The sequence below is a fragment of the Phoxinus phoxinus genome (genome assembly GCF_949152265.1).
Source record: "Phoxinus phoxinus genome assembly, chromosome: 5".
NCBI classification, from domain to species: domain Eukaryota; kingdom Metazoa; phylum Chordata; class Actinopteri; order Cypriniformes; family Leuciscidae; genus Phoxinus; species Phoxinus phoxinus.
The window spans coordinates 18,008,064-18,296,421 of NC_136880.1; the positions used below are offsets into that span (position 1 = coordinate 18,008,064).

At 38.2% G+C, this 288,358-nt stretch overlaps 14 protein-coding genes and 2 long non-coding RNA genes across 26 annotated transcripts; 5 read left to right on the plus strand and 11 right to left on the minus strand.

Annotated features, from left to right (window-relative positions):
- Positions 1 to 3,728: 3,728 nt before the first annotated feature.
- On the plus strand, positions 3,729 to 5,203 carry LOC306999480. The gene is made up of 3 exons (XR_013797863.1): positions 3,729 to 4,109; positions 4,620 to 4,693; positions 4,971 to 5,203. It is a non-coding gene; the product is annotated as an uncharacterized lncRNA (long non-coding RNA).
- A 24,390-nt stretch (positions 5,204 to 29,593) lies between these two features.
- On the plus strand, positions 29,594 to 38,239 carry LOC306998436 (Krueppel-like factor 9). Of its 2 annotated transcripts, none has more exons than XM_079612507.1 (3): positions 29,594 to 29,716; positions 29,797 to 30,437; positions 34,698 to 38,239. In XM_079612507.1, exons 2-3 carry the CDS (start codon positions 29,936 to 29,938, stop codon positions 34,976 to 34,978), a joined length of 783 nt encoding a protein of 260 aa, XP_079468633.1. In that variant the 5' UTR covers positions 29,594 to 29,716; positions 29,797 to 29,935; the 3' UTR covers positions 34,979 to 38,239. The 2 variants fall into 2 exon arrangements, with proteins under 2 accessions (XP_079468633.1, XP_079468634.1); XM_079612508.1 differs by having other exon boundaries at positions 29,645 to 29,720.
- A 1,164-nt stretch (positions 38,240 to 39,403) lies between these two features.
- On the minus strand, positions 39,404 to 50,794 carry colgalt2a (collagen beta(1-O)galactosyltransferase 2a; the record flags this gene model as incomplete). Its single annotated transcript, XM_079613364.1, has 12 exons — positions 39,404 to 39,647; positions 40,405 to 40,611; positions 40,812 to 40,939; positions 42,232 to 42,364; positions 42,523 to 42,629; positions 42,754 to 42,827; positions 44,178 to 44,297; positions 44,829 to 45,033; positions 46,435 to 46,569; positions 48,146 to 48,263; positions 48,701 to 48,814; positions 50,565 to 50,794. The coding sequence occupies 12 exons, from the start codon at positions 50,792 to 50,794 to the stop codon at positions 39,404 to 39,406; spliced, it is 1,815 nt and encodes a 604-aa protein (XP_079469490.1).
- A 1,504-nt stretch (positions 50,795 to 52,298) lies between these two features.
- LOC306999161 (uncharacterized protein) lies at positions 52,299 to 64,516 on the minus strand. The gene is made up of 10 exons (XM_079613640.1): positions 64,346 to 64,516; positions 62,829 to 63,769; positions 62,140 to 62,209; positions 61,630 to 61,770; positions 60,015 to 61,216; positions 59,558 to 59,678; positions 56,299 to 56,518; positions 54,026 to 54,147; positions 52,800 to 52,969; positions 52,299 to 52,687 (listed from the first exon to the last, which is right to left on the minus strand). The coding sequence occupies exons 2-10, from the start codon at positions 63,766 to 63,768 to the stop codon at positions 52,494 to 52,496; spliced, it is 3,180 nt and encodes a 1,059-aa protein (XP_079469766.1). The 5' UTR covers position 63,769; positions 64,346 to 64,516; the 3' UTR covers positions 52,299 to 52,493.
- Positions 64,517 to 65,982: 1,466 nt separating this feature from the next.
- On the plus strand, positions 65,983 to 92,818 carry rc3h1b (ring finger and CCCH-type domains 1b). 2 transcript variants are annotated; one of them, XM_079613684.1, is made up of 19 exons: positions 65,983 to 66,124; positions 68,335 to 68,786; positions 68,880 to 69,000; positions 72,340 to 72,579; positions 74,347 to 74,522; positions 74,730 to 74,930; positions 75,037 to 75,169; positions 76,324 to 76,555; positions 76,656 to 76,895; positions 78,668 to 78,864; positions 80,541 to 80,965; positions 81,736 to 81,891; positions 84,047 to 84,193; positions 84,290 to 84,503; positions 85,573 to 85,663; positions 85,977 to 86,067; positions 86,157 to 86,324; positions 86,440 to 86,534; positions 88,806 to 92,818. In XM_079613684.1, the coding sequence occupies exons 2-19, from the start codon at positions 68,556 to 68,558 to the stop codon at positions 88,966 to 88,968; spliced, it is 3,321 nt and encodes a 1,106-aa protein (XP_079469810.1). In that variant the 5' UTR covers positions 65,983 to 66,124; positions 68,335 to 68,555; the 3' UTR covers positions 88,969 to 92,818. The 2 variants fall into 2 exon arrangements, with proteins under 2 accessions (XP_079469810.1, XP_079469811.1); XM_079613685.1 differs by having other exon boundaries at positions 85,576 to 85,663; positions 88,806 to 92,812.
- A 1,174-nt stretch (positions 92,819 to 93,992) lies between these two features.
- Positions 93,993 to 99,404, minus strand: LOC306998771 (putative oxidoreductase ZK1290.5). Of its 2 annotated transcripts, XM_079613108.1 has the most exons (8): positions 99,021 to 99,404; positions 97,566 to 97,814; positions 96,403 to 96,504; positions 96,223 to 96,314; positions 95,924 to 96,106; positions 95,504 to 95,563; positions 95,181 to 95,305; positions 93,993 to 94,988 (listed from the first exon to the last, which is right to left on the minus strand). In XM_079613108.1, the coding sequence occupies exons 1-7, from the start codon at positions 99,106 to 99,108 to the stop codon at positions 95,210 to 95,212; spliced, it is 870 nt and encodes a 289-aa protein (XP_079469234.1). In that variant the 5' UTR covers positions 99,109 to 99,404; the 3' UTR covers positions 93,993 to 94,988; positions 95,181 to 95,209. The 2 variants fall into 2 exon arrangements, with proteins under 2 accessions (XP_079469234.1, XP_079469233.1); XM_079613107.1 differs by lacking the exon at positions 95,181 to 95,305 and having other exon boundaries at positions 94,245 to 94,988; positions 99,021 to 99,352.
- A 1,670-nt stretch (positions 99,405 to 101,074) lies between these two features.
- extl2 (exostosin-like glycosyltransferase 2) lies at positions 101,075 to 104,999 on the plus strand. The gene is made up of 5 exons (XM_079613110.1): positions 101,075 to 101,218; positions 102,032 to 102,459; positions 103,161 to 103,231; positions 103,411 to 103,526; positions 103,785 to 104,999. Exons 1-5 carry the CDS (start codon positions 101,115 to 101,117, stop codon positions 104,176 to 104,178), a joined length of 1,113 nt encoding a protein of 370 aa, XP_079469236.1. The 5' UTR covers positions 101,075 to 101,114; the 3' UTR covers positions 104,179 to 104,999.
- A 143-nt stretch (positions 105,000 to 105,142) lies between these two features.
- vcam1a (vascular cell adhesion molecule 1a) lies at positions 105,143 to 111,426 on the minus strand. 2 transcript variants are annotated; one of them, XR_013797657.1, is made up of 7 exons: positions 111,307 to 111,426; positions 110,943 to 111,218; positions 110,191 to 110,490; positions 108,478 to 108,744; positions 108,124 to 108,390; positions 107,269 to 107,631; positions 105,143 to 106,948 (listed from the first exon to the last, which is right to left on the minus strand). XR_013797657.1 is itself a non-coding variant. In XM_079613109.1 (6 exons), the coding sequence occupies exons 1-6, from the start codon at positions 111,365 to 111,367 to the stop codon at positions 107,483 to 107,485; spliced, it is 1,320 nt and encodes a 439-aa protein (XP_079469235.1). In that variant the 5' UTR covers positions 111,368 to 111,426; the 3' UTR covers positions 105,143 to 107,482. The 2 variants fall into 2 exon arrangements, 1 of the variants encoding a protein (XP_079469235.1); XM_079613109.1 differs by having other exon boundaries at positions 105,143 to 107,631.
- Positions 111,427 to 113,557: 2,131 nt separating this feature from the next.
- cdc14aa (cell division cycle 14Aa) lies at positions 113,558 to 131,643 on the minus strand. Of its 2 annotated transcripts, XM_079613693.1 has the most exons (15): positions 131,210 to 131,627; positions 130,512 to 130,602; positions 130,333 to 130,408; positions 128,235 to 128,327; positions 127,804 to 127,883; positions 125,264 to 125,330; positions 124,323 to 124,385; positions 123,743 to 123,830; positions 123,087 to 123,317; positions 120,982 to 121,120; positions 119,519 to 119,684; positions 119,334 to 119,431; positions 117,713 to 117,841; positions 117,243 to 117,618; positions 113,573 to 114,088 (listed from the first exon to the last, which is right to left on the minus strand). In XM_079613693.1, the coding sequence occupies exons 1-15, from the start codon at positions 131,253 to 131,255 to the stop codon at positions 114,059 to 114,061; spliced, it is 1,773 nt and encodes a 590-aa protein (XP_079469819.1). In that variant the 5' UTR covers positions 131,256 to 131,627; the 3' UTR covers positions 113,573 to 114,058. The 2 variants fall into 2 exon arrangements, with proteins under 2 accessions (XP_079469818.1, XP_079469819.1); XM_079613692.1 differs by lacking the exon at positions 117,243 to 117,618 and having other exon boundaries at positions 113,558 to 114,088; positions 131,210 to 131,643.
- A 163-nt stretch (positions 131,644 to 131,806) lies between these two features.
- LOC306999195 (lipoamide acyltransferase component of branched-chain alpha-keto acid dehydrogenase complex, mitochondrial-like) lies at positions 131,807 to 146,139 on the plus strand. 6 transcript variants are annotated; one of them, XM_079613691.1, is made up of 12 exons: positions 131,807 to 131,883; positions 138,838 to 138,951; positions 139,717 to 139,834; positions 140,342 to 140,523; positions 140,616 to 140,719; positions 140,814 to 141,048; positions 142,153 to 142,319; positions 143,415 to 143,492; positions 143,652 to 143,843; positions 144,541 to 144,612; positions 145,311 to 145,519; positions 145,623 to 145,928. In XM_079613691.1, the coding sequence occupies exons 5-11, from the start codon at positions 140,654 to 140,656 to the stop codon at positions 145,476 to 145,478; spliced, it is 978 nt and encodes a 325-aa protein (XP_079469817.1). In that variant the 5' UTR covers positions 131,807 to 131,883; positions 138,838 to 138,951; positions 139,717 to 139,834; positions 140,342 to 140,523; positions 140,616 to 140,653; the 3' UTR covers positions 145,479 to 145,519; positions 145,623 to 145,928. The 6 variants fall into 6 exon arrangements, 5 of the variants coding, with proteins under 5 accessions (XP_079469817.1, XP_079469815.1, XP_079469816.1 ...); XR_013797765.1 differs by lacking the exon at positions 131,807 to 131,883 and adding an exon at positions 139,983 to 140,058 and having other exon boundaries at positions 138,594 to 138,951; positions 143,652 to 143,884; XM_079613689.1 differs by lacking the exon at positions 131,807 to 131,883 and adding an exon at positions 139,983 to 140,058 and having other exon boundaries at positions 138,594 to 138,951; positions 145,623 to 146,139.
- On the minus strand, positions 146,002 to 173,696 carry xpr1b (xenotropic and polytropic retrovirus receptor 1b). The gene is made up of 15 exons (XM_079613686.1): positions 173,033 to 173,696; positions 167,421 to 167,472; positions 159,018 to 159,119; positions 156,966 to 157,186; positions 156,549 to 156,698; positions 156,308 to 156,391; positions 156,134 to 156,215; positions 155,782 to 155,978; positions 153,440 to 153,619; positions 153,114 to 153,279; positions 152,820 to 153,014; positions 152,409 to 152,569; positions 151,238 to 151,377; positions 150,725 to 150,946; positions 146,002 to 148,026 (listed from the first exon to the last, which is right to left on the minus strand). Exons 1-15 carry the CDS (start codon positions 173,099 to 173,101, stop codon positions 147,972 to 147,974), a joined length of 2,076 nt encoding a protein of 691 aa, XP_079469812.1. The 5' UTR covers positions 173,102 to 173,696; the 3' UTR covers positions 146,002 to 147,971.
- Positions 173,697 to 174,106: 410 nt separating this feature from the next.
- ddr2b (discoidin domain receptor tyrosine kinase 2b) lies at positions 174,107 to 189,242 on the minus strand. Its single transcript, XM_079613440.1, has 17 exons — positions 189,142 to 189,242; positions 188,234 to 188,319; positions 185,678 to 185,780; positions 185,352 to 185,589; positions 183,144 to 183,291; positions 182,519 to 182,621; positions 182,252 to 182,435; positions 181,562 to 181,802; positions 181,355 to 181,420; positions 180,828 to 180,964; positions 180,438 to 180,639; positions 177,421 to 177,647; positions 177,220 to 177,344; positions 176,883 to 177,080; positions 174,893 to 175,127; positions 174,670 to 174,819; positions 174,107 to 174,547 (listed from the first exon to the last, which is right to left on the minus strand). Exons 2-17 carry the CDS (start codon positions 188,301 to 188,303, stop codon positions 174,422 to 174,424), a joined length of 2,553 nt encoding a protein of 850 aa, XP_079469566.1. The 5' UTR covers positions 188,304 to 188,319; positions 189,142 to 189,242; the 3' UTR covers positions 174,107 to 174,421.
- A 4,520-nt stretch (positions 189,243 to 193,762) lies between these two features.
- nos1apb (nitric oxide synthase 1 (neuronal) adaptor protein b) lies at positions 193,763 to 205,860 on the minus strand. Its single transcript, XM_079612517.1, has 10 exons — positions 205,221 to 205,860; positions 204,845 to 204,916; positions 200,976 to 201,068; positions 200,734 to 200,792; positions 200,088 to 200,196; positions 198,141 to 198,219; positions 197,863 to 197,966; positions 196,101 to 196,229; positions 195,708 to 195,879; positions 193,763 to 194,506 (listed from the first exon to the last, which is right to left on the minus strand). Exons 1-10 carry the CDS (start codon positions 205,323 to 205,325, stop codon positions 194,151 to 194,153), a joined length of 1,278 nt encoding a protein of 425 aa, XP_079468643.1. The 5' UTR covers positions 205,326 to 205,860; the 3' UTR covers positions 193,763 to 194,150.
- Positions 205,861 to 211,975: 6,115 nt separating this feature from the next.
- On the minus strand, positions 211,976 to 229,961 carry LOC306998432. Its single transcript, XR_013797558.1, has 3 exons — positions 229,883 to 229,961; positions 229,511 to 229,579; positions 211,976 to 212,369 (listed from the first exon to the last, which is right to left on the minus strand). It is a non-coding gene; the product is annotated as an uncharacterized lncRNA (long non-coding RNA).
- rgs5b (regulator of G protein signaling 5b) lies at positions 213,313 to 215,054 on the minus strand. The gene is made up of 4 exons (XM_079613157.1): positions 214,887 to 215,054; positions 214,453 to 214,598; positions 214,005 to 214,171; positions 213,313 to 213,906 (listed from the first exon to the last, which is right to left on the minus strand). The coding sequence occupies exons 1-4, from the start codon at positions 214,928 to 214,930 to the stop codon at positions 213,733 to 213,735; spliced, it is 531 nt and encodes a 176-aa protein (XP_079469283.1). The 5' UTR covers positions 214,931 to 215,054; the 3' UTR covers positions 213,313 to 213,732.
- Positions 229,962 to 253,668: 23,707 nt separating the features above from the next.
- brinp3b (bone morphogenetic protein/retinoic acid inducible neural-specific 3b) lies at positions 253,669 to 280,022 on the minus strand. Its single transcript, XM_079612504.1, has 8 exons — positions 279,424 to 280,022; positions 279,065 to 279,341; positions 271,136 to 271,326; positions 268,362 to 268,555; positions 258,141 to 258,246; positions 257,617 to 257,853; positions 255,875 to 256,097; positions 253,669 to 254,998 (listed from the first exon to the last, which is right to left on the minus strand). The coding sequence occupies exons 2-8, from the start codon at positions 279,295 to 279,297 to the stop codon at positions 253,882 to 253,884; spliced, it is 2,301 nt and encodes a 766-aa protein (XP_079468630.1). The 5' UTR covers positions 279,298 to 279,341; positions 279,424 to 280,022; the 3' UTR covers positions 253,669 to 253,881.
- Between the last annotated feature and the right edge of the window lie 8,336 nt (positions 280,023 to 288,358).

Genomic DNA, 288,358 nt, shown 5'->3' on the forward strand with positions numbered 1-288,358 from the left:
GTATATGACAAATGATTTGATTGGTTACTGATTCATTAGAAAATATTTAAGGCAAATGTTTTGAGGAAGAGAAGATCTATTAATTCATGTAAATTATGGGGATTATTATTGAAGCTTATTAAGTAGAACCACTGCCTGATTGAATTAAAAGTAAAAGAACAAAATATGGTTAGGGAAATGGATATGGGGAAAATGTTGAATGTGTAGGAGTTATGATTGTATGTGTTATTCTGATAATTTTGTTATTCATGGGTGAATGTGAGAAAACTGGAATGTCTGTTCAATTGAAAATGACAGTCTATCTGGATGATGATGATGATGATGAACAAATTATGCAGATGATTCAAGTAGAGATTACAGTTTAATGTGTTGGTGTTTTCTTTTCTTTTTGAGAACGATTGATATGTAAAGAGGGTTAAAAGTAGCAGTCATCCGTGTTACGAGATGGCGTACAAGGACAGGGTTTGAAACTGAGGGAGTTTTTTATTTATTTTATTTTATTTTTTATTTTTATTTATTTATTTATTTATTATCTGTTTGTTTTCCTACTGTGCTATAATCTTTTTCCTTACTAGTGTGACTGCGGTAGTGAGCCCGGCATTAGTAAATTGTTTACTTGCTTGCTAAATAATTAATGGGGCTTTCCCCCACAAAAAACAGCCTTATGCTTCTTCATTCTAAACTTTTTCTTCACAGGTTCAAGGAGAGTGATCTTTTATGATGTGTGATGTAATGACTTGAACTTGCATTTTATTATTATTGTTATTATTATTATTATGTTTGATTAATAATGATAAAAAGTGAGGAGTGTAGTGGCTATTTTATGATATTCACTGATCTTTAGTAAAATATAGATGATTCAAAGAATGTCACATGTGTGACTCTCACTTGTAGTGAGAGAAGATTCTTTTTATGTACCTGGGAAGGCAGAAGGGAGAGACACTCCAGAGAACAGACGTACGAGGACCTCTGACCTAGATGTCAGAAGGCCATTTGGTGAAGGAGGGCTTAGGAGTTGGCTCTAGTGACGAATTGAAACTAGTGTTATGGCTTCCTTGTCTATGGAAAATTACTGAATGGAAAACTACTGTGGGAGGAGGGCTCTGAAGAAGAAGACCTTGAATCTTAGATAAAAGCTGGTTCAGTCTGTCTGGGGGTGTGTCACTCTTCTGCACAGGGTAACAGCTGTGTATTAGACTGCTCCTTCTTGCAAGAATAAATACTTTTAATTTTATAATTTGACTCTGAGTCTCCCTTACGCAGTGATGTTTGTTTGATGAATTTTTGCCACAACACTATATAAATGTAATTAATTATTATTATTTGTTCAAAATAATTACCTACTCAAGAGAGTATGTGATTTCAGACGCAGCCAAGGCCTTTCTACACTTGCTATCATCAATACTGAGAGTCCAGATTGATATTTCCAGCATTTCCACTTTGAGACTATTACATTGCATTCTATAGTGGATTTGGGACTAATCACTAAGCAAGTGTTTGTTTGGGATCACATGGTTAATGGTAATCGTTTGGACAATTGTTTGTCGCCCACAGAACTATATTTCATCATCATCATCATCATCATCATTGTAACCCCAGTCAGGCGATTTAGGGGTTAAATCACAGTAAAAAGGGACAATGGCTCACTAGAATTTAAAGGATTATTTGTAGGAACACTGTAGACCAGATTAATATAATCAGAAGACACAAGAACCCGTAAGAGCCAAGGCCACACACACACGTATATGATTCAAATGCACTTATTTATGTAAGGTAAAATAGTTTGTTAGGATTTATCAGAATACACAAATTGAGTGTATCAATGACACTGTAGAAGCAAAAAACAAAGCAAAAGTGTATAAAACAACTTTAAATTAGACTTTTAACCAAATAAAATAACCAAAATGAATTGAATTGTATATGACTCAAATGTTCAGTTCTAGGTTTGAATCCCCCTTTATTTTTTTATAAGATGACCGTATGTCAAAATTATTTTAATTTTAACACTTTAGAGTTCAAACTTATACAAAACTCAAATACATATAGTCAAGGTAAACAAAAATAAAACAATAAACCCAAAATATCAGTAACTCTTAGAATGCAATACAAAGTTCAAATATAATGCACAGTTCAATAATGTCAGTCCGAATAATAACAAACAGTATTTACTTTACTCAGTTCCTTTTAAAGAAGGATACAGTACTCAAATGTAGTAAATACCCCAAACCTTCAAGAACCAAATTAAATATTTAGTTGAGAGCAACGCAATGTAGATGTACGCAATGCAATGCAGATGTCCGCAAAGAAAAAAATGAAGCTTCTCTTTTCATCCTCCTGGCTGGCTCGCCACAATTTATGTAACCCCTAAATCGCCTGATGAGGGTTACATCATCATCTACAAAAAGACATTTTTGTTTGTACTTCCGGTGAAAACTTCCGGTGATCTGACAGCGAGAGCGGGAGACAGCGAGAGCAAGAGACAACAGCGACCGAGTTCCATTACCAGAGAGATAATTTTTCACAATGAGTGTTTTTAGGATTCAAGAGAGGCGACTTGCCTTTCGGAGGGTGACAGCCTCAGCACTTCATTGTTGTGTGCCGTTATATGTACCGTTTCGTCACGTTACAACAAAGTCAGCTTTCATGCATTCCCCGTTGACACTGCGGTACGGGCTGAGTGGATGCAAAAGATCCAGAGGGATGACTTCAACCCGACCAAATTTTTTAATGCATATAATTTTCAGTGTATTTCAATGTGCGTTTCTATGCTTTCTATTACTGCATTTATTTTGTGCAAGTGAGATGAGTAAAGAGCATACTGTTTCATAAATCATTATCTGTCTGGTGTTTATAAGCAGCACATACAGTATTTGAGAAAATAGTATTTATGGAGATAAATTGTAGCCTATCACATGGAAAACGTGTAATGTTCACAGGGTATTTTATTTAACAACTCTGATCGTAGTTTTAACTATATTAATAGGCATAATTGTCATTGCGTATGCAACATAAGTCCAATACAATCTTCTGTTTGTGAACAGTTATATTATATTTAACATTCATTAATCTGACTATGCATCCGTGCATTTAATTGCCATTGGCTCGTGTGATAGTAATATGGATCTTAGTAGTATTTTAGGTGATATAATTGATTCTATAAACAACTATAAGAGGTCATTTTCGGCTTTCTCCGGCTCCCTGTAATGCGAAACCGGAAGTGTCTAACCGCAAACTCGCTATTCGGAAATCCAAAATGGCGGCCACGTGCAACTAGCCTATTGATGTGTTTTCATTGTAAACTTTAATTTTTTTACTATCCCAATTTATATTTTTCAAGGGTGGTACACTCTTATACCTCATCTGTTCTTTCTTTTTTTTGGGGGATTATGTACAAACTTTAACTCAGATAAACATGAAAATGTACTTCTGTGTGCATATTTTACTTAATATTTCTATCCTGGTTTAATATGATTTAAGGTGCATATTTTAAGCATAGTTAGGGCCCCTCCCTTAAAATATATCATAGCTCTGACTTTTGTAAATAGAGGACAGTTATATGATGCATCCTTAAAAACACACTGAACAAGGACACGAAACAAAGGCCGAGGATCTATCAAATTGAGAAGGCCTTCAGGGGTGCTTGATTATGTGAAAATCGAAATGTGCAGCTGTCATGTCTTTTGTTGGTTTTGTTCATGGTTACATGTCTTATTTTGAAATCTGTCTTGGGCTGCATTCCAAACCGCATACTTCCCTACTATTTAGTATGGGAAAAAGAGTAGGCGAGCGAAAAAGTATGTATGAATCCAAAAGAGTAGGCGAGAATTACCTGGGTGACGTACTAATTATCGCGAGATTCGGACTTAAGTGCGTTCCAATATGCCTACTTTCCTACTATATAGTAGGCGAAAACAGTACGTGAAGGAAGCAGTACGTTCGAAACATCAGTATTCATAAAAGAGTAGGCGAGAAGTTCCCGGATGGCTTACTGCTTCCAGCCAGATTTTTGAGTGCTCAACCGGTGGATACTCTTCTATCCCAGGAGGCCACGCGAGGGGATACGTCATTATCAAACATCACGGAGATCAGCGACGCGCGGGGTTTCAAATGTGAGTAAACACGGTTCCTTGTGTTAAAATTGCATGTGTTAAACTACTATAGAGTAAACGTTTTAACTGTTGAAGGTGTAAAGGAGTTAGATAGTATAGTATGATTGTGATTTGGCTGTAAAAACACGTTTTATTATATATAACGTTAACTCTAGCTGACAGGAGCTCCAGTAAGGACACGTAAGTTACGTCTCTAACGTGGATCTACATAAACCATAAACATCTTAAAGACGCTTATTTTAAACGTCTATTTACATCTGACAGGAACATCTTTTATAAGTATTGCAGAAGAGCACATCACAACATGAAATATACATCTGAGTGATATGTGTGCAATTATGTAGAACATATCTATAAAGTAACTAAACTCTATTTTATTTGTCCATTAGTACTGTTGATGAATTGAGGAACATGTATGTTGGATAAAAAGTTAAAACAACCTAAACATGTAAATGTAGTGTTGAGCTCATAAATCACAGAGGTTATGGGAGTCTTGTCTGGATGTTACAGGGACAGATGAACAGATGTGTGTTTATCCGGTGGAGAGAGGCTCATGAAGCTGAAGCTGTCATCAAAGGCTTTGAGTGAGTATACTACAGAAATTAATAATAATTTAAATATTAAGTTGTAGTTTATTTTAATTATTGTAATTTCAAACAGAGCTATTACAGCACCTTTCTGATTCTTGATTTCTGTGCATTTACTGCACAGCTGTTGTGGTGGAGCAGGACCTGCAAGGAAAGATGATGTGGAAATCATTTGTGGAAAAAAAGCGTTCTTGTCTGCTAAATAATACTGAAATCAAATGACATTGTGCTGTTAAAACTACTGCTTTTGTGTTATGTTTGTGCATTTTTGTAGGATCTGAAATGTCAGCAGACTGGTGTGAGCACTGAGGATGAGGAGCACAGAGCTGAAGATCGTGCCATGTACGAGACCCTCCATCTCTCCACCGGCCCTTATTGCCTCAGATTGTGAAGCACAACACATCACGCAACAACCTCCGGCACGGCTCACCTCTGGCGGTCCGCTGGTTCATCAGAATAAAGCCGCAGAAGGGGAACCGCTGTGTTGAGATGCCAGTAGATGTGGTTCAGTGCCTAGCCTATATACATGATTGTAGTTTGAATAAAGCTTTGTTTCATGTGTTGACTTGCATTTGTTTATTATGTGATGGTGACTTTCATTCATTAATTTACTCCTTTATTAATATTTATCATTGTTGTCAGTAAATAAAATATCATTATTTAATTAATTGTTTGAATGAAAATGTAGATATGTTCACAATATACACATCTAGAGTGTATTCATGCATAGCTATGTCATATGACATACATTACATTTTGTTTGTTTTATTGATTTTTTTCAGTAAAAAGTAATATAATTAAGTATCGGTCAGTATTTGTCACGGTAAGCCACTTTTGCTTGTGGATGAAAATGTTTGGATATAAAATAAAGAAATTAACAACATATTCAAGAGATGACAATTTTGGGATTTCGTAATAAAAATAAATAATATCGTTAAGGATAAAACGGTGGGTCACATAAGTAGGGTTAAATATAAGAACTTTAATCAACCCTAAATGTATTCTCAAAATAAATGGGCAGCAGTTTCTTTAAAAAGACCATAAAATGAGCAAGTTTAATCAATATCAAGATATTTACAGATAGATGAATTAAACGTGTCGTTCAAATCTTTTAAGTTGTTGCACTTGTGATAACGCGTCGTAGGTCACATGATAACGTCAACATGGCAGATGTCCGGTTCGCATTCATACTTAACGAGATTTGGCTATAAAGTACCTACTCTTTTAGCGCTCGTTAAGTAAGTACTTATTGAAATTAAGTACCTACTCATTGAGTATGCGGTTTGGAACGCAGCCTTGGTCTTGTGTCCTGGTTTGTCATGTGACTCCCTTGCCCCTCATGTGATCTTTTCATGTGCTTCTAGTAGCTTTCATGTCCCGATTGGTTCATTGTTTTATTGTTCACAGGTGTTGCTTGTTATGTGATTAGTCTGTGTATAAGCCCTCATGTTTACCTTGTTACTTTGTCGGGTATAGGAGAAAGTTACCGTCTTTGTTCAGTAACAAAACAAATATCTGTCTTTATGAGTGAGTCATTGAATCATGCACTCAACTGATTTGTTCAAACGATACGATTTGTTCAGAAAAAAAGTTTGTATTTATAAGTGAGTCATTGAATCATTAACTCAACCCATTCATACAAACCACTGAGTCGAAGACCTCTACTGTGTTTTGCTTAGGGAAGCGCAACCATTTATTCATCTTTTTTGATGAAACATTTTTGTTGCTGCAGCAAAAACAGACAAAGCAACAGGTCATATTATGTCTAAATTGTCACTCATATAAAGTCTTGTTTATTGAACTGTTGTATAAAAAACATATGGCCCTATTATTTACATTAATTGTCAATTAACAAAGCTAGCCAGTAACATAACATAACTGACTTACTGCAAGGACTTCAGTTTAATTCTGGGGTAAATTGGTTGGGTGACTACCATAACAGGCTATGTACTGTAATACAGCCTATGAAAACAATTATGACACAGTGTGTAGAAAAAGTTTAGACTCACATATGGCTGCTGTGGTTGAAAACCTAGAGTCAGGATGTGAATGGCCTTTTTGTTTCCATGGACTAGAACCTTTGACTCCAAAGTGTAAACCTTCTGATGTAGATCACTTGTGAATGTCTCCTGGAGGATGAGACTCTGAGGGAGAAATTTGAATGGTTGTCTGTTGGAAGAAGAAAAAAACATAACTAAACATGCTTATAGGTGTATTACCGCGATGTGGTTAAAATCAGTGCATTCCACCTACTGCAGTCACCACAATCATCACTATTCTTAGTTGTTTTCATATTTTGGACAGACCTGAAATTTAGCTTCCATCTTTTCTGATAAACCCTCCTGTCCTTACGTATCTCCTCTATGGCACCCTCCATCTGTAGCTCTGCATAAGGGTGTTTGAGGTCCGACAGGGTCATTGTCGTCATCAGAAGCCTCTTCTTTAGCTTCTGCTCAGAGAGAAAACAAAGTCCAGAATGGCTAACTTTCATGAAAATTCAGGTTTGGATCAGTGCATATTTTGGAAACATATTTAAAACTCAAAAGCAGGAAAACATTTTCTGGTACCTTATCCAGAGTACTGAGAACTGCAGAAATATTGAGGTCCTGCTTGCCATAGCCTGCGCTTATTTCCAGAGTCTTCACTTGCTTACCATTGCCAACAGAGATTTCCCCATGCAAGGCTGGTGTCCAGGCTGTGCTGATGGAGTATGAAGCATTAACTCCACGCTTACCCAGCATGCTCCATCCACCAATCTGGAACGATACCAGTACACTAAATATCATGCACTTATCCTGAAGCTGCTCCAGGGGGACCATCTAAACATTTCTAAGGCTCAGGAATGAGGTAGCTTGACAGAAATACAGAAAAACGGAGTGATTTAATCAGGTGTTGAACAGAAGGTACACTCACCTTGATATAACTGACCGTCGGCGTGAAAAGGTGTAGCTGGCCTTGCCGTTCTTTACCCCTATCCTTGAAGACACCCTCCAGTGTAACACTTTGGATGTTGACTAATTTCCGTGTGGTGACCTCAGAGCTAAACTGAGTGATGCCACGCTGGGGCTGAGTTAGTTTTTGAGCAATGTAGACATAGAGCCAGGGTGTATCCATGTTGAATGAACCTGTGGACATAGTGATTCACAAGCACTCTTTCACGTAGTTAGAAACTATATATACATTTTTGTCATTCCAGACGTTTCATTAACTCAATCTTCTTCGATAAAAACATTTATTGAGGTGGGAAAAGAAATGTGATTTCAGGCTCAATCTTGATTGTGTGTGTGAGTGGGGGTTTAAGCTAGATTTAAAAATATATATTAATAATAATTTAGTCATTTTAAATACTTTTGAGTCATACTCCACCCCATGATAGTGAGCTTAATGGTCGAAATAAAGTCAAACTAAAACACGTAAAAACAAAATTCAGTCACTGGAGGAGGAGGCTGTGATCGGAGATGTGATTTTGTTGGTTTTTGGAGATGGAATGTAGACGTGAAAGCGATTTAAATATGAACTGCAAAAAAAGATCTCTGCTTCTGCTTGGAAAAATTAAGCCAAAATGTCCCAGTAAAAGTTGTTGCTGAGTATGTCTTTCGGAGCCTGTAGCCACACCCACAGACTCGATGGCAAGCACAGCTGTCAGTCACGATGTTACACCCCATTTTTATAACTTATTGGGAAAATTAACACTTGAACATATGTATTCGTGATAAGAAATACAGAAAATTACAGAGCTAAAATGGAGAGGTAAGAGACCAAATCTCATATGACAAATTCCAGTGCCTCACATACCAATCTACTTATTAAAAACTTACGTTTTTAAAAATGAACATAACTGCTTTAACATTTCAGTTTTTGCTATGGGTGTGGTTAATTTACGTTGTATAACACCTTAAAGGAAAATCTCAAAGGAACCACTAGCGAGTTAGTCTTCCGGGATTCTGACATCATATACCTAGTATGACAACACTTTGTAGGCCAAAACGCGGAAGCAAGTTAGCATTTTAGCACTTCCGGTTCCATCTTCCCAAAGTCAATGTGGTTTTGGTTAAATGGTCTGTGGTGAACACAAGCTCAAGACACTTTCAGGTTTTATTCTACGACATAAAATACATCAGTATTACCCAACTTGTGATTTTTTTAAAAGCTGATACGTGTTTTGAAAAAGGCAGTTGCTAACAAGTGGCGTGTCAAGGAGAGAAAACGCCATCATGCTGAAAAGGTAAACTCAGTCCGCCAATACAGCATCGTTATACTGATAAATGTGCTCTTATACACTATTCTAACGTTCTGGGGAAATGTTTTAGATAAAACCTGAAAGACTTGAGTAAAGCTAAGTGATTGTGACATTGTATTCGTGGGACTGTGGTGTAGTTGGTTTATAGCTTAACGTTACCTTTAGCTTTTTACTTCTGCCGACTGCATTTAGGCTTCAAAATTTATTCAAATTCAAAAAGTTGTGTTCATCTGTGATAATTATCTTGATATACAAAACGTGGAAGTAAACTTTTGTTGATCACACAGCTTGTTTTTAGCGATAATCCCAAATTCTATGGAAAAATCCTATTGGGTTTTTGTCGAGGGCAGCGTTATGCTAACTGCCGGTTGGCCTACGAAGTGACATCATGCCTGCACCACTCTATTGTGCTGGGTTTTCCTAGTTCCTGCGATGCGAAATCGCCAAAAAGCAGTTACTTCCGTCAATGGTTCTGGTTGGTGACCATCAAGGGAAAATATACTTACACACCTTCCCACTTTTGAAGGGAGGTCTTTGACACATCTTTCCAGTGGACACCAGCTACCAAAGGAATTTGATTGTTGTAATTGATTTTCAGGTGGGTGCTGCTCTCAGATTTTTCTTTCTTGAAATAAGAGTGCAGAAGCTGAGTTCTATAATTCAGTCCTCTGTCTAGGAGTCGCAGGCTGAGCTGGAAGAGTCAGTATACGTTATGAGACGCAATCGTAGAAGATCACAGCAAAAACAGGTAACAATGTGAGATAGCACATTTGATGTGCACATTCTATTTACAATTGGAATATTTTAGTTAGTTAAGAACCTCGACAGCATAACTGGTGAGGCCGGGTCCAGACTTGTTTCTGAGCGACTGATTGAAGAGAATCCTGTGTTTGTTGCTGCTCTGGTTCCACTGCTTTCCATAGCTTATATCAAGCGATGACTGAACATGGATTGGGCTCCGTTCATGTCTAAGGTGAATCTGTTGGTTGAATTCACATTCAGCAGGTTTCCATATTTGTTATCATAAATCAACATAGAATGTGCATTGCACTGTGGGTACAGTACTAGAAGTACCAAGCCAGTACTATTAAATATGTAAAGCTATTTTTTGTCCAGATCTATTTTTTTTTTTTAAAAATATACAATCTTACAATCAAAAACACACCTCTTCTATGATGAGCATGTTTTTAACTTCTGAAATAAAAATTAATCAATACAAATCATAGAGTGGATCCCTGCAACCAAGGTCATATGTGTCAAGATTTATAATACAAAAATTCAGATAATATTATATTTTTAAGGCAATATTGGTTCAGGTTGTAAGAAACTATTGTAAAATTGTAAAATGTAATTTACTGTGACTCCTTAAAAACGTAGTGATATTTATAAATTAATAATTCATGATATTTGTAAACGAGTCTATGGTTTCAAAAGTTTGGGGTATATTAGTTGGGCTTTGATTTTGTAAATGTTTTTTTATGCTCTTAAAAGTCTCTTATGCTCATCAATGCTGCATTGATCTGATCAAAAATACGGTAACACATTATAATAAGTACACAGTAATAAAGTACTTACAAATCATTTGCAAACTATTAGTTTATAGTTCATTCACATTTTTATATATTAGTCTCTACATTGTTAATATATTAATAGGGTATATACAAATAGAATTCTTCATTCATTGTCATTGATGTAATTATTTTTTAATTGGCATATTGTTTAATTAGCTCATATGTAAAGTATGGTAATGTTTTTTCTGCTTAGTTAATAACTTATTAATTCACCGTAAATAGTTCTCACTTTAGATTAGGTCACAGAACTATTTCTATATTTATTTATTTTTGTCACAAAATAGATATTACCTTGTGGTTTAGGTTGATGAAGTGGGAACAGTGGAGTTCATGTGTTGCTGCTATACGGTACGTCTGTACTGGGTCCGACTCGCTGTGAAGGTTCTGGTTCATGTGACACTCCTGTATGTTCTGTGAATCCTCTGAAAAATAAATAAGTGAATGAAGAGTCTGTTGTGTTCTTGTCTTGAACTGTTGCGTATTTTATTGTGGAAATGACTTACCTTGTACACCATACCTAACCCTGACAGCAGAGCTCCACTCTGGGCCCCTTTGCTTTACTAACCCAAGAGCTCTGATGCTGACAGCGCTAGGCAAAAGAAACCCGGCATCTAGAGAATAATGTCTCCGGCCGTCTTCCAGACTTCTCTCCAGCTGCACTGTGAAGTGAAGCAGAACATAAAGAGCTGGCAACAAATCATCATATCACTGGAAACGATGTCCCAGAGAAGTAACTATAGAGCACAACTGTGTGGTTCTGGAAATACAAATTCCATTCATTTTGTCAATAGAGAAAGTTAGTTTTAACATGTATAAAATATGTCAAGAACTACCAAGCTCCAAATTTCAAAGCGATAAAATATCCATCCATCCACCTATCAATCAATAAAACGTTTTGGTTCCACTTTATTTTCATATAGTCCACTTTAGACATTCTACTAACTATAAGTAACTTTGCAACTACATGTCAACTAACTCTCATTAGAGTATTAGTAGACTGTAGTAGACTGTCATTAGACTGTTAGGTTATGGTTAGGTGTTAGGGTTCTTTAAAGTTAGTATTTTGTATCATGCTTAGAATTCTACATTGACAAATCCTTTGAAATGCCTAATGAATAAAAATGAGAAAGTGAATGGGGAAAAAAAAGACTTCTGGGACCATTAAAAAGGTGATCACTATTAGCAGATTCTTGCCTGAGAGTGATGCGTCCTTATTGAAGACATTTTTAAGCAAGGCCTGTATTGTGAACTTCCTGCTGCGAGCATGTGTGGTGTTGACCGAGAGGGAGAATGGATGTCCATCTGCTACTACTTTGGCATCAAGATGAAAGTGGGCTCTCGTCTCTGAAGCAAGATTCGCCATCTCCAGTAGTCCCTTAGGCACAATGGAGAATGATTTAATGAACCATGTATTTGAATAAGATTCTTGAATAATATAGCACAACAGCTTTTCTTGGGACTTTACAAAGCAGATTTTCTTCTCACTTACCTTGATAAAATAATGGTGGATGTTGTCGATCAGTAATTCGATTCTGCCTGAATGTTGGTTGTTTAATTCTTCAAGCTGCGCTGTGAGAAAAAAGATGAGAAGACATTCACAGAAACTATTTCATACGATAAATATTGTGTTTGATACAATAGTATCGTGTTCTTGTGTGAAAGCAGCCTTTAAATATCCATTCAAATCAATTTTTGAAGAGGGTTTGAAACCTTGAATGAGAATGTTTTTCAGGGGATGTATTATTTTCAGAATCATCTTTTTCGGACTGATGTTGACATCCAGGGACACATCTCTGGGGATAATGGATTGTGGCGTGCCAAGAAAGAGAAGCAGAGTGGCTTCCAGCGGCATCCAGGAATTCCGCTGTCAAAGATCCACAGAAAGAACGTTATTTCGACCTTCTTAACCTGAATGGATTGATGTCAGGGTCACCATGATTTTGCCAAGTAAGACATGTTCTTGGATCAATATATTTAAATCAGAGGGAAGTGATAGGAAAATTACACCAATGTAGAAGACCCTAACCCTGGTTGTAAGCCTAAACTTGAAATAAACTATTCCCTGAAATCTGATTGGTTGATTGGAATGTTGTTTCAGGATCAACAAAGATGTTGATCCAGGAACATGTTGAACTTGGAAAAAACGATGTCAGATATCTTGCCTACCTGGGGTACAAAAGTATAGGCCGCCTCCAAGAGGTACTGGTTGAGACCTTTGTCCAGTTTTTGGAGTCTGAGAGTGAAAAGAACTGGGCCCAGTGGTGGGAAGCCTTTTCCCATCAATGTCAAAGGATAAGTGACATCAGAGCATAACTGCCATCCAACCATCTTAGACCCTGCAAAAAAAAAACATACAACTATGTCAACACCAAGCGGATTGGACTTCTTTCCATGATTTTTTTTTTTTTTTTCAAGAAATGTGTAGCTAATGTTTTTAAACAAACTCACATGTTTTAGGAGTGCAAGTGTTCTTCTCCTTGAGATTTCTTGTAGCCATGAGCTCCTCTTTACTGTCCCCGCTCACACGAAACATTCTGGAGCTGTCTCGACAAATTTTGAGTCAAGATAAAACTACTGGTTTGGTATGTTTACATGCATTCATTTTTGTCATTCGTAATGAATCCAATCCGATTCAGTCTGATTGAGTCATCAATCTGATTTAGGTGCATGTAAACGTAGCTACTGACAAATAAAAGTGGCTACAATTAAGAAAAAGAAAAATCTTTTAAGAATATAGTTTAAAACACGTTCCAAGTTCTTAAAAACGTTATATTCATGTTGGATCCATGTGGTTTTGAAACCATAACTTTTAGATTTGCTAGTCCACTTTAGACATTCTAATAACTATAAGTAACTTAATTTGCAACTTCATGTTAACTAACTCTCATTAGAGTATTAGTAGACTGTTGGGTTAGGGCTAGTAAAGTAAGTTGAAATGTACTTGTGAAGTTACTTATAGTCAGTAGAATGTATGTTGGGGAATCATCACAATAAAGTGTTAGGAGATATTAAGCAGTCCACTAATACTCTAATGACTGCCTGGTTGTAAAGTTGTAAAGTTACTTATACTTAGAATGTCTGCAGTGGACTATCGAAATAAGATGTTACCAACTTTTATATCTCTTTCAATAATTGAAATTGATGTTACATGGTGCAACCATCACGTATGTACTGTACACGTTGAATACATTTAAGTGTACACATCTTAATCATTATAAAAAAAAAAAAAAAGTAAAATACTTTTGAACAAACAAAGTTTTTAATTAATTCTTCTTCTTAAATAAATTCATAAATATCATTCTTTTTTTGGGAGGAGTAGCATCACATGACATTTTACAGCCTGAACCAGTTTTGCTTGGTCATAAAATAATATCTGAATTATTGTCTGCAGTGTTCTTAATGATTTCATTTCCCATGCAAGCTTCTAAATGTAGTTCGCACCACATGACTTTAAATTAGAGGACAAATGTTTTAATAAGCATTGTAGCAGTTTTTGTTAAAAGTTTTTTTTTTCTTCTCTAAAAAATACTAATAGAAGATCATTCCAAACTATTTAAAACTATTTATGATTCATAATATTGATGCGTTCTTTTCTTCATTATGGTATCAGGAAAGTTGTACCATCCTGACATTTTGGTCTTTATTTCCACCGAATAACATATTAAAGTGAATGTACATATATATATTTAAAAAAAAACATAAATATACCTGAAGGTCAATATATCCATGACATCTTCTGGAGTATTGAGAACCACTTTCAGGCTCTGCCCATGGTGCAGATATACAGCTCCATCCAAGCTGGTGAAGGTTTTGAGTTGAGTGACCCACTCTAATCCCACACGACCAAACGCTCCATCCACTCCAGCTCTCACAGAGATGGCGACCAGTGCACTGCGGAAGAGGACAAACAGGAGATGACTTCCCATCATGACTTCAACCGGACAGCACACTGCCATTATTAAAACTACATCAGACATACTTTGGTTTGACATAGCCAGCCAGAGAAAAATGTGACCAATTCTTATAGTTAGCGTTGCCTTTAAGTCTGAGGGACAACAGAGTGGACATGTTGATGCTTAGCCTCATGGGTAATCCAGAGAGAGATGGTAAAACCAGTTCCTCTGACAGAACAATTGGCCTTTGACTGATTTTAACCTCTTGACCCTGAGAAAAAGGAAAAAATTAAAACAAGGATGAGGTTTAGTCTTATTAACATTATTATTTTTGTATATTATATTAAATGTATATTATGAGAAAATGTAAGTGTTTTTGACCTTGGATGTATATAAACCTATTGCAGGAGACTACCAAAACAAAACTAGGAACCTTCAAAAGCATCTTGCAATTTTATAAAATCACTTCAATTTATTCTTCTGTCAAAACTGGTGTTGAATTTGAGTGTTTGAATTTTACAGTCCGGGATTTAGATGTTGTGTTATATTATTATAATGATGAAGTTGTAAAATTGGATATAGCTTTACACAGGTGAGGTTCGTAAGTGATTTGTTTTCACACTAAAACTATTGAAAGAGTGAATATTGAACCTCAGAATGTTCCTTTAAGTAACACCTTGAGAAAGAATGTCTTACCTTTAACAACTTGACAACAACACCAGCTGTACTAAGTGACAGCTTTCTCTGATATGCTTGGAGGTCATCGCAGGTCATAAAGGTGAGGTCATTCCCGAACATCTTCACGTTTATCCAACATCGGAAGGTATTGTCTCTTTTCCTCTGCTCTGTGAACTTAAACAGTCAACCCGGTCATGTCTGATGTAGAGCCAAATAACACCAAAAACAAAACCACCATCCGCAAGACTCTCACCTTAGTCTTGATGGAATTTAATGCTGTGGATTGACAGCCATCACCATCACTGTTTCTATCATTCTGTCCATGCCTCGTGGAGTCTGTTTGAGCCTTAGGTCTGGAGTGATCAGCAGATGCTAGAGGGTGCTCCTCAAAGATTGTCTTCAGAATAGGCTCTAGGTTTTCCATTCTTAGGCTAATCTAAACAAATAAATAAAAAATACTATCATTGAGCTTATCCATTAGCTACAAAACTACTAAAATATTTGTTTTCTGCTAACATTATCCAGTTCCCCACATGGCCTAGACCAGTGGTTCCCAAACTAGGTGGTGTGACCTCCGGGGGGGAGGGGTTTATAGGACGTGGCAAGGCTAAGGGATAGTGTACAGACAGCAGATTGTTATACAAAATAAACCTCTTCGAGGTGATACTAGAACACTGTATCACGAAATGGTCCCTCTTATTATGCTTCTTGACACTGTTCATTGTCTCAAGATAACTCGCAGTATCCGCTTGAGCTGTCTGTTATAAATTGTATAGTATTTCTTGTTATGGAATAACAGACCACTAGATGGCGCGATGAAAGAATCTGCTTTGATGCATCAAGTGTAGACAGCCTCATGGAGCTGTTGCTTTGTCAACGTTTTAAAAAAGATCCCTATTCACAGGGATCAGCGAAATCAACTAAAAATGCTGTGTTATGAATGCCAGGCCAGTAGTTGGCGATGTCACTTTGTAAAGAAACACTATGGGCCCTATCTTGCACCCAGCGCAATTGACTTTGTACACCGACGCATGTATCGTTCCTATTTGAATATAAACACTTGTAACGCACAGCAGACTTTTCTCTCCACAGACGCACGTCGGTAAATTAGGGAATGAACTTGCGCTCCCGGGGGCAGTTCAGCGAAAAGAGGAGGCGTGTTCCGGCGCAAAAGTTCCCTGGTGCTATTTTGCAGTTTAAGAAAACAATTCCGCCACTGCCCAGTAAAAACCTATTCTAAAGACAGTGGCGTGTTGCGCGATAGTCATATGGTATTTTAAGGGCGCATGCTCGGCCATTATGTAACGTGTGAACAACGCGCATACACTTTGTTTCTCTAAATGTAAAGTTTTGCAAATCATACATTATTACAAGGAAAAATATTAACACACGAGGGAAATCATTGTTGTGTGTCCATAAATCTAGCAACACATTTACCCAAATTATTATACGCCTGTTTAACCGAAGCCAATTTGGGTGGGTTTCTCCCATCCCCATACAATGTCACTTCTCTGTCTTTTACGGTCTCCTCGGCTGTGAACCGCTCCTGGTGTGCGCCTGGCAAATCCGCCGTTATAATAGTAATCTGCCATGGAACAAGAGCGCCTGCTCTTAAAGGGAATGTGAGAGGACGCTCTTATTGGTTTATTTCACGTTACGCCCAAACCACACCTATGAATAATGAAGCTACTTCAGACCAACCCATTTTAGATTGTGGGCGGGATCCGCCCACAAAGTTACTTGCGTTTCGCGTTTGATACTTGCGTTTCAGATCGTTAAAATAGGGCCCTATGCGTCAATAGACTGAACATGCAATACTAATGCGCATGACGTCACCATTTTCACAAATTTGCTAATTTACATGGAGACGATAATGGTATCGTTGGGAATGCCCCTATGGGAATGCCCCTACGTGAGCCGGTGTACATCTCTATGTCTAAACACGGCAATCTTATTAGCCGAATGTATGGACGTGGCAACATGGCGTAACGCATCACAGAGACCATAAACAGACACCAGAAATGCATGTTGTCAGCTTCTTTGTCTTCAAAAGCCACATGTTTGCTGAGCGCGTGTCTATGTCCTGTATTGTGTGTGTGTTTGAAGTCTTTAGACCAAGAGTTAGAAAACAAAATGTCAGGTCTGAAGTTCAGGAGAAGTGTGACACCGTGCCCCCGCTTTATTACGGCAGACGACTCACGCGACATATGCGTTTTCTGTATGAGTGAGGAGCACGCTAGGTCAGTCCTCGAGGGGGCTGACTGTGTACATTGTGAAAGATTTAGCATGCGTAAGCTCCATTCCCGCTTGGCTCTCTTCCTGAGGGATGAGAGCCAAGTGCCTGCACCTTGTGGCTCACTTCACGGGGATGGCAGGTCGAGTTGGATATCGAAGCTCGCTTTGCTAATTCTTCAGACCGAGGAACTTATGCTGTCTGCATCTGACTCTGAGGGATTGGATGTAGACAAGCAGACCGGTGCTTTGACAGAGCTCTAGCACATTTGAGTAGCTGATCCAGGTTGTTACTCGAGCAGTGGCCGAGTTAAACATTGATTGACCAAATGAAAAGCAAGCTTGATGATAGCTTTTTCCCCTCAGTGGGAGTGCAACATCATTGCCGCCTTTTCCCGTTCTTCCTTGACCTATACACACTGAGGTGAAAAGGGGGGCTTGAACACATATTCAGCCTGTGTACAAACCCAGGCCACCTCGACATATTCTATGGTGGTCTGGACTTGCAAGCATGGGTATGGGGCGATGCCTAACCCCTCAGCCCATGCCTAGAGTCATTTCATGTGTGAAATCAGTTATTAGATTAGAAGATTATGAAGACAAACTGAAGTGTTCAATGATTAATAACTACACAACAGTACACTAAATAGTAAATATAGGGTCAGTTTTGATTTTTATGTTTTGTGGGAAATACAAACAGATGTTGAACAGATTCACCTCCAGAAGATTGAATGCTCTGCCTAGGATGTGCAGTGTCAGATTCGCCATAGCATAACGTGGAAGAAAAGATTCAGGGGAGAAGACCACAGTTCCCTCGATGTTTGCAGCGGCCGCTCCTGGAGCAGACATACAACCCAGACATTACAAACGGGAGCAAATCAGTGTGTTATACATAGAAAACTTTTGGAAACAGCTGGAAAAGTTACATTATGTCTAGTACCTGTGTCCACTGTGTAGTCCATATGCGAAGAATATTTCCACGGTTCAGCTTCAAAGTCTTTACTTATAATATCATCTGGCAGCGACTCCATCAGGTCTTTCTTCAGAGGGTCTTCCGTTTTCTGGATATTAAAAAGGTGACTCCAAACAAACGACCCAACTGTGGATATATCGTAGACAACGTATGAAAATGGGTCTCATTTTACAGCTGACGAGTGTTGTAAATATGAAATTTGAAAATATACAATCATTTCCATGCAGAACGTACAGAATTTGGCTCATTCTGCCATTTTACCCCATGTGTGACATAGTTAGGGTTACTCATATTGACCTTGCTGTTTTTTAAAGCCATATTTTATTACACGTTTTTTTATTTATTATGAGACACACCAAATGGAGTGATACTATCAGAATGTATTCAGAATATTTATGGGTAACACTTTAAAATAAGGTTCCATTTGTTAACATCAGTAAACTAACGTTACTCCTTTCATTGTTAGTTAACTAATGGGACCTTATGGAAAAGTGTTATCAATTTGTCGATTCATGTTATAATTATTCGAATTTCAAACTTTTTTGTGATAGTGTTGATTTAATGTAGTACATTTGAGTTACTAATAATAAGTACTTTTCAATACCTTGACTGGACTTCTCATTGCTTAACGTTTTCTTCACAATTGTGAAAATCTCCTGGTTGGGACAGTGCATGAGCTGCTGATATGCTGCAATTCTGACCTCCACGTTCTCTTGCTGTCTTTGAAACGCCTGAGCAAGGGCTCTCCTCTGATAGCATAAAAAAGAACGTGTCGCAAGGACGTAAGTTATGCCGTAATAGACGTTACATCAATGTAAACTTGTCACTGTTGTTTGGTGATACTGACGTCATGGTGGCATGGGATTCTCCTGAACGCTCGTATAGCGGCCAGCCGCAGCTCCAGTGGCACAGAATGATTCTGCACACAGCGGCTCAGTGTGGAGATGAGATCTGATCCAGCCGCACCAGCAGTCTCCACTGCTTTCAACACATGCAGGAGCTGCACGAGAGATGCAGAACAGATTAGAGGAATATTCCAGGTTCTTCCAGAGTTAATTGACATCATTTGTGGCGTAATGTTGATTAGCACAAAATAAATTTTTGGTACATTCCCTACTCTACATAAAAAGCAAAAATCTGGGTTAGCCTGGGGCCCTTACAACGGAAGTGAATGGAGCTAATTTATAAATGTTAAAATACTCAATGTTTCATCATAGCCAGACACAAACAATATGAATCACTCTTTTTTTATATCCAGTTTCATATACTATATATGCCATATATACCAACTCTGTCACCATGAAATTGAAACTCCATAAACCTGTCACATGTCGTTTCAGTTCTAGGACTCTTCTTTTGACTTTCATTTCTTTCTAGTGTCTCTGTCTTGTTCCTATGTTTTGTTCCTGTTTGCCTTGGTTGCCTTGTTTCCTGTGTGTGCATTTGTTCCAATAGTTACCCATTGTGTTCACCTGTTCCTTGTTAATGTACTTTTTTAGTCCTGTGTATTTATATATAACTGCTGCAGTAAATGTGGCATATTCATACGACTTTTATATGGACTTTTTATATTTACAGGGTTTAAATTCATATTGCCCGTCGTGCACAGTTGTCCTAAAGGGTGACGGTGGCACCGGAGCTCTGGCCCGTCATCGCTGCTTGCAGCTATATTTACCCATTCTGTTCACCTGTTCCTTGTTAATGTACTCCTGTGTGTGTATACCCCATGTTTAGTTCTGTTCCTTGTCGGATATTGTCTTTACCTATATGTGCAGCTGTTGCAATTCTTTTTCTCACTGTACTGGATTATCGTCTTTGTGTTTGGTGTTTATTAAAGGAATGCTGAAACTAGATCACATGTCCTTGTCCTTTGCCTGCTACCCGTGATAAAACCCTAAAATTACTGTTAAAATTATGATGATTTAAACAAGTTTAGAGCTTAACTAGAACACAAGTCTTAACAGAAGAATTAATGTACAGTAAGTGCTTTTTAAATTTAGAAGCTTTACATTTCCTTTAAATCCTTAAAAAATTGGCCCCATTAATTTCCATTGTAAGTTGAAAACATGCTACTTCGATTTTTGCTTCTTTTTGGGGGTTAGTTAAAAATCATCATTGTGTCACAAAATGAGGGGTGAGTGGTTATCAACATTCTGCCACAAAAATGCTGCCAGTTGAGTTTCACCTGTATCGAATCATTTGGTGCTTGCATGATAGCATATCTCTGCTGTCTATGGTTATTGTCATCTTTCTACTGTACCTCTGTGATCTGAAAATGATCATCCACTTCACATCCTGCCTCAAGACTCTGCTTCAGAACATGGACGAACTGCTGGACTTCAGGAATCTCATTGCACTGACCCTTTTCCTGTTGACAAAGGCCGTGGACCAGTGAAGACACAACCAGTAGTGCTTTTGGACGGATAAGAGGTATCTCCAGAAGAGCCTGTTGGAGAAAAGTCCAGCAAATCCACTCCATTTTAGATCGATCTTTCAGTCTTGTATTATAAACAATTCAAATGAATTCAGTGAATTACTCAAAACCGTACACTGAGGTGTCTGATCATGGATGAAGTAGGGTGGGAAGTAAAACTGATAGTATTGAGGAGGGGTAGGACATGTTCCAGGTCAACTTCTTTGTTCAGTATGAGGTCTGTTGTGACAATGATGCAGTCCTCAGTTCCACAGGCTGAAAGCATATCTACAAGTGGCTGCCTGCCGTGACACCAAATCAACATTAACATCATAAAATAACAAATCTAACAAGACATTGTAAAAACATTGTATTTTATTATAAAACACTTGTATTGGGTTCCCTAGTAAACCTTGCATTCTCTTGCAAAACATTTCCGTTCTCTGGCAAACATTTTATGAGTTTCTCGGCAGAACGCTGTAGCATCTGGACCAATCAGGCACACAGTTATTCATTATATTTAATATATTAACATATGATTATTACTGTCTTTTTTATGCATGCTTTATGATAGAACCATTAGTTAATGTAACCTCACCTATACCATGTTTGGTATCTATGAATTTCTAGTTTAATTATCTGAATGATGAGTTATGTTGATTCCTATGCAACATATTAATATTGCAAGAATCTTTAATAGTTTCTCCATCAACACCCAATCCAGTTACATTATGCAAAACAGCACGCTCAAATAATTTTTTTTATGTGTTTGTGATTTAGTTTAGTAAAACTTTTGCTCATCAGAATTTATTTTATATTTCATTCTTTAAAAAAAATCATTATTATGTGATCAGATCACAACAACGCTGTATTGTATAAATGAATGATAATACGATTTTTAGCATAACAAAATTAAAGTCACAAGCCAAAAAAAAAGTACACATTTAACTTCAAAACTATATAATAATTGTTGAAGGACCAACCAGTCGTCTCGGCATTTGAAGGAGGCCTCATGCCACAAGTCTCTCAACTGATGGGATGACATCGATCGCAACTGAAGCACCAGATTGAGCAGAAGCTCTGATTGCTAAGAATAATGAAGAAAGGTGAGAGAAACCCGGCGTCATCAATTAAAGAAATGCTTAGATGCCGTGAATCAGTGGCTGACCTCACCTGTTGTTGATCTGCAAGGTAAGCACACAACCTCCTCACGGTGTTGGAAACCTCTTGAACTGATGGTCCACCATGTCTGCCTGAGGTTTGGCCTTCAGCCTCAAACACAATACTGGTCAAGTGGCCGGCAATCTGTCCTGAAATTACAGAGGAGAATAACGAATAATTAAGAATAATGCATGAGCTTCTGTTTACCATATTTGATGTGTGCGTTGATGAATGTACTGTATATGTGAAAGAAGCCCAAATTAAAAAAAGATCTTCATTTGTGTTTCGAAGATAAACTAAAGTCTTACGGGTTTGGAACGAGTACGTGAGTAATTAATGACACAATTTTCATTTGTGGGTGAACCATTAAGGAGATAATCCATAACACATTGTTATATAAAGTTATTCGTTCATCAATTAGATGTCGCTATCAACAAACGGTTTGTAGCTTTTTCGTGGTTTGAAAAATTTCTCCTCAAAAGGGTTAATTTTTCAAGTATTCATCTTATCAAACTGTAGTAGAAATATGGCATTACTATACACCTCTAAAAAAAGAGTAATGTGATCATTGGATCAAAAGTCATCTTAGTCTTACCCAAGTCCATTGGAGTCACTTCAAGGGTTCTGAGCAGAGTTAGGCTTGAGACGGTTTTAGTTTCTGTTGCTTCTGACAGGCCTGGCAGGGGAACCAGCGACACTGTTTCTGTACAGTTGACCTTCTTCAGCATTGTCCCATCATAGAGCTGGATGCACGTGAGCCCTGCACTCACTGTCTAATCAAACGAAAGGGACACTCAAACCGAAGACGAATTCTCATTGGGTCAGTTATGTGAATGTTAAGTGTGATATGCAAAAATCGGGGTGCCCACCATGCCCTCCTTCAGGGGGACTGAGTTCCTCCAAAACTGGTCGATTCTGTCACTGAAGCACTGCTGGATGTTTCGGGTCTTCATCAGTGATGGTCCTCTCTGTTCATAATAACTCATGCATGTCCCATACACATCAGTCTGTGGAGAAAACATAATCCAACATTATTCATATTATATTGCTCATACTTGTGGTCTTGAGAAAAAAGTATAGATTTTTAATGGTGTTTAAACTCACTAACATTCAAAAGTCATTTATGTTTTTTTAAAAGAAGTCTTTTATGCTTATTGTCAGGTCAGTGAACTACAGTTCACAGCATGCACATCAGCCTTCAAATATGGCTGCCTCGGACTCCATGGCTGCAAAGCTTATGCCTGCAGTGCGATATCTGCAATCCTATATGATCATTACACTGTACGACATGTACGGATCTAATAAAGTTGGGTACGACATGCTTGTAGACTAGATGACACCTTTTGAATCATAGGCTACGATGCAAGTTAGTACAGCAGAATGAATTGTCATCAGCTTACGCTAGTGGTGAGCAAATAGCAATTTGGACTTTGGCAATTATGGTTTTTATGTGCGCAAAAAAAAAAAGATAAGGAAGCGAAAGAAGAGATTATGGTCACGGTCATGGTTAGGGAAAAGTGGCCAACTTGGCATGCCCATTTTGCAAATGGAGCTTGAGGCAAGTAGTTTTAAGTTTTAGCGCCATGACGCGTTTATCAAACCGCATTTCATGTTGCATCTTTATTTGCTATAGTCAGTGGTCGTAGCAGCAAACACACTGTGAGATGATCATGCTACATTTCTGACACTGTCAGACAATTATCACAGGCTATCTTTGGTCGCAAGAACTTGACAACGGCCATCTTTGAGCTCTACGAGGACGCGACTATTTTACTAGTTGAAATCTCGTGATTACGTTAATTACGTCATGGCGCGGATGCACCTTGATTTTGGACAGATTTCTAAGTCAGCGTAACGGTTTAATGATCTACAACAAAATAGAGCAAGCTTTGCTGACAACTAAGCCAATATGTAATTACTACAATAGTCATTTATGATATAAATAGTAGGTATATGACATAAAAAGTGGGCAAAGTAGGTCAAAAATTGACAATTACACACAAACTGACTACCAACCGCAATTTTCAGACGCCATTTATTTTTGGCTCAACTGTGGAACGCACAGGATTGTGGGATATCATAGTCAGCGAAGGATTCATCTATGCTGCCTTCAAAAATGCATCAGATGAAGGCATCTCACAATAATCAATTAATTTTCAAATAATTATTAAACAGCCAGCACAAACTATGCAAAAGCGGCGCACTCCGAATTCACTCACTCATTATCATTCATTCCTTCAAGTGAACTATATTAGTGAAATAATGTAGTGAACAGTTCACGAGGGGATATGCAGCATCATTACTCCAGTCTTCAGTCACATGATCCTTCAGAAATCATTCTAATACATTTTCAAAAATGAGCATATGTTTGTTGTATAAAAGCTGGCCTGTACGGGCGGAACTGCGTACAGAGTGAGTTACACTTCCTCTCTCACCTCTCTCAGCGTCTCCCTGACTCGTCCTGAGTGAGAGGTCTGGAACACGCTCAGAATGGACCTCTTGATGTTGAGGGTCCACACCTGCTCAGCCTCCTGTGGGCAGAGCCTCGTGACCTTTCCCCCCTCGAGCGAGAACCGCAGGGGGTTCTTCTCCAATGACTCTCTGAGAAATCAAAACACCAGATGGACCTTCAACCTCTCGACACTCGTCCCATCCATAATGGACACAGACTAACTCTAGTGTGTAAGAATAGTCAATGACATGACCCTCAACCTATGTTATTTAAAATGTTTATATCACTCTGATTAATTCTGACACCTTGAGCCAGATATAAAATAACAGTGACTATATATTTGTTTGTAATAATTGGATGCAAACACAGAAAAGGTTTAGTTAGAAGAGCACGAGTGAGCATAAGCAAACAGCACCAACAGAAACTTAGAATTTACCTTGTGTTTTTCAAGCGTAGCACCGAATTGTCTCTTTTCGATGAGCTATGCTTTATTTGTATGTTCCTCAGCTATATAAAAATGGAATAGATTAAACATAATATATAAAAGGTATTAGTATGTGAATAACGGCTATTATTTTAACTATTATGTCAGTTTGAATCAAAAGTCCATGTGTCAGTGTCCATGAATCTCATGAGAAATTGTAATTGTTGTTATAAAACATGTTGCATTGTAAGCATGAAAAGCTATATCAAACTATATGCACACTAAAAAATATAAAAATAATTCCTTAACTGTCAACCCCTTTTAGTGAATAGACGTGAAAATGCACTATCCAAACTTAATTCAAAAGAGGTTGCAATTCAAAAGTGCTTTGGAATATAAATCTAAGTTCGGTCTTGTTTTAAAGAAGACACTCAGCAGAGTATTACTTTAAAAAAATATATATTTATTTTATATAAAATATATATTTCACTAAATAATTTGAAGTCGATATCACAAAAATGTAAGTTCCTATGAGATTTTGTTTAGGCGCTGTACCAAAAAAATAGCCAGCGGGTGTCACCTACATTCAATTGAATTTTGTTTAAAACATTTTTTTGATGCGTTCTCCTGTAACAAATTAATACACTTTTGTCCAAATATCACTTCTATCACAAAATATAGACTCAGGCCTTTCCAATATTTGAGTTGCTTAACTTGTGTCTTACAGTGTGCAAATTTGTCATGGTACCAAGTTATTCTGATATATATATATAGGCCTATAGGCTATATATAATATTATTATTTTTTTACTTACCAAATTCATAAGGTATATTTCATTGATTTCTCAGCTTTCACTCAATATTTTTAAGTGTACATGTAAAAATGTTTCACATAAAAAATTTACAACATCATAGTTTAAATTTAGAGTTTGGATGACAAAATTGCATGCATAAAATGACTGACATAATAGAACATACCTTTAATATCATTTCTGGACATCCTGGCCGGACATCAATGTCAACAACACAGTCCAGAGCTAACTGACTGCTTCCTGATGAAGGACCTTTCCAGGCACTGGTTATCGTTGTACTGTATCTATAGCTGTGCCTTTGCCCTTTCTGCACATCTGTACACACAAGACACAAGTGTGTGTGTGTGTGTGTGTGTGTGTGTGTGTGTGTGTGTGCGTGCGTGTGCGTGTGTCAAAGTGAGCTAAATCAGACAAAACCTTCATTTGGTGAAATCCTTAATTGTAAACATGATAAAGTAAACACTGTTGTTGAAATTTTCCATTTTTGAAATCAACATATTCTCTTACCAGGGCAAGTAGACTTGCAAAGTTGACCTTGGTGCAGTTTGTGGCAGTCAGCTTATAAAAACATATGCAAGTTAAAAACCATTCTTGAATGCAGAAGTACTAACACTTAGAGAAAACTTTGTAGAGAAACAATCATTTAGGCTACTGACCATTTTATATTAGTCTAAATATTCAACGGAGGATATTAAAGAATAGGATATTAAACACTTACCACTGAAGAAGACAAGCAACATAATTAAACAGAGATTTTGGAGCGATAGACAAACCGGAGACATAGCCATAAGTGATTGTATTTAAAGTAATGCCAGCACTTATAGGAAGAGACCATTACTAGGGAAGCATAACCACATAAGTGAATGGATAGATGTTGAGTTAAGCCTTTGTAAAAACCCACAGGACATTCAGACACCAATCAGAAGACAGATGCCCACCAGGGGACCATCCAGCTAACAAAATCTCGCAGCATACCGATGGACATCTTGAACTGAGTCTCTGCCTTCTCATGACACGCTCACGGATTTGAGATGGCTTGAGCATTGAGCAAAGTTTTACCTTCGAAACGTTTAATTATCATTTCATTATTTTAATTACAATGTTTGTTGTGTTTAAAGAGCAAAAAAATGTTTTTATTATCATACCACTTGTGCTGTGTGTTATATATAGATTGGTTACATATACCTAGATTGGCATATACTTTCCATAAGATCATCTCTCAATGCAAAGCAAACCAGCTATTAGGCTAACTGAAATAAAACCATGCCAATCTCTAAGTATGGTGAAGGGTGTGTGAAGATGTGGGGCTATTTTAATTCCAAAGGCTAAGGGAACTTTATCAGGATGCATAGTATCCTGGATCCATGAAATAACTGGCCTTTAAAAATAAAAATCTGCCTGCCTCTATATATGGGCATTTATCATAGGGGTGTCTTTAGGGGTGTCCTGTATTTACGATACATTATTCATTCACAAAGAAAATTAGGGAGTTTTCCTCATTTTTTTAATTAAGGCATTAAGATCAATTTCCAAAAGATTTTTTATTCCTCTTTTTAGTCAACTTTAGCATGGGTGTGTTCACTTATGCTAAGTCCTGTATACATATATTTATACATTTAGTCATTTAGCAGACACTTTTATTCAAAGCGACTTACAACTGAGGACTAACCCAAGCAAGCCATCGTGAAGAGGCAAAAACAACGCAAGAAGTGCTCAAGATACAAAGTTCAGGCATTGGTCAGAGTAGCATAAGCCATACAAGGATCGTAACCGGGATGTACTGCTTCAAAATGCCAAAAGAAGAAACAGGAACAAGAGACAAAAAATGGAGTAGCCAATTTATTGAAAACTGCATTTAAACCAAAACAGGCTGTTCATCAGCTGATCAAAAGTTTAAGACCATAGCCTTAGAAAGGTCAAATTTACGCAAAAATATGGCTTTCATGTCATTGTCCTTCAGGCAGTCACACTGTCATGATCTCCTGATGGCAAACGTAAAAGGCTTTCTCTCTTTGAACGTGGCACGATTGTTGAGCTGCACAAGCAAGGCCTTTTGCAACGCGCCATCGCTACTTAGGTTGGACGCAGTAAGACAGCAATTTTTCATTTCTTAAAAGATCCTGAGAGTTATGGGACAAAGAAGTCAAGTGCTAGACCCAAAAAAATCTGCACTGAGCCGGAGGATCCGACGGGTTGTCCGTGAAGACACAGGTCGATCCTCAACCCAAATTGAGGCCCTTACAGATGCTGAGTGCAGCCCAATAACCATAAGACGTCATCTGTGAGAGAAGGGCTTAAAGAACAAAACATTTCTTCAAAAGCCACATCTCCTCCTACACCACAAACTTGCCCATGTGGAATTTGAAAGGGAGCACCAAACATGGGACATTGAAAGGTGGAAGAAAGTTTTATTTTCTGACGAGAATTTTTTTTACTGGCGTTACGTTACTGGCATGACAAGGAGATCCCACCTGAGATGTTTTCTACGCGGCACAGTGGAGGAGGCTCCATCATGATCTGGGGTGCTTTATCCTTCAATGGGAAAATGGAGCTTCAGGTTGAGCAGAAAAGCCAATTGATAGTAAGAGTAAAGTTTAAATCTAGTCTGTTCACTGAAGACAGTGGAGGAATAGAAAGGCTTGTCCTCAAATTTGGCACCATCTTCTGGGCTAGATGTGCAGTGACGCTATTTAAACATTAAGAAGTGATTTAAACATTAAGAAAGAAAAGCTTGAGTGCAAGTGCAAAAGTCATTTAACTAATTAGGTTTTTTGCAGTAAAAAATCAAGAACAATTATTTAAAAAACAATTATTCACAAGAAGCAAAAAAAAAAAGTTAAATCGCACACACACACACACACACACACACACACACACACACACACACACACACACACACACACACACACACACACACACACACACACACACACACACACACACACACACACACACGCCTTATTTTCACTGACCTACTAACAGTATTTCATTATTCCTTTCAATCCTCCAAAGCTCTACCTATTTTTCCACTACACATGTATGAACTGTATGAACTGTTGGACAAAAAAGGGAGGAGGCCATCATGCATGATTCACAGCATCTGTTGGGGCTTTCAGGTTGCCCTACTTCATTCATAGTGACTCTCTATATCTCATAATCATGGCTTTTCATGGCTTGTTGCTCGCTGTAATACTCTTGACACCAGACTCCATCTGGTCTTGGGAGGAACGGCTGAAGGCCTGCATTGATGAATCTGCTGGGCTGGGGTGTTCATTGTGCACTCTGATGACACTAGTTTATGGCAAGAGGGTGTTGTTTAGAAACTGTAGAAACTATTTCAAAAAGCTGAGGACTTATATTTTAGGAGTAGAGTGCAACTTCGTGAGTGTAAACAGGGCATGTCGTGACCAGCCTCCATCTTAGTAAACTGAATACTGAAGGGGGAAAAACAGACCAAAATGTAATTCCATGAACTAAATACTACAAATTTCTCCATTAGAGCTGTCTTGTCTTGTTTTGTAGATTAGGTAAGATTAGGTAGTCACTGAGCACACTAGTCATTAGAGCACACTGTCTTCCACATCTTTATTTAGCCTACGCTATGACGTCACCAATTGATAATAATTAATTTGAGTAGTTGTTATTACTATTATCAATATGCACTACTCAAAGCAAACTGCACTGTGATCAGAATTAATTTTTTCCTACAATTTAATTATTATTAAATGGACTCTCTTTGCTCCACGCCCGTAGTGCGCGTCAGTTCACCACGTGATTCGGTGCGTGTTTCTCTTTGCATGCTGACGACGGGAAGATTATGAAGCCTACTATGGCAAATGTTAGTGTATGAATATTAATTAAATCACTCTGAAGTTGCTTAGTAACCTTCCTGGTCCCGCATTATAATTAATATTTATGAGCTCGCCATGATTCGTGTATTCGCCTCTTAAAGCCACGCCTAGTAAACTCACGTCTGCTTTTCAGCCAATCCGTTAAGCCAACCGGGCGAACGGCGCGTTACGTAATTAATATTCATGAGCCAAGCCTTCTCCGTAGTAGGATTCCGAATTTCGCTACCGGGGGCGTGGCGTGGGCTTTGCCGGTTTCAGCAGCAGACACAATGAAACGAGGGGCAATGTAGGACACCACGTTGGGGCTTGAAACGCAGACACGTCGGTAGCGTATTATTTTTTACTTCTTTTGGATATTTTTTTATCGTTCGTTTAATTTGTTTTGTTTGTATTTATCATAGATCAATAGCAAAGGTCTCTGCTGCTGATGAGAAAAAACAACGTGTTGAAAGTCTTTGGAGAAGAACAGCACGGGCTCAGGAAACGAGGCTCTCCATCAGAACTTTAGTTGTGTCGTTAAACCCAGTCGCGATAAAAAAAATGTCGTTCGCCTATTCGGATTATCTGGCCGCTGAGTGTCTGGTGTCGATATCCAGCGGTCCCGTCCTCCATCGACCCACCCCGGTATCTGGTGCGGCTCAGGCCCCTCCTCAGGGCCTTCCTGCCGGGGAGCCAGACGGGTCGAGCGAGGACAGGGAGGTGCGGGAGACGCTCCGGTTAGAGGGGGCCAATATGATGACGGTGGCGGAGATCCTCACCGACCTGCACGGCAAGTTTCGTCCCATGTCGGCCTACTCCGAAAGCAGCAACTCGTCATGCGGAGAGAGCGGCTACACCACGTTGTCTGACTCCACCACCCCGACGCCGACCATGACCCCCTCTGCCACCCCTGTCCCGGGACAGTACAATAACACTCAGCAGTTTTGGGGAGGAGGGGGCGCACCCCGGTCCCCCACCAAGCGTCACCCCTGTACTTTCGACGGGTGTGACAGGGTATATGGCAAATCATCCCACCTGAAAGCGCACATCAGGACCCACACAGGTAAGCTGAAGCACATGGGTGCGGATGGACGCTTACGCCGCAGACATCATTAACATTAATCAACCACGTATATTTGTGTGTACATGTAACGTTATGTACTTTGAATATGCGCATTTATACTGTCCTTGTCATTAACTTAGGTCGAATTAAATTTTATACAGTTTTATAAACTGCTCATAGTGTATGTATTAGTTTTAAAATTCCCTGCTGGAAGGGTTTAACCATATTATGGGTTGTTTTATTGGAGCTCACGGTTAGAGTAACTTTTAACGGTCGTCCGTTTGTTTGTTGACTGTTGTCAGGGGCTCCCTCTGTCATCTCTCACTAGCCGCTATGAATAGAGATAATAAAAGTGAATTTGTGGATAATAATGTAATTCACTACTCGTTAGTTGAACAAAAGAGTGAAAACTCCCAACTGTGGCCTCCGAACAAAGAAAGTTTATGAACAAAGGAAGGAGCGCGTGAGGGAGGACGAGTATAGTAGTAGTATAGTGACGAACACTGTATTTGCATATGAACAGAGCTCGATTACAGAACGCGCGCGTGCGCGGTTCCCAAATGCACTTTCTGTTATTTGACTAAAGCTAAAAGAGCCATTTAAGCCACACCTGGCCTCTCTTCATGAGCTGTTCAAAACGGTCTTTACCACTTAGTTGTGTTCATGAATTGAAGCATACTGTGGAGACAAGGTGATAGTTTTTAAACAAAACACAAGTGCAGGTAAGAGAAACTAGTAGGCCTACAGTTAAGTCATTACTACACTAACATAACAAAATGCAGTAGAGGTAGAGGTAGCTACTACACTAAAATCATTAGTAGGCTACTAGAGTTGGGAGGGTTACTTTAAAAATTTAGGCCTATTCTGTTACAGTTATAAATTACTTCATTATTACATTCAGTAACATAATCCAACCACCACAATTAAAGTAATGTAGGCTAATCTGATTACTTTTGGATTCCTTCAAGGTCACATATGTGAAATAAAGTCAAGTAAAAAGCAATATTGAGGAGAATAATTGTGCATGCACCAGTATGGCACCAGAACCAATTAGAGATATCAACTTAATTCGCTGTTAATATAAATCATCCACCCACAACCCACTCGAACCTGTGTCACATTACGATTATTCTAATTCTCAGTGTAAAGCGTGATGATACGGCAACATATTACACTGAAGTAGGCTGCTTTTGTATTACATTTGACTATTTAAAGTAAAAGTTCTTCTTTGGACAAATTGCATTTCCTTAATAGCCTAAACACAGGCTTTACTCCTTCAAACATAAATGTCACTGTTTCTGTCATTGCAACAAATTCCCAAACACACACAAGAAATTAAATATGCTTATCCCAAGCAAAGGCTGGATATAGGCTTAATGAGTTGTCATATATACTGCACTTCACAGCCATTACATATCACATACTCATCACCTGATCCGTCCTGGTTAACTATTTCAGTAAGATTGTTAAACCACACAGTACTTTTCATTCCTTTTTTTTTTTATTCTCCTTTTCGAAATTTCTCTCGGATGTGTTTTTATGTTTCAATTAATCGAGATTTAGATTTTAGGTCATATCATCCTGCCCTACAATATAGCATTATTATTGAAATACTAATTTATTTAGTTTTAATTAATCCTGATTGTATAATTATTTTTTTTTTTTTACAACTGTAACTATAATCAGATGTTTTTTTTTACATAATTGTAACAAATTAGTTCCCAGATTTTTGTATCCTGATTACGTTCGCCGTTACATGACGTATTCTGTTACTCCCGAACCCTGTTAATGTAGGCTACACAGTGTGATTTTTTTTTTTTTCCTGCCCTGACAAAATTTTCACCCCCCCCCCCCCCCCCCCCGTCAGAAAAAAGGTTCTTGTTTTTGACCCATGTTTATTTTATTGTATATATTATTTATTAAATAAGTTTATGACGCCAACATTTTAGTTACCAGGGAAATTTCACAATTCTCAACAATGCCAATTTTATACCACAATAAAAACAACTAGCCTAATGAATATAATGTTCAAACATTATTACTCCCCAAAATGAGCATTTTGGATTATCGATCTTGATTGGTTTAAAATCGCTTGAATTCTTAAACTGACAAGACATAAAAACGCATGCAAATGATTAACTCTTGCGATGCCCTGATTGGTTCTGTCGACTGTGACCCTGGTACAGTATGCTAATGATAGCCGGTGATCAGTTACAGATTGCAAATATATGATGATGATAAAAATGTTAGTTAGTAGTGTAATCTATTACATTACACAATTTAGTTAATCTATTCTGACTACTTTTAATGGGACAGTACCATATTGAATAAAAATACAAATACATATTTTGTTATCCACAACATGAAGGGCATTAAACATTACATCAGGGTTTCCCAGACTGGGGTTTATGAAGGAACTGCAGAGAGGTAGGGAGTTTAATGAAAAGCTAATAATTCATAAACATGTCAAATTAAAATTAGTAAAAACAAATCAACAAATTCTAAAAAGATATATACTTTATTTTTGTACCTGCATGTCACTAGATCTTTAATCGGAATCGGAGAACCGCGAATGCCCGAATGTGTTATTTAATTATTGAATATAGGCTATTAGATGATGAGGTGTGGCTGACAAAAATAAGTTTTTGTATAACTGCATTACATGTAATTATGAAATTATATGAATTTGTGCATTTTAATGTGATTTAAAAGCCCAAACCCTTCCAAATACATAGTAATACATGGTTAAATGATTAAAATAATTATTAAAATGCATTCTTCAGGAGTTGATTAGATATGCAATGTTGAGAAAACATGAAAAATGAAATGATTTCTGTAAATCCAGTGGTTAAGTGTGGTGTTTGTTGCCTCTCCTTTTTCATGTAATTATGGTCACTTGACTCTAGTGGCTGGCCTTTGTGTGCAATTTCATAGATCTAGAAGACTTCTATAAGTGAATCGCTTATAATACATACAGAAAGTCTTCTAGATTTCACTTAAAGTTATAGGCTTTTTTTAGAAAGTACAATTTAAAAAGTAAAAAAAAGAAAAGAATTTGGGAGAATCAATAAATTATGAATAATTTACTAACATTGTGTGAATATGTAATTATGTAATCAATAAAAATTTAACTGCAATCTGATTATGAATAGTGTTCAACGGGTCACAAAACTCATGGTTCGGATCATATTACAGTTTTTGAGTCACGGATAAGATTTTTTTTTTTTGATCAGCATGAAAAATAAATAATTTGAAGAAAAAAAATACGAACAAAAACACTAATTACAAGCATAGATAAATACAATATAACAAAGATACATATAAAGAACCTAAATGTAAAATAACACTACAATGTTCACTGTATTTAAATTAAATTTAGATTAGCCTAATCTTTGTTAAAGCTGTGCTTTGTTGTTTGATTAACATGAATGACAGACAGCAGTGGGTATTTATAGGCTGCTGTCACTTTAAGACCTTACGCACGGGTCCAATATAATGATACACATCCGATTTCTTTCTCAACTGTTCACGATCACTTAAGACAAAACCGACTGCGTTTACGAGAGTACGTTACGTTGCAGAGACGGGTATTTTGACATAATTTTGTGAGATGCGAAAGAGGAATCAATTAGGTGTTGTTCGCACGGTACCTGAAACGCGCAGCTGTGCGCACAGTGCTATCTTTCTTCTGTTGAACACAAGAAGAAGATATTGTGAAGAATGCTGGTAATAAAACAGTTTACGTCAGCCATTGACTTCCGTAGTATTTTTTTTTTTCCTACTATGGAAGTCAATGGCTGACGTAAACTGTTTTATTACCAGCATTCTTCACAATATCTTCTTTTGTGTTCAACAGAAGAAAGAAAGTTATGATCATCATGAGGGTGAGTAAATGATGACATAACTTTCATTTTTGGGTGAACTATCCCTTTAAAAACATTAAGCATGTCACACCTATGTAAAGGTCATGTGTCCAGTCTATTCTCTATGACTCTATAAAACTTTAGTAAGTAAGTATTAAAATCATTCAGTTATCACAAGCTGCTGCAATATGCATATGTACATTTGCAATATTTTTGGCCCTAGTTGCTAAAAAACTAGTATAGTAGCTGTCTGAAGTTCATCAGTTAGTATGCTTTATATCTAGAATAGTAGGCAGTGCAGGTGCCAAGCCATTGCTTACTTTATAGTGCACTTGTGTATTTTACACGGCATTAGTGTCGTCTAATGAGTTGTGGATCGTCCATGTGCTCTGTCTAGGTGAGAGGCCCTTTCCTTGCTCCTGGCCCGACTGCGAAAAGAAGTTCGCCCGTTCCGACGAGTTGGCCCGACACCTGCGCACCCACACAGGCGAGAAACGCTTCCTGTGCCCACTCTGCGACAAGCGCTTCATGCGCAGCGACCACCTCATCAAGCACGCCCGCCGGCACCCCAACTTCCACCCCTCCATGATCAACCGCAAGGGTTCGGCTCAGGGATCCGCTTCAACCCAGCCCGCCGCCGCCGCCTCCTCCTCAGAGTACGCCAGCACTGCCATGTAGACCCCTGCCTTCTGCACTGTGACCACCGTCTCTAAGACACTGCAGCTCACTCGATCGCCGTGCATGCTGGGATCCTTTTAAGCTCAGTCCTCACTTCCACAGGCCAAAAATGAAGAACTTCACCACGTCTTCCTCCGAACCCCTTCGCCCAACCAGTGACGACCAAAACGGGCGAAGGAGACACAAAAACGCTCAAGCACATTCCCAAGTCACGTGATTAAACGATCACATGACCGACAAGTGACTGCGAACGCAGCATTGGCCTTAAATTGCTTGCTTTGGGTGTTGTAGATTCGTCTGAAATGCCGTAACGGCCTTTTTTGGGCGCATGCAGACAAAATTGCTACCAGCAGCACAATGTTTTCCGTCGGCCATCGTCGTTGATTCACTTGTCAGCCATGTTTTTGAAACTTCCTAAAGGATATGTCACAGTTTAAGGGAAAGTTTACTCGTTCTTTGGTCTTTTTACATCTATCGTCGGAAATTTCGCACAACCTTGTTTGTCATGTCTTTTTGTATTGCCAGAACGGCAAACCCCCCTCTGGTTTTTTTGTTGTCCACATGCTGTACGACGCAATAACCAGGTTCAGTTGCAGAATTATCACAATATTTGTGTGTTACTCATGAATTAGTCACGCATAACCCGTGCGGTGACTTTATGCATTCTTAAACCTCCTTGGCTTTGCTCAACCTTGAAGTTGTGATGGCAAGTTTATCCATTCCTTAAACGAATCATATTCTTGACCACCGTTGAAACCAAACAACGTTATCGATTGAAACCGAAACGGCCAGTGAGTTTCTTCCGGGTAGAAACACTGCCTGCAATGCCGCATTTCCACATAGCTTTCCCTACTGAAAATTGTAATAAGTTATTGTCATCTTAATTTCCTTTTGTTTTCTATTAGTAGTACAAGCATGGCAACTGAAATAGTAGGGAGTTTTTTTATTGTTAATTTTATTAGACCATGCATTTATTATTATTATTATTATTATTATTATTTTCCACTTGGAGGAACTCTTTTGTTTGGCCATGTAATGTCGATACATGTAGCAATGTGTTTAATAGTAATGTGGATACGTGTAGATAAATATCTATGCTTGCAGCTTCAATGGTAAAGATGTTATATGAACTACTAGAAGTAATACACCTTATATTAGGGGTGACAGTACACGCTTGAATAGAATAGTGCTGCTTGTGTGCGAATGTGTGCGCGTCACGTTCGTGTGTGTGTGTGTGTGTGTGTGTGTGTATTCACGCGGGAGAGCCCGGGAAACGATCTCTCTCCAAAACTGTCCTGCCCGCGGACCTCTTACAACTATCTCAGAGAACAAAAAAAAAAAAAAAAAAAACACATCAGGAAACTCAGAAAGCCTTAATATACTTGTTTTGCACCATTGTTTACTGTCGGATATTTTCTACAGGTATGCCGTCAGGCGTCGTTCTTCTCGACTAAAGAAATACACATGCAATATTGCACTTTTTTTCTTACTGGTATTGTCAATAATGCTAGTCGTCTGCTAGTGTGATGGGTTTCACTGCATAGATGCTACTGCATAGTGCTCAACTAAACGAACACTGTGGAAGGGGATACAAACCTGTCACAATAAATCGATACATTTGTCTAAATGCGCACCTTTGTCTGAGTGCTTAAACCAGTGTGAGGAAAAATGGACTTGATTTTTTTGTGGACTTTTCACTTTCGTTTGTAATTTTGCTTTACATTTTGGAGTGTAAAACGGATGCGAAAGCTCTGAACTCAGTTGGTCTGGTATCAAAACTACAGCTTTTTTTTAATGGTTCATCATACCGTTCTTCTAATCATGCAATATTCAGAGTGCTTTGAGCTTTACTGCTGGCAGTAACTTAAAGCAGGATGACAACTGACAAGTTAACAAACCAAACCAGAATAGCATTGAGGACTCTGTTTCGTTCTGTAGCTAATGAAAGTATGTATTCGTCACAATGCTTGTATGTTTGGCCTGGTTTTTCTTTTCTTTCTTTTTTTGTGTCGTCTTTTAGTAGTAGTTCTCCTGTAGTGAGTCGTCTGGATCTGTTGACCGTTGACGACATCAATGGTTCACTGTGTTGGGCTGCGGTGGGCTTTTGTACTGTATGTGATTCTCGACAGACTGAGACCATTGTGATCACGTCTTTTTGGACTTTCACTCACAATGCCCTCTTTTAGCAGTCCGGATTCAACTTTGCATTTGATATCCCTCCCGTTATACTCGACACATTCGCAGCTAGTACTCTGGACAGCCATCACAAACCACTGGATCAAATCTGATTTTTTAATTGTAATTTTTTTTTTTTTTTTTTTTTTGGTCTTTAATTTCAGTTACTATCTTTTGTATTTTAGTTTGATGTACTGGAAAGTCTTGTTTCTTATGCTTTTGTATTGGATGATGTACTGTAGATGTCTATAGTATGCAGAACATAGCTTTCTAGATGGTTTAGGACAGAACCCAGATAGCTTAGCAATCGTATAGCGGGGAAAACGCGTATTCTGTAGTTCCTTCGGGAAAAATGCTGCAACTTCTGCTGTGTTCGAGGCATCCGATCTCTGCGTGTCAAACTGAGATGTGTGTGAGCGCGGCTGCTTTTAATCACGACGCTAGATTGAGAATATGTACCGTAGATTGACGACTTTATTTTAAGAACTGCTTTGTTGCTTGGCGTACAATCTAGATCTTGTCCATCAGTTTTGACACACTAAAACGATTATGCACTGATCGGCCGATCGTCTGTAGCGATCACACTAAAAGGATGTCTAATGAGATCTGCTAAGGTCTCAGTCTACAGCCATGTCTCATATCAGTGGACCGATGGGTTTTGTCAATACAAAAGCCTCCATGTATCTCCTCAGGTGATAAAACGTAATGCTGAAAACCTCTGTCCTTCACGAGTTGGACCTATTGTTAAACGTTCTTTTCATTCGCTTTGTTTTGCAATTCTCTGCCATTTTATTTATTACATGCTTTTGTTTTGGTGTGCTTTAAAATATCTTCTTTTTTTACAGTACTTACAGTACTTATTTTATGGTATGAGACTTGACTAATGATTTGATTGATTCATTGTTTGCCTCCAACAAAAACAAACAAACAAAAAATACCCTCCAGTGCTTTTTAAATAATAAATAAATGGATTAAGAATTATTTTGTGTTTTGGTGTTTATTATGTTTTATGGAAATACTGAGATGTGACTGTGTGATTGTTATATAGTTTAGCTCATCATATGCCCTCAAATACATACTGGACACAAAAATGGTCATTATGTTTTTCAGACAGATGAGAGATGTGAAATACAGTGTGACATGCTTTACTTCATCTACAACAAATTTGCTTATTTAATTACTATCCTTGAAATAGTGCATACCGATAATCTGAAATGCTTAACATAAAATTAAGTTTTCTTTGTTAAAAATGTTTCAAAATCCTAAAAATTAAAGTTTGGTCTCATACATTTGAACCCCACTGTTTATATAACTGTTTGGCAAGAGTTGTTCTACTGTAAGCCTTCTTGATGGAGTGTGTAGCTTTTCATTTCTTAAACAACCATGTAGGAAGACACATCATGGCCATAAATTGTTCCAGGATCACAATGTCAAGATTCATCAGGCTCAAATTGTGAAAGAATGGTTGGGAGGAGCATGAAGAATCATTTTCACATACGAGTCCAGTCCTTAAATTCATTGAAAGTCCTTGGGATGTGCTGGAGGAGAGTTTACAAGAGTGCTGGACTCTTGCATTGTCAATACAAGATCTTGACCAAAAATGTACACCTCTTCAAACATCCCAACATTTATTTCCATCAAGAAGTGCATCAATTTTTGGTCAAGATCTTGTATTGACAAGTCATGAGACACACATTTTGAGTATTTTTAGATGCACATTTATGAAAAAATCCAGAATTTTATGAGTAGTTTTCACTTAACTCTAGTAGCGTTTATTTTATCACCACATTTTAATCTGTATTTTGTATTGAATCTAGTCTTGTACCTGTTCAATATCTCTCACAGCTTTCAATAGTGTGCTAATAATTGGTACACATGATTGTACATCTGTGTCAGTATCATTCCCACAATCCATATATAATCCATATATTTGACTCTTAATCCACATTATTTATCAAGATACATGTTTTTTCTTTGTTCTGTAATCTGATATCTGACATGTTCCTTAAGGATTCTTGGTAACACTTTATTTTACAGTGTCCTTATTACATACGTTACATACTTACTATTGTAATAACAATAAATGATGCATAGTTACATGCAACTAACCCTAAACCAAACCCTAATCCTAACCTGAACCCTACAATACATGCATGTTGTTCATTATTATTACTCAGTACTTAAATGTATAATTACACTGCAACAAGGACACCTTAAAATAAAGTGTAACCGGATCCTGTAAGAGCTTAATCATAGTTCCTCTCTCGGGCTGCTCTCAGAGACTGGCGTGGGAGTCTTATCGCCTCGACTGCGGTCTCCACGGACGTGATGACGGTCCCAGTCAGTGTCCACCGTCTCATCATTCCAGATGGTGGAGGTCTCTGTGTCGCTGAAATACCCCGACTCCCCAGTGTAGTGTGTGGGAAAGAGCAGCAGGGGTTCTACAGAGAACGCCTTCAAGTCTCTCGCTTTGAAATGAGACATGTATTCCTCCCTACAGACAGAGGGAACACTACAGTTAGCTCCCAGAAAAGAGGTTTACATTAAAATGGCATTATTAAAAGTGCAACTCTTAACCCTCAAACGCATACCTCGGGTCTTTAGTGACGGGTTATGGGTAGGGTGAGTAATGGTGACAGAATTGTAATTTTGTGGGTGAACTATCCATTGATGGACATTTCTGTCATTTATGAGACCACGTTTCCCCGCCATTGACTGATGTGGTGGGGGTGGGGGCTTTTACGCATCTTCTTAAAGAGTACAGAATCTCCAGATAAAAAAAAAAACGTGAAGCAGCAGCAGAAGCAAGCGATATCATATGTAAGCAGATGTATATGTCAAATAACGCGATCATCAACATTAAACAACATATAAATCCAAACTGCCTAATGTTAACAGATGAAATGCCGATCCAGGACGAGAAGTTTTGGGGGTGTTTATGGACTTGATCTACTCAATTTATGTTTTGATCATTGTTCTGAATCTGATCCAGGTGTAGTCTTTGACAAAAACGTTCAATTGTTGATAAAAAAAAAGAAATGCATGAAAGTAGAATAGAACATTTGTTGTTGTTGTTTAGTTTAAAAGCAGAGGGTCTGTTCTTTCCTTTGATTGATTGCATATTCAGATATTCAAACAGCAAAATATGATTGTGAAACTGTTGTGAAAATGATCAAAAATGCTGGAGGTGGCTGGCAACTTTTTTCAAAATGGCTGGCAGGGAAAGCGATTGGAAATGTCACGACACTTACTTGGGGTGCTTGTTAAACATAACAGGCAGAAACTCGTCCACGGGCAGCATCTTGCTGAGAGGCTGGGCTTCCAGAAGCGTCTTTGCCCCCTGCAGTGAAAGGGCATAGCCTAGTGTCCAATAAGAGTAATCCGGTCTCACCAGGTTCTTCACTCCCTCCACCCAGCGCTCCGGATGCTTCATTTGCAATCGTTTACGCCCCACGTAACTTAAAGAGAAGAGGAAAAACGGAACAGACAAAGGAAACACAATTTCGAATTATCAATGTCAATTTAATATATTTATGAAATGTTAATTTGCGGACCTCAAGAAGACCAGTGACAACTTTGTGGAAGCTATGAAGATGGATATAAACACTCAAAGCAGAATAGAGAACTGTGAAGTTATCATAATAAAACCACAACTCACATTAAGTCCCACTGGAGGCCTGATTGTTTCACGTCCTTCATGATGGTGTTGAGGCGGCTCTTGAAGTTGGTTTCAAACCTGACATCATCCTCCAGTACAAGCACCTGCTGTTGCTGGAGCTCCACCACCTGAGAGCGACACACAACAAAAAGAAGTCATGCACATAAAGTGACTAATTTACTGTTCACACAGCATCGAAAGCCACTTGTTGTATCACACTCTTGAAAAGAAAAGTCATTGAAGAACCACTCTTTGGTTTATCAAAAAAACTTTGACGAGCATTTTATAACCACAAGGGCCTTTTTCCACTTTGAGTGTGGAACGGATGCAAGCTAGTAAGAGCTGTGCGTGTAAACCTCACTCCGCTGATCTCAAGAGTCTCGCTGGCGACTGAAGCTAAAGGCTGCGGTCTTTTGTTAGAGCGCCTGCCTTTTACCCGACCTGTTACATTTGGTGCCGTGACCCATATGGGAGTAAGGTTTAGGGAGGTGAGTGTAACAGGCTATCTTTACATCCACACCTTTTGTTTCAATCGGAATGAATTCATGAATGAATCCGAACATAGTGTTAAAGTGATCGGGTTGATGCACGCATTTATATGTCTCAAGCTTCAAATCGAAATAGATTTTTTGACATGCACAGACTACACGAATATACAGTGTTTTTCAATGTTTGTGCATAATATTCTCCTACATGGCTTCTTTGTGTTAAAGTACAGACTTTTTTTCTATTTATCTATTCCAGGTCCCGATTAGGAAACGACGAGCACATGAACCATTATACCGTGCTGGTTATATTTATGAAACAATAATAACGCCTCTTCCCGCTCCCTAAAGACAGTGTCTGTGGATGAGAGTATCAAGTGAGGACTGATGGGACGTTGTTCTGCTCCACCTCACCGATGATTAGTGGTAGGAGAATTTTAGAATAACACGAGTGATTTATGACATTTTATTTAACAACTGCAGCTCGTTCCGCGCGTCATACGGCATTACGCCATTTCTACGTAACTGCACATGCCCATTCCTTTCCAGTTTCGGTTTTCAATCCGATCAAGTGTTTACATGTTTTCTCGATCAGATTAGAAAAGGAATAAACCACCCCTTTCCATCCTTTTAATACAAAAAAGGCTTTTCAGTCCGAATGAGCTGTCAGTCCGATTACTGGTGGATTGTTTGGGCCGCTGGTTCGAATCCCGCTCGAGTAGGATCGGTTACATCTGGTGCCGTGACCCAGATGGGAGTGAGGTTTTGTAGTGTAACGGAGGCAAGCTAGTAAGAGCTGTGCGTGTAAACCTGACTCAAAGTCACCTCCTAAGTCGAAACCGCTGGTTCGAATCCCGCTCGAAGCGGGTCGAGTAGGACCAGTTACACATGTTTATATAGCAGCTTATTGTAGGGCATCATGTTTTGCTGTATACCTTTTTCCAGATGCTGTAATGACTAAGGAAGCAACCGATTTCACCCTTAGTTAGTACGCGATCAGAGTAAGGATCTTTATATCCAGGGAGCATCTCAATTCCTAAAGCTCTTAGCTGAGTTGAATTCAGGGTTCTGGGAGAGAGGAGACACAAGAAGTCGTATTTGACTGTGGCATGTTATGTGGTAGAAAAATACACTGAGAAGCAGAGATGAAGGACATACAGTATAAGCAATAGAGTGAACATTGACATTGTGTGACTGGTGCAAAAGTGTGAGTTATAATATCATACTTGCCATCCACCGCACCGGTGAGGGTGACATCAATGCCCAGCACCTCCAACGAGCGCAGCATACGGTCTCTGCGATCCTCCCGGCGGTTAAGATTGATCAAGTAGACCTAAAAGAAGGAGAAGATAATGCTAATAGTTCCATTCTGATTCCTATGATGATTGTACATGGACACAGATTTTTATTTTATTTTTATTTTCTACATTTAGTATTTCTGTTGCCAGTATCTATACCTGATTGAATGCCATGGTGTCTTTGGGTTTGGAAGCAGTGTGCAGGTAATGTGAAGTTTCCATTTTGAAGTCAACTGAGGAAGATAAACTTCAGGTTATTTGTCTTTTAAGCGCAAGGAAATATTTTCTGGTAGACAGAAGCTAATGGTAATTAAACGAATTAGTGATTTATTGGAGCTTGTAGATTGGACAATACATTTTGAATGATAATTTAAAGGTGTTGAAATTAATTAAAAGTTTATTCATTTAAAGAATTTTAATTAAAGGTTTGCTTATTCGCAGTGTTAGTCAATTAATTGTGTGCCAAAAAACTGTCAAATGTTAGTTTTTAATAATTGTTTTTCCACCCCCTTTCTGACATTTAAACTGTCAATTCAAGTCAAAAATGTTTGTACATCGCTTTTCACAAACGTAGCAGATTACAGGGTGAAATGTTTGCTTCCTTAGCTTTATGGAAAATCATATTTAAAAATATATATCTACATGCCTTATAGTTGCATTTAGCAGATTAGAGCTGGTTAATAACATAGTTTACATTTTAAGCATTATATATATATATATAAATATTGAGATATGTATGTTGATAAAGGTTAACATACTTATATATCCAAATATAAAGAGCTGAGTGATGATATATTTTGCACCGAAATAAATTATCCAGAAGAGATCTGCTATAGTTTGTATTATATAATACTGCAGATAAAGTTGGATATTATATATATATATATATATATATATATATTTAACTTTATATAGAGAGCTGTACTATAATACAGTTTACATTTTGTGACAATCACGCATCTGAGATTTGCTATATATTGCTTTCGGTGAGTATCTATGTATGCAGAGGATAACTATATGTATTGTACTATATCCAACTTTTAAATATATATCACTGGGCAATAAATATAGTTTACATTTTTGAGTGATATAACAATCAAATAGTTGAGATTTGTGGGACTCTTATGGTTAGTTCTTGGGGTGTTTAATAAATGATTCAATAACTTATGTTTTTGGATAGGGGATGAAGTTTTGAGCTCTGAAGGTAACACTGTTTTATTGTATTTTTCCTTTTTTGAATTCTTTTAACATGCCGATTTCATAATAAAGTCAAGCTAATCTAATGACCGAAGACAACAGAGCCGGAGAGAGCAGAAAGAATGTGCGAGAGATGTCACAGAGGAGTGAAAACTCTCTCTTTCCTGTGAAAACTATACGGAAAAGCATACAGTAAAGTGTCTGTGAAAGCTAGGGGAACAGGAGTGTTGTGGTGAATGGATGGCCCACACCTCTGCTTCACAGTTTATTCACTCTGATAGGCTGCTGTATTTAAGATCAGCTCACTGTACAAAGGCTCTCAGTTTAAAAGCTGGGTTTGACTTTTGTCAGTCCTTTATATTGTTTTGTGATTTAGTGATACACACTTAGTGCCTCGGTGACAGTGTGGCTGAAGCTCTCCACCTCCTCCTCCAGAGTCTGCTTCGTCTCCAAAGGCAGTGGCAGGTACCCATAATGCTCTTGGTTACATAAGAACATCTGCACACCTGTAAAGATAATAACATCTAAAAAGTCCTATTGATTTCAACGATTGTTTCAAAGCAGCTTTACAGTGATAATCAGAAAAATGCAGTCAAGCTAGTTTTTAGTCCGCTACCCCCGTGCTCGTGTTGTATGACATTGTATGGAGGTGTGTAAAAGTAAAAATTTTCAATCAAAATGTTGTTTTTTGGCTTTTAGTATGAATGCGTTAGCCTTGCACCAAAAGTGTGCTCCAAAACAATGACAAAATTCATATTTAGAAGATATTAGTGTTCAAAACTTACAGTCTAACATATTTGTGTTATCTGTGGAATCAGTAAACACCTCGTGACATTTCAGTGGAATGAATCAATTGCTGGCAAATTATTTTCTAATTTAAGTTAATTTAAATACAAATAAACAAAAATTTCAGCAAACATCAAGTTGCGACTCAATGACCTATAGGCTCCTTTTTAATCAGACTTACAGTAAAGCACCGTAGAATATAGTACTGTATTGTCATAACAAGTAGGCTACAGGTATAGTGGATTTGTTACCTGCTTGTCTTGCAGAAAATGCAAAAGCCATGATATCATCCAGGGCCCAAAGATAGTAGTGGTGCAGAGGGTAAAAGGCCAGGGCAGCGCTAGCACTGCGCCGCAGGTCTATCAGCATTGTGGAGTGAATCATGGGGACTGGGTGGCAACCAGTACGCTTCCAGTTACGAATGGGTACATAATGTTGTGCTCGCTTATAATACCCCTGCAGAGACGAAAGAGATGCTCAACATTTTCAAGATTCACAAAAGATTCTGAGCATTTATTTTATTTTATTGGTCAAATACATTATGCAGAAAAAAAGGAGAAACAAGGAATATACTATTCAAACTTGCAGTGTATTGTTTATCAAGTATTCATATTACATTTTTAGTTCCTGTCCTCACTTTCTATAGTTTACATCGACTCACCAGTAGGTGTCAACAAGGGAGTCATTATTAAATGGATCACTTAGATCGATGATTTATTCAGAAACAAGGACGGTTGATTCTGCTTTCACTTCCTAACTGTTTTCGTCGATGGAGCAAAAATAGACAACGTAACTGGCAGCCATGTGTCGAAAATGTAAGTTACTCAATATATAACTTCTTCATTGAACTGTTGTATATGGGCAATAGGCTTCCCATAGTGACGCTTGCGTGGTATTTGAGTTACACTTTTCATATAGGTTGGCAGGCTGTGTTAATACAGTGCTATTTAAATACCAGTAAATTTGAGCCTATTAGTTTTATTTTAACGCCATATATTGTGCATTGTGAATGACAATCAAAATAAAAACAATATAAGATAACAAAATTATCGATTTAAAGAGGTTGATTATGTTGTTATTGTAATATATATGCACACACTGTATTATGACATTCTCAGTGCAAACATCAAAATGAGTGTGGGTTTCAATTCTCTGATTGATGGAAATTTCATTGCAAAATCATAGGTAGCTAATGTAATTTTTCCACCAGGAATTGCCCTGTTGAACATGATTATTTAAATAATAATAATAATTTTAAATAATGCAAGCAGACAGAATATCAATTGATTAACAACCTCTGAGCTCACATTAGGTCTGTCTTTAAAGGTTTATGTTATCATTCAAAAAAAAAGACAGACAGAACCCAAACCCAAAATTTTACACTATATGTAGCAAATAATAAAAAGTCCAACATGTACAAATATATCTACTGCAAAACTACACACCTGCTGTTTTAAAGTTTTTTTTTTTTTTTTGGTTGTAATTCAGCTAAGAGGTCACAGTGTGACATATAGATCTATTGTGGTTGTGTCTTCACGTAGTATTAAGTTCACCAAAAATGAGGCGGAATGCAAAACTTCTTTACATTATCTCTTGTGTCACGAACAACTGGGTTAGGCAATCCCTTTCAGAATGATGCATCTCCAAATGTACAAGACATGCTATAATCCTGAACGGCCACCCCTAAACTTACCATGGGTTACGGCAAATTGGGTAAAGTGTTTGACAATCACCCATCGTGGTTTCAAAATAGCATAATGGGGTCCTAATGATACATGATTGACCATAGAAACTGATTGTAGCCCACACTCATCTCCTGGAAGTGGAAGTCATTGCAACGAAAACTTTAGCCTGTACCTGTGAGGTCATGCCACACCAAAAGTTTGAATAGAGTGTCCTTGACTCTAGCATTGGAGCGACCAGCGTCCGGTTCTCAGCAATCAGGTGATTCAGCACTTGTGTGTTTGTCAGCAGGTTATCACTGTCTGCAAACTAGAGGACAAATCATGCAAACGATCATACAAACCTTTCAAAAATCAGCATCCGACTCAAATGACACATTGCCTTCCCCATCCATTGAATTTTAATTGGGGAGATAAAGCACACTTTTAAGCCTGTAAAGCCAGACATATGCAATAATAGTGAGAAAAATATATTATTTCTTTTTTATTATTAAAATAATTTTATAATAAAAAAGTCTCCCCCCACCCCATAGAGACAGCACACTCTAAAAAATGCTGGGTTATTTTAACCCAATTTTGGGTGAAATATGGACAAACTTAAACATTGGGTTAAAAATGTAATAAAAAAAATGTAACCCAATGGCTGGGTTTGTTTATATTTGACCCAAATTTGGGTTAAAACAACCCAGCATTTTTTAGATTGTGAGAACATTAACTTGGTGAAATCAGCCGTCTAGAAAGATAAATGACAGAAACATTATACACAATATGGATTGTGTTCGCCATTTGTAAGTTGCTTTGGATAAAAGCAAAGCACACTAACAGTGTTTATGTCTCATATTCTGTAACTTATGTTAACACACTTTTTTTTATATATTTTTTTTTACACTTTTTGGGCCAAAAAACCCAACTAACAAATATGTATTCATGCTAATGTTCATATTAAGTTATGGAAATGTTATTTCTGAATGTTGAACGTTCAAAACGTCCCATTTACAGAAACATTCTTGATCTTTCTTCTAACGTTATGGAAACGTTACACTCTAACTGTACGTTCACACCACCGCCGGCGAGAGCGGCAAAATTCGCTCTCGCCGCCCTGCCATCGACGATTCGGGGACTCTCTGGCGCTCTGACGTAGATTTTAGAATGCGTGATTTTTTTAAACTTTATTTAAAGGAGCCGTAAAGCAAATAAGAACTGAACATAAATCAGTATCATATTTTGTGCATACTGGCCACATGTAGGGTATAAGTTAACCTATTAAAATCTTTTAAATGTGAAAGTAACAAAACACCAACAATTTCAGACACCTTTTTCCATTCGTCGTTCTTTTTATTAATTTCCCTGTATGTAAACAGGGACACGTCGTACAATAACGGGAAACCCGCAACAGAAATAATTAACTTTTCCTCCATTTTGCTTAGGAACTAATGTGGTCGGAACCAAAGTTTACAGGATTGTGTTCTCTGGTATCCTCTCAGGCGGAGGACTTCTACATTACGATTGGTTGCCGCCGAACCGCGTCATAGCTTATTACCATAAAGTTGACAAATTTCAACTCTTCACGCCGCTCTCCCCATCCAAGATGCGCCGCCCTCGCCGGAGCTCGCCGCCGGCTCTCATTGAAAATGAATGGCTTCTGGCCAATTTGACGCTCTCGCCGCCGGCGGTGTGAACATACAGTTAAGAATGCTGGGTTGTTTTAACCCAATTTTGGGTCAAATATGGACAAACCCAAACGTTGGATCAAAAATGCAATTAAAAAATGTAACCCAATGGCTGGGTTTGTCCATATTTGACCCAAAATTGGGTTAAAACAACCCAGCATTTTTTAGAGTGCAGAAGCTGAGCTAAGATCAGCACAGAAGGAGAGGTGATCTCACCAGAATATAGTCCGCCCACTGCGCCCTGGCTGACGTGAGCGCCGCCTGCCTCAGCTTCATCACACGCGTGAACCGAGACTCCGGCCAGTGCTTGGGGCCCAGCTCATCCACATAATAACTGTAAATCATTATAATGACTAACCCAATGCTTCAGGATACACTGACACGTTAGCTGTTTCCTCTTTTATAAATATATTACACTTGTACTACATTAAAAAGTTTTGCTACTTATGGTAGAGAAGATAGCGAGTTCTAACTTCTAGGAGAATGGGTATAAACAGTGCTTTGTAATATACCCCTGGTTTCACAGACAAGGCTTAAACTAGTCTCAGATTCAAGCAGTTTGAGCTGTTTTATCTTGCATTGTGATATCTTAAAATATGTCAGTGCCATTGTTTTGTCTCCAGATGCACACCAGTAATGTTTTGTTTTTTTCTATGGCACGTTTATTAAAGCTATAGTTAAATGCCCTAATTGAACCAAGGCCTAATCCTGGCTTAATCTAAACCCGGTCTGTGGAACCGGGCCGTTAATGTAATGTGCATGTGTTTTCACCTCTTCTCCTCCTCCATGGTCTGCAGTTGTACTGAATGATACAAAAGCTCTACTCCAGAGAGCCATTCGTGCAGCATTGCAGTGGTGTTGTCAATATTGTGATCGGTAGCGGCCCTGACAAGCAGAGAGTCCATGTTAAGACCAGAATTATACCATTTAGCCCATGTTGCAGTTTTTGGTAACACGTTATTTTGAGGTGACGTATTTACATGTCACTGCATGTACTTACTATAGTCATAACAGTAAATGATGCATAATTACAAGTAACTAACCCAAACCCTAACCATAACTCTATAGTAAATACATGTTGTAATTTAATATTACTCAGTACTTATTTGAGTAAATACATTGTAACTAACTACGTCACCTTAACGTCATCTTGCCATACAAAACTAACGTTCAAAAAGTTTGGGGTCAGTAAGACATTGATCATTAAATTGATCAAAAGTAACCGTGAAGACATTTATTACGTTACAGATTTTTTTGTTTTCAAATAAACGCCGTTCTTTTGTACTTTCTATTCACTGACGAATCCTGAGGAAAAACTTGTCACGGTTTCCACAAAAAATATTGAGCAGCATAACTGTTTTCAACATTGATGATGATGATAAGAAATGTTTCTTGAGCATCAAATCAGCATATAAAAATGATTTCTGTACTATAAAAAATTACACAATCAATAAGTCATGTCAACATGTGTTTTTACATTACTTCAACTCATCAAATAAGTTAAGCCAATTTAAACTTTATTTTTAAAGTTATACGAGATTCCTCTTATTTTTTAAGTCAGTTTAATGTACGTTGAAATGACAAGCAAAGTAGATTGTACTTAAAAAATGTAAGGTAGTAAGTTATTTTTTTTTTTTAAGTGAAGGATCATGTGACAGGAGTAATTATGCTGAAAATGCAGCTTTGCATCACAGGAATAAATTACATTTAAGAATATATTTAAATATAAAATGATTATTGAGAGACTTCATTCGAAAACATTTAAAAAAAATCTTACTGGCTCCAAACTTTTGATTAATAATGTATTCGTTTGTCCATTATTGTGTGTTGGTTTTATATATGGTTTTATAATAATAAAATAATAATATAATAATAAAATATAATAGAAACAATAATTAATTAATAAATAAATACTATTACTACTACTAATAATAATAATTGTATGTCTTTATTTGATTCGATTTTTTAAATAATTATAATTATATATATATATATATATATATATATAAGATTATTATAATTAATATAAAAATAAATCATGCATTAAGAACTAAGAAGACATTATTATTGGTCACGTTTTTGCTGTTTTTGGAGTGCAAACTGCCTGCACTTTCTCCTTCATTTCTCCGTTTACTCATCTGCATTCTTTCACTTCGCTGTGATTCTCGTCATATTTACTTTTCAAGCTTTCCAGGATATTTCAGACTAAGGTGTAATTAAAAGCCCAGTGCTCACTTCAATGTGTGGTCAAATACAAAACCACTGACATATGTATTATATATCTGTGTGATAATATTAACACATTATGGTAACTTTTAGCAATAAGACTCATGTAAAGCACTTTCATGTAAACTCACATTTGAATAGATCGGTTTGCAGATTCAAATGTGTTTACATGAAAGTGCTTTAATTCAATAAATTAGTTTAAGCCCATGTGATGATCTGTTAAGATTTTTAAAATATAATAATGAGGGATGATATTAATGCAAGTGCTACCATGATACATCCATTCCCATACCTTAATATGATGTCTTCCTTTTAAAACACAAATTATTTTTCATAGAAATAAAGCTCACAAATTCCTTGGAAAATAAAATGTGAAAAGCATTTGAAACATGAAACAAAAATGAGTTACCATATAGAGATGCGGTCCTTGGGATAATCCAGTCTATCAATACATCCCAGAAAATAAGGAAGACTGTGTTCAGCGTTACGGGCCAAAACCGCAATGACTACTTTGGGTTTGAGCAGCGATGTCTCTTGCAGAACAGGCTCCAGGTCAATGAGTGTATGAATAAAGCAGGGCCATGTCTGTAACAGTAACAGTCCAAACAGAAGCTTTCCAGATGCTCTCAGGTCCGCCATAGTGTCTGAAAGTGCAGAAGCATGCCGTGTACCAGCGAGAGAGGTGAAGACGCACTGACTGGGGAGGTTTGAGTGCGCTCAGCCTATATACGCAAGTGCACTCATTCCAGTGTAAAAGAATAGCATTCACTTAGGTGCAAATTAATGAATAAATAAAGGCATACAGCAATAAAAAAAAAGAGAGAGAAGTGCACCCTAATCATTTTCATTCCTAATCATTCCATATATTCTAAAAATAGAATTCTAGACTAAAAATAAACCCTCCAGCTAAAATGTTATAAAAATGATTTGAAGAGGATGTTTATATTCAAGGGCTGGATTAACCACATGGGCACTTGGTTAAAAAATAATGTACATTTCTGTTCTGAAATATATAGCCTATATCACCTTTTTGTATGTTAGGATACCTTTTATTCATGTTTCAAGTTTTTTTTTTTTTTTTAAGTTTAGTGTCTATTATCGATAGTCCAAAAAAATATTCCATATAATATGACGGTCACACTTTAGATTAGGGTCCAATTCTCACTATTAACTAGCTTCAACTTTTGCCTCAATAAACTAATTACTGCTTATTAATAGTTAGTTAATCCTATTATTGGGTTGGATTAAGGGATGTAGTGTATGGTCGTGCCGAATAAGGAATTCATATGTGCTTTATAAGTACTAATAAACAGCCAATATCCTAGTCATATGCATGCTAGCAAGCAACTAAATAGTGAGAATTGGACTGCACAACGTGTATTCAAACATGCATTTATGAAAACTGGCCAGCAGATGGAGAAAGTGACATGTCTTTAAAATTATGCTTCTGAATGGAATATCATACGACATTATCCTTAAAATTTCGTTCATATGTATGTCTTCAGTATTCAGATTTTCTTCATGTAGGGAAGACCTACAGTATGACATGCTTCTTTTGCTAAAGTGTGTAGCAAACACATTTCACTGCGTGAGATAGGCTACTGTATCCCAAGATGCAATGCACTTAAACTTCCATTTTCAGTGTGATGAATGATGTCATGTCATGTTTGTCATGTCTGTACAGTTTAATGTGCGGGACTTGCAGTTATTTAAGGTAATTACTAATTAGCTTATTTAAAAAGATAGTTCACCCAAAAAAAGAAAATGCTCAGCCTTATGTGGTCACAAACCTGTTTTACTTCATTTCTTGAGCATAAAATATGATATTTTGAAAATGTCTCATTTTATCCTTATAATGGAAGCCAAAAATCAGTTTGGTTACCAACATTTTTCAAAATATCTTCTTTTGTGTTCCACAATGCAAGTGGTGACCGAATGTGAAATATCCATTTAACATATTACATACTAAATATCTTTAATTTGGTATTTTGTATCAGCATATGATTGTGTTGACAACTTATTAATTTATTTTGCAATCCTCCCATTCATTCATCCCATTTCATCCATCCATCCATCCATCCATCCATCCATCGACAACCAAAATCATTACAATTATTAAAAAAGACCAAGTGGCATGTATTTTTAAAAACCCACGTTTTAAATGTTTTATTTCGTATTGCTCTGTTAACAAAGCATTGCAAAAAAAAACAACATTTTAGATTTCTTAACCCGTGACTGAAGAACAGCACTGTGTTAAAGTCTTCTCAGTCAGTGCTTTGTAAACTTTCCTTTATTTCGATCTTATCTGTATAACTCTGTATTTAGCCTCTCAGTTGTATCAGTGCTTGATCCAGGAATGTGGAAGGATCCGGATCGTGGCTTTGCTGTCACGGGTCATGAGGCGTGTAACCTGATCTAGGGTCCGTCCAGCAATGATTTCTCCATTGACTTCTAGGATCTCATCTCCTACACCCAGAAGTCCAGTGTAGATGTTCTCTGTGGCACTGTCTCCGACCCGTTCCACATATATACCTATAAGACCCGCATAACAGATGTAGATTAAATACCTTTAAAACCTTTGAATACTTTCATACAGCAGGGTTTGGGTTGTGGGTGTCATGGAGGGGTATGTGGGGGAACTGACCTGAGTCTGGTCTTCCTTTACCCCTAGAGATGACAAAGCCAAAGGGTCTATTGTTGGCAGGTCTGATAAGCTCTATCAGTATAGTCCCATCAGGAAAGGCCTGCACCAGCCGCCCCAGTGGACCTCGAGAGTCCTGTAGTGCCTCCTCTATGCTCTCTTCCTTTTGAAGCCTGAAACTCAGAAATCAACAGCCCAATCAAAAATTTGGCATAGCCAATATGGTTTTACAGCTGAATCAGAGTTTACATATCTGAGGCATAAAGTATGCATTCAACGTAACCATGAAATCAAAATTTACCTTTGTTTTACAGAATATTGCAGTGCTTAGGCCTTTAATCAAAGAATGTTAACCTCCCTTCGCTATCGAAGCGACGTCTGTTACCTTTAAATCCTGATGTACTCGTTACATCTTAAGAAGAATGGCATCTACGCTAATTTTAGTGTCTTTGTTTATCCCGAGGTTTTCCCGCAGACAACGCAGTGCTGAAGTGCCAACTACCCTCTCCCTATGGATGATCTCTTTACCACTCTACAGATAAAGCGTTGTCGGGATAATTTCGGTTTCGCGTATCTACCCCGAAGTGATACAATTCTGTCTAAAAATGTTTAAGGCCAGACAAGTAGTTTGTTAAGGCTTGGTTTGTAGGGAATTACAAACCTGCGCACATATATTCAAATGCGCATAACTATAGAATTAATTCTTAATGCGCACGTGAGCGTCATCAGCGTTTCTCACAGGTTTGTGTTTAAAGTCTGTGTAGAGAGAACGGTGTCCTCTTAGCGGTCTCTAATTTAATAACTAATGATCGTTCCGACGGAAGTGAATCTATCAAAACTAACTTTAGCTGGAAAATATCTTTATTCAAGAACTGCTATAAAGCCAAATCAATCTCTGTAAAGCAGTTTTGAAACAATCTACATTGTTAAAAGCGCTATATAAATGAAGATGACTTGACTTGGCGATGTATGTCTCGGTGTAATGTGGGGCTAAATATCCTCCGCGACTGACTGCAAACTGGCATTTACATCTACCTTCGAACTTCCTGCGACCCAATCAATTCCGAAGGAAGAAATAAAGTCCCACCATACATTTTTCTCATTTTACATTCCCTCGTTCACTCTGATATACGTCACAATAGGGAAGAAAAGACTATCACAGCTTCCATTCCACTTCCACTTTAATACTAAAAATGTCTAGAGACTTTTTCACATTTAATATTTCACACCTTGGTGCCAAACTCAATGGCAGTAGTAGCTCTCCTAATATAGTGGAGCGTTCAAACTTCCTCTTCGGGGACTGTAGACTCTGGACAGAAGATGCTTTACGTAACTGAGCCAACGGAGACTCCTGTGGGAGAGAGAAACACTGAAGCTTTAAAACACTGTCTTTCTAATGAATAAACATATGTAAATAGCAACAACTGACATTTTGATAAACTTGGATTTTACTGACATGTTCAAACCTCTGACATTACATGGGTATTATAGTTGAAAAAACTTCCAAAAATGCAAGTTCTGTCATCATTTACTCACTCTCATGTCATTCCAAACCCGTAAGACTTTCGTTCCTCTTCGGAACTCAAATGAAGATCTTTTTGATGAAATATGAGAGCTTGCAGGCTCTCCATTGACCGCTACGCAATTACCACTTTGAAGCTTCAAAAAGTTCATAAAGAGATCGAAAAACTAATTTATATTAATTGAGCGGTTTAGTCCAAAGAGACTCAATCCCTTTATTTGATAAACAGATTTAATTTAGGCTTTTATTCACATATTAACATTGATCAACACACACATCAGATTTAATAAACATAAGCTCAAGCTAATTCCCTTGACGTGCGAGAACCAATGAGGTTCATTCTTGTAACGCAGCACGTTTGATCTTCAGCAAGAACCAATGAGATTCATTCTCGTGTTACGCAGCGCGTTTGATCTTCATCAAAAACCAATGAGGTTCATTCTTGTGTTACGCAGCACGTTTGAGCTTCTGCAAGAACCAATTAGGTTCATTCTTGTTACGCAGCACGTTTGAGCTTCTGCAAGAACCAATGAGGTTCATTCTTGTTACGCAGCACGTTTGAGCTTCTGCAAGAACCAATGAGGTTCATTCTTGTTACGCAGCACGTTTGAGCTTCTGCAAGAACCAATGAGGTTCATTCTTGTTACGCAGCACGTTTGAGCTTTAGCAAGAACCAATGAGGTTCATTCTTGTTACGCAGCACGTTTGAGCTTTAGCAAGAACCAATGAGGTTCATTCTTGTTACGCAGCACGTTTGAGCTTTAGCAAGAACCAATGAGGTTCATTCTTGTTACGCAGCACGTTTGAGCTTTAGCAAGAACCAATGAGGTTCATTATCTTTCACCAAGCAGGTTTGGTTGAGCTTCTGTTTTAGGTCACTGATCAATGTTTATATTTGAATAATATAAAATATCTCTATTCATATGGATCTCTTTTATGAACTTTTTATGCGTCAAAGTGGAAATTTTCCATTGTCAATGGAGGGACAGAAATCTCTCCGATTTCAATAAAAAGATTTTCATTTGTGTTCAGATGATGAACAAAAATCTTATGGAATGACATGAGGGTGATGAATAATTAATGACAGAATTTAAATTTTTGTGTGAACTAACCATTTAAGTACTTTTATCTGTAATAAACACAAAAATAAAAATTCTCATGAATTAATCTCATGAGTGAATCTCATGAAAACATGTCATTTTTCAGCCCAAAATAAAATTAAATAAATACACAGTTTGTGGAAACAAATTTTTTTTTAAAATGAAGTCTCTTATGCCAACCAAGGCTGCATTTACCTGAGCAAAAATCTATAAATACAACAAAAACATAATTTTTAAACATGTTTTACAATTTAAAATAACTTTTTTACTTATTTTTGCAATGACAAAGCTGGATTATAAATTCTCAAAATTACTGTAATACAATCAGATCAGCATACATCAAATACTAGCATGACGCATAAATATATTTATAGGCCTATTATAAATCTATTATGTTATTGTTTTCACATAATGAGTATTGAGTATAGGTTAGGTATTAGATTACCCAGGTAGGTTTTTGCTATATTCTTCATATTAGTATAGACCCGACAAACGACGAATCAACATGTTCAGTCTATGAAAACAAGCAGCGACCAATGCCAACAAAACCCAATGAACGTGTCTGTTGCCCATGGCCAGCGTCTGTCAGTGTCAAATAGCCTTTAGTATCCTATATTTTTATTTTCTATAACCAATTTGCCTCAATTAAATTCAGTAAACATGCATCTTATGTCAACTTGCCTCGATAAAATACATTTGCTTCTAGTTTGTTCTGTTCGGTCCACCAGACTGATCAAAGTGTGTTGTTACATCATTCTGCAGATGTATTAAGGTCAGCGAACCACATGATATGTTTTTCAATTTCATTAAACAAAGCCAGAGATACAGTCCAAATGATCTCTCTAGGTGAATTAACTCTTTAACAAAGAAGAGAACTCACTGTGTGGAGAGACTGGAGAGAGGGGGTCCTCTTCAGAGGGACCAGGCCTCTGTGTGTAGGGCTAGACGTGGCAGAACTGTAGCGGGCATTGGGGGAACACAGGTGCTCCATGCTGTTGGACCGGCTGCCCTTTACCAGCTTACCCATACTGTTCAGTCCCATGGCTGAGAAAAAGCGACGGAGGGATAACTTAGGCCTCCCTTCTCGCTCCCCTGTTCTCCTACACAAAGAAGTTGTGGAAGAAATTCACAAGTGCTGTAAACGACTATAAAAGTACAAATTTAACTTGTGAAGTAATGCATTTATCAGTAAGGCTTAGAGTGTGTTCACACTTGTTCACAGGTTTGATTCCATTAAAATGAACTCTGGTGCGTAAATTTCGTTTCACTTGAATAAGTGTGAACGCTGCCATCCGGTCCCTGGTGCGCACCAAACAAACGGACTGGGACCTCTGAAAAGATGGGTTTTGGTTTACTTTCAAACAAACTCTGGTGCAGGTCGACTGAAATATGAACCCAACATGAACCATAGACATGTTAACGAACCAAAAACAGGACATGATGACACAAGATGCGACCCAAAAAGGGACAGAATGCTCGAGCATATCTTTTTTCTCGTCACAGGAGCTGTGGTTGCCCATCACAGTACAGGCATCGGAACCACATCTCCTTGCAGCAGATATTAGTTTGTGAGTAATTCCTGCCACTGTTTTGACTCACATTTTATAAGCTCTTCACAGGTTCTCAGAAGGTACCACTGTTAAAAATGTTAGTGTGAAATTACAGTATATTCCAGGTTAATAATTGCATTACTTTCACAGTAATTCCACAGCAGGAATGTTCTTGTATCTAACTGCACTCTTGAAAATGGTCTTGTAAAATCTACAATATCATACTGTATTTCTACATTGCATATGTACTATGAAGGTACCTACCCAGCATGCAGTGCAGCATGAATAGATTATGCGGTTTCTTGATTCTTGTTGGTTTTACCTGTGCTGATGAACTTACTCTATTTCTTTGTTCACTTTTAGCAGTTTGTGTTGTTTGTTTATTTTTTAATGTTCAGAATTTATCTTTTTTATTATTATGATTTGTTGAGTGTTACCATTGTTGTGTTTTGTATGTCGAGTATTGATGTCTGTGCATTGGTGATGGAAGAAGAAAAAAAAAAATATTGTGTTGCAATATGGTTACACCTTTCAAAGATAAATCTTAGCAGCTGCTTTACTATTGTGGACCACACCCACGCACAAACAAAAACGCAACAGAAAAATGGATCTATCTGGAGCTGCCGAGAAGAAAAAGCGTCTTTGTTCATATAATAAGGTATGGGAGAAAAAATATACATGGTTAAAACCAGTTACAGGTGACCCGTGCTGTTAAAATGAGTTTTATATTATTAGTGGCGTTCACAGCGCCGGTCAGCGCCGTCATTAACATTTTTATAAAGCCTATTAGCAATTTAAAGCATGTTAACATCCCTGCAAAAAGACATCTAATATAAAATCAATATTTATTCACCTAGTATAATAATAGTAAGTTCTCTCCCTCGTGTCCCGCATTGTCCCGCAAAATCAGGTCTGCTGACCTGCAACAGAGCAATAGCCAGGTGGTCACCCTACCTACGGCGTCGTGGCCGTTTTATGGTTCTGCGTCGGGTTGTGTTGCATGGCGGTGCATTTCACCGTGAGAACGCTAGGGGGACGGCATCACAGCCCTTGTGGTCTGCGTCGCCTCGACGCGTAGTTACAATTTTTTGGAGGTGCACGTCGAGCTACGGCGGAGGGGGCGGAGAGGGGTTTGCGTCGACGCAGAAGGGTCTGCGGGGGTACGCCGTCGATTCGACGCAGAAGCATAAAACAGGCTTTACACTGCATGCTCATTCTAGCTCGTAAGGTAGGCTAAATCACATAGACTGTAAAAAAATATGAATGTAGTGTCCGTGACGTCACCCGTAGGTTTCTGAAGAGCAAAGTGGGCGGAGCCGGCCATCGCCATCTTGGCCTCGTGTCACCGCTCGTCACTCCCAGATAACAAAATATAGGCAAAGAGGCGGAGCTGAAGAGCCTGGCTATCTGAAACCACACCCACCTAGCGCGACGTTGGGAGCTAATGCTAAATGCTACTCACAGTACCAAGTCTGCGACTGCAGGGCCTCGCGCTAAAGTGACAGTTGATGATTAAAATCAGAATGCCAATTAAAAGGTCCTGTTTTTGCCCTTCGAAATATTATAATAGTTAAAAGACATAGCTACAAGTGAGACTGTGTATCGTGATTCTGTACAGCTATTCTGCTAGTTGAAAATGTATTATGCAGTAACTTTACAATATTACTCTGAGAGTGTGTGTGACCGTGATTATGTGCATACATGTCAGTCACTCTTTTTTACAGTCTATGGTCCGTCAGCGCGGCATCGCTCGTCAAGTTCGTAGAGAGCTTTATTATTCAGTCCATTTTACATTCTGATTTTGGCCGCATCTCAAATGGGTCAAACCATAGATATATTACCTATGATGTTCAAGTAAATGCGCTAGAAATCTGTGCTCTTTCAAGGATGTGCATTTATTGCATGGACGGAGAAACACAGACACCTGCAGGATTTCATCTGGCGGTACATAAACATATTATAATCTGTTCCAGAGCAACGGTACCGCTGAACGAGTGTAGCCTTTATATCTCTATAGATGTTTTTAAATCTGAAAACTCCTAAAAGCAATTGTCAGACATCCATTAGTGCATGTTCACAGAGGAAAACAACTGAAATATAGTGCTGGTTGTTCTCTCGAACGATACTTGACGACGACGACAACGGAATGTAAAGGCGTGGGCGAGGTAATGGGTGTATTAAATTATATGAAATAATCCCGTAAAAAAGCGCAAAGATGGCAAGTTCAGCGGCTGGAATTTGCTGAGGTGAAGTCACGGCTAACCGGCTAGCATAGACATCATCGGGAATCCACCTGTCACGCAAAAGTGGACACACCCTTAATTTTGCAGTGTAGACAGTGGATACTTTATTGGTTATGATGGAAGCAATTTAGTAAGGTTGCATTGCGGGTGTGGTCACACCACATATTGGGCTACCAGTTATATTCAACCCATCCATTTATAAGGCAACTATAAGGAAACTCCTCTTCAGGTGAGTTTGACCTCTTTAGGAACCTTTGTGTACTATGCTATGTGTACTATGATGCAAATGTAAACATATACAATCTGCAATTATCTATAGCACATTGTCAGGTATGATGTAGCTTACCTAGACACAGCTAAACTGTCATCCCAATGTATTTCAGCTTTTCGGTGCTCTGCTCTCAGAAGTTCTGCCCTCAGGTCTTCTGCCTTGGACATTCCCATAGCTCTCAAAGCTGGGCGGCAATCTGAGGAAACAGGAGCTGTGCAAGTGTTTCTGGGATCCATACAGACACTTACCAAATTATCTGACGCACAACAAATGAATGAGCAAACCATGTTGGGGTTGGAATCAGTGAATCAGTTCTGAATCAGGTTATTTGTAAATCTCCTGTCTCACTATCTGTTTTTCAGGCAATTTTCAAATGTATGCTTAATTTACATGGTTGATAGAACACAGAAAGAAAAGCCTCAAGGGTTCAGCTTTAAACTGTTAGGTTTGACATCCTGGCCTAGTTTTTTTGAGTTGCCTAGTGGGGGATGCCACATTTCATAATTTGAGATCTTGTTTCAAGTAAACTTACCAGTGACTGGGTCGCCTGCAGAGTCCCATATTGTCAAAGCCTGGAGGTCTGTGGTCAGCATAGATGAGGAATACCTGAGAGAGGACGGTCTGTTGCAAGACGTCAGTCCTGAGGTGACAGGAATAACCTGAGGGGAGGCACTGAGAGTGACACTGAGGTGCTCATCAGGTTGTATGTTTTCATGGTGAGTGCCTCCATCCAGCTGGTGGTCAAGGTGAATTAAACGGTACTGAACTGAGGGCATTAGCTTGACCACCCGTTGCCCTGTCGGACGGCTTTTAGAACCTGATTTGAGAGCCGATTTGATGGGGAGGTGAGGAGGAGAGTCCCTGACATTGCTGGAGAGATCCTTATTCTCATGGTCAGGTGAGGTTTCTCTAGTGCCTTGTGCAGACATCTTCCGAACTTTAGAGCGAGTAGTTTGATCCTCCAGACTTGACCTGGTTTTGGAGTTCCTTCTCTGAGCCCATAGATCCTGACTTTGAGCATAAGGTCCATTGCTGGTTTCACCTCTGCTTTCTCCTTTCCTGCTCCTTCTTCGAAGCTTCCCAAAAGCTGACGTGCTCTCACCTGCACCTCCTACACCTCCCCGCCCTACACTTTCTGCCAGGCTGACGCTTCCACTAAAAGTTATCCTTTCCATGAGGGTCGGGTGGATGGTTCGGCGGCATGATTGGCTAGGGCTGACCCATCGAGGGACTGCCTTCTCCTGAGAATCTACAATACTGTGTGTTTGCTTGGAATGACAATCTGTGGTCTGTGCAGTTCCCAAGATGCTTCCACAGGTTTCACATGTCCTGAGCATTTCATCCTTTGGCACCATGGCAGCCAAACACTCACCCTCTTTGGTTAATATGGCCACAGGAATACCAACGTTTACCCAGTTTATGGCCTTGCCCCTGCTTTCCTCCTGAATATTGTACACCGGATCCCCCTTTAGCTGTTGGCTGGAGTGACATTTCTCAACCACCACTGGCCCGCGTTCACGCACCCGCTCCAGGTATCGTCGCTCAGCCTCCTTTTCTGACTCGTCTTCGAAACGTACTCTTGTGGGCGACTGGCCATACCGACGCGAGCGCACCCCACGTTCATGGTTCCTTCCACGGACGTCCGGTGTCTGAAGAGGTGCAATCACTTCCTCTTGAGCTGTGACAAGAACAGCAGTGTGCAGGGTAGATGACACACTGAGTGGTAAGAGCTCCCTGTATAAAGCAGATATAAGAGCTTTTAGAGAGCACCAGGAGATCTGCAATCTTTGTCTGTATCATTTGATTATCTCTATTACATCACTGCATAATGTTACATAATTATCATTCAAACCTGAATGGAAACAAACAGCATTGATTTGGAGTACATAAATGAAGGCTTTTGATCAACTTTTATTTGTGTTCCAAGGAAACTGATTAATAAAACATGCTTGACAAATATGTGTTATATGCAGCAGGCCTACGTGAAATTATATAACATAGGAACACAACTCTGAATTAATTGCTTAAATTAATATGTCTGTGCATCACAGGTTTTTTTCACAGTGATAAAATTAATATAAGACTGTAAATAGATTTCCATGATGTTGGACAATAAGAAGGAAATTAAAAGTGTTGAGGTGACTTACAGGCCTTCTCTTTGACCAAGGCAGGTGGGGGTTTCACTCTTAGGGTTTTGAGAACGTGCTTTGAATCGAGCTCTTTCTAACAAACGCTTTGCTTGTTCATGACGTGGACTGAGAGTTACTTCAGCGGTGGAGATCAGGGGTCTGTCCAAAACAGAAAAAGATTTTGACACTCTCCTGAGTAAATGAAAAAATTATTCACAATGTTTGATATGTCTCAACAGTAATCCAAACCTACAAAAGTACAACTTGTAATTGCATGTATGTGTACAATATTGAACATTAAATTGTTAATATTGATGATCTTTCACTATACTTTCCACAAATCCGAAATAAACATAGAATGCCAAAGCGCAAATCTGTTTTATATAATCTCTATCATGGGCATGTTGCATGCCTTAATCTTAAAAAAATGTGTGTCTTTCACATGGATTTGTGTTCTGGCAGAGGTCTACCAGTGCAAATGAACAACCGTATTCAATAATGTGTTTGATTGAGTGCAATGTCTCTTACCTATAATTAAACACAGGCTCTTTTGCTATAATTGCTGAGTCCAAATAATCTACTTTGTAGGGTGGTAAATCTGTACAAAAAAAAAAAAACTGCTGTAAAATAATAAACTCAACAGAACACACAGATTTCACAAACTCAGCTGATACGTGATACAATTTGAAAAAGTATTGAGTAAGTCTTCCACCGCAAGACCGGACTCAATATCACATAATTTCTCACTTACAACATAAGGGTGCTATGTGCAACACACTGAACCATTATTCTGTAGCCTTCTGATCCAGAGAGCTCAGCCTGCTGTTACACAACATTACGGAAAACCAAGCCGGCAGATTTCAGCCTATCCCTACGTCGTACGGTATTAAAACACTATTATCTCCACTGCTCCGCTCTCTCCCAAACCCTTCCCCCACTTCTGTAATTACGGTGACAGGCAGGCACATCTGTTCTGAGAGATCAAACTAACCTCCCTTCTGTGAGTTTTGGCTCAGTGACCCTCGAGTGTCTAATGCTGGTTAAATCTCGGATACAGTGAAAAACTGCACAAGGCAATTAACGGAACCCAAAATAAGAAAACATCAGGATTGAACATTTTTCTAAATATCTTGTGTTCCACATAAGAAAGAAAGTTACGACATGAGGGCGAGTAAATAATGACAGAACTACTGTATCCCTTTGAGTCAAGGTCTTACCTCTGAGTGGCTCCTTGGGTGGTTGATACTGTCCCTCTGGACGCATGGAAGTTGTGATCTCAATGGCCTCAACTTGATATTGGTTAAGGTATGTCTTGTTCATCTCGACTTTCTCTGCAACAGACAAAACCTCGCCTCTGGAGCACATAGTCTCCCAACTGTCTGCCTTCCACAGTCCACCAACTGGATCTGCTGCTCCAATCTCCTTCTGGAGACACCTATGAAAAGCACTTTCCAAGCTGTCAGACCTTTGCAACTCCTTGTGAACAAGTGCACCTACAGTTTTTAGTTTTGGCGTCTGTTTTGGACCCTCTTCAATTGGGGGAGGTACATCTTTTGCAGTTGCCAGTGTGGAGGAACTCTCTGAATTAAGAAGTAGCGTCTCTGGTCGTGCCACTCGCCAAAAGCCCTTGGGAGGAGCCCAGTGCCTGGGAGAAGACGTCATCGACTTTGATGCAGTGTCACCGTGAGGTTCACCAGCACCACCCACTGCAATGTTCTCCAGGCTAGACCCTTCACAAAGCCCACGGGACAATTCTGGCACACCTTGAGATGGACTGCCTTTCCAACTTTTGCAAGTCTCCTTTTCTCCTTGCATCCCAGAGTTGGGTTCCAGCACTTCTTGCACAGGGCTTGACTTATTGCTCTGCTCAGTGTGTTCTGTTTGACAAGGAGAAAGCACTTCATCGTCTTGGGGTTTCTTCACTGACCCTTCTGTGGAGTCCTCTGGTAATAGATCACCTCTCTCCGCCGCCTTTAACCTTCTCTGGGACACCGCTTTGACTTTAGATTGCAGGGCAGAAACTGCTGAACCCATTGCTTTGGATTTCAATAGATCAGTGGAGGGTCCACTTTGAGGGTCATCTGGTAGCTCTGCGCCTTGCTCTGCCACACTCCTTAGTGGATGTGTCCCAGAGAGATCTTCTGTCTCCTCCTCCATTCTGCAATTAAGGGATACTTTAAAGAGAAAAATGCCAACCAGATAAAGCAGACCCTGGAGTCGCTGTTCAGGGATTCCATGTTAGTAGATTAAATATTTTTTTGAATCCCTCTTACGCACAACATACTAAGAGTTTGCATAACACCAATACTTTCATAGGGTTAGATTCCCCACACCAAGCTGTCTGAAATTAGAGCAAGTTCATGACGAGGTTACACCCTCTTGAAGATAATGACAAATATCACAATGGATGCATAGTGAATTCGTTGGTACAGACTTATCACTCCTTATTAGATAAGTGATCTGTTTTTGGAACTGTAATTACACATGGACAGATCACTGGTATGTATGTATTAGTAAATGAAGTTATAAGTATTGCAATATTTCTGCATAGACTTAGGCAAATCATGATACAGATAAAAATACAGATAAGATTTATGAAACATTGTTTATTTGTAGTAATACAAACTGTGATGGAGGATAATAAAAACAATATTTGTATTATTATTTTATATTATATAGGTCATTACATTATTACATGGCATTGTATACTATTATATACCGTATAACACCTTACCTTAATCCTTTCACTGATGGTCCATTTGAGTCTATTACAGTTCATGCAGAATCATCCCTGCCTCTCTTTTAATACTTGAATGGCCGAAAACAAGAACAAATGTCACCCGTTGAAATGAGGAATTACTCCCATGATGCTCCTCTTCGTTCAGCTGTCACCAGCACCCACTGCGCATCCCCTGGTGGCAGATCCCATCTCTAACCTATGAGCGCTCGCTCAATATTCATGATTGGTCTGTTAATCCCCGCAGAAATCAGACGGATTAGACAAAAATGGAAAATAAATGCGTACTTTAATTCCTTTGATGTCAACCGTAGCATTTCATTGCATAAGTTGGTACAATTCACAGAAGCAGTATTTAGAAAGCGCACTCAGTATGTAAAGGTCAAGTGTGACAGAACAAGTGTTTTGAGAGATGCTACTGATTGCAGTTGTGCAAAAAGATAACCTACCTGAGAACTTTGAAAATTTCCCAGTGTTGAAAAATACAACAACAAAAATCAAACGTATAGGATTGTTTTGTGATCATGACAAGTTTTTATGCAACACACAGACGCACAACTCATGAAGACTGCCTATGCACACCTTCTTAGCCCATTTATATACTATATACATATCCAAAAACAATCTGTCAATATGAAACTATTGCCATAGTTTGCCATATTATGTAAGCTTATTTCCCCAAAAAGTGTAGAGAGAGAGAGGATGCTAATGTGAATGTGAACATGAATGACGACAGTTGAGAGAAGGGAAATAATCACAGTCTGACTGTATTATGAACTCTGTCTATGCTAAAAAAGCAACAGATTCATGTGGAAGTACATATCTTTCACATAAGGGAAAAAAAGCTAAATTTATGATATAAAAAATATTTTTTGGGTCAATTTCAACATTTTATTTATATCTCATAAATAGAGTTTATGTCATAATAAAGACTTAGTCTGTCATTAATTATGACTCTTCATGTCCAAATTTTGACTTTTATTTTTTAAAAGTAATTTAAAAAAGTCATAGTTAAGAGATATTAAAAGTCATAATTGTGATTTGGTTTGTTATTGCAACCTTTCATGTTGTAATTTCACAATTGTAGACATTATTTCGCGTTTCCACGTTGACAATTGACTTTGATGCCATAATTATGACTTATGTCTTTTTATCTAATAAATATGACTTTCATCTCATAATGACTTTCTATGTCATCATTTAAATTTTCATGGTCGAATAATGACATTTAGGCTGTCATAACTATGTCTTTGTATGTTAGTATTTCGACTTTTCATCTAATACTTGTGTGATTCAACTTTTTTATCGGATAAATATGAGTTTAGTATGCAATAATTTCGTCTGTCATAAATTGTGTCTTTTTCTAATAAATATGACTTTTCATAGTTATGACGTAGTATATCAATTTTGACCTTTCTTATAATTATTAATTGTATGCCATACTTACGGTTTTATGTGATAGATACGATTTGCCCAGGCATGTTTTTATTTTGTGTGTGTGTGTGTGTGTGTGTGTGTGTGTGTGTGTGTGTGTGTGTGTGGAGTGTTGTGGTGTATTCAGCGCGCTGCTCGGCCACAGGGGGCGCCCCGCCGCTACTCCCCGGTTCTTCTCCGCCTCGGTGAGCTCGAGCGCTGCCTCTGCTGGTAGTTGTGCGCGAGGAACTCCCGAACTACTTCGGCAACCCGTTATAACGGTCGACATGGCGACCGAGGAAATAACCAAGCGTTTTCTTAAGAAAAGATGAAGATAGCTGATACTCAGTAAAGAATGAGCGAGTGAGTGTGCATTTGTTGTCTTGCGCCTGTGGGATGCAGAGCAGCGGCTTTTGCGTGTATTATGTGTTAGTTTCTGGGTGTGGACCGCACACGGCTGGCTAACGGCTAATCGGATAGCACGATTGCAGCATTTAGCCGCCCGGCTAGCCTTGTGTAGCTTCGGCTTGAGCTATTTTTCGGTCAGCACGGGGGCTTAATCGGTGGTTCGTCCGTGCAACATTTAGTTTTTGGCGTTGTCTTTGCCAGCAAATTTTATTTAAGCGGCGTATTCGATTGAAATAGCAATTTCGTTAGCCAGTGTAACGTTAGCTCATTAGCGTATGTTGCTAAACTGAAAGCTGTGTTTACACGGGCCTCCGTTTACAAAAATAGCTGTTTACAGTAATCCACGTGATCATGTATTTGCATCTATGCTTAGCACATGTCATGATTCCGCTGCAGTGGTTTGACAGTTGGCTGGATTAATCCAGTGTTTTGGTCAGGTTCAGCGGTTGCTGTGTTAACGTTACATAATCGCGGGATATCTTGAGGTTTAGCATAAACAGATCGTATATGTCGCGTTTATAATCTCTCAATCTCACACCAGCACAAATTTGAGTCTGTTTAATTCTTTTTCTATGCGTAACGTTACAATCCCTGTTAGGAATTAAAAGAGGGCGTATTTGCTGCTAGCGTATTCAGCCCAGATAGACACAAGAGCCAGCGAACATTGTGTTAGCTTGATAGCTAATTGAGATGGACAGGACAGTGGAGATTGGAGAACACAATATTAATCTGTTAATCAATTTGGATTAATTTGTGGCAGGCAAATGGGGTTAATTTGAATGCGTGTCTATCAAACGAGTTCATGTAACGTTTATACGTTCAGAATTAGGCTACTAACTGTTATGAAGTTAAGTGTATTGACAGACGAGTTAGCTGAGGGTAGCCTGTGTACACCACAAGTGAATAGTCTAATTTTAACTAATAGATGTCACCATACGGTACCAAGCGATAAATCACAGTACTTTAATATCACTTTTTTCCTATTACTAATACTTTTTGTTTTTTTTAGTGTTATGTTTAAGCATGCTGCGTTATGTAATTAAAAATGCACTTATTTGCATACATTTCCAGCACACAAATCTGAACATGCGATAAAGTATAGTTCGTTTTGTTGTCATATTAGATTTAAATGTTTTTACTGAGAGAATTTTGGATTTCATCTCTCTTTTATCACAATTTTATATATGTCAGACAAAAATACATTTCCATTTCCACCATGTTTTCAGTGAATAAAATGTTATGTAAATCTAGCAAATGATATATGAATAACCCCCTCTGTAAAAACCTTCAGAATATAGATAGAAAAAACTGTAAAGGGATAGTTCAACCAAAAATGAAAATGTTGTCATCATTTACTCACCCTCAAGTTGTTCCAAACCTGTAGAGTTTCTTTCTTCTGTTGAACACAAAAGAAGATATTTTAAAGAATGTTTGTAACCAGACGGTTGACGGCACCCATTGACTTCCATAGTTGTTTATTTTTTTCCTACTTTGGAAGTCAATGGGTGCCGTCAACCGTCTGGTTACAAACATTCTTTAAAATATCTTCTTTTGTGTTCAACAGAAGAAAGAAACTCTACAGGTTTGAAACAACTTCAGGGTGAGTATATGGTTACAATTTTCATTTTTGGGTGAACCATCCCTTTAAAGTTTGGTGTATGTAAATGACTCGGTGCATTAGAAAAACTAATTTTGAACAAACAGCTTTTAAAGATAGCTATTGTAATTTAAAAGTCTACAGATTCAATTAGATAAAGTGTAATGAACACTTAAATGTGTATTTTGGATGTTTTATTTCCATTAGTCTGAAAGTAATGGAAGTAAAATAGCATGGAAAAACAATGGTTTTGCCTGTGGCGTCTTGCCGTAATAGTCGCTCAATGTAATATTCCTTGACACAATTTTCAGAAACTAGAAAAAAACTTTTTAAAGAATGTATTCTTATAATAAATGTTTAAACTAGACTTGTTTTTAGTTTTCTCCTTTGTTTGGGTAGCAACAGCTGCCAGACGTGGTTGATATTTAATAAGCCAGTCGGTTACTGTATTTTAACTGCATAACTGTGTTGGTTAATGTTGTTTAATCATGACTGTAAATAGGCTATATTGTTTCCTAATTTCCATATTTGTCAGATTATTCATCAGCGGCATCTCTTTTTGTTCCAGGTTTCAGGTTTCACACCATGTGATGATCACCCGGGACGTGTGAACTTATTTAAGAACTCCTGTGTTCAGAAGATTTTTTGATTCCAGTGGAATCTTTCATTTCCCCCCCCCATCTATTATTTCCTTTTTGTTAAATGACACACCCAACCACACGTACACCTGCACGCACACCCAGGAGAAGCGCCCCCACCCTTGTTTACATGTAGAACAACCTCGCTACAATGCCTGTACAAGCCCCACAATGGACAGAGTTTTTACTGTGCCCCATATGCACCCAGACGTTCGAGGAGACGGTGCGTCGGCCCATCAGTCTGGGTTGCGGCCACACTGTTTGCAAGATGTGCCTCAACAAGCTTCATCGCAAGGCCTGTCCCTTTGACCAGACGGCCATCAACACCGACATCGAGCAGCTGCCCGTCAACTCGGCCCTGCTGCAGCTGGTTGGGGGTCAGGTGAGGCATTTCGGCCGCATTTACCAAGCGGCGTGATCGCAGTCTTTCAGATCTCTCACTGTGTGCTTCATTTCATTTATCTTTTTGTTTCAGGTGCCCAAACAGCAACCTGTGGCGCTCATTGCGTGCCCAGAGGACACCAAGCATTATGATGAGGCTCGGCAGTGCGTTGAGGAGCTGGCCCTCTACCTCAAACCCCTCAGCAGTGCACGAGGTACCTGACAGGCTCTCATATGGTCTTTAAAGTAGTTAAGTGCACTAAAATATATGTTTTCATTTAGTTGACAATAGGGGTGTAACGGTACGTGTATTCGTACCGAACCGTTTCGGTACAGGGCTTTCGGTTCGGTGCACGTGTGTACCGAATGACTGAATGCAATATTTTGTGTGCGGAACATAGGTACATTTTCGTGTTTCCACACGAACATATTAAGTGGCGGAAGTCTCCGCGTTCAGCGCAAATCCCGCCCTGCAGCTGATTCTAAAGTTTTACCAGTGTTTTACCCGTCGTCACTGTAACCTAAACCAATGAAATAGACTGCAGGGCGAAAAAAAGCTTTTCCGCTCTGCGTGCGCCGCCGCACTCTCCGTTCCGTGTGTGTGTGTGTGTGTGTGTGTGTGTGTGTGTGTGTGTGTGTGTGTGTGTGTGTGTGTGTGTGTGTGTGTGTCGGCCCGCTGCGCTCTCTGCTCAATGTTCGAGTCCGTGTTTGCGCTGCGCGTTCTGCTCTGTCGTTAACGGCCCAAACACTCCAATCATGTACCGATCACGCACTGGAAAAGCAAAGTCCGCTCAAATAAGGTGAAATTTCTCAGTAGTAGGCTACACTTCTATTTGCTGAGCTGGTATAGTTATATATATTTGTGGAATTGCAATTTATAACAGTAAATTGTGCAATTAATTAGTTCATTTTTTTATCGATTCCCAGCCTTAATTTTTAAATATGAGCAGGCCTACAAGCTGGGATTGGTAATGCTGCACTGTAATCATAGTTATTTATTTATATTTTTCATTATATTTTATTATGTGATATTGGTTTGAGACTGAGAGTATTTTATTTAGTGGAGAACTTTGCAGCAGTATTTTATTTCTTATTCTTTTTTTATTTTATATATATGTTATTATATTTTATTTTATTAAAAAGTGTTTAAAAAAGTGTAAACAAACTGTTAAAAAAAAGTTTATAGTAATAAACAACCTGCAGTTTAATGTTTGCATTTCTTTCCCTTACTGTACCGAAAATAAACCGAACCGTGACTTTAAAACCGAGGTACGTACCGAACCGTGATTTTTGTGTACCGTTACACCCCTAGTTGACAATAGTGCTGGGTATCGATTCAAATTTCAAGAATCGATTCGATTCCGATTCTCAAGATCTTGAATCGATTATCATTATTCGATTCGATTCGATCCGATCTGATCCGATCTTATATTTTTAAAATCAAAAGTTTTAACTGTTCATGAACAATCAAGTGTTTGTATTAAATAACATTCACAAACATACATTAATGTTGTAAAAATGTATTGTTCACTCAATGTATTGATGTTAGATAAGGCATTAATGTTAATGAATGGTGTCTTAATGTAGTGTTACCAACTAAACAGGAGATAAAACGTGTTTTATTTGACTTAATTGACTGTCCTTTTATTTAATCCAAAACTGCGTTCATATTTAAAAGGCCTTTTAAACTAGATACAACGAACCGCACACGATACCACTTTAGGGCCGTTCACATATCGCGTTTTATGCGCGTGCAAATTCAGTGAGAAGCACTTCAATGCATCTCAACAGGTCATGTGACAAAAACAAGCCTGTTACGGCCTTTCCGTAACAACATGGAAAGCTCGGCCGAACAGCTGATCATAGCTGTACAGGGCGGCTTTTTATTTCTCATCTCAATGAATATATCTAGTAGTAAAGCTAATGCAAGGGCTAGAAATCAATTAATTATTTGATGATACTTCCTCGTCATCATGGAGAGCGCAGTTTGCACGAGTTTGCACCGCTTTCTCCTCTCAACAAGCGCGTGCTTTCCCTTTGCGTCTGCCGTTGCTATGCAACCATGAACAGAGGCGCGCCTGGAAAACGAATTTGCACGCGTAAAAAACGCGCTATGTGAACGATTCATTCCTCCTTTCTTGTCAACAAGTGGATTCAGTCGCCGTGTCTCAGTGTGTTTATGGGGAAAATGTAGGCCTGTTATTAAATCGATCCTCTGAGTTACGGATCGATCTTTAGAAATTAATATGAAAATCGATTTAGAATTGGTGAATCGATTTTTTCAACACAGCACTAGTTGACAATCTGGGGAGAAAAAGACAGTAAACCGCATCAACAGTAAACCGCATAGACTAATGCACTATTTTCAAACTCATCAGATCACTGTTCTTTTCACACTGCACCACTTATCTGGGTAGCATTCAGTTGCTGCTGTGTGCACACTGCCCGGTGGATCGGAGACAGGGGGTTACACATAGCATGCCTTTACAATAGGAAGAATCGACAACTGGTCCGCAAACTATGTTTCGCAACCAAACGCGAGAAGTGTTAAGGAAATAACGCTAGATCACACGTGCTTGAGACCGGGATTGTTATTAAAAATTATAGACCGCAAGAAGCTTGCGATCCAAATCGTCTGTGCGCTGGAAAGGAGAAATAGAGGTGGTGGAGGAAATGGTTGGGGAGACGCGGGGAGCAAGGGTTGTGTGTTCTGCAAAGAAAGTTGGAGGTAAATCGATAATTTTGCAATGTGCTGCTCTTGCGGCTTTTTAATCAAATGTTTGTGCTTTGTTTCTGCTTGATATAATTGTAAATAAATCTATTAAGATACTGATATTGTGGTCTATAACTCCTCCCAGAACATGCCGCCGCCCTGTATCTTGCTCTCTCATTGGCCGCAGGTCATGGGCGATGTAGTTTTCAGTCAGAACATATTTCACACAGCTGGATTTTGAATCGCTGACAGGTCCAGATATTTAGCATGCCAAATATGTCACATATTTAGATAATGTTTAATAGTTTAGAAACTTTAGATCATCAGTGATTATCTCAGATCGTGCCTTTGATAATTCACACTGCGTGATTGTCACTCGCGTGAACGGGCACCGATTTGCCTCCGATTTCCGGCATTTGTCGGCGATTTTGCAAAACTTGTCAGCAAGTAAAATTCGTGCAATGTGAATCGTCATAAAAGATTGATCTTTAAATTTAAAAGTCAATATTGGTTAAACATAGTGATGACATGTTTACCTGTTGTAGCTTATACATGTAACATATAGATGCTGACATTAAATGTCACTTTTTTAGTCAATGATTTTGGCCCTACAAAACCATTTTGGGAAAACCAGAATTTTTTTTATTTTCAAAAACAATACTTTTTGGTTGCCAAATTTATGGTGCATCAATACTTTAAAGTCGCAATGTAACCTAAGTTACATAAATAACAATCACCATCCATTTATAGAAAGCAGATAGGGTGAATTTTCATTTAATGCCAACTTTGAGCCAGTATAATGGGAATGACCAAATCATTTTTTTTTTTAATCATATTTTAGGAGTGGGGTTGAGTAATGCTGCTCAGAGCATGCTGAGCCGCCCCATGCAGAGGAAGCTGGTGACGCTGGTGCACTGTCAGCTGGTGGAAGAGGAAGGACGGGTCAGGGCCATGCGGGCGGCCCGCTCTCTGGGCGAAAGAACAGTTACGGAGCTCATTCTGCAGCACCAAAACCCCCAGCAGCTCTCCTCCAACCTGTGGGCTGCCGTGAGAGCCAGAGGCTGCCAGTTCCTGGGCCCCGGTAAGATGACACTTTAAAAACCTATTCACACTAACACAAATGTTTGCCACGGAAATTTTGATTTGATTTGTCTGTATAATCCGGTGCATTAAAAAAAAACATCTGATGAGTACAAGAATAGAGAGCAAAGGAGTCATTATGAATTCTTCCTCATAGTTGGGTATACGTCTGTAGTAGTGACTGGAAAACAACAACAAATATGGCTTTACAAAAAGAGTAAAAATATATTGAGAGATTGATTACGACGGTCAGAAGAGAGAACAAGGTCAAATTTTGCTGTTAGTACCGTAGCTGTTGTGTTTCCATGCCCAGGTAATAGAACACAAAGTATAGAGTTATAAATGTACATTTTAAATAATTTATTTTAGGTAGATTTCTGATGTTAATAACTGTGTAAACACAGTCTGTGAAAAGGGTCTATTCATTGTCGCTTATCAATGAATGATCGTGAGCACCATCAAGTCAAATCTTTATGGAACGGGATCAAAAGCATGGATCTTATTGGTCAGTTTCGTCACGGAGTGATGGAAAAGAGATTAGAACTAGTGCTGTGTTGAAAAAATCGATTCACCAATTCTAAATCGATTTTCATATTAATTTCTAAAGATCGATCCGTAACTCAGAGGATCGATTTAATAACAGGCCTACATTTTCCCCATAAACACACTGAGACACGGCGACCGGCGGCGCTGCTAATGCGGTTTCTCTGAATCCACTTGTTGACAAGAAAGGAGGAATGAATCGTTCACATAGCGCGTTTTTTACGCGTGCAAATTCGTTTTCCAGGCGCGCCTCTGTTCATGGTTGCATAGCAACGGCAGACGCAAAGGGAAAGCACGCGCTTGTTGAGAGGAGAAAGCGGTGCAAACTCGTGCAAACTGCGCTCTCCATGATGACGACGAGGAAGTATCATCAAATAATTAATAGATTTCTAGCCCTTGCATTAGCTTTACTACTAGATATATTCATTGAGATGAGAAATAAAAAGCCGCCCTGTACAGCTATGATCAGCTGTTCGGCCGAGCTTTCCATGTTGTTACGGAAAGGCCGTAACAGGCTTGTTTTTGTCACATGACCTGTTGAGATGCATTGAAGTGCTTCTCACTGAATTTGCACGCGCATAAAACGCGATATGTGAACGGCCCCTAAAGTGGTATCGTGTGCGGTTCGTTGTATCTAGTTTAAAAGGCCTTTTAAATATGAACGCAGTTTTGGATTAAATAAAAGGACAGTCAATTAAGTCAAATAAAACACGTTTTATCTCCTGTTTAGTTGGTAACACTACATTAAGACACCATTCATTAACATTAATGCCTTATCTAACATCAATACATTGAGTGAACAATACATTTTTACAACATTAATGTATGTTTGTGAATGTTATTTAATACAAACACTTGATTGTTCATGAACAGTTAAAACTTTTGATTTTAAAAATATAAGATTGGATCAGATCGGATCGAATCGAATCGAATAATGATAATCGATTCAAGATCTTGAGAATCGGAATCGAATCGATTCTTGAAATTTGAATCGATACCCAGCACTAATTAGAACACCTCTCTGCAAAACAAAACAAAACAAAAATTGTCCATGTCAGTCTCTAGACAGATGTAATAATAGTTAAAAAATTAAGTTGCTTATCTCGACAGATTTTCACAGTGAATATTTGTCCTGGTGTGAACAGGCCTTAATTGGTTCTTTAACCTATTTGTAGAGCTCTAGTGTCTTATGTCTGCCCTTTTTTTTTTTTTTTTTTATCAACAGCCATGCAGGAGGAGGCACTAAAGCTGGTGCTGTTGGCTTTGGAAGATGGATCCGCTCTGTCTAGGAAGGTTCTGGTCCTCTTTGTGGTTCAGAGACTTGAACCGAGATTTCCTCAGGCCTCCAAAACCAGTATTGGACATGTAGTTCAGCTCCTCTACCGTGCCTCCTGCTTCAAGGTAGTTGTCCTTTATTTTGCACCTGATCTCACCCGAGCTGTCTCCATGCATCTTACGAGTTTTTGTCTGTAGTTTTTCTTTTGTAATTCAGATCTGATGGGAGTTAATTAGATTAGTTTCTGTGCCTTCATTACCATAACCGCTTATTTGCAATAACATTAGCAGCTGCAGCTCAGAGGTTTCAGTTGAGTCTCTTGTGAATCGTAGGTGACCAAGAGAGATGAGGATTCATCGCTAATGCAGTTGAAAGAGGAGTTCCGCACGTACGAGGCACTTCGGCGGGAACACGACTCTCAAATCGTTCAAATCGCAATGGAGGGAGGGCTCCGCATCGCCCCTGATCAGTGGTCCTCTCTGCTGTATGGAGATCAGTCTCATAAGTCACACATGCAGTCCATCATTGACAAGGTATGGCGCCCATCTGCCTGCACGGCTCGAGAATTTCCTGCATCCTTTCAAATACCAGAAATAGTATTATGTCTCAGAATAACGGATGAATGTGCTTCTCTTTCAGCTGCAGACCCCAGCGTCTTTTGCTCAGAGCGTGCAGGAGCTGACCATCGCACTGCAGAGGACGGGGGACCCCGCCAATCTCAACCGGCTAAGACCTCACCTCGAGCTGCTCGCTAACATCGACCCCAGTCCAGGTTTGCTAAAAGACAGACAAACCCATTATGATGGACTGAGCATATTTGTGTTAAACCAGTGGTTCTCAATTTTTATGTCACACCCTTTAAATCAGCGTTAATTGAGGAATAATTTTCATCAACGACATTTTTTCAATGACGAAAACGAGACTATAACGAAACAGTTTTAAATGACATGATATAAACTTTATGTGTAAATATCAGTTTTGGAGCGTATTCACGCAGTCGTTTATGTCATTTTAGAACGTGAACCGTTGTGAGAATATCGGATGTGCATTTGGATCCACACATTCAGTCTTAAAGTGCGTAATAAACCTAATGCCGTCTGTGCCCTTAATATTAATCAAACAGCCAAAGAAAAAGTAAAGCATTCCCTGCTCTTTAATAGATTTAATAAGGATTAATTCTATTTAATTTATACAGATAAATATGTCTGCTTGAAAGAATAAAGAATGATGTATGAAAGTTGTTATAAAGAATGCATATATCATTAATTGACAAAAGACCCTATTCTGCTTTAGGATTTAATTTGAACTTAAGATATTTATTTGATATGTCACAGCATTAATTGTGTGTCTGTATTGCATGTTCCAACTTTAAAATCATTCATGATAACAGGTTAATGTTTTCTCATGGAGTATATAATGAGTTTGGACATTTTAGAGAGATTTTAAATGAATGCATTACAATTGAACTAAACACGTTAGATTATATTCGACTAAAGTCTTATTGTGTTTCGTTGACTAAAACTAAAAGAATTCAGATGACTATAACTAAATGGAATTTAAGTCAAAAGACTATGACTAAAGCTAAATCAAAATTTGCTGTCAAAATTAACACGACTTTAAATCTTGATAAAAATCTTGCTAAGTCAACGGTTTGAAGAAGAACAATTTGTTTTTTTATGCAGTCGCTTTATTAGGCAGAGAGCCAACCACCATTCACGCACTCTAATGCCTTTGCCACAGCTGTTTTAGTTTTTTAGTTTTCTTTTCTTTTTCTGCAGTACATGCACTCCTGGCAGGTGCGCCACACACTTTGATATACACTGTGTTGTACTAAGACATTGAATTCCAGTGAATTAGAGCTGAGCGGTATGATGCATGCTTGCTCTGTTCTGTGATTTATTTTTGCTTTGATTCATCTTCATTCAGATGCTCCTCCTCCCACCTGGGAGCAGCTGGAGAAGGGGCTGGTGGCGGTAAAGACGGTGGTGCACGGCCTAGTGGACTTCATCCAGAACCACAGCAAGAAGGGCGCTGACACGCAGCAGCCTCCCCAGCACAGCAAATACAAGACATACATGTGCAGAGACATGAAGCAGAAAGGGGGCTGTCCCAGAGGAGCCAGCTGCACATTCGCTCATTCTCAGGAGGAGCTGGAAAAGTGAGTGACGTTGTAACATCTTGCATGTCAGGTAAAAAAAAAAGGGAAAAAAACAACATACATTATAATGAGAATCTCTTTTGTTGTTTTTGCGTTACAGGTACCGTAAAATGAACAAACGTCTTGCTGCGCGAGTGCCCTGCACCCCTGGCCTGCTGCCTGAGGAGGTGATCCCGCTGGAGCCTGGGCGAAAGGCCCTCACCAACGGCATCGTAGCTGGTCCTGGGACGCCTCTTCCCCAGCTCATCCCCAGAGGCACAGACCCCTCCACGTATGAGCTCTTACTCAAGCCCAAGATGGATGGCTCCAGCCACAGTGCTCCTGGGTCGCCACCTGACTCGTAAGCATTTGATTTCGTCAACCTTGTTTGACTTCTTGTTCCTTGCTTTCCTGTCATGACTTTAGTATCTGAATTCTTTCGACCCATGTTATGTTAATAATCAAAAAGCATGTCTAATTAATTGAATTCTTAAAACTTTAACAATTTCATTTAAAATATATATTTTTCCCCCAGAAATTTTTTGTTTTGTTTTAATTTCTGTATTTATGATAAAAAAAATGGTGGCAATGAAATTAAGGCATTAACAGTTCTTTTAAATATTTTACATTGTTTTAGCTTTTTTTTTTTTTTGCAAACCAAGTGCTGCACAGCAGAAGTTTAGTTTTAAAAAACATAGGAAAAAATGTGTGCATATAAAAACATTTATTAATTGTTTTATTATGGGCCAAGCACTGAAGGTTGTATCCATTCGTCGTTTTTCTCCTCTGCTTTTTCCTCTTCATCTTACTCTTGCTGCTGCTGCTCTTGAGTCTATGGCAGCCCAAATAACCGTATGGTAAAAAGTTGTGGCATTTGGCACACTGGTAGAGAACATTAAAGGGGTCATAGACTGGATTATTTTATTATTTTATGTTTCCTGGGGTGCCTTTATAATGTTATTAGTATGATTTTTTTACATCAAAAATTTTGATAATTTGGAAATAAAAGGAATTTTTCCGAGCCTGATTTTAGCCTCTGATTTGAATGCTCTGTTTTAAGGGGCGTGTCTGTGTAAGACTTCAGTGTAAACGCCCACTGCTGTGATTAGCTGACATTATTTTTATGAAATTTACCAAATAATCCACAGTGAAATAGGCCTACACCATATACAAACAAATAATGCACTGCTGAATCATTCACGTTGTTGGAAAAAAAAACAAAAAACATTGTGCATTATGATCGTTTGGAAGGTAATGGTATTGATCCTGTGTCGATCTTTTCTTGTTCTCATGTCACTGTGTTCACTAACGCTCCAGTGGGCCAAAGACGCAGTGACGTAGACGTAGGCATTGATATTCTTCTGCAATGGCGTCTTTCGCTGCCCTGTGACGTCACAAGTCTCCACTTTTTAGATTCTGTCGTTTGCTGGCCTTGGTTTCAATTAAAGCAGTTTTTGGAATATCAAGAAAATTTTGAGTTTTGAAACTTACAGGATATTTTTATAGTATAACGAACTCTTTAACTGTCAAAGGATCAAGGAACATTTGAATTCTCAGTCTATAACCCCTTTAACCATAGCAATTTTGGAGTCTTTAACTCATGTTTTCGCTCAACCCTTGGCTCAAGATGTTTCGATTGCACCCAATGATGTCATTTTCTATCATGAACATTTTTTTCCAACATTCAGAATTTTCAAAAAGAACTACTTTCGAACTCCTTCTATGCTCCGATTGTCTCCGATCATCTTCCTACCATGTTGACACAACTCAATAATTAAAGAAAATTCAAGTTGATGTCAAACCATTCTCAAAAAACTCGAATTAATTTGATGTCAAAATGGATGTGAGGCTACATCTCTGCTTATAACTTCTGAACAATTTGACCAAAAGTCACGAAACTGGTTAAGATTTGGAGCAGCATGCCTATTCTAATGAAACGGGTCTTAATAGATTACTTGGGTCACGCCAAGACAATAGATACCAATTTTGCCATAGTCGTCTGATCTTCCTGTGTATTATTATTATTATTTTGAGAGGTAATTATTTTTTAAATCCCAATAGGGCCTATAATAGGTTTGGCTTTAACAGGAACATCATAAGTTACCATCATTTCTGCCTCTTGTTTCTCTTCAGTTTGGATAAATCCGGCTTGACCCTGACACCCCACCCTGTGCCTCACCACAGGGCGGAGCACTTACCCATGCCCAAGCAGGTGCAAGTCGTGCCCAGAGGTGCGCCACAGATGTATCAGCAACAACAGCCCGAGCTCTTCTATCCAGAGCCAGCCAGACCTGCCTCGGGATCTCAGTATGATACTCAGTACCCAGCAGGTGAATGCATTTGCTTATATGGATGGTTGTCTGAACAGATTAGGAAAATTGTCATTCATTGGCTCCCGAGATTCTCGAAGGTCTTTAATGCCAGTGTTGGCACCCAGAGTTTCGCCAATCGTTAAGAAGTTTTCATCTGATACTGTGTCCTAACTAGATCGTATGACTTTAACAGATGAACTCTGGGTACTGCCGACCAACCAATCAAAATAAAATGTTAACATGCAGAAGAGGCATGATGCACTGAGTGAATATACAGGTGCAAAAGTTCAGTTATTTCAGTAATTCAACTTAAAAGGTGAAACTAATATATTATATAGACTCAATACATGCAAAGTGAGATATTTCAAGCCTTTATTTGTTATCATTTTGATTATGGCTTACAGCTTATGAAAACCTTTTCACAATATTCTAATTTTGAATTTGGGGTGTTCATAGCTGTAAGCCATAATCATCTAAATGATAACAAATAAAGGCTTGAAATATCTCACTTTGCATGTAATGAGTCTATATAATATATTCGTTTCACCTTTTAAGTTGAATTACTGAAATAAATAAACTTTAGCACAATTTCACCTGTATATATATATTATTTTTTACAGGACGTCCAAGTTGATGACTGTTAGCTTGGGGTTTAATGAATAGCTGTAAATGTTTGTTGAGGGAATTAGGCCCATCATATTCAGGTTAATTGCAAATGTATTTATTTGTATAAACGGATCAAAAAATGAATTGCTAAAAACTAAAATCAACAATTGTAAATGCTACAAGTAAATGTAAGCATCACAACATTAAAATGTACGGTATGCATAATAGATATTAATTTAGAGATTTGCCAAGGTTATTAAATTAGTGTTTTAAAAGGATTACTTTTAAAAAAAAATAGCAGAAATGACGAACAATTAAATGTCTAACGTCGGCCAATATAATATATAAAAAAATATATTGGCTAATAACTGATATGTTACCAATTTATTGTACAATTTGTGACTAGAAATGCATCTAATTTCTTCTAAAGGCCCAACACGAATGTTCGGCACAAAAATTTGGTACGATTTCGCATGCGATTTGTCTGTGCACTTGTTGTGATTTATTTTATGATTCTTTTTATGTAAAGCACTTAATTACCCTTGTGTATGAAATGTGCTATATAAATAAACTTGCCTTGACTTGCCTTGCCTTGCGCAGACCAATGCGTAAAAAATGGCAGAAATACCCGTTTACACAATGCGCTCCGTTTTAGGACACATGCTTGTCAAACACTATTTACATGTTTTCAACCAGCCGTTCAGTTTTTTCTATTTCCTGTGGTGTTTATCAAACATGACTGAATTCAAGAATACACAGTCAAGAGAGCCGCTTCAGGATTCTTCCTCTGAAACTGTTCGTGAGCGCCAAGTCAAAGTTTTATGTAATGGCAGTGGATCTGTTCATGTTGTCAAATGCAAATATTGTAGTTTGGCCACTATTCTTCGCAGTGCGATGGAGGAGAGATTAAAACGCCTCTCTGTGAAATTGACGGCATGCAAATGCTTGTGTTGGTCTGAACAATTGCATTAACAGCTGTTCATTCAAATTAAAACGTGTATCGCATGAAATTTGTGAATGAACACTTGTCTTAGTGTGAATAGGCATTTAGATTTTTCATAATGCTCATAACCTATCTTTTCTTTCAGGCAACCCCTACCCTTACCAACCACAGTACGTGTCTCCCCGCTACATCCGTAACCCGCCTCCCCCGGGCGAGTCTGCTGTGCCACCTTACACAGAGCCCTACCCAGGTTACGGCCCAGAAAGCCAATATCAGGGCCACCACTCTGGTCCCCCCTTCTCAGCCCACACCTATGGGCCGCCCCCCCATTACAGTCGCAGGCACGGACACTATCCCGCACCCCCACCTCCGTTTGCCCCCGCCAGAGACGACTTGGTCAGGATGAGCCCGGTTCCCTTGGACGTTCCCCCGACTGCTATGCCTCCACCTTCATCAGGAGCTGCAGGTTCTCTGTACCACCCCCAGGAGACCTCATCCAGAGACCGATACCCACCGGACGGGTACTATCCTGCTGGACCGCACCACGGCCAAATGAGGTCCCACATGAGAGTGAGTTGTGTTCTTCTTAAAGTTTTTGCATGCTAAACAATAGTTTACTTGCTTGATATGCACATAACGTTTCAAATAAAGTTGTAGAAATGGGTAAATGAACATGATTATGTAGACGCACACACATGCACATATTTGTGCCTAGAGCTTTGCTTTATCTAAAACTAACATGACAGCAGTATGCAGAGAATGATTTATACACATGTAGCACTTTCGTTGCATGTTGCTGTCATGTTAGTTTGAGATGAAGCAGGGCTTTGGGCCATGACCAAAATGGCCGCAAATGATATCATATCACCTCACGAAGAATGCAGCTCAAACCACAATATCTGATTCATTGACATATAATGCTTACGAACCGGTTTGAGTCAGTCAATAGGATTTATGACACCCTCTTGAACTTCCTTTTAACCAAATCGAAAAGTTTTTCATTCTGTCTAATTCTAAATGAACCAGAAATAATTCCTGTGATGGATATTTTAGGTTAATGAGACTTTTATTAGTTGTCAATTTGACAACATGTAATGAATGAATAATAGCACGCTAAAAACATTCAAATACTTCACAAAACATATTAACTAATGTGTTAGTGAATCTTTTTCAAGTGGTTCTGTAATTTGTTGTCTAAAGTTATTTTAGAGATACAACTTTTAATTTCGGCCCATTTTTAGTACGTTTTTATACCAAATCACTCAACTTGAGTACTTGTTGCCCTGATTTCCTTAAGCACCTCGAGTCAGTTCAGTTGTTTATATGTTTACCCTCGGCAGGATCCATACAGCCGCTCTCAGCCCAGTCTGGATGACTTGCATCGCAGGCGCAAGGAGCTGCTTGTCCAGCTGGAGGAGAGAAAAGTCATCTCCCCTCCCCCCTTCGCTGCCTCCCCCACTCCTACACACCCGTTCCCCAACGACTACCCTCAGGAGGTGAGTCCTGAACCAGATCCCACAATGCTTGCTTGCAGTTATATCATGGATCATGAATATAACCTTGAAGCTTATTTTCTCCTCGGAATAAAAAAAATCTAAAATATCATTGCAACTTTTTATCTCACAATTCTGACTTGGAGTTTATATCTGACAATTCTGAAATATGAGCTCGATTGTGAGAAAAAAGTCGGAATTGAAACATGTTAACTTGCGATTGTAATTCTGACAAGAAAAGTCTGAATTTTGAAAGAAACTCTTTGTTGGAAAAAAGTCAGAATTGTGAGAACTTGTACATTTTTACTCACAATTACTTTTATTTTATTTTATTACGTAACAAAAAAACAGAGTTGCTAGATATAAACTCGCAGTAATAAAAATAAAGAATTGTGAGATTAAAAAGTTCCTCCATAATATAATGCTTAAAGGGTTAGTTCACCCAAAAATGAAAATAATGTCATTAATGACTCACCCTCATGTCGTTCTAAGCCCGTAAGACCTCCGTTCATCTTCGGAACACAGTTTAAGATATTTTAGATTTAGAGAGCTTTCTGTCCCTCCATTGAAACTGTATATACAGTATACTGTCCATGTCCATAAAGGTAATAAAAAGATCATCAAAGTAGTCCATGTGACATCAGTGGGTTAGTTAGAAGTTTTTGAAGCATCGAAAATACTTTTTGGTCCAAAAATAACACAAAATAAGACTTTATTCAGCATTGTATTCTCTCCCGGGTCTGTTGTCAATCCTTCACAGTTACGCTGATGGCGTAAGACGCTGATGACGTGTATTTCTGGTGCGCCCGTGCTTCGTTTACAGTCTGAGGGAAACGCACGCTGTAAAAGTGTCTCATCCGCGACATGCACATTTACGCACCATTAAAAAAATGATATCCACGCAAACAATGTAGAATAGCTTGAATATAGCGTGCGTCTCCCTCAGACTGTAAACGAAGCTCGGGCGCACCAGATAACACGTCATCAGCGTCTTCCGTCAGCAGCGTCACTGCGGAGTCGTGAACGCAGATTCACAACAGACCCGGGAGAGAATACAATGCTGAATAAAGTCTTATTTTGTGTTATTTTTGGACCAAAAAGTATTTTCGATGCTTCAAAAACTTCTAACTAACCCACTGATGTCACATGGACTACTTTGATGATCTTTTTATTACCTTTATGGACATGGACAGTATACTGTATATACAGTTTCAATGGACGGACAGAAAGCTCTCGGACTAAATCTAAAATATCTTAAACTGTGTTCCGAAGATGAACGGAGGTCTTACGGGCTTAGAACGACATGAGGGTGAGTCATTAATGACATTATTTTCATTTTTGGGTGAACTAACCCTTTAAAGCTGCAGTCCGTCGTTTTTCCTCTTTGTCGCCATCTCTGTTCGAAATCTGCAATTGCAGTTATTCGCGGAATTATTAACTGTGCGTGGGTAGTAAATCGGCATGAAACAGCGCGGATGAACACAATGTATTGAGGCTGCCGCGTCGCTGTGGATATTGTACTGTCATCAGCAATCTCAGAGTATACTTTTTGAAAGTGTCAACATTAGAATTTTCATCGGAAAATGTCATCTGAACAAGTAAGTAACATTCACTTTTGTTCTGACCAAATTCGGGGGGTGGGGGGAAGCATTGCAGTAGGGTACCATGCTGATCAAATCTAACGATTGCTTATATCACGTCAAAACGTGAAAAATATATTTTTTCTGTAGCCAATCTGAAGTCCGAAGTCTTTGTGTTTTACAACTGGTGAATCTCCAGTTGTCACTGGTGATTGTCGCTTTAAACGATCGGGATCCGCCATACCAAGTGCTAAGCTAAATCTCCACCATCATCCATTCCACACACGCTAGCCGGGGACTCCTTCTCTATGTGTACAGAAGTGACGTAATGACGCAAAGACATGCTCGAAATTCCCGCGGAAATCCACCAGTACCACTGGAATTAAAATCATTATTACAAGCTTACCGTTTTGAATCGAGGTAAGGCAAGCAGATCGTTTTGAACACTGGCTGGTTACGTTTTTTTTCAAAAATGTCTTTTTTGATATTTTTAAACACAAAAAAGTGCCGGACTGCAGCTTTAACATTGCTCTTATGCTCTTAATATAATGCTTAACATCAATTCTGAATGTCTGCAGTATTTGGAGGACGGCTCTAAAACATTTGGAAGTCGGGAGCCGGACTATGCTGGGCAGTATTCCCCGTGGTCATGTGACACCATAGGATCATACATTGGCTCTAAGGATGCTAAACCAAAAGATGTCAGTAATGCTGTGGAGATGATGGCAAGTGATCTACATCACACTTTGTGTTTCCACACATCAACTGAGACTAGAGTAATGTGTCTTATTTGTTGTTTCCTTCCTGTACTCCTATAACAGAATGCAGAGGGAAAAGGTCTGCGTGAACCTCCTCTGGACACCCAGCGGCGCTCCGCGGAAGCCAAAGACGACGATCCCATCATTCCCTTTGGTCCTCTGCCCACAGTGTCTCCTTTTGGTGCCATTTCACGTACCTCTAAAACGGGTTACCAGACCACTGGGCCTGTACAGGCCATGGCGTCCTCACAGGTCTCGGGCTCCAAACACATGACAGGTGACTGGAGATCTTTATAATAGTCATAAAAAGGGATGGAAAGTTTTCTGGTCGATGGAAAGGAGCCATTAACAATTCTTAGTACTTTTCAGTACATTTGAATGGAAGCTTCCACCACGGAATTTAATAAAAGAAAATTGCGACTTTTTATCTCGCAATTCTGACCTTTTTTCTCACAATTGCATGATATAAAGTCGCAATTATTTGCGCAATTACTCCGCAATTAAGTTATAATGGCAGAATTGCGGAATATAAACTCATAGGTCTGATTTTTTGTGAGATATAATCTCGCAATTACGAGTTGTAAAGTCCAATTCTGGGGTGGGGGGAAATTACAATTTTTTTCTCAAAATTCCGAGTTATGTCGCAATTTTGAGTTTATAACTCACAATTGTGACTCAAGATATTATCAAGTTGTAATATATTGTAATAAGTCACAATTACCCTTTTTTTTTAATTTTTTTATTCCATGGCGGAAACAAGTTTCCATACATTTGTGATTTTGTTTTGACCAATTAATTTAAAAGCTCCTCATATTTTGTTCATGGAATACTATTGGAGTATTTCAGTATGGTCTGCCTTAGTGAAAGTGTTCAGAAGTTCCAGCACTGTTAACTAAAAAAAAGTTAAAACGTAAAAAAAAAAAAAGTAAACAGATTTGAATACAAAAACAATATTTATTTCCTAACCATAAAGCAGGAGTGATGTTCTTCCAGTCTTCAAGAATGATCAGAATTTGATTCACCTAAAGAGTATTTCAAAATGTAATTATCGTATTGGTTCAAGAATGTAACCTGAATCTCAGTGTACACTATTGATTTAAAGTGGAGTCATGTTCTCCGTAGACATTTCAGTAGGAATCCAAACGATCAGAAATTGTGCCTGGCAGAAGTTTTGTCACCCAGATTCTCTGCAATGTCCAACAGAAAGCAGATCGCTTTGAACGTGACTTTATACAACGCTAGACCTATTAACAATGAATACTGATGTGATCATGTGACCGCTCCCTGTAGACTTTCTCGTTCAGCAGTTGTAGTTTTACTTTTGGTAACGTTTGTTTTCCTCTCAGCAGACTATCCGTATGGAAGCCACAGCGGATGGGGCGGCACGTCGTACCCTCAGCACCAGAGCATCAACTCTCAGGGACACTTCAGCGAACGGTACTTTTACACTGAAAAGATGCATCATGGCAATACTAGATGTTTTTAATTGAAAAACAAGATATTAACAATGCACTAATAATGTTTTTAAATTTGAAGTTTGGCCTGTTACATATGTCTTTTTTTGTTGTTGCTGTTTTGCACATTATTGGCAAATGCAATTATTTTTGTTGGCTTAAATTATATGCCATTTAAGTCCAGTAAAACGTTCTAAAATAACATGATGAACTTTCGTCAAAAAAATAAACTGTGCCGATACTTAATCATTTAATGATTTAATTTTTGAGCATTGTTTTTTCCATGTTATTGCCAGTCTGCCCATGTCTGCCCCTGACCGCGAGCAGCTCAAGATTGAGCTCCAGCAAGTCAACCAACAGATCAGTCAGCAGACCCGCGGGATGGAGGTGTGTATGAAATTTCCGTCTAAATTCACGACTCGCAGGTAAAAACTGTCCTATGGTCATTAATGCGAATATCTGGCATGTGCGCTCAGGCTGCCAGTAACTCCATGCTCCTGCAGAGGGAGGCGTGCGCGCTGGCGTCTCAGCCCGCGGCCGGGGTGAAGTGGTCTCCAGGTGGCACTGTGTCCAGTGAGCAACTCAACCTGGAGCTTCATCACGTCGAGCGAGAGATCGGAAAGAGAACCCGAGAAATTGCCATTGTGAGTCAAACAGCCACTGTTAGTGAAACAGGACATGTATGGTATCAGTTATTTTTTTGTTGAAGTCCTCATTCGTTCGTGTATGAGCTCAGTGAACTTGTTTTTATGATTGAAGGAGAACCAGGTGGCCCATGAGTACAAGCTGAAGGCCACTGAGAACGGGCAGCCTGACCATAAAGCCCAGCTGGAAGAACTCTCTTTAGCTCTGGGGTGAGTGAGGAAACTTGTTTACTAGCTATTTAAGGAGCCGTTTACTCAGTGTTTTTTCATTCCACTACACTACTTTTCTGTTTTTCTACGTAAGCATGCAGTAGACAGACGTGTGTGACCGTTGTGTTCACATCTTTTGCAGCGTTTATTATTAAAGTTTGTCGACATACACTTTGAAACCAGAATTTTTCAGTTTGTTTGGTGCAGCTTGTGCTCCAACCGTGATAATGTGGGGTATCGTAATCGTAATGTGTACATTCTCTTATGATATAAGTACTGATATCAACCAGAGCACTAATTCGGGAACTGGTAAGGACCCTGGCTCACTACACATTGGCCCTCATTTATGAAAAGTGCGTACACCAAATTTCCAGCGTACACCCAAAACCACGGTGACTTTGCGATTTATCAATATGGACGTTGGCGTACGGCACGCTCAAATCCTACGCCAGCTCAGGAGGTGGTGTACATGTCATGTACGCACGTTTTGAGTTAGTGGTGAAATGCGCAGAAAAACAATTCCTAACACCACAAAACGCACTGACAAACTAAAGATATGATATATTATGACCCACTGTAAAAAACAACAACATAGAAATTATAAACTTCAGTGTTTATTTTTGTGAGTTAAGCCCGGCAGGTGCGCACGGACTGGGTTCAGTAATGAAAGGCTTTCAATGACCAACAAATAATTCAGACTGACAAAATAATTAAAATGACATTCTTCTTCTTTTAAATAATAATAATAATAACAAAGATATTCTTCTTCTAAATAACAATAAGCGTCATTAATAATCAAAATCATAATACTAATAAGAAGAATATTACAAATTGTGCAATTATTCACATCATCATCACTATTGTACACCCCATTACATGTGACGTCATGCGAAATTCCACGCTAATAGTTTCAAAACGCGTGCTGTAAAATAATGCATTGTGATAGGTAATTTGCTCAACCAACCAGCGATTTAAACTGGATTTCCACCGGAGAAGTTTCTCCTCTTTGCCGTCTTCCGCGTGTCCATGGCGTAAAATGAGGGCGTGTGGAGGCGGACACGTGAATATATAGGGGCGTGTTAATCTAATGACGATCGTTTTCAGCCGCGGCATTTATCAAGGGCAGGTATTGCGTACACCTGAATTTCAAAGGTACGCACAGCTTCATAAATCAGGCGGTGAGAGGAGTGTAAGCATAATCTTACGCCAACATATACGCCCGTTTCGACGCAAGATTGATAAATGAGGGCCATTGGGCGCTGATTTCCCGCAAAATGACAACATCCTTATTGTACTATAATTACTGGTATTTATGAACAACAGCAGAACTGTTATCTTTCTGACATTATTTTTTTAATGATATTTAAAGCTAAATGATAAATACTTTGCTTGTTAAATAATATTTGTGCAACATTTTAGCTTTAAATAAATGATAAATGTTAGCTAGATTATGTTGATTAGCTTTCTAGCGGTGCATGTTTATGCTGAAATATAATTAAATAATGGTTTGTATCTAAAAAAAAAGCATCTATCGTGTGTCATAATGCCGTTAAAATAGGTTTGCGTTAACGGCGTTAACAACGCGTTAACTGACAACCCTAGACATTATATAGACTTAAAATTAGGGTTGAAACAATGTCAACTTAATGACGTGGAATGTGTTGATACGTTGCACTGTTTATGTTCAAACCCAATCCCAAGTTATGTTTCTACCTGAACAGGACTCCATAGAGCAGATGCTAATTGCTAGTATGGCAACATCGCTTAATACAGTTGCATACATGCAGCATTATTTTTGAGTTGTTTTTTTATGAGCGTGACTGACAACCGCATTCTTTTACTGAACGGACACCTGCACATCTTCAGGACTTATGAATGAATTCTCTGCAAACCCGCACTGTATGAACCGAGCGTCACTGGACAGCTAATTGTCTGCCACATCATGTAATGTGAGACGCACTGTATAATCATGTTAACAAGTTCTGTGTTATTCATGAGCAGTTCATTTTACTCAGATGTACTCAGTTGTGACTTAAGCTATGAACAAATAATAGATTAATCGATTATCAAAATCCAGCCCTAGTTTGAACTGTCTCCATCCTGCACGGTTACCTTGACATTGTTACTTGTTTGGCTCAGCAGTGTATTCCCTTGAGCTACCATCAGCAAAGACCGAAAACAGCCTCTGTTGTTGTTTGTTAGGCGTGTCTGAATAATGTTTCCACAAATACACTTATTCTCTCTTTTGTCTGTTCCCCTTCTCTCCACCAGCGAGGTGTCTAATGGATCCAGTGGCATGAAGCCAGCCAGCAGTATGGGTGGATCTATGCTCTCGCTGGCCAATAAGACGTCGTCTCTCTCCCTCTGCTCCGCTGACCAAGCGGCGAGCAGCTCAGACCTTCAAAAGAACGGGGTCGTTCACTCTTGCTCTTAAGAGTGTATTCACACACCTACACACACACACACACACACACACACACATGTACGCAGACAACCTCTCCAGAGGTCGATATTCCTCCTCGGAGATCTTTGAAATTTGTCTCTTGACTAATTCAACCAGTTTCAAGAGTTTTTGCAAGATGCGTTTTTAATAATCAGATGGAGCTGATATGAGTGACACACACTCCCACACACACACGCACACACCTGCATGCTGCTACATGCATGCACGACACAAACTTCTCTGTTGTTTTATTTAGAAAATGAGCAGTATCTGCCGTGATATAAATTTTCTTTCTTTTTGTTCTGTGAATGAGCTTTTTGTTTTAATGACTTCTCATCGCCTGGAAACCAGGGCATCTGAATAATGCTTACTTTGTTGTGTTCCCAGTATATCAAGAAAGGACAGTCAAACCCAAAAGCTAGCACAGACAAGGACGACGCAAACTAGTGGAATCCAAACGAGAAATGAGCGCACTCTTCGTAGCATCGGGGCAAGTCGCTGATTTGCGACGGTGCGGTCGGGACTCTGTCGAAACGTTCCAACTCTCCCTGGGTCTCTGCAGCCTTGAATATGATCTGACTCACCAGGTTTAAAGTAGCATGGAGAACCTTTTATGAATCCATTTTTATGGACCGTTAACACGGGTCTCCTCACATGACGCTCGACCGTGGCAGTATATCGCTGTAAGGCAGTTCGATTGGGCTCTGGATGACACAAGGGGGACGGGAGGGAGAGAGAAATATCTTTATATATATATATGATCAGTTGTCAGGTTTCATTTAATTTATGGTTTGGCTATATAACTGTTAAGGAATTTGTAAATGTGTGGCGACACGCGTCTAAAGCGTTCTGTTTTATAGAACGCAAGCAGATGTCTTTAAAAAACGAGCACTTTTTTCCATGTTTTCCATGAGTGTGTGCTTTTTAGTCGAGGAGGTGCAACACTTCACTTCCCTTGTGTTCTTCAGAGCTCTGTGGTCAGGATGATTTTTGTTTCTCCCAGTGCCACAGTCTTCGTAAGATTACAGCCTATTAGGAAATAATTTCATCAATTTTTCCTTAACTTCTGTGAAGTTGCATATTTGGCTCTCCTGGTCGAGTTTGCATATTCGGGTCTCGCCACTAAATTGCTGCAGAGAAATACACCAGGGTGCGTAGTTTCAACAACGCCGGGTCCCGTAGCGCTGAACGAGTTTTGACACACTGATAAAAGTTTTTCAAAATTTGCTTTGGTGAGAACTTTGTTTAAGGGATAGTTAAACCAATGATACATTCTGTTGTCGTCGACTCGCCTTAACGCCGCTCCAAACCTGTATAAGATATCAAAAATTTAAACGAATGGACAAAAACAGTTTTTCAGAGTATCATCTTTTGCGTTCCACAGAATAATGTCAGTAAATGCAGGTTTGGAAAAACGTGAGGTACATTCTGACAATTTTCTTTTTTGGATTAACTATCCCTTTAAATAAAAATCCAGACAGATGTTCATTATAGATGAGCTATTTAATGTCTTTTAAGTTTCCTCTTTCTCTTTATAAACTCGAAATTAGTTTGGAATCGACTCTAGACGATTAGAGACGATTATGAATTTCTGTAGAGACGAGCAGAATTGAATGCGACTCGAGTGTTGCATGAATCGAGGCCCGTCGAGTTTATCCCTTCATCGACCCGCTTCGGCTGAAACGTGTTTTTTACACAGCGACCGTTTCCAAACCAGGCCCCTGTAAATGAAGAGAACAAGAGTATTTGAAGTCTGAAGTCTTCCTATAGTGATGACATTCTTCACGTGTGACATTTTTGTTCTAGTCTCTTGAGACCGACTATGATATACAGCTCCAATTTTGGGTGCAACCTCTTAACGTGTAATCTTTTGTGTTTTTTTTGTGCTATACCCGTGGTGATAGTTGATTTCTCTTATTACGATGACTCGTAGTCGCGGTCATCGTTTGATGTTCTTGCTCGTGAAAGAGCACACGCAGCCTTTTTCAAGCACTCGTCGAGGTGCGCCGGGATGACATCAACCTTACCGTCGAGGTTTTAGCGTATCGCACTCGCTGGGCAAGTTCTCCAGAATGTCGTCTGTCTCATGCTCAATTTGTTACCTCCCCTCTCTCCTCGACAAGGAAGCTGAATTCTCTTAGTGATTCTATTTCATGCCGTTGAAGATCTCATGAACTAGTTAAGGCTGAAAGGCGCCGCGTAGCGTTAGCTTACGGTTTCTCCGCTGAGCCGCTTGTTTCCTTTCTGGTGAATCTGACGTCAGGATAGATCTTTCCACCTTTGTTGTAGCACAATTATTAAAGTGAAACTCACAAGAACATGCCATGTCACATTTCACCCCACAATTTAGATAAAGAAAACGTGTTTTTTGTTTTGTTTGTGGCATTTTCATGACAATTAAGCACATCTACCTCCACAAATTCAAAACGCACGGAGAATTGTACTTGATTTTATTGAAAAATTAAATGATGATTTTGAGATGAAATATGTCCCAGGCATGTTCTCGTCAGGTTTCATGAGATTCGCCCAGAGATGGTACTTAACTTTCTAGATATTGCTCACAAATATGTGCCACCTCAAATTTTTAGGAATTTTGCTTAAAAACACTGCTTAAAAAGTGAGCAGGAGGTGTTTAAATCCAGCGGCGTATCTCGACGTCTCCTCTATAGAGGCGTGTGAACGTGACTAAGAATAGTTCAATGGCAAGGCTTTTATACAGAGGTGAGGATTTGTTTATTTTCCTCCTTCCAGCGGTTTCCCATACAACTTTGAGGAGCTTGGCTAACACGCTCCTGTCACCGGTTCGGTTAGCATTGGGTTTTCTTAGCTCTTTGTCAGGCGCAAGCGCTAGCAAGACGAGCATTCTGTTTCGCAATGCTAATCGCTGCTACGACAGCGTTTGGCAGGTGTGTTGAGATTTGTTTGGCTTTCACTGAGTGCCCAAAAGCTGTACGACGGTAAGCATTCTCCAGTGATGCTGCTTCTCTCTGAATCTTTGGATTGTATGGGAATGTGCTATCTTGTATTTAATATTTAGCACTTGCTTGGGTGCTGTAGGACCCCCCCCTCCCCCTAATGATCAGTGATCTCACTGAGCGTATTACTTCGGGCGTGGATATTTTTTTTGTTTGTTTTACAAATTGTCAACCATCCACACATTGCAACTTATGGGAAACGACTCAGTCAGGCTCATTTACGGTTTTGTGCATGAGGTTCTTTTTCCTCAAGTAAGAAATTGCAGAATAATGTGATTTTCTTTGAGAATGGGTCTGTTCCTAATGGATGATATTCATTTCTCTGCCTGGATTGTGTCTGTTTTGAACAGACCTGTTGAATTCATTTAAATGAAATGCAAATTAACTCATTTTGAACCTTATAACACTGTTATGGCTGTCTTTATTCTTTGTCGTTTTGTTTTATTCCTAACTTTTTGGGAAATGTAATGGCTTTTTTATGATTACTTCCAAGTTGTCTTGTAAAATCTCTTAAATTAAGGTACAGGCTCAATTTCAACAAGGAAAGGTTTTATATATAAATATATATTATACTCCATTAAGGAATGTTTAGAACCATCTTACTCCAATGTGGATGTAGCCATTATTACGCCATTTTATGACTTTGTAAAAGAATTCACTGTGTGAAAATTGGTTTGCATTTTTGTATAATACAATCTGCTTTTTGTTTGTTTAAAAGGAGAGGGAGGTGAAACTGGATATTAGAGGACAAGATTTAAATAAAAAAATAATTTAACAGAACCTGTGATATTGAGAAGAAAATGTAACTTGTGTACAACGATTCTAAATGAGAGGGATGGAATAAACAATATTGGTAACACTGCTATAAAGATGTGTGTCGGCTCTGCTATTTTTATTACATTTATTTTTTTAAGATTCCTTTCAGTCCCAACACTGCGGCTTTGCAGAAACTCCAACACAGATCAAAGTAGTTTTCCTGATTCAGGACAAGCTCAATGTATGGCATGTGATCTGATTCTGAAGTGTATGGTTCAAGGCTTTGTACCTTAAAGGGCAAGATTATAAAGAGACATCAGAAAATGAATTTATTGCCATCTTACTAGGACACAGATAATACAATTTCGTGACTTAACATGACTTATTTTTGAATAAAAATTTTTGGAGGTATAAATTCATTGAACAAGGAATGCTTGTTTGGCAATGCATTACAACATGTTAACCACATTTTCAACAACAACAAAAAATCTTATAACTTAAGCGTTAAGTAAAATGTCTATTTATTAATATATCAGCCTTATATTTAATATATCATATTTAATATGCAAATTTCTAGGACCAAAACTTTGATGAATCTACATCATGCCTTCTGCCCTTTGATTGATAGATCTTTTTTTTATCAAGTAAATCTTTTTGCTGTGAAATCTATAATAATTGTTATAAAAAAAAAAATAATTTAAAAATGTTCATGCAAGATGAACATTTACTGAACAGAAGTAACTTGCGACGATTTGATTATTCATACATCATTTTTTAATGTTAAAAATGTAAAAATATTTGTAAAAAATTTTTATGATAACGTCAAATATGACGGTTAAGGTTTTTGGGGAACATTTATTTGTAATTGTATACAATTATTATTGAATTGCATATATGAGCAATAAAAGCTGAATGTATGAAATATGATACTCAGCAAAAACACATGCAAGTTTGCAAGCGTTTTCTTGAGTATCATATTACACACACACACACAAACATTAATCAGCCGACATAAAAGCTCAACCAAACCCCATTGGTTCTTGCAGAAGCACAAACGTGCTGCGTAACACGGGAATGAACCTCATTGGTTCTTGCAGAAGCTCAAACGTGCTGCGTAACACGAGAATGAACCTCATTGGTTCTTGCAGAAGCTCAAACGTGATGCGTAACACGAGAATGCACCTCATTGGTTCTTGCAGAAGCTCAAACGTGATGCGTAACACGAGAATGCACCTCATTGGTCGTCAATGCACATCAAATGAACATGCTTGAGCTTCTGTTCACCACAACTGATGTGTGCGTTTATGAATGTTCATATGTGAATCAAAAGCCTAAATTGAATCTTTTCATTATATTAAGTGATCGTGTCTCTTCAGAAAATATGGACTAAACCGCTCATTATATATGGATTAGTTTTACGATCTCTTTATTAACTTTTTGAAACATCAAAGAGGTAGTTGCGTAGCTGTCAATTGAGACCGAAATATCTCAGATTTCTTTTTTTTTTTTTTAAGTCTTACGTATTTGGAACAACATGAGGGGTCATCAGCATTTCTTTATTCTTGTTTTTAAAATTTTCACAATTCCATGAGTTTAATATAGAATTAAAAATATAAACAGTTGCTAAAGTGGTGTTTCTGATTGAACAGCCAATTTGACAGGTTTAAACATCATAGAAAACAATAGGGGAGAACAGAACATGATATATCTGATAATAATACAGTGCGGATGAGTGGACTTCAATATCAACTCATCTTGCTTGTGTTTTACATCATTATAAAAGTGTCTAGTGTTTGAGTGTACTACACTAACCAGCTGTTAGCATGTACACAATAAATGTAATCAATGCAAATACAGCATGGATGCTTTGGATGGTTATAAATGTATTTATACACACAGATAATGCATGCTAATATTTCAAATATATATTTGAGGTGAACATTCTGTACCCTGTTACTCCCCCTACTAATGCAACTATAAATATTAGACCATTGCATAAACAGTAGTTCTTCAACATGACTAAAATACCACATTTGCTTTGACATTTAAAAAGGCACGCGTGACAGCAGCGTCTTTTAAATCACCGACTGCCTTCAATTCATCGCTTTCATAAATGACCTTTGAGATCAGGATCCGTCGGTCTCCTAAACACAAACCTCTTGGATTTTGACTGCCAGGTTATCCTTTCCAGATCGGGTGAGTGAGATGAATCAGCTTCTGATTGGTGTGCAAACCACTCATTTGCTCCATGTCCTCTGCTCTTAGTGTGAATCCAAAAACCTGTTCAGTAATTATGAAGCTAATATGATTATCAGGTAAAAACACTCAACACTCAAATCCTGTAACTTAACCTAAACACTGAAACTGTCTTTGAGATCATCCTTCATACTCGACATAATTACTTAAAGATACAACACTATTTTGGTCGCTGTTATTCGTAAAATCACAAACTAGACTGTTTTCCAAGCTCACCTGAACAGGTGGTTTTCTTGGAGATTTGGTCACTCCACGTGAGTTGGGTCCCAGCTCACATGTCTCCCATCATGCAACAAACCCAGAGCTGCCATGTCTGAATCATCCAACCTGAACCCAAACACCTGCGCAGCACAACATTATGAGTGCGCTTTAAAAGGATGATCTCAAAGAGAAACTATTGATAGTTCAGTTAGAGGCAAAAATTATTCTATATATATATATATACACACACACACACTCACACATGTATTAGGTACTATATAAATGTAATGAATTATAAAAAAAAAAACTGCAGCTTTAAGATCCAGATTTAAACTTACTTGGCAGTTTTCATGGATCCTGTCTGGTTTGGTGGACTTAGGAATCGTGACAACTCCATTCTGAAAAGAAACGTAGAGCTAAGTTAATGAATAACATTAAAACGTCTACTTCTGAATTATATTTGCATGACATTCTGAAAAAAAAAAAATCTCAAGAAATAATGATCATTACATCACTGTAACGGACAGATATATCACAAATATTATGAAACTGCTGTTTCATAATGTTACTGTCTACAATGCATAACCATCTGTGAGCTTATCTTCATACGGAGAGTAACACATCTGGAGATATCTAGATGTAATCTTCTACAGGTTTGGAACAACATGAGCGGGAGTACGGTAGATGATGGCAGAATACTGCATTTTGAGTGATCCCTATAAACTGCATCTGAGGATCTTTTGAAAAGCGAACTGTACCTGAATACTCCAGCGGACGCATATTTGTGACGCGCTGCGGCCGTATTTACGGGCGAGCTTCATGATCGCTGGGTGAGTGAGGGCTTGACCTTTGGCCAAAGGACAGTAGCCTTCAAAAACAATATCCTCCTCCCGGCAATATTCGACCAGCTCCAGAGGCTGCTGGAAGGGATGAAACTCCACCTGCGAGAACATCAAACTCAACAAATCATTCGGCTGCATAATGGGCACCTTGCACATCAGCTGATGCAGTTTTTAAGTTTCGAGAGTTGCGTCAAAAGCCACTCGTTCAGTCACACCTGGTTAACATGAGGCACGACTCCACCACGATCCTTCAACTCGTTCAAGTGACGGATGAGAAAGTTACTCACTCCGATGGCACGACACAAACCTGCAACGAGGAAGAGGGGACATGATCGGCGAACCGTCTGAGTTACTGTCATTTCTACGCAGGAGGACGAGCCAAAAAGAGCACGCACCCTCATCGTAAAGCTCCTCCAGAGCTCTCCACGTCTCCGCTCGCACCTCGCGACTGGAGAGACCGGGAACCATGCAGTCGGGCCAGTGCATCAGGTACAGGTCTGTGGAAAAACGTGGTTTCAAAAGCCATTACAAGACGTTCATTGGCTGTTTACAAAGAAATCTAGCATTGAGGTCCAGTTTTGACTTAAAGAGATAGTTCACCCAAAAATGAAAATTATCCCATGATTTACTCCTTTATTAACCCCCGAAGCAGTTTATGATGGATAGATGCACTTTTATGATGGATAGATGCACTTTTATGATGGATAGATGCACTTTTATGATGGATAGATGCATTTTTCTGATGGATAGATGCACTTTTATAATGTATATATGCACTTTTATAATGGATAGATGCACTTTTATGATGGATAGATGCACTTTTATGATGGATAGATGCACTTTTATAATGTATATATGCACTTTTATAATGGATAGATGCACTTTTATGATGGATAGATGCACTTTTATGATGGATAGATGCACTTTTATGATGGATAGATGCACTTTTATGATGGATAGATGCACTTTTATGATGGATAGATGCACTTTTATGATGGTTAGATGCACTTTTATGATGGATAGATGCACTTTTCTGATGGATAGATGCACTTTTATAATGTATATATGCACTTTTATAATGGATAGATGCACTTTTCTGATGGATAGATGCATTTTTCTGATGGATAGATGCATTTTTCTGATGGATAGATGCATTTTTCTGATGGATAGACGCACTTTTATGATGGATAGATGCACTTTTATCATGGATAGATGCACTTTTATGATGGATAGATGCACTTTTATCATGGATAGATGCACTTTTATGATGGATAGATGCACTTTTATCATGGATAGATGCACTTTTATCATGGATAGATGCATTTTTATAGATGCACTTTTATCATGGATAGATGCACTTTTATGGACTTCAAAACATAAACGGCAATTCATTGCCATTATAAAGCTTGGAAGAGCCAGGATATTTTTTAATATAACTCTGATTGTATTCGTCTGAAAGAAGAAAGTCATATACACCTAGGATGGCTTGAGGGTCAGTAAATCATGGGCTAATTTAAATTTTTGGGTGAACTATCCCTTTAAAATGTCACTCTTTTACCCAAGTAATCCACCCCCAGCCTGGCACACGAGTCCCGGCAGGCTTGTTTGGCGCTCTGGTAGCCGTAATCTCCAGGCCATAGTTTGGTGGTGAGCCAGAGCTCCTCTCGAGGAACAGCACTGTCAGCCACAGCTTTCCCCAAAGCCTCCTCACAGCCGTAACGCTTGGCCGTGTCTATATGTCGTATCCCGCACTCCTGTAGAGCATAAAGCACCGCCTCATGACTGTAGCCTCCATCATGAGATGTCCCTGATGAATGAGAGACGACAATAATCCAAAACTGTTATGCTTGTGTATGTTTAGTGACAATAAAGACATTTGACGCTGCTCAAATATACACAAACCATTACTGGTAAAGAGTACATGTTGCCAATTTTGGTGTCACTTAACAAAAAACTACTATTACCAAACACTACCAAAACATTCCCAGGTCATTCCTGCAGTTTGGTGGATTTTGGACTGAGCATTTTTGTAGGGAACATTTCTAAAATTCAATTATTTTTTAGTCTTGTCAGAGGAAGAAAGTGTCTGTCTATCATACAAACACACTGGTCAAGCTCAGGCAAGTATGGCCTAATAATCCTGACCACATATTTCAAATTCACATGCTATGGCATTTGTCCACCCTGTTATATGACATAGGCTATTTACAATGCAGTGTGTAACAGCGAGGGCATTTTAAGATAATAAAGCCCATACTAGCGGGGAAAGAGCAACATGCTAGCAGAATCTTTAACAAGTCATGTGATTTAGGCCAGGGCATACATTTAAGATTATAAAGGGCAATCACAATAAATTGTATTTTATGTCAAAGAGAAATAAGTAAATGTCTATACGAATTATTCAAATTGCTAATTTAGCAATTTATAGAAATATATAAGCTTTATTTTTCAAAGTGAAGTTGACAAAACATGATTGGGACATGGGAATTTGCCAGTCAATTTCTTTAATTATTTTTAGATTAATTATTATGAATTTGTGTTAGGGTACATCTATTCAAAATCCACCAAACTGTAAGAATGATCCTGCCCTAACAAATGACTGTAAATGACCCATGAGTCTATTTTGCTTGTTTGATCCATCTTAATTATGACATAAAATGTCATAATTATGACATACAATGTCGAAATTATGACTTGCTAATGCTAAGTCATAATTATAACAATTTATGTAATTATGAAATTATGAGATAAAGTCAGACATAAGTCATAATTATATTAAAAAGAATAAAGAAAAATAACTATGATACAAACAAAGTCTACATTATGACGGTCACAGTTAGTTATAATTTCTACATTTTATGTCATAATTAAAACATTTATCTCATAAATATTACTATGGTAGCCAAAATTATGTCTGAGGGAGTCAGACTGGCCCAGTCAGGTAAACAAGCAGTGAGTAGAAACACTCTTCTATGTTGCATTCGGATGTCATAAAGGCGCTGCTTGTTCTCACCTAAACCCAGAATGGGAATGTTCAGTCCATTCGACAGCCCAACCGTAGGACAGGACAGCGCAGAGCAGCTGCTGGGGATTGTCACCATGTTTTAGACTAAAGCTCAACACGATTCGATGTGTATCAGAGAAGAAACCCCGTTTCCGCGCTAGTTTCTCACTAACTACCGCTCTCTGCAGGAAAGAACGCGAGCGTTCCTGTAAATGTCTCTGTAAACTCACAGAATAAAACATGTAAAATGCCTCCCTTATCTCTACTTTAAAGAAATTAGCGTCGTGAATGAAATTGTTCCGTTGAGTCGAATCGTTTAATGAACCGAATGAACATGAATCATTTGCTAAACTGACCAAATCAGTGGTCTAGTAGCGGATCAATCGGACAAGAACAGTGTAGTTATTATTGTAATGTAAATGCAAATAATATTTAGTTTCTAAATGGCTTTATGTTTTTAAAAGATAAATGGCTCCAACAAACTGAAATGGGTTACATGGAATTATAAAAAATCACTCATATTAATAAAATAGCCTATCGTCGAAAAATTTGTAATTTTGTGGCCAACGCCAACGCCAACTTTTTTTTATTTAATGCTCAATAACATAAAAACATTGCCAAGGAATTACATACAAATAGATATACATATAATAAAAAAGAAAAGGAAAAAAAACAGTAACAATAAAAAATACAATCTTTTAAGTGCATGCATTTTTTCTATATATGTATTTCTTCATAATATTTAATACATCTTAGGGATTTTGTATTATTTGTATAAGAGATTTAAGAAGTGAGATTAATTCAGTGTCACAATAAGTATAGTATAGAATACCATTTGCAAACTTTTGTTTATGAATGAAGAATTTGACATTTAAAATAAAGAAATGAACAATGTAGGCTACTCTAGTTTTTTTTTTTTTTTTTTTTTATAATTATACATGAAAAAAACTGTAGATATAATGTTTCATATATAATGTTCTAAATGATTCCAAAGCATCATAAGATGTAAGGAACATTAAAGTCACAATCATTATATCAAAGATATTACAGAACATTCGATTTACATATTAGAGAAAAAAAAGAAAAGAAAACATAAAAGAAAGGAGGTATACGTGTATAATTAAAGTAAGTAAGAGGAATTTAATTATTTGCAGATGTCCATAGTTCTGGTTGCTTTGCGGTTTGAAAGTCCTTGCAGTGTTTCAAAGTAAATCTTCATGTCGGCCTTAAAATGGTAGATGTCGGGTATCCTATCAGACCATTTACATTTATGTATGTAAAACTTACCAAGTAATAAGATAAGATTTAACATAAAAACGTGACTCTTGTCCATATCTTTTTTGTCATAATAAAAAACATCCCTTTTCTCTATGAGAATTTTAATTCCACTTAACATATTAAATAAATATTCCACATCAATCCAAAAGTATTTCACATACATACATACATTCAAAGAAAAGATGTAAAATAGTTTCAGTATCCTTTTTACAAAATACGCAGGATTCAGAAAGGTCAAGAAACTGGTTTGTTGGATACATTTTATGTATAATTTTAAAGTATATTTCATAAACTGTATTATTAATACAGTATTTGTTATTATAAGTCCAAATCAATCTCCAATTAATATTTTCAAAATGTTCATTCCAAAAATATTTTTAGAGGTGTTGCAGGGCAATGAATCAGGCATCTGAAGAATTTGTTATTACATTTACTATCTTTAATATCAACACCGTTTAACAAAACCTGTTTTTTAAACATTGATTGCTTATGAGGTTCACTACTGCCTCTCAAAAGTCTCAAAAAAACCTACTGGTATTGCATCAAAAACAATGCTATATTCTCGTGGAGATACTGGGATCCCAAATGTATTTAAAAATTCAATATATGTAAATAAGTAGCTAGCCTTCGTTATTTATCAGTTGTGAGACCTTTAGAATATCATTTTTAACCCAATTGTCGTAGAAGATTGATTTTATTATTCCAATTTAACTGTTTGTGGGGAATGTACAGTACTCTAGGGGTGGCCAACGCCAAACCAAGTGGAATGACACCCTATGGTGACGTAAAGAACCACTGAACCGAGTTTGGAACCGATTCACGGAAATGAGTCGGACAGCCGTTCACTATAAGAAACTCGGTGCGCATGCGCGAGCAAGTAAACTTCCTTCAGGAGTCTTGGTTTATATGATGGGAACACAATCAATGAGGTACTTGTTGCTTTGTCAAGTTGGTCTTATTTCAAAATGCAAATCTACTCATGTTACTGTCTATCATGACAGGTCTGTTGAGTTTCTTTGCTTCATGGCATGCACGTGATAGTTCGTCGCATGCAGTGTCTTTCACCGTTAAAGTTTTAATTACGGTACAATGTTTTCTGTTGTTTTCAAAAAACAATAAGGCACACAATAATTTTTAGTAAAACTGTTGGCATGCATGAAAGGCATCCGGGATGTGTGTTAACTTAGCACATATTATTCCCTGTTAGTTGTGTTTGCTCGATGTAGACCTTTTATGTTTGGGCCATTAAACAACAACAACAACTGAAACATTTGAGAATAAAACCTGCACAGATTAGATATAACAGTGTCTCAGTGCTATATCTACATTTAATAAAAACGTTATGACTTTTTATTTCCTTATTCTATGGAGCACATGTATATTTAGGCGAGTGGGTAAGATTTTTTTTATGTTTTTGAAAGAATTCGTCTCTTATGCTCGCCAAGGCTGCAAAAAATACAGTAAAATCTGTAATATTTCGAAATATTATTACAATTTAACATGCCCGTTTTCTATTTTAATGTACATTAAATGTAGTTTATTCCTGTGATGTCAAAGCTGAATGTTCAGCATCATTACTCCAGTCTTCAGAGTCACATGATCCTTCAGAAATCTTTCTCATATTCTGATTTGCCGTTCAATAAACATTTCTTACTATTATGAGTTGTGCAGCTTCACATTTTTGTGGAAACCGTGATGCATCTCTGCATCTCTTCAAACCTCTTGTCTTCTCCTGTCTCCAGGATTGGTTGGTGCTTCTGCAGATCATTGGGCCGCGTGCGGACACACTTCATCATCAGCTCTATTGTGTTGCTGCTTCTGGCCGGAGTCTCCCTGACCTTTTTATTGCCTAACAATGAGGACGGCGGGATTCTCCGACAGCTCCGTCATAGATCCAACGCCTCCCTCACCCTCCCAGACCCCAAGGACAGTTTCACTATAATCATGCAAACGTACAACCGCACCGATATACTCCTTAAGCTCCTCAATCATTACCAGGCTGTGCCTCACCTGCAGTGCATCGTCATAGTGTGGAATAACCCCGGCGAGCCACCGCCCAGGAAACTGTGGGATGCCCTCGGCCCGCACCCTGTGCCCGTCTTCTTCAAAGAGCAGAGCGTCAACAGAATGCGCAATCGACTGCATCCGCACCCCGAGATCAAGACTGACGGTAGGTGTGTGATTCTCACGCGAAGGAGAGGTGACCTGCCGAGGTAGTTCACACAAAAAAGTTACACAACCGTATTTTGGGGTCAGGGGTCAATGACATATGAGACTGCCCACGATAATAAAAGGGAAAGTTTTTTCGAATCTAGATTAAAACACACATGAGTGTACACATTTTTAATTTAACGGGGACAGTGCAGATTACTAAACGTTTTATTCATACAAATATCATAAATAATTTATTCCTAAATAAGTCACATTTTAGAGCCGGGACTAATTTTGGCTTGTCATAAGTCAAATGATCTGATATTTTAAGAAACTTGACCGTGACACAGTCATGAAGGTCATTTTTTGGGACAGATTTTACTTTATGCCCTACAAAATGATCTAAACAAATGTTAATTCCGAAATTAAAATCATGCTCATCATAGAAGTAGTGATGATATGTATGAATTGCATTTTAATTTTAATAGATGGAACAGAAATCATATTTAACTTATGTGTTTAATACAATGTAATGTTTTCTCATAAGTCAGTCAGTCAATCAGGTTTGGAACGGCGTGATGGTGAATAAACGATGACAGAATTGTCATTTTTGGGCGAACTGTCCCTTTAAGGCACGATCCTTCTAGATTCATTACGACTGTATTTAATGTGCTCCTGTCTTTAAGATTGTACTGAGCGACACTCTCTTTCACCCGGCAGCTGTTTTGATGCTGGACGATGACACATTGGTCAGTGTTCCCGACATCAGCTTTGCATTTTCTGTCTGGAAGGTAATGTTTGCCGTAAGCATCGTGTTATTGACATTCTGTGGAGATGATATTTTCTGAAAGCAACTCTAGGAAATGTGATCTGTGTTTTACTTGACCATCCTTTTACCTTCTGTTTCAATTACCGTACTCTCTTCAGAGACACACAAACAAACTTGTTTTCATTTAAATGTGTGTTGTAGCAATTCCCGGATCAGATTGTGGGCTTTGTTCCACGGAAGCATGTGACCACAGCATCTGGTGTGTACAGCTATGGCGGCTTTGAGCTTCAGGATCCAGACAAAGGAGGAGGCGACAGGTGAGATTTGGAAAAAGTCTGCATTTAACCAAGTTAATCCAAAAGTCAGACACGAAAAAAACCACAAAAAGAAATAAAAATGACAAAAGCATGCAATAAAATTACTAAAACTTACACTGATATGAAATATAAAAGCTGATTTAAAAATATAATAACACTTTACTGATGAAGTGTTCCTTCACATTATGAAAGTAAAAGTGTTGAAAAGAGCAGCACAGAAGTCACAGCCGAATAAATGTCATTTGATCATTCCGTTAGCTATTCAATGATCCTAGTGGGAGCGGCGTTCTTCCACCGGCGCTTCCTGACGCTGTTCCGGGATCAGCCCGGTGAAGTGCACTCTCTGGTGGACCAAACCCAGAACTGTGACGACATCGCCATGAACTTCGCTGTGGCCCGTCATCTCTCACGGGTGCCCGGACCGAAGCGCCCCTCCGGGGTGTTCGTGAGGCCCGTGGACGTGCGTAACCTGGAGAAGGAGGCCGGCAGCGGGTATGTGGGCATGTGGCACAGAGCGGAGCACATGCTGCAGCGCTCCCACTGCCTCAACAGGCTGGCACAGATCTACGGAGAAATGCCGCTCCGCTACTCCAACATCATGATCTCACAGTTCGGCTTTCCCAGCTATGCGAATCACAAGAGCAGGATATGATGTCAGCACGTTTTGAGAGACAGCTGCAATCTCAGTTATGAGATATCATGTCATCTTTTTGGACGCCTGGCGATTTTTAAACACTTGGAAGTGCACATCTCCACATCACATTTGTCCAACGCGGTGATGGAATTTTGCTACAGTGACGTTCCTACGTTCTCAGGCCTTTGTGGTTTTACATTTATAATAGCTCGAAATTTAGTCTTGGATTCCTCTTCTTTTTTTATTTGAGAAGGTATGCATGTTCTTGTGATGTGATGAAAGCTTAAGCCACAGAATAAAAAGGATAATTATTTGAGACTTTTTATCTCGCAATACAGACTTTATAACTTGCAATTGCGAGTTTATCTCACAATTGTGAGACAAAAAGTCAGAACTGCGTGATATTATGGAGGAGGTGAAGGGACAAAATATGACGTAAGAGTGAAAATTATATTTCAGTGCTTTTTGCGTTCGCTTGCCAAAAAAATGTTCCCCTGAGAAAATTTGCTTTCGCTCGTAAAATATGTGTGTTCCCCTGAGAAAGTTTAAGTTTGCTCGCAAAACTCGCGTGTTCTTTGCGAGCGAAAGCACATTTTCTCAGGGGAACACACATATTTTGCAAGGGGACTCATTGAAATATATTTTTTCTCCTCCTATTTTTTTCGTCAACATGTCCCTTTAGGGGCTCCGTAGGATATGAACTTGCATTGCGAGTTATAAAGTCAGAATTGTGGGATATAAACTCAAATATAGGCAAAAAGGTCAGGATTGTAAGATTAAAAAATTGCTATTATCTTTTTATATTTTAAGTTTTTATATGTGAATAAAATGTGAGAATTATTTTGTGGTAACTATTGATTTACATGCTCCAAACTAGTTTGGTTTCAGGATCCAGATTTTCATTGGACATCAAGTACACACTGCACAGTACCAAAATTGTTTAGAGAGAGAGAATGAGAATCAATATAAACTCCACAGAACCAACAATATAAAGCCATTTATTTGATACTGGTTACATGGAAAAACAATGTCACAACAGAAGACGTGTGATTTACAGGTCAAAGTGATCGCTGCGAATGGAGCCAAAATATAACTGCCATGCCATGGTCTATTTCTATAAACATTCTATTGTTTATAGACTCCTCTGAGGAGAATCCTTTAATTACAACATCAGGAAAAGCGTATAACTCCCTTATCTTTGATTGATTTTTTTTTTGCCCCTTTTAAAAGCCTGTAAAAATCCAGCAAGCGCAAAAATCACATAACAGAACTGGGTCACAGTTACACGTTACATGTAGTAACTAACAGTAAATTATACATAAGTAAATGCAACTAACCCTGACTCTAGTAAGGAAATGTAGTTCATTAGTATTACTTAAGTGTGTAACTACACTAACACCTTAAAATAAAGTGTAACCCAGACCTGTGTTGATGAATTGACTTTCACTTTTGATTGCATGTGTTCAGAATCAGATAAAGAAGCAGACTGATTATTGTGCTTCACAATGGAGGGCTTGGAGGGTATCCAGGAGACTGTTTACTTTGTGCGCAATGTGTACAAAGAGAAAATGAAAATATAAAAAATGTAGACAATCCAATAGGCTACATTTGGGTCTTTCTAAACTTTCCCCTAATGGGAAACTCCCCCCCCCCCCCCCCCCCCCCCTCAGTTGAGTTTGCTTCCGTTGCAATTTGTCCTAGGTTGACCCCCATTTTGGCTTAAAATGACTGGACTATTACACTGCAGAAAGTGTATTTTAACACCTGGAGTGTTGGAACAAAGAATGGAACTTCCTGAAGAAATTGTGTTATTTGACTGATAACATAAACCGAATGAACAATGCCAGTGATAATTAAAAGGGCAAATAAACTTGTTACATTGTTTTTGGAGGAAAAGGGAAAGTCGACGTGCTTCAAAGTTCAGAGAAAGGAATTTCCTTTCATCTGTGCCAAGATTTCAATACATACAGTATGTAAAACCGCACACTCATGCATGTTCTCTGCGGTTTTAGGTTTGCTGAATATGCCATGTGCAGTTATATGCAGACTTATTAGAGAGTATTTGGCTTATCATTGAGTTTATCATCCACTATGAGTTTATGGATATTCACAGTTCATTGTCAGTTTGATGTCAAGCACCTGATGCAAGATAATCGAAGGAAATGGGGTTAAGTAGAAAAAAGGGTTACACTTCATTTTAAGCTGTCAGTATTTCTGTGTTATTACACATTTCAGTACTGAGTAATAATAACTATATGTACTTACTATAGGGTTAGGGTTAGGATGATGGTTTGGTGTAAGGGTAATTGCATTTAATTATGCATAATTTATAGTTATTATAAGTAAATAATGACAGAGTTTTCATTTTTGGGGTTGAAAACATATTATGCCATAAAGGGGTAGTATAATGCCCTTTTCACAAGATGTAAAATAAATCTCTGATGTCCCCAGAGTGTGTGTGTGAAGGTTTAGCTCAAAATACCCCACAGATATTTTTATATATAATGTTAAAATTTTCACTTTTTGAGGGTGAGCAAAAACGCACCGTTTTTGTGGCTGTCCCTTTAAATGCAAATGAGCTGCTGCTCCCGGCACAGGGGGCGGAGCTTCAAGAGCTCGCGTCCTTTTACCTCACACACACATGCACTGGGCATTTAAAAAACGTTTAGCCTTTTATGTTCAAACCGAAGTCTGAAAGATGGAGAAACTAAAGAAGAAGTGACAACATGTAGACAACATTTCTGAATGGTTAGTTGATGAATTTATGTAGCTTATGTGTAGTTATCTTCTAGTCATTGATTAGCATATCCTGTCTTGATAATCTATAAATCGTGTCCAGGGGGCGGGGTTTATGTAAATTTTAGGGTTGGTGATGTCACTAACCCGGGAGGAAGCTTGTGTAGTCCCTACCAGCCGTTTTTTGTAGTCCTTAAAAAGCAATTTCTTTAAAAGAAAATATCTCCCTTTGCTTTGAACGTCGTAACTGTGCAGATGTTGTGTATGCTCAAACAGCAACATTACACACTAACTAAAGTTAGAAAAGTGAAATCATATTCAACCACCCCTTTAAGTGTCCAAAAACGTTTTGGTGACACTGTAGCTATATACATTGTATTTCGAGATTGCCTATCAAATATCCATCTTATTAGAAAATAAGATATCTCTGAGAAAATAGATAAGAAAATATCATTAGAAAATAGATAACACTGTTAATAATAAAATGACTAAATAAGTGCAGAAAACACAGCCCAGCTTTGTATTCACCTGCCTGCTCCTTTCAGCAGAAAAAATGCTTGGTTTGGTTGATGTGCTCTTCATCTGTTTAGCTGAGTGGGATGTTATCGGAGTTTGTCCTGGCTTTCTTTCTGCAGTGTCGGATCAGCAGCCCAGCGATAGCCAGCAGAGACACTGACCCTGCAGCCGGCAGTATGGCTAAGGGCAGGTTTGCCGTTTTCACCACATTGTGTTGTGCTAGATTTAAAGGGTAAACGGTCATTGGAGTAGAGAAACATCACTGTAACTGAAAACCATCTTTCAAAACGTGCTTTTGCCCTACCATAAATCAGCACGGTAAGCCTATAATAAGTTTTCCTGTTTTAGAGTTGTCAGCATGGATTTGCCAGGAAACTGTATACGCATGTTTACGTTATGTCCATAAATACGGATAGAATGTCAAGCTACTACGATACGCACTGAAAGCAGCTTGAAGCCGCAGCAACCGAATCTGTAACTGAGAGGAGTCCGCGGGCAAAAAGGGAAAGTGACAGAAGCTACCCGTAATAAAACACGAGTCAACATATCTGACCACAGGAGCCGAGTCGTTGTCCAATTTGAAAAGTTGAAAAATGAAACGAGCTAATTAATAATATTAATGAACACTATAATAGTCTATAAATACTAAAATAAGACCGGTGCAAAGTGACTTCCCATGCAAAGACATCTCCAGGAATGTTACAAACTCACCTTTGACGGTAATGTTGATTGTGCTTCTCTCAATGCCGAAGTCATTTTTTGCTTCACAAATGTAAATCCCTCCGTCTGTCATTTGGACCGATGGGATGTTTAAAAGCACAGCGGGTTCGTGCAAAGCTCCCGACGCAGCGCTCTGAGACTGTTTATACAGAGTCAGTTCTGCCGACTCATCGTCTGAAGAACACAGTATGGTTACGTTCTCTCCTTCTTTTGGGTCTCCTCTGTGGCTTAGCTGGATTTTGGGGATGTTTGGAGGACCTGCATTTAAATGGAGGTTAAAGATCATGGACAGGTTTAAAATGGTTAGACTGGGCAGCTAATGTTATCCTGAGTTAGTTGACCCACCTAGAACAATGACTTTTACCCTCATTTGCTGGCTTCCCACTGCATTGCTTGCGTCACAGCGGTACCAGCCTGCCTGAGACCAGGACGCGTTATGTATTATGAGCTGCTCATGCCGGCTCTCGTTCTGTGCAGGTTCAGTCTCCTCTTTCCACCACAAGATTGTTGGTTTGGGATCTCCATCTGCATCACATGTTATCTCCAAATCTTCACCAAGCTTTACTGAGGTATTACCGGTATTACTGGAAATGTTAATAGTCCCTGGACCATCTTAGAAGGAAATGTAGAATTTGCAATTATGACAAATGAAAGTGATTTAATTTAATGTAATTATTAATAAACTTGTATTATTGAATATTTCCGTATTCAGTACAAGTTAAGCTCAATGATGATTAAAAATTCCCACTTATCTTTCATTTTCTTTAAAAATAAGCAAAAACTGTGGTCATGCTAGACTTTGAGCAAGCAAAATGTTTACAGACTGAAAATATATATGGTCATAATATGACATCACACTCTGCTGCGTTTCAAATAAAATAAAAACATTTCAACATAATATATAAACAATGTAAAAATATGCAATCTACTCCACTTTACTGCAACGCTGCACTTCTGCAGATTTAAAGTCTGCGTTCTTTTAATTGAGTTAAGATCTTCTATTGGAAAATGTATAGGGCAGAGTTCACCAACACAGTGAAATCCGTACAGGTTTGCATTTCCTGTCTCCAGCATTTAAGGGGCCGTTTACATCATAGATGTACATAATAAAGGCTAGATGTCTTACGGCGGAGTCTCTAACGTCATCACCCGGTGGCCATCTTGTCACAGGCAAGCTTTCTGGCGGGCTCTGTGGTTCCTGATGTAAGGGGAGTGATCTGCACGAACACAAATACTCTTATCTCGCTGAAATCTTGACGGATTTACAAACCGCTTGGTTTCTTACAAACGTTATTAACGTGGCTTTAATTATGGGTGCTTTAACATGTTGAAATATATAATATTATAATTATTCATAAGTATGCAGTGTCAGCTACATCTCTGACGTTTATAACAAACCAACCCGTTTGAAAATCGTTAGAAAATTGAGCAAGTTATGGTTATTTAAAAAGTACACGCACCATTAAAACACAATGTTACAAGCGAGCGAGCTGACTGTGACAAGATGGCCGCCAGGTGCGGACGTCGACCTCCATTGGCCAGCAGCGCGGACGAGACATCTAGCCTTCATTATGTATGGTTTGCATGACATCGTTTTCAACTAAAAACAGATAACTTTTTATTGCGTTTTGGCCATTCATTTACACGACAACAGCTTTTTGAAAACGATATACCGTAATTGTCTCTGTGTAAACAACAACAAAAAATATGAATTTGTGAAAACGGTAACATCATGCATATTATGTGTTTTATATTTAGTGCATTTATATATACAGCCACTCAGGAGAAAACCGGGATGTCATCGTCCAGCTCATTTCAGTTCTCTGTGTCAATGCAGTCAGATCAATAATATTATTGAATATAACGTTCAAATAACAGGTTTTTCACAGACGAAATAATGCATGTGCTGTATAAAATCAACATTTTTGTTTTTAAATCTTCTAAAAATTGACCACATTCTCTTTCATTTTAAGTGCCTCACAATAACCTAAAACACTTGTACTGAACCCAGAATATTCCCTTTAATAAAAGTTAGCCAAGTGTAACTCTACAACTTACATTCAGCATTCGAATTGCGAGTTCGTTCCAATCCAATTTCAGCGATATTCAGTGTCGCCTTGCAACTAAGATTCTTGTCCAGATCCGAGACAGACGGCGTATAATTGAACACAGAGGAATAACTCTGAACATGATCGCTAAAATCTCCAGGAGAATCCACATGGAGTGTCTTATCTCCACGAAGCCACTCAACTTGTATCCTCTCCAAAGGGTAAACGTTGTGGACTGTGCAGTTGAGCTGCTGTGTTTGGTTTGCTATCAGACTCTTTATTTGGGGCAGTACAGGATCTTGTGGAAATGCTGCAAACAATACACTTCATCATAACAGCATCCAAATCATTTACACAGGTTTTTTTTTTTCACTCCATAAAAAAATCCATTTCACAAATCATAAAACAATAAAAAATATTTACCATAGTTAAAGAAACACACTGTTACTGTTAATGTGCAACTGCCTATAGTCTAATAATCGATTCCAATTGTTACTGATAACATTTATCACTACTTAGACAAGCAGCATTATGTAGTCATTACAAAAGAAAAGTACAACAGCAATTGGAACAACAATACAACTGTTTTTTAGGTATTATTAACAAGGAATATTTCTGTTCCAATCAGCAGTACAGACGTGGATAAATAATTCCTGGTAACTTGTAGACCTACTATTAGCCTATATAAATGTTAAAACGGCTTGCCATATCCATAAACTCAAAATCATGTTTAAATGGGAGAACTGGAGAAACATTACTTACAGTACACTTGTATATGTGACGTATTCTCTCTGGATTTTCCCTCACAAGAAGCTTTACACACGACATTACTGTGTTTAGTTGTGATGTTCCTGATCAGCAGGCGGGAAACAGTCTGCTCATCTTTAGGTTTTCCGCCGTGAAAGTTGTCCAGTAATGATGGCCACATAAAGGTCACATTAACTGGACAAGCATTCATGCGACAGGTCAGCTCCAAATCTGTACCGACATGAATTACTGACTTTTGTGGGGTTAATTCTAGTTTAAAATCTGTTTTTTCTGTAAAAAAAAAAAAATGTCTACTGTCAAATTTATGAAATGTGGAAGGTTAAAGAAAGGTTGAACAAAGTGTAGGCTATCTTCTTACCTGTTATTACCCTGAGAATATTAATCCACAGTGCAAAAGTGATGCATTTCACTCCACACATCTTTCTTTCGTTGTGTGTCGATTCAGCATGGATTCAGACTGTTGTTGGATTTTCCCAGGACGGCTGTTTCTGGCCAAGATCCTGCATCCCCCCCTGTTCATTTTTACTTTCTTTTTCTTCAACCAAACCAAATCCATTTGGCTCACTTCTCTGTCAGATCCAAGCCACACCTGCTCACTTTGTCCTCATATACAAACGTTGCAATAGTTTGAGTCTTCAGTGCACTTCTGTTAAAAAGACTACTGTATAAATGCGTATGTACGCTGTAATTTTTAAAAAGCCTATACAGTATTGTATTGGTGCACCATTATTACAAAAAGGTATGCAGTGTATGTTCTTGCAAATTGCTCCCAAATGTTGTTTATATTCAAGAACACAGATTCCATGATTTGATGCAATCTCTTTCTTTCCTTTTTCTCTTTAATTTTTACTTTCTTTTATCTTGCAGCAATTTTTTTAAATTTTTTATTAGTGTGAACAAAACGACAGGTTTTTCAAAGTGGGGATCTATGACGTCAAAGGGTATTAAACACCACAAGATCAACGCCTACTTCAACACCGCCCACCGATTCACGCATTACATGAAACTCATTATAATATGCAAAACTGTTATCCAATCATAGCAGGGGGCGTTTACTTCCAAGTCTTCAATGCGGCACGCCATAAAAACCGAGCGTTTCAGGAGCTAGGCTCAAAACCAGGGTAGAAAATAGCCTATTATTTATTCATTTTTATGTTTTTGAATGTAAAAACCAAGCTAACGTCATAAGTTGACCTCAGACAACAATATAGACATTTTTAAAAAGTCAGTTCATGACCCCTTTAAAGCCTTTATTAGGGGGGAAATAATTTCATATGTGGGTTACGAGAGAAAATTGAGGGCTGAAAAGTTATCTTCTTGGTAAAGCTAATATCTCCGCTTGATTCATTTATATGCCACATCCCCGTCCCCAGATATATATATAAAGAGTGCATCTCTTTACAATCAGAGTTGGATATTCCTATGCCTCAGCGTACAACTGAACTTCTGCTTAGAACAAGGTCTACCTATGGCAATAACCAGTTACGCAAGGCTTCTTCCAAACAAATTCCTCGGATCTGAACTGATTCAGGTATTACTACCAATCCTTTAACGATGAATTCTGTATTCAAAGAATTGTATACGTCCTTGTACTCATCTGAACTGACTTCTAACCCTTCCAGCTTTGATGACTTTTTCAATAAACTAGTTAGCCAGTTAGTACTGAAGAACTTTATGCCACTGTTTCTTCCTTCCAGTCTAGAAAAAGTCTGGGATGGGTACCCAGTTGAGTTCTATAAAGTGTTTTGTCAAAAACCTTTCCTTCTATTATTGGATATGTTTAATGGATCACTCGAAAAAGGCATTCTCCCTCAGACTCTCAATAAGGCCTCTACAGTATTTCCCTTCTTTTGAAAAAAAAAAGACCCATTAGACTTCCTTCCGTCCGATATGTTTGCTAAATGTAGATTTCAAACTGTTATCCAAATTGCTGGCTTTACGGCTGGAACATGTTGAACTGCTCTCACCGCACTGTTCAAGATTTCCCCACAGCATTGTTCAAGATTTCCGGGACATTGGAATTGTTTTTGCACTTGTCTCATTTAAATAAAGGTTAAAGAGAATTAACAAATCACAGATTCTATTACATTAAAATATTACATATTTTGATACATTTTACAAAATGTCCCCAACTTTTCTGGAATTGAGGTTGTGTGTGTGTGTATAGGCTATATATATATATATATATATATATATATATATATATATATATATATACAAGTGAAACTCGAAAAATTTGAATATTGTGCAAAAGTAAATTTATTCAACTTAAAAGGTGAAACTAATATATTATATAGACTCATTACATGCAAAGTGAGATATTTAAAGCCTTTATTTGTTATAATTTTGATGTTTATGAAAACCTTTTCACAATATTCTAATTTTAAATTTGGATTTTCATAAGCTGTAAGCCATAATCATCAAAATTATAACAAATAAAGGCTTGAAATATCTCACTTTGCATGTAATGAGTCTATATAATATATTAGTTTCACCTTTTAAGTTGAATTACAGAAATAAATGAACTTTTGCACAATATTCTAATTTTTCGAGTTTCACCTGTGTGTATATATATATATATATTACAGCACAAAGAATCACACAGCCTTTACAAATGAAGAGATCCGTGTAATGACAGCGGTTTAATGCATCTAAAGTATATTCCAGTTATCTGTACAAAATGTTTTAAAAATCATGATTTCTGTACAATCATATTACTAAACATAACTGAATCAGTAACGTAGTCATGTGATCATACATTTCTTCAAACACACATTCATACTTTCACGCAGACACGCTGCTAAGATTTTCATTACAATTGTGACTTCACTTCCTACAAAATCGTGAGCAACTGTAATGATAGCCACAAACAAACATCAGCAGATATGTTTGATGTCGGATGAAGAAAAAAATTAATTACTAAATACATTTGTGAATAATACATCAGACTTACAGATATTATTTTCTAAAATGAAATATAAATGTATTAATGAACACTTTACGCCCAGTGTGTGTTTAACATTTTATCAGCTTTTTGGGGAGATCCGTCCACAGAATGTTTCGTCCATGGTTAAAAGGTCAGCTGCGGTCATCAGTGTATAATCACAGCCTTAGTACTGAGCATATTCAGACTGAAGGGACTGTGGAAAGAGAGATTGGCATTAAGAAACTGATATGAAAAGGCCATGTGCAAAGAATACTAAAGGCTGGAATTCAATACACAACTTATACAATCTGAACAGATTTTAAAACACAGGGGTTACAGAGAAAAAACCGTGCATCATACATGAAATGACTGAGGATCACACACTACCAGACTTTCAAGTCATTCCAAACACACACAAAAAATGTGTGCAGAAACAAGCACCTCATTGCAGGACAAATGAAAACAATGATATCCTCATTCTAGAGAGATTCACAGTCTAAAGCTAAACAATCAAAGTCTGTGGCCATCATTGAGATTTGCCAACTCTGACTGTCCACAATCTGCAGACTGACCTCTGATTCCTCCAGAGCGCTAATTGGGAAAAAGAAATCTAGGCAATACACTTCATTTCATTTTAGCTTTAATGGGATTTCTAAACAGAGGGAAATGGAATTGGCTTTAATAGCACACTTGAATCTAGCTTTTATGGCGTGTTAAAGGTATTAAATTTAATTTACGACTCAAATTATAGGAATGGATCACTTAGGAGGAGGCTGATAGGTCCTTAACTCAATTGGTGATCAAGTCGTTATGTACATGGGGCAGCTGATTGGTTGCTGTTGCATCAGTGACCAATGAGCTGCAGTTCAACATTTAAATACTGGTGTGTTAGCAGTCTGCAGTGCGCTTTCAGAGACCCTCCACCTCCTCCTGTATCATGGTGTCTGGTCTGTCTTGTGCTCGTCGCTGTTTAGTGTTTCCTTGTTTGGCTCTGTCTTTGTTTGTGTTGGCCATGTGCTCCTCTCTGCTCCCTTTATCATTTCCTTCATGTCTTTGCTGGTTCGTTGTTTGCTTTGTGGTGTTTCCTCTTTCCCGTTTGCTTGGCTGTGCTTATGGTCAAACATTGTTCTTGTTCTAGTTGTGTATTTGATCTGGTTTCTAGCTCCAGTGAATCCTTTTGCTTTTTTCCTTCCAGTCTTGTTCTAGTTAGTCTTTGCCTTTTGTGCATCCGAGTCTTTTGTTTGTTTTTTCTCTTTTGATTTGATTTCTTCTCTAGATTTTCATCTCCAGTATATCAAGTAAGTTTCTAGTTCTCTGCAAGTTTGATATTTTGTTTTATTTTTTATTGCAAGTTCCAGTCATTTTATTACTAGTTTTTTGTTTTTTTGTCATAGTTCTGTTTTATTTTGCCTCTTGTTTTATCTATTTACTCTCTGTGCCTTGCCTGTTTATCTTGTTCATTGTTGAGTCTTGTGTTCAGTCTTGCCCTGCCCTGTGTCCTGAGTTTTCCTGGCCACTGACTCTAACTGGTAGCCAAGACTGGATCTACTTCTGAGAGATCAAGCCTCAGGTTCCTTGTGTTCACGCATCCGGCCTGATGCTGTCTCCCAACCTGTCCTCTAGTCCTAGTCACCCCAAGACTGGTCTCCGTGTTCATCCTGTCCTATTGGTTTAACTGTGTTGCATGTCTCACTCTCCTTGTGCCTTGTCTACAGTCCAGTTAATAAAAACCCCTTCACTGTTATTCTGCGCCTGAGTCGACTCTCTTGCAGATCCCAGACAGATCTTGACACACGGGGTTAATTCATGCATGTTTCATGTGCAGAAGCATGTCTGTGAATTTACTGGCAGTAGCAAGTCTGCTGAGACCAAATACATTAACATAGTCATATCCATTACCATGCCGATCTCTCTGGAAGTTGTCATGACAGAATTTAAGGTGGGGTCACATTCAAGGTACGTTCACACTACAAGCGACTTTGTTGCTGCAGGTCGCCAGTGGCTGGCGGTGAGGTCGCTAGTGGGCGTTCCCGCTACTGGTTGCCTAGTAATGTTTGTGAGTGACATTCATGGATGTTTCTCCATGTTGTAGACAACAAATCCGTTTTCCTGCCACTACAAACAAACATTTTGGAAGGAAAATTCTAAATATAAATGGAATCAGTACATAACATGCATAATATTCACGAAACCAATCAGGCTCTTATTGGTTGTCGCTCCCGAAAGTCGCTCGTCATTTGCATAAAGTTAAACAGATCTCAATTTTGTCGTGTCGCCAGACACGCCCCATCAGGTCGCCAACGGCCACGATCGCGCGTGTCGCCGGAAAACCAAATAGAATCACTCTTAAAACCACAACTATAATTGTGGTACAAAGAGACAAAGACAAAGAGACATCGTAAATGTACAATGAGTTACATTTAAACCTCTCCATAACTTTGTGTATCCTGTTTCAATTTACCGATCTTGTCCTTAAAAAGTTTTTTTTTTTTGCTCATCTCTTACCTCATTTATTTTCATTCTTATCCCTTTTTCTTTAAAACTATCATTACGTTCCTTAATTTTCTTTAAAATACAGTCTGTCATCCAAGGCTCAGACCTTTGCTTGACTCTTATCTCTTTGTAGGGTGCCAAATTCCACTTAAACCTATCCCAAGCCATCGCCGATGTCCAGTCGACCTTACTGAGTTCCTCTGTAAATACATCTGGACTATATTCCGTAAGAGATCTTATTTCACTGCGTTGTGGTGCCTAATAGCGTCAAAAACCCCACTTCTACATATCTTCGAGTTATCCGATACCAATATAACATCAAATATAGTTGTGGTTTTAAGAGTGATTCTATTTGGATCCAGAATTATCTGTTTCAATGCATATGATTTACAAAAGGAACTAAATTGTTTAAAAGGTTTGCTTGTAAACACAAACACATATGATATATGTGTGGAAAAGAAACGTTTGGCGGTTTTCATTCATACAGTGCTAGTTCTTGTTGATAAGATGCAATGAACAGTTTAACACCGACGCAGTTTCTTAAATGTTAATTATCAGGGACAAGTAAACGGATTATTGATGAATGACGTTGAGGAATTTTGGGGCAGTATTCTCGGTCACTGGTGGTGTAAATGGGGCTCAAATGATGACCGAACTTTTAGATTAACCCTACCTTCAAATTATAAAATCACATTGATTATAAAAATCTAACATAAAGATAACAATTATACTGTAGCACAGAAGTGAGGCCAGAGGCAAATTCAAGGGGAATTAGTAGCAGATGGAAAATAAGCAGACACAGCAGAGGTAGCGAGTGAAAATCAAGGGCCGAAGAGACGACGAAGGCGAACACAGTCTGTCAGACGGTCACTCACTGGAATGGATCTGCTGAGGTAGCGTCCTGGAAACCCAGTAAGCCCAGCGCGGAACGGACCTCTCCGAGGGCTCGGCCGACTATAGCCGCCTCTGTTCATAGGCCTGACTGTGCGACTAGCACTAGCGGTGCTTGATGCAGTGAGGCTGTTGAGGTTAGCGTTGGCCTCTTGATTGAAGTTTAGATGGGAGGGAGGAAGTCGGGGGTCAGCAGGGGTGTACCCAAAGCCGAAGCCGGATGGAAGTGCTGGGGGACACTGGGTTAGGGCGGGAGATGGGGAGGGCACGAAAGAGGAAGGAGGAGTGCTGGTTTCATCATCGCTGAAGTTGTTGTCATTATAGAGGTTGCTGAGGGAATTGGCTAAACGGGGACTGAAGCTGTTCAGGATGCATAAAGGGGGGTTAACAACATCTGTAATGAACCCAATCCAAAAAAAAACAAAAAAACACCCACCCATTCACTTCAATGTACCTTTTTAGATTGCTGGCGGAGGATGAAGGGCTTCTCGTCAGTCTTTGTGGCGCAGTGGTGGAGGAGAGGAAGAGAGGAGCATTGGAAGACTTGGGAGGGGAAATGGTGCCCGGAGCTGGGGTTATCCCACTGCCCCCAAAAAAAGACAAATAGCAGAGCAGTTTATTAAAAGGTAATGATGAAATAAACCAAAATGTCCTCATGAAAGGAAGGAAGCGTTCTCTCCAGTGCCAGTGTAATACTTCAATATGAGAAAGTGAGAGGAAGTGAGTTTATATCTCTGTAATGCTTTTGTGCAGGGAGTGAAAGTAACTTTTTTTTCACTCACTTATTTTACCCATCATCCAACACTCACTTAGATGTTCATCTTTAAAAACAATATAATTTTTTTGTTTTGCATAAAAAAATTTGCATTTAAAGTTAATCATATTAGTTAATTAATTTAGACAAAATTATCATCATAACAATTATTGGCTTTTTGCTACTGATTAGAATTTTCACCATTACACCTTTATTTATTTGACCTAATTTTTTATAACTTATACTAGCCAAAAAAATTAAATAAAATTCAGAACTCACCCACATTATCAATATCATTAAATATGTTATTAAAACTGTTTCTGACTCATTGATTGGCTTTCAGTTTTATGACAGTCAATCATTGTTTGCAGATACCATAAAAATAAAATGAAACCGAAATAAAAACTAAATTCCCTGAGACTTATAAACAGACTTTATTAATAGCTCCACATATATCTCACTCCCAAATTAATGTTTAATGGTAAACACATTCAGCGGGCAGGCTTTCAATTCCAACAGTGATCAGCTGTTTTCTCAAAAAGTAAGCATGCTGAAATCAGTGTATTGAATATTGTCCTCCACTGACATTCATTAAAGAAAAAAGTAACCTTGTCTGCTAGGGCTCCAGTCGTACACCGGGAAGTGCCACACCGCACCTCAAACATCTCACATGCCCTGTCCCAACGGGCACACTTCATATGCATGGTCTTGTGGACTTACTATGGCCGCCGCATGAGCATGAAGGCACTTTCGTAACGTAACGCCGCTTTGACTGTCGGGAATAAGTCTGCTGGCAAACGTGCACATAAGCGCAAAAGTGCGCAAAGTTAATTTTAGATTTCAGAACAAGGGTGGTCGTGAGCGCCTCCTTTAGAGTATATATGCGCCCTCGAGGCCACACTGAAGCGAGCTCCGCAGTAGTCGCATTAGGACACGAAACTGCGGACTTGCAGGAAGATCGCAAGTGTCTAGGGTCTCATTTGGGACAGGACCACAGCATGTATTGCACAGTGGATGCTTCATTCATACTCACATTTTCAAGTTCAATGCAAAACAGTGAATCTAATCACTTTTATACAGGCAAAACTTTACTTTTTAATGTGAAAGATGTGCCACTTCTTGTCCAGTGTGTGACCCTCTTTACACTTTGTTTTGCTAATGTTGGACTCTGGTTAGAGAACATCAGAACCCGCCAAATTGGGTTGCCAGGTGTTAAACTTCAAACCCTTTAATTCAAAAATCATTTCTTCTTACAACCCAGAGTGATTTCATTGGCTGAAAGAACACTCATTTCCTATATTTAGAATAACTGAAGGTCTACCTAAGCACTGTGGTTGTAGATCTGGGGTGGCGTTGGCCCTTTAAGGCTAGTAGTTTGTCTCCTTGCGTTGGAATCGTGTCCTCTTCTCTGAACTCATTCTGTAGTGTAACAAAACACAGTGTCAACAACAATTTGACTATATTGTGCACTCAAAATATGATTGGTGGATTCAGTTCCTTCAGCACCTCATCCACACTTGCAGGCTTCAGAATGGTGCTGTCGATGGACATGTTGTCCACGCTGGAGATGAGATGGGACATGTTTCTCTCCTGCTGTCGGCTTTGCCTCAGCTGCTGCTGCTTCTGCATTGAGCGATGGAGATCACCTTGCACCCACATACTGTGCTGCTTCCTTAAGACAGAGAAAGAAAGCACTTTTGAACATGACCTCAGTGTAAGACAAAAGCTGAGATCAAATCCCCTGCAATAAAACACACCCCTGGAGAGAAGACCTCAAAGATAGAGCACAAGACATCGCCTTGCCCAAACTTTCATTGCAGTCATTGGTATTATGAAAAAGATTGAAAACTTAGGAGAATTCTGTTCTCCTTTTTGGCTGGTGTCTCTTCTCTGATAATCCTCTCCTCTCCCCCGAAACCAGGTGTTACCCCCTGAGTTACATGAATAGACACAAAACACCCCTAAAAATATTTGTAAAAAAGCCTTTTGGACTGGTCTGGGTATTTAAGGGACAGTGGTAGAGCAGAAAACCCCCATGCAGTGCTGTGTCAGTGTCTTCCTGAGTCTTGCACTCGGAACACACTCACACACCACTGTGTGTCTCTGTCAGGTGCCTTTCTTACTCTTAGAGTCATCTTTGAGCAATTGGTGTCATGTATTTATTATTTCTGAATTGGCTTTTTACTTGTGTAATGGGCATTATACATTTTGACCTAGCAAATAAAATGTTCATCTTGATTTATTCTGTATGATTCTGAAATCATTATTTCTAGTATAGATTAATGTGGAGTCTGGCGTTTCCTCAAATCTGTGTTCAGGGTAGATCATACCGAGGGACCAATGAATGGAGCAGGGAGCACATCATTCGGGACCTTCCGATTTCTGACTATCGTTGACTTGGCAAGTTGCAGTTTCGTGACTATAAACTTTTTTTTATTATTTTTTATAAAAAAAATTACACGCCTGTCTTAAAGGTGACACATTATGTCCCTTTTCACAAGATGTAATATAAATATGGTGTCCCCAGAATATGTCTGTGAAATTTCAGCTCAAAATACCATTATCATTTATTATAGATTGTCAAATTTGCCCTATTTTGGGTGTGAGCAAAAACGTGCAATTTTTGTGTGTCCCTTTAAATGCAAAAGAGCTGCTGCTCCCCGCCCCGTTCAGAAGATGGCCGGTTGTCACTTTTGACGTTTTCTGGGTTGGTGGATGCACCAATTATAGCACTTAAACACGGGAAAAAAATCTGATTTTCATGATATGTCCCCTTTAAAGGTAAATAGTTCACCCTGCATCCTCTGACCAGGATCAGAACTGGCGAGTTTCTGTCCGTGAGCTGACGATTCGCGACGTGCAGTCTCAAAGCGACACCGGGTCCCTTAATGAACAAATAATTGAAAGTATGTCCCTATGTGTCTCAGTCTATCTGTAGACTCTTTCACTTACTGATAGTTTCGACTTACTGTTCGAGAAAGTGCTGCTGTGGTCCAATGACGGAGCCCGGCCTGCAGATTCGTATCCAGGCAATGGCCTCAGGCGCTGTGAAGCGATAATGCTTCATCAGGTAGCAGCCTATCAGAGTGCCTGTCCTGCCAAGGCCAGCTGTGCAAAGACAGTGAGAGAAAACAAAACAATTAAAAATTACTTCTTTTTTTTTAAACAAATTTTTCGAGGAGAAAACACTTCCCATCAAAAGACTAAGGGCCAGATTTACTAAACTGGGCAAATTAGCATGAAAGCGCAATTCCATAAAAGTGCAGATGGGAGTGGAAAGTTCTGCGCACGATCTACTGACGACACCATAAATGTTGTATGTGAAAGGGAAACTCCTACAACTGCATATCCGATAAGGTCAGAATAAAAAAATAACCCTTTTCACCGCGTAGTAAATCGTGACAGTACCGTACAGTACTGGTCCTATGAGTCCAAACCAACTCTACAGTATTTCAACTCTACATAATTCATCTGTTACTTTTGTAAAAGCTAGAAAAAAGATCCATGTGACATGACTTCATCCTCAAAAACTAAGAACATAAATAAACAAGGAAGCATTGATGTGGACTTTCTAATCAATAGCAATAAGCCAATCATTGTTATGGCTGAAAACCAACCATAATATAGCAATAATTGAAATGTTATACTATTTTGTCTAACTAAATATATAATCAATCACTTTAAATGCAAAACCTTACTTCATACGCCACAACATTACATTACATTGTGCAAGAATGAAAAATTAATAGTGTTTTTACAGATGAACTTTAAAGGGATGGTTCACCCAAAAATTTAAATTCTGTCATTAATTTCTCACCCTCATGTCGTTCCAAACCCTTAAGACTTCCGTACATCTTCGGAACATAAATGAAGATCTTTTTGATGAAATCTGAGAGCTTTCTGTCTCTCCATTGACAGCTACGCAACTACCGCTTTGACGGTTCAAAAAGTTCATAAAGAGATTATAAAACAAATCCAGGGTGAGTAAATAATGACATAATTTAAATTTTTGGGTGAACTATTCCTTTAAGTGAGTGTAAGATGATGAGTAAAATAAATGTCATAATATAGACAATTAGCATAAACATAAATATCCAATATGCACTGAATCAAATCAATAACCAAATAGCAACAGATATATAAAGTACCAGTTCTCAGCAAGAATTCATGGGTGAAATGCAGTCATTTCAATCGTAATTTGAGCATTTGGGAGTTTCGCTCATTATCAAGTTGGTCACGTAAATGTATCGCCCTGAACAACAAAAAGCTGCTTGGTTTGAAAGTGACAGTGTGAGCTGTGCTTCATACTGTATTTTTTTTTTTTTTTAGTTCTGTTTTCCTGCGTTTAGTTCCTGTGTCTTTGGTTGCTACGGTTTCTTATTAGTTGATTAATCAGTCCCACCTGTGGCTTGTTTTACCCCTCATTATCTTGTGTATTTATATTCCCCAGTTTGGATCAGATCTTCATCTGTTCTTGTCAGTGTTATATGGTTTGGTTTTCAGTTCTCCTTTTGATCCTGTGTGTTGTAACTTTCCATTAATACAAATACTGCTCGCAATTAGATCCTATACTCTCCCCTTTTGGAACCAAGGTGTGAAGCATACACTGCTAATGGACAAAATACTTTTGCATATCTGTGAAATTAGCCAAAATATCACTGTGACCACATGCATCAATTTATGACCTATATCATGCATCAAATATGACCTAGACTACATTAAATACAGGTTCACTTACAGCATAACATGATCCTGCATTGCATTGTACAAATCCCAGCCAACATATAATGGAGGAGCCAATGTAGGCACAGAATGGCCTTGAGTTATGAGCTCTACGTGGGTTTGTCCGTGGGTTTCCTATATGAATTAGCCTCAGTATGTTAATTCAGATTGCCATTACCTCAAGCCCATATCATGCCTACATTGGACCCACAATGAAATGTTGGCCAGAAAATGTCAGGATCATACAATGCTTCTACTCCACTATTTTACATACAAAAGTGCACCTCACTCCAGAAGCAATAAAAACAAGATGTCGTTTCGTCACAAATCTAGATTATAGAAAGTGTCTCACCCTTGCAGTGGACGGCCACGGCACCCTTCGCGCTCTCACAGATGTGCAGAAAGCGTCTCGTGAGGAGATCACTAGGTGTGGTGCCGTCTATGAAGAACAAGTCGTGATGTTCAAACCCGGCATCTGTGAAGCGCCGCCCTTCATAGATTTTCTTGTTCAGTCGCACAACATCTGTCACACTGTGCTGCCGGAAGTAGGAAAAGTACGATTCTGGAGCATGGAGAGGATAACCTGAAAGAGACAAAACAAGTCATCAAGTCATAAGTGAGTTACTCAACTGATACTGTCAGTTCACAAGTTCACATTTACAAATATTCAGAGTTAAAGAGTGTGCGTATGTTCAAATGCATCTGATCACTCTGCACAATAATCTAAAAACAGTGTGAAGCAACACAACAACTGAAGCAGCAAACATGACGAAACACAAAATTTATGTCACTGCCAAAACTTTTGGCCTTGACTGTAAATGGTTTGACAAGCCATTTTTAATGTTTATAGCTATACTTATAGCAAGCTTAACAGGGTTTTGGGGAAACAACTGCCATTGAATAAAGAATAAATAGCAACAGGGTTAACATTGATCCAATAACCTCTGGTATTTGTTAGGACAGTATGTACTAGCTTTTATGTGCAAATCTAATGTTGTGTCAGCTTACCGTTCTCTATTTTGCTCTTGGGATGAGGTCCACTGAAGGCCAACAGTTTTCCTGGCACAATCCAGTTAAAATCACCATTTTCCACACGCTTGTAATGCAAAAGATAAGAAGATACACTAAAACTTCTGAATCCATCACAAATATACATAACTGCTTAATTTACATGAGTTTTCTGTATCAAGTGATCACAATGGGACAATAGACAGTGTCCTCAAAATGGATCGATACTTAAATACATGTGAAATTGATTAAATTTTATAACAAAATGTCAAACCAATTGTATTTTTTCCCTCAGGTTTTATATCACAAACTATGAGCATGATTCACTAAAGTGTGACAATCAGAGAGTGTCCAAATACTTTATAATTTATGACCTACTTTTTGGTTAAATGTTTTGCTAGCAAAATATATATTTTTCTTTAATAGAAAGCCAATTGATTTGATATTGAGTGCTATCACAGTTATTCAATGTTAAATGGTCAAAACTTTTTGGGGCCACTGTAGAGAGAATGTAGCAGTGCTGTAGACTTTTAAAGTTAGATCTATGAGAATGAAATATTAATATTAAAGAAGGTGATACCTCATAATGTTCATATTCTTCAACATCAAAATTCTCAAAGTCAAAGAACCCGTGCTGCAAGGCCTGAAGAGAAAACGTTTCATAAAATTAAGGCAAAATCATGAATTCCATGGAACATAATGAGAATCTAAATGCTTCTAAGGAAATGTGTCTTCAAGCGAGTCAATTATGCATAAATCTTGAGTTAACGGAAAAGTTGAAAATTAAAATTCTGTCATCGTTTATTCACCCTCATGTTGTTCCAAACCTGTATGAGTTTCTTTCTTCTGCTGAACACAGAAGAATATATTTTGAAGAATATGGGCAGACAAACAGTTGTTTGTTTGAAAAAAAATAAAAAATACAATGGAAGTCAATGGGGTCCATCAACTGTCTGGTTACCAACACTCTTCAAAATATCTTAATTTGTGTTCAACAGAAGAAAGAAACTCATACAGGTTTAGAACAACTTGAGGGTGAGCATTTTTGGGTGAACTATCCCTTTAAGTTAAATGCTTAATGCTTAAAAAGACAAACTGTTAAGGTTTTATTCAACCTCACATACTTAAATCATGTGTCAATTACAAGCACTACCATCCAAGTTGTGTAATATCTCACTGCCTGTCAACTGCATTTCATTACTGTAAGAGACTTTTCCCAAAGCTCCCCACCCACAAATTTCCTTCGTGTTGCTTCCTGTTAGTAAGTTGTCGTGTGGCGCGTGTCCTTTATGTAATCCGTCTATTAGAGCCTGTGCCAATTCTTTCTCCCGTGTCAGATTGAAAAGACAGATAATTGGACTAAAAGATTACGTTCTGGAGATAAAGTGCATTATACTTCTACACTGTCCAGCCTTGGTCCAACAAATGGGTCAAGAATGTCACAAACTTTATCCTTCCTAAATATTAATCGCTCAAACAGATGGTGCTATTGAAGCAAACTCATTCCTTTAATACACTTACCTTGCGTATTCCTTGTAAACAGTCTAATATGGTTAGATCATATGTGCAGTTCCCAAAAGCAGCATCTCTATATGGAAAAAAAATAACAATAAATAACAAAATAAAAAACTGTGTGTGTGTATGCAAACCTACCTCAAAATTGCCAACACTGTGGTAGAAAACATCTCAAATAACTTACATATGATTGCGTATGAAAGGACGTAAGATTCTCTATTCTGAAGATATTAAAAGGGTAACTCTCTGCAAAATTGAACCTGCAATCTGTTTGTTAATCTAACCGAGTCAAACTTTCGTGTAAAAGCGTAATTAGAATGGAAAAGACACTTTTACGTTTGACCATTATTTTCGTTTTAGGTCAAAATGCCTTTTGAATGGGAGTGCATGGGGCACTTCTATGATAGCATCAAAACCGCTATTTTTAAAACACTAAGAAGGCTCGACACAACATGAAACTGTGCTGGAAGTATCACCAGCGGCTCTACTCATGAACTCCAGCATTGAGAACATTGTTTGTGTACACAAAGTTTACTAAAAAGAAAGGTTTTGTACGACTCACTTTATCAGTTAGTGTTTCCGGTGGCTGGAATTTTGTCAGTCAAAAGTAGTCGATCTCTGAATGCAACGTTACAGGGAGGAGAGTAAAGATGGAAAGCTCCTAAAGCTTAGTTCCATATAAAGTGCCAGGAGCTAAGTGTCTAAGTTATCATGCTTTTCATTGGAATTGCAAGTTCATGACATTTCCTCATATGGAGTCAGTTCATTACGTTGCATTCGGAGATCGACTACTTTTGACTGACAAAATTCCAGCCACCGGAAACAATAACTACTAAAGTGAGTCGTACTACAAAACCTTTCTTTTTAGCAAACTTTGTGTATACAAACAATGTTCTCAATGCTGGAGTTCATGTGTAGAGCCGCTGGTGATACTTCGAGCAGTTTCATGTTGTGTCGAGCCGCCTTATGTTTTAAAAATAACGAATCATTGATGCTATCATAGAAGTGCCCCATGCACTCCCATTCAAAAGGCAATTTTGACCGAAAACGAAAATATGGTCAATCTTAAAAGTGGCGTTTCCATTCTAATTATGATTTTACACGAAAGTTTAACTCGGGTAGATTAACAAAAATAGCCAAGTTTGCAATTTGACGATAGTTACCCTTTAAACAAAGTCTATTTTTAGGGGGAAGATTTTCACTTCACCGCCTCCCTTCAACATTGAATAGCTTCTTGTCCTTTTATGAACTTTGATGTTTGTGATCTTTAGTTTGTCCTCTAAAAATCTCCATATTTCATAGCATTCAGTGTTATCGTGCAATTTAGAGAAAGGTGGTCTGTGGGGTACAGTTGAAACACAGTAACTTCTGGGTTCGACTAACATTAATGGAAGAACGTTTGATCATAACTTTTGTCAATCGACATAACGTTGTATTGACTCCTTAGAATAAACTTAATGAGTGAATGCGTGCCGCCATCTTAAATACCTGTATGTATGGGGGAGTGGCTTGGCATGCAAATTCCACGCGCCAATTCCATTGGTTGTTTTTCTAAAACTCAGAGGTGATTGGAGCTCGCAAGTGAGACCCCATTTGTCGGTCGACATAACGTCTCCGTTCCCTCCGGCAAGGAGGAGGGTTGCATCAGTAATGTTTCCCAGCTAACAAATGTTTTGCTAACATTTCTGTTAAGTTCTTAGAATGTTCTTTTTGAATGTTCTGAGTGGTAACATTTAGAAAACATTTTAGACATGTTTTTGTGCTAACATTTTATGAACATTATTTTAGACCTGATTCCAATGACATTAATGGAAGAACGTTTGTTCATATCTTTGCCAGAACATTAGCCATTAGAGTGTTTCAATTGTACTATGGTACTGTTTAAGCTGCATCTGACACGGGTACAATTTGTATTTTTTGTCTTTATCAACTAAACGTGAAAAATATGACCTATTAATAGTTATTATCGATCATTATTTCTTTAGTTACATATTTTTAATGACTCGTTTTTGTGTTCCAACTGTATTCGCTCTACCATTCAAAAGTTAGTAAGATTTTTTTATGTTTTGGAAAGTAGTCTCTTATGCTCACCAAGGCTGCATTAATTTAAGTAAAATCACTAATATTGTGAAATATTATTACAATTTAACATAACTGTTGAATGTATTATAAAAAATGTATTTATTGCTGCAATGTCTAAGCTGAATTTTCAATTTTCAGTGTCACATGACCCTTCAGAAATCATTCTAATATGCTGATTTGCTGCTTTAGAAACATATCTTATTATTATCATCAATGTTGTTTAATATTTTTGTAACACTTTACAATAAGGTTCATTAGTTAATGTATAACTTGAACTAACCATGAGCAATACATTTGTTACTTTGTTAACGTTAGTTAATAGAAATACAGCTGTTCATTGTTAGTTCATGTTAGTTCACAGTGCATGAACTAATGTGCACAAGATTTTAATAAAGTGTGTGTGTGTGTGAGTGTGTGTGTGTGTGTGTGTGTGTGTGTGTGTGTGTGTGTGTGCAGTATCTCACCTGAAGGGCAGGTATGACACATTCGTTCCAGAGATCAGGGCCCGGTACACTTCCTCTGGAGTTCTTTTTAAGTAGATTACCTGAATAAAGAAGCGAGACATGACTAACAATTTCTCTAAGAGACTCTGAAACTCTGAAAGCTCAACTTGGTGTGAATAGCTCTTGTTCTTTTAATCATTTTGTCCGTGAAACATGACGTGTAAAAATGAACAAAAATGATCATCTTCTAAGGCTATTGAACAGGGGTGTCCAAAGTCAGTCCTGCAGAGTCCAGCTCCAGCCTCAACACTTGCCTGGAAGTTTCTAGTATGTCTAGTAAGGCCCTGATTAACTGGCTCGGGTGTGTTTAATTGGGGTTGGAGCTGAACTCAGCGGGCCGTCCAGGAGAAGGACTGGACACCCTTCTTACAGGAACACAGAGCTGGACTCACTGCATAAGCACCGATGAGGACGGCTGCATTGGCTCTCTTTCGTTGGTCATAACTGGTGTAATGGATGATGCGCTTTCTGGACAGAGTGAAAGACTGCAGATATACAAAAGACATATCAGATAGTTCATCCAAAAATGACAATTCTGTCATCATTTATTCCCCCTAATGTCCTTCCAAACCTGTATGACGCTCTTTCTTCTGCAGAACGGAAAACATGTTAGGTCAAATGTGCATGCTGCTTTTCATGCTCACTTTAAAAGTAGTCCATATGACTTGCCATATTTCAAGTCCTCTGAAGCCAGAGGGGGGGCACAGCACGGTTTGGGTGAACTGTTCCTTTAATAGAGTATATAAGGGTACGTAAGGCTCTGGTTGTCATTCATATGCTTCTTTCCTTTTTAATTTTAATTTGCTGTTTTGTGTAGAACGGTACTGCATTAATAATGTCTCAGACAGAGAAAGATGAAGTGAATGACTCAGTTTACCTACAATCTATTTCTCATTACCGTATAAGCCAATTAGGTACATGCGGAATTGTATTATTTAACCATGTAATTCCTGGCATAAAATAACAGTCAGTTTATTTAAAAAAAAAATTAATGGAATACTTTAAAAGTAATTCTGATTGCTTGTAATGTAAATCAGTAAGATCTATAAAACAGTATATCAGATTACATGCATAAAGTGCATATATGTTCAAAGTTCTGTAGTTGTTATTGTGGGGGCAAAACAATGCAATGCAATAAAATGACAGTTGAGAGATAAACTAGCGTACGTCCCCCAAAAGCCTGATGTATCATATTTGATACTCACATTTTAACATGGTTTTTCTTAAAAAAGAAAGTGAAAATGTAACCCTAAAAAAAAAAAAACAGAAAGCAAAGCTAACTTACTTCAGTAAATGTTCATCTTGAAATATTAATAGCAATATAAAAAAGGCTATTCTTTTGTTTACTTTATAAAAATCAGTAAAGATTTCACAGCAAAATACGGGAAATGACATAGAGTGGCCTAAAAAACACACACGTTAAAGAGTGTGAATGCCACTACATTAGTCAATACCAAACCTGGAGTTATCTGTTTTAAAGAGAGATATTATAAATGTAACAAACGGAAATTAGGTTTAAAATGATAAAACAATAGATATACTGTTAAAAATGAAAAGAAAATGCATTTTGGACACTTTTTGGTTGTCAAACATCATGTTGTGAATCATACTCTGCTAGGAACTTTGTGAACTTGAGAAGAACCGACTTACATACACTAAAATAAATCACCGAGAACGCTAGCCTAGTTGGTTCAAAAGTCAAACATGGCAAACTATGGTCTGAGAAAAGCTGTACACTAATTTGTTTTCAAATGCCACTTGGTTTAATATTTCGAATCAAAATCAACCAATTCCAGATGTTTTATGTGCTACTTAGCCCACTTTACTCTAAAGACAAAGCACATACTGTCGAGAAACACCTTGAGCCCTACAGCCCTTAATCGGTCAGCTCCAGATACAAAGATAGTCATTGAAGTTCAATCCTTCATGCCAGAAACTTCTGTGGTGTCGGTGTAGAGACGTGTAACTCGCAGTGATAGAGCGCTCTCTGCTGCTCACCGCAGAAACTGCTTCTGACTCATTACACACTCTTGCAACACATAAAATAACTCATATAAACATTATGACCATGGCTACTGGTGGTGAAGGGATGTGACCACAGTTAAGGTTTTACAAAACTGAACTATTAATGGTGATTTTTTCCATTTATTTTTGTAAGGATGGGCTTAACATACCTATTTGCAGGGGATTAGCCTTCATGGTTTTCCAGGAAAGCATATTTAAGTTCTGTTATCTAAGATTCATACATTTCTATATACTCATATTCACATGTTTTGAATTTTGACCTTTTTTCTGGAATGAGAGAACTAATTTGTCTGCTAACTAAAAAGGCTGTTCTCAATGTTTATAAATCAGGCCAAATATGAAAATGAAAAACATAATAGCCTATTTGATCAGGTAGCCTAGTAAAATATGAATTTCTGGTGAAGGAATACAACAAGCACTGTAATGCGAACACTGAGCCATTTGATTCAAAGAAGATGATCGTACCTTTAGTTTTTTGTTCAGTTTGCAGCAATATCTGTACAGCATTGCCAGATTGAGGGGTCCAAAATCTGCATAAAAGCTTGAGACAGAGATGGACCATAAAGTCACCATTTGTCATGAAATGAAACAATCAAATATGAGCAGAATTTTACATGGACAGTTAAACGCTTACAAAGACTTACTTTTCATATATAAATTCATCATCTGTGCAGAAGAAATGTGTGTTCGCTGTGCTCTTGGGTTTGCCTCTGAGAGTAGCAAAATACAGACGATCTGGGGGAAAGAAAATACAACTGAATACAGAATAAGTAAGTAAGTAAAAAAAGGGGGAAATGATAATAAACCACTTTAAATCTCTTTGTGCATAACTCTGTAAAAAAAGTTGCTGCTTTAATTTAAGTACAATCAACTAGGATATTTAAGTAATTTCCATTTAAATCCTGAATCTTGTAATGTAACTCATAAAAAAAGTTGAAAATTGCTTAGGCCTAACTTATTTTGACAAGTTAAAACAATGTAAAAACATATGTTGTCATAATTTATTGATTATATTTTTTATACAGTGCATTCTAGCTATATGAAGATAAACTACAACAAAAGGTAACAAATTGAAATTACTATCATCATTAGCCTATATTATGTATATTTGAATGTACATGAATAACTGATCTGTAAATCATTATAGCCTATATTGTTTTAATAATATTGTAACACTCGTGAAATGTATTCCAAAGTGCAACATAACGTTACGTTATGCTAGGTTTTATGTTATAAGACATTTGCATTGGGCAGATTAGAAAATAGGTTTTAAATTATATTTGCCTTTGAACCTTTGTTTTATAAAAACCGATACAGTAACTAACGTTATTCATCTTATTACCTTTGATAAACTCAGAAGATCCAAGCAGCTCATTGTCATCTCCCATTTTATTTAATACTGATGTTTAAATATTTCCACGAATTTCTTTTCGTTCCAACGGGACGTTATATTGGAACATCCGGTAATTTACAAAATAAATGTGTTTAAAAATAAATCCGTTATAACGAAGACAGCAAAGTCCTGTTATAACCCACTGTGTCCAATAAGCTCTTCTGTGTCGAGTATAGACTGCAAATCCTCTAAATCTCTACCGAACAGAAGGTGAGTTAAAAACATCATGTTTTCCATCAGTTTAACTTCATATATGTTCGTGTCCTTCGGTTTTCCGTAATCTTTTGCACTTTTATTGTGCTGGAGTTCCCTCGCACGTTCTTCCACGTCTGAAAACTTCACGATACAAGTTAAAGAGACATTGCCTAGTTACCACGTGCCACACCACCACACAAATGCGTGTTGCTAAGGAGGGGTCACTTTCGACCAATCAGAGGACGCAGTGTAATCCTCTGTTTTGGATTACAGCTTTTCTCAGTCGCTTTGATACATTTCCCGAATCATCCTTTAAGATTAGCGAAACAGTGTGCGTTTATCAAACCAGTTCGTACAAACAGCAGCACACCATGGATTACCTGTAAAAGCGTGTCACTCGCTCAAAATCCTTAGTTCATCTCTCAAAAGTAAGTATTTATGTCAGTGAACATATCAGTGCCATCAGAATAACAAGTCCTTGTGTCATTTTTCAAAAACAAGATAGACAAAATGCTTAGCCACGTTGTCAATATAACAGTGTACTCTTCTACTGTACAGTGTAGTACAACTATTTTGATGACGATTAAAAATGCACAAGACTCCACTTTATTTGTATGGCATATACATTTCAACTGTACAATTTTATACAGTAGTAGGCTACTCTATATGGGATATTGATTGCATGAATCTGGACGGGATTCATAGTTACACTTTTACTTTTACTGAATGTACTGTATGAACACACACACACACACATATATATATATATAATGATTGAAAACATGATCCACATAGTGCCCTTATTTCATCACTGTTTTACATAATCAATTGCATTACTGTACCCAAGCATTTACAAATTGTTCAAAATAACTATACATTTTATTTATGATGTCCACAAGTGACTGGATAATGTGGAGGTTGAACAAGTAGTTATAAGAATTTCAGTGTTGATCTTAGAAATGCACCAAAGCGACTGAGGAAACCTGTAATGCATGTTACATGATTTAGCCACAGAAATAAGAAGTAATGTTATTTTTGCATCCAACTTTGTTAAAGAATATATTTTACATATTACCCAGGAACATATTACAATACGGCCAACCTGTGAAATAATTTGTACTTACTTAGCAGAAATGTATATCAGACAGACAGACAGACAGACAGATAGATAGACAGACAGACAGACAGACAGACAGACAGACAGACAGACAGACAGACAGACAGACAGACTGACAGATAGATAGATAGATAGATAGATAGATAGATAGATAGATAGATAGATAGATAATAGATAGATAGACAGACAGACAGATAGATTGACAGATAATAATAATAATAATGCATTTTATTTATAGGCGCCTTTCTCAACACTCAAGGTCACCTTACAAAATCAACAATAAAATAGATAGATAGATAGATAGATAGATAGATAGATAGATAGATAGATAGATAGATAGATAGATAGATAGATAGATAGATAGATAGATAGATAGATAGACGAAGATATATATATAGATAGACAGACAGACAGACAGACAGACATAGATAGATAGATAGATAGATAGATAGATAGATAGATAGATAGATAGATAGACAGACAGACAGATAGACAGATAGATAGATAGATAGACAGATAGACAGACAGACGATGATATATAGATAGATAGATAGACAGACAGACAGACAGACAGATAGATAGATAGACAGACAGACAGACAGACAGATAGATAGATAGATAGACAGACAGACAGACAGATAGATAGATAGATAGATAGATAGATAGATAGATAGATAGATAGATAGACAGATGATGATATATAGATAGACAGACAGACAGATAGATAGATAGATAGATAGATAGATAGACAGACAGATAGATAGATAGACAGACAGACAGACAGACAGACAGATAGATAGATAGACAGACAGACAGATAGATAGATAGATAGACAGACAGACAGATAGACAGACAGAGACAGATAGATAGATAGATATACAGACAGACAGAGACAAATAGATAGATAGATAGATAGACAGACATGCAGACAGACAGACAGATAGATAGATAGACAGACAGACAGACAGACAGACAGACAGACAGATAGATAGATAGATAGACAGACAGACAGACATACAGACATGCAGACAGATAGATAGACAGACAGACAGACAGACAGACAGATAGATAGATAGATAGATAGATAGATAGATAGATAGATAGATAGATAGATAGATAGATAGATAGATAGATAGATATATAGATAGATAGATAGATAGATAGATAGATAGATAGATAGATAGATAGATAGATAGATAGATAGATAGATAGATAGATAGATAGATAGATATATAGATATATAGATAGATAGATAGATAGATAGATAGATAGATAGACAGATAGACAGACCTGTGATGTGGGTTATCCAGGCTGTTGGTGGCACCATGGCTGGACGCCTGCGCTTAAAGCGCCAGTGTCCCCTCCAGCCCGGCACATGGGACATGCCTTCATTGAGGTCCGTAAATGGAGGAAGAGGATATTGCTGATGAAGAATCACATCCTCACGTCATCCCCCATATAAACTGGAGGCAGCCGAACATAATTTGCGTCACAGAACAGAAGAAATAAGCTGCATTTCTCCAGAACTCCTCGCAGCTCCACCCGCCAAATTGCTACGAAACAAAGGTAAGAGCGGCTCAAGTGACCGCCTCGGGTTACAGCTCGACTTCAGAAAGGCCCGGCTCCGGTGGTGCCAAAGGTTTTCGGTTACTCTCAATTCCCATAGAGGTGGGAATGTCACTGCTGAATTCTCACTCTGATTGGGCTTGATATACGGCCTTCTGTGACACACTCGTATAGGCTCCATCAATCTCTGCCACTATAAAGCAGCATGGGCTTTTCAGCACCGCAGCCGTCTGGAATCCCTGTCTCTCGTTCAAGGGTCAGTGGCTGTGGGACAGTGCTGAGGTAACACCTGAGATGAGGACATGCTTAGAGGCCAGAGTCCAAATGGAACAGGGTTTCTAATAACAGGCAAGGTCAACCACAGCGTTACAGGAGAGCTTATCAGCGCTGTAGATATTTGAGAAACACTAGAAGAGGAGCTCTTCCCCACAGGATGCGGATAGGATGAAAAAAATGCTGCTTGACATGACATGATTTTTAACATGAGATAAAAAGATGTTATTTATGACATGATTGGTCAATCACAGCATAGTAACATCAAATATTTTTGTGTAATGACTGCTAAACTGTATTATTGTCCATCGTCCCCCATGTATTGTTCACTATAAAAAGTAATTCAGGGGACCTGTTGTAACCGGTCGTACTCGATTTGAACCAACGAGGGGCGTGCTAACAAGGATACTAAAGACCGCAACCATAGCGTCAGTCGCTAGTGCGCCTCTTGAGATCAGGGGAGTGAGGTTTTCACAAACAGCAACTAGCTTGCCTTTGTTTCAGTCACCTCCCCAAAACCTCACTCCCACCTGGGTCACGGCACCACATGCATCCGGTCCTATACTCAATACGTTTCTAACAAAGAAGGCTAAAGACTAGTGCACCTCTTGAGTCCAGGGGAGTGAGGTTTACATGCACAGAAATGTAAAAAATTAACCAAAAATCTCTAAAAATGTAACCAAATAAAAAGCTAATTCAAAATATTGATAAATATATATAAATAATGCTAAAATAACCTTTTTTCAGTTTCATAAACATCACTGTGGTCTCTTTCTTCTGATATAATTACAATCAATCTAATGTTCTCCGAACATTATTGCAAAATAAATCCTGACAGTTTCTTTTATTTTTAATATGTTTGTAGTATATATAATATGTTGTTTATTGTGTTCAAATATTCCTTTCTGACTTTTAAGCTGACTAGCCAAATCTTTTGTTACTTCCCCCCCACATCATGTAGCTATCATATCAGATTATTCTTTTAATAAGATGTAATGCACAATTATTTGTACGGTAATCGCATTCTAATCATCAAAATTTTTATCTTTAGATTAATTTTGATTATTTGATGATCATTTTAATTAAATAATTTAATTTCATTTAAATAAAGAATTACTACAAAGTTCGAAGAGATAGATGAGATGCTGTTTTGTTTTTTATAAAATGGTAAAATACCATATTAATATATCAATAATTAAAGGTTTGGATTTAAGTACATTAATTGCATTCATGTGTTTAATTTTTTGTATTTTTTTGAAAAAATGTATTAATTTTTTTGTATTCAATGTATTCACTCATTCATGTGTCCTTAAGCCAAAATGTCATTATAGAGAAAACGCGCCAGAGGAGTGATATTCACAAATATTGGGTCAAATTAACTATACTGGGATCTGTGTGAAGATCCTGAAGCATCAGCCAAACACAATGCATGAGAGAATATCCTCCTTCAGTCCTGTGCTTCATCTCGCCTGCACACAGTCATGCCTCATCGTCTATTCTCGTCTTAACCCGGTCATTTCAATCAGCCAATTAAGCAGCATCTTAAGGAGCTGCTGGACAAGACGGTCAGGGTCAAAGCTGACGTGATAATCTCACCATGAGAAGAATGACTGCTGAACTATGTGGGACGAGACGTCCCAGAGACTGGGTCACCTTACCTCAGCCATGCAGTGGAACCAGACCAAAGCTGGCATATTAACTCAATATTATTGTGTATACACTGTAAAATAGTATATGAGACAGCATATGTTTTAGATTGCTTTAACTCATCAAAATAAGTTAAGCAAATTGAAACTCCTTTTTTAAAAGTATGTTTAATGTAATTTAAGTTGAAATGACTTAAGGCAGCAACTTTTTGGCTTTAAACGTAGTCAAAAATAAGGAGAACGAAAAATAATGTTGTTGATTAAAGCAAAGTATAAAGAAGAGAAGAGGTCTGAAATAGTCTATAATAGAGGACGTTTTCGCAAACATGACAGACTGACCTACAACCCGGAAATCCCATGTGGTTTCCATCAGGAATTTCCTATGGAAATTAACGAAAAGAAGTGCAGTTTATTGAATTAAACGTGCACTTGTAGTGTACTGTAAAAACTACTGGCAGATAATAATAATAATAATGAAATATTGAATAATTAAATAAAAGGCCACTTTAAAGAGAGGTCACAATGTTTCTTTTAAAAAGTGCACTTTGTAATAATGTCCAAATAAAAGTTTTACTTCAATGTACGTTTTAAATGGTAGTGTTTAAATAATATTTTGTCATGCTTTGAAGTAGTACACGCATTTTGATGTATATCGACTATATATAACATACTAAAGCACAAGCACTATTATAAGTTGTTATAACTGTAGTGTGTTATTCCATACAAACAGTTCATTATTACCCTTTATATACATGACATACTGTAGGCTACACGTTTTAATAGAAATTACATTAAAGTAGGATATTTTAGTTTACCATAAATGCTTGTCAGTATAAGCTACTGCATGACATTACACTTCAATAGAAGTAATTATGAAATTACATAAAGATGTAGCCTTTATACTTAGAGTAGGCTACTTGGGATCAAACTATTACGTTCAGTTCGCACTTATAGGTTATTTTCTTTGAAAATATTATTACCTTAGGCTACTTTAGTAAGGCTTCTTGCAGGTCAGTAAACATATTTGAATAGACTTTCACATTAAGATTAAGGTTGCAAATTCGGAGAGTGGGGTGATTTGTGCCAGGGGGGAAGTACCACCCCTTGTTTCTGGAAAACCATAGGAGAAATTGGTCATGTGACCACATAATTTTGAAAAGCAATCAATTTTACTCATCCTCCAAAGAAGAGAGACACATGGCATGAGTGTAAACACATTTTAGCTCAAAAAACTGTTTTTTTCCTTTCAAAGAAAAATTTCTATGATTAAGGTTTTTTCATTGTAGTGTCTGAACAAGGATAGACACGTTTGAAAACATTTTACATATGTTTTAGTGCTTTAGCATGCTATACAATGAGTCTATACAGTTAGCATGAAGTTAGCTCTTAACTGCTGGATCATGCTAGTTTTTCAAACTTGTGGGTCTGGGGTGATTTGTGCCAAAGGGCCTGGGTTAAGTTGTGCCAGATCCAGACCACCTAGACCTACATACTCACAGGGGATAATCTGGAGAAGTGAGGAGATGGGCATGCCTCATCATCAGTGTTTGACTTAGGCCTACCTGCCATTTGTTTAATTTAGCTAACACTGTTTTCAGTTTTGAGTTTGCACTATGTTATTAAAGAGAAGTTTTATTAAGTTTTTAAGTGGCCTAAATCACACAATATTTAGAAATTAGCCTATTCACTTTATTCTTATATGTTACATAATTGACAGACAGCATTCTATGTCAAAAGGCATCTATTGCCAAAGCCTTTTTGCCTGAAATGATTCACAAATATCATACATTGTGTTGCTATGGTGCTCTAAATGGTTGCTAGGGCATGGCTTGATAGCTTCACAAAGATCCTGAGAGACTGATTGGTCGTCTGAGGAAAATGAGCCCGCCCTCTTGTCTCTGTGACACTGTGATCCAGAGTTATGTTCAATACAAAATCCCTATGCAATTTACCATATTGGAAAAACGCATGCTATGGTATTCTAACAGTTTCATAGGGTGACAATATCTAAATAAACATTAAATGAGTAATTTTGTATTAAATTTGTCTTGCTTTTATATAGCATTACAGTTCATAACATTAAAATGTTCTGTTTTACTTCAGAAATCACTGGCACAATTTACCCCCAACGTATTCCCCCAAAGGCACAACTTACCCCGCACCAGGGGCAAGTTGTGCCACGGGACCACTTTTTTCCCAAAAGCTATATTTCTGAAACAATGTATTTCAGATCCAAAGTTATTGTTCTCAGGGATGCACCACATCCTGAAATATATGTACATCCTTAAATTGAAGGCATTACTGTCATGGCCTCACTTTAAAGTCACTTTGAGTAAAAACTGGCACAACTCACCCCACTCTCCCCCTACATAAATAAAGATAAAACAAACTTAAAGTTGTTAGTTAAGGTTAATGAGTAGCCTAAACACATTTTGTTTTTCAAATAATTGTAAGATATTTTTCACTTCAAATAATTTTAACATACGGCGAAATAATGTTTACATGCTTGAAAAAACTAAACACTCATTGGCTGGTCAATGAAGGCGTGAGCATGACGTCAACAAGCGTAACAAACAAGAGGATGCAAGATGAGAGATGACCAACACCACTTGGGGCTCGCAATCATGCTCGCAATTACAGGAAGTCCTGGTTTGATTTCTCCGTGATTGTGTAGTATTAAGTGGTTGTTGTTGCAGTACATCTGAGCTGTTTTTGTCTTACAAGGTAAATGTATGATTGTGATGCGCTCAGTGAGTCGGTTATTCATACCTCGCTCCCAGTTTCGGGATGCCGGAGAGAGAGATCTCCTGCCCTCATCGTGTCCGTGAGGGTCTTGGGCAATCATGGCGGCGATGACATCAGTGCGGAGTTCTCTGACAACACTGAGGCGTCTGGTGAGTTTGGAAACATTGTGCTTTCATCCAACGAATGTAACACACCGTGTTCGAGTTTCCTAGCCAACTCACAACTCACAGAACACGCACAAATTGAAAATATAATGAATTGCTGAAATGTTCAGTCCTGTCCTCTGCTAATAGTCAGTGTATATTCATTAAAGTCACCATGAAATCAAAATGCGCATTTAATAATTTTATTATTTTATTATTGGATATTGCAGTATTTATTATTAATAGTTTGTCCATACACATTTGAATTTATGTGCCCTCATAATCTTTAATTCAAAAACGTATCTGGTGAGTAATGACACGTAAGGGCTGAGATCACAGCAAAAGCAAACAAACCAGAACAATTCAATGAACCAATCAATTCCCATTGAACAAAATCAAGTCCCGCCATACATTTTTTCTTGTTTGAGAAGCCATTTCGCTTGGATATACAGAATGTCACAATAGTGAACTAAAGACTATCGCAACTTTGTTTCATGTCGAATTTAAAGAAGGCATACTAGTATTCAACCAAAATAGATCCATGGTCATTCATTTCATTATGTCAAGCAAAACCTGCTTCGTGTATTAGTTAACGCATTTGCAGAAATGCTGCTGCGTTTAATTGACCCACTAATCCCAGTCTGTCTCAGATAACTTGGTTTAAGTGGAAACTTATTTCAGGGCTAGTAAACCTACCTTTAGCATCCTGAGCAATTTTTTTTTTTCAAATTTAGCAAATGTTCTTTTTGCCTGTGTTCATGAAATCCCCAGGTCGTATCCCATCGCCTCCAGCAGGGTCCCAGGCTCCAGGCCCTTGGACCGGCCCCTGTAGTTCACATCTCCACACCACTCACTTCAATTCACTGGAGAGGCTTCAGATCCAGCCATGGTATGTGTCGGAAAGATGGAAATTCCCATATATGTTCAATCAGGCTTTTTGCTTGTACAACACATTAACACGCCGTGATCTTTCTGCTCATGTCATTGCTGTGGTAATAAACTGGACTGTTGCAGTATACTCTTGTTCATACTTTCAGTGGCCTCTGGACATGTGCTGCCGTTCAAACTATCAGATATTGGAGAGGGCATTATGGAAGTGACAGTAAAAGAGTGGTATGTTGATGTGTTTGAATCTTGTATTGTAAACATGCTGAAATAGATCTTAATCTGAGCCTTGACCTTTGTCCCTAACAGAAGAATTGCTTTAGTGGAGCCACCAAAGTTGCTCTTAGACTACAGGATCATCTGAGGTGTTTGTTAAGACAAGGGTTCTCAAATATTTTTGTCAGATTTTAAAGGTGTTGTATGTAAAAAACATTTTTGACTGTACTAAAGCATGAAAAAACATGTTTGCAGATATTTAGGAAACATACAAGCAGATTTATGCTGTATGCAGGTATGTCAAGGAAGGGGACAGGGTCTGCCAGTTTGACAGCATTTGTGAGGTCCAGAGTGACAAAGCATCCGTCACTATCGCAAGCCGTTATGATGGCGTCATCCGCAAGCTGTACTATGATGTAGATGCTGTCGCACATGTCGGGTCAACTCTTGTGGACATTGAAACGGACAAAGCGCCGGGTCAGTCACTGCTGTGGATCGTATTTTTAATATTCACTTTGAACTTGGAAATGTCCTCCCAGCTCTGTGCACTAATACTGTTTGTCCTGCAGAGGGCGACCCAGAGGAAGATGTGGTAGAGACTCCAGCAATGTCCTATAACCATGAAAAAACCCAGGCGACACCAGCGGTGCGCCGTCTGGCCATGGAGAACAATGTAATTGTGCATGGCATCAGACTGTAACCCCCCTATCATTGTGGCTCTATTGAGTTCTGTATAATTCCTGATGTCTAAATCTGTCCTCTACCAGATTAAACTAAGTGAGGTGGTCGGGACTGGAAAAGATGGCCGTATTTTAAAAGAGGACATTATCAGTTTCTTAGCCAAGCAGACAGGAGCCATCCTGCCTTATGAGGTCCAGAATATCCCAACACCTGTGATTTCCACTCCTGATACCCCTCCCAAAGAGGAGACGCCCATCACGGCACCTCCGGCGATCCCGCGGCACATCTTCTCCGGCGAAGACAGGACAGAGCCTCTGAATGGTGAGTTTGAGTGTGTTCTTGGATGTCGGTCAATGATATTCAAAAAGTTATGTTAGTTAATGCATTAACTAATGTTAACTGATGAACCTTATTGTAAAGTGTTACCAATATATTATAAATGCAAATTCGTGATTACAATGACTTGAACACATGTTCTGTTTTTTTATATATATTTTAAAAAAATAATGAAAATAATATCGGGCACCATAAAGTTGTAAATAAAAAAAGAACCTTATTCATTTAATTCTTTCTTAAATGTCATGTGGTGCGACTTCCCAAATATGTAATATTCATTAAAGGGATAATTCACTTAAAAATTCTGTCATCATTTGCTCACCCTCAAGTTGTTTAAAAAAAGATCTTTTGTGTTCAGCAGAAGAAAGGCATTCATACAGGTTTGACTCAACTTGAGGGTGATTAAATGATGACAGAATTTTAATTTTTAAGTGAACTATTCCTTTAATTAACAATTCATGATATGTGTAAAACTTTTTACCTTGAAAAATATAGTAAACAACATCGAAAATAATTATTAAAATATGTACACTTGCATATATTTGATGTATGGAATATTACTTTTTACTTGTTGGTTACACCACATGACATTTTCAGAGTCATTAAATTTAAACTTTTCTTATAAAAAGGGCATACAAGTTTTTTAAAACCATATGAAACCAACATAAATACAAAACATACCTTTTTTCAAGCCCTTTCACAGCAAGAATGATAAAGATAACTATGACTACAGTAACTATATTGTTTTTAATAAGCGCATTGCTGTTATGTCGTCTGCCGATTTAAGTGCCTGAGATCTTTACAGGGATTTTGATTGGCTTTCAATGTTTTTATCGTTCATCCACCAGAAATAAAAGTAATTCTAAAAAGTGATTCCAACAATATCGTTCCTCTGTGTCATCATAGTTGTGCTGTGGACTTCCCTATTCTTATAGAATTAAAACTATATAGTCACCGGTGTAAACTGACCTTAAGTTAAGGTTCAAGACCTTAAACTATATTGCCATTTCTTTATCATGGATGATGTTATTTGTCATTGTCTTGCATGTTTGGCTATCTTGAACATCTCTTCTATATGGTGATAAACAGGTTTCCAGAAGGCCATGGTGAAGACCATGAGCGCTGCTCTGAAAACTCCTCACTTCGGTTACTGTGATGAGGTGGACCTGACGCAGCTAGTGCGCTTGCGCTCGGAGCTGAAGGACCTGGCCGAGTCTCGGGGTGTCAAACTCAGCTACATGCCTTTCTTCATCAAGGTGCTCTCCAGTTACATTTCCAACCACCTGTTTCTGTTTATACACGTTAAAAATAAAAGGGCCATCACGCTATAAGATTTTTTAATATTAATTTAAATGTCCATTTTTTTTTTATAGGTAAACTCTGAAATATAAAATTAATCAGTAATCATGAATGGCGGGAAAAGTTGTTGATCAGATTGTGTACGATCACTTCTCTAATGGCTTTTTGCGATGTGAATATTAAAGGCACACTATGTAATTTTTCGCCACTAGAGGTCACTTATTAAGAACAAAGGCGTAGCTTGATGACGCCTTGATTTCGTGGAGTCGTGGGAGTTGTTGTCTTCACCTCTACAGCCGGTGGAGAATACGACGGGACTTGGGCAGAAATCATATTCATTGATGACCGGTAATGTATTAAAGATTTATTAACGTTACGAAAGCCGTTGGAGCGGAACGAGGCGCTGGAGTGATTGCTAATGAGAGACGAGCGCGACACACAGCTCGAGAGCAGTGGAGCTTTTATTATACCCGCTTCTTCCGGTCATGTGTATGTGGGGTAACAGCGCTGTTTTATCATATTACATACTGAAAGGTGTTGAAAGGTGTTATAATGCTACTCTGTGTGTTCGCTCGACGGCTACTATATGAGACACTTGTTGCACACTGCAGTGAGCTAGATCGATATTAGACATGGTAAATATGGTTTGAAATCGAGAAAACGAGATTTAAACTAAAAGACTGACTGTGTTGAGCTATATAACAACGATTAGTTTTCTGTCAATGAATGTATCCAAACAGTTGTAAGAAAACACATAATATATTAAAGCGTCTTTGGTGTTTCCATGAAATCGAGGGTAACGCGGGTATGATGTCATTGATAGGCGACGCACGGACACGATCTGTGTCCTGGTTAAAACAGCTAATTCCTCTGGATTTAAACATTCTTAGACACATTGTGTGATATGCAAGTACACAAATCAACTAAATATATAACATTGTTCTAGTGGTTTTTGGATATTTTGATCCAAAAATCTTACATAGTGTGCCTTTAACTCCAGGTGTTTGGGGTCCGATTATAATTCTAGTTTGTCTTTATACTGTTTTGTTCAGGCTGCATCTCTAGGGCTCTTGCAGTTTCCTGTTCTCAATGCCTCTGTGGATGAAAGCTGCCAAAACATCACATTCAAGGCAAGACAAACCCCAAAACACTCCAATTACATCATTCTCTTTACAAAGTTTCTTTTTGAGGCTCATGGTATGCTGAAATGTCCTAAACAGCACTATTTGTAAGAGTAAGAAGAAGAAGAAATAACAGTTTCATTGTTTTGTTTTTTTGTGTTCTCTCAGGCGTCTCATAACATCGGTCTGGCAATGGACACTCCTCAGGGCCTCCTGGTGCCCAATGTGAAGAGCGTTCAGGCCCTCAGTGTTTTTGACATCGCTGTGGAGCTCAAGCGTCTGCAGGCTCTGGGTTCAGCTGGACAGCTGGGCACCGCTGACCTCACTGGAGGAACTTTCACCCTCTCCAACATTGGCTCGGTGAGGCGGCGTCCACCTGACTTCAGGCTTCCCAAAGTCAAGTGTGTATTTTCTGCATCCCCCAATTGAATTGTCTAAACAGTTTCCCAAAAATTCCCAAAGTATTGATTTCTCCATTTTGATGAACCGATATCGATTCTTAAAGGGATAGTTCACCAAAAAAAAGTTCACCCTCAAGTTGTTTCAAACCTGATTGAATTTCTTTCTTCTGCTGAACACAAATGCAGATATTTAAAAAAATGTTGGTCACCAAACAGTTGATGGACCCCATTGACTTCCATAGTGTTTTTTTTTTCTTGAGGAAAATTGACGTACTGTGTATATATATCCGATATAATTAAAACCAATCGCAAGCTTGTGAATTTGTGTCAATGCTCATCCCTAATCATTCGTCCACTGGAACAGATTGCAGTTCTGCCACTAGTGATGCATAAATTACACACTGTACTTGGTCTTAAACACTGTTACCCTATTTGGGCCTCGACTGCAGCCTGCCCCGAATGTTGGGCCTCATGATCGTTACCCTGTCCTGTTTGAAGGATATATATTTGAGGGTCTGGAAGGTCTAAGCGCTTCTTTTTTGGTTTAGCAGCCCTCAAACAACAGCAGGCTTTCAATGGGCTTCTATTTGCTATCTAGCGATAATCTGATCTCTCATCATAAAATAATTTAAAAAGTTTTTTTTTTTTTCATTTAGATTGGAGGGACGTATGCCAAGCCTGTGATTCTGCCCCCGGAGGTGGCCATCGGAGCTTTGGGAAAGATCCAGGTGAGCTGCTTGTGTTCCTCACTCTTCAATAAAAAAGGAGATGGTTGTTGAATCATGGGATATACAGTAAGTAATAGTGATTTTTGCTGCATTGCTTTTGTATATTCTATAGTGACTGTCATTATAATAAATTAAATAGGTTGTAAAATGTCTCGTGCCACTACCCCAAAACTTTCAATGCTATTGAAAAATATATTTCTAAACTTACTATATGTACTCGCATGTATTCAAGGTTTAAGGAAAATGCAGTTATATACTTAATGGTTACACCACATGACATTTTTAGAATCATTAAACTGAACTGCTCTCACAATGGTTTAAGTTCAGAACTATATGAAACCAACATGAATACAGTTCATGTGTTATATGAACTTTTAGTTTTATAATCACCATATAATGTACCATTGTTTGAAGATTTTTTTGGGGGGGGAAATATCCAATGTGCAGCGATTTCAATAGAAATCCACGCGAGGGTGAAAGATTTCCCCACGCAGAGTTCGTGTCAGGTTCAAGTTGGTCATGTGGCTTCACCCGGCTGACCAATAGAAAACTGCTGGGTTTGAAAGTGACTTCTGTGTGAGCTGTGCGTCATTCATCGCTACATTATTGACAGTGGGCATTTTTTGGCTACAAATGTTCAGTGATATTCCACTTATGTGACTGTGCCTTTAAACTTAAAGCTGTTTCTCTGCTTGCAGGTGCTGCCCAGGTTTATCTCCCGTGATGAAATAGCGAAGGCGTACATCATGAACGTCAGCTGGTCCGCCGATCATCGTGTCATAGACGGGGCCACCATGTCCCGCTTCTCCAACCTGTGGCGGTCTTTCCTGGAGAACCCGGCTGCTATGGTCCTGGATCTCAAATGAAGCCTGCTCTGGAAATGAGATCTCTGCTGGAGTGTCTTTAGGTCTCTAGATGCTTTAACTACGCATCACTTGCGCATTTATATAAAATGTTTAGTCCTCTGTGCATTATGATTGGTTAGAAATGAACTGAATTTGTTTGCACAGGTTAGGCGTCTGAAGTGGCCTGTAGGTTTTTCTAATGCACAGACGGAGGCTGATACTGACTGGCCCGTGGACAAGCGTCTGGACTGTAACATCTCATTGTTTGCTGACCTTCTCTGAGACTTCATTCACACTAGCCTCTGTAGAGCTGACAGACAGCCACTTCATCTAAAACCACTCGTGTGCCAATGTGACTGGCTGTCAGAGGAAAGAAAGGACCATCATTTAACTGTTAAATGAACAACTGGACCACACATGGGTAGATTACTAAAATGTGATGGGAATAAAGTTTGTTTTTTGACGCACAGCAACAAGCCTTGCTGGTTTTCTTTTCTTCAAATAAGCTTAAGTGACCACTACAAAAGGGTTTGAGCTTCTGTTTACCATATTTAATCAAAGTTTATATATGAATAAAAGCCTAAATTAAAGCTGTACATCATATAAAGCGATTGTGTCTCTTAAGATTTGGATTACAATATCTTTGTGAACTTTTTGTTCAGTGTTGTTCAGTGAACTTTTTGAAGCAGCAAAGTTTTGGTTACAAGGTCTTTCAATGGAAAGACTGAAATCTCTTAGGATTCGTTACAACTTTTGGAAGAAAAGCGGAAGTCACATGGGTATGAAATGACATGAGGGGGAGTAAATGACAGCATTTTAATTTTTGGGTGAAATATCCATTTAAGAATCACACATTTAGATTCAGATTTCAGAAACCAAAGAGCAGAAGGCAATCTTGTCCATTTTTGTGATTTAAAAATCTCAATCTAAATGCATGTCTAAAATGAGACGAGAAAACACCAACAGAGAAACTTAGTTTTTTTTTATATATATATATTTTTGGTCCAAGCATTTACTTGGGACAGTAGTACATGACATAGTATGTGAGGTGTAGCCGGTGAGAGTCTTTGAGTCTTGCAGCGTAATTGAATCTCATGAATGTCTTACATCGATCTCGTTCACAGACAGCAAGGTCTTCAGAGGTACAAATACACATTTCCAACTGGAATGGATTATAAAACATCATACGAGAACTACCCGGGCATAATCGTTCAGAAAACCATCCTTGCCTAATGCATCATCATGATTTTACGCAACAAGTTCTACGAACGATTCACACAGAAACTCGGGTGTGCTCGCGTATCAGTCGTGAAGCTTCATCTGAAAAGAAAACGAAGGTTTCGGTTCTCCCCGGAACCTCTGAAACCCTCAGGTGGTCTGGAAGTTGCTCTGGAAGACACTGACTGAAATGAAAATAAAAAAAACGATCAGAGACCTGGAATGCTACTCGAGTGGAATGTGACGAGAGAATAAGGTATGCGGTGTTTTTAACACTATAAAAAACAAAATGGAGTTTCAGGAGGATCGTATGTAGGAAGTCGGCGTTAAAATGAAGGCTAAGGAAATGTTCTCGAGGAATGCTTTAGATATTTGGCTAGCTCTTAACATGAGCCTGACACTTTTAAAGCAAAAGGTTTTTTTTTCTCTTTCTGGGTCTACAAAAGCAGCACCTCTTCAAACTAGACTGACTATAAGACACATGAAAGAAAAAATGTTTTATAACAAACATAGGCATAAATTCCCATTTGGCATTTTGGGTTAGGTCACTACGTCGGTGGTTTGTGTTTAAATCGACTTCGAGTGGCAAAGCATTTAATAACTATAAATGTCAAATTGGTATTTTTCATTCAGAGCCACCTGAGGGTTAGTCAAAAGCATGCAGAGGTCCTGGGTAAAAGTCCCAAGGTTTAAAGCAACGTTCAAGGCATCTCTCCTTCACATAAATAACAATGAAATGTACATTCAAAAAAAAAAAAAGAATGAAATGTACATTCAAAAAAAAAGAAAATATATATTTTTTTTAAATTGCCATTTTCATGAATGAGGGTAAACCAGTCCATGTGCTACATGAATGTCTTCATACCCTCCTCATAAAAGTCTTGAAGGACAAAGTATCCAAACCGATTGACTGATCACAACTGCTGCAATGAAGTGTCCACAGTCAGGTGTGTGATTTGTATGAGCGCAGTCCAATCAAGCGGTTTGTGAACTGATGCATCTATACACACTGTCCTTTGAATTCACTTGAAGATCCACATATTGTATCTTCACAAAAATGATCAAGGCAGCAACGAAGGAATCAAAAAAAGTACAGTAACTAAAAAGTGGCTCCTCCTGTTGTGAGCTCATATGCGTGTACGAGTCAGTGAGATGTTGTGTGAAGTGTGTGTGTGTGTGTGGGTGTAGTCAGGCAGCTTTGTGATGGATTGATTGGATAGCTTTTGAAGAGTCGAGGCTCACTGAGGTCTATGGTCCTTTAAAAAACACTTTATCAAGCCATTGCGGACGCAAAGGTCAGGTGTCGTCATCTGTGTCCTCTATCAGGACTTTGGTGTCTCGGACTTTCGACCTGAAAAAAAAAAAAAGAGAGAGAGAGATCCTTGAGTTAATCAAACTTTCATCATGAGGGCATCTGTGTGATGGTGTTCAGAAGCTTACAAGGCAATTTTATTCACCAAATAGGGTCCCTGATGTCCTGTTACTTTTTATTAAAAGGCAAAAAAAAAAAATGTATATGTTCTTTACAGAGTTTAAATTTGGAAACTACTAAATTAACTCATACAAGTCAACAAATCAAGAAATTTTCTCAATTCAATCGCGTGTTCAAATATTTGACAATCCTTTTGTTTTAAGAAAACTAATTTTCTGTTACGGGAAACATACATTCATCAATAACTATAAACCCAAACTTAGAAATACCTTATTTTATGCTAAAACTACAACACTGTTAACCGAAAAATATGTCTTTTTTGTTTTGTTTCAAGCCCTATTTTGCACCCTCTCCATGGAGAGTGCCACAAAGTGTTGAAGTCCATGTAAAAACTGGGATTTATCTAGAGTTGCAACGCTAATAAAAGGATAAGCTTTTTGATTTTGGTATCTTGAATCTCAGACCATGCTATAGCAGTTGTTCCCAACCAGGAGAAGAACTGAAAAATAAATGAAACCAAAAATAAATAAAAATCTCATTTTGTTTCACTTCAAGAAGTGAAACCCCAGGTTTTAGAAAAGAAAAGAAAAAGTATACATGAGGTAGCTTCCTTTAAAAGTGATTTCTAGAGAAGTCAGGTCAATTAATAAAATCTTCAAACTCTGTGGGAAATTTATAATGAATATACATATACAAGTAATGCCAAGCTCTAAAATATTTTATAAGATAGAAATGAGAAAAAAAAACAAATCCTTAACATTAATTATTATCCAAGAAAATTTAAACTGGAAAAGTCAGGCAAATTAATTGATTTGAAAAAGTTTGGGGTCCCTGAAGAGCGTTCATTTCTTAATACTTCTGGACTCTTGAAATGTACAGAGGGGAAAATAATTATTTGATCCCCTGCTGATTTTGTAAGTTTGCCCACTTACAAAGAAATTAAGGGTCTATAATTTTTATGGTAGGTTTATGTTAACGGATAGAGACAGAATATCAACCCAAAAATCCAGAAAAACACATTATAATAAGGTTGTAAATTGATTAGCATTTGATCGAGTGAAATAAGTATTTGATCCCCAAGCAACCAGCAAGAATTCTGCCTCCCACAGATTGGTCATGTGCCCGTGTGAAACACTGATTAGTCCTGTCACTTTAAGAAAGCTCCTAATGTCAGTGGAAACCTGTCCACAGAATCTGTATCTTCCATTCCAACCTCTCCACCACCATGGGCAAGACCAAAGAGCTGTCAAACATCAGGGACCAGATTGTAGACCTGCACAAAGCTGGAAGGGGCTACAAGACCATCAGCAAGAAGGTTGGAGAGAAGGAGACAACTGTTGGTGTGATTATTCAGAAATGAAAGAAATACTAAAAGGAAAAATCAATCGCCCTCTGTCTGGAGCTCCATGCCAGATCTGGCCTCATGAGGTACGGATGATCGTGAGGAAGGTGAGGGACCAGAACTACACAGGAGGAGCTTGTTAATGATCTCAATGCAGTTGGGACCACAGTCACCAAGCAAACCATTGGTAACACACTACGCCACAATGGATTGAAATCCTGCAGCGCCCGCAAGGTCCCCCTACTCAAGAAGGCACATGTTCAAGCCCGTCTGAAGTTTGCCAATGAACATCTAATGATTGAGAGAAGGCTTGAAGAAAGTGCTGTGGTCAGATGAGACCAAAATTGAGCTCTTTGGCATCAACTCAACTCGCCGTGTTTGAAGGAAGAGAAATGCTGACTGTGACCCCAAGAACATCACCCCTACAGTCAAGCACGGCGGTGGAAACATCATGCTTTTGGGCTGTTTCTCTGCTAAGGGTACAGGACGACTTCACCGTATTGAGGGGCTGATGGACGGGGCCATGTACCATACAATTTTGGACGAAAACCTTCAGAACACTGAAGATGGGTCTTCCAGCATGACAAAGACCCAAAACATACCACCAAGGCAACAAAGGAGTGGCTCAAGAAGAAGCACATTAAGGTCTTGGAGTGGCCTAGCCAGTCTACAAGCCTCAATCCTAAAGAAAATCTGTGGAGGAAGCTTAAACTTCGAGTTGCAAAGCGACAGCCAAAGAAACGTTAAGGATTTTGAGAGTATCTGCAAAGAGGAATGGACCAAAATCCCTCCTGAGATGTGTGCAAACCTCGTGACTAACTACAAGAAATGTCTTACCTCTGTGCTTGCCAACAAAGTACTAAGGCATGTTTTGCTTGGCATCAAATACTTATTTCACTCACTTAAATGCAAATCAATTTATAACCTTTGTATAATGTGATTTTTTGGTTGATATTTTGTCTCTATCCGTTAAAATAAACCTACCATTAAAATCATAGACCCTTCATTTCTTTTTAAGTGGGCAAACTTACAAAATAAGGGATACAAATAATTATTTTTGGAGTCAGACCACCAAAAAAAGGATGAGAACCACTGATTTAAACCAATCGGACAAAACCTTTTCATGTTTAAAATTAAATTCAGCTTATTTAGATTAATCTGACGTTTCTTTATGTTCTATCTATTGCCAGCTGTTTTTGCTGTTCAAAGCTTGTTTTAATGGATTCCATGTCTGGATTTGTGTCTGTGTGATTGGTGGTCCTATGTTGCACATACTGGGAGGAGAGGCGTGGTCTTCTCAAGGACATGCTGTAGCTTCTCTTCCAGTTCTTCTTTCCTTTTCTGTTCCTCACACCATCCTCCTGGTCCATCATTTGCTCCAGTAGCGTCAGGTCATCTGCATTCAGAGGCGCTACCGAGATGTCCCGCACCGCTCTGAACTCACCACAGTTATTCAGGTGTTCGTTCTCCAGACGGAAAAAGTTCCAAACAAAGCGCCTGAAACAAATGACAGATTATGAGGATAAGTTACTTTACTATTTCCAGCTAAAAAAATAATATGCCATTCATTTAAGGAGACAATAATGAGGATGGGGGCCTGATGAAATGGCTTCATGATTGTAAAGGCTTCTGATTGGCCTATATAGTGTTCCAGAAATGCTAAAATACACAATAGCCATGTCATGAAAAACACGTTCATCAAAGAGGTCAACTATTCACCACAGATTGTGGGTAGGAAGGTTAATGAGTCATGAAACCAGACATATGGATATATGCAGGTATGCTCACCTGAAGACCTCCAGAGGTGCGAGAATAGTGGCCAAAATATCAGAAATGTGAGGGTATGAAGTCACAATCCCAAGGGAAAGCGGAATGGTCCATGCAAAGCGCAAGATCACATCTTCTATTATGGCACAGTAATAGTAAGCCTGTTCAAAGAGAGCACACAAATTAACAACAACGAATCCATCCACAGTAGGGGTGTAACGGTACATGTATTCGTACCGGACCGTTTCGGTACAGGACTTTCGGTACGGTTCACATGTGCACCGAATGCAATCTGTCACGTAAATTAGGCTAGTTTTGTGTGCGGAACATGCGTCAATTCCGAGTTTCCACACGAACATATTAAGTGTCGGAAGTCTCCGCGTTGCACTGATTAAATCTGATTAATCGTTTTTGTGATTCAAATACATGTAAAATATTACCATAACATCTGTCTTCCTGTGTGCGGAAATTTGTTTATGTTGCTGTGACAACGAAACGCGTGCATGCGCTCTGTGTTAAGAGCGCTTGTTGCTCCATGCGCGCTGATGTGCTCATCTGTTGACATTTCCGAATGCCTTTCAGTTGCTTAATAAAAGCGGCCTTTCCACACAAACAAACGTACATGTGTCATTAGTATGAGAGAAAAAAAATGGGATTTTAACTCTCGGGTCGGGCTCGGACATAAATATCTTTATGCCTGTCGGGCTTGGGTCGGGCTTGGGTCGGGTTCGGTTACTGCTGTCTAAAATCTACTGCCTAAAATTCGGCCCGATCACCACATACACAGCTTTAGCCCAGCCTCTCGCTAGCTAGCGTCATGGCCAGTATTGGTTTAAGAGTATTTTATTTAGTGGAGAACTTTGCAGCAGTATTTTATTTCTTATTCTTTTTTTATTTTATATATTTTTTATTAATTATATTTTATTAAAAAGTGTGTTTAAAAAAAGTGTAAACAAATTGTTAAAAAAAAGTTTATAGTAAACAACCAGCAGTTTAATGTTTTGCATTTCTTTCCCTTACTGTACCGAAATGAACCGAACCGTGACTTTAAAACCGAGGTACGTACCGAACCGTGATTTTTGCGTACCGTTACACCCCTAATCCACAGTGTAAATGCTGTGGAGGGGTATGTTCTCTACAAAAATATTTAAATAAGACAACTTAAGTGTTAACAGTGTGTGTGTATTCTTACTTTCTGTGGATATACTATCTCCTCTCTGAGAAGGGTGTTCTCCCCTGCGTTTTTGTCAAACAGACCCCAGTCCATCTTCAGGTCCCAGATTAAGGTGTAGCAGGAGTTAATGATCTTGCAGGCAATCATCAGATACAAGAAGACCTGACCTTCCTGATAATCTAATGATAACAGACAGGTAGTGACATGAGAGAACATCACAGACATAAGAGAACACAGGACTGCACGTTTAACCACATGACGTTCCTCAAGGTTCGGTGAGTGGTCCGCTTTTAATCTCCAAAAAATATCATACACTATATTTTACCTGACAAAGAGTGCCTTTCACACTTGTTTTGAGTGGAAACAAAAAATGTCATGTTGGGTAAACAAAGAATTGCAGGTAAAGAATGTAACAGCTCAGGTGCTTACCTTCATGAGTCTTATAGAGCGCATAAAAGATGACCACGAAGAAAGTAGTGGAGTATTTGCCAGCATTGGCCAAGTGAGGGAATGCACGCTTTGTGTCCCGGTAACGTCTCAGGCACTGCACAAACCGGAACCAGGCAGGCAAACACTGGATTACAGCTCGTACTCCATAGGAATATGAGTGACAAATCCCTTCACCTGGTTTGAAAACAAAAACATATTGAAATGTCATCATTAACTGCCCAATAAAAGCATGATTAAATTAAAATGCAAGGACACTGATGTGCATCTGGATACCTTCAAACCTTAGCTTCCCCTCAGAATGGGTCCAGTTCAGCTCTATACTGTAGAAGCAGATCATGTACTCCAGATCCATCAGAAGCACTACTAGAGAGTTGAGTTGGTCAGCCAGCCAGAAATCTGCAAACCCAACTCTGTGAAATGGAGCTGTGACCACTCGAAACTACAAACATAAAAAGGGTGGAAAATAAAGGATGAGAAAACAGGATTTGACCAATTCAATCAATAATTTACAAATGGAATAATGTCTCATAAAAGCGCAACCTTGAAAATCACAACAAATGCTGTTGTGTGATATGTATTTGGATTCCCCTGGCCCTTACCAGTAATTTAAGCAGCCAGAAGCGAGATTTGTAGTAGCATGTTTTGAAAGGGTTGATAAGGAAGAAGAAGAAGAACCCATAGAGAGCTAGAGGGTTCACTTGTATAGGGATCATCGTGTCCTTAGCGAAGAGGCAGGACAGAATACTGACGCACCAAAGAACTCCAAGGAAACCAGCAATCTGCACAAAAACAGTGAAAAATGTATGCATATTTATATAGGTTGTCGTCATATGGCTCACCACTCCAATGAATTAAAAAATTATATAGTACTTAATAAAAACTTCCATATTTATACCTCATAAAACATATATTTAAACCCATATGTCAAAGATGGATCCCACCTTCTGTGAAATCTGACATCTTTACTAAGAGAAGCACAGTTTAAAAAATCTAAAGATACATATTCAAGTACAACCCTGTGCCAAAGTGTTATTGAAGGGTCTTTTTCCGATAGCCAATTCAAAAGAATACATTTTCTTGCAAAAAATGATTATAGAACTTATAGAAACGTATAAAGCATCGTTTTATGTGTATCTGTAGTAATGTCACCATGTATTCAAAGCAGCATATACCGGTACATTGGTTCACAGCCCGTGTTAATAGACAAGATAGCATTAAGTTATTGTCCTATATGCTCCGTGTAAGATTTTAAGTTCTATTGCTTTTACTTAGTTACATATGCTCAGGGTCTCTGCGTTCTTCCAGGCTTCCTCCCATTGATCGACTTGTGATTTGTACATTAATTCTTGCCCATGTCTCTATTAGAAATTACACATCCAAAGAACCACAATCCTTAAGAATCTTGCAGAAGGAACTTTTAGATTGTCCAGGTGTAGAAAAAGCTCTCCACAGCCGACATAGTCTATTAATTGTAAATAGCAGAAGAAATACTGCCGTGGGATGTTGTATTTGTTGACTAGTTGGTCAAATGACATCAAAATGTGTCCATCAAATAATCCCTGCCATGTGATGAGGCCTTAATGTGTCCAGAATCTGAAGCCTGAGTCTACAGTGCACAGCAGGAAGTCAGTTACCACAAATAGGGGTAAACGCTGAGGTCTACCCTCCAAGCGTTTTACAGACTGCCATGCCTTGATAGTACAAATTGTGATAATAGGGTAATTTCCCTATTGGATAATAGCCAATTTCAAGAATGAAAATCTATTGAGGAAAAAGTACATTTATTAAAGGAAATTAGCTTGATGTACTTTTGTTATCAAACCACACGGATCTGACCATATAAATTAACTAAGCCAACCATTCCTGATTGTTTTATGTGTGAAGTTTATGGGAATCATTTGAATGGGGGAAAATGTCGGAAAAATATTCATCTTCAGAAGAAAGATCTGACCTAGCAAAGAAGTAGGAAGAACATTCCACCTTTCTATATCTACTTGAATGCACTCAAAATGCGGGAGAAAGTTTGACTTTTACATCTGTTCGAAGGAAGGGGTCTAGTTATATCAAGCCCTGAAGAAACCATCTGAAAGGAAAACAGGGTAGTGTTTGGGCTATTTGTTTTAATCCACCAAGGGATTGTCCATGATTTATTGAAATTAATTAATATATCCTGAAAAAATGCCAATATATCGCGTCTATAAGAGCTGGGGTATACGTTTCAGGATTCACCATTAAATCAGAATATTGTCTGCGTACGGGTTAATCTTGTGTTGGCTATTTGCTACGGTTAACCTGCAAATGTTAGTATTTATTCTTATAGCTTCTGCTCCAAGGCGTTTGATCGCTAAAGCAAATAACAGAGGCGAAAGGGGGCAAACTTGTCTCGTGCCTCTCCCAACTCTAAAAGGGTGCGACAACCAAGAGTAGGCACAGGAGAAAGAGGCTTGTGTTACATTAACTTGACCCATTTGATAAAATGCTCACCAAGACCAAATTTATGTAAAGTATGAAATAAATAGGGCCATTTGATGCAGTCAAATACCTTTTCCGCATCTAACGAAAATCACAAGACCATCTATTGATTTCTGCTTAGAAAACTGTATCAAGTTCATTAACCTATGCAAATTATTGACTGAGTTGCATAAATGGTTTTATTTTATATTGTTTTTAGCAAGGCATAAAATATGACAGAAGCTCTGCACTGCTAAATCTATAAAAGCATTAAGTAGCTGTCAAAATGCTGTTTTAATGTGCGCAATCTGATTATTTTAAATGCACTTGCACCCCCCAAAAAAGTATCAATTTGAACAAAATACAATTTCAAACTGTAATTTTAAAATGTTATATTATCACAAGTCTCTCCACTCGTCTTTATTTCACATAACATAAAAATAGCATCCACTGCACTGCTCAGACCTTCAATGACAGATTTCCACATTACCTCAAAGAGATGTTGGTGGGACAGGTTGTTGCGGGGGTTGAGCTCGAATATTAAGACGTGGTTCACGCCAGCCTGTCTCCAGCCATATGTGTTGATGCCCAACAAGAAAAGGAATTCGATGAGCAGGAAACCACCCCGATAAATTCTTACCAGGGGCCACACATTCTCCCCGTCTCCACCAAGCAGTTTTCCCACAACTACAGACGAGCAAAAACATGAATTTGTTAAAATAGCAAAAGTACTGAACCCTTGAGATGGATTCAGAGCTCAGGGTTATATTTCTGTTGTTATCCATCTTTGATGTGGTAAAGAAAAGACTTGATAAAGTAACTTATCATTAGAGGTTATATACCTGTGATGATGACTGTGACTGTTAAAGCGACGAAGACGCCACAGTAGAGTCCTACTCTAAAAGTGGTCCACGCTGGTGCAGGCTAAGAAAAAGAGCACAGGATGGTGAGTGGTTTATGTCCTTTTAACAGTACTAATGAAAAGGTGTTCAAATGAAGGTCACAGAGTGTTCTACCTGCGCTGCTCCCAGTGGGGGCACTCGGAGCCGCTTCATAGCTTTCTGCCGGTCTCCTCCTTCCAGCTCTGCGGTAACAAGAGCCTGGGGATTTGAGAACATGCTGTTAGAACTAACCACTGTGCTAGTTTGATCAGGCTGTCAAATTCAATTCCTTTTTAAAGCAGAGAGGTGAAGAATTTTATGTTTTAAACGCTTTGTTTAAGTGGAGTGAGTCATTTGACTGTAAAGTGTACGGTACCTCGGTTTCAGAGATGAGCTGAGTGATCTTCTTACAAGTGTAAAAAGGAGCCACTTCGACATGAAGCTCACGCCAATCAGCACCTCGCATCGTCTCAAAGATCTTGTCATGCTTCTTTAAAATCTTCCGAAAACCTGTGAAGTTGAGATTCTGACAGGGAGAAACCATTACAACTTTAAATGAGACTGATTTAGAAGTCAAAGAACAGCTAAAAATGTATAATAATCAGAGAAGAAAAAACAATATGACGCTAACTGGATATTACTAATACGGGAATTACAAAAAAAAAAAAAACACAACTGAGTGAATCGTTATCACGTGCGTAAATGAGCAGAAGGATCCGTCTAGTCCTTTATATCAAATGACTAAATTCATTACTTGAAAACTTTCCGAACAGTTTGTTGTGTGCTTTCAGACCTGGTAGTTCTGCAGCAGGATGAGGCTGAGGTAGAACTCGCTGAAGGCCAGCTGCAGGTCTTTGATATTGCGGTGTTTGCAGCGCTCCTGCTGCGACAGGTGGAAGACAGCGCGACGGCGGCGCAGGCCCGTGGCTCGGCGGCTCTCCCGCTGCGCGTCCAGAGACGACTGCAGCTCATTCTGTAGCGTGGCGAAACGCCGCTGTGCTTCGGCAAGCTTCTCTGTGTCACAAAAGAAGGGAAACATCATGCATGTAGTGAAGATGGATGGAACTAAAGGTTGTATTAGTCAACACAAAATTTAAAATGAACAGTAACCAATCTACTTTCCTGGCCTATACAATTTATTGTAGGTTGATGTCAGCATTTCCTCCCTCCCTACCCTTCTGCCACCTCATTCTGATAAGTAAATCCCACTTTCCAAGATCCAATCTGATCCCAAAGAATAAAATCGACTAACTATCCACTAGGACTAGGCCGATAAACTATATCGAATTCGAATCGCGATAAAATTTACGTCGATAACGATGATAAGCTCTGGACATTTTTACTCGATATGGATTAACCTAACAGCCTATCATGTCGCAGCATGTCGCTAATAAGTTGTGTCTTTGTGAATAATTGGCACGGTTTTGTCTGATACACAAACTCACACACGCGAGGCTCACGCCACGGTGTTTTCAGCGTCTGCGTCTCAACATATGAGGACATGAACAATTTATTTAATCTTCAGAACTGCTTTGAGAGTCTAAGCTTTTCAGTTTCATTTGAGAAGAAATACCGCCAAATACACACACAGAAACTGAAACCAAAACTGAAAGATCTTCACAACAAACCGTCAAAATAAAAACGTCGGTTTAACCTCAAGAAATGATGACAGTAATATATCACTACTCCGTAGTACTGTATACTAAAATGCACTTCTCAAAGTGGTAATTATACAATTATTATTTCTAAGGAATATCACACAACCAAAATATTTTTTTATCAATGTTTTAAATGTTTACAGTGCTGTGGAGCAGCATCTTATTTGACAAAATATAAAAATGCAATGTTTTGTTGTAAATAATTAACATTTTCATTTGAGTACATTTTAAATTGAATAAAATATGATTAAATAGTTAAAGTTTCTATATATTTTTTTATTAAGTCATAAAACACCCCCAATTTTTTTTATGGAAAACAGAATTTAGGGGGAAATCAAATGGATTTCATGGGGCTCTAAATTAAAAGCTAGCTACTCTGTGGAGTTTAATTGTGAACAAACAAGTTTACATTTATTCTTGAGGTCTAGCAAATATGTGGAAAGCATTTCCTTTACAATTAATGGTAAATTAATATAGTGATACATTTCTATATTGTATAATATGGAGGGAAAAAATCATAATAATATCATAAATATCAAAATAATATTTTTGGCCATATCGCCCATCCACATTTTATCCTCACTGAATATCATATTTCACTCAGAAATGTGTAAAGGAACAAAAATGTGCTAAATCTATTTTAAGTTTCAAGCGAAATGATATCTGAGCCACAATATACGGTAACAGTTTATTTTAAGGTGACGTAATTACAAGTGCTACATGTACTTACTATAATAATAAAAGTAAATTATGCAAAATAACAAGTAACCAACCCTAAACCAAATCCTAAGCTTAACTATCATAATTACATGCGTTTAATCAATATTACTCAGTGCTTATGTGTAATTACACTGTAACACGAACAACTTCACCTTAAAACAAAGTGTAACCCAATATACAACTGGACAAGAACATAAATGAGAGTAAGAAAACCATGTGAGTGAGAGAAAGGGAAAGCAGGTGTTTTTGTAATGGGATATAATACAATAACATGGTTTAATAACCTGGTTTAATGGCAGTCCTGGCTTTGAATCAGGAGCTTTACTGTCTGTTTTCGAAAAGTTAAATCTCTGTGTTATGGGTAATCTGTCACTGTAAATACTAATGACAAAAGAAATGGAAACAACAGGGAGCAGACACAAACTGTGAGTTTACCTCAAACAAGTCTAGTGTTTACACATGGTTACCTGAATAGAAAGTGTTGATTTTGGCCAGCTCCTTCTCGCATGTTTGGAAGAACTTCTCCTCAAACTTGGCATAGTATCTCTTGACAGTGTCTTCATCTGTGACTAAAAGCAAAAAGAGAATGTGAAAATGTAATTCAGGAAAAACAAAGAAAAAGATGGGAGAGGGATAGCAAGAAATATACAGAAACAAAGGAAAAGAAGAAACCCGTGGAAAACATTGTTCTGCCTCACAGCTCAAAGGCCTGAGGTTGTGTGTATATTTGAGGGGAGGAGAAAACAAGCAGAGCTCTTTCTGCAGAGCAGTGCGTGTTGGGCCTTGTGAATATGATCTCTGGGTCTGAAACATCACGTAGCAATTTTTGCACACTGCCCAGAGAAAATATTATTCTTGTTCAGATCACAATTTCTTTGCAAGAGATCTCAAGGACAGAAGTTTGGCTCAAAGCTTTACAAGCATTTAGAGAAGATTTGAATGAACCTTTTTGCAAGTTAAACCTGATTGTAAAAAAAGGGATAAAAACAGCATGCATGAATCAAATAAAGTCATCACCCAGGTTGTGAAGATTGGATTTCACCCTTTTGAGGCTGTAAGCTATTGGGGATACTCTTTCACACTAACAAGAATCAATTCATTTTGTGGTAATCTTGTTGAATTACCAGGACATAAGTTAATATTTGTGTGTAAACCATGAAATATATATATTTTAGGATTCTTTGATGAATAGAAAGTTCAAAAGAACAGCATTTTTTTGTAACGTATACATTTTTTGTAACTCTATATATGCACGAATTTAAACGGAGAATACACGGTATAAAAATAAATAAAACTCGCGTGCAAATTTAATTAATGTAATGCGTTCCTACTGTTAGAAACGTGGGTTCTGTAGCCCTGTGCGCGCCTCCCTAATTGGACGAGGCATTATACTTCGCGCTCGTGGTGAACTACTCTTTGAAACGACAGGGTGCAACTCGGTGTAATTGTCCTCTAAACCATCAGAAATCAGCGGTGAGAAGAAGTAAGGTACACTCGTGAATGTTTATTTTAGTACACTTTAGTAGGCTACACTAAAACCACACTACAGAAGAATCGTGCAAAGCAGTAAACCAGATTATTCCTTGTGACATTAGAACAAAAAATGGATATGAGAACGTAACCTACAACTAAATTAACATTTTCTTACATGATTTCTAAACATTTTTATTTAGTTTTGTGAACCTTTTTATAAAACATTTATTTTTATTTAAAGGGCTTATGTCTGCTATTGTAGGCTCATAATGTAAGCAACTAATTTAGACGCAAGAACTGGGTGCCGGTGCGGTGAGATGTACATGCTCGGCCAGATTCGGCTTGAAGTCGTGCATCTTCGGATGCGGAGCCGCGCGCGCTGTTACAAAAAAAGCTGTACACTGCACACCGCCACGCGAAATGGCGGGGCCTTGCGCACCCAACGCGCATGACCACCCACACCGCAATGACGACATTTTTGCCGCACGCACCTTGCCGCTCGTGCGTCCACACATAAATAAGAGATGCTGTATTTTCAGTTTTATGGCTGATTGTCTTATTTTGTTTACATCTTACTTTACACACTTCAGGGCAGGCTGTCGCAGCTGCTCAGGGGAGAGACTGTATGACACTAGGTGGTACAGCCTGAGACATGCACAATAAAAATAATTGCCTTCTGCATTTTTGTTTTGCTTTTCCCTCCCTTGTACCAAACTCGTACCGAACCGTGATGTCTGAATCGAGGTATGAACCGAACCGCGAGTTCAGTGTACCGTTCCACCCCTAATATATACGGTCACCGTTGATCAATTTAACGTGTTCTTGCTAGATAAAAGTATTACATTTTAATAAAAAAAAAAAACTTCCTGACCTCAAACTTTTAAACATCTTTTGTGTTCTGCAGAAGTCTGTACAGGTTTGGAACGAGATGAGGGTGAGCAAAATGACTGAATGTTCATTTTTGGGTAAACTAACACTTCGTGGAATCCCTGTGTAATTATTCTGCGTCATGTCTTTCCAAAATCCTTAGTCTGAGAGCCAAGAGTCAAGTCTAATTAAGTCAATGTGGTCTTAAATCACAATAATCATAACAGTTCATGGGTCATGGCTTCAAACATTTACAGTTAGAGGGCATGTGAAGTTTCTGTTGACTGTAAATACTTTTGACACCATAGAGACGTAACTGCATGATATTCCTCTCCGAGGGACAAAACACAGAGCGCAATGACAGTAAGTCTGGCTGATACTGTCCAGACGGACAGACAATGAATCACTATCTCAGGACTTGGGAAAATGACTCATGGCTTGAAATACCTAAACTGGGAGCATTGCCTCCTAAATTGTGAATTTCACAGTAGCCAAGTTTCCATACAGTTTTTGCGCTGTTTTATCGTCGACAAAGTGAATATGCGAAAAAAAAAAAAAAAAAAAAAAGTTTACCAAATTTACTGTCTCCAGCCGGTTTTCATCCAATTGCCTTTTACCGATAAAATGTAGTGAGCAATGACGTCATCCTTAAGAAAAAATGCAGTCGCATAGAACCGTTTTCAGAAACGAAGCACGGTTCCGGTATTTAAAAAAAACCTAACAGTTCTGGCAAAGAACCAATTCTCGGTTCCAAACCCTGCATGCGTATATCGGGATCGCGCACTGATCTGGCAGTCAGCGCGAGCAAGATTGTTTTGTTTACATCAGCATGAGTTTGAAAATCACATTTCATTGGTTCAGAGTCAGACTAATGCCATCGAGAATTCGCTATGTATATTCACAAAGCTGGAATGCTGCACTAAATTAGGTACATAAGGTTGTCTTGAGTATGTTTTGTTTGATACATTTCAGGGTTTTGTTCCTCAATATCCTGCCTTGTCAAACTAACTAAAACTAAACTAAAATTATACCAAACTTGTGCTAAGAGGAAGCGGCAGACGTCGAGAAGTGAGAAGAGAAATTTAAAATTTTCAATTTTGCAATTTTCATGGAAAAAGGAAAGGAACTCCTCTCAGAAAACATACAAATAAAGATACTTTTAGATGTTTAATTGCTATTTGGAGAATTGGGATCGCTTGCCTTTTTTTTTTTGCCGGTATCCCAAAATTAGCCTGAGCGCATTCCGACTCATTTTGCCAGCAAGGGTCACATACAGTTGTAATCAAAATGACTCAACTCTACTGGATTCCTCATTCACGGCATTTGAAGTATCGACATAGAAGTTAAACGGGAAAAGATTGTATCGACATTTGCTACATTTTATCAATAACTAGCATTTCCATCAGCTACAACGGTAAAACATTTTGATGAAAATGCTTTGATGAAAAAAATCCTTTGATTGAAACCTAGCTACTGGCGTACAGATACATTTTAAGTGTAACTCTTAAAACAAGGAGGCCAACGGCGAGAAAACCGTTACATGAGTGGGCTCACAATGCGTGTAGAATCCACAATGAGAGGCGAGGGGGGAGGGGGAGGTTTACTTTACACACAATATTACTCAGGTTTCATCTGTCAAAGCTCAAGTACTGTGGCAGGTGTGTTTGAAAAACACCATCATCTGACGAAACTAAAACAATGTGACTCCCAGCTGTGATTCTTGAAACACTACACTCACAAAACAGCCCATAATCCTACACATCCAAAACAAACAGTGTTTGACTGACAGGGGTTTATTAGGCTTCGCTCATAAATTAGCTACATTGTTATTCAAATGATTCATTGATGTGCAAGTTCTATTAGGAAGATAAGATTTATAAGGAACTGCTTCCCTGATCAAAGTACTAAACCATAGCGGTCAACAATTTATCTGAGCAAGCAGTTTTCTTATCACATGACACTTATCAGTTACTATAAAACCCTCAAGTAAACATGTAAGAATTCTTTTGGGTTATGATGGCCATATGAGGTTTAGCGAGTTCAACGCTTTGAAGTGAAAGGGTTAAGAAGATTCCGGGTTATTCTCACAACAAACTGTTTGATCTGATCTGATCCTGTGTTAATACTGGATTACTCCAGCTCTACAGCAGGGAGTCCCTCTCTGTGCTGGTTTAGGTAACCCTCCCCAGTGAGACCTTCAGCTGGGTCATTGTGTCTGGCCTGCTATGCAAACACACGGCTCAGTTTCATATCAGCTCGGCAGGGATTAACATACACAGCTCTCTCTTTTAGCAGGAGCTCCTGAGAGAGAACATAAACTACAGTGTCTCTGTGCTTGAGAACCTTTTAACTGAAATCTTCCAGGGAATGCATGACCTTGGAGAAGGACCCTCTGTGATTATTCAGACCTATAACACAAAACGGTTATGGACTATGACTAGTGAAAGATCGATATATCTGCAAAATGGCCATTTTTTTACATTACTGGCCGATAACAGCATCTGCAAAAAGTCACTGAAATCACTTTCGTCATTCCTGGTCTGTGATTAAACTCACAAAAAAATAACTAAAACTAGGGCTGCCACACCTAATCGATATAAAAAAAACAATACAAATCATTGACAACTAATGTCACTATTGATTAGTTGGGTGTATGAGCTGTGCATGCAGAACCTTCTTCAATTACATAACTTTACAGTAATGAAAAAAATATTTCTACACACAAAAATAAAAAACAGATGGAGAGCAATATTAACACAGTTGAAAAATTTGACAATAATATTTTGTTAAAATGTTAGGCTACATTTACAACATTTTGGCTTAAATTACCATATTTATTTTAAACTCTACTTGTGATGCAAGTCATGATATTTTTTATGAGAACAGTTACTAATGTGATTTTGCATGATCTCACTCTGAACACTGAAGTACTGACACATAAAGATGGGCATAATCGCTCACGTAACTGTACGCAAAGCACTTAAAATTAGAGGTTTATGACTTCAAACACCTGCACTATCAGCCCTTTCTCATATCCGTCATCAAAAAAAAAAAAAAAAATCAGCATCTTATTAACGAAAAACCCTGGTCATGCAATTTCCCCTCCAAAATCATAGCTTTACTTAAACAATCCCATTAACTACACTTATCACCACCCAGAAAAACCACAAACTTTGACAGAAGATTATAGTTATTTCTAGATAATCACAACTACCATCATCCCACAGCTTAGAAAAACACTCAGTATGCAGGTTTATGGCTCTCTGGGAGCTTTAGCACTGTTGTAGGAAAAATGAGCATCTGGACACGTGTGTGTGCGTGTGTGTGTGGTAACCTTTGTATGTAAATCACTGCTTATCTGAGCGCTAACAGTCCTCCATAAGTTTTCCATTAGCTGTGGGCCTTGCGCTGAGCCCCGGGAACTAATAGGCTAGATAGCATGACAAGACAAAGTTTTTCGACATCACCCCTGTTTAGACATCATATTCTGACAAAGCAATTAAATAACACACCGTGCCAAGAACAACTAGGCCTATGCTTCACGTGTTCACTGTAGTGAGCCAACTTTACACTGACTTCAGGTCAGGATTTGTCACAGTTATTGGCATTAAGACAGGTTGGAACAAACCAAAAAGACACTGACAGAATTATTTAGCTGTATGAGAAATACTGTGGACTTTGATTGTGAAATCGGCCTGATGATAGTCAAGTAGAGTGGAACAGAAGGTGCTATAACATGTGATGCCACTGGGAGTTTTACTGGTATTCACTCTTTTTTGTTGTAATATCTGATACTTAAAGTAAAGTTAAATCCGCCACCTACAAAGGACAACAGACACTAGTAAGAATCTGTAGCTAGCTTGATCTTGGGAACAGCGATCTCTAGATGGAGGCTATTAATGATTTTACACCAGAAGCTATTTACAACATAATAAACAATTAATAGAAGTTGGGCAAAGGTTTGATGTCCTTAGTTGTCCCAAAGTAAAGGCACCGAACATAGTTTTCTTAGTATCACAATGCATTCATACTTAAAAAAAAAAAGTATAGTTGTCGGTGGCGCATATGCATTACTGAGATGAGACTTGCTCAGGCCTTACATTTCTGACATGCAAGCAAAAGACAGCAAATTACCATGACATAAAAGAACATTCTGTACCTGCTGAAGCGGCACAAACTGGACCAAAAACAAAGCTTTTTTTTGTGTGAAAACATATGGGTGAAGTCAAACACAGAAGCTCGGAGCAGCAGAGACACTAACAGGTGCTTGTTTTTGTACAAACACCAGTGAACTGCAAGCAAAGCAACTTCAGATTGTACGGGTTGTAAATTTCATACACAAAGGGGAAAAAATGCTGATAACACTTTACAATAATAAGGTTAAATGTGTTAACATAAGTTCAGGTGTGTAAGGACAAACAATAATATTTCTGAATATTTTACAGGGCTGTCACGATTACTCGATTAAGTTAGAGTATACGTTAAAAAAATGGCGGAGGTGGCGGATTCCACAGACGAGAATCCACAAACTGCATTATTGGACCGATTTCTAAGGCTCCATGATGTATTAAAACCATTTTTTAAAAATCATAAAAAATGTGAATTCACAAAAGCTGTGATTAAATAAAATAAATATATGCGCTGTGGTTTTAAATAAATATGCACTTTAATTATTTACATGCGTGTAGGTAACGTACATCACAGAGCAGCTCCGTTCACAGTAATGCTGCTATCATATGCGGGGAGCGCGTCTCAAACTCCATCTCTGCATATGCTGTGAGCTTAAGTTGCTTAAAACGTTTATCTGGGAACGCAATGTGCGCCATATCATCAGATTTGTAAGGTAAATAATGTATAAACCTACGTCAACACAGGAGAATACATCAATATCTTTCTAAATAGGCAAACGGTTCATCGTGATTTAAAAATAAAAGTTTAAACCCTCACTCTTGAGTTTGCATGTTTTGATGTCCACAAATGACAGTAGCTGCAGCATTTCCATCATTAAGAAGTTGACAAATATTAAAGATAAAGTGGACATTTGAATTTAATTGTTTGGCCAATATTAAACTAGGATTATCATGCTGTAAAGTGTAACAACAACAATCACATGTACATATGTTGATTGTTTATATTATGTATGCTACGTCATGTATGAAACCATACGATTACTTGCTTTTTGATACTTGATTTGAATCAATTATTATTGCCTCATTGTTATTATATATGCATTTTAGGCCATTTTAAATGCTATTGTTCGCTTGGGTCTATTTTTTTTTATTTCCACACAATAAATTATCCGATTAATCGTCAAAATAATCGACTACTATTACTTACTCGATTAACAACATAATCGTTAGTGGCACAGCCCTAATATTTGACAATTTTTACCAATATTATAGCATTTATTAATTCATCTTAACGTTTATTTTTTAAATCTAATTACTATTAATATAATACAAACTGAAATGTATAAATATACAACATGGTTAATTCACATTGGTTCATAATGCATTAATTACTTATACAACTTGAAATAATTTTTTTTTATATATATATATACATTAATCTAGATTAAATAATACTTCAAAAGTATTTTTCATTGTTAGTTCATGGTACCTAATGTATTAACCAATGTTAATATGAAACCTGATAGTGTTACGTGCAAATTTGTATACCTATAAAGTGTTCTCCCTTATAACCGTGTGCTAATCTTAGATAGTGACGCAATGATGCAAACTCAGCCCTGTGTTCTGCTGTTATCTGATAAAACCACGACATCTTACATTAGCTAAACCTGAGGTGAAACTTTGCCCTTCCTCTTTTAAAGACTACCATTGATTTTGACTGATTACTGATTTAGATGTTTCATTTTAAATGAGTGTTTGGTAAAACCAACTCAGGGCAACATTGATAGATAGAGAACCACTGTCTAATATGGGATTTAACTAACCTGACAGAAAACCCAAACTTTTACACCATAAACTACTTGATTCCTTTAAGAGGGATTGTAAACCACAAATCGTGGTGTTTACATTGCACTCTGACAATGATATGGAGGAGGAAGATGGGATTGCACTAGTAAGCCACATAAGTTATTGAGTATATGCTCTGGATATATTTGTTAAGGTTTATGAACTAGATATGGCTCGAAACAAAATAGTTGGTCCTACACAAGCCCGTAGAGTCTACCATTTGTCATTTTAGGTTTCATTAGTGTGCTCACAATCTCCTCCATTGTGGCCACCGTGCACCCTTGATATGAACTTCTGTCAAGCTCACAGTGAGGCAACAAATGTCTACCAGACTGTCAAAGCAACAGTATGTCACAAAATTGCTTAGGGTGCCATTTGAGACAGGGCCTATCTGTATTTGTTTGACTGACCAAAGTGAGATGGGATGGGAAGCCTGGAGACCTGATTGAAAGCTTTATTTTTGTGATTCCATTTAGTGGTCACAGAAATGAGACTGTTCATTTTATGAGCTGATTTCTAAGCATGCAAACATACATAGGTCACATATGCATTTACCTTCGATTGATGGAGCTTGATCCTGGGCGGAGTACAACATTTCTTTAAAAGCCTGTGGAGAAGAGAAGAATATGAAACACCATTTCCAGAGGTCAGACAATTGGCTTTCACATTACACAGGAGCATGTGACTGGCACTGTGCCCGTGCTGACTGACGAGGGAACCTCTGCCAGGATACAGACGGAGTGAGAAGACAGACATGAGTTCTTGAGTACAGAAGAGGAAGCACTAAAACTAAAAGAATAATAGAGGAAATGGGTGTTTTTAACTTTGTCCGAAATCTAGAATCAGATACCCTATAAAAAACACATCATGTCCTTTAAAAAGGAGAAAAAAAAAGGATTGCCGCAGTTCTGCAGGGATGCACCATTTGATTGGCCAATATCAGTTTTAAATCTGAGATCAGATTTTTGAAAAAAAAAAAAAAATCAAAACACACAATTGCACATACACTATTTTTTTTAAATATAAATGTGCATGAATTGTAATTTTTGGGAGTAATCGCTCGCTGTATAGCCTAGGCTAGTTTAAGACAGAGAAAAATGAAACTACAAATTAGGGCAGCACAATCATGACGAAACTAAAGGTGTTGATTATTTCCCTTGATACTTGAACCACTACTATTATTGTTGATTACGGTAACAAGACTAGAATTCACCAACAGAAATCATAACAAATTAGAAATATAAGTTAGGCCTACATAATAAATTATTTGTGTGTGGGGAAACATTAGGCCCAATTTTTCAAGTACTGTAGCTAGACATCCAAAACAAAATGATAACCATTTCTAGCTGTTTTATGCATCAGTAAATCAAGACAGTGACATTGATATTGTTATATTCTTGCAATTTCAAGAGGGATTCACAGATTCAGTGTTACGCAGAACTATAATTTAGGGTATTCATCATTAAGAGGGTGTTCCGATAGATCGGGCTCCAATAGTTATTGGCCGATAATAGCTTTATAAAGTTACCGTTCTGCCAGGACGGTGTCTGAAAAGGTCTTTGCGGAGAGCAGAGAAATGACAACAACAGCAGCCCTACAGCAATGACATCAAGAATCTAGATCTGTGTGATTTGAGTGCCCTTCTTTTCTTCACAGCGGTGCGATCTTGTTCCTCCCTAAAAGCCCAAACTGCAGGTAGATCACAGTGATTGTCATAAAATACAGCCTACTGTTGCTAAACTGCAGGATGAGCTTGATAATAAAAGGTGTTATTAAAAGTGCATTAAGCCACGAAAGAGATAAAGTGGGACACGGAGAAGCAAAGAATACGTTGGGCTACGTCTAAACGGTCAAAACGGTCAAATACACAGAAATATGCCAAAAAGCTTGGTGAGCATTCGCGTAAACACAGTCGGTTTTATGTCTTAAAGGGTTAATACACGTTGAAATATTTTACCATTAGTTAAACTTGAGAGCAGAGAGAGTTCCACATCTAATAGCTATTTCATATGCAAAGATGTCAGCCAATCACAGCAGTGGGCGGTTACACTGAAGTCTCACGCAGACACGCCCCTTCAAACAGAGCGTTCAAATCAGAGGCTAAAATCAGGCTCGGAAAAATGCCTTTTATTTCTAATTCATATTAATGCCGGCTTAAAGATGGATGTCCTAGCCTATAGCCTAACACTTTGCTTTATTCAGCAGTATTCTTTTCAATTACTATTAAGATGTTACTTAATATGAAAAACTACAATGATATTGGTATTTTACTCGCCTTTATACGACGCACTATAGGTAAAAAGGTCATACAACGCAGTGGAGAAACACTGAGAAGTGAGAGAGGCAGTAACTTTGCCAGTGGAACTCAAATCAATAACAACATATCAATATTTGGCTTGCCCTATATTAGTTGTTATGTCTCATCGACGTTACATCACAAGATATTGACAGGGAAACAATTGCTGCCCATCAAGCTCTAACTCATCACATGATATTCTGCCCAGGTGTTCATGATATCCCAAAAATATTTTTTCTTCTTGGAATTTTCAGTGGGAACACGCTAAGTACTCTCACTATTTAGGGCTGCTCCAACCTAAGAGTTTCCTACTCAACTGGTAAAAGTTTATTTAAGCCATTAAGGGACTAGTCACATGTTTATGATATTAATTAAATTACTTAAATATATCCCGGGTGTGTGTGGGGGGCAAACAACATTTGGATATGCAATAATAGCACACATGTATCTGGATTAACGTTATAGCAAGCTGCCATGTAAAGTGGCTAACGTTAGGCTACTACTTGCATGTTTCAAATGATAAATCATGTTTGAGGTTGATGGATGATAGGTGAGAGTTTGCAGATCACTTTTTTGGGGGTTATTTTTAACCCTCTCAAAATTATCCACAGTTTGGATCTTCTGTCTGACATAATTATCACATGGACCGTGTTAACGATCTGTTCGTCGTGGACTGCATGACTTCACCACTTCCTGTGGAGGTTTTTTTTCTCTCTCTGCGACCAATTAAAATTTGATCGACCAAGCCTCTTCTCATCAACTAACGTCTGGTCAACTATTAGGGGGCAGCACTAGTATTCATACAAAAAATGGCATAGAAGAGTGCATAAGCACACAAATTGGGATGCACCTTATCTTTCACAACTAAATGGAGAACGTAAACGAATCAGTGGTGCTGGCGCAGAGTGATAATAGAGCGCTTTGACTGCTCAAATATTGCAAAAAAATACAATGTTGTTCAAAAGTGATGTCCAAATGACATGCAGTTCTGCAGTATATAGTACAGTGAAGTCTGCTGCAAAAACTAAATCCTGTAAGAAAACGTGAGCTCAGAGGGATCGTGGCCTTGACAGCAGCATCAGGGATGTTTGCTTGTTCTACCAGCAGGCCAGCATTCAGCACATTACCATGACTGAGAAAAAGGTCCTTGCCTCTAGTTTTGACTTCAGCAGGCTTTTTGAAAGAGCAATTTGCGTATTTGAGCACTATTCTATGCTGTATTGTAAATACTAGTGCGAGTAGTGTTTTCACACTGAAAATTCACCCCCCGCCGGTGCGTCCAAAATTTGATATAGGTCACGCTGGCATGACCACAACGTTGCCATGCATCAAATGGCAAACGAAAGGAAAGCGGAATAAAACTGCGCTACTCATTTGTGCTTCACGGACCGTTTATTACTTCGGATCAATAATAGACAGCGCAGCACCGCGGGCTACTCGCCAATCGCGGGTCGATCACGCGACACCGTTACTGCAGCGCAGGGAGATCCAGTGAAGAAATCCATTGAATTCGCCACAGAATTAATAATATCACTACGAGATCCAGTGAGAAACATTCAGATTCGGCACGGAGATCTCTGTTATAAACCATTGGTATCAGATCAAACAGCGCTGACGTGGAAACCAGGAGAAACATTCTGCCATGAATGAACAAATTATAGAAGGCTTTAAGTCCACAAATCAGCAACATTCGCCATGAATTTAATGTAGTAACACTAACTGTAACTATGGTATTGTGACAGAAATAGTCAAACGCTTTTGAGTACTACACATCTTTTTCCAGCACTTCCAAACTTATAATATCAGATTTAAATGTCATTTTTAATGTGATGACCAAAACATTTTTTGTTCATCCTTCAAAGATTGTCCCCATTTATAAAACCAAAAGTTTCAAGATGTAGGAAAACTCGCACTTATTTAAAAATAAAAAAAAGATTAAATTACCATTGTAACCATTAGGTGGCTGCAGAGGAAAGCTTATTATCTATTTTTAGTCCCTAATATCTTTTTTTTTTCTCACTCGTTATGCTTTTGAATTAATAATAAGACATTATGAATGCTAATAATTTAATAAGTTAATTTTATCTACACCTCGAATTGAGCTCAGGGCTTTACCGTCAGCCCCACAGTGCAACCAAACACTTTCTGTAGAACTCAGTGGCTCCGGTGCTGCTGCCCTCAAATGTTAGTCTGTACTGGAGCCCTGTGAACTTAAAATAACACTGCACATTGTAATTTATGTACGTTCATGTCTATTTATTACCAAGGCATTTGTCAGTAATACAGTCCAAATGGGGGGAAATGTGAATAACTGCGTTGCACGTTGATTTAAGGTGTGCCCCTAAATTTTCTGCCTGTGCTCCAATAAAATTTCAGTTAGGGGCTACAGCGCTCCTGGTGAAAACAGTTAGTCTGGAGCCCTGTAATGTGTCATAAGTGTCACAACTTTCCTCTCACTTCTCTTTCCGAGCGTCAGGAATCATGTGATAGCCCACACAAAACACGAAAATCAGCATAAAAATGCTCATATCTCCAAATAAGCTGACATCAGCTTTGTTAAGACTGTGTGAGAAAAAAAAAAAGGGTCACAGAACATAACAAACCAACACATTCACAGCGTCCAGCCACAGTGGGCAAAACAAGAGAGGAGAAAAACAAATTGTCCTCAAGATCAAAAACGAAGGCGGGTGAGAGAGCGTGATAAAATGTCTAAGTGTGGCGTAGAAAGCGAATCCTTCACCAGTTGATTTTCCGCCATCATTTATATTTGATTCAAGCACGTACAATCTCAAACACTCCCTCGCAAACACAATCCGCCGTGTACCACTCTCAAAAAAGGGATGATGACTAATTAATTAGCGAATGTCCAAGAGGAAGGCAATAATCTCATTATGTGTAGGCCATTAAACCCTGAAGGAGCTGCAGTACACTAAAGCCCTGTCAACTCTAACCCAGTCCACTGTCGGAGACAAAGAAAACTGCCTCGTATGCTCTCATGTGCAATAATGAAATTATGTAGTCTGCTAAGCATTGCTCTTTGAAGCTCTGCATCATCATCATCATCATCATCATCATATATGTTTGTTTTGAGAGAATGTCTCCTGTTGGTAAATACAGAAGTGGAAATCAAGATGGATAAAAACTGCAAGGCAATGTCGAAAAACTGAAAATGAACACATATACACACAGCCATTCCTAAATGTTTTATGCATTAAGAAGAGATGAAACATTTAGGTTTTCAGTACGTTACTATTCATCGAACACAATGCTATATTTTGGTCATTGGTATGAGCTTGATTACTTGTTCACTCTATTCATTCTCAAATATTAAGTTTATCCAATACTCCTAATGTATTATAAATCATACTATTATGAATACATTTGTTATATTTCCAGATCTGAAGCAAAAACATAATTGTATGTCCAAGCTGAGTGTTTACAGAGATTTTTGTTTACCAACAGTAACCTACATCCTGGAATTGAGTGGATTAGCGGGTAACGTTATACGTTTGATGAATTTGAAATTATCGTTTAAATTAATCCTTCAATTGGTTCAGATTTTTTTTTCTATAATAACTATATTAGTAAAGCTGAACACGAGAAGTGCGAAACATCTCTGAACATTCACCTGCATCCCTGCTACTCATAAAGACTCACGTTAGCTTTAAAGGCTATCAGCTGTTAGCTTTCGTTTACAGACTAACCCTGAACAGATATTACAGTTATTGATCACACAAATCCAGATTTAAGCCTGTTTTTCGTTTGAATATTACATTATAACGACAGGTGACTTGTTTTCGACATGTTCAATGAGCTGAGGGGAAACTGTCTGATGTAAAATAGCTCAACGTTGCTTTTCTTCATCTCTTACCTCATATTGAATGTATTGTTTCCTCCACTCCGGGGTGATGTGGGCAGATAGATGCTCGGTAAATTTCATTTTTATGAATTTTCCTGGTGTTTTTGTCTGAGGAGAGTCTCGCGCTGCTGGAAAATTACCAGTGAATCATCGCGAGCAGAAAATCACCCTCAGATTAACGGCTGTTTTTCGCTGCTCCGCGAAACACATTATTCAGGGGAAATATTGCGATATTTTCAAACAGCCGACCCCAGTGTTCCTCATTATCCCCTCGGGTGATTTTTCAAGTACTGCGGGACGCTGGTAGCAGTGGTTTATTGGGCTGCAGGAGCTCCAGACAGAGGTCTTTTCTGCCTGATATCTGAGGCTGAAGCTCCAGCGGCAGCCATCATTGTCGGAGAATGACGTCAGGGCACGTCACCGCACAGAGGATGTTTTCCAGCTCGCGGTATGAACACTCATGCCTCTTAAAATAATTACTGTGAATTATAGAAGTGCGAAATCAAGAACAGGTTATTCTTAACAAAAGGCCGATAGGTAAAACGTTTCTCGTCGGATGAGAGTGCATCTGAATTCGCGTCACGTGAAGCAGCTTGTTTATCATTGATAGTTCGTTACAGCGTATCTAGGCTGAGAGACATGTTTCTCAACCGAGTCCAAGGCTCAATCTACAAGCAGCACTGCATTGTTATATTGCTGTGCTGTCCACTCACCTATTACTCTACAAGATCAGTTTTGACCGTTATTATTTATTTTTTTATGTAGGCTACATATCATGTATTCATTCATTCATTTTATTTAGCTAAAATCTGAGAAACAATTAAATATTCATAAAGTTTTCAGATCTGAAAAAAGGCTGATCAGTAAATTGCCTTGTTATATCCTGAGAATGTTACTGGTTATTCACATAATTATATAAACATTTCCAAAACAAATTTTTACAACATATGATATTTCCCAGATCCACTGATATTTCCCAGATCACCCACTTTGAGCACACAAATATCAACAGAAAGAAAGTATAAACATTTCATAAGGAAATTATATTCTTTTTTTCTCCCCAAATGAAGAATCATTCCTTCCCATAAGTCAGCAAATATGTATATTTAATAAACAACGACAACATGAACAGAACGCACTGAGAAAAAAGCACAAAATAACATTTTAAAATAATTACAAAACATTATTCCCATTTCATTTTCGTAACATATAAGATTTAATATGTGTATATTCAATATATTTATAGGTCTATGTATGATTTTATTTTAAATATATACTGAAATTAGAAGAATATAGCTATTACAATAAGCAGGACTTTTCTCACATCTCAAAATGTTTCTTAAGAGCTAAAAAAAATCTGGGGTTGAATCATGTGTGGGGAAAAGCTGCATGGAATGAATCCTATTGTTCCATCAGTGTGCTGTGGATCTCCAGGAACGTGGGTCTTTCTCTGGCATTTCTCTTCCAGCAGTTGAGCATGAGTCTGTACACTGAATCCGGACAGCAGGACGGCTTCGGCAGATAGACCTGAGGGGTTCAACAAAACAGCTCAGCACTGACACCTTTTGTTTTTTCCAAGTTATTACATGGATTTTTCCTGACTCATCTTGCAGTGCCAGCTATTTTTAGGTATTGGAAGGGAGGGTCACCTGTTTGTTTTGGTCTCTAAAAAACTCGCCCTTGTTTTCGATCACCTGTTCGTCTGTAAATTGGGCATACGGCTGCTCCTTGCACAAGGTTAGAATCTCCCACAGGGTCACCCCGAATGCCCACACGTCACTGGCCATGGTGAACTTACCCTGTAGAAACACAAGTGGTCAAACAGATGTTTAAGAGTTTAAGGTGCCGCATCTTTGAGTCCACCGGTCTTACCAGAAGGATGCTCTCCCAGGACATCCAGCGGATGGGGAGCACAGCTCGTCCCTGTATGCGGTAGTAATCTCCACGATACAGGTTTCGGCTCATGCCAAAGTCCGCGATCTTGATGGTGTTATTTGTGCCCACTAAACAGTTGCGTGTAGCGAGATCACGGTGAACAAAATTCAGAGATGACAGATACTTCATTCCGGAGGAAATCTGAGAGGCCATGTTGATCAGTTTTCTGTAGCTAGAGAGAAAAAGAAGACATTTACAGGTATTTTATGCAAAATGTCCATCTCATGAAACATATGGCTTCAAAAGACATGGAATAGTGCAGAATTCAAATCAACAACTCTTGAGTGTAGTGTTTGCACTGAAAGAGAATATTATTTAAAGTACATTTTTATATTGGTGCAATAGAAAATCATGGTTTCTGGTTTGTTCAGTTTGTCTAAAAGCTATTGAGCTATTAGGGGTGTAATATTGTGTCACAATATATCGCAATACAAAAATGCAACAATGTGTATCATGATTCATCATGGATAGTGACAACCTGTTTTGTGTATACCCAAAATAAAAAAATGACTCTGCGTGAAAAAATTCAGGTTTACAGAGTTTTGGTGTCAGTACTACATTAAACTACTATATAATATTGAATATAAAGTATAATAATTCAATGGGTGAATATTTGTGGGTCCTGATAATGCTAAATGTTTTATGTTACCAGTAAAAGTGGCCAACTTTATTTTAAATATATCTAGTCAGTGACAGAGTGCAAGCATATCTGTATAATAAAACATATTTTACAAACCTGTATAATAATCCTGTATTTTCAGCTTCAGAATCATGAATATTTTTTATTCTGGTGTCACCATTGTCCTGTGCATTGGGTTACCAGCACCAAGTCCACGTTTATTCATTTACACCCACAATGTAATATCAAAATTTAGCATTTTAATCAACAATACATTTTTGTTAACCTTTTATCATATGTCTTGGAGTATCGCAATAATATCGAATCGTGAGTTCAGTATCGTATCGTGATATATATCGAATCGTGACGATGGTATCGTTACACCCCAAATAAAAAGGAACAGTTTGGGGGTAGCGAATTACAAGTAATGCAAGTTACAGTATGTAACCAGATTACTTTTTAAATATTTTTGTTCACTATTAATTATTACTTTTAAATTTACAATAAAATATCTGAGTTACTTTTTCATTTATTGACTGACACCTCGCCTGTGCAGATGTGTAAACATGATGGTTATTGCGGTTCTAGGCTAATGTGAACATGCATGAACATACATTGATGCACTGTAAAAAAATATTTTCATGATTGGTTATCACAACTTTTTATCTTTTGTCAAATCAACTTCGATAACTAATGTGTGAAGATGACATACTATTTTGAGTTTCTGTTTATTAAGACATTCTTCTTCATTGTATTAACTCAAAGTTAAACCAAACATTTTTTTTATTGTAGGCATGTCATGTTGTTAAAGGGATAGTTCAAAAACAGATTCAGTATTCCTCAAAATGAATAAAAATAGTTAAATGCAAACACAGAATATTGCACAAACCCGCAAGAAATAAATAAATATGTTAAATACAAAAATACTTTATGTATTTAATCTCACTTTATTAACCAATGTCTGCTGACCTTCAAAGAAAATTCTACTTTCGTATTAGCTTTTGTTTGTGGTGAAAATAAGAAACAAACAAAGAATGTTGACCTACATTAAGTAAAATGTTTAGTGTCTACAAAAAAATATATTGATTATGTCTTTAAAAAATATTTTTACTTTGTATTAATATTTTTGTCTTTGCAAAAATAAACGTTTTGTTATATTAAATTAAAATTTAAGGTTTGAATAAAACCTAGATATGGTGTAAAAAAATACTAATAATAATAACAATTTGGCTGTATCAAATTAGAGTTTTTTTTTTTTTTTTACTTGGTCCAAAGAATCATTTTATATATTTTTTCCAGTCTATATACCTGATGGCAGCCGAGTCACCGTCCTGAACTCCTTCATCCTGCAGCTCATGACGGGACAGGAACTGATTGAGGTCCCCGTTCTCCATGTACTCCGTGATCATGCACAGCGGATCGCTCTCGACGCACACCGCCAACAGGCGAATGATGTTCGGGTCTCTTAACCGCGAGATGATCCTGATCTCTTTCAAGAAGTCGTTCCTGAAAATGTAGATTTCCTTGAGGAAAGTTTAAACTGTCCTAAAATGGCTGGACAGCATCTGTAAAGCAAAAAAGCAGTGCTTCTCAGCAACAACAGGCACGTGACATCGACTGCGGGACACCTGCACCTGTGTGTTACCTCGCGTTTTTGTTTGCGTCCTCTCTTAGAGTCTTGACGGCTACGAGCATTGGCTCATCATCACTGATGTCGCCACAATGGTCCTTCATGAATTCCTGCATTCCCTCGGCTTCGCACAGATGAACCTGCGGCAGGTATGAACACATATAACAAATAACGTGACCAAGAATAGCTTTGTGGCGAAGAGAACTGTTCGCCAACCTCTCCAAATTGTCCTTCTCCAAGTTTCTCTTTAAAAGTCAGTCTCTCCCTTGGAAACTCCTCCAGAGCTCCGTCCCGTCCTGGAGATAAGGGCATGTTGACCACAGTGACACGGTAACTGTGAGCCCCGGTGGTTTCCTGCTGGGACACGATGTCTGCCTCCGCGTAGTGTGGGACCTCATCTGTAGGGTGGCCCGTAGAGGGTTCGGAAGGGGCATCGATCATTGCTGTAACACAACCATATGAACACACTGTGTTATGTTGTTAAAGGGATAGTTCACCCAAAAATAAAAAAAAAGCTGGGTATCACTTTAGTTTAGGGTCCAATTCTCACTATTAACTAGCTTGAATATTACTAGGATATTAGCGGTTTATTAGTACTTATAAAAGACGTATTAAAGGAGTAAAATGAAAATTAGCCCATGATTTACTCAGCCTTAAGCCATGGTGTATATAACATTCTTCTTTCAGACGAATACAATCGGAGTTGTATTAAAAAATATCCTGGCTCTTCTGAGCTTTATAATGGCAGTGGATTGCAACCAACAGTTTGAAGCTCAAAAAAGTGAATCCAGCCATGATAAAAGTGCTTCACGCGGCTCCGGCGCGTTAATAAAGGCCTTAAAAATATCCATATTTAAAACTATATAACTAGCTTCCGGCCAAGCGAACTTAAGTGTTAAGCACAACTTATGCGAGTAATGCGACGCACTACTTCTGATGTCACAAGTAGCGCAAGTTGTGCTTTAGACGCAAGTAGACTGCGTATGGCCGTTTGACCGGAAACTAGAATTGTACTTTGTCACATGTTAAATATTTATATTTTTCTTACACAAACTCTTCTTTGCTTCAGAAGGCCTATTTTAACCCCCCGGAGCCATGTGGAGTTTGTTTATTTAAAGTGAACTACTCCTTTAATGCCTTATTCTGCATGACCATATTCTACATCCCTTTAACGTGCACTGTGTAATATTTAGGAGGATCTGTTGACAGAAATGCAATATCATATACATAACTATGTTTTCAGTGGTGTATAAAGACCCTACATAATGAACCGTTATGTTTGTATTACCTTAGAATGAGCCATTTCTACATACACCGCGGGTCCCCTTACATTGCAATAGCCATTTTGCACTGGCATGTTTCTATAGGAGCCCTACACGGACAAACGCGTTTCGTCACTGTTGTTCTTCGTGCAAAGAATTTAGCTAAAGTCAGCGAATAAAACACTGAAACAATGACGAACAAGTAACAATAATATTCGCAATAACATCGTTTTACTGAATAATCAAGTAAACCTATAATTTATCTTTGTAAAGAAACCTCGTTTGGTTAACCGGCTACTCTCTGCTGTCTCAGACGACGACATCACTTCCTGACGGCCACCGTAACTTCTGTTGGTTGCCATTCGTAACCTCACCACTAGATACCGCTAAAAATTACACAGTGCACCTTTAATGTTACACAATTCCTAAACTTAACATTTTACAAACCTTCACCTTACTAACTATTATTAAGCAGTAAATAGAAGTTTATTGAGGCAAAGGTTGTAGTTAATAGTGAGAATTGGACTGTCATCATGTCAGCTAAATTAATAAATGTTAATGTCATTCCAAATCTCAATTGTTTCTAAAATGAGTGATATTGTGAAATATTATAACAATGTCTTTGTTGAAAAATGTATTAATGTATTTTTTAAAAAAGCTAACTCACCCCAACTTTTGAACAGAAGTGTAATTTTTGAAGAATCTTAATAGAGCTGTTTGCAGCATAAAACTAGTCCATATAGCTTTAGCTTTAGCGGTTTAACGTTAATGATGTTTGGCTAAGAGAAAACAATTATGTCCGATGATGTCATTTATGTAAGGAAGCCCTGAACCGCAAGTTAAAAAAATAAATGCCGTAAAAAAATTTATCAATTCTAGCATTTCGGGAATAAAGTCTAAATATTTCGACTTTATTCTCGAAATACAAGAACTGTTTTCTTTTTTTAACGTTTTTTTAATGCCATGTTGTTAGATTAGCACCTGTAGAATTTCAGATAGAAGCCCAGATAAAAGTGAAAAGCTACTATTATAGATCCATGTCAGAAGCAGTTCTATCCTTGTGAGGACATTCCATAGGCGTAATGGTTTTTATACTGTACAAACTGTATATTCTATCCCCTTACACTGCCCCTATCCCTAAACCTACCCATCACAGGAGACATTCTGCATTTTTACATTTTCAAAAATATATAATTTAGTATGTTTATTAACCCATTCCCCTCATGGGGACCGCTGGCTGGTCCCCACAATGGAGGTGATCTCAGGTTTTACTATCCTTGTGGGGACATTATGGTTCCCACAATGTAATGTATACCAAGTACACACACACACACACACACACACACACACACACACACACACACACACACACACACACACACACACACACACACACACACACATCGACTTTAATCTCAAAATGCTAATCTCTTTTTTTTACGTTGCGTTTCAGGGCTTCCGTATTACGGTCCAGCCTCTCACGATACATTGAATTGAGAGATTTTCATTGAATAACGCCCTAAATTTTGGGCTGTTCATCAAAGCAATTTTATATCTTTTCGGAGCACTTGGAATATAGCACAGAAGTCAGTTGAATACTTTCATGGTGATTTTTGTCCAGACAGACAAGGCCACACTGAACTGGCATTGTATTGAAAACCGCGGTGTGAAAATCTTTAAATATTTGTTTCACGAAAACATAACAGCATTTGAGTTTAGAATGACATGAAGGTGGGTAAATATTAATAGGGATAGTTTGCACCAGCCAGCCACACACACACACACACACACACAGACGCAGACACAGACACAGACACAGACACAGACACACACACACACACACACACACACACACACACACACACACACACACACACACACACACACACACACACACATAATGAGCATATAATGAGCTAGAATGAATAGGAAAAGAAATTCCATAATTCTTGAACACTGAGCAGCCCTAACCAAGGTTTTCCGTAGCCTGAAATTCTGGTAGTTTCCGTAAAAGTTGGGATGGCTCCTGGTAGTCAGATCCCATGGGGAAAATCCTTTCATACGTGGAACTGGACTCAACATCACTGGACAGAGAAGAGTGACGGTGTGTGAACGCCTCTCTCTGAACAGAAAGACGCACAGTCAGCTCGTCGTCCAGCATACGCCGAGAGGCCTGTGAGTGTCATGAACATGTTACATTAATAACCACAAGCTGACAGCGTGAATCTTAATGTATTGTCATGATATACAGGTTTCTAATGCAAAATATTACCAAAAGTCATTTTATGCACAGCAAATGTACAGCAGGCTTCAAACTCAAGTGTATAAAGTTGAGGTTGACGTTGAAGATGATAATCGTACCTTCTCAATCATCTTCTGCCAGACCTGCCGCCATAGTATGATTATTATGATGGCCAACAGAATGGCAATAATGGCCACCAAACAGGCTATCAGGATCCGTGTGTGGGTGTCATCAGTTTTGTGGGTGGGATCATCAACTGAAGAATATTAAGCGTGGAAAAGATGATACAAAATGTTTATATTTCACAGAATCAAAAGCTCTGTGCAAATGGACATCCTTTCATAAAGCTAATTATTGAGTTATGTTCCAATGATTCTATAAAAAGTCGACGTTATGATTTCTCCCATTCACATACAGTTTTTTACATTTTTATTATGCTGCAGCATTATACTAAAACTCAGCTTGATCTTGTGCATAAAAAATGTTTTTTACAGTAAATGTTTGTGGCCATTGCATGAAGAAGTAATGAACATCGGGGGGCGCTGTTGCCTGCAAATTCATATTGTACTGTAGGCCTACAACTGTAACAATCAAATGACACCGCAAAAAAAGTATGAATGGTATGTCAAATATTTATACCAGTTACCTGGATAAATACCTGGGGGTTGGTTACGTTTTCGAGGAACAAGAGAGGTGTTGTACATCGCTGTATCTGAAAGGCGAATTTGGGTGAAAGGCATTTTAAAATGAAGCAGTGCTGTATTTTTAGTATGCTGAAATGAATAGGCCTAAAGAAAAAGTGAACAGATACGAAAAGGAGAACTTGAGGTGAAAGAATTGAAACCTCTATTACCTGACTGGAAAGCAATTTCACTGAACATCATCCAGATGCCATTGAATACAAAACGGCACTTAATTGCGCTGGCCATGCGGTTTCCAAGGGCAACCGTGACAAACCGAGCACTTGGACTGATGTTGTCCGCTTTCGGCTTGAACAACACAGGATTGGGCTCCCAGTCTGAATCCGAACGGAAGTAACACATGGCCTGTCGGAAGATTTTTACGCCCCATGTGTACATGTTGTTGCAGTGGACCTATTTAAACAGGAGGATATGCATATATGCATTTAATACAAAATAATAATAATAATATATACATACATACCTATACATATAGCCTACATATACATACATACACATACATACATACATACATACATAGCCGAAAAAGAAGTAGAAATTAAAATATTAATTTATTAATAATATAAATTTCTGTTGATCCCAGGTTGGTCAGCAAGTGAACTGAACATGTCCCCTCCCGGTCGATCACCATACAAAAGATTATTAAAACATAAAGATTTAAAATGTACTTTAAAGGAAACCTTTTAATTTGACATAGTTACAAAGTGCACCTCTTAAAAGTGTACTTATGTGTGTCAAAAAACAGTCATGAAAGATTACTCTCTTTAAGTAGTTACACTTAAGTGGCCTTTTATTTATTGTACAGTTTTTAAGGGACATGGATTTCAGTAGATCAGACAAACCTTCATTGATGTGAAATTTCTGATCCGGTCAAACTCGAATGTCATCTCCACTGAGCCACCAGAGAAACTAGCATTGGTCCAGCCCACATAGTCATAGCCAGGCCAGACACCGTACACCTGACTTTTAGTGAAGTCGTCTAAACCCCAGCTTCCATCAGTGAGCTGGCCAAGACCTTCTGTCATGCTGAGAGAAAAAGAAAACCTTGTAGTTTAATTTGTATGACGTGGTGATATTTGCGTTAGTGTTTAGTGTGTGTGATCCTCTACCTGTAACTAATGGCTCCATCATACACTGTGTCATTTAAGTGGATTTGTTGGCCTCTGGAATTCATCTGTTGGCCAGAAGGGGCGCTGTAGGATACCAGACCATCTGCAGCACAGATACTTTTTTTTTTTTTGGTACCAAACCAGTGTGAATAATAAAGTTGTCACTCCTTTCCATACAAATACAACTAATGCAGACTTCAGCTTTCAAGCTTACAAAAAAGTTGCCAAAGCATCATAAAAGTAGGCTATTGGGGTAAACAGATCACCCTCTCATTATCTTACTAGAGGAGGAAATATCAGTCCAAATAACAGACCAAAAAGCTTTTATTTACTAAATGTCTTGACATTCAGGAAGAAAGAAAGACAATGGAACAACAAAAGGCTGAGTAAATTATGAAAAAGGCTGAGTAAATTATGAAATGAGTAAAGGCTAAATGAATCCTATAACGGCTTGAAACACATTCTACACTAGAATGTGAATGCAAATGCTTGTAGTTTTTTTATGCATAGTTGCGATCAGACATTTTAGGGAACTGCATAACCCTTTTGAGGTTTGTTAATGCCACAGCCTGCATGTGAGTACTTGCACAAAGAATATTTCTGACTTAGAAAGAACCTAGTTTACCGAGCCATTCACAGCCGTAGAGCTCCACCCTCATGCACACAATCATAGAGGGGTCAGTCACAGGCACGAATCGCACAAAACGAGCAATAATGGGAGGCTCCAGGTCCTTGAGCACGACATCATAGGCGTTATTGTTCCCTTCGATGATCTAAATAATTATGAGAACACAGACCATAAAATCACATAAAACATTTCACAATAAACATCATTCTTTAAGGCTTAAAATGATAGTTCACCCAGAAATAAATGTTAGGTAATCATTATTCACCCTTGTGTCATTCCAAAAACATTCTTGTTTAAAAGGACATGGATATAGGGAAAAATTTGTATTTCAACACTTTTGCATTTTTCTTTATACCCCATATTATTTCCATCAAAAACGTTTTGCGTGCGAATTCAAACTTTCTTGGGAGAAAGCAAATGTTTTGTGAGAGAAGCCTAAAGCATTGAAATATAATTTTCCCCATACATCTTATTTCCCCCCATGTCCTTTTAGGGCCTCAGTACACACGTTTGACTTCTCTTTCCATACAATGAAAGACATGAGTGTGATGAAATGATAATAAAATTATCAGACCAAGGTGGAACTGGAGGGACGCGGGAGCCCGGTGGATCTGCAAGAACGGCGGTATCTAGTGTAGCTGAGGGAGGGAGGAGCCAAGACGGAGCAGACAGGTCGACGGACTGAGGTGAAGTAAAGGGAACAGCTGCTGGAGGCAGAGTCAGGGGATCCTCTTGACTGGACGGAGCTGGAGACCGGAAGACCGAGGCAGATACACACAGAGTCAAGGGGCTGAAGGGAACCAGCGGAGGCATGGTTGAGGAACTGGCTGTTATTGGAAGAGGAGGCAGGAGAGGGGGGCTGGGTGGGAACTCTGGAGACACAGGAGACTTTGAACTGGGCAGGACCAAACGGGGACAGGAGACAAAGGAAAAATCCTCTTCCAAATAATTATAAAAACAGTTCACAGAGGCCAGCTGCAGCTCAACCTCAATGATGGGAATGTGGGCGGGGCCTTCCTCCATGCCCACGTATTCCACTAGAGTTCCCACGGGTCACACGATGTTGCTGGCTAACGCACCTGGTCAGACGTTTCACTAGCCTTGGGCTCCAGAGCGATGATTTGCTCGGTTCTCCCTTCAGGATCTGTCTCGTACATCAAGGCTCGCTCAAGCTCTCTGTCTACGGTTGGCTCTGGCATACGCTCCGAGGGTGATGGATGGCTGTGCTCTGGATCTGAAGTGGGGCTGGTGATCTCCACGGGGCAGATGGTGAAATCAGATCCAATATTCACCAGTCAGGAGAAAGTGTAAACAAGGCTTAATACGCAGTAGTCCAGCGTGGCGGCTGTGTAGCTGGTTCAAATATTATAACAAACACAACCAGAGTAAAACTGCAGCAGCTGCACATTGTCATGTTGTAAATAAGACAACATTTGTGTTGCAAACGTAAAATGTTACGGTTGTTGTTGTTATATTGGCGTATACCTACCAATCCAACGTCATTGCCATAGAAACCAATGCAGATATTCCGGAAAACGAAAGAGCGACATGGACACAAACCAATCGGATCTGAACATTTGCGATACACAGTGTGGACAGTCAATACTTTTAGATCAGATTCCAATCGGATACACAAATAATCGGATTTGGACTGAGAGTGTGACCGTAGCCTATGCTATGTCCACTAAAAAGAGAGCGTTTTCACATCTGTTTCCTTACAGTAACTCTGGAACAGCCTTCCTGATAATGGTCGGGGCTCAGACTCACTCTCCCAGTTTAAATCTAGATTAAAGACGCATCTCTTTAGCCACGCATTCACAAAATGCATCTCATAACCTTGCACCCCAGTTGTATCAGATGAAAGTGAAAAGACATTTGGCGAATATATGTTGTCCCATACACAGAATTCATGCTCTTCATTTCACCCATTCAAGTGCTCACACACAGCAGTGAGTATTGAACACACACACCCGGTGCAGTGGGAAGCCATTTTTGCTGCGGTGCCCAGGGAGTGATTGGGGTTATGTGCCTTGCTCAAGGGCACCTCAGTTTGGGTGCGATTGGAAGATTGAGATCTGGAAGAGAGCGCTGTTCATTCACCCCCCAACAATACGGATTGTGAAAAGTGCTATGCAAATGCAAAATGAATTGAATTGAAAGATCCCAGTCTCAATGGAATTGACAGAAATAACACTGCCACTTCACCTGTCGACCTTGTCTGTCTCGCCAGGAGACCCAGCGGGTGCCGTCCCGGCTGTATTTAATCTTGTATCGCTGGGCAAACTCATTGCCCACTCCGTCTGCGTGCCGTCCCTGCGTGCCAACAAGAGTGAGAAAATGAAGAGTACGAAGGTCAATCTGCAGAAATTCTTTTAGACGGTCTGGTTCAGCCATGATGTCCGGACACCAGGCCCCATCTCCATCTCCATCATCAAAATCCAATCTGGAACAGAGAGGGATGCGCTCAAGAAAATAACTTCTATCAGTGTTTCTGATCAGTTTTCAATGTGTGATCAGAGTGTTGGATGTACCTGCCATATCGAGCTGCAGTGGACTCTGACCAATGGCTGGAAGCAGAAATATCTTCATCCTGAATCTGGCCTCCAGTCATCCCAAGCGGGTACCTACATACAGCTGTCACAGGATGACATTTAGGAAGGTTAAATTACACATACTGACAACACTGGCATTTTCCATGCATTTCATTGTGATTTTATTTTCATTTATATACAACTTTTAATTTCTGTTAATAAGATGTTATTTTTTATATTTTTACTGTAATTTTGTTGTGCATTTTTGTAATTTTTATTGGTTTGAGTCTATATAGTTTATTTTTTAGTTTTTTAATGTATTAGATTTGATTTATTTAGTTTAATTATTTTAGGACTTATTTTAGGAAGAGATAGTTCACCCAAAAATGAAAATTCTGTCATCATTTACTCACTCTGATGTCGTTCCAAACCTGTAAGACTTTTGACCATCTTTGAAACACAAATGAAGATATTTTAATTAAATCTGAGATATTTCTGTCCCTCCATTGACAGGCTACGCAACTACCACCTTGACACTTCAAAAAGTTCATAAAGAGACCATACAACGAATCCATATGAATTTTCTTAGGGGGGCTGGGTGGAAATTTTAGGGCTGAAAGCCTTCCTAAAAGGGGCCAAGTGATGCCTATGACAGTACAGTAATACAGTCTCCTCTGAAAGAAACTAGACCTTTCTTGAAGGCGAAATGATCCTGCATGGGTTCTTGGGTCAGCTGTAGTTTTTGGGACTGAACGCATCACCTTTTTTGTTTCCTAAAGTCTAAGAGCTGTAGCTCTGCTCCGGAGAGGTGGTCACACAACCTCTACAACGTGAATCCACACCCTATAAGCAAATACCCAAAATACCACTCAACCCCATCCATGAGGCCTCAGCAGAAAACAGAGAGACTTTTATGTTCATGCCAGGACAAGCTCACCATGCACCGAAGGGCTTACTCAGCTTTGAGTAGTTCTTTCTCTTAAAAAAAAATATTTAAGGTAGAAATTTAAATGATATCTGTTGTTACTGTTGCAGCAAAGGAGGCCGGGCTTCATCATAGACATTTTTTTTCACACTATTTACCAGTAAACACTTTCTCTAACGTTAGTGTATGATTCCTGTTTTTTTCTTATAGTTTCTACTTCTCTGTAACCATAAACTAGAATTCGTAGAAATAGTTTGCTGGGAGACAGATTATTTAAAACTTTTGCCGTTTTCGTTCTATATATACAGTATATCCCAACACCACTGTAACTTAAGGCAGCACTTCACTTCACATGAGTAGTGCGATGATAAATAGACTCCACTGTACAGGAGTACGAATTGGAAAACTCAGTCAACCAGTGGATAAATACTTCACATCCCTCTAAATTTGATTTGTAAGCCTTGGCATTTAAACAGACACTGGACCCCTAGCATACAGTAGCTTCCTCCATCCCCTACCTAACGTCAATTGCATGCCTGTGGTGAAACACTATAATAAATCTAATGGGACATTTCAAATACTGTTAAATCAACAGTTTTTGGAAGTAAAAAATGTCTTATAATTTACAGTGTAAAGTTTTGTACATTAGGGTTTTATGTTGCATATTATGTTGTTAAAGTCAGCATGAAATCTAAATGGACAATTCTTGTTTTTTTTTTTTTTATGGAATATTGGCGTATTTCTTTATGAATTATTTATCCGTAAACATTGTTTTTTAATCGTTTAATTCACTTGTCCTCGTAATATTGAATCAAAATAACTTCCCCTTCCTCTTGCAGCGACATCATCTCCTCTCTTCTCTGATGATGTGTTTACTGGCGTGAGGGCGGGACAACCTGTCACTCACATGACATCACAGCAATAGCAAACCACAACCATCCAATCAATTCCCCATGGACAAAATGAAGTCCCGCCCTATATTTTGTCTTTTTCAAGAAGCCGTTTCATTCAAATATGTGTCACAATAGGGAAGACAAGACTATTGCAACTTTTGTTTCATGATGACTTTAAATTATAGTTATTGCATTATTTGAATGTCATGTGTGTTACCATGACATTAAATCCATGTGTTACATTCTGCAACTTCTTGATGAGTTTTGATTTATCGTGTGGCTTTCTCTTTACCACCTGTGCTTTTTGGTGGTTGTCGCATTATAAAGATCAGAAAAAGAAGAGGTATTTTAGTCATTCAGCAAGTTATTTTATCATTATATCAGTAAATAAAAAATAAAATAAAAAAATACAAATATATATATATATATATATTGCTACCGTATTTTTACGGTACAGTTCTGACAACCACAACTGCCTTTTTTAAAATTATGTATCAATTATGTAATTTCCTCTAGTTTTTCTCTTTATTCTTTCATTATTTATTCACACATTGACACAATTGCAGCAGAAGGGATGCTGAACTAAGTTCTCCAAAAGTTTGTGAAAAATCAGTGCTATTATATTGATGAATTCACAGCACATTCGACAGAAACATGTTGCACAATATAATGGTATGAATTAAAAACGGTTCCTCCTTTAATTTAGAAATTGTATTAATTATTCTGCATTTCACTCACCAGGGATGACCTGTGACTTCACGGCTCCAACCAGAAGCAGGACAGAAAGGTATTGTCTCATATGGAACATCTTATGATTGTAATTCCTGTAAACAAAATTAAAATTAATTTAACAAACTATTAGATAGCATAATAGTGTAACTTTATAAGCAAAGGTTGTTTCAGAATTAGGGCGAAGAATAATTATAAAAAAAAATTATTAGAAATGTTTAAATAGTTAATTATATATTTAATAATAATAATGTAATCAATATAATACATTATACTAAGATTTATTTGCATTACAATAACCACATTCTTACATTTTTAATACTTAAAAAAATCAAGACTTGTCAAAACATAAACCCACAAGATGAGGAACAAAACGGCTCTTGTAGGTGTGTTTGCCCTCGGGTCAGTAAGTTCTCCCGGTATACAAAGTCCACTATGTGAGTGCTGTTTATTTATGTTGCTTATGGCTCCAGTCAGATGCCTGTGGGAGAGCAGTACTGTATTTACAGGTATTCACGTGGAGGGGTGACCAATGGGAACTAACTTCTTATGGAGCACAAAAGTCTACTACAATCATTCATAAACACCAATTTGTGCTTAATACTTCTCTATATAAGCAGCTACATTGTTTTACTGAATTAAAAAGAAAAGCTGACAGGAATTTACCAAATTTGACCTGGGAAATTTAGGTTACAAAACACTGTAATTTATTTTTATTCATGGACAATAGTTGATTTAATTTTTTTTCCAATTACTGTCCAGAATTAATTATATTATTTCAAATGAATTACCAGCAAAGACTCATGACTGAAAATGAGAAATCATGAATGATTTGTTGAGCATAGCCTATGAAACAAACTCATAATCTAATCTAATGAATCAAATGAAACATCCTACAAAACACAAGAGACACTTACCACTTTCTTTAGCCATAAACTCAAAGATCACTGCCTCTAAGTATTAGCCTTTAAGCAAAACATAATCCTCCTCGTCTTCACGATCCATCCTGAGGGAAAATGAGAGGCTGGGGCAAGTGACCCTCATACAGGAGCAGAAATAAACAGAGAGAGAAAAAAAGATACAGTCAGCACCATTCTGGGGAAAGTCCAAATAGCCCAGATTTCATCGAAACAGAAGGTTTTAATTATCACAGGACCCTTTCACATTATTGTTCACTGTTTTCACATCATATCATTCATATATGTGTATATATCAGAGTTGTTTTCGTATTGATATACTATTATAGTTTTTGTTAATATTTTGAACATTTTATTTATTGTATTTTAATTTTAAACTATTATTATTTTAAGTTATATTATTATTTTTTATTTAGTTTTGGTTAAGTTTTATTAATTCTGTTGAGTGTTTTTTTTAGCATTTTTTTTTTTTAAATATGTCTATAGTTTTTTGTTATTAAGCTTAAGTTTTCCGGGGTTTTTTTAGTTCGTTATTTAGTACTTCCATCTAAACGAAAATGAGAAATACTCCCTCAACTAGCTGAAATTTAAGTGTTTTTATATTTATTTCTGATACATTTTTCTGTTAGTACATTTTCTCTGGTTTTAGCTTTAATTTTCGTTAACGACAGTATATACGCAAACGCTTATGTGTGAGCCAGTGTCTGAAGCACGTGTGGAAGCATGCCAATTTCATTGGCCAAATGGTGTGGTCAGGTGACGTAGCATAAGCGTGTTATCAAAACCATAAATAGGCACCTGAAACATACATCATCAGAATCTAATTGTCTAAAGGAAGATGCTCAGGCATGCAAGTATGTCAAAGCAACGCAGTGTCTCGTTTCCTTCTTAGGGAAACCCTTTTGAGGGAACACAACACTGCGTCATGACATTGATGCTATGGTATTGGTATACCCACATCGTCATAGTGAAAAATACCTGACCGTTAAGGTTGTGAAGTACACATATGCACAAACCCTGTGGACCACTGAATGGATTAACCCAAAAGGACTAACGGGCCTAGGGTTTAACCCATGTCCAAACTGTAAAACCTTATGAATGTGGGCAGAGAGGACCAGCCTGCCACAGCACAAACATCTCGCAAAGGTACAATCTTTATATAACACCTTAGAAGAAGCCACACACCTAGACTCTGCTGCCTAGAGGCAAAGCCAAGCCGCACTCCTTATAGGCAGAAGAAATCACATTAAAAATCCAATACGATAAACTCTGCATGGGAGAACCTTTGCCGCAACCTCCAAAAGCAGACCAATAATTGATCAGATTTATGCCACATGAAGAATAAAGCCCAGAGCTTGAGACAGAAGCTCCCTCCTGGTCGAAATATCCCACGGAGAGCCTTCCCAGAGAGATTTTAGATATTTTAGAGAGAACCAGACTCGGGCTGGCCAGAATAACAACAGAAGAACTCTGTCCTGATGAACCCTCACTAGAGCAGAGCAACTGGGGGAAATGCGTACAGACACAGCTTGGGCCGTGTTGCACCATGGCATCCAGCCCTAACAGAGGTGGAGGTGTTAGGGCAAACCAGAGGGGACAGTGGGTCGACTAGTCCACATCCACTCTGTTGTACCTCTGCTAAATCAACTCCATCACCTCAGGCTGAAGTCTCTATTCCCCAGGCCTTAGCCCCGGTCTCCACAGGATGTCCAGTCTCAAGTTTGTGTGCCCTGGAACACAGACAGTCCTCGGTACGTGTAGTCTGCTTTGGGCCTAGAGCAGTATTTGCTGTACCAAACCTGAATAGGGGGCGTGAACACAGTCTGCCCTGGTAATTCATATAAGAGACTACAGTTCGAACCAACACAGTGTAGTCCCTCAGGTCTGTGAGGTAGTACATCAGAGCCTGAAATACAGCCTTCGTCTCTAGGAAATGTATGTTCCAGACCCCCTGGGAAGGCCGATCATCCAGGACCATTCCCTAACTAGTAAGGGAGGCATCTGTGATCTCAGACTTGTGATGACAGCATGCATCCAGCATGGGACCCAAGGCAAGAAACCTGGGTCTCTTCCACATAGAAAGGGTACAAAGACCTCTGCACATAACCCGTATCATTTTCAGAGGGTTGCACAAGTGATGGAATCCTCTGCTCCTGAGCCACAATTGAAATGGTCTCATGTACAGCAACCCCAAATGTATCACATCGGCAGTGGCTGCCAACAGCCTCTGATATTGGCTGATAGCGATTTCCCGACCTCGCCTGACTTCTTTCATGGCAGTAAGTATGGACTCGACCTGAGCAGGAGACAAAAGTGCCTTTACATGTAGGTCTGAGTCCCATACTATCCCAAGAAAAGTTGTTCTCGACTCTGAGGAGATTTTTCACATATACTTTCACTGTGGCTACATTTACTTGAAAAGTACAGTAAAAACAGTAGTATTGTGAAAAATTATTACAATTTAAAAGAACAGTTCCCTTTTGATATGGTTCACTCAGGAAAACTTTTTTTCCTCCGATTACTTAAGATTATAAAATAACGCAGTGATACTGCACAAGCCTATGGGGAGAAAGCCCACCTGAGCCCATCAAAATGGGCGGGGGCTATCCCTCTATATAAGCAATCCTTCTGCCATAGGGAATCAGATTAATTCTCCTTCAGCAACAAACATCTCCTCGCTGGACTCCGAGAAAAGACAGAAGGAGCCTTCTCACCATCGTACAAGCCTTGTAGCGGATCAAGCTGACTCAGCGGTGCTCTGCAAGCAAGCTGGCACCCTGCCAGCTACTGAGCGCCGCTCTACGAGCAAGCTGATTAAGCGTCTCCCCTGGGGCTATCCGGCGATCACTAAAAGGCGAATTTCTGTGCATTTCAGCTGACGTTCAACGGCTGAGGATGACACTCCTCCTCTGCAACTATCGGGTGAGTATAACAGAGGCTATTTCTCTAAAAGAGCATCTTATGGCCGATGTTTGTTTCAAAATGCCGCACCTCTGAGTGTGTTGCTTGCTGTTCTCCCGCCTCCCACCTGTTCTATTAGCCAGTAATACTTTAACCATTTGCCACTCGGCTCGGGGCATGGCAGGCCATCCCTGGAGTGTTGAGCTGGATTATTTTTTAGAGGACTTTGTTTAGCTCGCAGGCCCCTGCTTCAGGGCGTGGTCTCCACCTCGGTAAGGAGCAGCGTGGCTCACGTTCTCCGCACCAAAGTGATGAATTTGTGATGAATTGTATGAAATGTACATTCCTCCATTCGGACTGTATCTAACTCTGTGCACTTTCACAAAGTGCATGGATGTGGCTCTCGGGATTACGCGTCCTGAATTTTCTCGAGGACTGGCTCATACTGGCCCAGTTGGAGACCGAGCTGGATGATCCCAGATCCTTGCTCTTCAGCCATTTGAAATGCCTGGGACACAGGATCAACATTTCCAAGAGCTCACTGTCTTCCAGCCAACGGATCTCGTTCCTGGGAGTAATCCTCACTTCAGTCCAAATATGGGCCACGTTCACACCAGAACAAGCCTTGATGATTCATCAGCTCGCAGCATCTTTGAGGGTCTCAGCAGGTCCGTGGCCAATTCCCCCGAGGAAGTACTTCCTTGCCCAAGCGAAAGGAACAATCTGGCAACCCCAACCAGAGTTGTGGGGCCTTCCCTTCTGGCCCCTCGACGGGAGCCAATGGACCTCCCTGCGAGAGTCCTGGACACTATTTCAGAGGCTAGAGGTTGTTGGGCTTTATATCTTAACCTTGGCACCCTTGGGCCCTTATTCATGCGCCCTGGGCCAGGGCCCCAGACCGATTGTCGTTCCGAAGTTTTAAGCACAGCGCGATTCCCATTTAGTCAAGCAACGCAGTACGTGTGACCCGTATCGAAAGGGAACGTACTCGGTTACAAACATAACCTCGGTTTTCTGAGATAACGGGAACGAGTACTGTGTCACCGGCCGTGCTTTCACGCTTCACGACTCAGCGTTCGTCGCTTCTGATTCCCTATGCCAAAATGCCCGCTTATATAGAGGGATAACCCCGAACATTTCAATAGATTCTGGCGGGCTTTCTCCACATAGGCTTGTGCAGTTTCACTGCGTTATTCTATAATCTTCAGTAATCTGAGAAAAAAAAGTTTTCCCAAGTTAAACCGAGGTTACGCAAGAAACCGAGTACCTTTTAATTTTTATTTTAATATAAACATTTTATTTATGACGACAAAGCTGAATATTCAGCATCATTACTCCAGTCTTCAGGGTCACATGATCCTTCAGAAATCATTCTAATATGCTGATTTGCTGCTCAATAAAGAAAAATATTATTATTATCAATGTTAAAAACAGCTGTGATGCATGTTTTTGAGGAAACTGTGATGTATTTTTTAAGGATTCTTTGATGAATAGAAAAAAAACTGTATTTATTAGCTTTTTTTTATAATATTATAATTACAAATATAAACCATATTTATAATGTTATATCTTTTAACATTATACAAGTCTACAGTCACTTTACTGATCAATATATTGCATCCTTGCACAATAAAAGTATTAACTTATTAAAAAAATATCTTACTGAACCCAAACATTTGAATAATATATTGTGAAAAATTATTTTCTTTGTCCATGCAATGAAAGTCAATTGGGCCCAAAACAACACTGATTGAACTCAACAAGTTTATTGTATGTTCACAAGTTTGGAACAACACGAGGGTGAGAAAATAATGGCAAAATAAAAAAAATTAGGTGAACTTTGTAACAAAATATTGACATTGTTTGATTTATTTTTGAGTAGAACAACCTGAACACACACTGGCTGGGATCTGCATAATTAAACACAATGGGATGTTTAACATCTTTCAGTTTTTTTTATAGATATATAAGCACATAATAACAGACTTGAACAATTTTATGATCATTCTGAAAGCTGAAGCTGCAATGCAAAACTCTCTCCACAAAGCTAAAGTGCTGAGCTGTTTTTTTCAGCAGGAACAGTCTCTCACACACACAGATGCACACAGTTACTGGCCCCAGCTGTCCCGGTCATCGCTCTCATCCGTGTTAGACTCATAACCAGATGCGATACCCGACTCTCTGAATCCAGCTGTGTCCAGTGCGCTGAGGAACTGGTTCCCTGGAGGAGAGCAACCTCCAGTCTGATCTTCATCCTGACCCTGGCCTGAGTCACGGTCCTGCTCCGGCTTCTTCTCCTGGTCAGGAGATTCTGTGAAGAAACGAAAGCCGTCCAGCCGAACCAGGCTGTTTGAGAGAGGGTAGCCCCCTCGTGCGCCTGCGGGGGGATTCGGGTTGGGGTCACGCGATGCAGCTGGCATGTTGGCACGCAGAGCGATTTCCAGAAGACTGTCTTGAGATCCCACTTCATGGAGGAAATGACATAATGGCATAGTCAGTAAGAGAATAACTCAGAGGTGTCATCACATTTACCTTCTTTGAAAATGACAGGTTGATTCTATTCTGATGCAGTATTCAACTTCTTTCACTTCAATCAAAGAAAATTTGATCATAAATTTTCTACACTACCTTTCAAAAAATTGAAAGGAAAAAATATTTTTAATGTTTTTGAAAAAAGTCTCTTATCCTCTGTATTAATTTGATCGAGAATACAGTAAAAACAGTTATTGTGAAATATTATTACAATTTAAAATAACTGTTTACTATTTTAATGTTTTTTAAATGTAATTTATTCATGTGATGTCAAAGCTGGATTTTCAGCATCATTACTCCAGTCTTCAGTGTCACATGATCTTTCAGAAATCACTCTAATATGATGATTTGCTGCTCAAGAATTTCTTATTATTATTAATTTTGAAAACAGTTGTGCTGATCAATATTTCTGTGAAAACTGTGATACATTATTTTCAGGACTCTTTGCTGAATAGAAAGTTCATAAGAACAGCATTTATTTGAAATAGAAATCCTTTGTAACATTATAAATGCCCTTACTGTCACTTATAAAGATGAATAAATGTATTTATTTATTTCCAAAAAAACAATCTTACTGACCACAAACTTTTGAACAATAGCATATAAAAAAGTAAAATCTACCTACACAAAAAATATTTAGAATATAAAGGATTTGTAAAGATTTTTATGTACATACTACAAACATCTTAAAACATTTTACTGTAAATGCTGTCAAACGCTTAAATATCCAAACATACACAAAATTGTAGGTGTAAATATTACAAACCACTGCCTACAGATACTATTCAGGGTCAAGCCCGGCCTGGGACAAATTTTTTGGTGCTTTTATAGACTTTCATTATATGGAAAAGAGCAGCATGATTTTTTTTTCTAAATTTCTACTTTTGTGATCAGTGTAAAGAAGAAAGTAAAAAAAAAGAAGACTTGGAATAATGTGATCATGAGTAAATGACAGGATTTAACTATTCTTTAAAACAGACTGATCTATCCTTTAGCCTGGCGCACATGGTAAAGCTGTGTGCCAGGCTGTATGACTATAAAGCTGCTTTGATTTGTATTGTATAAATAAAGGTGACTTGACATGAAGGAAGTAAAGAGATAGATCTCTTGAAGGCGTATAACCCGAGACTCACAGGGAGAGTTCTTGTGTGGTTGAGTGCGAAGCTCCAGCTCTTGCACGTGTTTGACCAGAAGCGAGAGATGCTGCAGGAGTTCAGTGTTCTGTTGCAGGAGCTGCTGGACTCTCGCCTGAGCCTCCGTCCTGGCGCTGCTCTCCACCGACAGCTGCTGCTGCAGCAGAACCACCTGCACAGCAACAATTCGATTGTTACACTTCTGTAAGAAGAATAGTGCTAACCTGTCCAAACCTGCAATGCTTGGGTATTCTGGGTGCTTGCCAAGGCACAATGTGTTTTGGGTGGTTACTTAAAGGAAGAGTTCACTTAAAAATGAAAATTCTGTCATCATTTACTCAATCTCAAGTTGTTTCTATCTATCCGAGAAAGCGTTTAGACGTGTGATGTGACCTGTGCGGCGGCGGCTTGACTCCTCTGCTCCTGCTGCTGTAACTGCCTCTGCAGGAGCTGCACCTGATGGCTCACAGTTAGAGGGCTGGAGACAGGAGACTCCGTCACCAGCACCGGTGCTTCACACACCTGCATGGAGAAAGTAGGAGATACATGCTGTTTATTCCCTTTAAGTTGACATTTGCTTTGCAGATGAGGGCCGATTAAGCTAATTACCACCTAACAATCAACCGTGTGCATGAACTACGATTGACACTTTGGAATCTATTAGTTCTTTTGAAATGTATCACACATTGAGAATAGTTTAGTTTATTTGTAAAGGTTAATAGTGACCGTTTTTCTTCCTATCAACCAATCATATTCAAGAACAATCAGATGTCATAACCATAGCCATGCCATATTGGATTATGGAACATGTTATCCACTTACAATACACTTATTACAGTGACAACTCTTACTGGAGTGGCCTGGATCACAATAGTTTATGGATGACCCTTTTGTTTGAAGCTAAAACCTTTCAATCACCTGCTTAGATATTGAACCACTAGCTAGAGACTATAGACCTTATGCGCCAGAGAAACAAGGGCACAGCCATCTTTAGAATATTGTCTTTAACATTCATAAAAAAGTGCCTAAAACAAGCCGTTCATTCATAAATATCAAGATCGCTGTGAAGATACAGACCGGAAGAAAAGGCGCGGGGCTACATAAGGTCTATAAAGTAAGTAAAAGTCGGCTTTTGATTGTGATTTTGTGAAGCTGTGATTGTCTGTTCTTCCCCATTGTGACGTATATCTGAGTGTAACGGCTTCTCGGATGAAAATATGCATGGCGAGACTTGATTCTGCCCATGGGTAATTGATTGGATGGTGTAAATTGATTTACACGGAGACCGTTTTCAAAAACTTGCACTTTGAAACCCGTTTCTCCACTCCACTCGACGTGCAAATGAACGGGGAAAACGCATAAAAAGTTGTACTTGTTAGTTGAAAAAGGTGTCGTGTAAACAGCCCCATAGGCCTCTAGAGGAACATAAAAAATGAAAAACACTGGTCTCATATGTTCGCTCTTATGATTGCTGTAAATGAAAGAAGATTCCAGAACACACAACTTCTGCTGTATCAAAGTCATTTTGCAAACCACTACAAGTACATGAAAGCTTTAACCTCTGTGAAAGCGCAGTTTCCCCAGTGATCTAATATGTGTCAGCATGGACAGCTTTCATATCTTATTCATTAGAGTAAAGCTAAAATTCTAGAAGTGTCTAAAATGTGCATCCTAAAATATATAATTCATAAATTAGCCCCATCATTGCTGGAAACAGTTGGCATGTTAATAAACAAGACTTATTGGAAAGAAACTACCATCAATGTATCTAAAATTCACTTTAAAGTGTTATTATAAGATGACAAATATTTGAACTAAACTTTAGACGACTGTCTAGTAAATATACATATTTAGCCCTACTTTTGATCATGGCCCAATTTCTGCCCTAAAAACCATGTGAGATGAGCAAACTGTAGCATCTATAAATAACAGAGTACAGGCAAAACTTGAGCTATATTTAAAAAGACAACACCTCAGACATCTTCTTTCTTCTAAAAAGCAAGGCTTTTTGTTGGTAAACATTTCACTGAGTCGACGTGAAAAAGACTGATGAGGAGAAATGAAGACAATTGAACACATATTTGTTCTTGATATTCTGCTGGCTGAGAGAACTTCAAATTTCATATCAACCTTACAGTCAGAAAGAGGACTTTACCTTGTCATCTTTTTCCAGGCCAGCGTTGCCTGATTTCTCAGTGGTGCTGCCAGTAACCGGGTTTTCATCTTTGCTTCTCTCCTCTTCTCCTTTTACAAGCCATGCTGCCAATTACAAAATAATCAATGGAAAGTTTCACAGGTAGAGATTGAGTCTGTATCTACTAGTTCACATTACAATATAGATTATTTGATGGTTATGATTTTAATGACTGATTTTATGAAATGTAGTTCATGCTTGATACAAAGAAATGCAAGTTAAGGTCAATATCTTCTCACCGTCAGCATTGTCTAGACTCTGTTTATGGCACACTTCAAACGCCTGACCCACGGTCCGCACTATCCTCATGGCTTGGCTCTGAGACAGACAGTAGATCTTTAAGCAACCAAGGTTTATTGAACAAGTCAAACGTGCTTATCCACATGCAGGTAAACATCTGTGGATTTTTGTTTGATATGGGACAAAACAGCTGTACTGGGAGAGACAGAAGAATTAATTAACATTGGAGAAAGAAAGAGGGATTTATAGAAGAGGATGATAGATATAAGGGAAAGAGAAGGAGTGAGTGAGAGAGCGAGAACATTACACCCTTAAGTCAATTACACATTATAGCAGTGCTGTCAAAGTGATGGATTAGTTCATTTTAAGATGGACCCTGGTGCTCTGGACCTGGATCTGCATTAAGATGTACAGTAATAACTTTGAAACCATCATTTTTCTCTGATTCCAGAGCTCGTGCCAAGTCTATTTTATAATAATGCTTTACCTTTTTTGAAATTTGTCTGATGGTCATGAATCTTACCTCTTTCTATGCCTTAGTCTCTACAGAAACCAATGTTTTTTTTAACAGCCAGAAAGTCAACATATTCAATTCAATCAAACTTGTTTGACATATCAGAACAGAACAAATGAATTGGGATCTCGACCTAAGAGCCCAATCAAATTCAGGTGGCAACAAAACAAGCCAATGATTTGAATCGCAAGCCACTCCCCATACAAGGGGTTGCACCGACTAGTCGACTTTAATAATCTGCCATGACGCTTTAAGCTTGACATTGCTGGTCATTCATGGCCAATAGAGGGCGCAACAGAATAATAATTCTTGGAAGTCCACTTTAAAGCTCCATGTCCACACTGAAAATGACAAATAAATGCATACGCCGAGAGCGCTCCACTAGATGTTTGCTTATACTGTCTAGATCAGGGGTCTCCAAACTCGGTCCTGGAGGGCCCCTTTCCAGCAGAGTTTAGCTCCAACCCCAATTAAATATACGTAAACCAGCGAATCAGCTAAGTTAGTAAGACACTGATTAGCTGGTTTAGGTGTGTTTAATTGGGGCGAGATCCTAATTCCTCAGTCTGTTCTGACGTAACGTCTCCGTTACCTCCTTCAGGGTTACATTACTAAAGTTACATTAGTAACCGAGACGTTATGGGTGTTACACTCACTGCATCTGCCCCCTCTCCGGGCCGCCACAGTTTTTAGCTCCCCGTGTTCACTCATTCTTTGTGAAGTCTTGTTAGCGTAGCATTTATATTTAATTTCTTATTGCCTGTGTTTGACCTGTGCCTGTTTACCTGTTTACCCTGCCAGCCTGTGTGCTTTGGATTTGTTTGCCTGTTCCTTTTATTCACTCTCTTTCCGTGTGGATTGTATTTGTTTGCCTGGTCGGACTCAACTTTGTGTACTGAACCCCTGCATGTTTCTTGTACAACATCTTCGCTCTTACATATTAAACTGCATATGGATCCTAACGCCTCCACCTTGGCCTCCTCGCAACAATGCGATTGTAGGGCAGGGCTCAGCCCAGCAATTGCTGCTTGCAGCTTTATTTTGATTACCATTTGTCAGCCAGCGAGACAGCATTAACAATTCTGCTGATTTGTCATTAAGATAATGAATTGTCACAAAGATAATGAAACAGAAATGTAAAGTACATGAAAGAAAACCGAATGTTTAAGTCTGCACAAACAATTTATGGAGAACTAATGACCGAAAACTCTCTCACATTAGTCCTGGACCAGAAGGCCATCCTTATTGTTGATCCCTGTTACTTTAAATCATCTGATGAATAAGGTGACAGCTAAATAATTGATGTCAAACAGAATGTATCCACCACTAAGATGTCAGATTTTGCCAACCGATCAATATTATTAACATGTTTGTGCCAAATGGATTATAATCCAAATGTCTAGAGGATTTCCTTCAATATAGTTAGGTTTACCTTTCTCTTGGATTTGAAGACATTGCAGCGGAACACATTGCTTTTCTTGTCTCTTGCTATATAACTGAATATCTTCAGGTCCTGTGAGTCATGTGAGACGTAAAATATTCTGAAAAAAAAAAAAAAAAGACTAATGAGCTACAGCAATTGACCTTATAACTGTCTCATTGCCATGGCAACAAAAAGGCCAACATACTCTTCACTGACTTGGCATGTCATGAAGCATTACAGGAGTACATTAGATGTGCTCAATACATTTGAAAACAACAACAGGTTTGGAAGACACAACAGAAAATGTTACATTATATTAGCGTCAAGCTAAACCTCAAGAAATGGATCCATTTCAGAACGATGTTGGTAATGATTGGTATTGTTTAAATACAATATAACTAAAGTAGACTGCCACTAGTCAACACTATTGATGTCACTGCTAAACAATCCGCTTATGCTCGCTGGAGACTGGTTGTTGCTATGGGGATTTTTAAGACATTCTGCTTTTTGTTGCTGCTCACGTAGCCGAATGATTTTGATGTGACGTGTGCGTGCACAATGATAAAGGTCATCAAACCCCCATAGGCCATGTCACTCCAGTCAACAGCGAAATTAGTAATCAACTCTCTATGGAAATAAAATGTGGTAAAATTACCTGAAAATGGGGTCTTGGGCCAGTGTCACTTGGCTTTCATCCCAGCTATAATCATATTTCTAACACAAATATTGAGTACATTTTTTGTCAAGAAATACATTCATAATTTGTCATAATTATTTGTATATACATAATTAATTGTACAACATACACAACATTAATTAATTTTGATAAATTAAACTAATTAAATTATTAAAATTAATATTTATAATGAAATTATGAGAGACGCTGAAAGAGCTCACCTTTTTCTTTTTCCGCAAAACTACCTTGACACCATCCACTGACACAATAAGATTGACTTTCTTCTTCTTTATGTTCTTAATTTTAAACTCATACTGAAAATAATAAATAAAAATAATTAACTGAATTGAACATTGAATGAATTAAAACATGAATCATGATATAAACTTTATAATGCTCACCACCTGTTCTGTTCGGGTCATTTTGACCCGGTTGAGAATTAACATTGTAAACAAATAATATATATCATATGTATCTCATTTATAATGTATAATTCTTATTTATGGAATGTTAAAATTGTTGTATACATTCTCCTGTCTGTACATCCTCATAATCTGTATACATGTTTCTTCTGAACCACCACTGACGAAATAGTCCTATAATGTGTAATAAGTGAAATAATTCTATAAGACTACGAATATTGTGAAAACATCTAGGTTAGCAAGCACTACCAGTTTTCACATACTAAATCAATAGGAGAGTGGTGTACATTTTCAGAAGTTACATTTAAGTCTATACGCGTCGTTTTTGACCTGAACATAACAGGTGTAATTTTTCGAATAGCTTAAATATAGGTCAGTAAACAGTGAGAGACATACAAAAAGACCAGATAAAACAAATGAATTCATAACTACTAAGCCTTTGAGTAAGACATATCACTTAAGTTTACAGAGTAACTGGTTCTGTAACAAGTAAACTCGAAGTAGCATTTCGTTAAACTCAGCACATAATGTATAAATGAGCAAACAAGAATGAAAATTGAGAATTATAACACATTTATCTCAAAGGTATATGAAAGGAAAACTTGAGCAACCTGCAATAAAAAGATAGTATAAATCAAGAAAGAAAATCTTGACCTCTAATAAAGATGACGCTTTTGCTTTTGGAAGACTTGCAGTCATTGGAGAACTGCATAACTAATCAAAGACTAGGAAATCCACAGGAGTGGGATTAAAGGAGATGCGCTAGGCATACTAAAATGTGTCTGGGTTTTATCCGAAGCTTTGATTAACGCTAACATGGACCAATAGCAAGCGAGCTTATTTCCAAAGCAGCGTGTTTGCTCTGCTGCTCTTATTTCTCCTTAAATACATGAAATAGAGAGGGATATCTGAAAGAAATTTGAGAGCTATGAAATACTACTGACTCTATTGATTGATCAACAGGAAAAGCTCCCTGAAGAGAAATCTTGTGAAAACATGTCTAAACATTGCACTAACAGATTCTCTTTGATGGAGCAATGTTGATTAAAGTAAACCGTGCTGCTGCTGCCAGCACACTGGTGCAATCTCATAGCCATAAATACAGACACACTGGACCCCTGAGAAGAGAAGACACGAACAAACAGGTCTTTACACTGGTTCCAAATTAACAGAATAAACACCTTCCACCACAATAAAAGGTTTTTAATCATCAGTCCATGAAGTTTCCCTTTTATAACTAGTTCTTTAGAGAAAACTCTTTAATTATAAAAGGGATAGTTCACCCACAAATTCAAATTCTGTCAATTACTCAATTACTGATGAAATCGGAGAGATTTCTGTCCCTCCATTGACATCTACGCAACTCTTTGATGCTTCAAAAAGTTCATTGAAATCATAAAACTAATCAATATGATTACCCTCCTCCATCCCCAGCTCATCCTCTCGTCAGTCAGGATTTGGCATTCTGATTCCCCTTGAATCAGAATAAATTCTCCAATTAAAATCTTGAATTTATGATATCTGCAATACATTCATGTTGGTTCTGTTCTGTTTACCCTAATAGGGGATAGTTCTGCTCTCCTTGCTCTTATCCATGTTAGGCTGCATGTATGCGTGGGGGGGTTCTTGCCCAGAACAGAACCATACCGCCAATCCAAACTGTGTGCTAATTGTCAATCGTATTAGACGATAGTGGTCTGACAGAACTTATTGGTTCTTGCTGGAGCTCAAACGTGCTGCGTAACACGAGAATGAACCTCATTGGTTCTTGCAGAAGCTCAAACGTGCTGCGTAACATGCGAATGCACCTCATTGGTTCTTCCTGGAGCTCAAACGTGCTGCGTAACACGAGAATGAACCTCATTGGTTCTTGCAGAAGCTCAAACGTGCTGCGTAACACGAGAATGCACCTCATTGGTTCTTCCTGGAGCTCAAACGTGCTGCGTAACACGAGAATGAACCTCATTGGTTCTCGCTGGAGCTCAAACGTGCTGCGTAACACGAGAATGCACCTCATTGGTTCTTCCTGGAGCTCAAACGTGCTGCGTAACACGAGAATGAACCTCATTGGTTCTTGCAGAAGCTCAAACGTGCTGCGTAACACGAGAATGCACCTCATTGGTTCTTCCTGGAGCTCAAACGTGCTGCGTAACACGAGAATGAACCTCATTGGTTCTTGCAGAAGCTCAAACGTGCTGCGTAACACGAGAATGCACCTCATTGGTTCTTCCTGGAGCTCAAACGTGCTGCGTAACACGAGAATGAACCTCATTGGTTCTCGCTGGAGCTCAAACGTGCTGCGTAACACGAGAATGAACCTCATTGGTTCTTGCAGAAGCTCAAACGTGCTGCGTAACATGCGAATGCACCTCATTGGTTCTTGCTGACGCTCAAACGTGCTGCGTAACACGAGAATGAACCTCATTGGTTCTTGCTGACGCTCAAACGTGCTGTGTAACACGAGAATGAACCTCATTGGTTCTCGCTGGAGCTCAAACGTGCTGCGTAACACGAGAATGAACCTCATTGGTTCTTGCTGACGCTCAAACGTGCTGCGTAACACGAGAATGAACCTCATTGGTTCTTGCAGAAGCTCAAACGTGCTGCGTAACACGAGAATGAACCTCATTGGTTCTTGCAGAAGCTCAAACGTGCTGCGTAACACGAGAATGAACCTCATTGGTTCTTGCAGAAGCTCAAACGTGCTGCGTAACATGCGAATGCACCTCATTGGTTCTCGCTGGAGCTCAAACGTGCTGCGTAACACGAGAATGAACCTCATTGGTTCTTGCTGAAGCTCAAACGTGCTGCGTAACACGAGAATGAACCTTATTGGTTCTTGCAGAAACTCAAACGTGCTGCGTAACACGAGAATGAACCTCATTGGTTCTTGCAGAAGCTCAAACTTGCTGCGTAACACGAGAATGAACCTCATTGGTTCTTGCTGAAGCTCAAACTTGCTGCGTAACACGAGAATGAACCTTATTGGTTCTTGCGGAATCACAATTGTGCTGCAAGCAAACACGCTTGAACTTCTGTTTACCCTAACTTATGTCTGAGTTGAGAAATGTTAATACGTGAATAAAAGCCTAAATTCGGTCTGTTCGTCATATAAAGTGATTTGGACTAAACCGCTCAATTCATATGGATTCATTTTACAATCTCTTTATGAACTTTTTCTTTTCTTTTTTTACTTTTTTTTTTGAAGAGTCAAATTGTCAGTTGTGTAGCTGTCAATGGAGGGACAGAAATCTCTCAGATTTCTTTCAAAATATCTTCATTTGTGTTTCGAAGATGAACGAAAGTCTTACGGGTTTGGAATGACATGAGTAATTAATGGCAGAATTTTTGGGTGAACTATCCCTCTAAGAGCTTCGAAAACCCCTTTGGAATGTTACAAAGACATGCTATAATGCAAAATGAAGAAGAAATATTTAAGGTTTGGCACTATTTCTAGGTCACAAATTTAAATACATTCGTGACATTAAGTTATTAGTTATTAAGATAATGAAAATGGATTACCAGTAATATCCCCATTCTTCAGCTTGTTAATCAGTTATTTGTGAAGATAAGCTTCACACATCATTCTCCTTTAAAAAGGTCAACTGTCTGTATCTTTATGAAGATAATTGTCCAATCCTTCATCTGACAAATTCAGGAACCCTTACCCGTATTCGTCTCATAGCGGCCAAAATTTCAATCCTGCTTTTAGGTCGCACAATATCCAGGCTCCCAATGAACTGTGGCAGAAAATGTTAAAACAAGGAACATATGATAAACAGTACATTTTCTGAAAAAGTCAATGAATTGCATTCATGCAGTGTAACAGGTGAATTACGAACAGTTAGTCACATAATGGTACCTCTAAACCCTTACAGTACAGTGCCAATGTAACATTACACATTAATATAGTATGATAATTACATATTAAGTATAATCAGTACTTGCATAAGTCATACTCATAATGCAATTGCATGGTAACAAGTACACTATAAATTGTGAGCCATTTAATAGACAAGTGCATTTTTGTTTCTTAATATTTACCTTCACCTCGAATGTGAGCCCATGCTGGAAATGTCCTTCGTTTTCAGCAGGAATCCTCTGATCCATTGAGTCGTCTACCAAATTATATTTACTCTTCTCCAGCATTATGTTATAGCTACAATATATATCGTTCGCTGTCTTTATTTACTCAAAACATGCTGAAGCCTCTTGGCTGCTGATTTCAGAGGGGTTTCTCATAGAAAGATGACGGCAGTCCTGACAATGTCCAAAGGCACAGGCAGAGAGGGATTCAGCATCATTTAGAGTAAATATGATTCAGTGTTTGTTTCATACCCAAACAGAAGGTTCAAATCGCGTCTGGATTTCGCGTCTGGATTTCCAGCATGGTGATAAATATCCCAGCTGTCACCGTTGGCGCAGACGGTCCCTTATCCTGAATTTCTGGGTCGTACTAAGGAGAGAATGCTTGTCTATTAATATTCAGCAGACAAGCCATCGCCATTGGAAGGTTTTCAAGCAGCATTAGCGCGACCTAAGTAATATTCATGAGACAAACGTTACGGTTTCCAGGCAAAGTCTGCACAAGATCATTAATATTCGTCAGACAACCTTCAGCGTAGTAGCATTCGTAATTTCGCGTCCATTATTTCAGAAAGATATGAACCTTCACTGTCAGGCTGTGAAATACTGGACTTTGGAAATACTTATGCTGACACCTTGTGGTTAAACAGGTGAACGCGCCTGATGAGTGCATTAACGCATGGTAGAAAAACAACCGGTCAATATTATATTGCCAATCTAGACAATTGCACTAATATAAGGGTTGTCTATATTCTAAATTAATATGTATGAATATGACAATACTAAATGTTTTTAATCAATGTTTTTAGGTTTGCATATATTACCAGTAACCAGGCTATAGGCATATCACTGCAGAACCTGATTTCACCAAGTACATCGATATGGTCCTCACTGCAGAACACAATATCCAGGGGGCGGAGTTGGATCCAGATCCAACTCCTCCCACTATATATACTTTTTTCCTTCTTTCTTTCCTATTACATTGTGCTGGTAATGCATTTTGCATGTATTTATGCAAGTCAGATGCCCTTGTGAAGTAACTTATAAGTATAAAATTAGTGCCGCTATAATTTAGTCAGTCACATAATTTCTACTTGATTTTGAACTTGATTTAATATTACTCAAATAAAAGTATAAGTGCATAATTATTAATAGACTTGTAAGTATTTGAAGTCAAAGTGCATGTGGACTACTGAGAGGGGTAAAGGATCAGCCAATCAAAGAATACGCTTCTTTTTAAGAGATATTTATTCTTGCATGTAACAAGGAACCAAAGGCTTTTCAGGGAAGGTGAAACGTAATTTTTTTTTATTATTATTTTGTTTATTGTTTTGGAGTAAAATCAAACTTTTCTCTAAATAAAAAAATTCTAATAAAATACTTGGCTATTTCCCACCACTATACATTCACACAATGTAGCCTACAAATTACAGAGTTTGTAACTATTTGAAACATTATTAAATTAAATCTGTTTTCAGCAAGTTTGTTTTTCCGTCAAAAGAATAACTAACTAGTTACGAGTCAATGCGGAAACTATAGAGCAACAACACGAGTTTTAAGGTGTTTTAAAGGTATGACGTGTTGGGAATCTGTCGACCAATCGAAATGCAGAGATCCAACTCCGCCCCCTGGATTTGGACCCAACTCCGCCCCCTGGATCTGGATACTGGGTAGCTACATCATGTTCCTTGTTTGACATCTTTTTTTGATCCTGGAACACCAATCAGATTTGAGGGACAAGTTTACAGTTTATGTCAAGTTTAGGCTTACAATCAGGGTTAAGTGCGTCTACATCACTGTTATTCACCAATCATTTCCCTCTGGTTGTAGGGACAATGTATATGGTTAGGAGGAATACATTTTCAGACAGTAATGTTGTTCCCGAATCAACAAAATATGTTGACCCAAGAACGCGTCTAACTCGGAAAAATCAGGACATGCTATATCACTTTAGCTTTAAACCGGCAGTGTCTTTTTGCTGGGGTTTGGCATAACACGACGAACATAGTCTGCCAATCTGTCAGAACCTTCACCATTTGTATGACCTTAATGTTCTTTTTATGTTCTTTTGGCTCATGAGTCTACCTCTCAAGGTGTTGAGAGACTTGCGTCATCCCCCTAAACTTGATTGTGACGTGACTATAAATAAGTGCACACAATAACACATCAAATGCATGCACTTATTGACACACTATGTTTTTTGTTTTTACGGTAGAAACAGGTGAGGGGATTCTGTCTCAGAACAGAACACACTGTACCTGTTGAGTTTTATCTTATTACTTTAGGGAGAAACTTGTTGTTCCACAGTTAATTTTTTATTTTTGTGTCAATTCGACCTCAAATCAGCGTAACAGCCCCCTTCTGAGCCGAAGAAAGAAAGAAGAGGGAGAAATGAAGGAGAACACAGGACCGACACAATACGAAGAATAAATGAATGTTCCCTTAGAAAAATGTTTGCTTGATAACAACAGGATGCTAAACGCTGCTAAATGAAGCCAATCAGTTCTAATTGTTGCTTTTTCACTAAAGCTAACATCTGTACCCATCATGCATTAGAGGCTTAAACTGGGAGATTTTTGACTTGTCCTTGAGAAATGAGTCGGCAATAAAAATAAAAAATAAAATTCCAGCATGATTTACCCACTAAACATTGGATGTCGGATAGACGTGCAGATCATGTCTATATTGAGTCCGTCGGTCCATGACCAATTCTGGACATCTATTCAACGTCCAAACTAGATCCACAATTTGGACGTCCAACCATGACCCTACTTGGACGTCATATTGACATTCAACATTTGACCTTTGAAATGGGTAATTTTTTGGACGTCATTTGGACGTCTATGACAGGTGCAGGAAATTTACATGATTAATATATAATATTTTTTATTTACAAATATCAACATTGTTGTTATCAACATGATTAATACATATGAATACAGATTATTAATAATTATTTAAGATCGTTTTCCAAAAACTCCATTTGATTGTCTCAGCAGCAGGTGATAACTGGAGATGCAGTTTAATATAGTTTTCCTGTGGCTCAAACAGTAGAGCGCTGGTGCTTGCAACGCAAGATTATGGGTTCGATTTTTTCCCAGGGAGTGCAAGAACTGATAGGAATGGGACTACAGTTATAGAAGTTGTATAAAAACAACGTAAAATTTGTCTAAATTTGATGTTGAAAAGACGTCCACAAACGACCACATTTGGACTATAAATAACCCTTACACGGAGGTCCCACGGATGTCAACATTAGACGTGCGGTAGATGTCGAAAAAAGACGTCGTCTGGCGTTACAAAACAACCCCTTCAGTGGACCGAAATTGGACGTCCAAAAATGTCATAGAAAAGACGTCACTCCGACGCCACATTGCGCAGTGGGTAGATTTATTTGTGTACTTTAATTGTTTTAACATTTGTTTAAATATTTATTTTAAATATTTTGTTGTTGTCCTCACAAAATATTTGTATTTATGTATATTCATATTTGAATAAAAAAAATCCCCCACCCATATTTGGTGTTTTTATTTAAACAAACAATAAAGTTTAAAGTTTATTGTTCAAACGAGTAAAGTTCAAACGAGTAAAGTTATTGATAAAACAGTAGTTAAAACCCCCTAGCTCAGTCCACCTTCCTGCAAGATTCATGAGGACTTCCTCATCGTCAGCTCATAATGTGTTTGGGAATAGAGGCTACAAATGATCCAGTCATGTGGAACAATAGAGGCGGAAAACACTGGTCATTTCTGTGAAAACTGGCCCTTCCATATAAAGCGTTCCTCTATTTGTGTCTGCATGCTCAAGTCTAACTTCACCACCATGTTCTATGAATAGCTCTGAGTTATGAATATCTTACACGGGGAGGTGAGTGTAGGATATGTCACCCTAAACACCGGCAGTGACTAAACATAACAGTATTTACTGCAAATAGTTTCTGTAAGTCATGTCTGTTGACGCTGTTGGTCATTTCAGCAGCACTTACGATAATCAAACTGCTAAAATAGTAAGTGCACTACATCCTTGGTTAACTTTAGAAGAAGGAAATGTCCTCTTACTGTAAGTGAGAGAACCAGGATCCATTTACCGCTGGCAGTGTGAACTCACTGTCTAGGAATACACAGTCCAGTTTTATTATAATAACATTAAAATCAATCAATCAATCAATCAATCAATCAATCAATCAATCAATCAATCAATCAATCAATCAATCAATCAATCAATCAATCAATCAATCAATCAGTCAATCAGTCAATCAGTCAATCAGTCAATCAATCGTTGAAATGGTGATTTTGTTTCTGGATTCTTTGATGAATAAACAGTTCAATGAACTGCATTTATTAGCATTTATTACATTTATTTATTACATTTAATAAAGCACTTATTGAATATAAATATTTTGTAACATTATACATGTCTTCACTGTCACATAATTTAATGCATGCTTGCTTGATAAATAAAAGTATTCATTTTTTTTTTTTATATTACCACAAATGTTTGAATGGTTTACACACAAATATTAAGCAGCAAACAGTGTTTTCAACAATGATAATAGTATTAATAATACATGTTTCCTGTGTCATCATGTGATATGTGATAATAAATGCCATCATGTGACACTGAATGTTGGAGTAATGTTGCTGAAAATTCTGCTTTGTCATCACAGGAATAAATAAAATGTTTGAATGTATTAAAGGAGAAAACAATTATTTTGAATTATTAAATTACAATAAAAAAATTGTAATGTATCCAAACTTTTGACATGTTTGTTGCATCCAATATTAGTTCTACGGCTACTGAACTGTGCTCTGAGGATGTACAGGTTCAGAATGTTAATGTTGAAGGTCTGTGGAGGGGTCATCATCTGGTACATAAATTGACTTCCTTGAGGTACTTCCAGATCGCAGAGGCTGCCATGTCCTTGTCTGTACAGACAACACATAGGTAGTCTCGCTTATAAATCATCAGAGGGGTCTGAGGTTGCGTCCTCTTTACAGACTGGCACACCAGATCCTCCAGTGGGCTCAGGGCAAGTTGCTCTCCAGGAGGGAATCCTACATCCCAGGGCACCTGAATCAGGGAGCAGATATCCTGTCGAGTCAGGGGCTGAGGCCCTGGGAATGGAGACTTCCCCTAGAGAGGGTCGAGGGTCGGAAAAAGTTTGGCCAGGTGGAAGTGGACCTGTTTGCTTCTCAAGAAACATCATTCTGTCCGGGTTCTCCCTCATGCATCCAGCTCCACACATGGTACAGGTGTGGCTGAGACTGCGTCTGTACGCCTTTCCCTCAATCTCTCTGCTCCTGGGAGTTCTAGAGAGAGTTCGCCAGGACAGGGGTTGTCTTCTACTGGTAGCCCTGTTCTGGCCGGGCCGAGTGTGGATCTTGGACCTGATGTCTCTCTTCAACGACTCACCCTTGGACATTCCCATCAGGAGGGACCTTCTGTCTCAGGCGGGGGACATTACTTTCACTCCTGGCCAGAACTGTGGACACTCTGGGTTTGGTCCCTGAGTTGGACCAACTTGTGAAAGTGGACAGTCTTCATTTCAAGATGTGGAGAACGTCAGGTGGACCTAGTTAACTGCCCGATTGGTTCAGTGCTGGAGCTCCTCCAGGATCATTTCTCAGCTGGGCTATCGCCTTTCACTTCGCCATTGCAGCTTACCACACACCTTTGGGTGGTGAGTCTTTGGGGAGAAACCCGTTGGTGTCTCGTTGGTACAGGGACGAGGCCTGTATCTCATGCAAGTGTGCCAGATCTGGCCGTGGTGGTATTGAAGGTTTGGCCAAGGCGCTCTTCGAGGCCATAGAGTCTGTGTCAGAGAAGTTCCTGACTCTTAGGACGGCCTTCCTGCTCACTATCACATCTCTAAAAAGAGTAGGAGATCTTAAGGCTCTGTCAGTTGACCCTTCATGTTTAAAGTTTGCCCCCAGCATGGTAAAAGCCTTCCTTCACCCTAAAACAGTTTATGCCGATAAATGTGACATGCTCTATAGTTTTATAGGCCTTCTGTCCTCCACACTTTTAGATTGTTACGTCCACAGAGATGCGCAGTGGCAAAACTGACCGGCTGTTGGTAAGCTTCGATTCACCCAGGTTGGGTTCACCAGCATCTATGCAAAGAATTGACAAGTGGATAGTTGAGGCAATTTCTTTGGTGTACAAGGCACGTGGCCTTCCCTCACCTCTAGCCATTAGAGAACGCTCAACTAAGAGGATGTCGGCCTCCGATGCCTTGTTATCAGGGGTTTCCCTTCAAGAACTGTGTGATCCGGCAGGATGATCTTCTCCGCACACATTTGTGAGGGTCTATAGCCAGACTTGGACTCTTCACCAGTTTCTCGAGTGCTGATGTCCTAGCCTTTGCTCACCATGATTCACACTAGGACAGGCGTTTTTCAGTATGGCAAAGTGGGTCTTCACGTTCCTATAGCATCATTTCCGATGCAATGTAAAAGTTCCCTCGAAAGGGAATGTTTTGGTTAAGACTGTAACCATGGTTCCCTGAGTAGGGAAAGAGACGCTGCGTCGCCTTGCCATATACTTCCAGCATTCCCGTGATGAGCCACTTATTTCAGCCAATCAGAAGCTGACGATGTTCGATCCGGGTATCTTTCATAGCTTCCGGGTTACGCCGTCACACACTACAGAATGAAGTTCCACCAATGAGTGATTACACATGTGCTTCAGACGCAATCATGCAGAGACAAAGTCACTAGGGCATAGATGTTTATTAATTTACTTTTTCAAAAGAAGTATGGAATAAAAAAGATCTCTTTAAACGTTTTTTAAAGAAGGATTCATATTATGGTACATTTTCATAAGATTCTTAGAATATAGTCTTTACTACTAGCAATATTGAACCATTTTTCCTTATTCATATCTTAATCGTGAGAATGATTGCATCTACTGTGGTCTTCATAGGGGTTTAAAGGGCAGCATGAAGGGGGCGCAGAGCAGGTGACTCAGAGTGGGCAGCTGGAGCATCGCTGTCTCTCAGTGCCATCACAACAGAAGGTAAACAGGATCCTGCAGAGGCGTGGAGTGGGTGAGATGAGTGGACCACGTGGTCGCCATGGAAACCAGCTTCATCTCCACAGGGCTTTCCTGGAAAAAACACCTCTGGTTGTCTGTATATTCTGGAAACACTGAATTATCCTGCTGGTAGCAGTTAATTATGCATGTATGTGAATAGAGTAGATTTAGTCTTTATGAGGCTCACTGAGAAAGGCGCCAGGCATTGTGTGGTGAAGGTGACTAAGAGCCTCCATTAACCCATGTGAGTGGGATGTGTGGGGAGAGGAAGTGCAGAGGGGGGATGTATCTGACGTATTTCATTATGACAGTTCCTTTTACAGTACCTGCTCATAAAATAAATAAAAGCTAAATAGAATAAAATCCAAAAAGTAGCCTAAATTAAGTAAGACTATTTTAGTGGGATATGTGGGAAGAGAAAATGGGGATGCCTCTTAAATATTTTATTATGATATTAAAGGCATAGTTTACCCTAAAATGAAAATTCTGTTATCATTTACTCCCCCTCACGTTGTTCCAAACCTGTATGAGTGTCTTTCTTCTGATGAACACAAAAGAAGATAGTTTGAAGTGTTGACTTCAATAGTAGGGGAAAAAAGACTATGGAAATCAATGTTCAACTGTTTGACCAACATTTCAAAATATCTTCTTTTGTGTTTAATTAAATTTATTTACAAATATTGGGTGACCTATCCCTTTAATGTCATAATAAATTATGTAAGAGGCATCCCCATTTTCTCTTCCCACTAACATAGTTTTATTTTTTATTTACTTTTTGGATTTTATGTGTATTTTATTTCATTTTTGGGTGATCTATCCATTTAAAATCATCCATTTCCATTTAGCTGCACATAAAATAATAAAATAAATAATAAAATAAAAATATTCAAAAGCAAAAGCAAATCAAATCCAAAAGCAAGATAAATCAATAAAACTACGGTATATATTATATAACTGTAATATATTCTACATTTCTAAATTGAGTAATTATTCAAAAAAGAGAAATAGCTGAAGACATGTTTGAATGTAAAAAAATTTATTCAAGTTTTTTTTTCACTCGAAGTTCAATAAATAACCCACAATTGTTCATCAAATATAAATAACACTATTTTCAATATAACTTTTCAATAAATACTCATAGGCAATACAAAAATACACACACGGACACAATTAGTTTGACATAAATGTGCAAAAGACGTTCCACTTTCACAGTTATTATCCAGTGCTACAACCTTGACCTCCCTGTGTGCTCCACTGCTGTGTTCATAGAATGAATGTCCTTTAATGCCCGAGGCCTTCCAGCCTGGCTTTGAGTCTGTTCGGTCCTCCTGAACCTCAAGAAACTGGTTCAGATGGGTCACTGACCGTCCCACAAATGCCGTGTTTATCTGGGACGCATTCCTCTGCTGCCGTCTTCAGAGTGGCCATGAGTAGTTTAACCCACATGTTGTGTGATGAGTTCCTGGTAGACCGTTGACTTGAGGAAACGAGGGTAGCAGTCTTTCTCCATGAGGGTGTAAATTTTACTCTGGGCAAGGTTGAAGCAGGACAGGGTGGGTTGTTCCATATTATTCAAAGTGCTGGTTTTAGTTTCGTGATCAAGATTGACCTGAAAATACGCAGAGAAAGGAATTTGCCGTTAGACTTATGACATTTTTTATCAAGAGCGAGTCTTCCTATTGCTATTGATATTCTTGGGACACGTACCTCTCTCGGTGCGTCGGAGCAGACGAACTCCTCGTAGATTTTCCTGGCCTTGGAGCACAGCTTTGAGGAGGTCTTCGTGTTCCTGTAGTCCTCACAGGCCAAATAGAAAGCAATGTTTTCTTCACTGTACTCAGATGACAGGAAAGCTGTGAAAGCGCACAGTCCGTCTGCAAAGAAACATGAAGCAAACATTAGACGACCCTGAGAGCTTTCATCCTACAGCCGGAGAATGCGGTGCTTTAATATCGCAACTGTAAAAAGTGGTAACCGGCAATTGTATATACCTTAAAGAGACACCTGATTTAACCCTTGGAGTTAGTTTTGTTGGTGTAAATGAATGCGTTTAGGTTGATTTAGTGATTCTAAATAGTATTTTTTTTTTTTTTGAATAAAACTAGTTAATTGAAATGTTACCACTTTTTTTTCTTTCTCAGTGATATAAACTCACCGTTGTGAAGCAGGAGTTCATGGAAAGACTGGGTCCATTTTTGTCTGTCCTCCAGAGTTAACTTGGTATTTTTTTTGGAGTGGCCCATGATATTAAGCTCTTGCTTTAGCAGAAAATTTCCAAACCGAGTCTTGAGCTCCTTTGCCCTGTAAGGAACAAAATGATCCATCATTTCATTGGGGAAAAGTACTTATAATTGATAAAAAATACATATTATAATTGAACAATTATATATATATATACACATCTATATATATATATAGAGAGAGAAAGAAAGAAAATATTATATTATCATTTAAAAATGTTTGACTTAAAGCTATACTTAAACTAAGGTCTAGTCAAAAAGAAAAAAATGACATTTGAGCTTTTCTCACTATTCTGGCAGTAATTATTTATTTCATTTTATTTTTTCAATAAATAAATATGAAACATACCTTTCCAGACAGGTGGTTGGCAGATTCTCTAGTGCTCGGCACATGTTAGCAGGTCCAAAGATTTCCTATATGCTCCACAAGAGGCTGTCTAATAGTTAATGTTGTCTGAGACTTTTGATTCTGTCTAAATGTCAGCAATGCTGGGCTATTTATGCAGTTTCACCCTCCGTGACATCACTTGGCTGAGCCAATGAAACGCAAGCTGTGGAGGGAGGGGGTGTTTCGGCCCTTCAAGCAGCCTTTGGTCTTCAGTGAATCATTTCCAGTAGAAAGCAATGTCGTAAAGATTCACTTTTTCCTCTGATTGTCTCAATTTGTTACATAAAACACTGGAAATGGATTGGACACATTTCAAACTTTTTTCAGTTAATAAACCCAAAAAGGAAAATTCTGTCATCATTCCAAACCTATATGAATTTCTTTTTATATGTGGAAAAACAGTTTTCAGTGCTTTTTGTAATTTGCATACTTTAAAAGATAATGAGATCTATTGTTGTTATTGGACCCCATTGACTTTCATGGTATGAAAAAAAAAAAAAAAAAAAAAAAAAAAAAACAGTTCTTCAAAATATCTTTTGTTTTATGTAGGTGAGTAAATGACAGAATTTTCCTTTTTGGGTGAGCAAGCCCTCTTTGACTTTCTGATGCCATTGTGTGAAACCACAACATTTAGCCTATTTTTATAACTTTGCATGTTTTATCAGTTGGTTAAATACTGTAACTATGAATAGTTGTATATATCAAATATATAATTTGTATTGATGTAGATGTATAGGGTACCTACAGAAAGTCATTATTAAATAACTATAGGCTAATGTTTTACTCGGAAATATGCCAACCACGTGTGCACAAATGGGGCCTTTTTCTGCATGCAGGAAGTGATGGGGGGATTTCAGTAGACAGGAGGAAGCCCACCCACGCGCCTTACAACCCTTGCTGATGTCACGGGCTTACACTGTGTGAACGTCTAGCATTCGAGCGGAGGGTCTCAAAAGCATTGCCGTAAAAACAGGAAATAGAGAGTTGGAGAATATGTGGCAGAAGTCAGGGTAATTGAGAATGAAATGGGAAATCTGTTCAGGTGATATGCTGATTATGATTTCCTTTGTTCCAAATGTTTTTGTTTTTTTTTTGGATCAAAGAATTTTTTTAACACCTTTTATTTATTTTAATGCCATTTCGAGTTCAATGTAAATCAAATATTTATCCTGCTGGGAGGAGATGCTTCTTGATTTCTTTTGATAAGCAATGAGTATTATCCCAGAGGAAAATGTAGGTTGTTTTTTTTACTCATAAATAAAGTAGAAATAGCAGGTTGCCACTTTCTCCTGTGTGGATTTAAAGTCATCATGAAATGTAGTCTTTTCTCCCTTATTGTGACGAATATCCAAGTGAACCGGCTTTTCGAACAAGAAACAAAGAAGTAGAATCAGGAATTAATTGGATAGTTGTGGTTTGCCATTGCTGTGATGTCATGTGATTGACAGGTTGTCCCGCCCTCACGCCAGTAAACACATCATCAGAGAAGAGAAGAGCGAGGGGAAGATATTTTGACTAATGGATTTTTTGTACATGAATTTTAAAACAATGATGTGCACAGATAAATATTCATAACAAACACTGCAATGTTCCATAAAAAAAAGAAAGAATTGATTTCATGGTGACTTTAAGCAAAAGTCTCAATTTTCCCTCTATTTATAGCTGTTGAAACAATAACAATGAGCTCTCATTTGATATTTTCTTAAAGCAACCTCCATTAGCAATAACATGTTCTGTTTACTGACTTCTCGGTGGCCGATATTTGATTCCAGCAACTGTGAACTTTATTACATTAATTTGGATGACAAAAATATGTTGTGCTCTGTTTACATGCTCAATCAAAGGTCAGTGTTTGTGGGGACAGAGTGTTACAGCGAGTGTCTCTGGCCAGCTGTGGCATGATGTCTTATTGAGACGCGTCCCCATCTGTCCACTGTCACTTCATTCTGGATGTAAACATGTTTTCTTTACTATAGTGCAGGCAAAAAATAATAATAATATACGCCCTGCAAAGTCATGATGTGTAAAATATTATACGTGTGAAAATACAATTTCAAAAAACAAGATTATAGTGCTGTCATTCAAGATCTAGATTTGTCATTATGATACCAATGGTCATAAACTGTCACCAAAAAGGAGTTTCCTGAGGAAGCCCATTCACTTCAGAGAATATCTACTCTGTATCTAACATGTGCATCTTTACTCGTCATAGTTTCGACTTTGTTTCTCACAAATGTGACTTAATTTCTCATAACCGAATCTTTGTACCTCACAATCATGACTTCATTTCTCATAATTGCAACATTGTGTCTCACAATATCGGTCATGGACCAGAAGAGTGCAGATAAAAAGGTAAAACCCAAAGAGAGTTTGAGACACACAGGCGAGTAACTGGAAGGTAGATCGTTGAGATGACACTGGCAGGGTAATGACTGTTTGCAGGCAGAGATGACAGGTAATTTGAAGGCTGGGTGGCTTGAAGATAAGATGAAGACAGACGACGTGAAAGTTCGAGACGGGATCGCTCAGGTAAGTATCCACAGGTCGGTTGTCGGGTACGTTTTTTTAAGCGTTGAACGACGAGACGAGACCTACACTCTATAAAATGAGCGAATGGGTTGTTTTAAGTCAGCGGTTGGGTTAAATGTTTGCCCAACCTGCTGGGTAGTTTTATATAACTTAACTATTTTTTTTAAAAATCACTGTATTTCTTTCTTAAAATGAACCCGAAGTATGTTGAAAATTAACAAAATGTTTAATAAATGAACATTTATTAATACGTTTAATTAATAATAATTAAACAATAAACATTTAATAAATGTGCACCTTTTGATTATTATTGTAGCGTCAAGTTATTATGTGTGATTTTAAACCAGCCATATAGTAATTTTTAAACAATAGTTGGGTTAAATAAAACTGTCAATGCAGCACATTACACAACCGTTTAACCCAACCGCTGGGTTTGTCCATTTTCAACCCAACTTGGGTTGTTTTTAATCCAGCAATTTTTAGAGTGATGTGGAGCGTGACTGTTTAATGGAGTGGAGCTGATGAGGATGAACGATGTGTGGGTGATTGTGAAGTGTGTGCAGGTGTGAGCCAGGAGGGATTGTGGGAAATGTAGTGCGAGGTGACTGAGGATTGTGACAATATCAGTTTTTTTTCTCATACTATTTTTCGCAACGTGACTTTATAGCTCATAGCAACTTTTTTGTTTATCTCACAATTAAGGCTTTCTGTTTCAAAATTGTGACTATTTCTTGCAGTGTGACATCTCATATTTGCAGCTTTATATCTCATAATTTTGATATATCCGTATTTCTTTCTCATAATTGCAGCTGTATTTCTCACAGTTTGCATTCATTTCTTATTTTACACTCGATCTCACAGTTGACTTTTTGTTTTTGTGATTTTGGAAACATCTTTTTCCAAGTGTTCTTGGCTATTTACAGAAAGATACAAATTGTACTTAGCTCAATAGGTTATTATAGCTGCTGTTCAGCTGATTATTTGGATCTCTATCATGCACACAGCTAAGCTTATTGCCGCTGTTGCCGGAAAGCTGCACGTCCCTGGAGATTGGTTTCTCATTTCCGTTAAACAATGGGAATAATTAACAAGGAATTGTGAACCACAATGGCTTTTCTATTTAAACTCGGCTCTTGTCTGGAAATTGGCTCAACTTATGGGAACAATTCCACTGCACAATATATCCTTGATAAACAGATATGAAGGTCACATCCTATTGATTTTATGTGTTGCCCAGTTATAATGATGTTACTTCGTAAATAGCTCATCAATTTTGAATGAAATATGTGTTATATGAGCTAAAAAGGATGTGACATGATGCCAAACCAATGGCGCCAAGATGCGAGTCCTTTTTCACAACTATAATTGGGTCACAGGAAGATCAATATGGAATGGCGTCATGATTTTTATTGAGCATATTATGTCTTCATAAGCCCAGCCCTGATAACTATAAATAAACCAATACCAAACAATTTTCTAATCTAATCACCCTATATTAATAATAAAAACATGTTGTATAATAGACACTAGGTCAGTACAGTGTTCTGTATGAAGGCAGGAACATCGATTTCATCAAATTCAATAAAAAAAATATAGGCCAAAGATATTTATAAAGCACCTATTTTCTCTTTCATTTGACATATTACTTTATTAATTCAAAAGAAAGCTTGCCTTCGTCTGTTATACATGAGAACCATAAAAACACTTTCAACAGATATGTGTCAGCTATAATGCTTTAGAAATGTGTACCTTTGTAGCAAGGACTTTTTAATGTTATTTTACACAGACTAACACAGGAAAGTGTCATGGTTTGAACGTGTTAAAATTCATTTTGGACTGCATCTAAAAATGAGAGAGTATTTACTGGTTCTTTCCGTATACTGTGAAGTATCTGATATGAAAATAATGTGTAGGCCTAGTGTTTTACACAAACATTAGTCATTGTTTTAAGCACTTGTTGACTAAATAGATACTTAAACCCCCACAAACACATGATGGCACATTGTCATTGTCATGATGGCACATTCAACAGAATTTCCCTTGGGGAAATATAATCACCACTCATTTTCGGACATTTCTTTTCACAACAGAGCTTAACAAATGGTTGCCAAATCTATGTAGTGTGGCATCAAATGAACAGACCTTTCCTCAGAAAATTGAAATCGTATAACAAACATGCTCAAGTCAGTAATTGATTAAATGTAGCACACACAACAACACTGCTACAACACACAAATCGCCAGTAACTTTGTCTATTTTTACTCTGCAAATGGTTTCAAACAGAGTTTAAGCTTGATTGACAGGTGATCTGATCAATCATATTTCGCCATCCGCCATTTTGTCCGAAAAAGCAGTCAGGAAAGTTAGTAGATTAACGTTGGAGGATTTGAACTTGAGAAACGGAGTGTACTGACGCCTTTCCGCGGTTAAAACAACATTCCTTCTGATGTTCATTCATGTTTATTTGATGCTATAAATGAACTAGAAGGAAGAGATGATCGGTTTAACTGAGGCGACAGCGATCTGACAGGCACATTAAAGAGCCACAAAACAGTATTTATTGTTTACATTTCTTTTAAAAAATGACCAAATTTGAATGGTGAGACTTTGTTTAATATGTTTAATATCAAAAGTAACTAAAAGGTAAGCTGGTCTGTCCTGTCTGTCAGCGTCCTCTCTGCTCCGCGATGTATTTTTCACTGCGTGAGAACATGGTGTGGCGTGAGAGCGGTGTAGCTTGTCGGACATAGCGACAGTAACTAAGGGGGGCGGGTCTTTGCGAACGGTCAATTAACTCATAGTCACGTTTTATTACTGAATGATGTTTCTGATCAAATCGTTTGAATTAATTATTCAATGACTCACACATAAAGACAGTCACTGCCCCAATTATTTATTTTTTGGACAAATTTCTAAACTGACTTCAGAAAAAAAAAAAAAAAAACCTTCAGAAGCCTTGGATGAGTTCAGTTAAAAATCCCCAGAAAATATATGATTTCAATATGATTCAGATTATGATTAACAGGATGTAGACAATGACATGTGACTGGACGTCTGTGGGGACTGCCCTCTTCAAGAGAATATTGGATTTGCCCAACATGCTGGATAACTGGAATTTAACTGGAAGAAGTGCAGACTTATGGGAATACAGCTGTCTTAAAGTCATCATAAACTGGCAATTGTCCCAGAAACTGTGGGCCTAAAGAAATTTCAACTTTCCCTCAAGTCTGCCAGAAGAGGGTTTAAAATATGAAGGTTCAAATGGTCGTGTTGCTAAATATATGAATCTCCAATTGTGTAACTGGAGGAACAGTAAAAGATCATATGAGAGCCGGAACTCTGCTGGATAATCTGAATTAATTAACCTGACAAATTAGGTTACTTCAATAAAAGTAAATATCATTTGAACAGGTTCTTGGGGTAAAAATTGTGCTCTAATTTCTTTCTGCCTTCAGGAGTTAATATAAAATATACATGCATGTGCATTTGTCCAATAGTGTGCATCTTTCACCCAAAGCATATTCTCAGCATGCCATTTTATGGCATTAGATAATGAAACTTGCATTAAAAATCATCAGACGGGTTTTCAGTGAAGAACAGCAGGGGTCTTTGAACAGAACAGTGGTCTGCATTAAGTATATCAATCTTCCTCAGTTTTCTGCAGAATTAAGCACTCCCAGAGATACCTGGAAAGATAACAGGCCAACAAATGAAAATGACCTCACCACAGGATGTTTTCATAAAAAAACACTTAATTGGGAACATTGTAAAACTTGTGCCGGTTGAGCACTGATATTTCTTTAAACACTGAGATTGGCTTCAACACACAGCTAAAGCTTGAGCAAGCTGGTTTTATTAGAGAGAAAAAAAAAGTATTTGTATTTCTGTCTCTATGACAGCAAACTGTCACTCTCCAGCAGCTAGTAAGGGCAAAAGGGGCCAATGGGTTTATCCGTGATCGTCTTCTTCTAGAGATCATACCACCTATGTAGGCATTAAATTAACTTTTTAAAACTTTTCTTCAAATTAATTCATACTTCCAAGCATGGGTGTAGGACATGGGCCGGGGGCACTTTTAATAAAATGTAAATTCATCCTTCGCACTTTTTCTTGTTGAGGTTTTCATAGACCAACATGAATCATTTTACTGTAAATTCAAAGACAAGATAGTCCATTCATGATTTGATGCTTTATTCTTATCCAAATTGAGGCAATATTATGGAGCGCTAAACACACTAATGTACACTCAAAAAAATGCTGGGCTGTTTCAACCCAGTTTTGGGTCAAATATGGACAAACCCAGCTGTTGGGTTAAATTTTTAGAGTGTAATGTATGTTTCTTTCATACTCAAAGCCAGAGGACACTCTCTCGCAGAAATTCCAAAACAAATTCATAGAAGTTATAACTCATGACGTTGAACCTTATGGACAAAGGCATTTATAAATCTCGGGGTATTTTTTATAATAATGAATTATATGAATAATTCAGTTATAACTGATATAGCATTTATTACACTCTAAAAAATGCTGGGTTGTTTTAACCCAATTTTGGGTAAAATATGGACAAACCCAGCCATTGGGTTAAATTTTACATTACATTTTTAACCCAACGTTTGGGTTTGTCCATATTTTACCCAAAATTGGGTTGAAACAACCCAGCATTTTTTAGAGTGTACAGAAAGTGTTTGAGTGGCTTTACATTAACACATGCTAGTATATTTTTACATTGTATAAAATCCATGAATGACACAAGTGTTTGTAGTACATTAACTAATCATACAATTTTCATTAGGAAAATATAGGGAAAAAAAATATAGAATACAAATTATTGGTTATTGTTCAGCAGTGTATTTGATTTCTTAGCCAAAATCAATAGATAAGAAAACAATAAAACCTGTCATTTAGGCAAAGGTCAGAAAAAACACCTCAGGTTATGACTGTAGCTACACTAAAATCTTTCATTTTTTGGGGTTCTTTTTTGTTACCCAGCTCCTGGGTCAGACGTAACAACCTAATGTTTGGGTAGTTTTCTTGATCTTGGGTCAGACTTAACATCCCAGGGACGGAATTATTTATCGTAGGCTTTTTGCTGCCTCTTCAGGAATTTTTTTAATTTGTTAACTGTTGGCAATATGTATTAAACCTTATATAAAATATACTGTAAAATATGAAATATGAATTATCATGCAAGCCAGTGGTTGTGTCGAGTATTTAAAAAAAGTTTAGAGGATTTAAGTTAATCTGTAGACATTTCATCATGTATGAAGTAAAAAAAGAAGAGAAAAAAAGCAAATATTATTGTAAAAATTAATCAACTATGCTGGGTTAAATCAGCCCATTATGCTGGGTTAAATAAACAACCCAGTTTGTAGTGTAAAATTAACCCAACATGTGTTCTGTCCTATATTTTCCTTTATACTGTATTAGGCGGTGGAAGAGCTGCGCCGTACCACGGATTTGGCGATGGCATCAGGGAGAATATCTTTCGCCTCGATTGCGCCGGTTTCGCCTTCCGAGCTTTTCAGAGCTTCTGTCGAGACGGTGTTTGGGAAGTTTCAGGAGGTGAAGGCGCACTCTTAAAACCTTCATACAGTGTCGGTCCAGGTCTACGCCCCAAGCCACGAAGGGGGCTGCTCGTCCCAGTCTGAGGACCACCACCGCACACCACTGATACACACGTACTGTACATATATACATACATACACTATTTTGCCAAAATATGTTTTGCATGCTTTTACATGCACATGTACTTTAATGACATCCCATTCTTAATCCGTAGGGTTTAATATGGAGTTAGACCACCCGTTGCAGCTATAACAGCTTAAACATAATTTATGAATTCTAGAAGCGCATTTGTGAGGTCAAGCACTGATGTTGATGTTGGAAGAGAAGGCCTGTCTCGCAGTCTCCGCTCTAATTCATCCCAAAGACCTCGGGTTGAGGTCAGGACTCTGGGCAGGCCAGTCAAGTTCCTCCACACCAAACTCGTTCATCCATGTCTTTATGGACCTTGCTTTGTGCACTTGTGCGCAGTCATGTTGGAAAAGGAACATCCCCAAACTGTTCCCACAAAGTTAGGAGCATGAAATTGTCCAAAATGCCTTGGTACGCTGAAGTATTAAGAGTTCCTTTCACTGGAACAAAGGGGCCAAGCCCAACCCTTGAAAAACAACCCACACCATAATCCCCCCTCCACCAAACTTTACACTTGGCACAATGCGGGCAGGCAAGTACCATTCTCCTGGCAACCGCCAAACCCAGACTCGTCCATCGGATTGCACAGACAGAGAAGCGTGATTGGTCACTCCAGAGAACACGTCTCCACTGCTCTAGAGTCCAGTGGCGGCTGCTTTACACTACTGTCTGCATCTGATGCTTTGCAATGCTCTTGGTGATGTGAGGCTTGGTTGCAGCTGCTCGGCCATGAAGACCAATTCAATGAAGCTCTCCACGCACTGTTCTTGAGCTAATCTGAAGGCCACACGAAGTTTGGAGGTCTGTAGCTATTGACTCTGCAGAAAGTTGGCGACTTCTGCGCACTGTGCGCCTCAGCATGCGCTGACCCTGCTCTGTGATTTTACGTGGCCTACCACTTCGTGGCTAAGTTGCTGTTGTTCTCAATTCACCATTAGCTAAGCCCCGCCCCCCTTAGTTTACTGTTGCTACGTCCATCAACTTCATCTGGCCTCTGGTTTGGTATCAACATGGCTTATGCTGTGACAGCTCTTCCTGCTGAAATTATATCAAACTTTTATAAAGCTGCAAATAAAGTGTCCGACAGAGTAGGCAAAAGGGGCTGCAGTGTGTGTTCGAAGGCTATATTCAAGACATACGGTGAAACGCAAGCAACAACAAGGCATCCAAATAGAGGCAAAAGCATAACGGTCACAGTCAAAAAATGAACCACCGCATATCCTAATCGAGACGGAGGCTGTGACTAACAATATCAGGAGTAACACTGTTCATGCAAAGCTGGGTAGGTCTCTTCACTTCTATAATCGTCATTACAAAGCAAACGGACTACGCGAGTATAACGTTGTATTTATTAGCAACGTGTGCTAGCGTATCAACAATTAGGGTAGAGAACCGAAATCATAACCTAAACCAGCATAAAACTGTCTAACTAGTGTATAACTTCACAGTAAGGTTAAAAGCTAAATTTATCTTAGAGCACAAAAGTGTGCTTGTTGATCCTTGAGGGGTTTCGCTGGGAGGACGTCCACACAGTTTAATCCAAAACCGACACTTGTCAGGATTTGAGGAAAAAAACGGACACCCCCCTCCAACCTCTCTGGGAAACGCGTATCTGTGTTACAAATGCCCCAGGCACAACGTTTAACCATATTTTTGATAAAACTACGACGGTAATAGTCTGCCAAGACCAAACATATGAGACGCCTGTGTTAAAGTCAATGGAGCGCTTTGAAAAAGTGTCGGACCTCTGTGGGAGCTCGTTCTTGGCTGCGCTGTGATTGGTCAATCTACATTCTAGGGTGTGGCTTAGCCAAAGGCAAATTGCTTCCACTTTGTTATAATACCACTAACAATTGACCGTGGTATTATTTAGTAGTGAGGAAATTTCACAAATGGACTTATTGCACAGATGGTACCCCATCACGGTATCACACTTGAATTTACTGAGGTCCTGAGAGAGACCCATTCTTTCACAGATGTTTGTAGAAGCAGTCTACGTGCTTGCTTTATACAACTGTGGCCATGGAAGTTATTGGACGCCTGAATTCAATGATTTGGAGGAGTGTCTCTATACTTTTGGCAATATAGTGTACATACATAGTGTTTGTGTAAGTAAGCCCTGTGTCTGGTTCAGCTGTCCCTTATCGTTGCGTTTACGTGGCTGATCTGTGTTATAATGTTTAAAAAAAGCCTGAAATCTGGTGCGATTAGATCCTGTTTTAAGTTCTTTTGCAACTGCGTGTCAATATGTAAATGTTTCACCCATTAATATTTAATAAAATTGGTAGTAGCAGAAAACCAAAATGTATTCTTGATTAGATGGGGTGTTGTGGTGTAACAGTTAAAGATCTAGACTAATAATTAAAAGGTTATGTTCACCATTGTTATCTTTATCCAGACACTTAACCTCAGGTTACTCTAGACTCTAGAGGGACTGTCCCTTTAATAAATTAACTTAAGTGACCTTAGATGAACGCATCATCTAAATTACTGAGTGATTTTTATAGTTGAACATTGATTCGTTCAGTTTTAAAATGATGAATCTAGTGAAATATATCCACTGTTATTGTATCCATGTAAAAATGAGTTATTTATTTATTTATTTTTCTAAGCTCATAAAAGGTTTTGCAAGCAATCCCATGGCTTCCATAAATTGCCAGTTTATTTTCTTATATAAAATATGCTTCTTGGAACACAATCATTATTGAGTGGAAAGTGAGAAGGCAACCTTTGTGAAAAAGAAGTGCACTTTTTTGTTTTAAATTTAGTTTATTTTTAATTTAAAAAACTGTACATTCCCATAATATTCACAAAATAAAAGACTTTTGTAATACTATTAAATTATTAATTAATTAAATACATGATAAAGTGCACTTTGTAATAACTTTTCAAAAAGTTTTACTTTAAATTACATTTTAAATCAGCATGTATTTAATCTTTTGGCATACTTAAGTTCTTTTGATGTATAATTTTTAACTGTATTGTGTTTTTTGATTTTACATTAAAATGTTATATATTTAGCTAATTTGCAGCTTCATCATTACACGTGTGATTACAATTATATCTACATCAATGGAAGTGACATTCAACTAACTACCTTAGTTAACATGAACTAAGAATGAACAATATTTCTTCAGCATTAATTAATCTTAGTTTATATTAATTTCAACGTTTACATGTTACTAAAATATACGGTTGTTTTTGTTAACATTAGTTCATCACTGTGAACTAACATGAACAAACAACAGCAGTATTTTTTTATTAACAAAGATTAATAAATACTGTAACAAATTGCTTGTTAGTTCATGTCAGTTAATACATTAACTAAATGTTACCTAATGAACCTTATTGTAAAGTGTTACCCGCCATATTTCAAAGACAACATATTTATGAAATTACATATAAAGATGTAATTAAGTCTTAGGTCAAAAAGCACTCTAAAGTTCAGCTGCATTTATTATAAATTTAAACACATTTTCATTTGATTGTAACCAACATGCAATTGAGTTTCTGAAAACATTACATTCAAGTATATTCTTTTAAAGTATATTTTTCCCATAATAAATACACGTTTTAAAAGGGAAGGCCCAGTCTATCTTCAGAAAATAACGAATCAGGAAGTTTTGCATGTTTTTAATGATCCAACCCTTTGCTCTTCGATCCCTAAAGAGGATATTCTGGCCACATCTTCCTCTGTAAAGTCCCTATTGCAGATGGGATGAATTAAATGCTCCGTCAAATAGAGGAATGGTGTAACGCAACAATCCCCAGTAAGATGCGGCCAGAGCGCTTTGGCCCTACCTGATGAGTAATAGCCTATATACTGTAGGAGACTGAGAGGGAAACAGTGACAGACACCGTCATGCCCACACTCTGTGTTATGTGTAGCTCAAATCTCAAGGGATTTCCTGAACCAAGTTGTGTTTAACCAACAACAGTTGGCAAACGAACCAGCAGAGATGATTTATTCAGTTGACAGATGACATCTAAACACAAAACAAACAGCTCACTGATAAGAGCCTTGACTGAAGCCTCTCTAGTAAACGAGTGTAAAAGCAAAACTGTGTTTGTCACATCCTCCCCGCGTTCGCTGGAACTCCTGGGCCGGGCTTATGCTTGAAGAGATTATTATTATTAATAATAATAAGTAAATAAATACGATATGGATGTCAAATGTCAATGCTGTGACTAATAATTACAGTTTTAAAAGACAGTTAGGAGCGTGGTTGCAAAAGACAAACTTGCCCATATGATGAAATGTCACTTTTTTGTTGTCTACTTTACACTATCATTTAAAGTCTGGGGTTAGTACGATTTTTGTCTTATGCTCAAAAATACTGCATTCATTTGATCAAAAATACAGTAAAAACAGCAATATTGTGAAATATTATTACAATTTAAAATCATTGTTTTCTATTTGAATATATTTCAAAGTGTAATTTATTCCTGTGATGCAAAGCTGAATTTTCAGCATTATTACTCCAGTCTTCAGTGTCACATGATCCTTCAGAAATCATTCTAATATGCTGATTTGCTGCTCAAGATATGATACATTTTATTCAGGATTCTTTGATGGATAAAAAACTCAAAAGAAAGGCATTTATTTGAAGTAGACATCTTTCTTTAACATAAATGTCTTTATTCTCACTTAAATAGTTTAATGGCAGTTTAAAAAAAAAAGTGACTTATACCCTTTACTATATGGGTGAATTGCCCTAATGTGGGACACCTAAGGTCTAGTGTTTGTAGGTCCCCCATAAATACATGAATGACAGTGAAACTATGGGTTAGACAAAGCTGTGGTGTCATGTGATCAAAATCACATGACCCATCAAATGTCCAATCTTATTTGAGGGTGGAGCAATCATCAAACAGGAGGCACCTTGTGTGAAGACCATCCGAAGGTTAGTGACAATAGAGTTTTAACAAATTTGCTATTAAAGAGTTAAATACATTTTAAACAAAGCAATCCTGCTACTTTTTAGCCTAATATGCTTATGAAATATTTGTCCATCAAAAAATAGTGCTACTTTGTGTGTATAAACTATATATTTCATATTTTTTATCAAATTTCCTAGTGTCCCACTGTCAAGCTGTGTTTGTTGTTAAGTAAACTGAACTAGACACTATTGTATTATCGGTCTGATGATGTTCAGTTATCCATGTTTCATCCATCCATAACCAAGATAATTACTAAGATTTAAGAGAGAATCTAAAATAAAATCAATGTATCAATGTGATTTTTGGTCTTTTTATCATATATTTTTCAATGTCCCACATTGGGGACACAGCTATCCCAAAAGCAGCAGATTGTCCTGTTCGATCTGGTGTAAATGCCTCTCAGGTTGCTCCGTAAACAACACTCAAGTGATACGTTTATACGCACACACTACACCTATCACCAAGAGAAAATAATTCATTTTAAGATGGTCTTGGTAGCCTATTGAAACCACCAGAGAGCAGCAGAGTGCAACTAGAAGATCCTTATAGCAATTAGTGCAAAAACTATTACACTGAAATATGGGTTGAATGAATTACATATTATGAACATTGGAATAACATCAGGAACTAAAATATCAACAACATTGCAGTTTTCATACACTTTAAACCCATGTCCCTCACTGACACCGATATTTTTGACACTATAAATGTAAAATGTGGTTTTGCTTTATAGTTTAGAGAACAAGTAAAAATATGAGATGGCATGTTTGAGTTAGAGAAATCCTTGTTAATAAATTAAGAAACTATTAAATGACTCATGTTTATAATTGTGAGATGTCAGCTCAATTCATTAATCTCCATTGCCTTATCTTAGGGAAGAGCAATCTGATGTAACGAGGAGCTGTGGGTTTACTGCTCACCTGAAAACTGGATTTAACGATTGTATTAGATACTTTATATTCATAGAGGTTCTCAAATTATTGCTCATGTATACCTGCGCTTTAACAAGGGCCTTCACTCTAGATTGGACAGTTGTTGGACAACCAGTGAGGACACAGTTTGTTGTTGTTGCTACTACTGCTTGACAGGTCACATAAAATAAGCCAGTATGATATGAAGACACACTTAAACACAAAAGTAATGTTTTGGCTAAATTCTATTGAAGTGCAGACAGTATGACAGTAAAGAGCTGCATGTAGAATTCAGAAACCCTGTTATTAGCAATACTGGTGGCCGTTAATTGAACTGCAGCCAGAAACTTATTCCTCATGCTTGAACTTGTGCACATTGCACACGTTAACGTTACTTACGAAGAAACTGAACGTGATTCAAAGACCCAATATACTCGGGCGAAATTCTTTTTCATCTTTTGCTTAGAGAAGTAAAAAAAAAGAAAGAAAAAAAAGTTGGAAATAGCCTACCTGCAGCGAACATCGAGACGCCGTCTTCACTGCTGGGAGTTACGGTTAGAGGAATTGCTCTGCGCTTTCCTTTCAATAACAAAATATAACACACAACACAAATGATTAGGGTGAACACCATAATTAAGAAAGCACCTAGCAGAGCATGTTGTGGATGTTTGCACCAGCTCTGCAATTCACCAGCATCGTATGGACAGATGAGGTAAATTCAAATTACTGCTACATTGTTATGAAAGTTTATTTAAAATATATATTTAGGCTATGTTAAAAATATGGCAGTGTGATGCTATAGTTTGAATTAACCCCCTTTCTTTACATGACACATTGCAATTCAGCTCTGAGTCTGTACACTGTAGGAGCCGAAATAATTACCCTGTAAGCTGGGTTTGCTAATGCTAACGCTAGCGATGCACCCTTGCGCTTCTCCGCGTCAAAGTTTACGTTCTGAGATAACACTGCCATCTTGCGGGCTGGTTTAAATCGAACAGAAATCCACTAATCTTGGATGGAAACAATTAAATAAATATTGATACAGGGAGAGCGAGTTTAAACCAATGATTGCACAGCTTTCTTATTTCTGTTTAACATTTATTTCATGCTAGGTTTAGTTTTTCTGGTACCTTTTTTCTTCTTCTATTATTCATTGAATAAAAACATATTAAAATATAAAGACAATATTATATGCATTTTAAAAATTTAATTAAATTATATTAATGAGGTAAATTGTATTGGTTTATTATTTTGATTATTACAATATTTTATTTAGGCATTAACTCAATTTAATTTGTTTTATTAACAGCCAGGTTTTTTAATAATTTGTGGCATTGTTGATAACTCATTAAAATGTAAGGAAGAGATCTCATCATCTATGATAATTCCCTCAGATCTCGTATTGGATATACAGTGCACACTGCGTGATGGTCACTCACGTGAACGAGCACCGACCTGCCTACGATTTTGGGAATTTGTCTGCGATTTCGCAAGATCTGTCGGCGAGTGAAAACCAGAGCTAAAATCGTGCAGTGTGAACTTGGCATTAGCGAACGAGTCAGTGCACGAGAATAAAAAGCGAAAGTGGTGAAAATAGCAAATGAGTCAAGACGGTAGCCTACAGACAGAAGGTTGTTAACGGACCATCCGAATGCACAAATATTTTCATAAAAACTTGAGCCGACTGGAATGAAGAAAGTGATCAGCGTGATGATATTCAAAATGGTAAGCAAACGGTTTGTATATCTGCAGTCCTAGTATCGGTTTCCCTTTTTGAATGATGAAAATAGACTATATTGATACCTGCTGATAACGAAAGATATTGACTACATGCAGGAGCAGAACGCACATGCTAGTTGACACTTGACAGTCGCCTTTAGTCCTTTTGGTGTGATCAAGCGCAGCTTTTTGGCAGAGACGCAGCCGCCAAGAGGCGACAACACAGTCAGCTTTCATGCTATAGTTCTTTGACGTCGGCTTAGTGTGTCCTGGGCTTTAGGTTAAGGAGACTCGCTCCTTGGGTTAGCAGATTGCAGTGGCGATTTCACAGAGACTAATGGTTCTTTGTTGGACGGGAAGAGTTCGATTTAGGACATGATGGGCTCTGACGGCAGGTGAGGATCTAACAGAGGTGAGAGGTGGCTATTTATAGGCTTCCTCTTTGGCTGGATCATCTGAACTTGCTCCTAAAAGTGCACATTCAATTCACCTTTGGCTAAGCCCCGCCCCCCTTAGTTACTGTTGCTACCTCCGACAACTTCATCTGGGCTCTGGTTTGGTATCAACATGGCTTATGCTGTGACAGCTCTTCCTGCTGAAATTTTATCAAACTTTTATAAAGCAGCAAATAAAGTGTCCAATAGAAGTAGGCAGAAGGGGCTCAGTGTGCGTTTGAAGGTTTTATTCAAGACATACGGTGAAACGCAAGCAGCAACAAGGCATCCAAATACAGGCAAAAGCATAAGTTAACGGTCACAGTCAAAAAATGAACCACCTAATATCCTTATCGAGACGGAGGCTGTGACTAACAATATCAGGAGAAACACTGTTCATACAAAGCTGGGTAGGTCTCTATTCACTTCTATAATCGTTATTATTTACAAAGCAAACGGACTACGCGAGTATAAAGTTGTATGTATTAGCAGCGTGTGCTAGCATATCAACAATTAGGGCAGAGAACCGAAATCATAACCTAAACAGCATAAAACTGTCTAACTAGTAACGTTAGCCTATAACTTCACACACAGTAAGGTTAAAAGGTAAATGTATCTTAGAGCAAAGGTGAGCTTGTTGATCCTTGAGGGGTTTCGCTGACTGAGGACGTCCACACAGTTTAATCCATAGACGACACTTGTCAGTATTTAACTTCGGTTTTGGGAAGGGGAAAAAACGGACACCCCCTCCAACCTCTCTGGGAAACGCGTATCTGTTTTACAAATGCCCCAGGCACAACGTTTAACCATATTTTTTATAAAACGACGACGTAATAGCCTGCCGAGACCAAAAATATGATCCTCCTGCGTTGAAGTCAATGGAGCGCCGTGAAAAAGTGTCGGACCCTCTGTGGGAGCTCGTTCTTGGCTGCGCTGTGATTGGTTAATCTACATTCTAGGGCGTGGCTTAGCCAAAGGCGAATTGACCGTTCGCAAAGACCCGCCCCCCTTAGTTACTGTCGCTATGCCCGACAAGCTACGCCGCTCTCACGCCACACCATGTTCTCACGCAGTGAAAAATACATCGCGGAGTAGAGAGGAGACTGACAACACGCTGACAGACAGGACAGACCAGGTTACTTTTGGGTTACTTTTGATATTAAACAAAGTCTCACCATTCAAATTTGGTCATTTTTTAAAAGAAATGTAAACAATAAATACCGTTTTGTGGCTCTTTAATGTGTCTGACAGATCGCTGTAGAGCCTCAGTTAAAGCTGCTCGTGAACCGATCATCTCTTCCTTCTAGTTAATTTATAGCATCAAATAAACATGAATGAACATAAGGAATGTTGTTTTAACCGCGGAAAGGCGTCAGTACACTCCGCTTCTCAAGTTCAAATCCTCCCATGTTAATCTACTAACTCTCCTGACTGCTTTGTCTGACAAAATGGCGGATGGCGAAGTATGATTGGTCAGATCACCTGTCAATCAAGCTCCCTGCGAAGGGTCAATTATGCACACTTCTTTTTCAAAAATGGATGCAAAGAAGAGAAGATAGTTAACTAAATAGCTTGAACTAAAGCAGAACTTCCTGATTTGAATCTTTACTTTGATTATGTGCTCAAGCTAATCACAGGCTTCATTCTTCACCACGATGGAAATCCTCACAACACTCTTCCCAGTATAACAGATCATTAAACACCAAGAAGCCCCCCTTTTCTCATTTTGCTCAAAGTCAAATACAATAACACTTCATTTGAACATTTACTCTCCCCATCCATGTCCACACTGGGAACTAGTAATACCCAGCCCAAAAGAACCAAAATTATTCATGTAGTCCCAAAACAAACACATTCATTTAACACTGACGGCATGTAATGAAATTAGCTTGTGGCAAAAATAAAAATCAAGGAATGCTGCACTAGCTCATTTTAATTAAGTAAATTGAGCATGCAGTGTGTCTATAAAGGCTATTTTCTTCAAACCTGTAATAGCTGCAAGCAGATACACGATTTCCCCTTGTCTAACTGGTAAATAAAGTCCATATCCGCACGTAAAAGACCCATAAACTCATTCACACACAGATCAGATTTTCCTCTCATTTGATAGTCATTGACGATTATATGGCTCAATTATTATGGAGCATGATTAAAGAGAGTTTTAATTCAGTACTGAATACTAATAACATATTTGTCTGAATGATCAGATGCAGTTTGACATCCGCAGTGGGTTTATTCTCCATTACATTGTACATATTGTTACATTATGTTTCATAGTGGGTGGTGCACTGAACAATTTGCCCCGAAGCCTCAGATGAACTTGCTGTGTGTCCCACAATGCAAACAAAATGAGTGAATCACTGTTGCTTGAATTGCAGATTGTACAACAGACATTAATGCAGTGCAAAACATATTTCAGATTATGCAGCGATATGAATGCGAGGAAGAAACATTAGAGAAACAAGGCCATAAGCAATAAAAGGTTAATACAATACATTTATAAAACATTTAATGTACTTTGACTCAGAACTTGGAAAGTGAGACCAAAACCGTTAAAGAGCAAATTTGTACTCATTGCATTAATAACAATTTGATTGCAATTTGGTGGAATCAGTGACCAAAATGACAAAAGCGCCGACTTTGAGAAAAAAAGGATGGTTTTTAAATGAGCTACTTGACCATCAGCCTAAAGTGAGGCCCGGGTCAGTGATGTGAACCTTTGCTTTCTAATTTAAAACAGAAAAACTCTCTCAGCAGGGATGGAAATGGGGTGGAAAGTGCTTCTTCATTAAACTGGCAAACATTAATGTCAGTCTGACTGTCAAAAAAGCGCTCCGTAATTGTAATAGCAGAGAATCTGCCCTGGATAATTAATTCATACACTCAACCTGTGCAGGACCCATAAGCATGATAGGTGTTGGTGCAGTGCATTTTCACCTTATAATTCACCTTAATGTTACTATAATGCCTTCATGTACACTCATCTCTCTGTGTGACGAATGTGAATGCTAGCTCTGTGATTTATGACTATCATTAAGACATCTAGCGACTGAGCCTACATCTACATTAATCCGGATACATTTGGAAATGCCGTTTTCATATCAAAACGCTCCCTGTCCACACTAGCTTTTTCAAGCCTTTTCCACAAGTTGCTCATCCACATTGAGACGTCTGAGAATGCTTAAATCACCTTACTATGCATGCGTTAAACATACTAAAAGTTCACAAGATGATACAGAGAGAGCAGACATAATAAAGTTATCATGCTATTCTTATGTCGTTCTCTCAACATAGGATCTCGAGGCCACGGCATTACATTGCGTGTCCACGACATAATGATGACATTACCTCAAAAAAATGATCTCGTGGCCATGACTTATTATCACATTGAGTTAATAAGACGTTCCCACGAATTAACAGCTCATGGCCACGACATCACATTCTCACAAGTTTATTAAGCCAGAACAAAACTAAGCGAATCGAACATGTCCCCTCCTGGTCACCGTAGAAAGTATGTAGCAGGCACAACAATGTCGGGATAACCCAACGCTATCTCACGACCAATTTGTACGAGTGATTAAAAGGTAGTTAATTCGTACGACCTCACTCGTACAAATTTGTACGATCTGTCTAAATCCACGTGATGGGTAGGTTTAGGGGCGGGGTCAGGGGTAGGTCATTCGTACGAATTCATATTTGTAATATGAATTGGGCAACTCGTAAAATATGTACGAATACGAATTGCAGTGAGATCGGATTGGATAACCATAGATATCTATGGGTACAATATGTGCCACATAACTTAAAGGGACAATGTATAGTTTTTTAAGTATTTTATTAACTAAAATCAACGTCTTTATTCATAATGGTGTACAATTACCTATGATCCGACTTATCCTCGTACGCGAAGAATTTCTTATCTTTATTTACATGGGACAGGTAAGTCCACGAAGGCTTCCATGTCGTTCCTCCATCTTGAAAAACTATAATAGCAGAGAGGGACAAAAAGCACCAGGCTACCTCAACGTGTTTCCACAATGCGTTTTCGTCCAGAGCCAGCGTCACGTGACTGACATCAGCTGAAGCGGACAATGAGAGAGGCGTAATGCGTGTCACTGCCCCGGTAAATTTGAAAGGCTGCACTGCACGGTACTTCATAATTCAGGATCATACTTATGCCGAGCCACAGGAGAAATGCCAAAATTTTATTTAAAAGGAAACGTGACCGGCGAATTCAAAAACCGAGGGTAAATAACGGCATAGCTTTACACAATTGTAAAGAGCTAATGAAGGAGAAAGACTTTGAAAGGGACTCTGAAGTTTCCTGCTTTCTTCTCGACGGGTAAGTCAATGTTACGGTCTAAATTACAAGCTTTTTTTTTCATTGCTTGGTTGTGTAATTCATTATATAGGCAGCATAACAGTCGACCATGTAACGTATAGTTAAACTCGACGAAGGGCTATTGTTGTCATAGCTTCTTGGTACATAACGGCTACCGTAGTTGCAACACGCATTTGAAAAAGAGGGGAGCTAGAGAGCACTATTCGTTTGAATGCAAAATACAATTTCACCTCTAGATGGGAGAAATTCCTACACACTGTCCCTTTAACATGCATCATTGTTTTCAAATATCTCCATTATCACAGACCACACTACAATGCGAAAATAGGGTTTTCAAATTTATTCACACACAGTAGGAGAGCGTTTTCAAAAAGCTCAGTGTTCTTTGATTAAATGCCATCTCAATGTGAATTGAAGGCCAAAACGGAGAGAAAAATGTGCGTTTTACTATCACGATTCACCTGTCACCTAATTGTCTGTCTCACCCTGTTTAATTTGATTTAATTAAATTAGATTTGTTTAATGTGAGTTACTCTATATTTGAACGGATACCTTTCTCATCGTCATCCTTTGTGGAAGAGATTGTGACATTTGGCAAATAAGTTTGTTAAAACACTAAAATGACTAAAACAAACACTGAAATAAAAATCAAATATAGCTGCAAGCAGCAATCACCGGGGCCAAGCGCAAGCAAGACGACAAGACATGCCAAAGTGGCTGGGAGTGTGAGACCAACTGCAGCTAGGAGCAATTGAAGACATTTGAAGATGAATTTTGGCAAAATGGTTGAAAAATCACATACAATAACTAAAAATATGATTATCACTTTCGACCAATAGGTGGCGCAGTTACGAAACTGATGTGATGTGGTCAGAGTGAAGTGACAATGACACATACAAAGTTTGGTGTCAATATGTCAAGGCATTGCAGATATAAAGCCTGAATAGTCATTTTGGCATCATGCCTCAACTTTGTCACTGCGGTATACGAAAACGGTTTCGTCTATCGACACGAAATCCATAACTTTTACTCGGCACGGTCTGGAGATGACACGATATGATTTTGGTGAAAATCGGACGTTCGGTCTAGGAGGAGTTCGAAAAAGTAGGTTTTAAAAGAAAATAAAGATGGCGGACAGTGAAGTTTGGCTGACTATGGCAAAATTGGTATCTATGTTTTCAGCATAACCCAAGGAATCTATTGAGATCAGTGTCATTACAATAGGCAAATGTATGCAAAAGTTATTAGCATTTTTGGAAATTTAATTATAACTTTTGACCAAAAGGTGGCGCTGTCTTGAAATCTTTTGAGTACCTTCAAGGCCTTGTACTGATGACCCATACTGAGTTTCGTAACGATACGTTCATGCGTTCATAAAATACAGCATTTTAGCACATAATTCAAAATGGCCGACAGCCAAAATGGCCGATATGGGAAAATTGAATATCAGTCAACTCAGTATGACGCCCTGAATCTATCGAGACCACTTTTATGATTTTTGGACAAACCGTTCAGAAGTTATAAGCAAAAACATAAATTCTTCATATCTCCGGACCAGTAGGTGGCGCTGCGCCGAAACGCAGCATGTAGCCTCAGGTCATGCTTGTGATGACATGTACCAAATTTGGTCTGAATCTGATAAAGCGTTGTGGAGATACGGCCTTACGTCTGTTTTCGCAAGCGCTACGTAAAATTTATTTGCGCGGTATTCGTGAACGGTTCGACAAATCAACTTGAATTCCATAACTTTTTGTCGTCATGGTCTGGAGATGATCTGGTTCAATTTTCGTGAAATGCGGAGCAACGGCCTAGGAGGAGTTCGAAAAAGTAGGTTTTTCGGAAAATTCAAAATGGCGGGAAAACTATTATGACGGAAAATGACGTCATAGAGTGCAATCGAATCGCCATGAGCTCAGGAATCAGAGGAAAAAAGAATTTTGTTGATAGGCCTTACGGTTCAAAAGTTATTAGCATACAATTTCTGAAACTTTGGACAGGTGGTGGCGCTAGAGGGAATGAGTTAGAAACACCAAAATTGGTGTATTTGATGTTGGGACTGTCCTCTATCAGAATGTCAAACCAAAACAACTTTCCCGCATACGCTTCTATGGGCTGCCATAGACGCCCAGTCGGAAGAAAAAGAAGAATAAGAACCGGAACAGATACAATAGGTGCCCGCACCTTCAGTGCTTGGCCCCTAATTAAAGCTACATGGATATATTAAAAAGAAAAAAAACGAAGAAAAACGATGAGCACATAACTTTGCTGAAACTTAAAAAGTAAAATTGAAAATAGGGTACAATGGGGTAAAATGCGCATTTTATTTTATTTTACTCTGAAACACTAGATGGCACAAAAAATTGCTACAGCACTTTCCAAAACATCAGCTTTCTTTTTTCTAATATTGATTGATATTTGATTTGATCTAATATTTGATGTATTATTAAAATATTGTAGATTTAAGCAACAAATGAGAATCGCTAAAATGATTGAATATATATTTAAGACAAAAGTCTTCTTAATGATTTTCAGTTTTGTTCAAGGTAAATAAAGCAACACATATACAGTAGGACGAATATGTAAAAGTATGATATTTGGGGGAAAAGGTGCCCCTGCTGTTGGGGCTAAAGACACAATAATCAGTATTGGGCAAGCATGTAGGCTAATGAGCTAAGCTAGCAGTTACTCTACATTAAATGAAAAACACTTTTGCCCCATGTTGGTGAGCCTTTTACCCCATGTGTGCAGCAAAGGGGCCACCGTGTCACACATTATGCATTTATAAGATTGGTAAACAAGATTTTTTTCCACACAAAATCTGTTGTTTTTTGTCTGCAATCATACACTATAGAAGTATGTGAAAAGCACATTTATTCAAAATATGAATAATTACTATATACTACTAAAATAACACTGCGACTATAGGTCAGGGATTTGAATCTCAGGGACCAGAATGTCTTAGACACTCTTCTGACCAGTAACAAACACCATAGCAACATAACACCATGTAAACCTTTAGACAATGTTCAATTATTAGCATCTGACCTAATACAAACACTGTCTTAATTACTCTATCAAATAAATGATCCATTTGCACAGAGAACATATGAACTGGAATCCACTGGGGACTTTAAAGCAACACAATTACTATGCATGTGTGTAATGTCATCCTAAGGGTGCAGCTCAGTGGGTGGAGCTGTGGTCGTATTTCTCTCTGCACTTTATGGCCGCAGTGAAACGCAGGTTGTAAATGCACCTCAAATGAGGCTCCACACTTAGACAAAGGTTTTTTCTCATAGGACAAACAAGGGTATCTGAGTGTCGTTGTCAGTTGCAAGGTGGGTTATGGGAGTCTAAATGAGATCATGTCACCTTGAATTTATCGCTGTGTAAATTGCCCTCTACAGGATAATGTGACCCCGGGCTTAGTTGCTTCTGTTTGGAAAATTGGGTGGAAAATCAGATAATATTGAGGACCACTTCGGAGGAGGGTCATTATGAAAATATGGTGACAAATCTGTGCTTTGAACTTTCAGTTATGAAAAAGATTTCAAATACCGGTAGTCAAAAAACTCCATACGCCTGGCACCTTTTTATTAAAGTGCCCTATTATGCTGTTTTAAAAGTTCTTAATTTAGCTTTGGAGGTCGCCTACAATAGATTTACATGCATCAAAGGTCAAAACATTTTAATTTGCTCATAATATACATTGCAGCATTACCTCAAGGGGCTCTATCATACACACGGCGCAATGCAGCGCCAGGTGCGACGCAAGTGTTTGTTTGCTAGTTTCAGCCTGATGCAGTTATCATTTTTACGTCCTGCGCCACGTTGTTTAACTACACCACTTCTACATTGAAAAATAGCTAGCTTAATGGTAACATCTAAATTAAATGGTTCATTCAAGTCAAAAATATTAATTACACTGAATCAATCTAAATGCATCAATTCATACCAAAAGTTGAATGCATTAAATCCGGTGCAATGAGCCTAAGGTAACTCTACTTTTTAATGTGTCATTTACATTTAATTTTGAAAAAAAAATTTTTTTAGGGTTAGCATTAGCGTAACAAGTGAATCAAAATAATAATGGAAATAACTTAAAATAATGTAAGTTAGTCACTATGCTACGCATTAATAAAAATAAAAGTGCATAGTGTAACCCCTCAGGTTCTACTTTTCCCGCTCCAAGCGGGACTCGAAACGGCGTCTCTGGCATGGGAGGTGGGCGCACTAACAAGGATGCTAAAGAGCATTCTCATCAGTCGTCAGTCGCTAGCGTGCCTCTTGAGGCCAGAGGAGTGAGGTTTACTCGCACAGCTAATAATGTGTAAAATCATCCATTTTCATTTAGAATGAACTATTTTATAAAAAAAAAATTTAGTATTCAATGTTGTATTTATAGTCAACACTTCTCTTACAGCATCCACTACCTTGTTTTCATTTTGCTCACTGAGCTTGATGCAGTGTATTCTGGAAGTGGATCTGTGAACGTGAAGTTGCCTCGGAATCCGAGCAAAATCAGGTACGTCGAGGCAGCATAATTATGCGTTATAATTATGCTGCCTACATTTTTGGAACAGTTTCCACATCAGGTGTGTGTGCCTGTGACGAGGCAGCTCACTAGATTTTCGAACAGTGCGACAATGCCAAAGCAGTTTTCAAGGAATCGTGCCAGCGAGCAAGCCTAGGGTGATTAAAGGCAAGAAGAAACTAACTATGAGGGTTACGTTAGATAATCATGTCATTAAATCAGATGACGACTCATTTGTAACAAATATACACAACTAAGACATATACGACTTTTGGCTAGTCTTACAATGTGCCTACTAATTAGGAAAATAAATCACAGGAACAATAGCTGTGCTGGGAGAAAATGGCTCACTGCTGTCTCTCAAGACAAATTTGTCTCAATTTCTCCATCAAAGCCTCAAAAGCGTCCTGACAGTCCTATTAGAGGACCGCCCTCAATATCAATGACTGCGCATGTGGAGCGAGAAAGAGCACCAGAAGAAGTCTTGCGAACACCTGAATTAAGAGTAATGAGGTCCCAACCGGATGGAGACATCTTTTCATCTCAAAACTCCATCAGTGTGGGCAAACTCCACTTCAGATAAAAGACTATATTACACACATTAACCTATATGGCTACCGTAGGTTTATTCTTCAACATGCAACCCTGTGTCTCGTGTCAATATTTCAGTTAAACGGGGTGTCACACTGATTTTGTATGAGATGGTATTGGGGGAGATTTATCCTTTGGGAGACACCATCAAAGTTCATTCAACCACTTCTGAGTGAATTAACGGTGACAGACTGGCAGCAGACATGATCGATTTTGTCGTTCATTTGATCCAGAGCTTGGTGAGGGCGTTCTCGCTTTCATCTGAAGACTGCGAGGCTTTGAGCCCAGGCTACCTTTGAGAGCGACTCTGCCCTTTTCAACAACCAAATCTGTAATTCATTCAAAATGTCTTTGCAACCCTTGTGATAACTAAGTTTTTTAGCTCTTAGGATGGATATGTCAGCCTTAAGGTTATGAACAAGCAATATTATAATGAATAAAATTTTTTTGCATTTAGGAGATATTCGCAGTCAAAACTTACAAGTGTGCTAAAACAGATTTTTATGACTTCACCGCAGGCTTCAGCTTCTTATCACATCTTCTGTCCAATCAAATGCTCTCTAGAAACTAAAGTGTGCTACACCCTATGCTATAAATAACACCTGGCTAAAGCGACCATTGACACGTCACGGAGCAATATGGGTTGGAGACGTGTGTTTGGTTGCTCAAACGCTCAAGTTTTATTCCGTTTTCCAACTGAATGTTGGTTAAGAATGAAATGGCTAGAATTTATTCACACCTCTACTATTGAATCCAACGTATCATCAGCGCTCGGATTCGCTTCCATGGCGCTGTCAAGTACGACTTGCAGTCTGTGAGGTAAACTAAATGCTATTGGCTATTTGAAAAGGGGGAGGAGCCATTCAATATGTCCCGCCTTATTTTCCAGTTTCAGTGGAAATTACGTCAACGCATCAAACAAAGCTGAGCGTTCCAAGGCACTTCAGTGAGCCTTTAAAAATGAGGAGAACATAGAAGCAATCAAACCAACTATAGGGCAACAATATGATTTTTTAAAAATAAATAAAAAGTAAATAAATACATAATAGTTTATTAAATAATCCTATGAATGCATTTAAAAAATGCAGACCTGAATCTTTAATCGAACCGCATTGAATTTTAATGTGAATCGTCTCCAATCGAATCAGTCAGAATTTGCAAAAATCGCTCTTGAATCAAATCGAAATCTTATGAATCGTGAAACGAATCAATTCGCTATCAACCAAAAGATTCACAGCCTTAGTGTAAAACATTTTCAATGCACCATAAAATTATTATAAATAATACAAGATAAAAAAAAGATTTGTAAAACTGATACTGTATTTTAGATGCTGTGAATACGTCCATATTGTACAATTGAACAATTGTACAATTGTTTTCCCCAAGGTACAAAAATGTATTTGTAAATTCTATGTACACATTTTTAGGAGATAGCAATTAATGAGCTTCATTGGCTGGGTAGATTATAATAACAACTGATAAAATTTTTTTTGTTTTGTTTCAATAGCGAATATACCACCAGGGTTTTTTGACAACTTTTACAATAGTTTTGAAGAAAGTATCGATTGGCTGTTCAAAGTTTAAAACCCTGAGGATTATTTCGTTGAGGTGGGTTGATTTGATGGAAAGCTCAGTGTTTTTTTCTCATCTGCTAGAGCCCAGCGCACCTCATGACCCCTGCCCAAGCTGCTCTTGACCTGCCTGACCCCCCTGGCCTCTCAATCACATGTAGCTTTCAAGCAGCAAGGGAGCAAAACAAGAGTTTTCAGCCACTTTTACGATGGATTCATGTTTGAATCAGATTGCAAACTGTTTTGCGTATGGGGATGGGACATGTTGCTTCTTAATAGTAATATTAGGCTGAAATACCAGTGTAAAGAACAGAATAAAAACTAGTATAATCTGAAGCAGGAGGCTCTCTATTATTCAAAAATATTAATAAAATAAAAATAAAATATTATACAAGCAATCTATACGGCAGACTACACATATCATGGCTGACCAGATGGGGAAAGTTGTAACATGAACAATAAAAAAAGGTATATGTTTTTTTATTATTATTATTTTGCAATAATAATACATTTAAATTAAATTGCATATATTTAATATTATTTCATTTAAAATATAAATCTTTTTAAGAATTTTAAGTATTTTACCTACCGGTAATAACAATTGTAATCATTTTAAAGTGAATTTTGATTACTTCAATTATTGTTTAAAAATGTTTTCTAGTGTTGCAAACTGTTACCGCCCACCTGGGGTTGGTTGTAACAACAAAGAAATGCTGTACTTGACATTAGTTTAGGAATAAGTTGTAGATTTTAGACTACTTGTATTCGTAGATCACTTGGAAGTAATACATTCAAGAATGGTATGCCAAAATTAAAGACAAAGCGTTACAGATGTTGAAAGAAAACGTGTTCCTGTCTCTCGGCTCGAATGACTCCCGATCCCTCACCTTGTTGCATTGTTTGTTTCCACAGTGCGATCGGCTGTGGTGCAGTAAATTGTGTGATTATTTATCACCAGGTTTTGAAAGCTAGGACTTCCAATGTCTCGGTGGACTGCACAGATGCTGACGTGGACATTTTTTTTACATGTTCCTTAATTGCAAATCTGTCCCCTCTTGTTTCCTTGGTGCAATTGTGTGGATGTCTGATTTATGTACTGGTGTTTGTGTGTTGTTATTTTTTAATGAGTTTTTCATAAACTAAAATTCCCTGAGGCTACAGCTGGTGCGCATTTGAATCCCCTACGGTTTTACTCTACTCTTATAACAGATAACACGCTGCTGCTGAGTTACTCCTCTCAAATTATCTTGAATTAGATTATTAAATAGTCCTTTTTTTATATTTTTTTTACCACTGCTCAAAAGCAACGCTTATTTTTTATTCCATTGTAAGCTTGTCTTTTATCTTTTGTTGTATTCAGTGTTATTGTTGAGTATAATAACTGCACTAAGTCAGAGGAAGCTGCATAATTCCTCTAGTGGAGGTTCTAATAATATGCTGTTTGATGGGGCATGCGTGAGCATTTGCATAATGCTCTGTTGGTGTGAGTAATGCGTAAATAACAGCCTTTTGCTTGGTTTTTTCATTACTTTCAGTATTGTATCACTCTGAAGAAGAAAGACTTCTGCTGGACTGAATTCTCTTAAGGGAGTTTGTACAATTGTTCTGAATTCACATGCATACATGGTAAAGCAGCAGATGGATTTTCAAACCGACTGGTTGTCATTGCAACTTAAAAAATTTGTCTGGACAAACTTTGATAAAAGTTTCTCATGACCTTAAAAACCTTTGTTAAATGCTTGAAATTGAGATCTATGCATCAGATGTCACTCCTGGGAAGTAAAAAGGTCACACAAGTGACACTTTTGCGAGTGTGATACAGCTTTCAATTACAGTTCAATAAACAAGAAAAAAAAAATGTTAGCATTGATCATCGAAATGTCGTGGGCTGCACTTTTTACTTCATTTCAAAAGTAATCCACCCATTCTGGAGTTCTGCGTGTGTGCCAAATAAGTTTGTCACGCAAATTACACTCATGTTCAAGTTGGTCGTGCACTGACCAACAGAAAGCTGCTTGGTTTGAAAGGGACTTCTGTGTGAGCTGTGCTTCATACATCACTACAATATTGACATTAGACAATGTATTTTGATTATACTAGCCTCAGTGAGCGATCCAATGGATGCCTGCCCAGTGATGGTCCATGGGGGAATTTTGCCGTGTTTGTGGAGTGGGTGCTGGTGAACAACGATCGGCGTTGGATGACATCATCAGCCCAACTCCAGACCCATAACCCATCTATCCTCCTATCACACCCTGCACGGAGCCTGTGCCAAATCCCACCGCAGACACGGATGTCGGTGCCAGAAACAGTGACTGAGACAACCATGGAGCTCAAAGCTCAAAGAAGAATCATGTCTAGGAGAGCATGCCGGCAACATTGTCTGTCTCGGCGTGCTTGTGGAGTCTGAGGGAATGGAATGGAGCCTCGCCCACACTCCCGCCGCTGAGTGTAAGCTATAGCTGGCCTCTGTAATGATGATGATTGCTGGTCTCTGCTGGCCCCGTCCAACTTAAAGTCTTTTGCGTCTCCAATGGTCCCACCCAGCCTCCCTCTCCAACCTCCTCTACCAAAGCCAGTCAGTCCTTCTACCCCGCCTCTGCTGGCTTCCTTCAGGTCCTTGGCTCTCCCTCTGTTGACTACACTCTGCTACGTGGATCTGCCTCAGGTCCTTTGGTCTCCAGCTCCGCCTGGATCCCCTGGCTTCTGGATCCTCCCGAACCTGTCACTCCACCTCGGCTCCTCCCTTCCTCGGCTCCACCTGGGGCCGTCGTTCTTACGGCTCCACCGGGCTCCACCTCCTCTCTAGCTCCACCTTGGTCCGCAATCCCTCCGGCTATGCCTCATTTCTCCTTGGACGGTCATCGCTGCGGCTCCGCCTCGGCGGACCATCAGTGTCGCTTAGTCCCATCATCTCTATGGCTCGCCCGGGTCTCCACCTCCACTGCCTCCGCCTCTGTAGGTTGTCTCCCTGGCTTCATCCGGCCTCTCCATCAGGTTTCCGCCAAGGCTCCTCCCTCCATCGGCTCCACCCGTGGGCCTTCATCCTGTCTGTGCTCTGGGTCTCAACCTGGCTTTTCCTACTCTCGTCTCCTCCCTGGCTCTTCCCACCATCATCTCCTCCTGTTTCCTGCCTTTCGCCAGCCCCTAGTCATCTTCCAGAACCACTGCCGTCCCTCCACCATCAGGATACACTCTCGTTATATGTGTGAGGACGTGCTTTTCTTGAGGGAGGGAGGGAGGGGGGTCGTTTTGTTTTTATTGTCTATTTTGCCTCAGTTCCAGTTCGTTCATTGTCATGGTTTGTAATTAGTTGCACACCTGTTTATAGTTATGCTAATTATTCCCTGTGTATTTAAACCCTGAGTTCTGTCAGTTCTTTATTCAGATTTATTAGATTGCGTTGTGTGCTTCGTTACAGCCACGTTACAATTAAACATTATAGTTCCTGCTAATATGTTTTTATCAAAATCTTTCACAGTTTTCCACTTCAAGGTTGTTGAAGATAAGTTATTTTTTTAAATATCTATGGTGGGCGCACCTCACCCGACAAACTTCATCACTAGCATACAATGCCAGAGGAATGTTCATTCAAACCTTAACAATAGCACTCGTCTATTTCACTTCAAGGACTCCAGTTCTTGGCCATTTTTTTTTGCACTGTGCCCCATTAATGTGCCAGAACTCACTGAATATGTAGTTCACAGCAAGGGAGCTACTAAAACACCCCATGTTTCGCTTGCCCGCCTGCTGCATACATGTGTTTAGTTGTGAGTGTGCATGCCTGCTGATTCTTACATTTTCTTTTCTCCATTTGTGTGACAATTGCAGGGCATCGCAGACGTTCCTTTAAGAAATGGTGTTATTCAAGGATATGGCATAATGACTCGGGACCTTGTGGTGGAAAGCCAGGCAAGACATTTTTCCGGTTTTTGCACCTTTTCTTTTGTATTGATCATTCAGGCTTTTAGCTCTTTTACAGCTCAACTGTTCATTAACACCAGCCCATACCTCCTGCCCCCAAGGCAGCATTGAAACCCCAGCAACAGGGAGAAAACCCACTAAATAGATGTATTGTTTCAGCCACTCCATTTAAAAGCAACCACAGATGCATCTTTTAAAACGTAAAAACAATGTGTAAGAATGTTTTTGGTCTTTTTACATTTTATTTTTGATGTCCTTCGCCTCCATCTGCTTTTTTACTTGAGTGATACAAGATACAGCCTTTTAAGAGGTACTTACTGTATGTTTAAGGGCTGAGATTCAGAACTACATGATATTTCAACTCTTATCAAAAACTATCTGCACAAATACATATAAAGGCCACATCATTGTGACATTCCATATTTCATAGATGAGTCTTTGTACTTTACCAGCCTCTAGAGAGAATATGAGAGATAGACTACATTTTAATGCAAACTGTGTTTGGGTGAAGCTCTTGAAACCTGTCAAGATGATGCCAGGCTACTATTTCATCCCAAAATCAAAATACATTATATTTATTTTTTAATGCAAATTTATTTTGGTTTTCATTGTGAGTTTATGCAAGCACATTCTGATGACCGAAATCACGCTTCTCATTACCTTAAACAAACAAAAAAAGAAAAGATTAAAAAATATATAAATATATTTTCTATTTAAAAAAATTTATAAAATGGATTGATTGATATATTTTTTTGGTGAAATGAGACATGAACATGCTTTTCTTAAGATGTTTTTTTTTGTGATATACTGCTACATTGCCCACCTCAGAAGGGAAAGAGAAAGCTAAAATGCATATTTTCTATACTTCTCTATACAAATAAGAGTCTTTATGCAGATGTAGTGAATGTTTTTGACTTGAATGAGTCAACATGAACACGAGTACAGATCTGTGAGCCCTGAATGGGATCATTGTTTGTCGCTCCGCAAATATTGTCTGAGATTTTCTGTCTGATCACTATGCATATATAGATTGCATTGTGATATTAGCATATTAGGTCTGTTTTGAAGTCTTTCATCTTCATAACTAATTGGTATACTTGTTTGTTATTTTCACAGTACGGTTTTCTGGAGTACGAGTCCCCATAGTCTCCATCTTATTATGCCGTGGGTTTTGCTGATGTTGTCCATCTGCATTTATACTGTTATTGTGAATTTCAGAACTGTCAGTTTAGTGGTCCACTTAATCTCAGTGACGCGCCATCTTTTCACTCTGTATTTTATTTCCACTGTCTGAAAAGTAGAAAAAGATGTACAAAAGTACTCCTGTACAAAAGATGTGAGGTTTGCTTTTTTTTATATATTTCATGCAGGTTTCATCAGAATAATGCAACATCTCCGTTGAGCCATTGCTCCAGGGTTTTAAAAATATTTGCTCCCAGATTTAACTTTGGACATCAAGATAAAAATTTTCATAATGAAAAAGTAAAATAAAAATGTCTTAAGATTAAAAACAATTTAATTCGTTAAAATCAATATTATTACTTTATATTTAATTGAACAATACAATTGTGTCAGCCATCATTGACGTCCTGTTATAGAGCTTCAAACTCCAGTCCAGTGGGTGGCAGAAAAGGCACATTTGACCTATAATGCCATACAGTATGGCTATGTTCGGAATAGCGCGCTAACTTACTGCCCAGTGCACAGTCCATACGGCCTACTATAATTTTAAGAATTGTGTTTGAAATAGGATACAATATGCAACAAATAATGTTTCAGAGTAGTATGCTACAGTTTTGTCAAATGACAAACATTGAACATGAAATCAATACCTTACAAATATGATACCTTTAAATGTACTAACCATTCTTTTTTATGTGCAGACCTTGTTAAAAATGTCCTTCCTTTCGACTGTCCTCACCAACGATCTTGATTTGACCCATACAAATCCAGTTTGTTGGTGTAGTCAAGTTGATTTGGTGAAATGAAATCAGGTTTTTCACTTAAAATCAGATTACATTTTATTTTGCTCGACAAAAAAAATGTACACTGAAATAATGAACTGGTTTGATTCAAGTCAAAAATAACTCAGTATAGCAGTGTTTTTCACATCATCACACATAAATCTTATGGTAATATATCTCCCTCACACATTTGGTAAATAGGCTAGATTTTGTCGGCATAAAGAGTTATTGATATGTAGCCAACTCAATAGTTGGCGGTGTTGTGGGTATCCAGGAAAGGTGCGATTTGCCTATATATACACCACTTCCCATGAGTAGATGGTTGCGGTGCCTGAATCGTTTGGCGTGCATGTGGTTGTTGGTCGTTGGAAGAACAAGTTCTGTTGATTTTAGATTTTAATTGTTTTTATGCTGGTTATGTTGAGCTGGATGAGCGGTGGATGCTGAATGCACTGCATGTTCCCACAACAGCGCCCCTATTGACTTGGCTAATATTTGGTTTTATTTGTAAAGAGGATATTTCATATGACTGGCCAGCAGCAAAATTATAATTGGAAGTTTTAGATAGAGAAGATACGTTACTATGAAGCGCACCTGTAATCGGTGCGGGAATAACGGGTTCTGTTCCAAGCCAATATGTGCTTCTTAAAACTTATTAAGAAGCTATCGCATCGCGCTGCTAATGAACTACTACGGATACACTTGGTGCAAAGATCTTAAACCATTACCATTGTCTCTGGTTAACTGGGGGTGAGAACGCAAAAAAATGAGAAAGATTTGTTTATATTGAACGTAATGGTCTAAAAGCTCTCGTTAATTTACACAGGGTCTTCACGAAGATGAAACATGGATCACATGGAGTTCATTGCTTTGTGGGAAAATTCACATACTATTCACAGTATAAACATTGCATATAGTAAGAGTTGTGTGGTCGTATGCCATTCCGAAACACAGCTTCCATTCCGATTTCAGTGTTCTTGAGGTGTATGTAGCAGATGCTGGAAAATATAGTAGGTCAGCCGGGTATTCCATGCATACAAACGTACTGTATACATATTGGATACTGCAGAAATAGTAAGAGTATTATGATAGTATGCCATTTCGAACACAGCCTGTGTGAAAGAAGTATTTGAGTTCACAGTATTCATAAAACAGTGTGTTAAAAGTACCCGGATGACCTACTATTTCTGGTATAAGGTCATGGGAGAGGATTTGTGTCACATGACAGTACATCCAGATTACATTCATACTACACAGTACACACACTCATAGAACATACTTTTTAACTGTTTTAAAGTAAGTACTTGTTCAACAAATGCTCAGAGAATATGTGATTTTAGATGCAGCCTACGTTTTTTTTAAATAAGTTTTATACAAATTAAAAAAAAAGTTTAATAACAATGTAAATGTGGTGTAACAATCAAGTAAAAATATAATTCTTATACATTCTTAATCATTATTTTCAAAAAGGTTTTAAATATATTTTCAGGGTAAAAAGTATTTTCCCAAACGGCATGAATTATGTTTTTTGGAAGTCACATCACATAACATTTTGCTACCTGTACTAACCTTGTCATCCTAAAAAAAAGTACAATTTTCTGATATTCGGAATGAAACTGACGTAGCAACACATAATTTCTTCTGTATTGTGACACATCCGAGTTTAAAAGAAAATCCAGTTATGACATTAGATTAAATTAAACATTATGAGGTCAAACATTTTTAATAAACGACCCTGAATGGATCATTTGTTTACAATACTATCTATAGCATACATTTAGAAAATAGATGAATGTTAATTTCCTGCCGACTTTAAAGGGGTGATTGAGTATGATTTCACTTTAGTTAGTGTGAAATGTTGCTGTTTGAGCATAAACAACATATGCAAAGTTACAACACTCAAAGTTCAAAACAAAGGAAGATATTTGCTTTTAAAGAAAAGGACTACAACAAACGTCTGGTAGGGACTACACGACATTCCTCCCGGGTTAGTGACATCACCATCCCTAGAATTTACATAAACCCGCCCCCGAGAACCCCAGTCCATGTTGAGAAGAGGAAAAGTTGTTGTATAAGAGTACATTTGTGAGTCAGCTCAAACTTTAGCATCCATCTTTTCACATGCAATAGAAAGTAACTCTGTGGGCATCTCACAACAGTTCCTATACGAGCGATTTATAGATTACCATGACAGAATATGCTAATTGAAGATAGTTAACGCCACATCATCAACATAAAATCGTCAACTAACCATTCAAAGACGTCCTGTTGCATTCTACATGTTGTCACTTCTTGAGTCTCTCCATCTTTGTCTGACTCCATTTTAACATTAAAGGTAGAACAGTTTCTGTAATTTTAGTGTGTCTGCGTGAGGTAATCGCAGCTGCTAACACACGCGGGCTCTTGAAACCCCGCCCTCTGCAGCAGCTCATTTGCATTTAAAGGGCCAGACACAAAACGGTGCGTTTTTGCAAACCCTCAAAAAGTGACAACTTTAACATGCTATATAAAAATATCTGTGGGGTATTTTGTGCTAAAACTTCTCTCTCACACACACACACACACACACACACACACACACACACACACACACACACACACACACTGGGGACATCAGAGATTTATTTTACATCTTGTGAAAAGGGCATTTTACCACCCATTTAAAAGAGGTATTTATCTTGACACACACTGACTTTTTAGTGTGTTAAATATTACTTTTCTCAATGTTAAATATTAATAGTGGTGACTTTCAAATATTAATATGCAGGGATACAGTTTCTAGAAACATCCTTTTCTCCTCAAATAATTTCATCCTTAAATGAGCCTTTTTTCTTTCATTTCTTTCATTTAAGGGAAGATGCTGCATATCACCCTGCGACATTTCTGACTTCGTGATTTAAAATACAAAAATGAATTTAAATTCAGAAATTGAAAACATTCTGTTTGCATTCGTAATGTATTTTGAATAAATTGATAGATTAGCATCTCATCATTGTTACTTATGTTCTATAAAACAACAATAAGCCAATAAATTGCAACACAAAACATATCACTTTAATTTCCTGAAAGTCAATGGGAACCTGTATTTGTTTGGTTTGGACATTCTTAAAAATATTTTCTTTTGTGTTCAGCAGAAGAAAGGAAGTCATATGAGCTTGGAACGACATGAGCTTGAGAACATGGGTGAACTATCCCTTAAAATAACGGTTTCTGATGATAAGGGCATGTCACACCACCTGTCCATGTTGACATCTGCCGAATTGACTATAGCTTCGACCGAATGATAGATGAATGCGCGGCCAAATACCGTAGAGTTTGATTGGATGCAAGGCCTTTGACATCAACAAAACGATACTTTGCATTTTAATGATTTGCATTCAGCGTTGTTTCTTCCCTGCTGCCTGTGACCCTATCAGATCAGACTTGCGACCCCCCTGCACTCTTATGTTTTCTTCCAGCACTTTCATGGTTGAATTTTAGCTTGTGCCAATAGTGAACCACTCTGACACACTGGAAATCTGGTCACCTTATGTGGCGAGTCACGCTTGTCTGCGAGATAGAAACATGAGGACATTTACTTCACAATGCTGCTGTCAATCACGGCCACGCAGCACTCTGGAGCAGCAGATGGTTCCGCAGAACCAAAAACAAATTCATCTGAACCCCAGCAACCGAGGTAAATAGCTCACACGCTTTGAACAGACTCCTGCTGCCGTGGAGAAGGATGTCTGATAATGGGCTCTGTCCGGGGTGCCAGCCTTTCGAGCGCCGCATGTCTCCATCTCCTCAGTGCTCATCCATCACACCGGGAGCGATGACGGAGTGGAGGACTGAGGGAGGTCACTCTCCTCATCGTTATTCGTCTGCTGATAAGTGCCAGCGCTCGTCTCTCGAGGACCGTGCATTTAGGGCACTAAATTTGCCACAAAGAAAGTAGGAGGAGACCGTATGCCGTCCGTCTTTAGGGGTTGTTAAGAGCCTCTTCACACACTAAGGTGTGAAGGAACGTTGAAGGATGAGTCGGAATATGCCGTGTGAATCAGGCAGGAAATAATGTTTATTAATGACCACGTGATTGATGTTTCAGAACGCAAATCTGATTTTGACGTGAATTTTTAAACGGATCTCAGGAATGCGAAAATTGCTCTCCATTGACAGATCAATACATATTTATGTATTTCAGCAAATGAATTCATTTGAATATCCGTGTACACCTGAAGCCAGTAGCTTGTTTGTTTCGCCTAATGTCTTTATGCTGTATATTTGTATTTTTAACTGGAATGACACATTTGAAGGAATAGCAGCACCTCTGCTGTCAGTGCCAATATAACTTTTCATGGTGTACTTCAGTATTCTCTTTCAAAACGTACAGGACTTATATATATATATATATATATATAATGTAATTCTTTTTCTCTCTCGTTTTTTAGTAGTAGGGGGTGAATTACTTTGTCTTAGTGTAATTGAAAGCAATAAAAAGGGATGTAACACATGATTAAAAGTGTAAGTGTGACCAAAACACGTTCAGGTCACATTTCACCCCAAAATGAAAAAAAAGAAGAAGAAAGAAATCATATCATATCATATGAGATAATGTAATGTGAATAACTATTATGCTCTTCAAGGCTGCATTTTAATAAAAACAATATATTGTGAAATATTATTACAATTTAAAATAACTATTTTCTATTTAAATACTTAAAAATGTAGTTTATTGATGTGCTGCAAAGCTGAATATTCAGTTTCATTACTCCAGTTTTCAGTGTCACATGATCATTCTATTATTGCTGCTCAATAAACATTATTTTATTTGTATCAATGCTGAAAACAGTTGCTTAAAATAATAAATAAATAAAAACTACCAACCCCAACCTTTTAAATGGTAGCGTATATTATATGTACGTATTTATTTATTTTGGGGTGAAATATGACATTAACATGGAAGCTTCTTCCCGCCAAATTTTTTTTCTCGCAATTATGACTTTTTTTTCACAGAATTGCATGATATCAAGTTGCAATGAGCTTTACTTCCTGAACTTTAGCCAGCTCCTTTGTTTCCTGTCTGCCATTATTAGACAAACTGATTAATCCAGCTGTGTCTGATTATTGTTGTTGGTCAGGCACACCTGGATTAATCAGTTTGTCCAATAATGGCAGACAGGAAACAAAGAAGCTGGCTAAAGTTCAGGAAGTAGTGCAGCTGTGCATAAAACCCATTGCGAGTCATAAAGTCAGAATTACGAGACATAAAGTAGCAACTGCGTGTTATAATGTCAGAATATTGTGATGTATAATTCCTGACATTATAACTCACAATTTCTATATCACAAAATTTTGAGAGAGAAAAAAGTCAGAATTGTGAGATAAAAAGTCGCTTTTTTCTTCTTTTTCTATTCAGTGGCGGAAACAAGCTTCCATACCTTGTTGTGTTATTGAGGAGTTTCGTTAGATTGACTTCAAACTAAAAAGCGAATGGAAAGTTTTCTACTTTTTGTTAAATACATTCTTGAAATGTTCCATTGCAGAATTGGGATCCAGCCAACCCCAATCAGTGTGCTACAAAAACATAACAAAATGTTAGATTTTTTTAGGTCTTTTTGCCTATTTTATTTAATTAAAACATGGCAGAATTGATAAAATTGTGCAAAACTTTGTTTAATCTGAACTACCATTTGAACCAAAGACATCAAATATATACCATGTCTATGAACAGTAATGACTTCATATCAAACAGCAACAGTTAAATGAACTTCTCAGCGAGTAAAGCAAAACATCAATGGCAAAAATAAATTGGTTTGCTTTCTAACTACAAAGTTTCGCAGCTTCGTACTCTTTGTAGAACGGCTGTTTGGCACTAAAAGTCTGCAGTGTGGTGAGTATTCTCTGTACCTCGGAGCTGGACAGTTTGAGCCTGTGTCGGAGTAGGCAGGAGAACAGATCTAATGGCAGTGGTCCAGGAGGAGACAGTCTATTGACCCGGTATCGGATCTCCATTAGCTGCAGCAGGGCAGAGTCTTGAGATCCCTGAGTGTACGGATAGTCCAACTGTAGGATCAGGTCCTGGATGGCCTCGGGGTCAAAGTGCATACTGTAACCAAACAGCTGCATGCTGTTGATCTTCATGTATCCAAAGTTCTGGGAGGAATCCATAGCTTCCAGAGGCTCGAAGTAGACCGTATCGTTCCCCTGAGAGGACTCGGCCCGAATGCGGCTCCTCAGGTAAAAATGAACGGTCTCAAAAAAGCTCTTCCACCGGTTGCCTAAAGTCAAGGTCCAATTGAAGCAATCCAAAGGAATGTCCAGCTTGGTTTTCTCCCAGTCCGGGTAGCTGTTTTGATTGATGGGCATAGTCCAGCTTTCTGAATGGCTACCGCCAAAAGGGTTGACGTAGACGGACAGCGCAGGCTCTAAGGTGGAGTTCTTGGTCATGCAGATCTGCAGCGAGATGCCCAGGAGCATATGGACACGGTTGGATTTGAACTTGTTGCTCTTCAGCGTAAGCAGCATCCTCTTTCTCCAAGACGGGTCGAACCAAACGTTGAGGCGCACGTCGTTGCTGACGAAGATCGCATGTGTGGTGATGCGGCCGTCCCGGTGTTGCAGTAGGTAGCGTAGCTCCAGGTCTTGTAGGTCCGTCTCAAAGCCCAGGTAGTGGTCTGTGGGGTTGGGGACGGCGTATTTACAAACTCCATGACTGAGAACGTAACCTGGGTTGCAGCTGGAGCAGCGTGTGCGGTTGTCCACGGAGCAGGAAGCGCAGCGGTTGCCATCACCCACTTCGCATGGGACGACACCCTGGCACGAGGGGTTCTCGTACGGACAGGCACAAGTCCGTAATTCCTCTGTGTAAAATCCCAGTTGGTTATTCTCACTGCAGTACAGGATGGACAGGGTGAACTGTAGCCAGTAGCCCAAGGGCCTGGGAAAACCAACAGTGAACAAAACAAAAAAATGTGAGTAAACTATTTTATAGCTTGTAATGTATGCAAATAATTGCAAAGATCATAAGGCAATGATTCGCAACAAACGGTGACTGCCAATAGACAGTTTTGTTTAGCAACAGCACTAATTGGTTTCTAACCTTCAGCTCTGCTAATATCTGCCTTTTGAAAGCACTGGTAGGACAAAAGTAATCCATTAGTGCAGCAGTAGCCTCAGAGGCTGTAGTGGGTGGTTAAACAATAGATTAGTCATTAGTCTTTTACACTCGCTTGGAGATCGGGCTTGGCTAAACAATTGCGCTTTCAAATCAAAACCCAGTAGTGTAATACCCATTCAAAGTGTTTTCACAATCCCAGAGGTAAATTCAATTGCTCAGAGGTTACCCTTTCAAAGCTCGATAGACTTGATCGAGATTTTACTTGTTTAATTTATGTATCTTCAACACATTACATAAAAAAAACACAGAAAAGAAACCATTGTTCGTTTTAAAACTTTCCGATGCACATGGACCCCAAATATTGATGTACTCACTCCCATTTTTGGGGGTGAATTATCCCTTAAAGCAAAAGTCTCCATTGGTTGTCCTTTTCATTACTGTCTAGGAGAAACAACTGAGATAGCGAAGGGATCTTATTTGTGATTCCCTATGGGATGGGATAGAAAAACATCCAATTTCAGCTAAAACTATATAAATCTGGAACTTCTTCAGTTTAATGATGCACACAAATTCCGAATTCCTTATAGACTAAAACTTTGCAGCTTTTCATGTAGCTTCATTTGCATAGCATGCATAATTATACAACAAAAAAATTAGGATTCGTGGGTATAATGTGTGCCTATAAATACATTTTACCTCTCCCTTAGAGACACTATTTTGGGCTGAATGCGGCATCTCTTGCTGAGACTGAAGAGCTTGTTAGCAGTTCGCCGGGTCTTGGAGAGCAGGAGGCTAACGCGGCTTTCTAGCTGCCTGTAGCGTTGCTGTAGAGCGCTGTCTGTCCTCCACAATTGCTGCATTCTTGATGAATTTAGTGCGCTCTGTGTTGGTAATTTACCCATGAAGCTCTGGAACTCATCTGATGAAAATGGAAATGTGAATTAAGGCGAGACACTACAGGTGGATAGGGTAACATTTTAAAATAATAGATATCACCATGAAACTTGCTCAGTTGATTACTTACACAAGTATATAGAAAAAATGTATTACAAGTTTTTGAAATGTATGTGTTTAATTATGCAAATTGGCCATTATCTCATTAAATATGTGCAATTTTGCATATATTTTCGGTAGATAGATCTGAACATTGATAAAGCCAGGTGCAAAATTCGTTTTTCATTTTGTTTACACACAAGATTAAAAAAATAAGAATAAATCAGAGGGATTTCAGGATATATGCTTTCATTAGGCTACCTAAGAAATCAAAATATACTGTCCATAGCCTTAATATATAGATTTTCACATGACAATAAAATGTCACATAAATCAGGCCAGGAATGATTTATTAACATTCCCTCTGAAAATATCTTCAGAATACTGCTAAGCGTATAACTGGAAAGTTTGGTGTACATCAGTGCTACATAAGCTGAGGTGTTTGTACTGGAGAATGACAAAAACTAATTTTGAGAAAACGGCATTAAAAGATTTGTAATGTAAAAATTCATACTTTTTTTTAGCAGAAACAACTATTTACAGACACAATATCTTATCAAATCATTAGCAACAACAATACAAACCACCTAAATCCCATTAAAACGTATAACACAGCATTTATGGCCTTGAACTGAACAGAACCCCAGTCAAAAACACACATCTAAATGTCAGAGCGCGTCACGTGATGCATCTGAACGAATCACGTTTTCAGAAATTGACATCAGCCAATGAGATTTCTATATCATTCTCCAAAGTTTGCGGCATAGACTCCAAGAGTTAAAATACGTCCAAGAGTTTTTTATTACCGTACTATAAAACATTTATTTTTATTTTTATAATGTAATAGTGTTCGTCTGGTTGCTATAGGTCGGTTGTTTTTCAGTATTCATTTATGTTTAATATTTTGTCATGTTTTATATATTTCTAAAATATAATTTTGATATTTCTAAAAATGCAAAGTAGCTTTTACATTTTATTTCAGTTCGAGTTTTAGTAGTAATATTACTAAATTATTATTTATAATAATAATATATTACTATTGTAGTTTTTCAGTTTTCATTCAAGTTTAATATTTAGTAATTTTGTAGTTTTTAATATTTCTAAAATATATTCTTTATATTTTATAAAAAGCTTTTACATTTTTATTTTAAATACTAAAGTACAATACTAAAGTAATATTACTAATGATTAATTATCTGTAATAGTTTAATAGCTTTGGTTGATAATAACAACACCGGTATCAGGTAATACGTGGGATAATGTACAGTCAGCCGGTCAGTATTCCTTAATAATAATAAAAAACTACAGAAGAGAATTTTTGGTGAAGTCCCCAAGGAAGGGAGTCTGGCTGGTTAAGCAGTCTTGCGGCCTAATGGAGACGCCAGCACTTCATGCATGTGTATGGAGGGGACAAAAAAAGCTCCACAGAGAAAATGTTATGGCACCTGAGTCTTGAAAATCCTGGTTCTCCTGTCTCCAGGCCTCCCTCATGCGCTCCAGGTAGCTTTCCTGGGAGCGGATATCAGCCTCGGGGCAGTTACACTGGGGAAACTCCTTGCTGCATTGGCACCAGCAGTCGTTGTCTTTGCACACAAACTGGCCTTCAGCATTGCAGCCTATGTAGCCTAAGGCAGCCTGAACAAAGCTGCTACTTAAATAACCAGGCAGAATAGCCTGAAGTCCTAGAAGGAGAAATACAGAAGTGTGAGGTCGACCACACATGCCTTGGCTTTTCCATGTCTCGTCAGTTGCTAAATCCTTTAATCTAATTAGCAAGCACAGTCAACTATCAACATTCAAGTTTTGTGTATAATTAGCAGGCTAATTAGACAACGGCGGCATCGACGCTTTGATCATGTTGCTACCATGGCTCATCACACAAGCACAACCTCGGGAAAACACTTTAGAATGAACAGCAGAACGAGGGGAAGTGTTTTATGAGGAAGTGTGGGATTGTGTATCTCCCTACCTTGCAATTGAACTTTGTTCTCCTGGCTGTGAACCAGAACGGAGCTGACAGAGTCGAGGTTGTCATAGTTACTGCAGCCCAAAGGGCCGGTCCTGGTCTCGGTTACCTAGAGAGAGAAGCAATTATTGGCTTTGTCTAATAAATTGATTGAGGCGGCTGGTGAATATCAAATACACCTGACAAGTGGGTGAGTGATTTTCAATGTTACCATCTCAACAATAAACACTATTTACACTATTTGGCCGATGGACTTCCATAAAAAAAAAACTCCACTAGAGTTTTCCCTCATAAGAAGCTATTTTAACTTCATATATATATATATCCGTGCGATATTCCCCCAGTATCAGCATTGGAACCGTTTCTCCGTTTGTATCACTCCGCTTGCAACATTTCTCACAGAGAGTATCACGGTGGACGAGCAAACCACCCTAATCTTACAAATACAGTTATTGTGTCACAGAATGTAGTTTTAAGAGTTTTTTTAGGTGAGAATGTAGCTATTTAGATCTCAAATATCTTGCATGTAAACATAGCGCATATTTGACCATTCTGGGTATATCAAGCGGGCAATCTTTGGTCTTATTAATCTATGATGTCTCCTTTTTCCAGAGCAAATGGATTTGGCCAAGGGCAAAGTTAAGTTTCATAACTTTATATTTAACTGAAATCCTGTACTAGCTGCTTTTTTACTTTTGACTGAACTGTTTATTTCCCTATTGTCACACAAATGTCTTTTACTTTTGTTTAAATATTATTTTTCAATAAATCATATTTTATATAAATAACATGCCGTATTTGGCGTTGAGAGAGTGATTTCGACTTCAGTGAAAGTTAGCTACGTTATTGCACCATTAGATGGCTGTCAAGAGCAAAGACTTTTACAGTCTATTGAATGGGGCTTAAGGTTGTAAACAATAAGACGCAAGCAAGCTACTAATGCATTGACTAGAGCAGTAATGTAAAATCCTCTGAACTGAAAAGGACAAAGACATCGCTTTCCTCAACTGGACATTCGAACTGATTTTGTGACTATGAATATAAGATGGACCTGAAGAATATCAGCTAGATGCAGGTTAATGGTCTCTCTCGCTCTCGCTCTCTCTCTTTCTCTGCTATATTTGGTCACACTTTAGATTAGGGTGCAATTCTCTATACCTAACTATTAACTATGACTTATTTATAGTTTGTAAGGTAGTTGTTAAGTTTAGGTGTTGGGTAGGATTAGGGATGTAGAATATGGTCATGCAGAATAAGGCATTAATATGTGCTATAATAAAATATTGTGTTCTAATAAACAGCCAATATCCTAGTAATATTAATGCTAAAAGAGTGAATAGTGAGAATTGGACCTTAAAGTTTTACTAAAGTGTGTGTGTGTGTGTGTGTGTGTGTGTGTGTGTGTGTGTGTGTGTGTGTGTGTGTGTGTGTGTGTGTGTGTGTGTGTGTGTGTGTGTGTGTGTGTGTGTGTGGTTATAAAAAGATTTATATTGCAAATTAAATTAATGCTGTTCTTTTGATCTTTTTAATCATCAAACAATCCTGAAAAACTGTTTCCACAGTTTTTTTTTAAAATCAGCACGACTGTTTTCAGCATTGATAATAAATGTTTCTTGAGCAGCAAATCAGCATATTAGAATTATTTATGAAGGATCATGTGACACTGAAGGGAAGACTGAATTTTTTTTGAATATATTACTTTTTTTTCTTCTTTTTTTTTTACAATATTTAATATTTTATATCTGAGCATAAATTTTATTAATTTTTAATTCATTGTTTTCAACTCAGATGTAAAAAAAAAAAAAAACTATTTCCAGTTTATCCATGACTAGTTCTCATTCACTTCGCTCTCTCTATTTTCTGTTTTTAAATATTATTTAAATCATTATATTTTAAAAGTTTAGTAATAAAAAAACAGCACTTTTTATACTTGCAAAAGCAACGGCAACCATGTAGTTCTGCTTCTGTTTGTGTAATGATGCAAGAGTTGGTTGCATCTGGTCCTAATTTATCATGAAACTAATTAGGTTAACATCACTGTATTTAATTAACATTTTTATTATCTTTGCGCAGCCCAGAGAGCACTGTTTGTCTCTTCATTCTGCGGTGGCATAAAACTATAGATTTTATTCAGCAAAATAATGTAAAAGCTGAGCTAGATCATCATTTATGGAAAAAAAAAAAGCTATAAAAAGTATTCAAACGGCATGAAGTCAAGGGCAAGAATCAGCGGAGTGTGAGAGAAACAGAGAGCGAAAAATCACAACTTCATTACACCCACAGCAGGCTCTTACGCTTCTGCAGGGGGATTCATTACATCCCAAAAATTCTCTCTGAGGTCCGAGCCAGCTCATTGTCCCTGCAAAGGCCAAACACACAATAGGCCTGTTGTTGCACTCTGCATGTAATTGTACATCAAACAAATAAATGAGAAATATCGTATTCTGGACGTGGCAAAATGACAAAAATATAATGTTGGTTGAATACGGAGGAAGGGAAGATTTACTTGCCTGTTCTTCATGCAAAGCTATTTAATGGCTTCGCAATATAGGGTGAATTTTATTATTATTTCGTGTGGGGGGATTATGTGGCATTTTACAACCTGACCTAACTATGCTCATATAAAAAAAGCTAATAAAAAGGTAAAATTATCTGATATTTAAGGTCATATGATGCTATTTTAGTCTATAGTCCATTAGACTGTATTCAGTCTGTCTGAAACCTGCTGATTTCTACAAAGCCCCTCCTTCTGAAAAGCTCAGAGTGCTCTGATTGGCCAGCTGACCCGGCGCGTTGTGATTGGCCACACCTCCAGCGTGTGTCAGAAATGTGAAAGCACCTTAGCATAATCACAAGTTTCAGCTTCCAAGGCGTTAAGCAAATGTAAACACACAGTTAGTGATGTCAGCGGTTTTACCTTATCAGTTCGAGCCCGATCCTGGAAATGCGGATGATTAAGCCGATTGATCGGAAGCAAGTTTTTCACACTGTTTCACAGTGGTAATTAGTCTTTGTAAATAGCCTGTGTTGTACTCTCCCAGGTTCAGGAAACTGTAAACGTGTGGGTTGTACTGCTGCAGGAACAGCTTTAGAAATACATCTTAACGTCGGATTCCTAATTTCATCCATTTTTGAAAGGCCAAATCAAGACACACAGCATATCTGTGACATGAAGCCTCGTCTTCTTTCTTTGCGTATGCCTTTGGGCGAGCATTTTGCTAATATTTTACATTGTGACGTTTGAGAAAGACTTCGAGATTGATTTTGTGGGACACTACTTTGTAACTTTGCAGATCTTATACTGTACATGCATAAACATTACACACTAAAGGGAAAGGAAAAAATTAAAAAGCATCACATGACACCTTTAACTCTTTCCCCGCCAGTGTTTTTTGTTGTTGTTGTTGCCAGTCACTCGTACATTTCATTTGTACAGAGAGTCTGGCCGCTCTCCATTGACAAGCGTTAACTTCCTTGTAGGCGGGTACTCTGTTAAAGTTTAAAACTATTGGATCTGCCCAGAGTCACTCTGGATCTGCCATAACCAATCGCTAACGTTTGGTTATGACGTATGTCATGCGCCTGAACCGGCCGTAAGCACGTATCCGAATGATCAGAGGATTGTGTTTAGAATAAGATGTCTGTCAACGAGAGCTGCAGGTTTTGTTCTTCGAATTTAAGAATTCATGGAACAATTACAAATTCTAAATGTATATTTGACACTAAGGACAGTGATAATGTATTCAGTCAACTGTCAAAGCTGGGTCTAATCATTAACAATACGCTGCTGCGCTCGGTTCGGATCTGCCGCAAATGCTGTATAGTGATCGCTCGCATCTTTCTCCGCTGCTATTACTGAACTACAACTCAAACTAACGCACGACATCAACATCATCGTTCTCAGCCACTCCCTCTGTTCGCTGATTGGACCGGTGAAATTTTGATTTCAGAAAACCAAAGAATATCCCAGACCTAGTACTGAAGGAAAATGAAAATTGAGTGGAAGTACGTAGGAGGGCGGAGCCAGGCTAAGTCACCGCCAGCATTTCTGATCACTTTCACAAAAGTTTCATGGCCCCCAGAATTTTTTGTTGTATGAATATCTGAACATGCAATATATCAAAATAAAGAAAAAAGCATTTTAAACAAAAACAAAAAAAGTTTTATTCTAGCTTAATTAATTCTTATTTTTATCAACACTTGAATGTTTCATTAAAAAAGCAACATTTTGAGCAAAAAGCTGCAAAAATTGTGTTTTTGTCAAAGACTATATCCAGATTCGATTCATACCGATGATCAAAACACAGATGGAGTCCATCAACACCCCCAACACTTGTAGCTTAAAACTTATCCTATAGCTCGTTAGCCAAAGAGGGACATACCTGGAAATTCAAGCTTCGCCTTTCGCGTTTTTACACTCAGTGGCACCGTGACGAATGCGAGGGGGAGATTACTCGCGACTGCCAGCAGATTTGAAATAATACGGCCACCGTAGGAGTTAAAATGCCCTCAGGATGGGAGGGGCTAGAACGTATTCAGTTGGTAGCCATATACAGTTTCACCGCTAGATGGGAGAAAATCCTACACAGTGTAGCTTTAAGTGATTGAAAGGCTATAATCAGTAATATGTGTTCCACAAATAACTTTTTATTGGAATGTTTCAATTTGCGTTTACACAAATTACTTTATTTGAATGTTTCCTTGATATACTTTAAAGTTGTTAGAAATGCATAGTGCCATCATTGCATGCTAATGTATGGAACCGATGAAGCGTTTTTTTTTTTTTTTTTTTTTTTTTTACTGGTTAATTAAAACAAACTGACCGAAAGCACATGTTCACGGATTTGATCAGGAGATTCTGTACTCTTTCAGAAGATGTGTCATAGCGCCCCCTACCTTATAACAGTGAAAACCCGGAAAGCCGGAAATTTTGGAAAGTGGGGAAAGAGTCATTGGCTCATTGTCATGATATCATTGCCAGTTTTAGATTTTTGTCTGTGTAATGGAGAAGTCACTGCATTCATGGCATTTTAATACATTTTTGAATAAATTCATAAATTACATTATTATTATTATTGTTAAACATTTTTGAGGGAACTGTTTCTTTCAAATGGACTGCATTTTATATATATATATATATTGGGAAATCAATGCTAAAACAAATCTTTCCTGGTGAACTTAAAGACACGTTGGCAGTGAAAATGGATGTCCGTTAATCTAAATGGTGTCCCGTGATCACGTTTAATTTAGGAGCCAGAAAGCATCATGTGAAAGTTAATGTTGTTTGGCCTTCTTTCTTCCGTTTTATTGAAGGGTAAAACAACTGTGAATAATGCGACTGTGTTTAAAGCCTCTTTCCAAACACTCTGGATTTACAGCTTTGATTAATACAAAGCCAGAACGCGTATTTCACCCCTACTTTCATTGTCTGTGCTAATATTAAAAAACGAATTCAAACAGCGAGAAATCACCACCTCATAAGTGAATCAATAACCTTAATGAATAACATATAGCATTAAAAAAAACTATTATTGCTAACAGACAGATCATTATTCTTCTGAACACACTTAACTCCATTAATTAGTGTTAAGACAGACGATTGTTCAAAGCACCAATGAGGTCAGTTACCGATGCCATCTGTGACTATACCGAAGACCCAGCCAAACTAATGAGGCCAATTGATTCAGCAGCGGTGCATCATAATCAAACCTCTAATTTATGCTCTCAAACACCTTTCGAATACCGTCCTCCCTCACCTGATCATCCATAAGAGAAACACTGAAGAATCATCCAACTAGCTCCATTTAACACCTCGGCTAACCTTATAATGCATCTTCCATACATCTGTTTTCGTGCCTCAGAGCTCACTTCATGCTAGATGCAACTAATGAGTTGAATTAGTCAATGCAGAAAGGAATCTAAATGGAAGAGCCAGGCTGATCCATCACCGTGATGCATGTTGTGACTAACACCGACAGGCGCTTTGTCCTCATTAATAGCAACTTAGCCCGGGATCCTCTTAGCAAACGGGCTCAGACCCCAAAACAGTTTGCCTGACTGAGATTGCAAATGACTGAATGTGGCAGGACAGAGTTGGAAATGGCCTTTGAATTGAAAACTGCTGCATTGGATTAAGTCGCTGCTTTACTGATGACTGCTTGAGACTTTTTTTCAAAGGAAACCTTGGGTCATTCATATCTGAAGAACTTCGGTGGTTTAAGCACGGATTTATATTTAAAGGCTGTACTTGGCACGGGCACTTTAAACAAAGCCTGCGCAAATGAGATCAGTGTGGAGTCTATCACGAACGCCGCAGGCGCAAGGTTACGCTGCTGATAACTGCGTATTGAATAATGAACTCACCTCCGAGGCAGTAATAATTGTATGCAAGAGGAAGACGTTTGCTCGTATGTATCGCCTGCGGTTGTATGCATGAATCCAACATAAGTTCACGTTGAACATCGTTCCAGGTTCTCCTGCGTTGGTACCAGTGAGTTGCAAAGATAAGGCTTCCAAACTAGAGACTTTTGCACGATACGAGTCTATCTTCTCTGAATACTGTAGTACTGTTTAGTAGAGATGAGAATCATAAGGAATCAGTTCTAGTTAAGATTCCTTCATTGTTCCATTAATGATTCTTTTTGTAATGACTTTTTAGCAGTTACTGGAAATGGAAAGTAGCTAAAGCCTGCTCAAAAAGGCATTACATTTCACTAGATGATGACGTAAGCGCCAATTGCCGGCACTTTACATTTGTTTTCTCTCCTAATCTGTGCTCACATACTGTATTTTAATATAATATATAGCTGAATGTCCAATAAAGATGTTCTCATTTACATATTTTCTCAGATAATGGAACGAGTATGATACAGTGACTGTCGCTTTCTTGAAAAAGGATTGTGAAAAGTTTGCTAAATTGGTAACTGCTTTTTATAAGCGGCAATTGGACTTGTGTAATGTGTATCATTACGAAATGTGTATCAAATGTATGCTGTATGTTTTTGATTCACTTTAAAGAACCAAAATGTAAGATTCATTTATTTGAGAAAAGGACTATGGTTGTGTGGTATGTTTTTGATTCATTAAAAATAACCAATTCAAAAGAGTCATTGGTTCCTAAATCAGACTTTACTGGTTTTACTGAGTTTTCATTCAGGAAAGAGACAGTCAGTGATATAAAAAAAAAAAAAATTGAACTGATTCAGAATAAGGTTCCCCAGGTGTGGCCATTTGCTCCACAGCAGCACTTCAATTCAATGGCCACAGCTGGCACAGCATCCTAAGGTTTAAAGAGACTGAAATACAGTGTAGAGAAAAACAGCAGACAGCAATCATGTGGCTTCTTTTTCACTGATAGATAGGCCATTTAAAACATGCTAGAAATACAGAACAATTCATGACATTGATTGTATATCATTGATACAACGCTACTGGGTTGGTTTAGCATGAGGGAAAACAAATCCCTGTTAACACAGTTATCCATTGAGATTTCCAAATCAGTGGCCAATCAAGGAAAGTAAGGCACGCCTGAATGTTGTTCAGTGGATTTCCTTTTTAATTGCTCCCTTGCTGACTTGGATAATGAGTAATGAATAAACTATCCATTTTAATAGTACACGGTATTAAGATAAAATGGTCTGTTGATTCAAGTAAAACCTCAAAGACTAACGTTTGGACAAGTATGGCTTAATGAACAAGGACATTTTGCGAAATAATACTCTTTCTTTTGCTTACAATAGAGTCCATAAAACTAAACTACAACATAGAGAAACTTATTACCAAAAGACTTGAGTCCTGCGACATGGGATTAAGTAAGACGTTAACATGTCTGGTCCCAAATCCCCTATAAGAGTTAAGGGACCCTACAAGAAGAAGAAGAAGACGACATTTATTTGAGGCTCCCGTTTTTGGTGGTGGTGGTGGGAGGGGGGGGTGGGGGAGGGGGGGGGGTGTTATAAGTCCAAAATTGGTTCTGCTAGAAAGGTCTAAATGTCCCGGTGCGGCACATGCAGTTTTGTGAGGCTATTACAAAATGGGACTGACACTGCAGGTTCTCTTCTTCACAATAAAAATGAAGTTACGTCTTTAATTATTGACTGTGCTGATCAGGCAAGTTTTTAACATACAACAGTGTGTAACTCATAATTAATTACTGTCATTTAATTACTTTTCCTTTGAAAAGGTAAAGTAAGGAATTACTCTTAATTTTTCTGTAATTTAATTGCAGTTACTTCTGATGTAAGTGCATTAAATACTGTATAGACTATAGAACAATTCTATATAAAACAATAGTGGATTTAATGCCAAAATGTTATGTCTAATGTTAAAGCATAAATATTTAATGTAACCTTCTCCCTTATTAATATTTTGGTCAGTTCAAGAATAATTTACACAATTTTATATTATTTATGCGAAAGAATTAAAAGAGTGGTTTCATGTCTATCCTTGTATTGTTCAACTGGTCGAGGTTGATGGGATTTAGGAAGTAATTAGTAACAAGTAATGCAATACTTAGAGAGAGTAATTAGTACAGAAATCTAATTACTCTTTTAAACATGTAATTAGTAGCTAGTAATTAATTAAATTTTAGAGTAACTTACCCCACTCTGATAACATACTAGCAGGACGATTAGGTTTAACGTTTAGGTTTAATCAACGCTGCCAAAAAGGCAAGTCCACAAGTAACTTGATGTCAAGTTAATCAATTAGTAAAAACACGAATTAAAATGAAGCCAAATCAAACCTGGTTCCATTTATACATTTTAGTTGATTTCAAAATGGTAATTTAATATGTAATGGGGATTTTAACCCAGAACGAATTTCAACCTATGGCCCTATAAAACACATATTCCTCATGATCAGCAAGAAACATTGTAAAAAAATTTAATAAAAAATAGTATGTAAGTTCATCGATATTTTATTATTTAATAAGCAGGATTGTGTGTGTGTGTGTTGGATACGCTAGTAAGGCTGGGCGATATAGCTATTTTTTGATATTTTCCAAAATGTAAACAATAATAAGTGCATTTGCTCTCAAACACATTTAAAATGTCTTTTTTTTTTTTTTTTTTTGTGGTCCCTTTAACACATTCTGTTAAATATATATATAATAAAGTTGCACCTACAGTACATGTCTAATAACTTTCATTAGAGTGTCAGTAGAGTATTAGTAGACTGGTAGGGTTGGAATAAATTGACATGTACTTGGAAAGTTATTTATAGTCAGTTGAATGTCTGTTGGAGGACCATCACAATAAAGAGTTAGCAGATCTTAGACAGTAATAAGAGTTAGTTGTCATGTAGTTGCAAAGTTGTAAAGGTTGCACATAGTTGCAAACTTTCTCACCTACCTTGTTTGGTCCGGATTTTCTGACTTTTCAGTTTGATCCGAATCAAAATTACAGGTGTGAAACCAAACAGACGAAATTTGGTCAGACAAAAAGAGATAGTCTCGGTCCGGATCAAACTGAACAAAGGTTTGGTTCGTTTCTAGTGTGAAAGCATTTTCTGTATGGTTCGGACTTTCAGACCATTTACAGGAAGTTCCGGTTCGCACAACGAGGACGTTCATTTGGCGAATTTGAACTAACCTCGAGTATAGTTGGTGCTGCAGGTAGTAATTGCGTAATAATAACATCATAGTGGCAACGATATGCGTCTGTTCATTCATTCTTGTCAAAGTTACCCGCCGAATTGACAAGTCGCTGACGTCAGATGCACGTCCGTTTACAAACTAATCAATGTCAAGATGCAGCCCACATAGATGATGGCAACAGGATGCAAGTGTGTCATGTAAAGTTATTTAGTACGCTCGCATAATTGCAATGTGAAACCAAACCAAAACTTACCGAATGTATAAAATGTCTCAAAACATGAACTTTGGTTCAGACCTTGGTGTGGACTTTCAGGTGTGAAAAAAAGTCAACAGAATGTTCAAAAGGGACCATCAAAATAAAGTGTTTCCATTGTGTTCAAATAGTGAATGGGTTATAACAGAAAGTGAGCAAAGTGTGTTTGAAAACAGGCGCCTATTGAAAAAGGAGAGTGCAATTGGCGTACTGTCTTTATAAAGATTATTGTGATATACAATCAGCAAAGATATCCTAATAATATCGCTAATGTATATGTATCTCCCCGGCCCTACATTGAAGCATAATTGATTTTTGCCTTTATTAGCCCTGATCGACTCGGTTCAAACCCGGGTCGGTTCCATGGGGGTCGTACCTTAATAGCGGTGGAGGCGATCTGGAGGTGATGGAGCTTCCGGAGCGTGCTGTCTCTGTCGATGAAATAGGATGCAGCCAGTTGGTGGAGGGCTTCGAGGGTCACCGAACCAGCTGTAGCGTTGGAGGCACCGCCATTCTGCTGACCTCTGCTAAGCTTGCTTTTGTCCACGAAAATGGTCAAGGACTCCTCGCCTGATCAAAAGCCAGACAGAAATGATCATCTCAGCTGGAGAAGCTAATCAACCCTAATCATCTACAGCATGAGCTCGGCTCGCCTCGGCCCGTCGGGGGCCCGCAAAGCCGTGGAGCTCTTCCCCATCTGATGCGTCAGCTCTCATTACACGCATGGTACAGATGAGAGTATCCTTCATCTCTGAGAGGGATCCAATGAAAATCAATTGACTCAGCTGGTGGGTTTGTTTGGAGAGAATAAACGCCTAAGAAAAAAAATGCTGGAGTCAAAAGGTGTCCCGTGGAGCATTAGCCAGACCTTCAATGGATCCCCACTTTCAGCCTCAGTCATGGTATAAAAGAGGTTTATTTATGGAGCGAGATATTGACGAATGAGAATGTCTCTTTTGAAGAGGTGTGTACTGTAAACAATCTCTCGGTAGGCAAGGTATGAAAGACTATGCAGAACCAAAAGACTACTACTCTGCAGTATATCTACAATTGAAGATGAGTTTGAAGAGGGATGAACACCAGCTAAACAAACAGGGATGTACCTTTCCACACTCTTCATCTTGCCTCTGGAATCTGACAAGGCAGTGATACATTTTACTTTGGCAATAATGTACCGTTGTACCTCAGAACATAAAACATAATAAAAAAAGAAAAGAAGGAAGGTGCTAGTTATATGGGGAACCGATTAGACTGGGAAAAGTGGGAAATACTCCACCAGCACTTTTTGACTTTTTGAGGTCAAGTTACTCAAGAGCATCTCAACATACCGGTACGCCAAGGGCAGTGGTGGACAGTAACAAAAGTATTTTCACTTCTTTACTGTACTACTTAAGTATATGCACTTTACCAGAGTATTTTTATTCTGAGGAACTTTTACTTCAATACATTCCAAAGAATAAATCATACTTTTCTTGCAGATCAATATGATGTATATACTCTACATATTATGTATCTGCATCCACTAATCTTACTTACTGACTAATGTTGGCTACTTGACAATTCATAATAATTCATGATGTCAGGCCCAGCAACCCCACCGGTATTTTTAGCAGTAGGATTATAGAAAATATGTATTATATAAAATTATGAAATATCGATCAGTAATTTTTACTTATAATACTTAAGTACATTAAAAATCTAATGCTTTTGTACTTTTACTCAAGTAAAAGTACTTGGTACTTTCACTGGAGTAATATTTTATGCTGGTACTCAATTTGTGTACTTCGTCCACCACTGGTCAAGGGTAATTTTGTTGTTGTTGTCTAATCTATGGTTCCATGCATACCTGGCATTAATATGCATTTTCTGTGATTTAATCACAATCAGCAGACTTATCCATATCCACATCCACATCCAAAAGCCAGATGAAAGACAGATTGTGAATGGATCATTGTGGACGCATTTGGAGATCTTCTGGGATGGATTAATTTACTGAAAATGAAGGTGTAAACGCAAATGCATTTTCATTATCCTCATGCAGAGATGAAAGTAGCATGTGATGAGGTCATCATACATCTTTCACATTCAAGCACTGAGATCTTGCTCTCACTTAATTTAATCAACAATTTCCAACTATTTATTCAATTATTTCACCGAATTACACCTGTAATCTCTTTTTTCTTCACCTCAAACCCCTAACATCAAACCTACTGAGAGATTTTGCAAAAAAAGAAAAAGGGTTACACTGTCAATGTGTTAAAACCTTGGTAGACAAGTCTAAAATTTATGAAAAAGATACAGTAAGAAACATTGTATTGCCAGGTGTAAAAGGAGCATTTATGGTTATTATAGATGTAACTTCTATTACATTGCAATAACATGTATTGTGTTGCCTATTTCAGAATGGCTGAATTATCTATAACCCTAAAACATTTACTAAATAGCTATTTGGGTAACTAATAGCCTTTGTCAGAAGTTCTCAACCTTTTTGACTCAAAGGCCTTCATATGTACAACCCAATATTCAAAGGCCACCCATTTTACAACAATATTAACTATAATTACAAATATTAAATATATTATTGACAGAAACTGGGGGAGTCAATATAGGTAAATTTATAGTTTACATCTTGTTTATATGTTTTTTTTAGCATTTTAAATTAGACTGTTTTAATATGATAAAAATCATATTTTTATTTCAATTATTCTACGTCATCCTGCCCCTTGTGGGCCCCGGTCCACCTTGTTGAAAACCACTGGCCTAGGTGACATCAGCCAAAAACCAAAGTCATTTCAGAGGCAGAGAAATTATTTAGCAAAATTACAAGGTTTAAAAGACAAGTATTTTTCTTAGGAATAGCATGCACTGATGAATCAAGACCGGAATTGTGCTTTAATAATAATAAAAAAATATTTAAAAATTTTTTTTTAGTTAATTGTCTGACCCATTACATTCATTAAATTCAGGAACTTGAGTTATGAGTGTCACATTCATTAGACAACACTAACCCCAGTGTTCAATAATGCATATGTCATGTCCACCTCTACTGAGACTATATAAAGATGACCTTGCAAACTCGAGCACAAGACAGGAATGAAAATCTATTTCGCAGAGATAATAACTAGCTAACACATAATAGAGTTTTCTTACCTCCCAGAGTGGCAGAGAGCAGGAAATGAGTCCCGTATTTCTTAATGATGGTGTCAGTGATTTTCTGCAGGCTTGGCCTTCTCCCCAGAAGTCTGATGTTATGGATGAAGTCGGGGTCAAAGGGCACGGCCACCCCGTTGCCTTCTTGTCTCTCCGCAGCAAGGCTGTTGACCTTCCATCGGCCAAACTCCCTGTGAGTTCATAATCATTCACGTGAGATGTCGTATGAGCCGACATCGTGGCGCAAGCAATCTGCAATCCCTCACATTAGTCATTACAGTCACATTCATGTCACCCTCTCACATGTTCGGCTTAATCTGGCTCTCCTCCACATCTGTTTGTTTGCTCTATTTCTATCCCGTAAAGCTCTTTTGGGCTCAACAGTGAAGCCATGACGGTAGGTGGTATTTCATTGTTTAGGGCTTGAAGAGCCTCTGTGGGGAGCCAGGTGCACAATCTGAACACATTTTTACAAAGCACTGAGGATGTAATCCCTTAAGATCCTCCTTTAAATTCTGTTTGGTGCCTCTGCATTTCGAATTGTGCATATTAGTACCTTGAACAACCCTTCTTGTTGTTCAAGGTAAAGCTGTACTTGTTCAACTGCTCTAACCGAATACCGAGGCGGCACAGTGTGTTATAATGTTGGTTAATTTCCTTTCGGAACCATTATCTGATTACGCCCTCACACGGGATGACAGCCATCGCTTCCTCGACTAAAGGATGTCAACTATACTGTACACCCACTAAACTATGAAATAGGTGTTGGCTGGAGAACCGAATCTACTTTCTTTCCATTTAAATAAGCTGGCATCTATTATTACGCAGGAAGAGAGCTCTGTTTTCAAAGTTTAGTCATCTAATATTCTGTTCTAATCCGGTCGGACAGAATTTGTAGCGTTCCCTGAAGCTAACATTCAGATGGTAGATCTTCAAACAAAGCATCCCACTCGTGTCTCCCTAAAAGCTTTAGCAAAGATTGAGAGAGATTGTTCAACTTTTCTCTTTTTCTTTGGAAATATTTCTTAACTTTCTTTGTGTGTGGAAATGACACACCCATTTAAAGCATCACATTCCAACTTTGTGACATTTGATCTGTAAGAGACGCAGTAACGAATTTCACAGAGAGTGTGTTCCCTTTCAAAAGCTACTCTCAATGCTACACGTGTTCACAACCCGTCAAACAAAGATGTTTTCCAAAAGCGCTTTCCCGCAGAATCACGTTCCCCCTTTTTTAGGGAACAAGGTTTTTCAGTCAAGTAACTCGCCACTTTTTTGCCTCATGGGAACATATCATAATGTTTACATGCAGTTTAATATAATTATGCAAGGGGTCAAGTTTTGTTAGCATTTAGATAAATGGCATTCAAACTAGGGACATTTTATATTGTAAAGGCATTTACATGTAGACTTAAAGGATAATTCCGGTATTTAACACCTTGAGTCTATTGTAGTTTGTTTTGGATGAACAAGAGTGGTGGACAACATTTTTTTGACAACGGTTCCTCTCTCGAGTTTTTGACTATATAACAATTGGCCATGGACCCATTTAACATTGGAGTCAATGGGCATGTCCGAAAATGTCATTAAAACAACCTTTAACATTAGTTTTCAAAATTGTGCAACTCACCGAGTGATTAATGATGTTAGTTGATGTTCCAGAAACAAAAAGTGTTGCGAAATACAGTTTCTGTCGTGTTTTATTCGTCATTTTGTAAAATCCCATTGAATTCTGTTGAAGGACTGAGTGCTTGTTAATATAAATGCGGAAGTGCTCGGGAGTGTGCCAACGCTTCAGATTCAAATATTGAGCGGAAGTTACACGGTTGTGAAGTGTCTGAAAAAATAGTTCCACTATAGCAAAATAAACGAATTGGAATCATATATTGCGACGATATATTGTTTATAATCATCAACGAACACCACTAACCACTCGGTGAGTTTAACAGTTTTGTAAACGAACATTATTGGCTGTTTTAATGACATTTTCGGACATGCCCATTGACTCCAATGTTAAATGGGTCCACGGCCAATTATTTTATAGTCAAAAACTCGAGAGAGGAACCATTGTCAAAAAATGTTGTCCACCACTCTTGTTCATCCAAAACAAACTACAATATAGACTCAAGGTGTTAAATACCGGAATTATCCTTTAATTTATACTTGACAAAACATCAAGCAATTCAGCATGAGCCAAAAGGGTTTAATAGTTTTAAGAAATAACTTTTTGTATAAACTTGTTGCCTATGCAATTTTGACTGGTTGTACAAATAGGCAAAGTTGGAATGTGAATGTATGCAAATATATATATAAGTTTGTTTGTTTTGCACATTCACATTCCAACTTTGACTTTTAAATCAGAAGGTATAATATCATGAGCAGCATTGAGCAAGGATGCATTGATCAGACTTGACACTAAAAACATGTTACAAAAGATTTATATTTCCTATAAATGGTGTTCTTTTGAACTTTGTTCATCAATGAATTATGAAAACACAACGTTGGCCTCCACAAAACTATTAAGCAGTTTTCAACATTGATAATAATCCATCATATCAGAATGATTTCTAAAGGATCATGTGAGTAATGATGCTGAAAATTCAGCTTTGCATCACAGGAATAAATTACATTTGAAAATATATTCGAATACGAAACAGTTATTTTACATTGTAATAATATTTCATAATATTCCTGTTTGTACTGTATTTTTGATCAGATATACATTCTTGCAGAGCATAAGAGACCTTACTGACCCCAAACTTTTGAACAGTATATCAATCTGAGTCTTTTCATGCATCACATACTGTATTGTAAAAGATCATTTAATATCAGAGTGTCAAATAACAGCAAATTGGATTTGTATCCAGTAAGTTTTGCCTCGTGGGAATATATCTCATGATTTATATACAAATGAAGTCACTGTTATCCAAGCAGTGAACAAATTGCATAGCAAGCAAAACACCATGCCTCTTCTTCTCAGGTTCCGCCAGACCACACCATTAGATCAATATTTATTATTTTCTCTGGTCCTATTTCCCGCACTTCCTATCTCCATTACAAGGTTATTAGTCTCCACGCCGGAGAAAACAGTGGAGGTTCCCCAAGCTGGGTTGAAGAAATCTCTCTTTGGAGATTAGCAATTAAACCGCGGCCCTCTGCACTAGTGACAGAGTTTAAAACTCATGGGAACCAATCCAATCACTCACATGAAGGGCCCTATCCAGAGAACAATCATGAAGGGAATGGAGGACGTCATTATCACCAATCAGCCCGACGACGGATGGTGTGAGTATCAGATGAGGTGCCTGATGAGCACTTGCGTTGAGCACCTAAGCCACTGAAACCAGAGAGGGCAAAGCGCTCATTTACTGGAGAGCTCTCTGAGAGCCTGTGCAGACCTGAGGGCAACATGTAATCAAAAGCCACAAGCTATTTTGTAATCAGAAGCAGAAACCAGTGGTGCAAATGAAGATGAGATCAAAAGGAAAATGATGCTAATAATAATCTGGAGTTCTGCTAGAAGGCTTCCTGAAAGCTGCGGAGGTGTTTATGCATTATTACTTATTGTTTGGAGACGGTATTTATTCGTGGTTTCGGAGCGCTATGCTGAGTTTATGGCACTTGACTCTTTTTTTTTTTCTCTTCCAGCTGGGAATGTTATATGATTTGTTTGGTTATGTCTGAATTTAGTATAAGCTAATATCTGAGCCCATGAGAACAAATCAGCAAACATTATGAATGGTGTCACGCAACCACTCGACAAACTGGCAAGCGCTTTCTCGATCAGGCAAGCTCAATTCTGATTGGTTGCACGGCTTTACAGAGTTTCCAGAAGTCATGCTCGCAAGGTACAGGGTTTCTGAAAGTAGCACTTTTGAGAATGAACGTATCACTGCATTTATCAGAGTTTGCGAGGCTATGACATCGAATCTTTTGAAAAATACTCTTGTTTGAGGCACTTACACAAGCAAATAAAATCGCTGAGCAGACTTTGTACATTCCATGTTATTAACTGTGTTATATCTGTTAAATAATGATCATGTATAGAATTTATATATGATTGCAAAGTCTACAGTACACACTTTTCTGATAAACCTTCCTCTGAACAACTTGTGAAAAAGGTGATTTGTGGTCGGTTGATTTACATGTCAGTCAGACAGTTAAGTGGGCAGTTTTTGGCCAGAATATCCTGCGTGTTTGGTGTGGGGGGAGAGCAAATCCCAGTTACTTAACCATGAATTAATCATATAAATCGTATTTTTAGAACGAAAGCACTCAATTGAAAATGCATATGTACAGATTTCATCAACAGAACACACTTTCATAAGGAAACAGACACTTTTATCCTGCAGTAAAATGTCACTCTGTTACTTTAAAAGGTTCCAATTAAATGAATGACAATCATGTAATTTACTAGGCAACACTTGTTGCCATTTGTTAACATTAGTTACTGCATTAGCTAACATGAACAAACAATGATAAATTCATTTTAGACGTTATTTAAAAAAATTACAAATATAAACATTTTTAAAATCAAATCCAAAGTTGTGTCTGTTATTATTATTTAACGTACATGAACTAACAATGAGCAGTTGTGTTTTTACCAACTAACGTTAAAAAAATGAATAAAATATAACAAATGTATTGCTCACAAATTATTATTTTTTTATCTCTGAGCTGTGGTTTGTCAAAAACCACAATGTCAAAAATCACCATAAAAGTATTAGCAACGTAGTCCATTCTATTTGTGCCATTTGTTCTGAAGTTATATAACAGCTTTGTTCAAGGAACAGACAGTCATTGTGATGAATTGAATCAATTAAACTGATGATTTCCCCTTCTGGCATAACACTCAAATGTCCCCAGATTTAAAGTGCCCCTATTATGCTATTTTAAAAGTTCCTGATGTTGTTTTACAGGTCTCTTGCAATAGGTTTACAAGCCCCCAATGTCCCAAAAAACACTTTCGTTTTCTCATGATATACATTGCAGCATCACCTCTTTTCTCACAGTGTCTGAAACGATTCAATAAAGGATTTGGTTTTTCTAAACCCTTATTTCTGAGAGACTTCTCTGCTCTGATTGGTCAGATGGCCCAGTCTGTTGTGATTGGTCTTTTAACACGGACAGAAGGATGGATTTTTATTGTCTTGCTATATGTGTCATTTTCTTTAAATTTACCGTCAAAAAGTGACAAAAAAACCCATTTTAAAACAGTTACCGTGCATTCACACCGCCGCTCTGCCAACGACGCCGTAGAAAGGTTCGTGGACGCTCTGACGTAGATCGAATGCTTGGTCTTTTTTTAAACTTTATTTTAAGGGGCCGCAAAGCAAACAAGCATGTCGATCGTTATTTTTAGCAGAAAATTGATCTATGGAAAGAACTTAACAATTATAGTGACATGTTTGCTAACTAAATAAACCAATTAAAAGCCATTTGTGTGGTGTGGCTTTTGTGTTCATGGTTAAGTGCTATTCTAATTTGCATTCCCGCTGAAAAACAAGCGTTCTAGCGTGAAAATCTTGCCTATAAATAGTGTTACGCGCCTTCTTATCAAATTCAAATGATCAATCTCTCCTCTATTTTCCTTGGGAACTAATGTGGTCGGAACCAAAGTTTACAGGACTTGGTTCCCTGGAATCCTCTCAAACGGAGCACTTCTACATTCCGGTTGGTTGCCGCTGAACCACGTCATAGCTCATTACCATAAAGTTGACCTGACTTCAACTTATCTTCGCCGCCCTCGCCAGTGCTCGCCGGCGGCGGTGTGAACGCACGGTAAGGTGAGAAAAAAATCCTTTGGAGGGATCCAACCACTAAAATGTTGTGTGCCTCCTCTATTTTAAAAACCACTAGCCACCACTGCTTGATACACAGTGATACAAACAGTAATGCTGGTGTCGGTTTTACTGTATCAATTCAAGCCTCAGTCCTCATCATTTGGAAGCATATGAAAAAGTTGATTTGCTTTCACAGCGCAGAAAACAGCGTCTTCTCGACATGTCGACGACATGAACCAAACCCTTCCAGGCCTCAGCAACAACTAGTTTTTGAAGTAGGGTCAAAACAGATGTTCACCGACAGCCAATGAAGACGTATAGTGTGAAATAATTATTTAATTTTCCATAACTAACATTTATTTTTCTTGCAGGCTTAACATTTGAGAACAAAATGTACCAACACTTTAGCCAAAGTTGAAATAATGGAAACATAGGGACATGGCTAGACAGCTATCTAAACATAATAACCCCATGACATTGAGTAATCAAAGAACTAATAATAACCCCAATGATTTGGGTAGAACTAAATTTCCTTTGCCGGTAACAGAGAATGGAGGGGTTTGCTGAATTTGCACATATGAAGAATCAATCATATTAGACAAAAATGATGTGATGAGCTTTGCAATGTACCTATCATGTATAAACTGTTGTATTCTTTTTGCTGGTGGGATTCTCTGTGATTGATACAGTGTGATTAAAGCCGATTCAAAGGCATCGGTTGGAGTCTGATTATTGCTGCGCAGCAGGCTAGACACTAGAGATTTTACTTCTATTCTCAAGTAATAATGTTTAGTGGAGCACTAGAGACCTTATTCCCAATTGATAGTGTTCGAAAGGGACGAGACGTCGACTCGAACAGGCATCGAAGTACGCCTAGTAGAGTATTTATAGATGTCCGAGGCACCTGGAATAACTTAAGTCAGGTGCGTAGGGTAATTTCTATGGCCACAATGGCCTTATACATAACCTACGTAGGTTTGAGTAGGAAGTAAGAATGGAATTACTGATGACTCGTTTCAGGCCGTTCAGAATCTGTTCTTTCCTTTGGGAGAAAATAACCCATTTATCGTGCACTTTCATCTTTAAAACTTCTACATGCACAAACTTTATTACACAATACATGGAAGGTAGTCTGATTGGTTGAACGTGTGTGTCGCGCGCGTTCTTAATGGCACGTCGAAGCCGTTGTGACCCGAAATGTGACAATGAGCGCTTATATACCAGGATAAACGAAATGCTGGATTTTCAAAAGTATGTGAAGTTTGAGGCTCCATTGTTGCAGTAAACAATTGCACAACAACCTTGGATGAATAATTGATTAAATGCATGCCGGTCTGTTATCGAAGGGATATCGACTTTAGATTTTTACGCCTCTAAACATGGCAGAACAAAATGAACTGTAATTGGTTGAATTACATGTCAGAAAAACATCCTCTTGGGCGGTCCTTGACCAATGAAAGCTGCTATGTAGTGCAGTCCTTCTATCATACGTCTGAAGGTCTGGCTACGTCAGACTATATGAATGGTGATATCTGAAAAAGCACAAATGAGGGGCACTTTAAAATTCAAAAGGAAGTGTAGGACAAAGTTGACGTCAGTCAGTGACATCAAATTCATTGGCTCACGCTTGTCTTGTGACCCCTTGTGACATGCCAATGTCTTTTTGAATGATTGACTGGTTATATGGATGGGATGATTATCAATGAAATAAACAACAACTTACATGTTGCCCTGTTCCTCACACAAAGTTATTGTATGCATTCACATCACTTGGATTTTGACTGGCAAATAAGAAATGTAGCTACAAACCAACTAAAAACCAACTATCCTCAATGTTAATTGATTATTTATATAGCTGAATATGAATATACGACGATGAACAAATCTTTTTTAGTGAACAGAATCAAAAGATTCGAGTCAGCAGTGTTTACATGTAGCCTCGAGTTTACGGCGAATCAGTCATGCTGATATTCAGGCTACATAAGCACTCCGGGTTAAATAGACACTAAAATGGGTTTAAAGGGCAAACTTTACGAGGTTAGAATCTGACCCTGGCTTCATACACTTCGGCGACAGTTCACTTAACCAAAGGAGAGTTACCTCAGAATTCATTCTTTCACATTACTGTATTTCAGAGTTGTCGTACCTGTATATTTTGTATCTGGTTGTGAATCCGTGGTGGTATCGCTCGGTGAACTCAATGAATTCCTGAGAGCGGTGGAAAGGACCTTTAGCGGACAGCAGCCACCCGAGCGGCTCCACGGAGCCCACATACACAGCCAGAGAGACGAGCACACAAGCCCAGCGGAGACAGATCACCATCCCCTCCCATAAGAGCATCAGGTCAGGCGGTCTAGGACCAACACTCCGAGCCCACATCCTTCAGCCATACATGCTTCCTCCTCTCAAATCCCCTTTGTGTCCTGCAACTCAGAATAGATGTTTTCAAACCGCGCTCTCAAGTTAACATCACCATCACACAGATTTCGGAAAGAGGGGCACTACCTGACATGAGTTACACTTCGGGTATCCGAGACACTGAACAACACTTGGAAATCCTCCGAGCAACTGTTCGGAATGGAAAACAATCCTTTCGGAAAAGGGTCTAAATGATCTCGATCAATTGTTTTCTCATATCAGTTGAAAGCAGGTGCGCGTGCCTTCACAAAATCCCCGCTCGCGCGCAATGGAAGAAGTTGACGCACGTCTGACAGAGGTGGATAAAGAGAGAAAATGCTCAACTGAAACCGCTTTTCGCAGGAATAAAAAGTGAAATGTCTTTAGATCCCTCTGTTCTCTCGGGGGTAGCAGGTTGGATGTTCTCTCTCTCTCGGGTCAGCTGTTAAATGGGATGGAGCATGAATGCTGGTTTCCCCACGAGTGCGTCTCCTGCCTTAACACTTTCACACTGAGCAATACATATAAAGCATAACTCTTGTGCCCCCACCCTTGTTCTACTCGTCTCTCCCTGCATGCCCCTCCTTCTGCGCATTCATTTCTTTTTTTGTTGTTGTTGGAGAATGCGCCCTGAAAAAAAGTACATTGATGTGATTATATTTTCTCCAAGTTACAGAACTTAAAAAGGTAAGTCACTTGCTTTGGCCAATGTTGCTTATTGTGTCAGGTGTTACATAGTAGGGGAGCGCGGGGCACAACCTAACGCGGGGCTAAATGTAACACGGACCTTTTACGTAGTTACTCAGGGTCACGCGGGTTGTGTTTACGCTCTTTTTCTCTCGCTGCCAGAAGACGGTCTCCCGTGGATTTGTGAAAAGTTTTGGTAATATTTTGTGAAGATACGGGACAAAGAGTGTTTTGACACCATCTAAGTATTTTTTTTCATCATACATATTTTTCTGTTTCTGAGTTGTGTGTGTACGTCACCAAATCTAACTTTATATTGCCTTAATCACTGTCTTGTTGGCTAAAACATGGCACCATTTTGAAACATGTCAGCAACTCCTAGCAACTGTTAGCTAGGTTTAAAATATTTTTTACACAGCGGGGTTAGTTGTAACACAGTGTTACAACTAAGCTGCCAAGTGTTCACAATATTGTAGGCTATGGGATTTGTTTACTATATTGATCACTTGTTTATTTATTAAAAATATTGCCTGTTTTCATGTAATAAACACTTTAAAATGTGATTTTAAGCTTGTTTTTATTATTATTACTGTTACTATTAATAAGAATAATAATTTTGCATGCAAAACTGTTCAGCCCTTTTACTATATCTCTATCCATGATATTGATCCATAATAGAAGGATGATTGGATGAGGGATGGATGTATGGATATCTATTTATACAGATGTACAAACAATATCAAACTATACAGATAAAATAGTACTGAATTATGTGTGTTACACATAAGTGTTACAACTAACCCCTCTGTCTGTTACAACTAACCCCGCATATGGGGTAAGTTGTAACATTTGCACTTCTGTCACTTCCAGTGCAACTGTACGAAAATGGAAGGTCCTAGAAAAAAACTTTAAGTGTTCATTTGTAGCAGAGATGTGTATGTTTCTTGTGTAAAAGAAAAATTAATCTAACCTAATTATTTTTTAAATAATTGAGCCAAAACCAAAATGCGTTAGGTTGTGCCCCGCTCTCCCCTATGTATGTTCTGTTTGAGGTTTGAGAGGCATAAGCTATTTATTTCCATCCTTTTTCACATAGCCCACTCCCTCAAGAGGGTTCCCTTTTCAGCACTGTGACTATAAAGCATTAATTACAACTTAAAAATGTGGTTTGTTAAGATAGGAGGAAGAAGAACAGTTTCATATTCACAAAGAGACTAAATCAATCATGCATGGGATATCTGTAAAGTGCTGGAATATCATCATCCTATTTTAGTGCTGATCTTTTGCATTTTTAATTGGAAATGTTTTGAGTTCCGAACTTGTTATGCACTTTAGATGCAGAGTTACCATCTTCTGGTATTTATTAATATTTTTAAGTGATACCAAAAGTCTTATGCCAAAAAGTCTAAGACCAGTAGAATTATTCTATTTTCTATTTAAATATGCCTGATTTTTTTTTATTACAAATTATATTATCAGCATAAAAACGTTTAATTGAAAAATGTCAGAAATTGTATATGTCCCCTTTCACTTTAATAACAGCAGCACTTAATTTGCAGGAACTTCACAAGTGTGTGTAAAACCTGATGAGCATGTTCTCCAGCATGACTGAAAGAGCATCATGAGTGTTTGTATAAATGAGTCACATAATCGATGCTACAGAAAATGTGAGTGTTGACAGATAGAGCTGACAAAATAGCCACATTTTGCTTGTCACACTTGCATTAACGTAGTGTCCAATTAGGATGTTGCTATAGAAATATGGAAAGAGCACTTCAATTTTGAAACAGTTGTACTGCCTAATGTTTAAAAAAACTTTTTTTCTATGATTCTTTGATGAATATAGAAACAGCATTTATTAAAAAAAGAAGGAATTTTTAGTAACATTATAAATGACTTAAATGTCACTTTTTGATACAATTGAATGCATCCTTGCTGATCTGACCCCAACTTTTCATAGTGGTCAGAAAAGGTGGTTCAGATGGAATTTGCAAATGTAATGTCATCATTTCAACTAAATATGTCAGATATGGAAATGTGGAAAATATGCCTTTCTAAAAAAAAATTAATTGGAGGTAAAGTTGTGGGTCATGTTTTGTCCAATTTCCGACGAATCAGTGAACTATTAGCTGTGTGTGACCTAAATCTCCAACCAATTACAAAAGCAATTACAGCATTAATTAAAGTGAAATTACAAATACTCTAGACACTTCTCCACGAACACCTTAAAAGTGACCCCCTGCTTTTGGGAAAGTTGCTTGCATTTAATCTTTACGGGCAATTCATTACCCCCTAGCTTTCGGAGATAATTTCAGATGTAATAAAAGTCTGTCAGCAGAGACGGAACATCAAATGTTTGCTGTGCCTCTGACATTATTGCTGCGAGGAGCAGAGTTGAGGAGGGGAAATGAGTTTCCCTTGAGGCTAAAGACTGTTATAGTTTCTAGTGTTCCGGGCTTTTGTTCTCTGTTTACACAGTAATTGAAATGTTCCTAAACCTTTGCCCTGCCTTACTCTTCCCCTTTTCCCTGTTTCCCATTCCCTCTGTCTGTTCATTTCACTCTCTGCTGCTCACTTCACCCTCTACTCCCTGTTCCTTCCCGACTCTTTGTTGCTCGGCTTCTTTCGTTGTTTTCCTCGTGCTGCCAGCGGAGCTGAGGGATTCAGGCACTGTAGCTTATTTGTGTGGTAATCATCTCCTGCACCTCAGTAGCACAGCTGGCACAGATGAACCGGTCGCAGAGGTATATGTCCTCCATTATTGAAGGAAGGAAGAATCCCCCCTCCTTTTAAACCAAACCAAAAGAATGTGGAGATGTGTGTATCCATCTATCTCCAGGAAATAGGGTTGTTGCTTTGGGTTGCTGCAGGACTTTGGCTGAATGCATGATATTAAATTGAGGTCCTGAAGAGTCATGGCAAGTTAAGATTTTTATGCAGAAATACTTGATGAATAAAAAACATTAATAAACTCTGCTTTGTTAGTGCAAAATATATCTCAAGGAGCAGGATCGTAATCAAGTACCAGAAGAAGAATTTTTTTTTTATTATTTTCTTATTTTGTTATGGAATATTGTAGTATTTTTATAAATGATTTATCTGTGCACATCTTTTTTTTTTTTTTCAAGTGCCCTTGTAATCTTTAATAAAAAAATAAAAAAACATCCCCTCCCACTTGCAGCTAAATGTTCCTGGTCAAAAATGACCGGCCTTTTAAAAATGAGGTCTACAATCGATCGGTTTCAAAAAGAAATACAAAAAGATTGAATCCAATATTTGAGCAGCACTTGAGTACTTGAGCGAGCTCTTAACGCATTATAACACATTATAGTCCGTCACGTCTATTGCGATCTCAAAATTCCGGCCAGTTAATAATATACCTAGAATATCAAAATCGGCTGCTGGCGGTAGATCCTTTTCCTATTTAGCACCTAAACTTTGGAACAATCTTCCTAACATTGTCCGGGAAGCAGACACACTCTGTCAGTTCAAAGCTAGACTAAAGACACATCTCTTTGACCTAGCATTCACATAATGCATTATAGACTTCTAATTCAATGTTAGGCTGCGTAGATTAGGTCAGCTGGAACTGGGACCACTTCCCATAAATCCTGATGTACTTGTTAGATCATAAGAAGGACTACGCTAATATTAGTCCCTCTGTTTATCCCGAGGTTCACCGCAGTCCGACCGGATCCCGGCCGTATCTGGATCTGATGAAGGACCTTCGCCTGGACACGAAGACAACACAGTCCTGAGGTGTCCACTAGTCTCTCCCATGTGAAGGCCTCCCTCCCTTCCCTTTACCTCTGTACAGATAAAACGCTCTCGGGATAATTCCTGTTCACGTGTCTACACGGAAGCGGTAAAAAATTCAGTATTATAATTTTTTCAAGGCTTGTGCCTTGGAACTTATTTCATGGTTTGCGTTCTCGAGACACCAGGCTGTTTTGTGTTTTGTGCAAATGAGCGGCCGGATCGCATTAAGGGTTTTCTGTTGGAACGGTGTTGTGTTAGCGCCCCCTAAGTTAATAACTAATGACTAATAACTAATAACTAATTGATGTGAATCAATCAATCAAATCTAAATTTAGCTGGACAATAACTTTATTCTAGAGCTGCTGTAAAGCCAAAACAATCTCTGTTACTTTAATTTCCTATTATCACTGTAAAGCTGGTTTGAAACAATGTGTATTTTTTAAAGCCGCTATATAAATGAAGATGACTTGACTTGACTATTTGGTTATGATAGCATAACGAGAGATTTGTTTAAGGTATTTTTTGTAGGCTGGTCATTTTTGACTGGGAACACCACAAGTGTAACACATTTTTTGGGACGTAGTTATAACCTGTGTGAGCAAAGTCGGTAAGTTTTAGTCTAATGCGATAACAATAACTAAAATTTTTGGGAAAAAGAAAATCCTCTCCAGGTCGAAATGACCCAAACACACAATAAGTGGTAAGAGGCATTTTCAGTTGGATATATGTCACAATAGCGAAGAAATTGATTTCATGACGACTTTATACGGTCAGAAAGGAATTTGCTTTTTAACTAGACAAATAATTCTTTGTAAAATGGAATGTAGAGACAGTTAAATGAATAACTTCACCTAAAAATCAACATTCAGTCATCATTTACTAACCCATTTACTTAACAATTCAAATGACTTTATTTTATACTTTATTAAGATGTCTTGGTTTCAGTTGTTTTTGTCCCTATGAAGCTGGAAAACCAGTGGGGTCCAAAAACACCAAAAAGGACGTGAAGGGTATAATCCAAACAACTTTTTGGTTTAATCCAAGTGTTCTGAAGCAACACAATCACTTTTGATGATGACCAGAAATTTAAGGGTTTATTTATTCTAAAAAAAAATCTAATCATTGATCAGTTCATGTATACACAGAACCCAAATCAAATATGCCTACACTCAATAACATCTTGGCTTATTGATGTTGGTGTCGTCACATCACACAACACACAATAACTAAGTTTGATGTAATTGACGTTGATCGGGCTCTGTAAACATGGGTTTATAAATGTTTTCATTTTCATATTTTTGGGTGAAGTATTCCTTTAAGCATTGGTTTATTGCTGAGTCATGATACATTGAGAGTTCTTTATCTCTGTATATTTATAGAATCAATATCACCCAAACCACTCTTTTTTTATTTGATTTTAAGGCCTTTTGCTACCCAGCCTCATGGGAAAACGTAACTATTTTAAGAGGTGGCGATTTCGTATGGATTTTTATATTTAAACACATTTTTTGAAAAAAAGAAAAGTAAGCATGAAGAGCATGAAGATCCACTACTAACGTAACACATCACTGGCGCAAGAATATCAGATGAAAATGAATGAATTAGTTCAGTTTTCCTTTCTCTCCCTGTTTGTCTCTATGGTTACTGATTGAGTTAGTTCTGTTCAGGTGTGTCTCGTTAATTGGTCTCATTAGTTCCTCCGTTTGCTGTGTATTTAAACCCTGTGTGTCTTTCAGATCATTGTCAGTTCTACGTTCTTTTAAGTTGGTTGTTCTGTTCGTGATCCTTTTTCCCCAAGATTCTGTTTTGAACAAAAGATCAGAGTGAGGCAACTCATCGTGTTCCCATGGAGCTTCAGAAATGTTACGTGAATGTGCTAAAATGATTCAAAATGAAGGTGATTTTTTAACAATAATAATAATAATTGAAGAGCAGTTAGTAACAAATGAAAGAACAATCCGTCTCAACGGATGTGACATTTGCAGTGAAAACGTTAAATGTAAATTTAATGAGAAAGAAATGACTAGTATGTGGAACCATTATAATAATCCAGGCGTCTGTCGAGATTTCTCCACTTTAAATTGAGAAATACACTTGCCATATGGTACTGATAGAAATGGGCATTCTTTTTTGAGAGATGAAACACTTTGTAGGAAGTTTGAGAATTGAAACGCACTATTTAGAAACAATAATAGCCAGAAGGCTTAGCTCTCAGAACAGATTTCTTTTCATTGTTCTCATATTAATGAGAAAAAACAACATTCTCAAAGTGACAGGTCTGAAAGCGGCACATAAAAAACAACGGGAAACCATTTACAACAAAATGCTTTGAAACCTGCAGACTTTAACCAAGCATGTTGAATCGGCGTCGGCCCGTTGGTGAGAGAGAGAACTCTGATTGGCTGTTCATCTTAGCGAACAGCTAAGTCGGTGCACAAGAATAAAAGTGAAAGCCAGCAATGAAGTCAAGATGGTACAGACAGAAGGCTATTATAATTTTTTATCACGCAGCTCTGTGGAATACTTGATTCTGATTGGTCAGTTGCGCCATCCAAATAATTGACCTGCTTCGTGTCGGGGTCCTGATCACCCTGTCAGGGTTTATTCTGTGATAGCAGCAAATGCAGGGTTGTTTTAATCCAATTGTGGGTCAAATATGGACAAACCCAGCCATTGGGTTACATTTTTAAAATACATTTTTCACCCAATGTTTGGGTTTGTCCATATTTGACCCACAATTGGGTTGTAAAAACAACCCAGCATTTTTTAGAGTGGATGTACACAGTGCTTAATTTGTAAAGTGGGAGGTCCCGGAGCGCAGAGGGGGGGTGGATCCGGCGACTCAAAACGGGGGTTGGAGGAAACGGAACAAAAAAAATAAAAAAAATAAAAAATTACACTGCCTACAGGGACAGCATGTGGGTGCTGCTAGATCATTGACGGGGAGCTGCGCAAAACTTGGTCACTAAATATTGAATATTCAGTTATGTTAATGATCACAATTAAAGTTTTCATTTTATTAAATTGAACAAGCGCAACATTCAATCAAATCGTCCTATTCTAAAAGATGTAGGCTATTATTAATCATAATGTTAGCCTATTTCAACACAATATCTCGTTATTTCGAAATAATATGTGTGCGTGCATCTGTAAATCCGGTGACGCGTCGCGTGTATTGATTTGTATTAATAAACAAGTGTTTTCTCTAAAAGTGTCGACTCGGCTGCAAAGATGAAGTTGACGATCGCCATCTCCGTGTGAACGCGCTTATAGAGAGAAATGCACATAAATAAGCCTAATAATGGATTACATAATCAGAGAGTAGGCTATAGCCTTTTTCTTTTTTCGTTTTGAATTATTTCGTTTAAAGACATTTCAAGCTTTGTGTATTTGGTGTATTTGTCATGTCTGTGTGAGGCATAGCCTACACTGAGTTTCGTTAAGTTGGGATGTGCTCTAGTTCACGTGCGCAAGAGCGCGCGGGCGCCTCCGTTATATTTGTTTCGTCGGCCTATTCATTAAATACAGGCAATTGGTTGACGAAAAATTGATTAAAATTAAGATAAAATTTATACAAAACGAAATTCACTTTAAAGAAAGGCTTTCTATAACAACTTCAACTTCAACGGTCAAAATCATGTCTGACCCGCTCCATGTCTCATATTGCGCATCCTCTTACTCGGTCGTGCTGTTCACTTTTCATAAATCAACATAAATAGAAAAAAAAATAACATTATAATATTTTAACAAATATGAAACGCGCTTTTTTAATGGCTATTTGTACAAATTTCTGCACATTAATTAAATTCTGAATTTTGCACACACAATTTGAAAGGCATTTCTTCAAATCAAGTTCACGGATAATTGTGCGTGCATTTATAAGCCTAATCATTATGATACTAAAATCCTAACAAATAGGCTATGTACAAAAAATCAGATGAGCCCATAATATGAACGGTTAAGCATTGTCCTCCCATAGAAAACCATTAGGCTATACGAACGCTTAATGTGGCTTAATGCAGATTAGAATGTCCCCTTATTTATGTCGAAATAACAAGATATCGATACTAGGCTACTGTGTCCACCGTGGTCTCCTTTTTGATCAGCGGAAACGATTTTTGCTTGTTTGGGATCTGACTGTCCAGCGTATTTGAAAAAGTTAAGCAAACTTTCTTGTCTTTTTGACATTTTTCCCCTGAGTGAAACGATCGAGGCTAACAGCAATCTCAACTCGTAGGCTACAACAAGCGCGCAAGTCTTGTGTCACAAACATTGAACACTACACAAACAGTAATATTTTTTTTTTCATTTAGGCAATTAATTTTAGTGACACAGGAGGTGCCGGATCCAATAAAAAAGGTTCCGGATCCAATGTCGGAGGTGCCGGAACATGTTCCGGCGTGTTCCGGCTCAAATTAAGCCCTGGATGTACATTATCTCTTGCACATCATCTTACCTTCGAATGCACACATTTTCATCATAACATGAGCCGACTGGAATGAAGAAAGGTATCCGCGTGAATGATATTCAAAATGTTAAGCAAGCACTGCTTTGTTCCCCGTTTTGTATATCTGCAGTCCTAGTTTCAGTTTCCCGT

Bases quoted from the DNA above. Each gene is read 5' to 3' on its own strand.
- LOC306998436 (XM_079612507.1), top strand. From the start codon at position 29,936: ATGTCGTTCGCCTATTCGGATTATCTGGCCGCTGAGTGTCTGGTGTCG. The intron at 30,438-34,697 runs GTAAGCTGAAGC...TGCTCTGTCTAG, and splicing joins GCACATCAGGACCCACACAG to GTGAGAGGCCCTTTCCTTGC.
- LOC306999161 (XM_079613640.1), bottom strand. From the start codon at position 63,768: ATGGAGGAGGAGACAGAAGATCTCTCTGGGACACATCCACTAAGGAGT. The intron at 61,217-61,629 runs GTAAGTCACCTC...TGCTTTATACAG, and splicing joins CTTGGTCAAAGAGAAGGCCT to GGAGCTCTTACCACTCAGTG. The intron at 52,688-52,799 runs GTCAGTTCCCCC...CGGGTCTTATAG, and splicing joins TAAAGGAAGACCAGACTCAG to GTATATATGTGGAACGGGTC.
- rc3h1b (XM_079613684.1), top strand. From the start codon at position 68,556: ATGCCTGTACAAGCCCCACAATGGACAGAGTTTTTACTGTGCCCCATA. The intron at 81,892-84,046 runs GTGAGTCCTGAA...GAATGTCTGCAG, and splicing joins CCAACGACTACCCTCAGGAG to TATTTGGAGGACGGCTCTAA. The intron at 86,068-86,156 runs GTGTGTATGAAA...ATGTGCGCTCAG, and splicing joins AGCAGACCCGCGGGATGGAG to GCTGCCAGTAACTCCATGCT.
- LOC306998771 (XM_079613107.1), bottom strand. From the start codon at position 99,108: ATGGTGACAATCCCCAGCAGCTGCTCTGCGCTGTCCTGTCCTACGGTT. The intron at 97,815-99,020 runs GTGAGAACAAGC...CTCATTCATCAG, and splicing joins CATTCCCATTCTGGGTTTAG to GGACATCTCATGATGGAGGC. The intron at 96,505-97,565 runs GTAAAAGAGTGA...GTTTTTCCACAG, and splicing joins GCTGGGGGTGGATTACTTGG to ACCTGTACCTGATGCACTGG.
- extl2 (XM_079613110.1), top strand. From the start codon at position 101,115: ATGAGTCGGACAGCCGTTCACTATAAGAAACTCGGTGCGCATGCGCGA. The intron at 103,232-103,410 runs GTAATGTTTGCC...TGTGTGTTGTAG, and splicing joins TTGCATTTTCTGTCTGGAAG to CAATTCCCGGATCAGATTGT. The intron at 103,527-103,784 runs GTGAGATTTGGA...TCATTCCGTTAG, and splicing joins GACAAAGGAGGAGGCGACAG to CTATTCAATGATCCTAGTGG.
- vcam1a (XM_079613109.1), bottom strand. From the start codon at position 111,367: ATGTGTGGAGTGAAATGCATCACTTTTGCACTGTGGATTAATATTCTC. The intron at 108,745-110,190 runs GTAAGTTGTAGA...TTTCCTTCTAAG, and splicing joins TCGCAATTCGAATGCTGAAT to ATGGTCCAGGGACTATTAAC. The intron at 107,632-108,123 runs GTGAGTTTGTAA...CTTTAAATCTAG, and splicing joins AATCAACATTACCGTCAAAG to CACAACACAATGTGGTGAAA.
- cdc14aa (XM_079613693.1), bottom strand. From the start codon at position 131,255: ATGGGAGATGACAATGAGCTGCTTGGATCTTCTGAGTTTATCAAAG. The intron at 121,121-123,086 runs GTGAGACACTTT...GTCTTTGCACAG, and splicing joins CGTGGCCGTCCACTGCAAGG to CTGGCCTTGGCAGGACAGGC. The intron at 119,432-119,518 runs GTGCTGAAGGAA...GTTACACTACAG, and splicing joins AGCCTGCAAGTGTGGATGAG to AATGAGTTCAGAGAAGAGGA.
- LOC306999195 (XM_079613688.1), top strand. From the start codon at position 138,786: ATGTATGATTGTGATGCGCTCAGTGAGTCGGTTATTCATACCTCGCTC. The intron at 140,720-140,813 runs GTAATTGTGCAT...GTCCTCTACCAG, and splicing joins GTCTGGCCATGGAGAACAAT to ATTAAACTAAGTGAGGTGGT. The intron at 143,493-143,651 runs GCAAGACAAACC...GTGTTCTCTCAG, and splicing joins GCCAAAACATCACATTCAAG to GCGTCTCATAACATCGGTCT.
- xpr1b (XM_079613686.1), bottom strand. From the start codon at position 173,101: ATGAAATTTACCGAGCATCTATCTGCCCACATCACCCCGGAGTGGAGG. The intron at 159,120-167,420 runs GTAAATGCATAT...TTTTGCTTTTAG, and splicing joins TCAAGCTCCATCAATCGAAG to TCACAGATGAAGACACTGTC. The intron at 157,187-159,017 runs GTAACCATGTGT...TTTGTGACACAG, and splicing joins AATCAACACTTTCTATTCAG to AGAAGCTTGCCGAAGCACAG.
- ddr2b (XM_079613440.1), bottom strand. From the start codon at position 188,303: ATGTTCCATATGAGACAATACCTTTCTGTCCTGCTTCTGGTTGGAGCC. The intron at 181,421-181,561 runs GTAATAGAGGTT...TTCGCCTTTCAG, and splicing joins TGAAATTGCTTTCCAGTCAG to ATACAGCGATGTACAACACC. The intron at 177,648-180,437 runs GTTAGGGCTGCT...GTTGTGTTACAG, and splicing joins TCAGGCTACGGAAAACCTTG to CAATGATCGATGCCCCTTCC.
- nos1apb (XM_079612517.1), bottom strand. From the start codon at position 205,325: ATGCTGGAGAAGAGTAAATATAATTTGGTAGACGACTCAATGGATCAG. The intron at 197,967-198,140 runs GTGAGAAGATAT...TGTAATTGGCAG, and splicing joins GAGTCTAGACAATGCTGACG to CATGGCTTGTAAAAGGAGAA. The intron at 195,880-196,100 runs GTCACATCACAC...GTTGCTGTGCAG, and splicing joins GTCAAGCCGCCGCCGCACAG to GTGGTTCTGCTGCAGCAGCA.
- rgs5b (XM_079613157.1), bottom strand. From the start codon at position 214,930: ATGTGCCGAGCACTAGAGAATCTGCCAACCACCTGTCTGGAAAG. The intron at 214,599-214,886 runs GTATGTTTCATA...TGTTCCTTACAG, and splicing joins CCAACCACCTGTCTGGAAAG to GGCAAAGGAGCTCAAGACTC. The intron at 213,907-214,004 runs GTACGTGTCCCA...GCGTATTTTCAG, and splicing joins GCTCCGACGCACCGAGAGAG to GTCAATCTTGATCACGAAAC.
- brinp3b (XM_079612504.1), bottom strand. From the start codon at position 279,297: ATGTGGGCTCGGAGTGTTGGTCCTAGACCGCCTGACCTGATGCTCTTA. The intron at 268,556-271,135 runs GTAAGAAAACTC...GCTTTTGATCAG, and splicing joins GCTCTCTGCCACTCTGGGAG to GCGAGGAGTCCTTGACCATT. The intron at 254,999-255,874 runs GTAAAATGTATT...TGGTTTTCCCAG, and splicing joins ATAGTGTCTCTAAGGGAGAG to GCCCTTGGGCTACTGGCTAC.